General features: G+C 35.4%; 5 protein-coding genes and 1 long non-coding RNA gene across 9 annotated transcripts; 4 read left to right on the top strand and 2 right to left on the bottom strand.

Moving 5' to 3' along the window:
• Nucleotides 1-12,436: 12,436 nt before the first annotated feature.
• On the bottom strand, nt 12,437-36,259 carry LOC128214578 (WD repeat-containing protein 18-like). 2 transcript variants are annotated; one of them, XM_052921128.1, is made up of 10 exons: nt 36,230-36,259; nt 33,844-34,035; nt 30,831-30,941; nt 30,274-30,407; nt 29,220-29,367; nt 27,346-27,489; nt 25,767-25,834; nt 22,319-22,443; nt 18,310-18,530; nt 12,437-12,543 (listed from the first exon to the last, which is right to left on the bottom strand). In XM_052921128.1, the coding sequence occupies exons 1-10, from the start codon at nt 36,245-36,247 to the stop codon at nt 12,439-12,441; spliced, it is 1,266 nt and encodes a 421-aa protein (XP_052777088.1). In that variant the 5' UTR covers nt 36,248-36,259; the 3' UTR covers nt 12,437-12,438. The 2 variants fall into 2 exon arrangements, with proteins under 2 accessions (XP_052777088.1, XP_052777090.1); XM_052921130.1 differs by having other exon boundaries at nt 36,189-36,233.
• Nucleotides 36,260-36,292: 33 nt separating this feature from the next.
• Nucleotides 36,293-45,609, top strand: LOC128212923 (RAB7A-interacting MON1-CCZ1 complex subunit 1-like). The gene is made up of 6 exons (XM_052918322.1): nt 36,293-36,411; nt 37,798-37,922; nt 38,411-38,504; nt 39,316-39,500; nt 41,534-41,645; nt 42,377-45,609. The coding sequence occupies exons 1-6, from the start codon at nt 36,324-36,326 to the stop codon at nt 42,598-42,600; spliced, it is 828 nt and encodes a 275-aa protein (XP_052774282.1). The 5' UTR covers nt 36,293-36,323; the 3' UTR covers nt 42,601-45,609.
• A 4,305-nt stretch (nt 45,610-49,914) lies between these two features.
• On the top strand, nt 49,915-113,405 carry LOC128213970 (laminin subunit alpha-like). Its single transcript, XM_052920109.1, has 70 exons — nt 49,915-50,179; nt 51,747-51,899; nt 55,185-55,421; nt 55,652-55,822; nt 56,861-57,080; nt 57,303-57,609; nt 58,016-58,191; nt 59,258-59,395; nt 60,307-60,582; nt 60,818-60,955; nt 61,422-61,598; nt 61,905-62,063; nt 62,592-62,691; nt 65,698-65,854; nt 66,346-66,615; nt 66,924-67,018; nt 67,655-67,820; nt 68,323-68,477; nt 69,872-69,986; nt 70,211-70,293; nt 70,616-70,760; nt 71,797-71,926; nt 72,359-72,507; nt 72,893-73,008; nt 73,246-73,454; nt 75,338-75,468; nt 76,907-76,977; nt 77,912-78,056; nt 78,635-78,775; nt 79,483-79,638; nt 80,001-80,192; nt 80,574-80,692; nt 80,879-81,101; nt 81,366-81,484; nt 81,850-81,936; nt 82,678-82,889; nt 83,235-83,335; nt 84,741-84,921; nt 85,178-85,315; nt 85,955-86,106; nt 86,366-86,470; nt 90,544-90,655; nt 91,234-91,404; nt 91,797-91,906; nt 92,303-92,506; nt 94,390-94,544; nt 94,792-94,930; nt 95,157-95,250; nt 95,995-96,111; nt 96,513-96,698; nt 97,016-97,170; nt 97,484-97,657; nt 98,233-98,360; nt 98,598-98,754; nt 99,005-99,129; nt 99,307-99,647; nt 99,941-100,034; nt 100,621-100,738; nt 101,485-101,631; nt 101,872-102,017; nt 102,494-102,673; nt 104,215-104,357; nt 106,480-106,627; nt 107,663-107,852; nt 108,090-108,257; nt 108,758-108,929; nt 109,655-109,785; nt 110,210-110,309; nt 110,667-110,789; nt 111,228-113,405. Exons 1-70 carry the CDS (start codon nt 49,946-49,948, stop codon nt 111,365-111,367), a joined length of 10,917 nt encoding a protein of 3,638 aa, XP_052776069.1. The 5' UTR covers nt 49,915-49,945; the 3' UTR covers nt 111,368-113,405.
• Nucleotides 113,406-124,146: 10,741 nt separating this feature from the next.
• LOC128213140 (uncharacterized) lies at nt 124,147-142,610 on the bottom strand. 3 transcript variants are annotated; one of them, XM_052918675.1, is made up of 3 exons: nt 142,484-142,573; nt 138,583-138,666; nt 124,147-127,086 (listed from the first exon to the last, which is right to left on the bottom strand). In XM_052918675.1, the coding sequence occupies exon 3, from the start codon at nt 127,081-127,083 to the stop codon at nt 124,960-124,962; it is 2,124 nt and encodes a 707-aa protein (XP_052774635.1). In that variant the 5' UTR covers nt 127,084-127,086; nt 138,583-138,666; nt 142,484-142,573; the 3' UTR covers nt 124,147-124,959. The 3 variants fall into 3 exon arrangements, with proteins under 3 accessions (XP_052774635.1, XP_052774636.1, XP_052774634.1); XM_052918676.1 differs by lacking the exons at nt 138,583-138,666; nt 142,484-142,573 and adding exons at nt 133,180-133,279; nt 133,528-133,750; XM_052918674.1 differs by lacking the exon at nt 138,583-138,666 and having other exon boundaries at nt 142,484-142,610.
• A 38,834-nt stretch (nt 142,611-181,444) lies between these two features.
• On the top strand, nt 181,445-214,126 carry LOC128213921 (uncharacterized). The gene is made up of 12 exons (XM_052920037.1): nt 181,445-181,725; nt 188,948-189,057; nt 200,228-200,329; nt 200,538-201,154; nt 201,488-201,565; nt 201,934-202,032; nt 202,267-202,329; nt 202,476-202,700; nt 202,928-203,170; nt 205,615-205,681; nt 206,175-206,238; nt 210,944-214,126. The coding sequence occupies exons 4-12, from the start codon at nt 200,548-200,550 to the stop codon at nt 213,038-213,040; spliced, it is 3,543 nt and encodes a 1,180-aa protein (XP_052775997.1). The 5' UTR covers nt 181,445-181,725; nt 188,948-189,057; nt 200,228-200,329; nt 200,538-200,547; the 3' UTR covers nt 213,041-214,126.
• Nucleotides 214,127-241,634: 27,508 nt separating this feature from the next.
• Nucleotides 241,635-244,776, top strand: LOC128214788 (uncharacterized). The gene is made up of 6 exons (XR_008257974.1): nt 241,635-241,748; nt 242,250-242,421; nt 243,147-243,278; nt 243,707-243,806; nt 244,142-244,264; nt 244,703-244,776. It is a non-coding gene; the product is annotated as an uncharacterized LOC128214788 (long non-coding RNA).
• The last annotated feature ends 23,076 nt before the right edge of the window (nt 244,777-267,852 follow it).

Below are 267,852 nucleotides of genomic sequence, written 5' to 3' on the forward strand. Positions count from 1 at the left end.
CTACACTATTCATTTCGCACCAAGATTTCATATCAATTGTTAAACGTAAAACCGTACTCAAGATTAAATTCAGTTAGCTGCATAGAAGAATATAGATTATGATCGATCCTGAGTGCATAAATCGTTATACTACCTTGAGAATGACTTGCAAAATTGTTTGCGGCAGTTTGTGACAGTCCCACACAAATAGATATTAACAATAACAGAATACGTTGACGTCAAACGCTCAATTTTGTTTGCTATTTACGAATGCCCTTTTCGGAGAAAACGTTCCCAGATACAGTTTCGTGAGCCTTCATTATATATGTTAACAATTTACCATTGCTCTACTTGATCTAGGTACATAATTCAAGTTTGTAAACAAAATTAATATCTGAAAAGAAACGACGATCTCCCCACTGATCCTTATTATTGATATGGAAGCGTATGTCGTATATACTTTTATGAGCCTTCATGTTAACATAATCTAAATGTACTCCTCGGTCCAGGTACAGGATAATTCAAGTTTGTGAACAAATTAAGAACTGAAAAGAAATAGCGATCTCCTTATGCTTATCATTGATATGGAAGCGTATGTCGTATATACTGATGCTGTGATAATGAAGTCTTGTCGATGTGTTTTGTGTCGTCTTTATGAGATGTCTCCGGTGATCTTAGTTGGCAGTATCGGTCACGGATGATGAAAACATAATGTGACTACTATATAATAGTATTCGTGTACTAGCTATTTTCTGGAGAAACCGTGGTCTAGTTAATACATGGGTCACAGGTTCGATTCCACGCAGCACCACTAAATCAGCCTTATCGTCTTCCGGGTGATACGTTATGTGGAGGTCCCGTGTGGCAGTGTTATACACTCGTTCACGTTGAAGAACCAGGGTAGCTCTAACCAGGGTACATTCTGTCTGTGCACTTTACTCCAAAAATATTTTATGTCCAACAGTCTTAAATCTCGCCGATGATGAGTGCGAGTATAAATAAACTCAAAACCCAAAAGCTGTCAATAATGACCACTCTCTCCCCGTTCATTCAATGACCATTCCCTCTCCCCGTACACTTAATGACCACTCCTTCCAGGAGTCACCAAAAAAACAATTTTATCAATTTCTTGTCGGAAAAAGAGCTTTTTGAGCGTATTTTATTACTTTTTTTCTCCGATATTGACAAGGTGCGCCCCCCCCCCCCCCTCCGCTAGTGCACTCTCCGTACATTCAATTACCTCTCCCCGTACATATTATCACCACTCCCTCCATTCCGAAAATGACATGCCAGAATCATGCGGACAAAAAGGAATGCTAATAAAGAAGAAAAACAAATGAGGAAAAAATGCGTTCTAAATGCTTGAACAATCATTGTATGTGTGGGGTTTTTTTCAACGTTTTTGCGAAATGCCCGCCAATCACTTAAGTTTAAACGTATTTATTCACTAACGTATCAAATACGTCATAGAATGCCACCTACCAAAAAGGGTGGCAATTTAGATCCACCCACAGTAGTAATAACTTCAAATGAGATTTTGAAGAAAAAAACAAAACGGCCAACCAATTTGAAGCAATCTAGTGATATAAAAAAGATCCTTTAGACTGCCATGGGCATCGTACAATCTCAGTTACTGTCGTTCGCGAGAGAGCATGGACGGCTACAGATCGTGTACCTTGGGGCATGCCCCACCCCTGTTGCATTTTAAAATGTTTTTCGTTCATATACACATGGTTTTGGTCGTGGAGGACATTCTCTGATAAATGGTTTGTATTAGTCTAAAAATGGCCTAGCAGGTGTACTTCCTTAAAATTTTAGAACTTAGAAAAAAAGTCACACGGAATATAACATATAAATGATGTGGATTTTTCAGTTGATATGAAAAGGTTCATGGCCATACTAAATCAATTTCAAAACCCAGTATATCAAATACAACATAATCGGTATGCATAATTGAAAATGATGATTCACTTTCCACCCGATATAGTTCTATTTTTGTTTCCGCGTCAGCGGTGAAGGACGAATTATTGGCTGTAGTCACGTTCTCGGGTAGTTTTCATTGGAGCGAGAGAAATTTAGATAGATAATAGAGATAAATGACTGGATGTATTGGATTATTTACAATGTCATTCGTGTATTTATAAGCGCTTTTTCACCAAAGGTACACATTGGTATTGTACTGTCGCCCCATTTGCTTTTATTTAAAATGATGGACCTTCGCAGATAGTTTACAGACGGTCTACTATAAGAATAAGCCAGTCGAGCAGGCTCCTGCCTTAGGCGACCTCTTGGCCAGAAATATATAACAAATGCGTTCTTTCAACTTCAACTTTCATTCATTCAATTAAAGTCCAATTAGAGAAAACAAAGCAAAATATAAATCACATGAAAGATGGATCGTGGCTTACATCATTTTTATATTTTTTTATGTTTTCTTTTAAAAAAATCTTTAATAAAAAAAACAACTTTTCACTTGAAAAATAGATAATTAACTGCATTTAAATTAAAAAGGAAAATAAGATACAGCTATGTTTTCTCAGATATTAAAGTATTTCTAAAAGAGATATAACATAAAAATACACTCAATACAATTGTTATTTAAATGACGTCAATGTGAATTATGTAAGATCAAATAAATGCAACGGACTTAGAAAATTTTACAGTAAACAAATAATAGAACGCAATCAATGTAATCGTTACCTTCAATTATGTAAAATTAAAATTGTCTGATTCCAAAAATTCATTTGGCCCGCGTGCACTACGCAAGTAATTTCGGTATACCTGACCACTGCGTAGCCTTGCTTTTTCTACGTTGAGAAAAAAAAATGGACATGTACAATTTTTGGTCTGCGATGATTTGTCGCGGCTACTACGTGTTTGGTGCGTGAGTGGTGCGTTGGGGCACGTGGGAGTACGCGAGTGATTCTTGCGAATTTTCTTCGTTATTTGCAGGATATAAGCTAGAGGAATAGTGAACCAGTCTTCGTTTATTAGCTAGAGACAAGATGGCGATTCCACGACAGCGTTTACGGCTGGTCCTGCTCAGACAGCGTTTGGAGGAAATGCATGATGCGGACAACATAGTGCTGCTGGTGTTATTCAAGGTCGAGACCAGCGGCGGCAGCAGCGAAACAAGAAACGTTGGTAGCCCCCCCCCCCCCCCCCTCTGGATCGAGCGCCGCCCGATGTATGGGCCGTATCACACTCTCATGCATGAGCTGGTGCCGGAATCCGCTTGGGTGTTTATGGCTTTCCTCCAAATGGAGCCTGTCATTTTCCAATAGCTGCTCCGAAAACGCACGCACTGCCCATATGATCACCACTGCCCGGCTTTCGACTTTCCGGCGTAGCACCTGCGCGCCACCCACGTAACATACTTCCCACGCGCAAACCTAAACAAAATGCATTTTCTACGTGGACAGGATGCTGGTGAAGTGACGCGTACAATTTTCCGCGTAGAAAAAAAAGCTACGTGTGACTGAAATTTATTAATCTACGTGATAACGGAAGCAAATATTTGACTACGTAGGAATTAAAGAGGCCAAAGTAAAATTTCAAGGTCCTTCAAATGTCGATTCGTTCGTCGTGTGTACGTGCGTATAATTTTAGACTCTCCTGGTGCCATGATAACTAACAGTCATATCTGAGTTCAGACTCAAAAATCAATTTCCTTCTAGCAAAAGGATTGATGGCGAACTTTGCCGGACTATTTAGCTTTTTGATTCTTTACTAATCTTTTTAATTACATATATTTTTCAGGGGCGTACCTAGAGATATCTAGCATGTACATGCAACCAGTTTGTAGGGCGGTCCTCCCCCGCGACTTTTTTGACGGTGCTATTTGGCGTATATTTCATGGCTTTTTGTGCTTTAAAAATGCAAATATTTTACACATATCACATGTAAAATTCAAACAAAGATTGAATATTCCGGCCTTTTTTTCAATCATTACGTAACATTTGCTTTACATGTTAACTACTATTATGAGTAACATTGTGCCTTTACCGGGTAAGAGTTGGATTTTTACATCAAATTTCGCAATTAAAACGTTTGTTATTTTTTTAGTTATTTTTTTCAGAAGTAGGCGCTTGAGTATTTGCGTAACGCTAGGTACGCCGCTGTTTTTTTGTTAAAAAAAAGGAATAAAGATGATTTTTTGTTCCTTCATGAAAATGTTTTTTTTCTGAGTTTTGTCCGAACTCATTTTTTTCCTGCCTGTAATCTTGACCCAAGGTACGCCCGTTTAAACGTATATAACAAGCAAGTAGTCAATTGCAGTTTGTCCAATTCTGTTGTTTTTTTTGAGTACGCGATACGAAGAACATCATATGGATACGAAATATACAGATATTGGCTACAGTACACTTTAGTACAAAAACATTTATTGTAGCTTCAAAATGCAATAAAAAGACACCAATTCCAAAACAACTACTCCAACTGGTCAATAGTCATGAATAGTATACAAAATATATTTGAAAACTGAAACAAAATCCTTATGCCAATGCAGAACGACAATTAGGCGAACTTATTACACCCAAACTTTATTTTTACTCGTCATCATGCATATTTAATTTGAAAGATTTGTTTGTTTACGACTTCACTAACAACTACAATAAATCATGATGACAGCATGACGTCATTGCCGCAAAACGACCAAACGCAATTTAATCATAATATAATTATTATTAGCTTTTTACACGAAAGCGTTAGTCCAGTTGTTAGAATTACAGACACCGATTTCTGAGCAACACGTTGTATAACATTTTGCATGATGCCCTATGGAAGGTTCCGAACGAAAGGACATCAGGGGCGGTTCCAGGATTTGACGTTAGAGGGGGTGTAACTTAGGGGTGTAACCTTTTGACTTGCACCCCTCCCTCAGAACTATAATTCATTGGTTTAAAATGTTTTGGAGTACTCCCCGATGAAAACTTATTTCATTTATTGTCCTACACAGTGCATTTTGGGCGTATTTTATCACCTTTATCTCCTATATTAATATAAAAATAAAATTTGGACGGTTCAAGGGGGGCGGCGGCGCAGGATGCTCCCCTCTCTGGATCCGCTAGTGGACATAGTCCGCTTGACGGTCGCCCCAATTCAGGAACTATTTGAAACCAGAGAAAACCCTGACTGTGACAATATTTATGTTTCTGTGAGCGCGTGCAAACCTAGAGGAAGCAGAATCTCGATACAGCATCATGGTATCATCGTCGGATACCCACTACTGGCCAAAACTGAATGGAGATAATTAGAATGGGTCAGTCGACTATGCGTGGCGTGACCTCCCCCCCCCCCCCCCAAAAAAAAAAAAAAAAGAAAAAAAGAAAGAAAAAAAAGAATCTCGGTGGTATCAAAGCTGCTGATAGCAACACGACGGGTAAACCAGGCAAATCGCGCGACGCGACACTCAAGCTTCTCGATGCGTAGGGTTGGATGACAACGGGGTTACACCACGCGACTTTCAAACTAAAAATGATGAGGTCAATGGACATAAATTTTCTTTATGTATGAAGATGATAAGAATGGGTCAGTTGTGTGTATCCGACTATGCTTGGTGTAAACAAGGCAAATCACGCGACGCGACACATCAGCTTCAAAATGCGTAGGGTTGAATATCAACGAGGTTATACCACGCGACCTGCACCGTTTCACTAATGAGGTCAATGGACAGAACTGTTCCAAATGTGCGTGTGGACCGTCCGAGAGAGCGATCGTTGCTCGAAACGTTCTGTCGTTGCACAACTCTGAAATCCACATGGTCAATGTCTACAATCGTCACTGGGCGGATGTTTACACACGCAACCCCATGATGATAATGGCGTCAAGTGACGCCGATGACGTAATATTCCACACAGAAAAGGCCGTTTGCCGGACGAAGACTAAAAACGTAATATTCACAAGGACTTCGGGGATTTCCCGCCCTTTTTGCGGATGCTTGCATTGCATAGCCTTTTTGTACTAATGAATACCAATATCTGTGCATGTTAATAGCATTGACAGAGATATTCGCTACGATGTCGTCTTTTCTCTAAGTATCTTCAAGTATGTCTTAAATCTGCACTCTCACAGATTGATCGTTTTGACAACTTTTTTTTATTTTTTGTCTTGGAACGAGCCAATTTTTAGCAAATCCATGGAAACCAGTTATATAAGACTGCTGACAAAAAAATAGGTCGCATATTTTTATATTTAATTTCAAAAAATGATGTTTTATGCATTTTTCTTAAACCGTTAGTAACAAATAAGCCATAAAACATTAATTTTATAAGGGAAATATTAAAATGTACGATCTGATTTTGTGTCAGCAATCTTTTATCATTGGTTTGCAGATATTTACGCAAAAATTTGCTCTTTCCAAGACAAAAAATTAAAAAAGTTGTAAAAATGGTATATCTGTGAGAGTGCAGCTTTAAGTATCTGATCTTGGTTGTTGTAAGAAATTTACCAAGTCAAGCGCAATAGTTACAAGTGTTTTTTCAACTTTTATTTTTCATCAAAGCAAAGACCTGCAATCAATGCATGGAACATGAGCAAAAAAGGACAAAAGAGTTTTCTACTTGAGACAATATTAGTTAATTTAAAATTTAACTTGCAGCGAGTACGGAATGGTTATTTAGGTTCTTAATATTAAACGTACTTTTGTCATATAAAAGTGCTTAAGGTATTGAAAGCCACAAGTTGTTATTGAAAGGTGAAGGTACCTTAGTCCATCGTTCGTTTATATAATTCTATGTATATTCACATATCGTCATTGACAGTTAGTCTATGTTAAAGATGGTCACGGGATGGAACTTCAAGGAACGGACAAGGTTGATTTATTGGCGTCTCTTTTTTCCACAACTGTTAAGATTGGGAACAACAAATATTGGTCAATGGCCAACCTTAAGTATTGTTTATCTTATTTTCTAAATGATTTAACAGCCGCTTTAAAATCTACTTTCATTGAGAAACTTGGTCGATGTATAGGAAAGCGTATACAGCGCTGTACAACAAGGGGATTTGGTGATTCAACAATATTTTGAAAGCCCAGCGTGTATTGTAACATGGTAGCTGCCGTCACGTTCGCATCGTAAAGAGATTTGGTGATTCAACAACTTTTGAAAGCCCATGGTTGCGGCAGTCACGTTCGCATCGTCAAAATAGGCACAACGCCACGCCTTTCGTTTTTTCTTAATTAGAAGTAAACAATGTAAAAATTCTTCGTCCTTACCTGTCACGTTTATCAATGAATATGCAAAATGAAAAAGAGGTTATAGACTGTCGGCAAGTGCAGTCATAAGTAAGCTATTTTCCTCGTCCGTTTTAATGTTTAAGTATCACTGCGCTTTTAAACCCAATTCGTGGCCAGGGAACGGGTTAAACATCCGCCATCTTGAAAAGAAGCGAAGGTTCCCAGTCCATTTTTTTTCAAAGCTGCAGACCAGAGCAATCATGGACCATTGTGGATCATGATGTGCTGCACGGGTAAGTTGTTGTTTTCGAGTTTAAAAGGTCTTCCCGCGCCCATTGACTGCGTTATGGCTTGACCACATCATATGTCCCACCACGACCTGAAAGTGCATTTCAATGCCAAAGAGGACCAATGTGCTAGAAAGCACTGCAATTCAGAGTAACGTTGAGATCACCTCAAAATAAATTTTGAAGAAACATCTTTTGTAGTTAGCTTATCATATTAAAGTCTTTAGGATTTCTCTTGTCATACTGTGCACGGGAAATCGGAAAATACTCGTAATTAACCCCTTGTCAAATTGTAAGTACACCGAAACAGTAAGTTACCAAACATACCTTGTCAGGTTTTGGTGTCTGTTCTAACGTTCTCATCGGCATATACACGATTTTTTTACGAGCATTTTCCGCTTAATCCGTCCACATTAGTGCCAGAGAAGTTCAAAGCACTTCAATATGATAAGCTATTAAACTATTAAATTGTACACATGTAGTTTACTGTAATAAATGTCCATAAACACTAGGTTAATGCCCCCCCCCCCCCCCCAACAAAATATATTAATATTATATTGGCCTGGCCAAATATTAGATCATTAATATTTTTTTGCAGGCGGAATTAATATTTTTATTTTTTGCAGGCGGAATTGCATCTTTGTTTCTTACATTAAAGTGTATACTAATTTATTTTAACCTGATTGTAACGAATGCGAACAGCATATAAAATCGAGCTAAAGTCCATTAAGTACGGAGTGTGTTCGTTTTGAGAGGCAATGATTATCCCTCATGGAGACCAAACCCACACCATATTGGGTGAAAGGCGGACACCTATATACGAGTACTAGTAGACCACTCTTACCTTTCTTATATTGCATTTTAATTAAAAACACGGGTAATGTATGCAATTGTGTAAGTAAGAAAAATGCAGTATATGTATCAACACTTATATTTATATAATGCCTTCCACCTTATAGTTCAAGTGATACAGCACAGCGTTTGGAAATAAGATATGGAAATATAATAGACGGAGCCAAACACTTGCTTTTCAACTTGGAAAATTCTTTTTTTTGGCACATGGACCACATTAAAATAACAACACTAATGTTTTGCCGCACTAATACCGCCCTAGTATTGTTTGAACAAAAGCACTGAAAGCGAATGACAATGTTCGTTTATTTTTTCTGTTGGTCAAGGGGCATAATTCAACAATTGTTATAACCAGAGTTATTGTCCTTCTAAAATGTGTCTCATGTTGATATCTTAAATGGTTCGCCAGAGGAATTGCACGATGTAAACTAGACATTTTGTAGTCATATGTTTTCCGTTAAATTGTAGAGCTTTATCAGTGAAATATATATTCGGAACTCCTCGGCCATTTTTATCGAAAACCACCTCGGATGTATGCCGGTACATTAGTTGAAGTAGTTCGTAATTTTTTGAATTATATCATTAATTAAATGTAGTGTTTTAGAGTTGTATTTATTGATCTAAATTTAAATTGATCTGCATTGTACTTGCAGCGGATTTAAATGTATCGCTTTTTAAGTATGTAAACCGTCCAAATACATCCGAGGTTGTTTTCGATAAAAATGGCCGAGGAGTTCCGAATGTAAAATATAGCATGCTTTACTGTTCCATAGAATGAACATACATATTTTATAATGTCTGCAATGTCATGCTCGCTAATTGTACTTAAAGGTGCAGATTCTTGGCAATGGAATTAGATCTCACAGTTTACCAGTTATCATGAAAACTGTAGTCACTCCACCCACTTTTACATCAGGAAACGTCGAAATATCCCTATAAAGATAAAGCTTTTTAAAGATGGCACTTTATCGTTCACCATAGCATTTAATATTTAAGAAGTATTCTAAACAACTTAAGACAAACGCCCCATCGTATTTCCACGAATTCCAAGAATTGTTCTTGTGTTTGGTTCTCCAAATGATTTTGGCGAAAAGATTTCCAGTACAACAAAAAAGCAAAAACTATTCTGCAATGTCATGCTCACTAATTGTACTTTTAGGTTCAGATTCTAGGAAATGGAATGAGATCTCACAGTTAACCAATTACCATGAAAACTGTGGACACTCCACCCACTTTACGTGTACATCAAGAAACGTCGAAATATCCGTATAAAGAGGAAGCTTTTTAAAGATGGCACTATATCGTTCAACATAATTTACTATTAAATAAGTATTTTAAACATCTTAAGAGAAACGCCCAACGGTTTTTTAATGAATTCCAAGAGTTGTTATTTTTTCTTTGTTCTCATGAGGTTGACCTTGCTAGATTCATGTTGCATCGAATTTTAGCGTTTTGAAGTTAAATCCCATTCTGCTTTCCAAGTCAAAAATCCGTTCACACATGGCTGGGACAGGTCACGTGCGCAAACATAATTTGGCGCGTTTTTCAAATATATTAAATGTCATTTAATACTACTTTAAGACATATAATGAAGAGTATTTTTCTGCTTCAGTGTTATATCCCAATAAATTACATCTCGTGAAAACCAAAAGAAAGTATTCCACACGTAGCTACACCACTCGTGAAGTATAACTTTCGGTTATCACTAGGTGACCTATATTTTTCAGCTGCTGGCCCCAATTCCTCGAAACTTCTTAAGTCCATTATAACAGGATTAAGCTAAGCGCACTATTTTTGTCTATCAATAATATGCGTAATATTCATTTCTTTAAGAGTGTTTATGCTTTAGATATAAAATAAACATATTGATAATCAAAATAAACCATTAAGCATTAATAAAAATGAAATTTTGGTATGAATTTTGCCATATTGAAATGAGCTATTTAAACTTGACAAGTTTCGAGAAATTGGGGTCAGACAAGGAAAACAAAGAAAACGATTATTTCGGAAACAAGACACACTAAGAGCCAATATTGAAGGACACCGAGAACTAAACCACGCTTCATCAATACACAAATACCGCAAACAGTTTTCCACAACAACAGTCGAGAAAAACAATTCTGCAATGTCATGCTTGCTTATTGTACTATAAGGTGCAGATTCTTGGAAATGGAATGCGATCTCACAGTTAACCGGTTACCATGACAACTGCGGTCACTCCTCCCATTAAACACGTACATGGAAACATCAAACTGACCTTTCAATGAAGAGGATTGTGATGGCACAATATAATGTACCATAACGTTTAATGTTAAAAAAGTACTTAAAATAACAGGACAAACATTCCATCATATTTCCACGAATTCAAAGAGATGTACTTGTGTTTTGTTCTCCAAATCTAGACCCCGTGGCGAAAAGTTTTCCAGTACAACAAAAGCAAAAGCAATTGTGCAATGTCATGTTCAATTTTTTTCTTTAAGGTACAGGTTCTTGGAAATGAATTGATATCACAAAGTTTACCGGTTACCATGACAACTTTTGTCACTCCACCCTCTGACCACATGCATGGAAACTTCAAACTAACCTTTCAATGAAGAGGATTGTGATGGCACAATCTTATGAACCATAACATTTAATGTTAAAAAAGTACTTAAAATAACAAGACAAACATTCCATGAATTACAAGAGTTGTTCTTGTGTTTACCGTAGTTCTCCAAATGTTGACCCTGTTACATACATTTTGGCGAAAAGTACAGAAACAGAAAAGAAGAACAACAGAAAAGCAAAAACAGTTCTGCAAGGTCATGCTCGCTAATTTTACTTTTAGGTGCAGGTTCTTGGAAATGGAATGAGATAACAAAGTTTACTGGTTATCATGACAACTTTGGTCACTCCACCGACTGACCTCGTACATGGCAACATTGAACTATCCTTATAAAGAAGAGGCTTATGTTTACACTCTAATGTTCTCCATAGCATTTAATGTTCAACAGGTATTTTAAACTGTAACTTAAGACAAACATTCAATCGGATTTCCACAAATTTCAAAGAGTTGTTCCAGTGTTTTGTTCTCCAAATGTTGACACTGTAACTTACATTTTGGCCCAAATTTAAAAGTAGGTGTCATAGAAACATGTTTTGATTAAATTTTATGAATACTGGGTTGAAAATGTTGCCGCTACATTAAGTTGAAAAGCATTGTTTCACAAGACGGCTGATCAAAATATCACAAAATGGACATAAAAGAAATAAAATTGACTAAGACTTTATTGACAATGTTTAAAAAAGAAAGGGTAGAAAATGTTGCGCATATGTTATGTCCGACATAACCAGAATGCTGGCAATAGCTCCAAATGACTTCACTTTGTGCCAAGGCGAGCTAAAATGATCACCACAGTAAGTGCACACCAATTCTTGGTAACAAAGTAAGGAATGTTTCACATTGGTCCACTTAATAATCATTTGTGCGAAATGAATTTTTGAGAAATTGGGGCCTGATCTTTAAGAGGATTAGACTCACATCATTGTGCATAAATTTCCTGTATTTATTTTTTATTTTAGCGAGATTTCTTTGTCAAAATACAATCCACATGGGTCTATTCAATTCCCTGTACAGAAAATTGTCAATGTTGAAGACAATCATTCATATGATACATGTTCTGAGTAAACATCGGAAGAAGGTGGTTGGATCAGTGATTTGATCAGGCATGTTTCCACAAAGGTAAGTTGATTAACTCTGCAGTTTTTCGTCTCATATTTTTTATGGTACTACACGAAGCGCCCAAAACATGTTCTGAAAGTGCCAAGTGTGGTTACAACTCTAGACTCATCCAGTCATAGTGAAAACATGGTTTCAATAAACTGTGAGTGACTCATTTTGGTGCATACTTTTTTCTTTTCTTTTTTTTAATTATTTGATTTTATATGTGGTTTAAAATTTGTGACATCTTTTACACATTTCCAAACATCGATAAATAAATATTGAAAAGGTTTTAACTTCACGACATGATATTTTTTGCTAAATAAGTAAATATGGAAGGAAAAGTTCTTAAAAGATACAAAAAAACACACCATATGTCTACATAGGTAGACTGCTGGGTTTGAGATTTCTACCAGTTAATGCTCGAGATAGTCAAAGCACATGTATCAGGTAATTTTATTAGCAAGTATTTTATTAACAGCGAATGTGTACAACTGTTTGTTGATGTCTTTCACGGCTTGCAGTTCTTCCATCACAGAGGTGGCATCACCCTGAAAAAGATAAGACAATACTTCATGTTTATCTCCTTCTACGGCCATAATATGCCACTTAATCAAATATTTGAATATTTAAGAAAATAGCAATTCTTGCATAAAGTTAGGGTAAACCCTTTCTTACATTCTGGGGTAATATTTGTCCAAGACGAAATGACAGGCCATATACATGTATATTTGTATAGGCAGAATAGAAGTTTTGTATTTTACTGTAGGCAAGTTCATTTAACAGTATGTTGTTCGCTTTTTATAATGATCAAATTACATACCAGTACATGCTTGTGGCAAATATACTGAAAGATCGCTCAATTACCGGGAGATAATTTTTTTAAACATAGGAAAAACGTAGGAATTTCTGGTAATAACAGAGATCATTTTTTAGTATTTTGTACTTCCTGAACACAACATTAAGGTTAACATGCCCTATCTTTTGTATAAAGCAATGTTTCAAAATAATAGGTAATAGACTAATAAAAGCTCATGTAATTCTAGAGTAAATATCGTTTCCTAGATACCTTTCTGCCAAGTTTCATACAAATCTCATCTTACCGCAACAAATTTAGCTATGTCATGTTAAAACTATTTTTATATATAAAGTTACTAGGTTATGACTCAGCTATCATCTTTCAACATCTCAGCTATTACCCTTACAGAATAACAGATATGTTTGAATTTGTAATTCTAACACTGTTTTACGAGTATCTATTTCCTAAATTTGCATCAAAGTGTTGCTGTTTATTACGCACATCTTTTGACTGAGATGTTAAAATCTTGAGGAAGTTTTCAATTTATCCTTGAAGGGAGATTAAGTGAACTTTTTGTGAAATAAAATGATATAAAAAAGCGAATATATTTAAATTTCCCCTAGATAAGAAGATATTTGATAAAATCTTTTAAAGGAAGTATATGATAGTAGTTTGAAACATCTCATCTTACAGACTGATAATCACGTCTGATATGTTAAACAGCAACAAACTTTAACGCATATAAGAGAATGTAACATCCCCCCTCCCTTGTGTACCCCCCTCCCCCTTCCTTACCAATTATTCAACTCTAATCTTGCATTTCTTATAACAATAAATATTTAGGGAAATCATGTACCGGATAATACCAATTGAGTTTCTGATTACTGCGTCCTACCCTACTAAGTCTACAAAAAAGGGGTGTTCAGTTTCACATAATTCATATTATGCGTTTATATGCTATGAAATATCAAAAGGGGCAAATTTATCCCACTTATAGACTTGGCGCAAATTTGCCACACAAGCTTTTACATCCTTGGCTATTGGCGTTTATAGGCACATTAGTTATCACTGAAGGTAAATCTCATCATATAAATGCCGTAATAATCAACATTTTTCTCAAAGATGAAAATGTTTAGCAAAATGGACTACAATGTACAGTCGAACCCTGTGGCTCGATCTCCTAGGGTCTGGTAAAATACCTTGATCCTCTGGAAATTCAAGCCAAGCGGTAATGCTAACATTTGATAGAACAAAATCGGTCCTTTTCGTCCAGTTCGAGCCAACAAGGAAATTGAGCCAACAAGTTTCAACTGTAGGCATAAAAGTTATAGAATTAAAGTAATAAACATTGTCTCTTATTCCATGAATCATTATTATCATCCTTTAATTCCGAGGTGACTGCGTGCATCATTTAATAACTTTCCTAGAACCCAAACAATGACTCTCGCAAATTTGTTTACATTAGCAGCTTTATTATTTAAGATTTAATTTAAAGAACTTGCTTAAAATGTTCAAGGCCCAATCTGTTTTGCCTGTTTTTGTTCGAGCGGTCATTCAAAACAAGTTTTACTATTTAAACAAACCTTGGCATGTATTACCAGATGTGGGTTTTGAAAGATATAAGTTTTTATAATTCTGAATAATTATCCAATATTTCTCGGCGAGTATTACAAGTAATGGGTTTAAAAGGTAAAATAGTTTTTTTATTTTAAATTTTAATGGATAATATTTGTTCAGTGGCATAAAATAAAGCCATTCAAACCTGACATACAGTCATTTATTGCCAAATTTCGTCCCACCCATAATTTGCATCACAGGAAAACAAAAAAAGTAAAGAAAACACATATTTCATACTAAATCCATTTTTATAACTTAACACATATTATTAAAGCATCATGACTTGATGTTAATTGCCAAAAGAATACTATGACATATTTCTAAAGGAATTTGATATTGGTATGTTGGTAGCTGAATAATCATATTACACTATTGAATGTTTTCCGTGATATACTGCTGTTTGCTTGATATTACATCCAACAAATTAAAGTTTTATGATAAAGTTGTTACATTTTCTTTAAAAAGAAATGCCCCACCCAAATTGTCATAGAGATAAATATTGTAACCCAAGTACGCATTATTATCAACTCTTAAAGCAACTTTGTCCTGCTGAAATGCATGGTATACATTCAACACTAGGAAGTCACAATTCACTACAACAAAAAGAGAACTAGAAGCGCCGCAATCCGATGACACCAGGATTTTAATATGAGTAATCAGAAATTATAGACAATTAATTTCTTGTATGAGTTACGAAAGAGAAGCAGCCTTTATCTTTACTTTTACCAAAGAGAAAAGTTAGTGAAAATACTCTTGAGAAGTATCATATGTGTTTTATTTCCATCAATTCTAACTATGGTAAAGTTGTTCGCGAAACCATTTTTCTATATAGTAACAGTGACCATGACTCCCCCCCTCAAAAGCAATCCTAAGCTAGCTCTTCACATAAGCTACCTACACACCAATTATCATTAGTGAAAATCATTTCTAACTTAAGTAATTGGGCAGAAACCATTTTTCTATTTTTAGTTACAGTGACCTTGAACTTGACCCCACCCCCTCAAAAGCAATTCCAAGCTAGCTCTTCACATAAGCTACCTACACACCACCTTTCATCACTATCCATCAATATTAACTTAATTAATTTGGCGGAAACCATTTTTATATTTTTAGTAACAGTGACCTTGACATTGACCCCACCCCCTTCAAAAGCAACCCTAAGCTAGCTCTTCACATAAGCTACCTACACACCACCTTTTGGTTTCATTACTATCCATCAATGCTAGCTTTAGTTAACGGGTGGAAACCAATGTTAGGAGCATGTCTGTCTGCAGTTTCCCCAACCCACCCAACAAAATCCCCATTCTAATAACCAGGTTATCGTAGAAAACCTGATTAATAAAACATAATTAATAAAATATTTGTGTCTAAAATGGCAAGATAATGTTTTTTGTCTAATCATCAATTAAATCACAAAATATTGAATTTCACAGGAACAATGGTAGGGTCACTGTAATTACAAAGCAAAGATTAGACAGAAAACAGACATGATTAAATGACCATGTTTGACACTGAAAGAGGGTGATTCTTACAGATAGGCACTGGCACGCATGAATATATTGTATACTTGTATATATTTGTTTGATGAGATGCTTTGTAGCACATTTTGAAATAAACGTTTATTCTGTTATGTTCTTTAAGCAAAGTTCCAACAGTCATGATTTACAGGGCATTTCACGTGAAAAAATCATACATAACAGCTGAATTGTTCCTGTAAAAAACAAGAGCTTGGACAGAAGCTTGCATTAAAAATTAAGAAAGAAAAGCAAGGTTCATGTATTTATCTTATATTGTTAAATTATTTTCAAAGCAAAAATCTTAAAAGTTTTTCCTCAGTTTAAACTTTACATATTTTGTGGTTATGTCGATTTAAAAAAATCCATTTTTTGTTAAATAATAAATTCTTACATTCAGGTCTGAGACAGCATTATGTTATGGTTGCATACGTCAAAGAACATGATTTATATAAATGGAAAACCTAACAAAAACAAAATAATTATATCATAAACTAGAGATTTTTCTTTGTTTTTTTAGGGCAATATGTCTTCCCCTAGCTATTTTCCTGGATGATTTTAGCTATGGATATGCACTTTTATTCAATTAAACGCAAAGTCACGCAGGAATCATACGCACAGAAGTCTGAACACAAAGCAAATATTAATCACATGAAAAATGGAACGCAGCTAAAACAATAAAAAACAAGAGGCCCAAAAGGGCCTATGCTCTACTGGCATGGCTTTTGTGGTCATATCAATCCAGAGCATGTATGTATGGGTAAAAGGTAACAGACATATAGTTTATGTTTTGTGTTTGGGTTACCTGAAAACGTAGCACGTTCAACATCTGAGCCCAGAAAGTATTGTAAGCAGATTAGTTGCATGAACTATTTTAATATGTGCCAAGTAAAAGTCATCTGACAAAAAAAAAAATGCTTTCAAAACTGTACTCATAGTAAAATTTTCTGTAGTTTTAAAAGTTAAAAAAGTTGGTCAAAAGGTCAAAGTCAAGGGCATCCTAGGACAACATTGATCTATTTGAACAAACATTCACAATCAATTGTGCTGAGATGGATGCACGAACACACAAAAAGATTTTCAAACCTTTCCAGATTTATGTTTACCAAACCTGTGAACCCTGGGTGTGGCCAGTAATGACACCAGGTGCATAACTTAAACATTCACAACCAATTTTGTTAAGATGAATGCGCAAACTAAAGAACTTAAAGCTAAAAAATGGCCTTTGGGCTTTCAACAAGAACAAGGCAGAGTAATTCACAAAATCAACTGCAAAAGCTAAAAGCAAATTGTCTCTCAAAATCCTAGACTTGCAAATTGTCTCCCTTCACTCTAGACTTGAATTTACATATACATGTAAACTTGGCTAAAAATAGAATTCGCTCATGCAGACCTGGCTAAAAATAGAAAGCATTTCTTTAAAACTTTCATGGCCCATAATCTAGGCATTCATGGGCGGATCTGGCTGGTTTTCGAAAGGAACCGAGCTCTTATGGATATCTAGATACTGTACAAGTTTCATCAAGATACAATCAAAACTGAACTCTGTATCGTGTTCACAACCAATTGTTTACACATTAGCATTTTTTTATACTATCAAGGGCCATGATCTAGGCATGCATAATCTAGGCATTCATGGGCACATCTGGCTGGTTTTCAAAAGGAACCGAGCTCTAATGGATATCTAGATACTGTACAAGTTTCATCAAGATACAATCAAAACTGAACACTGTATCGTGTTCACAACCAATTGTTTACAGACGCACGGACGCACGGATGCACATACTACGTACACATTACCATCGCATAAGCTCTTCTGGCCTTTGGCCAGTAGAGCTAATTAGTCAAAACAACATTCCACTGGGAAAATATTGAAAAGGTCAACTGCATTAAAATCATATTCAAGTCAGCATGCAACTTTATCATTTTAAATATTAAAGTGATTCTTAAAGATATATATATAATAAAAAGTAAGCTTTATAAAGGAGAAAAATGGAGGGATAGTTTTGTTATGACATCAATGTTGAAGATTTATGGCTGAAAAAATAAATATCAAACAAATTCATAGTTTAATCAAAATGAATGAAATCAAAGAAAGGATATTACATGATTGTTCATTCAATACAGTATTTATAAAATTAGTTTCCTGAAATTGATAAAAACAAGCATTGGCGATAAATATTCTTTTGATGTTCAATTGTAAAAATAATCTAAAACCCCACTTAATAAACTTGAACAATACACAAGGAAAATCAAAATTAATTACACTGGTTATACGTAAAAAAATAAATCTATAAAGATATTATGAATGTATTTATGATGGCAACTTCATTTATAATATAAACTGGTTTATGCAAATGGATAAAAACGAGCATACAATAACTCACTTTTTCTGTGTGTTTAATATCTTCCATATCTAGTTCTGTCTCCTCCTCCTCTGACCTGTTGCCATGTATACGCAACCACATGACATTTGACCCTTCTCCTCGTTCCCCCTGGTTACTGGTTGCTAAGTGACGCTTGAACGGCTGCAGGGTCATTGTGGGTCGGCTGGCGGGATCTAAGATGGCCGCCGGTGTTGGAATGACCAACACATTGGAGATTGGACCTACATTTGTAAATTGAAAATATATTGTATAATATTTTAAGGAAACAGTTAATCTGTTCAGCTCAGTAAATGTATTCTTTGCTAGCAAACCTTCAAGTTTCAAAGCTTAATCTGTAAAGTGGATTGTGTAGGCAAATAAAACAAGTTACTTTGAAAGTACATGATTATATTTCTTGTGGTGTATTTCTTAATTGCAAAGATTGCCCCTTTTATCATATTAAAAAAACGCCAACACAGGTCATAATTTTACATGACTTTGAGTAAGGTAATGGAATACTGTGAAATCATTTATATTCGTTGGCATGAAATTTCGTGGTTTGCCGAAAAAATACAATTTTGTGGGTACTTGAATTCGTGGTTTTTCATTTTTGAAAAAAAAAATCGAAACTGCGATAGTCCTAGATCGTCTGCATTATCTCCACGTGCTAGCCCGTGATTTTCGTCTTCTAAGTCACGCAGTTTATGACACTCGCTTAAGTGGTACGACATGCCAATTAGTGCCTATACTCATGTCAATTATCGATTTAATTGGAAATTTAGGTCATAAAAGAAGATGTACCCTGAATATAAATACAGACAGGCGAAGCCATTTAATGCCAATTAAGAATGTTGCAAACCGTGAAAACACCAAGAAGGTCCATATATTTGAGAAAACAATACCAAAGATAGCTGATGTTTACAAATTTAATCACTTTGATTATCATATTATTTCATATCATAATTTCTATATTTATTCACACGTTTTTGTTTTTATGCGTGTATTGAACGCGTTGTTTTGCACATTGGGTGCTGACAGAACCTCCAATGTAATTGATTAATTATTTCATAAAAGAAAAAAATCGAGAACCGACATTCATCACTTACATCTTGTTTAGGCACGTGCTTCTGTCATTTGGTTTATTAAACACATTACCGGTAAAATGATTTTGTTAATATTTGTTAAAGGCAGATATGAAATATTAACGAAACGATGAGTAAGTAAGATATACAGTGAGGCAGATATTGACGCTGTAAACTGTTGTCTCTGTAAAAATTACCTATAGTATGTACATAACATGGCAATTGAAAAAGTTAATAAAGGGTCTATATTTCGTGAGATCTTAAATTCAACCAACCCACGAAAACGACGAACATTAATGCCCCACGAACATTAATGATTGCACAGTATGTGAGAATTACCTATATTCAGATTTGTTGGGTGTTTAGAGTTTTTAATGTTGGCTGCATTATGGCTTTAACCCCCATGTATGCCATCACAACTATTAGTGTATTTAGGTGTCATAAGATACATGAGGTGCCGCAATTTCCAGTCAATTCAAGATATCAGCAGAGTTGACCAAACAGAGATACAGTGATGCTTGGATGTGTAACCCTGGCTTTTTTTAAAAGACCCATGTTCTTAAACGTGCCAGGTCAACAACAACAATACACTTGAGACGACTTTCCCAGATTTTGACCAGTACTGAGTACATCAATTACCTCTGTAATATCCTCTTAAGCTGAAGGGAGCTACTGGTACCATATTTGTATGTCTTTCCATATAACACGATACCGCAATTGAACTGAACCCAGGATTTTTCACATCAAATAGAAATGCTCAACTAGGCTATTGGTTTGATGTTCATGATGAAAATCTTAGTTTACCTGTAGTTCTTTTAATGTGTTTTAGTATATTGAGTTAAAGAGTTCACATATTATTTCTGTAGAGCGCTTTAACCTGGAAGGAAATCATTTCATTCTAAGTAACAATAATAAACATGTATAAATATTGTATTCAATGATATTAATAACTGTTCACTTCCTACTTATCATTTCAAACCTTATGATCCTGAAAAGATGACAATTATTTTCAATGGAGATAAAATCCACCCCTTCATTTACAAGGGAAATAAAATTCCCAAAATGTTAACAAGTGAGATAAAATCCACCCCTTCATTTACAAGGGAAATAAAATTCCCAAAATATTAACAAGTGAGATAAAATCCACCCCTTCATTTTCAAGGGAAATAAAATTCCCAAAATATTAACAAGGGAGATAAAATTCACCCTAATTTCAACAAGGGAGATAATATTCACCCTTATGTCAACAAGTGAGATAATATTCACCCTAATGTCAAAAAGGGAGATACAATTCACCCTTACGTCAACAAGAAAGATGATGTTCACCATATTGTTTACAAGGCAGATAAAATTCACCCTCATGTCAACAAGGGAGAAAAAATCACCCTATGGTTTACAAGGGAGGTAAAACTCACCCTGCTAATTTTCTTGAAGGGATACATTTTGCCCTGTTTTCAAGGCAAATAAAATTTATCTGCTTGTTTTCAATGGATATAAAAAAATCACACTAATGCTTACAGAAGAGATATAATTAAAACTTTTACTTTCAAGGCAGATGAAATTTAATGCTATTTCAAGGGTGATAAAAATTCACCTTCAAATTTCAAGGGACAAACATTTTTAACCTGTTGTTAAAAAGGGACATAAATTTCACCCGGTTGATTTAATTCACCTTGTTGTTTACAAGGAAGATCAAGTTCACCCTGTTGTTTAAAAGAGATATAATTCATTTTGTAATTTTCAAGCAAGATTAAATTCATCTTGTTAGTGTCAAACCAGATAGAAGTCACCAATCCTTCCAATTTTCAGTTCTCATTTAGATTTTTAAAATTTGATTTAAGACTGTATTTTCTTTATGAGTGAAAGTAATGGCCTATGAAGCTATCATACAATTGAAATGTTACCACACGTAAAAAACTTGTTCCATTAAGGATTATAAAAATAACTTTTTAATTCAAAAGAATTTATGAAATGATTATTCTTAAGCAGATGAAACCAATCCTTGGCAATCAATACAGTTTTGATGAATAACGGCAAAAAATACCTGAAACCACACAATTTTCATGGCAAATCATCAATGACAAAAAACATCAAAATTAACTAGAAATGTGTCCATAGGACACGGATGCCCCCACTTCGATTTTTTGTCACAGAAAATAAGCCATAATGATTATTCAGGATAATCTGAGGGCCCTAACTCCTAAATGATTAAGGCGATTTCCATGGCTATCGAACTTGATCAAGATATTATGGTCACAAACATGTGTTAAAAGTTTGGTGAGGATTGGACAAACAGTTTTCAAGAATTAGATCGGAAACAATCTTCGGGACGTATTTTTCAAGTCTTTTTTTGCAAATAAAGGGCCGTAACTCCTAAATGACAAAAGCGATTTCCATGGCTATCGAACTTGATCAAGATATTATGGTCACAATCATGTATGTAAAGTTTGGTGAGGATTGGACACATACTTTTCAAGAATTAGATTGGAAACATATATTTTTGAAGTATTTTTGGCAAAAAAGGGCCGTAACTCCTAAATGACTAAAGCGATTTCCATGACTATCGAACTTGATCAAGATATTATGGTCACAAACATGTGTTTAAAGTTTGGTGAGGATTGGACAAACGGTTTTCAAGAATTAGATCGGAAACAATCTTCGGGAATTTTTGGCAAAAAAGGGCCGTAACTCCTAAATGACTAAAGCGATTTCCATGACTATCGAACTTGATCAAGATATTATGGTCACAAACATGTGTTTAAAGTTTGGTGAGGATTGGACAAACGGTTTTCAAGAATTAGATCGGAAACAATCTTCGGGACGTACGTACGTACGTACGTACGTACGGACAAGGGCAACCCTATATGCCGCCACTTTGTGGGGGCATAATTACACTGGTTTTATATAACAAGGATCATCAACAAATATTTTAATTCAAAGTATTAAACCTTTATGAGGGAGGTTAGATATACACTGGCCACTGAAGACATCCCAGACTTTGACGGTACAATCATTCGAGCCGGACACAAGTTTTGTCCCGTCCATCGTCAAACTGAGACATGTCACCTGTTTGCTGAAAGATGAAACGGACAACAGTTTTATTTACCACAGTCACTATTTGCCTAATAGGAGCATCATAACATAAACAAAATACTTCGACATTCCCTCTTTCACCAAGTACAAAATGAAATTTTAATTGAAAACCTTAATATTTCCTTGTGTTTAAAAGCCAGTGGAGATTCAGTTATAAAAAAAAATATTTTCTGTAAATTAAAAGACAATAAAAGAGCTTTTGTCTCACAGATTCGTCCTTCTTATAACAGACTTCTTACCGTGGTACATGGGACCAATAACACATCCTACTCCCAGTTACCTATTTGATACCTTAGAATTCAATATTTCATTTTCATATTTAAGAATGTGTAAATGGGTAAAGTTATTGAACAGTTAAATACAATGATAAGATAGAAATATTTTATTGAAAAGAATTGTATACACATAATACTTTTTCCTTTTCATTTTTGTAAGTGTTGATTGAGGAACCCCAACCATGTTCCAGATATGTTACAAGGAAATAAAAGAATTCATAGGCTTTAAAAAGAAAAAAAAAGATAACTTTACAACCTTTTTTCATAAAGGCTGATATGTTATTGAGTGAGACACGAACCTGAGCTTCAGTCTCATTGATTTGTCAATGCCATTAACGTGTATCGTTATCGCAGTAGTGCGAACAGTTTTATTTTCAACTGTGAGTATCGCCAATGTAAAAGGTGAGGCCTTCATGTTAACAATTTTCAAAATAGGGCGAGGTGTTCAATAAGTCATGTGCTTTTCAAGAAATGGGAGTGTGTCACAATGTCAATGACAGGTTATATGGAAAAAAAAGCCCGTTAAAGTACTCATCTGCTTTTCTCAGTCCCTTGAAGGGACTAGACCCCAGATGGTCCCAAAATCAGCAAGTACATTGTTTCCAAAAAAAGCATTCAATTGTCTACAGAGCTAGTGTAAGTACTACGTTATATCAATCACTTTACATGATTAAAAGAATATTTTGTCGCTGTCTCAGCTAAGTTTACCCATTTATAAGTAGCACATAATGGTTTCCAAGTTTATAGTGTGTATATTTAGCATGTGAAAGTCAGGTGATTAGTACAGATACATATATCAATGCTTTTTTCAAATAAACTGGGATTTTAAGCAGTAGACAAACCAAGTAAATTTCGAAATGGAAAAATACGCAAAAACTGCAAAAGACACATGCCTCTTAGCAATGTGATACAGCAGTAAGTAAGATTCAATGCGTTGTACACAACAATATCAAAATTTTCTTGCAATTGAATAATCTGGTGTCTAGTCCCTTTAATGGTCATAACGTAACATATGTTATAGCGAGAGTTATGGGACTTTCTACACATTTGCCTGTTGTCATATTGTTCCAAGCTTCACGTTATTGTCTAAAATGGTGTTTGACAATGGCCAAAGTAATTGAATTAAAGTAATTGTATGGCACTGACAACATAAGAATGCCTCGATATATTTTTTTCAAACAACATACCATTTTACTTTCAATTTTGATGCAGTAAAAAAAAACCCCATAAAATTTGTTATTTGTGTACCGATACATTTAATTATAAATATTCATTGCATCCTAACTTTTTTCAGCAGATCAATTCTTTCATGTGGGTGGAAAAGTCAGGCATACAGAAACATGACATTTAAATATAAGCTCATTCTATATACAGATATGTAAATATCTGAACTCAAGGAAACCTGACACATCATCTACAGCCCGAAGTATTACAGACAAATACTTCTTTGTTTTTTTATGAACATGAAAGTCGATACAATGTGTTCAGAGTAACATAAAAGTTAATTTCCTTATACACGCATTTAGAGATACTCATATTTTGCTCATTTTTCACGTAATACACTATAGGATTCTAATTGAAGCATAAAATTATAATAAATTTTCAAATGAAACTCATAGGGCATAGCAAAGTACCCTGTAATAACGAAGTTTGTGTATTATTAACACAAAGCGTGTGAAGGTTTCACATTTAAGGAATGAATTGCACAACTGATGTCATTATCAGGGTATGAACGCAGTTCTGCTGGTTTAAGAGTGTGGCGTCCAAAGGACTCCACGTGTACTTTAACCAGCCCAACTGCGTTCATCAATCACACATATCATTACTTTTTATATTTATTTACACCAATTGCTCATTTTTTTTCCAGAATAATTTTTTTTTTACTTTATTTCACTTAAGAAAACCTTACAGTAATCCTATCTCAATCATCCTGTAAATAGAACGACCCGACCGTAACTGTAAACAGTTCATCATATGATGTCACAATAATGCCGGAAAATTTTAATCACTAAAAACACTTCTTAATAAATGCTTATGACAAAAAACACCTCACATATCATAAATTAACACTTTTCAACATGTTGATTAAAGTTTTTCCTGGCCTTTTGACACAAACAATAAGATAAACAAATTTCAATAATATCAAAATGCAATGATTCACGAGCTGAGCATATCCGAATATGTTGAGCTCATCAAAAAATATTTGCAATTGTCGAAAGACCATTCATTTAACAAATGGTAGTTGAGGTGTAATATATCTTTTTTAAAACAGGGTACTTGCCTTTCACATAATAATAGTACTGAGTTTGAGATCAGTTTTTCATGTTTAAAGCTGCACTCTCACAGATTGAATGTTTTGACAACTTTTTTATTTTTTGTCTTGGAACGAACCAATTCTTGCGAAAATCCATAGAAACCAGTTATACAAGACTGCTGACAAAAAATCAGATCGCAGATTTTTATATTTAAGTACAAAAAATGATGTTTTATGCATTTTTCTTAAACCGTTAGTTTAAGCCATAATACATTAATTTTCGAACGGAAATATGAAAATCTACGATCTGATTCTTTGTCAGCAGTCTTATATCATTGGTTTGCAGATACCTACGCAAAAATTTGCCCTTTCTAAGACAAAAAATAAAAAAGTTGTAAATATGGTAAATCTGTGAGAGTGCAGCTTTAAGACTCAGACTCAAAAAAGCAAAAAAACTACATTTTTTGTTCAAATGCTATTATAGGAGCCAAGATGGTAAAAAAATGCTGTTACAAATAATGTGTTCTACAATCAGTCACATATTTTTGACAAAATTAGTTATGTAATGGATATTTTGAAACATTTAAGAAATTCAGTTTTCTGAGACTGAGTCAAGACATCAGTAAGTACAGACTCAGGGTAAAATTTAAATTAATTTAAACATCATTTTGCTTTCAATTAGAATTAGAAGTATACTTTATGTCTAAATACATAAATATTTGATAGAACATGTATACTAAGAATCAGATATGCATTTTAATCCGTTATTTGTACCTGTGACCTCTGTAACACGACACACCCTCTTCCTCTTGCGTTTCTATGTGACGCTCTACTCTGATTGGCTAAAAATAAACACAGATATAATTAGATACAGGATATAAACTACGCTAAAGAATCCTGTATTCTGATTGGCTAATATAACACAAATATAATTGGACACCGGATATAACTTAGGAGAAAAATTACAAGGCCATAAAAATTTCTTGATATCATTTTCTCAAAAGAATGTTACATAAAAGTAAAGAACTGAAGCTGTTATGGATATCCTTGATTTGAAAATATCTGTTCTAGGTTTCTCTTACATGTTATTTATAAACTCATGATAGCATTTTAGTAATTAGATATTTGGTACGCTATCATATCATGCTAAATATTTGTTACACTAAAGAGTTCAAATATAACTAATGAATTCATGGAATAGCAGGTTAACATTCCTGACCACCCATCTGATGAAACAAATATTTCTCACCATTGCATAGCACTTTATGTTAAAAGGGAAAAACTATATTAAATCTGATCCTCAAATTTCATGTGAATGTACACAAGATATGAATGACATACAAGTCATTAAATCTTTGTTTTGTGGCAGTAATTGATATGACACAGTCTGACACATTTATCCACATGGTAATCAGACAGACTCTTTTGTTACAAATTGCACAGATTTTAAAGATTCCTTTGATATTTATATACAAAAGTGCTGGGCTGGGTTGCTTTCAAGAAATGTTTTAAGCTTACTGCAGCAGCTAACATGTATTAATGAGATTAAGGTTCTCCCATAATTTTCAGTGTTGACATTACTGCTTAATTTCAAAGCAAAATTATGGACAACGTTTTGTTCTGTGAAATCAGATGTCAGTACAGTTTGTTCAGCTAAATTGTCTGAAGGGTTTTAACCTGTTCTATACTAAGATTTTTCAAGAAAGTAGCCCCAGATGTCCATTATAAGGAATGAGTCAGAGCTGTTATGTAGAAAAATACGCTTTTCAATAATAAAAAAAAAATCTGTTCAAAAAGGGCGTTAACTTAATAAAAAGTTGATAGAATCACGCATGAGTTAGTCTCCTGAGTGTAAAATACAACCTTATTCGATAAACATCTTAGATTGAACATATAAATGAAAGCAAAATCGGGCTATTCTGATTGGATAATAAGATTAATTGGCCAAAAAACACTTACATTTTGATTCTTAGTTTAAACTTATTGATTATACAACGACTGTTCAACAAGTTATTTCAACATTATATTAATCACTATTGTTGGCACAATACTACGCAAGACTGTGGTCTTGTGTTGTGAGGTAAACCAGAGTACCCGGACAAAACCCACATGTTCGGCTTGGTGACCACATTTTGATTCTTTAATTATGATCAATCTAAGTTGCTAATTGAATCAATCTAAGTTGATCAAGATAAATCTAAGTTGCTTTTTGAATATGGCCGCTGGTGTCCATTTTCAGAATGAGAAAATTCCCCTTGTGAGGATGGGGCCCACAACATCTTAGGTGATGGGCTGACAGAAAAGCTAACAAGGCTAGCTTACCTCCATGAGTTCCAAGTAATGTTCCACTAACCTGACCATACATATTGACACAGAATATGTTGCCTGTGCTGACCCCTGCAAACAGTCGGAACTCTGCCATATCCATGGTAACAGACATCACACTGCTTGGAAACACCACTGTCTGCAACAACTGGCCTGATACCATGTCCCAGATCTGAAAAAGAATCAAACATGTAAACTAGGATCATACATTTAGTTTAAACATATTTGTTTTACAATGATTGTGAAACAAATTATTACAACATAGAATTAATCACTCTCATTGGCATATTTCTAAGTGAGAGTGTGGTCTTGTGTTGTTGAGGAAAACAGAGTACCCCCAAGGAAACCCACATGTCTGGCTTGGTGACAACAAATTAAACATGTGCCCAGGCTGGGAATTGATCCGGGTCATCTATGTGAGAAGCGAATGTGTTAACCACTGCGTTTACCAGACAACCTTAAGAATGGTTTAATTCCATCAGTCAATAAGTTGAGCTCTGACAGATGAAGCACCATTGCTTGCAAGAAACCATAGCCCAGATATGTGAAGAATCAACTTTGAATATTATGGTCTTATTTTGGAACCCTTTCACAGAATTCCAGATAAAATTTGGGTAGAAGGTTTTTTTAGCCAATATTTGTTCCAAATACACTATTATATTCTTTGCATTATTTTCAAAAGTTAATTCATTCCTATACAACCCATTTTAACAAATTAAAAAAATCCAATGTGTATCCATGATAAGAAGTCTTGTTAAAATTGATTAACTGCTTCCCCCGGTATGCAAGCTTATTGCTTAAAAGGATATTTTGATTAAATTCAAAGCCTTTTGATATGCACAGGTTTTTAATCCATTGCACTTTTTTCCATGATTTTTAATGCATTTTTGTGCAAATATGCACGTCATCTGGAGCTCCCATTTCATTAAATATTTAAGCTAGATGGTACTCTGCCATATCCAAAGCAAAAACTTTAACATCGGGGAGAAAACACGTTTTTGTCTGTAACAACTGAAACTGAGACTTAGTTTAAGATATCAAAATTTTACAGGGTATCCAGACATTTGCATAAAACTCAATAAGATTCCGGATGTTTTTTTGTATTTTGAATCATCAGTGTGTTTCTTTGTACCCAGTGTTTTTTTTTCTATTTTTAAGGGAAGGGTGGTGGGGCCCTTTGCCTGGGGAAAAGTGGTGTTGTTTTGGAAAAAGGGAATAATACTAACATGATTCATATAATGTTCAACTTGTTAGCAAACCATTTGATAACAAAATGAAAATATTCATGAATTGCACTTTATTGCTATAACTGCTAAATATAAAGAGGTCAAGCATCCCTTAATCTTTTGTTTAAAATTTTTAAGGTTTTTTGTATGTACGTAGAGGAAAATATATACTTTTTCAGAAGGGGAATGGGGCTGAATTTCAGTCCCAAAAAGGGCAGGAAAAAACACTGGTACATCTCATCATTTTCACTTTGCTTAAAAGCAGAGGAAACATTTCTAAACAATTATTTGTTCTAGTCAATCTTAGTAAGCATCTCATGTACATAACTTGAAATTGAAGATTGGCAGATCTTAAATATCATACAGTTGTTGAATTAGCACAAGCCCACAGTGGGTTCTGGGCTTGCTCAAATTGTGGATTTAATATAGCAGGGTTTCGTTGACAATTTTTTATACCAAGCACTAGTGTAAGAATTTGGGCTTGTTTGTTCGAAAGTGTGCACACAAGTACCTTGCATGTTGGCTCAATAGAAGAAGGGAATACATTTTATCTAGCCTCGCCCCCCTCAATACGGTATGTATATTTGTAAATAGATAGACTCTTTTCAAATCCCCAATCCTCAAACTCCCTCGCTAACACCGTCCTCTTGACCTCACCCTGTGGTCCTGATCTTACCTTGCAAGTTTGATCTAGAGAGGCAGAGACCACCCTAGATCTAGCACCACCCCTTCCCACATGTATGTCTGTGATTGGCAGGGAGTGACTGGACCATATGTTCTTGGGTTCTGCCTTCAAACTTGGGTTATGGATGTTTGACAAAACACTGTAATGTATAATGAGGATTAAAATATCTTCACATGTTAAAAACAGTAAGAGCTTTCATTTAGAAGAAGAACAAGAACATTTTAACTACAATAAATATTATTATTATGAGGGATGAAAAGCAAACAGGTTCTATTGGGTGACAAACAAATTCTCCCCTGTAACCTTTCAACGCCAAATATATAATTAAAAAAACATTCTATTTTTATTCTATGTTGCAATAATATAAGATCTGCAGTCTTTTTTAACCATTTTGTTTTATGATTTTAACCCTTTTGTTTTATGATTGATGGGATTGTGCTCAAGTAACAGGCTATCACCTCCTTGTGACTTTGGCACTGAAAAGGATGTGATATTCAACTTTTCTTTCAATTTTCAAAAGTTGTTTAGTATATATATTGAATGTTATTTTATTACATTTTACAACATTTTTGTTCCGACAGAAACAACATAAAGATAGCTTAAAAGCAATGGGGATTTTGTCATGAAAAATTTCGTAGAGGGTATTTAGACTTACACTCTGTAGTATCTGCTCTTTATCAAATAACACTTAAATCTTTCCAATTTCATTCCATTTATATCAGGGATGAGACCAGTTACTCTGATATCCCTTTATCTGAATAGTGCAAGACAAAATGTATAGTAGTAATTTTGTATCCATACAACATTCTTGCCATATATTCTATGAAGTTTGCTATTTTTGAGAGTAAAAATGTATTCCACATGGCATTTCTTTAATCTGAAGAATAAGCAATTAACAAACCATGCAGATGACTAGCAAAGTTTTGTAATCTGCCGCGGGGCGCCGATTGATAAAATTAAAATTGGTTTGCAAAAGACCCGCCTGTGCTAATTGGCTATATTTGGGACACACATGGCTGAAATAAAGAATAAATAAATGTCATACCTAACTAAGGACCAGACGAGGACCAGGTTGTCCTCCCCACCGGAAACAAAATGGCTGCCATTGTCGGTGAAGCGTATCACATTAACAGTCTGGTAATGTCTGGACAAGACACATAGTAGGTTGCCTGTACAAATCTGAATAAGAGATTACTGCATGGAAAGGAATTATTATGTGGAGAAAGAGGAATAGCTATTAATTCAATTTGATCAATAAAACATTAATAGGTATTCTTTAACAGTTTGTCAAAAATGTTATTACAACCCTGAAAACATAGGTCATTCTTGGCACAATGTTATGTGAAAATGTCACCTTATGCTGTGGGAGAAACCAGAGTACAAGGATGTAACCCATTGACCAATCAAACTTGGTTAACACTTGGACAAGGATTTCTGTAAGGTTCTTTGTTAGATTGCATATGACATGGTCTAAACTGCCCTGAATGCAGAAATGTTTTTTTTACACTCCCTCTACAAGTGAAGGGAAATATCGCCCAGGAAATGGAATTGAGCATGATTCCATAATTTAAAAGCTTCTGTTTCAATTGAGCTAAAATTTACCTGCCAGATGTGAATATTTTCCCCAATGGCAGCTACACAGTAGGCACCATCTGGAGTGACAGTCATGCTTGTGACTTTCCCACCACACACCATCTTTAACTGGTGCTGCTCCTGAAAGTGGGATATTATACTTGTTTATAAAAGTTGGTTTCATATTTTACACAAAGGCTTACGATGGCCATGTATGTAATTTAAAATAAACAAGAAACGCCGCAATGCGACGAAACCAGGTTTTTAATGATTGATATGATTTGAAGAACTTCAGCCTGTGTCTGTTTTTCTGTTTTTAGTAACAGTGACCTTGACCCTAGGGATCCCAAATGCAATCCATTGAAAGGTATCCATAAACTCTAACTTTATACCAAGTTGTGTCAGGATATGTCAACCCTAACTTAAGTTATTCAGTTTCAACCATTTTTCTATTTTTAGTAGGGATGAAAGCGAATATCCGAGTATCCGGATATCCGGATATCACGCAAGTATTCGGATACCAAAATGGGTATTCGAATATTTGTTAAGAATTAAAATTTCAATGAAATAACTTAGCAGAGCAACTATTATAAAACTTTTCAGATGAAATATTTCAGGTGATCAACAGTGTCTGTCGCGAAGCGGGTATGTGTCACAAATCGTCTGCTAATTGGGTGTTTGCACAAGGCGTGACATTGTGTCCTTGTGCAGCACCCTGTGAAGTTCTATTACCTTGTTTACAATGACAAGTGTTGTTTTATGATCTCAGATGTGCTTAATTGACACTAATTGGCACTAGTTGATATTAAACGGATTGATCATTAATTTTGTTGAATATGCATGAAGAAATTATTGCTATCTGAACAATTAATACAAAAACAAATTTGTTTATCTTTTCATTTTTCAATCAAATTTCCATCATTTTGCATCTTGTAATTGTGTTTTGAATTATTAATCGTTATTCATGTATCACGACTCTCAAATTATCAAATATATAAATGATTTATTTCCTATTTAGTATTTATTCACGTTTTATTTTTTGTAGTGCATTTTATTTTTCATACGATACGTAAACATGCTTAGTTTATTTATAAAAAAAAAAGTACACGCATGTAAATAAAGAAAAATCAGATCGTCTTCTTATCTTTTCCGCAATTATATCCTTCATTACAAAACACCGCAGAAATTGTAGGTAATGCATTAAATCAAACAATGTAATGAAATAAAATTACAATCGACTATCAAATAATCAAAGCGTCATTTAACATGAAACCTGCTGATAAATAACAAACTCAAAAGCACGTGGCGGTAACCAAGCAACCGTGGTGGCCGAAGTGACAATCAAATTCGCGAAGTGTTTATGTGGTATTCATCATGAGTTTTATGACATAAAATGAGTTGTTTAGCTTTGATTATAACATTATAAATTATTAAGACTGAGAAAGAATGAATGAAAAAGTGAAATTGCCATATGACGAATTATAAATTAAGTGGACAATTATGTCAAATAACAGAAGGTGGCTGACATATAATAGGAAATTTACTTATTATGAAAACAATTTGATACGAGTATCCGGATAGTATTCGAATACTTGATACGAATATCCGGATACCGATTTGGTATCCGGTTTCCATCCCTAATTTTTAGTAACAGTGACCTTGACCTTGAATCTAGTGACCCCAAACACAATCCCATGAAAGGTATCCATAAACTCTTCCTTTTTACCTGGTTTGGTCAAGATATGTAGCCCCTGACTAAAGTTATTCAGTTTCAACTGTTTTTCTATTTTTACTAACAGTGACCTTGACCCTAGGGACCCTAAAACGCAATCCCATAAAGGTATCCATAAACTCTTCCTTTAGACCAAGTTTGGTCAAGATATGTCATCCCTAAGTTATTCAGTTTCAACCATTTTTCTATTTTTAGTAACAGTGACCTTGACCTTGACCCTAGGGACCCCAAACACAATCCCATGAAAAGTCTCCATAAACTCTTCCTGTACAACAAGTTTAGTCAAGATATGTCATCCCTAACTAAAGTAATTTAGTTTCAACCGTTTTTCTATTTTTGGTAACAGTGACCTTGACCTTGAACCTAGGGACCCATATTGCAATCCCATGAAAGGTCTCCATTAACTCTTCTTATAGACCAAGTTAAGTCAAGATATGTCATCCCTAACTGAAGTTATTCAGTTTCAACCGTTTTTCTAATTTTAGTAACAGTGACCTTGACCTTGACCCTAGGGACCCCAAACGCAATCCCATGAAAGGTATCAATAAACTCTTCCTATTGACCAAGTTTGATCAAGATATGTCAACCCTAACTAAAGTTATTCAGTTTCAACCGTTTTTCTATTTTTAGTAACAGTGACCTTGACCTTGACCCTAGGGACCCCAAACGTAGTCCCATGAAAGGTACCCATAAACTCTTCCTTTAGACCAAGTTTGGTCAAGATATTCTACCCTACTAAAGTTATTCAGTTTCATAGGTGAGTTTGACGCCGCCCAGCCCCCCGCCCGCCCGCCCGAACAACTACGTTCGCCATTCTATTAACCAGGTTTCACTATGTGAAAACCTGGTTAAAAACTTAAAAGCAATGCAAAATAATTGAACATATCTTAGTTGGTTTCATATTTGAGTAATTGACACAAAGGCTTATGATGACAATGGATGTAATTTAAAATATAAAACAATGCAAAACAATTAAACATAACTTAAATATATCTAGCTACCAATAACCAAATGCAGTTCATGAATTTGCACAGTTCAAACTTGACAAATCTGGTTCCAACTACCAGCAAAATCTGTGAACTATTTCTGGAGGTTTTATTGTTTATGTATTTCCAATGCAAAAATAGTCTGTTTCTTAATTATTCAAGTATAGAGCTACACTTATACAGTTTTGCTATGGAGCTAACACAGTAGTATCCGCTTGCAGAAAAAGGGGTCGTAGGTTCAATCCCCACCAGATGCATATAGCACATTTGTGCTGTCTGTTATATTTGCAATGTCTGTAGGCAGTGCGTGCATATACATGTTTACCCTTCTCTGCAGAGCCCAGACATGTATTAGTGGTTTGTTGCATGAAGCCCCAAGCAGATACTGGCCAGCCAAAACACTGAGACCCCGGGGTGCAGAGCTTTCCCCCTTGTATGATGTCAAACTAGCCCCAGTCGTTAGGTCCCATACACATGCATTCCATAGCTGGCCAGATACATCACTGGTAATCAGAACCTGCAAAAAGGTAAGGGTAAAGATATATATAGTTCAATTTAAATTATATATATGACTGACCAAGTATGATAAAAAAGCCGTTTTGTAACCAATAATTTATATATTAAGATAATGAACCATCATTATCCGAAAAATGGTAACTATAACAACTTCTTGGCAACGGACATTCATTGACACTGAAACAAACAACACTTTACAAGATTACAGGAAATAAATGTGGCAAGAATGTGTCAACTTCAGTGATTTATTCATTTTCGATATATTCATGATGATTCTCTTAAAGAGAATTAATAAAACAAACAAACAACAAATATAAGTTTTTATATAAATTAATATTTTATTTTACCAACAGCAATCACAATACGACCAATCTAAACAACTGTTTCACAATTCAATTCTCTTTATAATACATAAGTAACAGTATGTACAGTAACTTATTTATTAATAGAAACTTTTGTGTTCACTGAACTTATCAAGTATTCGTTTCTATCCCAAACATATCCTTGTAAGTACAGAGTTTCAACTGCAATTATTTTTTTTTCAAAATAATTTTACTGCCTGTGCCTTTTCAATTGGGAAGCTAAGCATGAAAAGTCCAAAGATGGGGAAAATTTTTACATGGTCATTTTACTTATAAAAGGTTCAATTTTCTGCTTTTCCTGAGGTTATTATATAGTATATGTGTCCATACAGATTTTTTCTATAACATGGTGATGCAAGACAGAAATTAACAAGCTTGTCCGTCTTATAACATTAATGATTAATATATATATATATTGTACTGAAAAATTTTGAATTAAAAAAATACTCATGACACCATGTTTAAATTGGTTGTTAATTGTGTGTCTGTGTATTTGAAGTCTGTGTATAAAGTTTTGCACTCAAACTAATTTAGTCATTATTTAGAACTAAACAGTTGAATACAAAAGATTGAAATACTTATAACACACATAAATAAATTTCCTTCGACCCTGTGAAACTGCTGAACCAATAATTGCCAGGTTAAACATGTATTTTGCATTATGAAAAACTGAAAGTAAACTGAAAATTAAAACCAGAAGCAAAAAGTAACGGTGCATCCTGCAAAGACAGTAAACTAATATCAGCTATTTTGCAGACCAGATTTTACCGGAAATGAGGACAGATATTTGAAAGTTTGCTATCAAAGAATGTATAGAATGGAAGTAACTTCAATGAAATACGAAATTAACTTTGCAGTTTTAAATTGAAAGTAAAAAGAAATAGGGAAAGATTGAATTCTGTTTTGGCGGAAAAACTGCCGGAGATTTTTGCGGAACAATGGAGGCTTTTTGACAAAGGGAAAGGGCTGATATATGTTGAATAATAATGACAAAATTGTTCAATATATACCCGACAGTGATCTAAACTGGATTGAATTTGTCAATAGCGTTATTTTCACATAAATAAATTTTTGGTCACGAATATCATTTTATACATGTACACAACCTGTCAGATTTGTTCCAGGTTTACAGATATCGGGATACTTGATAAACAATTGACACATTTTACTGTTTTATGATATCTTAACATGTTTTTTGGGCATAATGACATAAATAAATATGTGTTTAATAGTAGGCAATAATATTTTCGTAGAAATTTGAATTTATATTAATTTATAACAGATAATTTCAAAATTGTGGCCGCGAGGATTCTCTGCGCAAGGACCGCTTTTTGTTGGGATGGTGGACGTCTCGAGTCTGCCATAGTAAAAAAAATTGTCAAAAGACTCGTTGACGGCCATTTAGGTGGACTAGTTACATGATATATTATTGTTACAGTATATGAACGAACTTAATATAATTGATGTTTGTTAAATCTTTATATAATGCCTGGTTTAACAAACAAGTTTTGTTATTATATAAAATATCATCAGTTGTCTTTGTTATTAAAGCAAAAGAGATTCTTTAAGTTTATTTTGAATGTAGGACTATGAAGGAATGTCCACTAAAAATTGATATAGCATGACTATACAGACACACGCTGATTTAAAATCGAAAACACCGTCGCGAAAATTTATTGCAAGTCATATCTTACAATCAGAATTTAGCTTTTTATTGAAAATCTTAATCATATCGAAGACATTTTGATTTATTTAACCTTACTACATTAAGATAACTCTCAATCATACACACATTCGGTGGATAAATAGCAAAGTTTCATTTAAACACATTACTTCTATGGGCGCAGACATCTTGAAAAGCGCCACCTATGATAACAAATTATTTGGATGTCTTCGGACTTTACGGTGAACGCCTTGCTGAGGAAGGATGGCAGCTGACAGTCTAAAAAGTCTGATATATTCTGAGTTTATTGAGTTGCAGCATAGGTGTCATGATTCAATTAAAGCAATGAAACGTAAGTTCTCTTTTTGTATATATTTTGTGCTATGTGTTTTTCAAAGGTTTTAATTGTGTGATGTATGCATCCATCTACATGTACATGTAAATGTATTCTTGGTGATTATCAATGATCACTATCAGCCTGTCATTCTATAACCTCTATGATAGATTCTTTATGAGTAATTAGATACTATTGTAAACCGTCATGCCAATTAAGGTGTAAAGATCAACACCTTTATAATATTGTTATTTGTTTAAAAGTTGATAACATGATTCCTCAAATTATTCTCAAATTAAGACTTAACATGAAAACAAAACATGAAATAACCCTATGGATTGCAGCAATGTTTTAGTTTAAGCCACAACTTTTTACCAATTAAAATTTTACATATTTGCAGTGCAGTGCGAATTATCGCCACTATATTCTGACGAGTATTAGAGCAATATTATATTACACATTGGTAAAGACGAAGACTTGTCAAATATTTTATAGTTGTATAAACCAAAAACGGGGTGTAGCATGTGATAAAATTGTATTCATGGGAAAAGTACTAGAACATACATGCCATATCCCCCGGCGGGGGAAAAAATCCCCTGGAATTTCGATCCATCCCCCGGTCTCCCGGTGGGAGATAAAAATTCCCCGGAATTATAAAAAAAAAAATTTTTTTTTTTTTTTTTTTTTTTTTTAGAAATTTTACATCAGGCAATAATGACAAAGTATGTGCGTGAAACTGAATGTAAAGAAACTCCACAAGGGTGAAATGCCAAAAGGAAACTTTTACAACAAGTGATCAATTAATTTGTAGTAATTATCAAAGGCAAAGAAATATTACTCTTTTGGAAGGAAGAAATTAATAATATTTATTTTATTCTCTTATTGTCTGAAAGTCATCAAGCTGATAGAATTTTAGCACAATTTTTTAAAAGTCTTTGGAGGAAGGTAAATTTAATTTAATTGTATCGAAAACATATTTTTTAAATGACATATTTTGTTCTTCAAATGCATTACAGTATGACATGACAGTGTATCATAAGAATATGATAAATCATGACATAAAATATTTCTGTATAATGAAAAAGTTAAGAGGTTTTCAAAGCAAACTATTCAGTATGTGAATACATTTTTTCGTACTTGCGTCTAAAAATACTTGCCAACTTAGACCTGCTAAAAAATCCCCCTGAATACAACCAAAATCCCCCTGAATTTTCAGCCTTTTGAACAAATCCCCCTGAATGGTCTCCAGAAAAATGGCATGTATGCTAGAACTTAATTTTAAAAAAAATGTGTAGATTGGGTGTTTTTTTCATAACATTTCAAGATATATGTAATGTGTAGTATATTTAATGAAAAACTCACACAAACACCCTACTGAAATCTTTATGCTTGTATGTTTTACAGATGTGCCTGGAGTGGATGACAGTTTCTTACAAAAGTGTATGATGAAATGTCAAGGTGTGACAAGCAACTTTCCATCTGTGATTTCTGGTGGACAGATCAGCTACTATCTACAACAGTTCGCAGAGGTTACCAGCATTTAAAACAGAAAAATTGATTAGCATTGCATATCAATTAATCCACAGACATTCATCAATATAAGACTTTTGAATGAACAACCTGAGTTCTTATACCATCTTTTGGAATAAAAAATGAAACAAGCCATGCTATATTAAATTTAGAATTTGCACAAGCCCTTTGAACATTTCACCAGTTCATGCAGGTTGCAATATTGATTTAATAGCCATTTATACCCTGGAGGTTATTCTGTGCCTTTAGGATAGACAGAGGGAAAAAACATGTTTTTAAAACATCTTTACTTGATATTTTACCATTAAAATGCCTGTAAACCTTCACACCCTTAAAGGTTTTTGTCTGTGAACATCATTTATTCCATACAAATTTAATCTTTTGATGGCTGGCGTTACTCCTAATGAAATTCGAAGGAGTTAATTAACTCCATAGTCAATGAGAAGGAGTTTAATACATGATTAATTCTGGGTTTTTTGTTTTACAGGCAATACTTGACTTCACATATCACGATGAAAATCTGCTGACAGAGGAAGAGTTTCCAGAGAAAAATTCCAAAGATAGAATTGCCAAGATCTTTGGTTTGTAATCTTAATAAAACCTAATACAGTTGTAAGATATCCATGAAGTCTCGTTTCCTTTCTTAAACCAGCCAGATCTACCCAAGATGACTGGATTATGGCGCATGAAATGCTCCATCCCTAGTTAAAATGTTCTCTAAGGGAGACAACTTGTACTGAGAGTTGTGTATTATTCTATTGAGTATCTCCCTTTGCCTTTTCTGAAACATGAGATTACTGATTACTTTCTTTTGTATGTATGTTCTGACAGTATATTGCCTATTACTAATATATACATGCTTTGAATAAAGAAATACCAAAACATTCATGCCAGTTGAGCATAGACCCTCATGGGCCTCTTGTTATTGTTTTGTTAATAATTTTATGTACTGAGAAAAATAGCCCTTGGTGTAATGAATTTCTTGATATTGACAAAATATTGTATATTACAATGGATAATTGTTTAATTTTAGTATGTATTTGTTAAAATTCATTTGGATCCCTTTAATAATTTAACTACCTGTACCTGTTAATTGTGATATTTTCTCTGTTGATCAGGGTCACTATTACTATAATAATTGTTACACATAACTAAAATTGTTGTAAGCTTTTCCGGATTTCAGAGTTGCCTTTTGTTCAAAACCCTGCTGTCATTGTCGGCAGTGTCATGCAAATGTTAAAACCTTTGCTATAACTCTTAAACTATTAAAGGTATTCAAATGAAATTATTTGGAACACATATTGCAAGTTTCAGAGATAATACACACATTGTTAACAAGGCCTATAACTCTGGGTTTAATAGTTTTTGAGTAATGCCCTTTTGTTGTTTCAGATTACCTAGACAGGATCAATGAGATGTGTGGAGAGGTCTCCCCTAGAAGCAAGCCAGAGGAGTTGCTAGGCAATGAAATTGGGGAATGTCTCTTATGGCGACGAGGTGCATTGCTGTACGGGTACTGTGCGACCATACAGGGTGATGAGGAGCGGAGGGTTAGGCAGATTGTTGAACTAAGAGAGGTTTGTGGATACCTTGACATGTAATAGCAATAAAGTGTTTAAAGTACTTAAGGGAACGTCTCGTGTTAATTATGGGGTGTTCTACTGTAAGATTTCTTTGCAAACCTATAGGGCTTTAAGAAACAGAGGGCTGAGCAGATTGTTAAACTTAGAGGTTTGTGGATACCTTGACAATGTTATAGCAATAAAGTGTTTAAAGTACTTAAGGGAACGTCTCATGTTAATTATTGGGCGTTCAACTGAAAGATTTCTTGTAAATGTATAGGGCTATAAGGAACAGAGGGCAAGGCAGATTGTTGAACTTTATGAGGTTTGTGGTACTAGAAAAATGTTACAGCATTTTGTGTGTAATGAAATAAAAGGGCATGTCTCATTATTAGAGATGGCTACGAGTAGTAAAATTAATACTCGAGTAGTTGGACGATCGTTCGATCGAGTACTCGGGTACTCGATTACTCGGAAAAATTGAAAATGTGTTCGCAAAGACAAGATTGTGTATACATGTATCGTAAATGGTGTATATTGTGCGTTGGTCGTATTATTGGTCATTTTTACCTTTAAAGTAAACTTTCATTACATATTTTTACTATTTTAACAAAAAATGTTATAAAAAGAAAACAAATGTTGTTTTAAGCTTTAAATTTGTCTTATTCGTTTCATTTTATACAAGTATGCACTGCAGAAATGAACAACAATCAGAATTACAATGAACGAAAATTAATAGCATACTTAAAAATAGTGAACGAAATTCAATACGAAGTTCAGTTCTTGAGTTGTTTACTCTACAATTTTTATTTTTTTTAATGATAGTTTTTCGTACTGTGTAATTGTTGTTTACCTCATTAATATTCATAATTCTTGATTTAAAATATCAACCAATAAATTGTGATAATCATTGCAAAAATAGTTAAAATACGCCCATTAAGAAATCAATTCTCGTAACGGTCGATACTCTTTCACTCGTTAGCGTCTATTGTTTGGTGGAAGGTCTCTAATTGGTATACAATAGAATTGTGTAGGTAAAAGTACCGCTATCAAAAACTTCGCTACTTGACATCAATGCTAATTTGAAATAGGGGTCTTTTGTTGACAGTTTGCAACTATCACAACAACTGTCAACTAATTGATTGAGGTCAATTGTGTACACAGCGGGGATTAGAGGGACCGTAAATTGTCCTCTTGGCAACTAACCAGATCTGATATTTTGTCTGTAAATCATGTATTTGGTGATTTTTATAGATTTTTTTTCCGAGTACTCGAGTAGTGATTTGGTACTCGAGTACTCCGACGTTCGATCGAGTACTTGGGTACTCGTTGCCATCCCTACTCATTATAACAATGGGACGACTGTACAGAGGAATTAGGAACACAGGGAAGATTGTTGAATTAAGAGAGTCTATTCACTTGTATTCACGAGGATGTAGTATTATACTGTGTAATGAAATTTAAGTCAAAAGTGTCTCTCTTCTTTTTCTAGATTGTTGAGAATATTATGTTGACCTATTTTCATAGCCTTTTTTTAGTTACTACAAGCATGGTTGAAATGCTTAAAAATTGGCTGTAACAAAATCTAAGAAGATGACCGGTAACATAAGACTTAGTTCATATATTTACTGCCACTATGTGCATATGAGCAAGTCCCAGAACTCTAAATATTTCTTGAGTTAAATCCCTTGAGAAATTGAATGAGTATTGTTCATTATATGCCTGTGGTGCTAATGTATCTCAGAGAGTATAAAGTAAAAAGAATTTTATATAAATTTAAGAACTGTTTCTCTTTTCATACATTTACACAATAGATTTGCTCCTGTCCATAATTGTGTCCCATCTGAAAATCTTAGGGGCTGTTTAATCAAGATTCAAGACTCCTTGGAGCGATTTCATATCTAGGATAAACTTTCATTTGTAGTACTGCACTGTATAAATTCTCTCCTTAGTACTAAATCAATCCTAGGATTTTTGAAGACAGCCACATGTTTACAACTTCCATTATATATTAACTTGAGTATAACTTTTAGATGTTTATTTTTCAGAATCTACAAAAGGGCGTTCACTACCTTCAGGGCCTGTTTAAGATTCGAGACAGCGTGTTCGATACCACTCATGTTTCTGTGGGGCATGATACTATGGACCTGCTCAAACTAGGTAAAGTTACGCTATGCCGAATTGGTTCTTTGTTTAGCATTGAGTTCCTATTTATATCTACCTGGCAATAGTAACAAAACAAAGAGAAAAAGAACTACAGTCTTTCAGTTTCTTCAATTTTATGTTTACAACAGACGCTAAGCAGAATTTACCATAAAAACTTAATGATATTGTCATATACATTAGACAATATCTGACAGAAAGCTTTTAGGATACATTTTTTTTTGTTGATAGCTGTTGATAACTTTAGATAGAGTTTACATATTGCGACCAACTTGAGATGTAGGAAGAGGTTATTGGGGACTTTCATGGGATTGCATCTGGGGTCCCTAGGGTCAGGGTCACTGTTTTTAAAAATTGAAGAAAGCAGTAAAAACTATATCTCACAACAAAGGCTGGAGTTCTGTCAATCATTGAAAACCTGGTTTCATCACATTGCGGCATTTCTTGTTTACTTTTTTTTTATTGCATTTGACAGGCACATATTACATCATTATTGTATTTGTTTCAATGACAAAGCAGTCTATAGTCCAGTCCTACTAGCTCTTATTACAGCACTTGTCACATGACCGGAAACACATGTTTGATATGCAAGAATAGCTTAATCCTATTGAAAGGGATTTTAGATGTTACGAGAAATTGGGTCCAGTTATGTAGCAAAACCAAGAGGATGATTTATACATCACAATGCAATATTGTCATATTTTTAACATGCATAGTTCCATACACAGGTATATACAGCGACACCCACCTCCTAGCCTTGATGTATGGTGGGGAAATGTGTTACTGGTACATAAACTCTACAAAAGATGTGACCGATTCAGAAAAAGCTGCCAGAACATTCGGAATCAAGATGCTCACAACATACACACAGGCTGTCGAAACCTTACCTGAACTTCAGGGAACTTGGAGTACCGAAAGAGCCAAACAGTTGCTTCAGGAACTCAAGTCTTGATATTCAGAAATTATTTAGGTCATTTTTAAAGAGGCTCACTCACAGATTTATGTTGCCAACATTTTTTTTAAAGTTTGTTGAAATTATTATTTTTTACTTACTTTTATGAATAAACACCGCACAGTAACTGACATATTCTCATTTAACAACTCATATTTACAGATTTTTTCTAAAGTGATTCAATTTTGAAAATAGTTACTGATGATTTTCGGCAAAATAGAGCATTTTCAGTTCAATACGGCAAGGCAAGATTTCTCATTAAAGATGCACTCTCACAGATTGACTGTTTCGACACCTTTTTAATTTTTTGTCTTTGAATGAGCCAATTTTTTCATTAATGTCTGGAAACCAGTGATATAAGACTGCTGACAAAAAATCAGATCGCAGTTTTTAGCTCGACTATTCGAAGAATAAGGAGAGCTATACTAGTCACCCTGGCGTCGGCGTCGGCATTGGCGTCACACCTTGGTTAAGGTTTTGCATGTAAGCACCTTTAAGTCATTATCTCAGTAAATACATCAGTTATTGCATTGAAACTTTGTATATGTATTCCCAACTATCTTACATACTAAATTAATGAAGTTAGATAACAATTATTTAAATATAATGCACATAATAGGCCTTTATTATTCGACTTAGAAATTCTGGTTAAGGTTTTGCGTGTAAGCACACATTGGGTAATATCTCAGCAACTACTTGAGGTATTGCATTGATACTTGATACAATGGTACTCAACCATCCAACCTACTAAATTAACCAAGTTAGATAACTCTAGTTTGCATTTAATGAAAATAATTGCCCTTTATTATTTGATTTAGAATTCTGGTTAAGGTTTTGCGTGTAAGCACACATAGGTTAATATCTCAGCAACTACTTGAGGTATTGCATAGAGACTTTATCCAATGGTAGTCAACCATCCAACCTACTTAATTAACCAAGTAAGATAACTCTAGTTTGCATTTAATGCAAAATAATATCCCTTTATTATTCGACTTAGAAATTCTGGTTAAAGTTTTGCATGTAACCACATTTAAGTCAATATCTCAGCAAATATATCATGTATTGCATTGAAACATTAGATATGTATTCCCAGATAACACTTTTTTGAATATAATGCAAATTATGGGTCTTTATTATTTGACTTAGACATTCTGATTAAGGTTTTGCATGTAAGCACAAATAGGTTAATATCTCAGCAATTACTTGATTAATTGCATTGAGACTTTATACAATGGTACTCAACCATCCAATCTACTTAAATAGCCAAGGAAGATAACTCCAGTTTGTATTAAATTAAAATAATGGCCCCTTTTTTATTCGAAATAGAAATTCTGGTAGAGGTTTGCATGTAACCACTTTTAAGTCAATACCTCAGCGAATACATCATGTATTGCATTGAAACTTTACACACAGGCTCCCATCTATTTAACCTTCTTATTTAATCAAGTACGATAACTCTATCTTTTATAATATATAATTTTTGCCCCTTTATTATGTGACTTAGAAATTCTGGTTAAGGTCTTGCATGTTAGCACACATAGGATAATATCTCAGCAACTATTTGATGTATTGCATTGAGACTTTATACAATGGTATTCAACCACCCAACTTAATTGAATAACCAAGTTAGATAACTGTATTTTGCAAATAATGGCCCTTTATTATTAGACTTAGAAATTCTCGTTAAAATTTTGCATGGAACCACATTTATGTTAATATCTCAGCACACCATGTATTGCATTGAAATCTAAGCCTGAACGTTTCATTCCTTACATTGAAAAGCGGCGGAATAGTCGAGCGCGCAGTCTTTGTGACAGCTCTTTTTCATATTTAGGGTCGATAATTGATATGTTTAAAAGCACTAATAACTGAGTTAATCGGCATAATTCATCAATTTTCTAACGTATAACGTAATAGAGGTCTTATGTTTAACCTTTAATAATGTTTTATCGTTGTAGCAAGCATTTTGTTTACATTTCACATGATTTTTTTTTTATTATTTGGACCATATAAATATATACTGTTCTTCATTCAGTAAGCATAAGTGTTTTCAGTGGTATGCTGTTTGATAGTCTTAGGTCACCAATCAATAATTAAGAAATAATTTCCCACCTTGGGTCTAAAATAAAATATTAGAAGTACAGGCCTGAAAGAATCAGCCCCACCCAAATTAAATATTGCTTAATTTTCAAGTTTGATTTTTTTTGGAAAAGAAGAATATTTTAAGTGTCGCCTTATTATTCATTGCGGAACTGCAATTTAAAAAAAAAAAAAGAAAAAAGATATATTTATGCCATTCTTAGAATTATTTGAATCAAGTGAAAGTATGTGGACTAATTCAATTTATTTTTACATTATTGATGTGCATAGATCAAAATGGATGATATTGATAAATCGTATGTGTGTTGATGCACACAGATGTTTGTTTCACCATGCCATATTTTATTGTTTTTTGTTTGTCTGTTATTTCGAAGACCTTTTTGTGGTAGTGACATAACTGTGACCATAATTCAAAAATAATGTTAAAATGAAACTTGCTACACAACATATGTTGTCAGAGATGTTTGGCACATGTAATGCATGGTCAATTACTCTGACTCATACGGTAGAGTTATCCCCCTTTTCATCTGAAAAAATACCAGCCTTGGCGTTCGTTAACTCTGTGACGGTCCTCTTGGGGTTTGGCTCATGAAAATAGAATGGTAGAACTGTATATTGTCTGTGATATTGTTACTAGTATAAATGTAATATTTGACCTACATGTACATGTAATTATGCCTTGATTTAGTCAGTACATTATTGACTGTATTTTGTAAAACATGTATGTACATGGTAATGTTGTTAAAGTTGTAATCTGGTAATGTTTTCATTTGACTTCAATGAAATTTCCATGTGTATTTCTAAATAAGAGAAGATTGAAATTTGCTCTTGTTGGCACAATTTTGTTATGAACATCCAGTGTACTGTTATTTGTCATTTATTCAACATGAATAAAAATTGTAAAACTTTCTACAATCTAGTATTTATTGTTATAAAAATATTGTCCACAATGAAATAAATGCTTCAGTCCTCAAAGAGCATCAAGGGAGAAAACTCCAGCAGTAAATTTGAGTTCATCATCAGGAAGAGAACCAGAAGTTATTTCCCTTGTCCAACTATATATAGGCAGTTATTTTCCTTGTCCATTGTAGCATTTACAACACTATGAGCATTTAAGACTTACTTACTCTAGTTTTCTGGGTTAATACTCTCGGTGCACGCACACAACTCAACCTCTGTTCCCGAACATACACAGTTGGTAATGTGTACAGTTTAATTAATGTTTTGATCTTTTTTTATACCCCAACAGCTCCAGTTTTAATGAACATTTACCTAATTAATACCAATTTATTTTACCTCCATTTTGACCAAAGCTGATGGCTTATAAAAATACTTGAGTCCATTTCCCTGGGCAGAAAATAGTACTGTGTCCTTTTTGAGGCCATGGGAAAGGAACCCTGGTATAATAATAAATAAAGAAATAAACATTTGAAACTAAACAATTTTTGCTTCTGTGTATTTCATTTCAGCAACATATGAAAGTGAATTTAATGTTAAATTCCATTTAAACTATCCAACCATATTAAAACACAATATCTTTGTAATGTTATGTAAGGAAGTAAGTATTTTGCATGTTAACAAATATTTTGAGCAAATCCCATGCAATGAAACAAAGTTATTTCTACATTATGGGTACAGCCATTTTGAACATATCTAAGAAAATGAGACCTTTCTCAAAAGCTGTTTGATGCAAAAGTTTACAAAAGGCCCTAAGAGGGACATAATAAATATAATTAAAAATAAAGAAGATGATTTTGTGATTTATTTCTGCTGTTAAAAAAAAATACACGTAAATTTGTACTTTAGCTGTATTACACTTGCAGGCAGGAAAGTTAAATAAATTGTCATGTATAAAAAAATATATATTTAAAAAATTGAAGCTTTTATTTGTGTTACATATCATTATTGTAAATGTTTATTTTATTATTCATAAATATAAAATCATAAATTGACTTTGTCTGATATGAAGAACATGAGCTAAAGCAATTTGGTGCACTCAAATGTTGAGTCAGTGTTTATATCAGAATTGGTTTCATTTGAAAGCCATTTGTCAATGGTGTCTATGTTTGATTTATTTGTATTTATCTGTCTGATAAGAGTTTTGGGCTTCACAAAACTATGTCAAACGAAAAAACAAACCATCTATTCATTAATTATTCTTCCATTATCTCTGTTTTCACTGGGTCACTTTGGGGTGAAAATGGACCCATTCAGAATTGTAAGAAAAAAATGTCAATAGAGGTGTATAAAAACACTTTGTTATTAGGACATTCCTTGTGTCATTTGTCAAAGTGATTACTTAATCTGCGTGGTGCCAAAAACATTTGCACATATGAATGAAAGAAGAAAAGAGGTTTATAACAACTGATAAAACTGCAGAGGCCCTGACCTAGACCAAGTCAACATTGCTTTAGGCATTTGACATACTGTAAGCATGAAAGTATTTTTGACAAAAGAAGATGCACCTTTTTATGACACCTTGGGTCTGTATCATTTAAGATTTTAGGCAAAAGTTGAAATTAGCTTAGCATTATAATTTCGCTATTTTGCGGCATATTTGTGTGACTTAAAAAATGAATGCAAAATCTAGGAAATAAAAAATATCGACTTGTTGCTAATTTGTGTACACATTCAAGATAATTGAAGTCCCAAGCGGATCCAGTGTGTGCATCTGCACTTGCCCCCCCCCCCCAAAAAAAAAAAAATAAAATAAAATAATAATAATCGCCCAATTTATTGTAATTTAATAGAAAAAAAGTAAATTAATATACCCAATATGCACCTTTCGAACTAGAAATTATTAAAATTTTCAAGGGGGAGTAACCCCCAAACCCCCCTGCCAATACTTTAAACCAAATAAATTTCGGCTCTAATGTCAAATCCTGGATCCATCCCTGGAAGTTACTGTGTAGTACTAAGATCATTCAAAAAATCAGACTGAATGCTCTTTTCAGTGCCACATTCAAATGCTATTATGTTTTATTACATGGAGCAAACATTTTACCAACCTTTGAAAAAATTCAACTGTACCACAATTTATTTTCCTGTGCCAGGTATTCCATGCATGTTGTATAGTTGGCAATAATGGTGTTTTACAAGATAACATGATGCTAGTAATAAAATATACATCGATGACATCTTCTGAGGCAATAGCGACTTCATATGTCTTGGTCTTAGTTTAATTTGTATTTGGTTGTTACTTCACAGGCTATACAACCATCTGCAAATAAGCATAGCAAGACATGCTTGTCAATCAGTGAAACAAATCACGATTGCTTTGCCTTTTTGCACTGAAGAGACAGTGAATATGTACCACACCACTGGTGACTTCAAGCAGTCAGTTTCAACCCTTCAAAAAGTTTCATTGGTCACCATGTTTGTCTTGGGAGCATAACTCAATGCTTCAATAAAGTTGGTCAGTTAAAATGAAATCTATGTAAACTACATGTACAGATGATTTGTGGGAATGTGAGACTTCCCTATAGTAGTGTGTTCCACTTGGTATTTAAAAGTATATACCAAATTGCTGACGATGGCAGTCTGTTTTTCAATGATGTGTGCAGTTGATTGGCAGGTTATGAATATAAAAATTCACTTGGTGGATTGGAATGGTAGGTAAATGTTCATTTGCAAACAGTAGTCTAGTTTTGAATGTAAAGGTACAATCTGTCAGATGGTTTATAAGTGAGATGAAATAAATGCCTTACGATTCAAAAACAACTACAAGAAACAATAATTTTAAATAATAAATAAACTGCACCTCAGGTCTAAATTCCCTGCTGAATTTTTCATTTTTGCATAAAGCATAAGTAATGCTTTTAGCCAAGAAAATCTATTTTCGAGTGTAAATATGAAAAACTGCGATCTGATCTTTTATCAGCAGTCTTATATCAACGGTTTTCAGACATTTACATGGTAATTTTTGTTACATTTAATAAGTATAAATTATTTGTAATTGTGGCCGGTAATTATTGGCGGTATATTATCAAAGATATAAACATTACACTGACAGCCTTTAATTGGCATTCATTAAAGTGTGAAAACCCATCTTGATGGCGCACTTTCAGTGAACTATTCAATTAAAAGAGCTGTAATGGAAAACAAACACATATGACAATCCAAAGTTGATTTCAGAAAGCAATCGAGCACCTATTAGAACATATAAACAGGGTTCCCCCTGGGATGTAAAAAGTTGTCGCCACTTTTCGCGGGGGTTAAGGGGTCCGCGAAAGGCTCCCTTACGGGTCCAGGGCAGCGCCCTTGTGGGGGTTCAGAGGGGGCGAAGCCCCATGAAGCTCATGGGGTTTAAGCATTCTAAGAGCCTTAAATTGCATTTAATTTCACATTCACAAATATATAAAAGTTGCATGTAAAATTATAAATCACTGTCCGTGATGTCCTAAAATATGGTATGTTAAATATAAAGTTAAAACAAACTGTGAGTAAAATTATAGTTCATGGTCCGTAATGTCTCGAAATAAGGTACATTAGAAGTAAAAAAACAAACAACTAATGTGAGTTAAATTATAAATCCTTGTCCGCAAATATCGTATGTTATAAACTTAAAACAAACTGTGAGTAAATTTATATATCATGGTCCGTAATGTCCCGAAATATGGTCCGTAATGTCCCCAAATCTGGTCCGTTGAGTCTGGTCCGTAATGTCCATGGTCCGTAATGTCCGTGACCCGCTCATTTAACCGCTAGTAAATTGATAATGATATTACTTTAAAATTAAGGAGCAAAAATAATGCATTATAGATCATGCAAAGTGATTTAAAAAAACGTACTGTACAATATTATAGTTTTAACTTTAAGTAAATCCGAGTACAGAACGTATATTGTTGTATTTATTTGCCCAAAATATTAACATTCCTTTATATATTGACATGCCGGGCCTCTCAGCGCGCTAAACTGCCAACACAGCTGATTCTTTGTGCAGAAGTAAATCCCCCGCTAATTGGGAGATACCACTTTTACTGCGGGAAAGATAAATAAACTACTTGCATTTATAAAGCTGTTTTAAGTGAGATAAACTTTTGTGTAAATGTAATGAAAAACTATTCCCCTTTTATTTGCAATCGCTGTTACACAATTTTTGCAAGTTTAAGAAAGACTTGTTAAAGAAGTGATATAATACCGGATTAACGCGCGGTGACTTACCCAAGGTTTGAATGGAATGACCCTAAAGTTCTCAGCTTCTCGTGTTGGTATCGTGCAATTTAAACAGAAAGTAGACGCGAAAATGGCAGGAGGGGCACGACTTAGTGTCCTTTTTGCGGTTGTATGGATTTACATAGTGGATTTGTGCAGTGGTCAAGTTTTAACCCCTCCGACATTTAATTTAGCAAAAGGAAGAACAATTACAGCAACCGCTACATGTGGTCTAGGAGTCGCCAAGCCAGAACTATATTGCAAACTGACTGGAGCTAAAACGATTGATGAAAACCCAGTCGATGATGATGAATTTGTCATTCAGGTTTGTAAAAAAACAATTGAATTTAAATGTTAATTATGTTGCTTTTACTTAAAAAAGGACACATATTTTGTCAAAATGCCACAATTTAAATAGTTTACAACTGAAAAAATAAATGTGTTGTTCAATGAATTTATCTACATTTAATAAATATATATATTACATGTCTTTCCACCCCCACCCCCCACCCCCCAAAAAAAATTTCCAAAAATAGCCATTTAAAACTTTTGTTTTGTTTGCTTTCATTTGGAAATTATGGAAGTATGAACTTCCTTGCCATAAAATGTGATTTTTTTTATATTTTTTCTAGGTTTAAAATTGAATATTTTTTTACTATAAATTACCAACTTGACTAAATTGTATTCAAATACAAACACTATATATTTTATCTTGTGACTAACTGGAACTACAGCCATAGAGGAACATTTGTAACAGGTTTTGATATTTTTAACTTCACCTTTGACTGATTTTTTCCTAAATAGTGGTACTGTATTTCTTGTACATGTGGTGATGTACTTCCAAAGGCTCTCAGATTTGGAAGCTTTAGCTCATTTTAGGGGGTAATGTACTTCCTAACTTCCTTTAATGAAGCCCTGTGTAAACAGTGTTTTTTCCACTTTATATGTGGCGGGCCCTATGATAGATCCTTTTTGTTAAAAAGAGGAATAGTACTAAATATGATTCTTAAAATGTTCAACTTGTTTTCAAACCATTTATTCACCAAACCTATAAACATATTCATGAATGGCACTATATTGCTTCAATTGCTAAATGTCAATGTTCCTCCTAAATAAATAAATAAATAAGCATTCTTTTGTTAAAGGGAGTTTTACCAGGGCAGGGAAAATTTTATGTATACTGTTCTGTAGAGCAAAAGTTATTTTTAAAATAAAATTTGATTCAAACAAATCAGAAATGATGAAGATCAGAAGTAATGCTGAAATCAGGATTGAGAACGATGCTGTGAACATTTTGTAATCATGTGTTTTTTGTTGTAAGTAAGTCCCTTGCAATTGATATAATTTATGTATTTTTTTTTGGTGCAATTTACTGCCTTCTAAAGGCTGTCTCCCATTGTGAAAAACTGTCCATTTTCCCCCAATTTTTTTTTCCCAATTTGATAAACACAGATTACGTTTAAGAATAAAAAAGCAATGAATTTCTTGAAATATAAACAAAATCTTGACAATACTTAATGTTTCACAACATAATGTATGCATAAAAAGGTTAAGAAATGTATAAATTTCATTATATTAGCTATTTTGGCCTGATGTTGTATTTTTCCCAATGTCGATTTTTTTCCCAATTTGCAAGGCACAGGCGGTAAAAATAATTCCCCCAAAATCACTGCTTTAGAAACCACTTTGTTTGGGTTCTGTACCTGTAAGTCTTGACCTCTTTTGTTGAGGGTAACCAGGTTGAACCCTATGAATACCTAAACCAAATTACATGTACTACACAATTATAAGAATTTTCATATTTGGTCTGTAATCACCCCTGCCCTGACCAATATCCTTTTTGCAAGTCACTGACTGGAAATTATTATAAAATACTCTGATGTTTTTTTCAGGGCCAAATATGTTCATATTGTGACCCGAGCCAGCCTCGCCTGAACCACTCTGCGGATCATGCGATCGACGGCAGCAGTAACTGGTGGCAGTCGCCTCCCCTTTCCCGTGGTGACGAGTTCAACAAAGTCAACCTCACCATCGATCTTGAACAGGTACATGTGAAAAAAGGAAAACATGCTATTGTTTAAAATTCATAGCTGCAAGATCTCGTTTAAATTTATCCTGGTGTTCAATATTGCTTGGCCTCATCTTATTGGTAACTGTATGATATCAATGTTGATGTTTAAACCAAAACAAAGCAAACTCTCTCCAATATGGTACAAGCCAGGATTTGTTTTTTAAATGTTTATAATAAATAGTGGAAAATGAATCAGATATAAGAATTGAAAGATCATCATTAGTTTCAATATTCTGGTATGTGGTTTAGTCTGACACATTTTAAGAACATGTAAAGTTGTACATTGCTTTTAAATAGATAAATTGCACATTGCTTGAAGTAGTGACAAAATTACCCACATTTATAAAAAGCTTTCAGTCACAGTTCACAAATGGACAATTGAAACATGTAGACTACTGGGGTAATCATATCATAAATCTTGAGATGATGGCAAAATTTGAAAAGGCAAATATGGAATTCGCATTCATGCATTTTACCTACTATGGGCATAAACATTGTCATACAATGTGATGAATATTATTATGGCAAAAACAGTTCTGGTGCATCATGAATCAGAATGAACCAAAAAATTGTTGTGTAAGCATTTTATATCTCTTGAGGATTTGGGGCACCTCAGTGATACAATCTCAGACAATTTTATGCTCTGCACACACACAAAGCAAATAGGAAGTTTTCTATCATTTACACCAGATGTCTGGCTGGTGCCTTCCAAACCTGTTACCATGGCAACCGATTTGGTGTAGGTATTTGTAGAGCTGAAGATCTTATAGATTGACAACTTGTGGCATGTGTTGAATAAACAGATAAGAGTTGGTATTACCTGTGTTCTGAGGATGTTCTACAGAGAAAACAGGCCTCAAAGGCTTTGCTACACTTGTTCAAAAGTACCTTACAGTGTGCTGTGGTAATTGTAGTCAGTATTAAGAAGCATATACACTCATTTGATGAAACATGCATTTTGTTTTGTTTTTTCTTAAAATACATGTGAATGTACATGTATATTTTCATCTGCTTTGGCAATCAAAGATGGTACTAAGAAATTATTTAATTAAATGATAAGAAGAATAACTTTTGTTAAGAATTCACCCTTATATCAAAGTTATAATCAGCCCCTTCTGCAATGTATTTATGGTTTTCTTTTGGTCGCCAAATTTATGCTTGGGTAAAATCTTATTTATTGAACATATCTTATTAATTTGCAACAGAAATTGTAAAGTATATAAAATGTTATATGTTTTATAACCATTTTGATATAGGATCTGTTTATAAAGATTTCGAATTACATAAATTTCACTGTCTGGTTAGATTTTGTGATGTCATGTTGCATATAAGTAATCCACATATCTAATCAGTTGTGGACTTTATAATCTTATCAGGATTAACTGGAGATTATTTGACATTAAGTCGCCATTTAAAAAATTAATAGTCTTAAATGATGTCAGAATGGATCAATTAACTTTCTTAAGTGGATTTTAATTTTTAAGTTTCTCTTTATTTTAAATTCACATAATGAAATTAACCCGATGTTAATCGGATTGGTTAGTTTTCTCACCTTGAGGAACCTGGGTCTGTCTTTTAGGGAAACACGTGTCATTTTGACAAATCTGGGTATTACAATTTTGCCTCAACTTTTTTAATGAACAAGAAAAGTTTAAAAAATAGACAGAAATGATAAAAGAATATGATATTTAAATTTGTTTCTTTAAGAATACATCAAGTAGTTCATACTAAAATAGTATGGAGATCATTATGTTGTTTTTTATCAAAACATATAACTGGGGGAAAAGTATGTTTTGGCATTGGGAATGGAAGTTGGTAAAAAGCAACAACACATGGTCGTTTAGTGTCTTGATGGATATGACTTATGATTACATGACCTTTTTAGTCTTCATGAAATTTGTAAGTTATAGATCTAAAAGCTGTACAGTATACTTTTCTTTTAGCAAAATTGAATATTTGTATGTAAGCACAGTGCATTTTAAGCTTATAAGTCTGTGTTTTTTCAAAGTAAAAAAAGTCGAAAATGTGTTATTATGGTCGTAGGGGGCACTGTTGTCTTGCAAAACTTAAACCATAGCCATACGTAACTCATTATTCACACGAAACTTGGTTGACATGTTGGTTTAACCAGTATAAATTTAATTATTACGATCATACGTAAAACATGTATGATCTGTATTATGAAAATAATATAATTAAACAATTTAATCATGTGGACATAAAAGATTTAGGGTTTATAGAAGTAATAATTCAGCAAAAACTCTTTCTTAGTCTCTCTTCTAGTCCAGTTGTTGCCAGAGACAAGACCCACATTCATATCAAGGCCTTGGATTTAGTAGTCATAGAGTTATTCCCCTTGTTTGATGCTGATAAAAACAACAACAACCACCACAACAACAACAACAACAACAGATGAGTGTAGACACTTCAGTGCCCTCTTGTTGGCCATCATCATGAATTCATGACATTTTGGGTTTAAACATTAAATCGGCTTGTTTAAATCCTGTTTCATTACTATCACTACTGTCATTTTGTCTGATATGAATGAGGATTCCGGCTTTTCAAGCTACTGATTATAAGTGATAGGATGAATGAAACTGATAGTCTGTGTTTGGTCAGCGTGTAAAACTTGAAGTTAGAAGCAGGTATTGTTGGTGTCTGGTCAGCAAATAACGAACTTGGTAACCAGCGTCTTTGATTATAGGGAAGAATTGCATTGAAGATATCATGAGGGGGAATTAGAAAGTTTTTTTTGCTTGTAATCCCACTGAACAGATGATTATAAAAATTGGCCCTTAAATGTAGAATATGAAAACCGTGGCTTGGGCACAGCCTAAGATGGATGTCAATTTTTGAGGTGATTGTTCAGGCATCAAAAGTTATGTTTTTCTAGTTGCTGCTTAGGCTACACCAATTTAATTTCTTGTTCTACAGACAGTTGGCAAGAATACATGGAGCGAGCGATTTTCTTATTCAATTTTGTAACAAGTGCTGACGAAAGCAGGCATTCTATTTTTCTATTTTAAACTTAAGCAATGTTTTTCAATAGAAGATAAAATACAAGATGAAGTGCTTGTCCAAAACCATTTTTGCATGATTTGAAGCAATAATGTTTCGCAGTTCAAAATATGCAATATCAATTGCACTGAATGAGCACAAATTGAAAACAAATGCAACTTAAATTAATTGCTCTCCACACAATGACGGATTTAATTTTAAATTTTAATTGTTTAAAAATGATATACTTTAATTTTCACAGGAGTTCCACATTGCATATGTTATCATCAAGATGGCTAACTCTCCCCGCCCCGGGGTTTGGGTACTGGAGAAATCCTCTGACTATGGTGAAACTTGGCAACCATGGCAGTACTTCGCAGACACACCCAACGACTGTGTGCGCTTCTTCCAAACCGAGGCTCGCATCTACCCAACACGTGACGATGATGTGATCTGTGTGACTGAATTCTCGAGAATCGTACCTTTGAACGATGGCGAGGTGAGAAATTTAACAATTGGCTGATTAAAACTGCTATACAGTACATATTTGTATTTATCAAGGTGCTTAATTAAAGCCAAGCTGATTAGAAATGCATGTATGATCTGCATTGTCATTACATTTAGTACATGTACATGCTGTTTTTCATGAAATCACCAATTAGAATAAAAACAATTTTCCATCAGTTTTGTTACGGTTCTTAATATTATCATAATTTATTCATCATCCAGATATTTGTGTCACTGGTGAATGGACGACCCAATGCCAATAACTTCTCATACGCGGATGACCTCAAGGATTTCATTAAGGCAACAAATGTTCGTCTCCGCCTCATACGAACAAAGAATCTCCTTGGTCACTTAATGGCTGTTGCAAACCAGGATCCAACCGTTACGAGGAGAGTGAGTACCATGATTATACACTTTAATTCAGGGATGGTATTTACGCGTACTCCAGCGCCAAAAAAAGAGAACTGATCAAAAAAGTTAACTTGTTGCTTTTGGTTTGTACTTTATTTGTTGATAGTTTTTACCCTAGTTTGCTTGAAATTGAAGTCAGGTCAGCCCTAGATAAAGTCAGTCTTGCCCCTGCAGCAGGGAGTTTCACTACCTTTGACCCCCATTTGGTAATCAAAAGCGCCCCCCCCCCCCACCCCCAACCCCAACCCATTGCCTAAAAGGGTTCAACCCTTCAGCTGCCAGGTCGATCACATCTCTGCTAATTGTGTATTTGTGGGTATTTTGTTTGTTTGCTTTACATGGCCAAAACAAGTATTAAAATTCAGCTTTAATATGGATATTTCATAATCATATTGGCTGCCATTTTATTTCCTGCGCACATGTCAATTTCTTTTATTTTACTTACTGTTGTATTGTACAATGGTAGATATACAAAACAAATATTATTAACCATTCATTTTTGGTTCATAATTAGAGCACATGATGTTAATATTCACAAGTGAGCATTATGACAAAATTCTATAGCTTATTTGCAGTGTTTTTCTTCGTTTTCTTAAGATCTTATAAATGTTTCCTGCATCAATCTGAAATGCCCTAGTCCATAAAGTATATGACCCAATCAGTCCAGATTTCTGCCTTAATAAAATAAGAAAAATATATATATATATATATATATATATATATATATATATATATATATATATATATATATATATAAGATCCAAATGAAGTGTCTGTGACTGTAAAAATCAAACAGTGAGATCACATTAAAAAAATATTTTGTTTTGTGGTTGTTTTTTTAACTTTAACACAATCTACGAATACCAAAATTCTGATATGCTACACTCATAACGTGGGCTTAAAATCACAAAGCCAGTAAAAGAGTTGAAAACTGTTAAAAAATATATATTTCTTTTTAAATTAAGCATAAAGTATGTTCTAGGATTGATGATATTAGTTACAACGAGTGTTTGTTTCCAGTACTACTACAGTATCAAGGACATCTCACTGGGCGGCCGTTGCGTTTGTAATGGACATGCGGACAATTGTAACTACCTCGACCCTAACCAGCCGGACAAACTGATTTGCGACTGTCAACACAACACGGTCGGCGATCAGTGTAATATGTGTGATGCTGCTAATGGCTTTGTCCAGAAGAAATGGCAGCCGGCAAGATCGTATCCTGCATTTGAGTGTGAACGTAAGTAAAGTGTGGTTAAACTAGTCTTGTTCTATTGTAGATAACTTTTATTGCATGAGGGCAATTTTTCTAATTTTGTATAGATTACCTAATGAATTCAATAAAATAATACACTCTGTAAATTTGCTTTAATTGCACAAGGGCAATTTTGTATATTTTACTTTATGAATAAAATAATACAACGCAATAATTTCAGCTTATTAAATTTTCTTTACACTCCAGCCTGTGAATGTTACGGAAGAGCCACTGAATGTGAATATGACCCAGAAGTTGATGCCCAAGGCCTGAGTATTGACATTCATGGCTTCTATAGTGGCGGAGGCGTGTGTCAAAATTGCGCATACAATTCAACCGGTGTTAACTGTGAAAAGTGCATGCCGGGATATTACAAGCCATACGGAGTGCCGCGATCACGCCTTGACATGTGTGAGCGATGCCAGTGTGACCTGCATTACCATCTCGATGAGTGTGAAGATGACACTGGGCGCTGTCTTTGTCGCGAGGAGTACACAGGACTTAATTGTGACAGGTTGGGGAATATTTATATAAAAAATTACAAACTATCTGTGTTGAAATCTACAAAATTTCACTTTGATAATTAATTTATACCAGATATTACATCTCGAGATTTATGCAAACAAATAGGGTATAATTGATGAGGGTGACGACAAAAAATTTGTCTTTCAAAATAATTTCATGATTTTGACAATAAACTAAAAAAATAAATCTTTAAGGTAACTCCTTAATGACATTTCTGTATAAAGGCCTTTTTCAAAATACTAATAAAGAAATTCTTGTTACAGTTTTAGACATTGCAAATGTAAAGTGAACAATGATGTTATACAGGAAATAAAGTAAGCAAAAGTGTCTATACAAAATGTAGTAATGTACAGACAGTATTAATTAATGGTGATTTTATACAATTCCACTTGCAGCTGTGCCGTTGGTTACTATGGTTACCCAGACTGTATACCATGTGATTGTGACATTAACGGGACGGAAGGGGAAGTGTGCCACGTGAATGGCGGTCAATGTCCATGCAAAGAAAATTTCGTCGGAATTAAGTGCGACATGTGCCAGATCGGCTTCTACGATTTTCCGGAGTGTGGATGTACGTTGCCCAATTCAAATTGCTCTTCTTTTCATGGAATGTCATTTTTCATCCAAAAAAATTGTATATCTAACACATTTAAGCAAAAATCAAAATGTCATGTTATGGGCAGTACTCATTAATATGATAATATTGACACAAATTGGTTCTGTATTAATAAATATGATTGGTAAATGATAAAACAAAAGTGTCTAAAGCTGAAAAAAATACAGTATGTGCCGGGGTTCTAAATGAGATTTGGTTGAACTGTCTCAAATAGTAAAGTAACCCACCAGCTCCTACTGAAACTTCTTAAAGCTGCACTCTCACAGATTGATCATTTTAACAACTTTTTTTATTTTTTTTTTGGAAATAGCAAATTTTTGTGTAAATATAATTATGCAAACAATGATATAAGATTGTTGACAAAAAATCAAATCGTAGATTTTCATTTTTCCATTCGAAAATTAATGTTTAATGGCTTAAACTGTCACTAACGGTTTAAGAAAAATGCATAAAATATCAAATTTTGAACTTATTTATAAAAATCTGCGATCTGATTTTTTTCAGCAGTCTTATATAACTGGTTTCCATGGTTGTTTGCAAAAATTGGCTTGTGTAAAGACAAAAAATATTAAAGTTGCCAAAACGTTCAATCTGTGAGAGTGCAGCTTTAAAATTCAGATTTCCAAATTTGAATTTGCCATTTTAAGCATAAATTTTGGCCAGCAGCTGGTTCGTACTGAGAACACTAAACAGTTGAGGTCTTGATATTGAATACTGTATATGAAGATATCTAAACACCAAAACAAGCACAGAAATTACAACAGGGGATTAGTTTATGAAAGCCTAATTATCGGTACCGCAGTTTTGCCAAAAAGAATAACACATTTTTGGCGTTTTTAGACTTAGTCTATGCTTATATTTATTAGTCTTTTGAGAATATGTACCATTTTTGCCATCATTTAAGATAGAGTAAAACTTTTACTCAGACTTTAAACACTGACTATTAAGTGACCATTTTCTGATTTAATCTAGCTTTCCTATGAATCTTAAATCATTAGCTCAAAATTGTCAATATTTTCAGCATGTGGCTGTGACCAAATTGGTTCAGTCGATGATTACTGCGCAGTTGAAGAGGGTCAGTGTCGATGCAGATCAAACTACGGCAGTCGTAACTGCTCCGAGTGTGCGGACGGATACTTCAACTTCCCTGACTGTGCATGTAAGTTTCACCTTCGGAGTTATGTTTAAGATTTGAGATGTTGCTTTTTATTCTATGATTAAACAGACATGTCATTTTGAGTTAAGAGTCAAAATTGCATTGATACAAAAAACAAAAGCATCATTATTCTTTAAAAAAAACATACCGGTACACAGCAAAGAACATAACAAGTACAATTGCACAATGTCAAATTGATGTCAGAAAACAATGTAGTTCATCATTAAAGTGCATTCTATTATAGATTAACAAGTCTTTTAATTGATTTTAACCAGTCATGTATAAAATAAGAGGGTTATTAGTACTGCGTTTTGAGTCCGCCCGGTTAGCTCAATCGGTAGAGCGTTGGACTCTGAATCGGACAACCCGGGTTCGATTCCCGGGCGGGCCAGGTCACTTCTGTTGTGATTGGTTATGAAATCCTTTCTACGACCATTCGCACTGTACCACTGCCCATGGCATGTACAGAAGTTTTCAGTTCCTTGCAGAGGTGAAAGCACCTAGTACTGGTTCTGCCCAGAATAGGTGTGCGGTGGTCGAACTGTCACTCTGGGACCCTTCAATGTGCTCACGCCGGGACCCGGAGTATAAACTACTAACACCACCCTACTGCGTTTTGATCCAGGTCATATTCAACTCTTGTGGATTTTTGGAAGATTTTGATTGCACTCCGCAATTCCCTTTTGATAATATGTTCCTCAACCACTTGGTTTCAGTTACTACCTAAAAAATGATCTCAATCCCTAATTCCTAAGCATCAATGCTCATTTTGTGTTTCAGTATTTTATTGTAAACATACCAACAAACATTTTGGTTCATTGTAAGTTTATACTTTGTAGTAGTTTTTTTCTTTTTGCAACTGTAAGTGTTTTAATGTATCACTGTTCGATTAAATGGGTAACTGTTTGTTCCAGTATGTAACTGTGACCTTGCTGGTACGGAGCCTGATATATGTGACAAAGTGACAGGTGAATGTCTCTGTGGGCCCACATACAATGGGGACCAGTGTGAACAGTGCGCCCGCGGGTATTACGCTTACCCATCCTGCATGCCATGTGGGTGTCAGGAGCCGGGTTCCACAAGCAACATTTGTGAGGACAGGAATGGCCAATGTACTTGTCGCGGGAACTATGCCGGGCAGAATTGTGAGAGATGTGCACCCGGGTTTTACAGATACCCAGATTGTGTCCGTAAGTATAGGTTTTGTATTATATTTTTTTCAAACATGAAAAAAGTACAAAGGAAAACAGGCAAATGTTTCCTTTGTTGACCTCATTATGTTAGAGAATACTTTATTTCATTAAATTCAGATGAACTGCTCCATTCTCCCTTTATACTTTATATGTCCTTGTATATATGCTGGGTATGTGTCTATGGAAGAAGCTTTCACACTAAATAAGAACCATTTTCACCACTGTTTTACAGCCTGTAAGTGTGACCAGTATGGCTCAAGAGGGGCTTCATGTGACCAGGAGACCGGCCAGTGTGACTGTTTCTCCAACTTCCAGGGCCTCATGTGTGAACGCTGCAAGGAGGGCCTCTATAACTTTCCCAACTGTGAAGGTATATTGGTTGTCTTTGATGTCTTTTCTTCTTAAGTATGCATATTTGAATACATTTCATTTATATATCTTAAGTTTAAACATGGCTAAAAAGGTAACTTTTTGGCGCTGCCTGCTAAACTCAACAAATGTACTTATTTATTTTATGAATACATGAGGCTATACCATGTTGAATGTATTTGTTTGCTATTCATGGTTTATAATACCGGTACATGTAGATGGCTTAAATTTCTTATCATATTATGTCAGAAAAGCATTTTTCAAGTGATGAAAGGTAAGTAAACTGCACAATATATAAATGTAAAAGCTAAGAAAAAGGGAGATAATTCAAAACTGTTATGCATCATTTCATAATGGGCAATGAAGACTATTGACACAAGGAAGATTATTTAGGGCTGTTCTGCATTATTTTGTAATCCAAATATCAAAATAAACAAAGCAATTGAGATGATTTGAATAATTTTTAGAGTGTAACTGCAACCCTGATGGAGCCCGTCAGGTGCCCGGCTATCCCCTGGGCGGGTGTGGTGAGGTGAATATTGGGCGCCTGTGCGAGTGTAAGGAGCGGGTGGTGGGGCGTATCTGCGACATGTGTAAACAAAGATTCTGGAACCTCAACAGGAATAATCCACTTGGTTGTGAAGGTAAGGGATGATACAAGGGTGAAATGATGTTGCACTTCCATATACCTTAGACAATAAATTAACAAGTTGCAAATCAATAACTTTACTTATTTTTAATGCAAATGCAAATGTTTTTTTTGTGTCTGTCATTATTATTCAGAAAGTTTTCAAAACTTGCATTGATTGATATTTCCCCTAAAAACACATGGTTTAAAAACAACCTTTAAAAAAGCCATATTAATTTGATTGATGCTTAAATTGGTAAGCATGTACCTTGATCACCTCAGCTATCTCTCTGAATAAAGTATATAATTTTATTGATCACAGAGTGTGGCTGTTCACCAGTGGGAACAATAGCGAGCATGAATCGGTGTGATATGGGTACTGGCCAGTGCGTGTGTAAGGTGTCCGTTACAGGCCGCGTATGTGACCGGTGTCGCGAAGGTTACTACAGCCTTGACAGAGAAAATCTCTTTGGTTGCCAGGGTAAGTGTTTACTTAAGAAGGTATCTACTATAACAATTTGACAGTACATGTTTTAGTGAATTTTTCATCAAGGACAGTACATGTACAAGGCCATTCTGATTGTTTCAAATGTTTTATTTAAGATGTTTTTGTAGATAAACTATGTGACATCGCAAAAAGGAGACTGTAGACAAGTACTCTTTTACTAAACCAAAAATGATATATAATTTTATGAACATTCCATCTAGTAAAAGCAATAAAGGTGAATGTGCATATATATTGAGGTTTGTGGTATGGCTCAGTATTTGTATGAGGTGTTATGATAAGTATCACTTCTCCTTAAAGTCTCCTGTATTTTCCCTTATTTGACATGAGGGAGAAGTCACTTCTCCCAAACATTTCAACCAAGAAGAGCACTGAATAGCATTCATTTGACAGAATAACATTGTGGTTTGGAAAAATGTGATGTTGGTCAGTAAACAAACATTTAAAGCATATTGATCAGTAACTGTACCATAGTGTAATTTTTAATTTCATATTTCTTTCCAGAGTGCAAGTGTGATATTGGCGGGTCAGCTTCAACAATTTGTAACAGGGTGACGGGCCAGTGTCCGTGTAAACCAAGAGTACAAGGCCAGAGATGTGACCAGTATGTAACAATTATCAGGGGTCATGATTATGAACAGCCTCAAGTCTTAATTTAGAGTTCAGAATGAAGTGGCAACACTGCAAATCTCCATTCATTGTACCTATCCTTCTAGTCAAGTACCAATGATGAACTTTTCTGAATTTAATAGGATTTGGAATTGTTCAGTTTTTTTAAAAAAAATTGTAAAATGAATGAAAAAAAGATGTTTCTTAGTGATTTACTAAAAGACTTTTCTGAGTATGAGTCTATACTCTGACTTGAGACAGTTCCTACCGTAAATGACTAGGTATTAGACGCACTTTTTTCCCTCAGATTTTGATGCAAAAAAATGCCTGCGTATAATACCCAGTAACAATTTTTTGAACTTTTTTTCTGAGGTCAATTTCAAGCCAAGAGTTTGTTTAGATTTATGTAGAAAGGGATGTTACTCGCGTCATATTGATCGAGTATATACGGGTTAAAACGGCAGTTGAAGATCGGGATACGGTATATCGTAAGACGTTTATAATTTCAACAAAAATATTTTTCGATTAAAGTTACCGTAATTCACCTAAGAGTTCGGACACTCTAAATATTTGGACACCCATAATTATTTCCCAAAATAATTTATTTTGCGTACCTAATTTTCGGACACCCAAAGGACATCAATCATAACTTTCATAGTTACCAAGTTTCACAGACGAAGATTATTGATTTTTATCTTTACACTGCCTGGCTAGATTACCTAACCGTATACACCACTGTGACAATTTAATTAGTTACTACCCATCCTAAACAATTTATTGCCTGTTGAAAAGGAAGTGTGATATATTTATTTGAGGATTAAACAAACAACAAGGGCAATCAAGGGATTAAGAAAACATCGACATGGCATGTTTGTAAAACGATCTGCCAATAAGCTTTCAAACTTGTACCACACTTATAGACTATATGAAGCAATAATCGTACAGTTATACATTAATCCTGCATAGCAATGTCCATGCTCTCCACGAGATCCTCGTGGGCATAACTGTAAGTTATGTGACGTCACACAGTGTGACTTTTTGATCTGAAGCCGATAGAATGTGTTTATTCAGTTCAGTGCATGTATAAAATGGTGTTTTAATTAACTTGATGAAGGATTTACACTTATAGGCGTAATAAATAAGTTTATGACCATTGATTACTACGGATAAACTAATAAGTGGTAAAAAGCAAACATGAAGAAAAAAGGCAGGTTAAACAAACATGTAAATAAAATGTAAAAAATGATAATTTTCTATGTATTCGGAGAGCAAAAAAAATAATTAATTTATGGTGTCCGAACTCTTGTGAATTACGGTATTCAATATTATTTTGAATAATAAATTGAATTAAACAATAATCAAACTTACATAATTATAAAAAAGCAAAGTTGGGCACTGTCAAAATATTTTTTGCTTAACATAACTTTTCATTCTCGACAGTATGGTTTTAAAGATAACCATCGCCATTTTCACGAAAAAATTTTTTTTGTCACTGTCAACAAACATGGTGGCTGAAAATGCCGGACGATTTTGACATTTTTTCTATGCGTCTTTTAACCAAAAACATAGATTAAAAGTTTTTTTCTCGGATTTTTCACATATTTTTTCCCCTGCGTCTAATACCCCCTATCGTCTTATACCCAGTCATTTACGGTAATCACTGCCTCTTGGCCTTGTTAAAAAACAACAACTTAATTTCCACTTTTGCCTTGTTCATTCATAGGTTATATTTCGATGACTTGACCTACTCATCCATTCTAAATAAGCTTTTTTCGTATTTTTTGTAAATGTTATGTTAAAGGAGTATAAAAATCTTGCTTTCTTATTATATCCTCAAATTACATGCTATGTCATGTTTTATACTGTATTCAATTGGAATGAAAATTCGCTTACACAAATATAAATAAAACAATGGATCATAGTCTTCAGTGGATTTTCAGGATTTTTTTGTCTGCTACCGTATTTTCTCGACTATAAGACGGGGAAATTGGGTCCCGATTTTTACCCCCAAAGTAGGGGACCCGTCTTATAAGCGGGTCGATAAAATATTAAAAAAAGATTCATGTCAAAATCAGTAAAATTTTACATAGGATATTCGTCTATCCAGTATATCGTCTGCTGATACAAGTATGGGGCAATTAAGTAAACAACAACACGAAATCTCTTCACCGTGCGTGCTCTGACGTCACACAGTGTACCGTTATATCTGCATTTTTTCTTATGGCGCGTGTCAGTATAATTAGTTTGACAGATATATCAAATCAATAAATTGGAATCTTAATATGATGTAGGTACCTAACTGTCAATTTGATTAAGCAAACAAATGACAATGCGAATATGAATCCTTTATGTTCGTCGCCAATCAAGGGACAATATTGCCTAAAGCATTATTGCTAAACAAACACCTATTCATGCCTCGGCTTTTCGCAGTTATGTTATTGAAGCCATTAATTTTGCCGAAGAACTTCATTAGTGTCTTCAATAAAAAAAACTAAAACATACATATGTTGTTATTGATGAATTATTACAATTCCGATAAGTAACGACCTGTCCTGCAAACTTATGTACTCATTTTTAACCTACCTCCAAATAGAGAGCTCACAGTTAACCGCTATTTTCTTTGAGTAAAACAAAAACAGTTACCGCGAAAGTCGATAATTGTCCGTTGAGCTTGAACATTTTTACACATTAGGAAGAATTTTAGCATTTTAGATTTGCTTAAAATTGACCCCGTCTTATAAGCGAGTCGAAACCAAAAGCACCAGATTTCATGGGCAAAGTTAGGGGGCCGTCTTATAAGCGAATCGCCTTATAGTCGAGAAAATACGGTACACCAAAAAATGGTCAAAATCTTCAACCCTGTGATCTTCCTTAAAGGTGCAACCCCTTTGAACCTAAGAAGTCATACTAGGCCCCCTGGACCACCAGTACAAAGTACAGGCATTTTTGCTATTAGCCATTGTCACACTTTTGGTATTAAACTAACTTCCGCCCCTTTCAGACCACTTCAGCAGCACTTTATCCCGTCTCTGGACCAGTTCAAATATGAGATAGAAGATGGATATGTGCCTGAGGGATATGGGGTTCGATACGGACACGATGAGAGAATCTTCCCAAACTTCTCGTGGAGAGGTTACGCAACCATGTCTCGACTACAGGTACATCTGGATGTAGAAAATGTTGTTAGATAAACCTAAACTGATCTTACCTAAAAATTGATGTTGCTCAGTAATTCTTCCTTTGTAAAAACTAGCGATGCAAATGAATTGCAAAAATGATATTCTAGTATTCAAAAATCCTTCCATTGTATATTCTATTACCAAAATGAATCTTGAAAATAATAACGTCAAACGACAAAGAAGGTTAAAAAGGCCCCAGCGAATAATTTTAGTTTACTAGAACTTCGATAAGTTTCATTTTGGTAATGGAATATTCAAATATTAAATCGAAAGAATTTCCCGAATACCTTTATAAGTAATGTAGCGAAAAATTTAAGAGATATGAGTTTGTTAGGTTAAAAGTGTTTTGAGAATTTTGGGCTTGAGCTTGAATGTTAATGATTTGAAATTACTCCTTTATAACACTCATGTGTTTTAAAGGGTTAGTATTACCAGTACAAATAATCTAAACATTTATCTTGCATTCACAGCCAGAGGTTTGGGTCGACATCAAGATCAACAAGCCAAGTCTTTACCGCCTCTTGTTCCATTATGTTAACCTCAATGAGCAATCTGTAAATGGCGAGATCATCCTTAACCCGAAATCTCCTCGAGAAACACAACAGACCTCTGACATCGCGTTCGCACCAAGTCAACAGCCAGCATTCACAGATGCTGGAAACTTGGGGGGCCTGAACAACTTTGTGCTCAACCCGGGAGAGTGGACAGTGCAGATTAAAACTGAAAATAGCATCTTCTTGGTGAGTGCTGTTACTCATTTTTAAGGGGAAAACAATAGAAATGTATTTTAACATTACCACTAAATAATTTGTGGTAAAGAAAAGGAATTGTCTTTAACTTTTCAAGTCAATGAAGGGATTAATTTATTATCAATATTCTATACTCATTTTGTCGATGTGTTTTCTTTTTGGAGACAAGGTGGGCATTTTCAAAACATGTTAACACCTTAATCTGCACCCTTATCTAATCACTTTCAATATTGCTTTTTATCTGAAGTAACATAATTTAAGGTTTAAGATGCTCACATTCATATATGAAATGATTTCAGGACTACATGATCCTGATTCCCCAGGCGTACTACGAGGCCACCATTCTTCAGAACACCGTGTTCCGACCTTGCCTCACCCCAAATGATGAGGGACCGTAAGTTTGTGCAGGCCTTGAATGCACTTTGAATTTGATGGTAAAATGGAGAGTATTGGTGTTCTGTATCTACTTTATTACAACGGACATAATCAGTTTTACATGTCAACTAATCTTAAAAATCACATCTTCAAGTACTAGAAAATATTCTTTTTTTCTTTACTTGAAGCTCCATAAAAGTTTCGAGCCACCCTTTGAATAAAAGATCTAACCCCAAAACAGATCAACTAGGTATTTGAAACCCTGCTTACCTGGCTTTTGATGCTGGCAACTTGGCCATTATGTGTTATTTATTCCTAAAAGGTGCTAACACAGTTAAACATGCTTATTGGTGTCGACACTATGTTTACTTCTACTTTTTGTTCTAAAGTTCAGGATTAATCCTCAAATCAGGATTGAAAGCTTTTAAATTCAGACTATTGCACAATTGTAAAAAGATCAAGTTTTGCATAAAAAACATAAGGAAGTTCCTTGAAATGAATATAAATGACTTTGGAAACAAGCGTAAAAGCGTGTGGACCTGCTTTGGGCATGAATCCGTCATACTGAAACAGACCCCCAGCTATTTTTCAGGATTTACAACAACAATTAGCTGTTCGAAACCCTGTTTATGTGTGATTTCGAACATGATTGCAGGTGCTATCACTATGCATACCCAGATGTTCTTGACTTCCCACGGGTACTTGGGGAAGACGGCTACATCTGGTCTGGGGAGGACAAACTTCCTGTCCGTCTGTTTGCCGAGGTAGAGATCCTCAATGAACTTGATGTGGACACCATGGCCATTCTTGACCCTAGCCAGGTGGGTGCCCCATAGTGGATCAAGATACTTGCAATATCTGTAAATGCCTCTATGTTAAACATCATTAGAGGGGTATTTATCTTCTGAAAAAAAAACATTTTAAAAATTTGAAATTCAGCCAAAATATCAGATTTAAGAAGGTGACAATGATAAAACGAGTCAAGAAAAATAGTTCAATCTATGAAAAGTTCTTGTCAGATAATAATTAAGGACCCACAAATGTTTATGATAATAATTAAGGACCCACAAATGTTTATGATAATAATTAAGGACCCACAAATGTTTATGATAATAATTAAGGACCCACAAATGTTTATGATAATAATTAAGGACCCACAAATGTTTATGATAATAATTAAGGACCCACAAATGTATTTCTTTGTAAAATCTGCTTTGCACTGGCTGTCTTAGAAAGATTATTGTATTGTTCCTGCTGGATAGGTTTGTTTGAAATGAAACATTCAAACAAGAATGGTTCACAGACGATATCTTCTCATTACAGGACTCGTTCAACTTGGACCTGAACATTCCCAAGAAGGATCGCTACGTCCTTGTGCTCAACTATTACTCTCAGGGCAATGGGACACAGTCTGTTGGGTTCAACATCAGCACAACTGGAGACCAAGCAGCTGCCATACTGTACAAGTGCCAATACAGGTAAAGCTTGTTCTTATTTTAATCTGCCAAGGTGTTAAACTATCAGGACATGTATATGTTTATATTTTCTAGACACCCTTCAACTTTAAACGGCCTTTAAAGAAGCTCAGGTTTACTTGTAGCCTTTAAGCAAGTTTTAGACTTTAAGCTTTTTAACAAGTTGAAGAGTTTAAACCTTTAAACAAGTTGAGTTTTTGTCTTAGCCTTTTAAGAAGTTGAAGATTTTATACCTTAAAACAAGTTCAGGTTTTGTCCTAGCCTTTTAAGAAATTGAAGATTTTATACCTTAAAACAAGTTCAGGTTTTGTCCTAGCCTTTTAAGAAATTGAAGATTTTATACCTTAAAACAAGTTCAGGTTTTGTCCTTGCCTTTTAAGAAGTTAAAGATTTTAGACCTTTAAACACATGTTCAGGTTTTGTCCTTGCCTTTTAAGAAGTTGAAGATTTTATACCTTAAAACAAGTTCAGGTTTTGTCCTAGCCTTTTAAGAAGTTGAAGATTTTATACCTTAAAACAAGTTCAGGTTTTGTCCTTGCCTTTTAAGAATTTGGAGATTTTATACCTTAAAACAAGTTCAGGTTTTGTCCTTGCCTTTTAAGAAGTTGAAGATTTTATACCTTAAAACAAGTTCAGGTTTTGTCCTAGCCTTTTAAGAAGTTGAAGATTTTAGACCTTAAAACAAGTTCAGGTTTTGTCCTAGCCTTTTAAGAAGTTGAAGATTTTATACCTTAAAACAAGTTCAGGTTTTGTCCTAGCCTTTTAAGAAATTGAAGATTTTATACCTTAAAACAAGTTCAGGTTTTGTCCTTGCCTTTTAAGAAGTTAAAGATTTTAGACCTTTAAACACATGTTCAGGTTTTGTCCTAGCCTTTTAAGAAGTTGAAGATTTTATACCTTAAAACAAGTTCAGGTTTTGTCCTAGCCTTTTAAGAAGTTGAAGATTTTATACCTTAAAACAAGTTCAGGTTTTGTCCTTGCCTTTTAAGAAGTTAAAGATTTTATACCTTAAAACAAGTTCAGGTTTTGTCCTAGCCTTTTAAGAAGTTGAAGATTTTATACCTTAAAACAAGTTCAGGTTTTGTCCTAGCCTTTTAAGAAGTTGAAGATTTTAGACCTTAAAACAAGTTCAGGTTTTGTCCTAGCCTTTTAAGAAGTTGAAGATTTTATACCTTAAAACAAGTTCAGGTTTTGTCCTAGCCTTTTAAGAAATTGGAGATTTTATACCTTAAAACATGTTCAGGTTTTGTCCTTGCCTTTTAAGAAATTGAAGATTTTATACCTTAAAACAAGTTCAGGTTTTGTCCTAGCCTATAGGACTGTTGTCATGCAACTTTAAGCCCAGTGTGTTGAATAAACAAAATTTATATATAAATCTTTTCGATGCTCTTTTCCAGCTCATTGTGTCGTCAAGTGTTGCTTGGCTATGACGAGATGGAAGCCATTTTTGATTTTGAAGAGGGGGTTATACATATTGGCGTGCTTGGGGATGAGAATGTATATGCAGCCATTGTAAGTTTGATATGAAGCTGTATAATGATATGTATGGTATTTATTGAAATGTACATAACATAATTTTTTAAATTGAATTAATTAATTGCAAAGATCTGATTATAAATTTTAGATTATAATTTGCATAAATAATACTAACATTTAATATGCATGTGTTTTATTGTCATAGAAATATAACAGTCATCATGCATGCACATCTAACTTGACTTATTTCGTGTTTCCAGGAGTCAATAGTGGCCATTCCATACTCGGTCTGGTCCATGGGCTACATCCGCCCGAGCATCGTCTGTATACGCATCAACGGAGAGTAAGAAAATTGTCTTGCCCTAAAAATCTAAGATTTAATTATGGTATTCACAAAAGTTGCACATGCTACCATATTGTTGTTTAATTAAGATTTAGATAAGTTTAGAGCTAATAACAGCAATACATACATTAATTTATAGTATTGTTATTAACAAGCTCAGGCCCATGTTATTCAGCTTTGAGCTCTGCGTAATTTAAGCAAAGCTAGAATATACTGGTAATGGGTTTTACAGTTAAATAAAGTCTTAATAAGACCTGACACAATGTTTCTGGCCTAATATTTATAAAAGCATTTGATAAACAAATGACATATTTTCTTCCAGGTGTGTGCAGTCTCGTTATGCCACACCGGTCGGCTCTGTGAGAATCGACTTTGAGGAGTTGCCCAATGATCATCTTATCACCGATGTGTATCCGCCAGGTGTGTCCGACACAGATATTGGACTCATCCAGTTGAATAGAACTCAGGTAATTAGTCATTATAAGATATATCATATATTGTGCTGATATGACTGACACTGAAATTGACAACATATCCAGTTAAATAGCTATCTGGTAATGTTTTGTAAATCTATTACTATTATATTTTTGCTTTTAACTAATGTAATAATTTTTTTTTTTATGAGAATTGTAAAGCTATATATTACTATAATAATTTGCCATACAAGTATTATGGCAGACATATTGAAATCTGATTTCCTTCTTCATAAAAATTCACAACAGTTTCTCCTCCGTGAAATCTCACAATAGATTCTCCTTCATGAGATTTTGTAATAGTTCCTCCTTCCTTGAAAGTCACAATAGTTTCTCCTTCATGAGAATTCGTAATAGTTCCTCCTTCCTTGAAAGTCACAATAGTTTCTCCTTCATGAGAATTCATAATAGTTCCTCCTTCCTTGAAAGTCGCAATAGTTTTTCCTTCATGAGAATTCATAATAGTTCCTCCTTCCTTGAAAGTCTCAATAGTTTCTCCTTCATAACAATTTTTAATGGTTTCTCCTTCTTAGAAGTTCACAATTGTTTCTCCTTCATGAAGTTCACAATAGTTTCTCCTTCATGAAGAGTCACGATTATTTCTCCTTCATGAAGTTCACAATAGTTTCTCCTTCATGAACAGTCACGATTATTTCTCCTTCATGAAGTTCACAATAGTTTCTCCTTCATGAAGAGTCACGATTATTTCTCCTTCATGAAGTTCACAATAGTTTCTCCTTCATGAACAGTCACGATTATTTCTCCTTCATGAAGTTCACAATAGTTTCTCCTTCATGAACAGTCACGATTATTTCTCCTTCATGAAGTTCATAATAGTTTCTCCTTCATGAACAGTCACGATTATTTCTCCTTCATGAAGTTCACAATAGTTTCTCCTTCATGAACAGTCACAATTATTTCTCCTTCATGAATAAAGCTAGACTGTGTTTATAGTGTATACTATTATTCATGCAAGTTATCTGGCACTCACAGTATTATTTGAATGGCAACAATTTTTCATTGTTTTCAGAACCTGATTGTCCTGTTGGGCCAGGCAAGGAACCCCGGACCAAACAAGTTCATTGTTCACTACTACCTGCCTTACTCGGACGGACAGGAAATACAAATCACCATGTTTGCCAATGGTCAGGAATACAAAGGTAGGAACAGATTGTGATTTATAAAATGATGAGGACTTTGTAGAAAGGTCATAACACAGGATTTTAGCCCTTAGTCTTTTTTCCGAGCTAAAAAAAGTTTTTGACATATAATTATTGTTAAGTTTATTCTGAGAAAATTTGTTTCTTTCCAAATCAAGGTTTTCAACTTTGGGCCCTAAATCCTTTAATGATTACACAAAAGAATAAACAATAAAAAAAATAATGTGAAATGAACTATTTTGTAAATTGTTTGAGGCGGACATTTTTTGCTTATTTGTAAAATAAAACGAGACAAGAACAGTGGAATTTCTCAGGAACTTTGATGTTAGGAAAAAGTACTTCCTTGTGAATTATGATCAGAATTTGACTACAAACCATTTGAAAAGATACCAAGTTTTTATACTGCTTAACATTAACTCTATCTACAATCAGGAACTTTCACGCCACGATTCTGCCCAAGTGAACAAGGATGTCGAGATGTGATCTTCTTTGACGAGACTGCCTACACTGGTGTGCTGAACCTGCAAGATACTAACGTCAAGATTGTCTTCAACAACACCAGCGGTCAGCAAATATGGCTGGTTAGTTGACTTAGTTTTTACATGAAATGCATCACTTTGACAACCATGAATATGCTTGATACATTTAGCAAAATATTCAGATGAATAGTGGGTTCTTTGTTAGAGATAACTTTGGTTGTTATCATTAATGGATTGTTTTATTCTGAGGTAGTCAGGCATATTGAACACTGGTTTGGAGCACCTAAAAAATTTCAAAAACTAAAATTGTGCTTATTAAAAATACTGTTCTTAGTAGCTCATAATAGGAATATTTGTTAGAATAAACAATCCTACACTGGGGAACTGAACTGAAATGAATATGCATACACTGGAGGACTACTTGTTGAAATAGATATTCCTACACTCCAGGACCAATTGTTTGATAATAAATATTTATATACTGCAGGACTACTTGTTGATCATCCCATCAGAGAAATACAGCCCGACCGACATCTTGATTTTGCCTGTGGACAACTCAAGGAATTTCATTGACACATGTCTGGATGAAGGCTACAAAATCAGGTACACCCTTTGACTGTCGTATTATTTGTTTATTTTTCTCCAAATTCATATGGTCATACCTATTAAAGAAAATGTACATGAACAAATATTATGTGCATGTATCCACTTTTAATGCTATTGGTTTCTTAACTTCTTATACTAATCTTACCTAAAGAAATAGTTAATTTAGCTATCCATTTGACATGGATTTATTACAAGGCGTGGTATTATTTAATGTTCATGTTCTTCTGTCCTTAGGACCCCTATAAGTGACTTCTGCGAGAAGAGCCTGTTTTCCTTGACAACTGAGTTTAACAACGGGGCCCTCGAGTGTGAATGTGATATTGATGGCTCCCTGAGTTTCCAATGTGACGCCAATGGTGGGCAGTGCCCGTGTAGACCAAATGTGATTGGTAGAACCTGCTCCACTTGCCGGGTGGGATATTACGGATTCCCCAGATGTCAGCGTAAGTATTATGTTAAGCTCATCTCAAAAACTATTTGGGGTATTCACACGACACTTTGTACATAGGTTATCAGATTAGCGCAGTGGTTTGCCCACTCACTTCTCACCAAGGTGACCGAGTTTGATTCCCTGCCTGGGCACATGTGTGTGTGGTAAGTGGTCACCAAGCCGGACACTTTTGAGGGACTTAAAATAAGTTATGACAACATTCTTCACAATCGTTGTAAAATATATAATGTTTAAACTAATACATGTGTAGCAAGGCCCAGATATCTGGCTTACCATACATGTGTAGCAAGACCCAGATATCTGGCTTACCATACAGGAGTAGCAAGGCTCAGAAATCTGGCTTACCATACAGGAGTAGCAAGGCTCAGAAATCTGGCTTACCATACAGGAGTAGCAAGGCTCAGAAATCTGGCTTACCATACAGGAGTAGCAAGGCTCAGAAATATGGCTTACCATATAGGAGTAGCCAGGCCCAGAAATCTGGCTTACCATACATGTGTAGCAAGGCTCAGAAATCTTGCTTACCATACAGGAGTAGCAAGGCTCAGAAATCTGACTTACCATACAGGAGTAGCAAGGCCCAGAAACTGGCTTACCATACAGGAGTAGCAAGGCTCAGAAATCTGGCTTACCATACAGGAGTAGCAAGGCTCAGAAATTTGGCTTACCATACAGGAGTAGCAAGGCTCAGATATCTGGCTTACCATACAGGAATAGCAAGGCTCAGATATCTGGCTTACCATACAGGAGTAGCGAGGCCCAGATATCTGGCTTATCATACATGTGTAGCGAGGCTCAGATATCTGGCTTACCATATAGGAGTAGCAAGGCTCAGATATCTGGCTTACCATACATGTGTAGCAAGGTTCAGAAATCTGGCTTACCATACAGGAGTAGCAAGGCTCAGAAATCTGGCTTACCATACAGGAGTAGCAAGGCTCAGATATCTGGCTTACCATACATGTGTAGCAAGGCCCAGAAACTGGCTTACCATACATGTGTAGCAAGGCTCAGAAATCTGGCTTACCATACAGGAGTAGCAAGGCTCAGATATCTGGCTTACCATACATGTGTAGCAAGGCCCAGAAACTGGCTTACCATACATGTGTAGCAAAGCCCAGAAACTGGCTTACCATACAGGAGTAGCAAGGCTCAGACATCTGGCTTACCATACAGGAGTAGCAAGGCTCAGATATCTGGCTTACCATACATGTGTAGCAAGGCTTAGATATCTGGCTTACCATACATGTGTAGCAAGGCTCAGAAATCTGGCTTACCATACAGGAGTAGCAAGGCTCAGAAATCTGGCTTACCATGCAGGAGTAGCAAGGCTCAGATATCTGGCTTACCATACATGTGTAGCAAGGCCCAGAAACTGGCTTACCATACATGAGTAGCAAGGCCCAGATATCTGGCTTACCATACATGTGTAGCAAGGCTCAGAAATCTGGCTTACCATACAGGAGTAGCAAGGCTCAGATATCTGGCTTACCATACATGTGTAGCAAGGCCCAGAAACTGGCTTACCATACATGTGTAGCAAGGCTCAGAAATCTGGCTTACAATGCTGGCCCCAATTTCTCGAAACTTCTTAAGTCCCTTATAACAGGATTAAGCTAGACTCACTATTTTTGTTGTTCTATAATATGCGTTATATTTACTTCTATTTAGAAATTATATAAGAAAATCTGTATGCTAATTAAAAGAAACCATTTTTCATTTATCAAAATTCATTATTTGTATGTATTTTGGCTAATTGAAATAAGCGACTTTAGCCTGTTAAGCTTAAGAAGTTTCGAGAAATTGGGGCTAGGTGATTGCTGTGAGACTTTTAACCATTTTAAAGTCTAACTGTTCTTTTTGTTGTTATTTCAGCTTGTAACTGCCCATTTGGCCTGTGTGAACAGTTAACGGGTCAGTGTATCTGTCCGCCACGTGTCACAGGAGAGAAATGTGATGTCTGCGAACCTGAGACCTATGGATATGACACCCTCATTGGATGTCAGGTACAATAGACTAGCTTCAACTAATTTGTAATAAAATAATAAAAAACTGGAGTATATGTTTTCTTGAAGTATTATGCGAGTCAATATATCCAAGGTTTTGAATGTGCGTCTTCTTGAGTAAATTCAATCGTGCAAAAACAAAAGTCAAGTCAATGATGTATAGTTTGTAATCGCTTAAATGAAAAGCTTGTCATTAATGAAGTCTTTAAGAGAACTTAAAATCATGCTATGTAATTTCATATTAATATTTCTTGCTGTGGAAATAAAACTAGATATACTTTTCTCGCAAGTGGATGTTGACTCTTACTATTGCATAAAATGTGTGTTTTCGGTCCGTTATTGTGGTGTGTTAAAACGCAAAAAAACAGGCGTTATCGGTAGAAAACTTGCATTATTCAGTAAATTCACGTGCCATTAATGACCGGCTTTTTGTTTTACATAAGCGCTTTTATGCATAGCAATGGCAGCTGAGCGACCTGGTATCTGACCGAAAGTCGGTCAACGATGCCAACTTTTGTAAAAAAACAAATTCAGCATATATAGCTGTATACAAAAATAAACAAACTAAATAAACCGCAATTAACTTACATATTTTCTTTTGAGTTGTCTTTACCTGGCAAGCTGATGTGTGTTTACTAGATAGTACTTTCTGTAGTTGTTTTGACTATTTGTTTGCTTTTCAACTCCTCCGAACTTTAGTTATTTCTGTCGATTTCATTCAGAAAAAACGACTTACATGGACATGCATCAATTACATCGTATGCAATAAACAAAGAAATTTCAAATATTTTTTTCTCTGATGCTGAAGATGCTGTACATTTTATCAAGAACATGTTAACAAAATTTTCAGGCTTAAATTAGTTGTCAAAACAGTAAAGGTTAAGGTAGGACTATATCGGTAATTAATTGATTACCCAATAGGTATTGTGTGTAAATAATCCCAGTAATCCAGTCAATTAAAAAAACAACAACACTTTCCAAACGGATGAGCACTGCAAAAAATGGCGTCGAAACAAAAATGCAACTGCTGAGTTATGTTGCGGCCCTAATCGAGCTTAATGTAAAACTTTTTCAATGACATCACTCATGACGTCACACAAGCACCTGTTATGGAGGTTATTTTGAACTAACTGTTTTTGCATTTTTTTTGACATTTAACAGCTTTTTTTAAACACAAACATTTCTCATGGAGTGTATTGTATGCAATAATAGCGATAATACACCTTTTTTCGGTTGTTACCATCTGCAAAGGCTCTCAAAATAGTTTGCGACCCTCGTGCTCCGCACTTGGCTGTAAACCATTTTGCGGCCTTTGCAGATGGTAACGACCTCATAAAGGTGTATTAACCATATAGTATGTTTAAATGGATATTTGAAGTTGAACAGAGGATTGGACTCGTATAAAAAGTATGCTTAAATGGATTTATGAATATTACAGGAATGTCAATGTAACAGCAATGGTGTTATGGATGGAGATATGAACTGTGAACAGGACAGTGGACAGTGCAGGTAATTTACCTAAGCTTGATGAGTTAAGATATAACAATACTTGTCAATGTAACAGCCAGAGTGTTATGGACAGAGATATGAACTGTGGATGGTGCAGGCCCCAATTTCTCAAACATTCTTACGTCCGTTATAATAGAATTAAGCTTATATCACTATTTTTGTTGTTCTATAAAATGTGTTATATTTACTTCTTCAAGAATTTTTAGAAATTATGTAGGAATAATCTGTATGATTATCAGAATAAACCATTTTTCATTTATCAAAATCCGTTCTCAGTATGTATTTTGTCTAATTGAAATAAGCGACTTTAGCATATTAAGCTTAAGAAGAAATTGGGGCCAGGTAATTAAGCTAAGCTAGCTAAGGAAATAAGATATAACAGTGATGTCTATGTTACAGTGAGGCCCTGATTTCTCAAAACTTATTAAGCTTAAAACAGACTTAAGTAGCTTATTTTTTTAGCAAAATTTCTTACTTAAACATGATTTTGATAAATAAAACTAAGTTGTCGTGATATTCTGACAGATATCTTTAATAAACAGTCAAAATACGTCCAAAAAAGTAAATATTTCACAAATTATAGAAGAAAAAAAATAGTGAGCCTAGCTTAATCATGTTATAACTGACGTAAGAAGTTTCGAGAAATCAGACCCAGAGTATTACGGATGGAGAAAAGAACTGTGAACAAGACAGTGGACAATATAGGTAAGTAAGCTAATTTAGCATTAAGTGATGCTCAATTTTTGACTGAAAAACCCAACAGCCAGGCATTAGCATTTGCTCTGAATCGCTCCTGTTACAGTATTCAACCGGCCATAACAGAGAACTCCCCATTAAATTGTAATGTTTATACTGCCACAGTGTTGTATGAAAAAGACATGTATTTGAGACAAAAAGCATCAATATAATTAAGCCTCTCTTCTCCGTATTTCAGATGCAGGCCCGGTATTGGAGGTCGCAAGTGTGACTACTGTATTGCGGGATTCTACAGTTTCCCTTACTGTCAGGAGTGTGACTGTGACTATGACGGTACTATGGACGAAATATGTGACCCCGCAAATGGGGCTTGCATTTGTAAGGTAAGATTTTGAATTTTGTGGAAAAATAGGCTTGTTGTTTGAAAGATTGCTCAGTGGATACTAGTTATTATCATTAGTGGGTGGAAATAAATTGAGTATTATTGGCATATGTACATGTTATTAAATGTATATGAAAATTTATAGACATTTTAGTTTGTAGTAATATATCAGGTAGGTAATTTGTGTAAACAGAATGTGTACGGTATAGAAACTGACATGATGTTAGTTCCGATAAATCATGAAAACATCAGCATTTTGCATGTTTATCTATAATGACCTTTGATGGAAATGGCAGACATTTTGCAGACCATTGAAAGTAGTCCCACACAATTCATATGTTATCAAAATACTTGTGAACAATGTAAACAAATAAGGTTTGTCATGATATGATTATTGACTTCAACTTGACCATACCAAGGAAAACATAACATTCTGTCTTGCCACCAAATATTGTCAGTCACGAAAAATTGAATTTTTAAAAAGCGGTTGTTTTAAGTAATAACATCAATTACAGTTTTATTCCACATAATTGATTTTCAAAATGTTATGAATATTTTCATTATGTTTTATCTATGCAGGACAATGTAATTGGACCCCGTTGTGATACTTGCGGCCTGAATACCTACAACTTGGAGCCGACCAATCCACTCGGCTGTTCTTCATGTTTCTGCTTTGGTAACACTGCCAACTGCCGAGAGTCTGACCTCTACTGGGAGCCTGTGAGTGCATTTTGTTTTAATGTACTGAATTATTATGTGGGAAATTTAGCAATGTTGCGATTTTTGACTATTTGGACAAGAACATGCATGTACCAATGGAAGAATTGTTTTTGTGAACTTACATGATCATCACCTTAATGCAAAAACTTAATATCTGCTTCTATTTATATGTGCACATGTTGAGTCATTGCTTTAAGGTGAGGAATTGAAATAAGTTTAAAAAGCAGGTTTAAAGCTGCACTCTCACAGATATACCATTTTTACAACTTATTATTTTTTTTTGTCTTGGAAAGAGCTCATTTTTGCGTAAATATCTGCAAACCAATGATTAAAGATTGCTGACAAAAGATCAGATCGCAGATTTTCATATTTTATATTATTCATATGTTTGAAAATTAATGTTTTATAGCTTAAAACGTTACTAACGGTTTAAGAAACATGCATAAAACATCAATTTTTGAACTTAAATAAAAAATCTGTGATCTAATTTTTGTCAGCAGTCTTATATCATGGTTTCCAAAGATTTTCACAAAAATTGGCTCGTTCCAAGACAAAAAATAAAAAAGTTGTCAAAACTTTTAACCTGTGAGAGTGCAACAGGAATTGTCATTGCTTTCAAAGGAGAATAAAATGCTTACAATTGAATCTACCATTAATATATGTGTAAAATAATAATTTTAATAACTGAATTAACGACAATTTTACAGCACATGGACATGCTTGGTTGGGGAGTGACAAACACCCTGGATGGTGAAGTGTACGAATCACGCACCACAATTGCAGTTCTGGAGGCTTTGGATAAGATTGACCAGACAAATATGTCCATGTACTGGATGGCACCTGAATCATATCTCGGAAATAAGGTACATATTTGTGATCTAACGTGTGTTTGCAGGGATCTCATTTGTTTCTGCTTTTTCCTACTTTTTGGTGAAAAATGTTGATTGATAAGTCAGTTTTTATCTTTATTTTTTTTTAAATTTGTTCACCGTTTTCCTCATGAGTGTGAAATGGAGCATATTTGTTGTTTAAAACATTTTCAACCTGAGATAGTTTGAAGGCTAAATCTTTTTATCACTTTTTAGTTTCATCTATTGTTTGAGGAAATACTGTGAAATAATTTGATTTGTATTCATTGGCATAATATTTCGTGGTTTATAAATTTCATTTATTTTTAGATATTTATGGATACAGGCTATTGAATTTAATGAGGTTTTGCTTGTAGGTGTTGAGCTACGGAGGATTCCTCCAATACACATTGATATTTGTGTTGCCAAGGAATGAAACCATAGCTACAGAAGCCCTGATAGAACCTGACCTTGTACTTGTTGGTAACCATGGTGATCGTGTGGAACATACTGCGGTCATTCAGCCGTACGATAGTTCTTCAACACAGATGTCTGTGCAGTTATATGAGGTAAGAGCATGAAAATAATGAACCTTATTTTTTAATTACCTTGCTTTATAATATATTCAATTTCTGTGAAATTATTAGTTTGTTGAATTTCAAGAATTATTTTTATTTTTGAGATATTATGTCAAGACTCTGTTTGAAAGTATTCACACAATTGAGCCAAATATTTATTATATCAAACCAATTTTACAACTTTTTCAAATATCTAGCAATTTTTATTGATTTTTTGTTTTGTTTTGTTTATTGTGAATTATTATTTTTAAATCCGGCATGTTGGGAACGCTTAATATTATCTGAGATTCTAATGATGCAATTTCAGCATTGTTTGACAGTATCACTGATTTTAATGGAATAGACTGATATATTAACATTACTGTGTTTCAGTACAATTTCCGGTACCCCGATGGCAAGCCTGTTGACCGTGAGGCATTCATGATGATCCTGGAGAATCTCGGAGCCATGCACATTCGGGGCTCGTATTACAGTCTTGTTGATGAAATAAGGTGCGACTCTAATGATTTGCACATGAATAAGATGTTAGAGATAAGTGTTTATTATGTTCCATTAATTGATAAAAATGAAGAAGATTTATATATGTTTTCCAAAATCTGAACCATGTTGCTAAAAAAGACATTTTATCTACATACGATTATTTGAAATCTTTATCAATAGTTATTAATCACTTTCAGACTGATGGAGGTGGAGCTTGATGTCGCAAGTGAAAATGGAACCGGAGAGCGTGCCATATCCGTGGAGCAGTGTCAGTGTCCTCGGGGCTACAGCGGCGCCTCATGTGAGGACTGTGCGGATGGGTACTACCGAGCGCGCAACTATCCTTTCCTCGGGACATGTGTGCCATGTGACTGTAATGGACATGCGGATAGTTGTGACCTGAGCACAGGAGTGTGCATTGTGAGTTGAAACCAACTGTTGTATGTTTTTAAGGTGGAATTCTGAACTGTATTTCTTCAGTTTCAGCTTCAGATCACTGCTTATAATGTTTGTCTGGTTACTATGATGACCCATAGATAGACACTTGTCACATTTTTCGGCATGCCCTTTTAGGATTTCCTTGACAACACTATTTGAGACCACTGTGAGCAGTATTTGCCTGATAACTATGACTACCCGTGTATAGATTTTCCATTTCTCACATTTTTGGGTATTCTCTTACAGGATTGCCATGACAACACCATGGGAGACCACTGTGAGCAGTGTTTGCCTGGTTACTATGATGACCCATACAGATCAGGATGTTCCATCTGTGGCTGTCCTCTACAGGTTGATTCAAACAAGTATGTGTTTTAGGGCCTTCGTTTTTGCTTGTCCTTAATGACAAAAAGAATTGTCATAGTTGTCATGTGGTTGTCCACTTTAGTAGTATTGCGGCTGAATGCAAATATGTAAAGTGATGGTCAACTAAAAAACTCCTAGTTATGTTTTGATCATTTATTATATATATATGTTATGATGTGATGCTATCTTATGTTATGATTTATTAAATAGATTGGAATATATCTTTGAATCTGGAAATAATCCAGTCTCAAATCTTTCATGAACATATATGTCTATACAGTTTTAAACTGAAGCAAAAGATTGCAAACTAATTTTGTATTCAATTTGTAACAATCTTTTATAAAACAGAGATTTTTGTTCACAGTTTTGCTGATCAGTGTCGAGTGAGCAGTGATAACATCCTACAGCGATGTGAGTGCTTTGATGGCTATACTGGAGACAGATGTGAAAGGTAAGTTGATTATTTTCGTAAAGGTCATCCTAAGGTTGTTTCGAATACCACAGTGGTCACCACTAATTCCTCATAGAAATGCATGAGTTCATTCATTGTGCTACACTCAACACATTAGTTACTTCCCTTTGCTCGCAGTTATCATGTTATGATGATCAAAATCCACGAACCACATTCAGAATGTTAAATTATGTTTTATTTTCATTTTTTATTAACTTTATGATATGAAACATTAATTTATTTAAAGGATTTAAACAAAATAATATGACAATGAGATAAAATAAATCAAATTTCTTTAAAAATGAATAGCTGAAATCCATTTACAGTTTGTACACGTAGACAGAGATCTACTCAGACTGTCCAGTCAGATTTCTTTGTAGGATATTTATTGAGTATACGTGTGTTTGGTTTGAGTTCACTATGGGGGACAAGTGTATTTTCTACTGGTACTGCCTTTTCCACGCACATATCGCCACCAATATGTTTATTGTTGTAACATCCTGTTGGACAATCCTTGTATTATAGTTTTGGTTAAATTACAAAAACATAAATGAACACAAAGGAGATTCTTCAGAGAAACACAAGTAATGCTACATTTTCCTTGATGTTGGCTCTTGTCTTTATATGTTGCTTTTATTGTCCAGATAATGTCCGTATTTGGAATTAATATGTTAAAAAGATATTCATCCACTATCCCCAAAAAACGAGTGAAGTAAAGCAAAGAAATCATGATCATTGCAGATGTGGGCCTGGTCACTATGGTAATCCAATGACGATCGGTGAAACATGCGAGCTTTGTCAGTGTAGCGGAAACATCGACAGACGGGACCCATATTCCTGCGATCACCTTACTGGCGAGTGTCTGCGGTGCGAAAACAACACCACAGGACCACAGTGTGAGCGGTGTCAAGACTGGTGGTATGGCGATGCCATTTCGGAAAAGGATTGTGCTGGTATGTTCATATTTACTTAATGATTGCCTAACAAATTTAAATGAAGAAAAAAATGTTTGTTTCAGTGAAAGATCACAATATCATTTTGCCTCGTGCACACCACAAGTAAATATTTTACTCATGGCTTTGCCACTCTTGAAATATAGCTTTTGGTGCTCACATGTTGAAATATATTTCGATCTTACACTGAAACAAACAATTTTCTATATAGTCAAAAGCCTAGCAGTGCTTAACTTAATAATGATAAAAAATTTTGCTTCATATTATCGATTTAATTTGTTAATTCATTACAGTGGATTATGATTAAGTATGGTTATCCCATGCCTGGCTTTATCTTCATTTTAGAATGTTCATGTGACCAGTGTGGTGCGCTACTGTGTGGAAGTCAGAATGGAGAGTGCTCATGTAAACCCAACGTGATCGGCATGAACTGTGACCAATGTGCTGTAAGTATTGTGCATAACCTTTAATTGAAATGTGCTTTCCAAAGCATCTGTTTTTAAGTGGAATATAAATAATTAAAATATGGAAATATCTTGGTACTGCCATGTCATATAAGAGCTTTATTGAAATTGTGAATTGTTTTAAGGTTAAAGTTTGATAAAAAGGTGACAAAATGAAGAAATCCATGGAGTGTGGTAACAAATGTTTTTTGGTGAATAACAACAACAATATTTTAAGACTAGAGCCATTTTTTAAAGCTGATAAAACAATAGAAGTGGTGATAGATTTTTTGAGTTTTATTAGCTCTACTGGCCAAAGGCCAGATGAGCTTATGCGATGGTAATGTGTACGCAGTATGTGTATCCGTGCGTTCGTGCGTCTGTAAACAATTGCTTGTGAACACGTTACAGTCTTCGGTTTTGATTGTATCTTGATGAAACTTGTACAGTATCTAGATATCCAATAGAGCCCTTGATAGTATAAAAAAAATGCTGTTTTGTAAACAATTAGTTGTGAACACAATACAGTCTTCAGTTTTGAATGTATCTCGATGAAACTTATTCAGTATCTAGATATCCATTAGAGCTTGGTTCCTTTCGAAAACCAGCCAGATCCGCCCATGCATGCCTAGATTATGGCCCTTGATAGTATAAAAAAATGCTATTGTGTAAACACTAGCTTGTGAACACTTTACAGTCTTCAGTTTTGAATGTACCTCGATGAAACTTGTACAGTATTTAGATATCCATTAGAGCTCAGTTCCTTTCAAAAAGCAGCCAGATCCGACCATGCATGCCTAGATTATGAGCCTTGAAAGTATTAAAAAAATCAGTTCGTCTGTAAACAATTGCTTGTGAACATGATACAGTCTTCAGTTTAGATTGTATCTCGATGAAACTTGTACAGTATTTAGATATCCATTAGAACTCAGTTCCTTTTGAAAACCAGCCAGATTTGCCCATGCATGCCTGGATTATGGGTCTTGAAAGTATAAAAAATGCTATTTTAAGCTTAGTCTATTTTTAGCCAAGACTACATGAGCGAAGTCTATTTTTAGCCAAGTTTTATGTAAAGTCACAATTGCTTTGAAGGTTTGTTCAAATTATGCCCCTGGGATCATTACTGCAAATATTTCTTACCCTCAGATTACCTTTACTTGGCACATATTAAAATAGTTCATGCAACTAATCTGCTTACAACAACGTGCAGCGTTTTCAGCTAACCAAAACACTAAAAGTGAACTATATATTTGTTGCCTATTACTCAAACGTACATGCTCTGGATTGAAAATGACCACAAGAGCCATGCCAGTAGAGCATAGGCCCTTTTGGGCCTCTTGTTTTTTTTTACCAAAGGTTCTTCATGTACAATTAGATAAATATGTAATCTAGAAATCTATTGTTGCAGCCTGATACATGGGGCTTTTCTGAGTGTAACGGATGTGTACCATGCGGATGCGAGGAAGCAGCGATCTCAAGCCAATGTGATCTTGACAACGGCACATGTTCGTGTCAACCGGGCGTGCGTGGAGACAGGTGTCAAGCGTGCATACCTGGACACTGGAACTACGGGTCTTGGGGATGTGACAGTGAGTCATGTTTACTGTAACACTCATAATAAGTGTAAAAATTTGTATTGGTCGAATAGTAATATGCACACACATAAGATTAAATTATCATACTTGTTCGTGAATTAATGGCCTTAAAAAATAATGGTTTCCATTTTTTTTTAAATAATGGAACTTTTCGTTTATGGTACTGCAGAAGACCAAACTACATGTATTTTTTGAAGAGTTTAGTGTAATCACATAGATCACGATTTCATGGATTCTTTGAACATTTCAGTGTGTGATTGCGAGTTTGATGGAGCAGTGACTTGTGACCCAGTTGATGGAAGGTGCCAGTGTCTACCAGGTGTTACTGGTTCTAAGTGTGAGCAGTGCTTGGATCGATGGGTGCTGATCCCACAGGAGGGGTGCCAGGGTAAGTAAATGCAGTTATCAGTTGTAAGAGTGTGTCCGTGTTTATCAGGTGTGACTGGTTCAAAGCTTGAACAGTGCTTGGGTAGATGGGCGCTGACTCACAGGATGGGTACCAGGGTATTGCAGTTATCAGATGTAGGACTGTCAACCAGGTGTTACTGGTTCTAAGTGTGAACAGTGCTTGGATAGAAGGATGCTGATCCCAGAGGAGGGGTAACAGGGTAAGTAAATTCAGTTATCAGTTGTAGGGGTGTGTCTGTGTTTATCAGGTTCGATTGGTTAAAAGTGTGAACAATGCTTTGATAGATGGTGCTGACCCACAGGAGGGTTGCCAAGGTATTGCAGTTATCAGTTGTAGTAATGTGCCAGTGTCTACCAGGTTTGATTGTAATAAGTAATTTGTTGTTTCAAACATCACTTTTAGTGTGTTTTGAATTTGACATGAGCTTGCAGTGTGACATATATACCTACATAAATTGAAACATATACTTACACATCTACTTGCAGTTGTGACACATACTTTAGAAGTGTAACACACACACACACACACAGTGTCTAACGCACACACTTTTAGAGTGTGACATATAAAGTTTCCAAGTTCTACAACTTTACTTTCAAAGTTTGATGCATATACTTTCAGAGTGTGACACATGTATTGACAACCTGCTTGATGACCTTGAGGTCCTGGAAGTTGATGTGGAGAGTGTGAAGGGCGGGCTTGAAACTGTCTCCATCGGTGTGGAGGCCATGAAGAGACTGGACAGGGCAAACGCTTCCATATTCACTCTGCAGGTATTGTAAAATCATAGATGTTTGTTGTGCTTTAAGATTTTTACATAAGGCTCTCTTTTAATTGCTCTTATAAGGACTTTTAGATGAATGTGAAATTAATGTCAAAATCATTCTAAGGATATTCAAAAATATTTTAATGAGATCAATTGTCATGAAAAGGTTAAATTTTGAAAAACAAAACAAAACCAAAAAAAACCCCTTGTTTTACAAAGGTACTGGTACATTTTTTGGTATGTAAGAAATTGCCTTGTATTTATAGCCACAGGTCAATTCAGTGCTGTACGAGTCTGAGAACATCACACTGGAGCCAGTATCTCTGGAACTTCAGCAAATGGAACTGTATTCTAACACCATTAGGACCAGGGTAAATCACTTGTCTTACATGCGTTTAATAATTATTTTCATAACATTAATTTTATGTATTCTTTGATTATCCATGGCGATGGACATGTGGTTAGTGTATCAGACTCAGGATCTTATGGTCCTGGGTTTGACACCCAGTTGGAGCTTAGGCTTTGTCAGGGTTACATCCATTTCAAAAAAAGGTAAAGTAGGTAGGCTTTTTTTTGTTTATTTTTTTTTATTATTAGGCTTTATATAAAAATGTTTTCATCAGTGGAGAATGGTGTTTTTTTACAAACTGACTATAAAAACAGTAGGGTCAGCCCCTATTTCATAGGTAGGGGCAGGTAACCCAAACCAAATGTATTTTTATTAGGCCTTGGACAATGTTTAGTAATTGTTATCAATCAGGAGTGGTAAATGGCTTTTAATCATATGAGCCTTATAAGATTTTAAAACTTTGACCATTGCTATGCGAAGTAAAAACAATTATTTCTTTATATATGACGGAAAGACTTTTGGCTTTTCATCTTTGTGCCATTAGATAGGAACACATTTGTTGTTTGTCTGCTTGACTCGTCCCTGTAGGTTCTGGTGGTTCAATAAATGAAATATATAATATGTGTTTGTCTGCTTGACTTGTCCCTGCAGCTTCTGTTTGATCAATTAATGAAATATATAATATGTGTTTGTCTGCTTGACTCGTCCCTGTAGGTTCTGTTTGATCGATTAATGAAATATATAATATGTGTTTGTCTGCTTGACTCGTCCCTGTAGGTTCTGTTTGATCGATTAATGAAATATATAATATGTGTTTGTCTGCTTGACTTGTCCCTGTAGGTTCTGGTGGTTCAATAAATGAAATATATAATATGTGCTTGTCTGCTTGGCTTGTCCCTGCAGCTTCTGTTTGATCAATTAATGAAATATATAATATGTGTTTGTCTGCTTGACTCGTCCCTGTAGGTTCTGTTTGATCGATTAATGAAATATATAATATGTGTTTGTCTGCTTGACTTGTCCCTGCAGCTTCTGTTTGATCAATTAATGAAATATATAATATGTGTTTGTCTGCTTGACTTGTCCCTGCAGCTTCTGTTTGATCAATTAATGAAATATATAATATGTGTTTGTCTGCTTGACTCGTCCCTGCAGCTTCTGTTTGATCAATTAATGAAATATATAATATGTGTTTGTCTGCTTGACTTGTCCCTGCAGCTTCTGTTTGATCAATTAATGAAATATATAATATGTGTTTGTCTGCTTGACTTGTCCCTGCAGCTTCTGTTTGATCAATTAATGAAATATATAATATGTGTTTGTCTGCTTGGCTTGTCCCTGTAGCTTCTGTTTGATCGATTAATGAAATATATAATATGTGTTTGTCTGCTTGACTTGTCCCTGCAGCTTCTGTTTGATCAATTAATGAAATATATAATATGTGTTTGTCTGCTTGACTCGTCCCTGTAGGTTCTGGTGGTTCAATTAATGAAATATATAATATGTGTTTGTCTGCTTGACTTGTCCCTGCAGCTTCTGTTGGATTAATAAATGAAATATATAATATGTGTTTGTCTGCTTGACTTGTCCCTGCAGCTTCTGTTGGATTAATAAATGAAATATATAATATGTGTTTGTCTGCTTGACTTGTCCCTGTAGCTTCTGTTTGATCAATTAATGAAATATATAATATGTGTTTGTCTGCTTGGCTTGTCCCTGTAGCTTCTGTTGGATCGATTAATGAAATATATAATATGTGTTTGTCTGCTTGGCTTGTCCCTGTAGCTTCTGTTGGATCAATTAATGAAATATATAATATGTGTTTGTCTGCTTGACTTGTCCCTGTAGCTTCTGTTGGATCGATTAATGAAATATATAATATGTGTTTGTCTGCTTGGCTTGTCCCTGTTGCTTCTGTTTGATCAATTAATGAAATATATAATATGTGTTTGTCTGCTTGACTTGTCCCTGTAGCTTCTGTTTGATCAATTAATGAAATATATAATATGTGTTTGTCTGCTTGGCTTGTCCCTGTAGCTTCTGTTTGATCAATTAATGAAATATATAATATGTGTTTGTCTGCTTGGCTTGTCCCTGCAGCTTCTGTTTGATCAATTAATGAAATATATAATATGTGTTTGTCTGCTTGGCTTGTCCCTGTAGCTTCTGTTTGATCGATTAATGAAATATATAATATGTGTTTGTCTGCTTGGCTTGTCCCTGTAGCTTCTGTTTGATCAATTAATGAAATATATAATATGTGTTTGTCTGCTTGGCTTGTCCCTGTAGCTTCTGTTTGATCGATTAATGAAATATATAATATGTGTTTGTCTGCTTGGCTTGTCCCTGCAGCTTCTGTTTGATCAATTAATGAAATATATAATATGTGTTTGTCTGCTTGGCTTGTCCCTGTAGCTTCTGTTTGATCAATTAATGAAATATATAATATGTGTTTGTCTGCTTGGCTTGTCCCTGTAGCTTCTGTTTGATCAATTAATGAAATATATAATATGTGTTTGTCTGCTTGGCTTGTCCCTGTAGCTTCTGTTGGATCGATTTATGAAATATATAATATGTGTTTGTCTGCTTGACTTGTCCCTGTAGCTTCTGTTGGATCGATTAATGAAATATATAATATGTGTTTGTCTGCTTGGCTTGTCCCTGTAGCTTCTGTTGGATCGATTAATGAAATATATAATATGTGTTGTCTGCTTGACTTGTCCCTGCAGCTTCTGTTTGATCAATTAATGAAATATATAATATGTGTTTGTCTGCTTGGCTTGTCCCTGCAGCTTCTGTTGGATCGATTAATGAAATATATAATATGTGTTTGTCTGCTTGGCTTGTCCCTGTAGCTTCTGTTGGATCGATTAATGAAATATATAATATGTGTTTGTCTGCTTGACTTGTCCCTGTAGCTTCTGTTGGATCGATTAATGAAATATATAATATGTGTTTGTCTGCTTGGCTTGTCCCTGTTGCTTCTGTTTGATCAATTAATGAAATATATAATATGTGTTTGTCTGCTTGGCTTGTCCCTGTAGCTTCTGTTTGATCAATTAATGAAATATATAATATGTGTTTGTCTGCTTGGCTTGTCCCTGTAGCTTCTGTTTGATCGATTAATGAAATATATAATATGTGTTTGTCTGCTTGACTTGTCCCTGTAGCTTCTGTTTGATCAATTAATGAAATATATAATATGTGTTTGTCTGCTTGGCTTGTCCCTGTAGCTTCTGTTTGATCAATTTATGAAATATATAATATGTGTTTGTCTGCTTGGCTTGTCCCTGTAGCTTCTGTTGGATTAATTAATGAAATATATAATATGTGTTTGTCTGCTTGACTTGTCCCTGCAGCTTCTGTTGGATTAATAAATGAAATATATAATATGTGTTTGTCTGCTTGACTTGTCCCTGTAGCTTCTGTTTGATCAATTAATGAAATATATAATATGTGTTTGTCTGCTTGACTTGTCCCTGTAGCTTCTGTTTGATCAATTAATGAAATATATAATATGTGTTTGTCTGCTTGACTTGTCCCTGCAGCTTCTGTTGGATTAATAAATGAAATATATAATATGTGTTTGTCTGCTTGACTTGTCCCTGCAGCTTCTGTTGGATTAATAAATGAAATATATAATATGTGTTTGTCTGCTTGACTTGTCCCTGTAGCTTCTGTTTGATCAATTAATGAAATATATAATATGTGTTTGTCTGCTTGACTTGTCCCTGCAGCTTCTGTTGGATTAATAAATGAAATATATAATATGTGTTTGTCTGCTTGGCTTGTCCCTGTAGCTTCTGTTTGATCAATTAATGAAATATATATGTGTTTGTCTGCTTGGCTTCAATGGGCTCTTTTGGGCCCTTGCCTTGTGCCCTAAACAGGGCCCATTTTTGAAGTTTCAAGTACTAGGCTTGTCCCTGTATTTATCATTGTATTATTGTCCCTGCAGCTTCTGTTGCATCAATAAATAAAGAATTACTGTTAAGATTTGCCTTAGGTGTCATTAGCCATTTATATATTTGCAATCTTTCGATTGTCTGAATAAAAAAGAAACACCACTATATATCAGTTATTCCAAATTTCCAGTCGGAGGCGGCAATTGCTGATGCTGAAGATCTAGTGGACGAGGGTAGACTGCTGTATGAGAGTACTGATGGTGCCATGAATCTTGGCTCTGAGAGTGAGAAGGCGGCTGCAGGTATATACATGAACTTTCTAAGCAGGGATATGATTTGATGAAGATTTGCAGATTTCCTTGGGTCTAATAGCTCCAGAGACAAAAAGGAAATATAAAAAAAAATATTTAAAAAGTTATCTGGTTGCTTTTGGTTGTTACTTCAATTGTTTGTTGACGCTGCAGTTTGCTTTAAATTTAAAGCAAGGAAAGCCCTCAAAAGGGCTTCATAAAGCCAGTTTTGCTTCTTCAGCAGGGAGCTTCAACCCTTTGACACTCATTGGGGGCCTAAAGCACCGACCAAAGCCATTGTCAAAAGGGTTTCAGCTTCGAGATTAATTACATCCCTGCTAAGCACTTATCGTGCACTGGGCATTAGCAAGTAGATGAGGGATTTTATGCAGAAATCAATGGAAGAACTTTCTGTACTATGATTTATCTCCTAGAAAGCTGATTTTTTTTGCCCCATTATCAAATATTAAGAGCACTAGATCTCATATTGAAGCTTGATTATTACAAATATTTCTTCCAAATCCAGATTATGTGATGTTTGACATTATAAAATTGTAGAAGAAAAATAGGTTTAATTTTTTTCCTTCCAGCTGCTATCAGCTACATCAATGGCGTCTTGCAGCAGATAAACGAGGGAATCAAAGTGACAAACATCGAGACATACATCACCCTATCAGAGAGAATTATTGGCGAACTTGAAGCCCGAAACTTCACTGGACAGAATGACACTCTTGCTAGTGACATTGAAGAAGCTGAGATGTGTATGTGGCTTGTTTATTGCATACTAATAAATATTTTATGAAATCGCTTGGAACCCGAGAGAAATTTAAAATTGTTTTGTGCAAAATCTTAATAAATTACAATCCCTATGTAAAGCTGTTAAGTTCATTTTTTAGTTTCAAAATTAAAGTATTTATAAAACACGTCAATGCATCTGCTGTTGAAGAAGAAATGCAAAGCATAATATTTCAAATATTTTGTGAGTAGATGTTTGAAATCAAGTTTATTAGTTAAAAAAATAGTTTGAAAAATAGAAAGTAATAGAAAAACAAACATTGTTTGAAAACAAATAGGTAAAATGTTTTGAATTAACCTTGTTGCTTCATGCAAACTGTCTTAAAGAGTTCCCCCTGATATATTTTTTGTATTACAGTACTGGAAGGTGTAAAGGCTCTACAACTGACACCTCAGAATCAGGCCACTTTCCGTGACACAGTCTCTGATGATATTGATGAGGTCAACCGGCGGCTCTTAGATCTACAGGTAACATTGATTTAATAAGTTGTATGGTTTAAAAGTAATGAATGGAAGGAAGGCCCTACCACTGACGCCTTTGAGTCAGGTATTGTGCGTCACAGTGTCAAATTATATTGACGTGGTCAACCGACAACAGACAGTTACATATAAAGTTAGATGTATATTATCTGTAGTTTCCAACTTTACTCCTTATTATAATGAAGGTAATGCACCTAAGAAGGCATGTCATTGAAATTGCTACAACTTGTGCATTAGAGAAATATGACCTTCTTGGACAAGGTTTATGTTGTTATTTATGAGGTTAATTAAAAAGAAAATAATTGAATTAATGAGAACTTACTAAATTACCAAAGTCTCTATAAGAACAGAACACAAATGCATTTTTCAATTTTCGCTTTTCAGGTAAACAGCGAGGATTCGGAAGCTACGACCACCAAGGCAAAGAGCATTCTTGCAGAACTAATCCTCAACACAAATCCAAAGATTGAAATGAGCGTCGACGAGATCTTACTCGGGGAAGATTTGACTCAGGAATCCCTTGAAGAGTCCATGCAACAGCTCAATGATTCACAGAACAACCTAGATATGGCTGCAGAGGAGCTGCAGGTAAATGTGGAGTAGTACAAGTCTGTCTGAACCATTTTTCCTTTCATTCCTGGATTTTGCATTGCCATAATGGCAAGAAATAATGATTTTTATGCCCCAAAGGAAGATCTTCATTGCTATTTTCTTCCCTTTTTTATATACTGACATTGTTCAAAGCTCAATGTCACATTCGAGGGCACTCTTCACATACTGTGACAGCTCTTGTTATTTGAGTGAAGCTTTTGTTCTATCATAATGTATACTGCTGATTTTTAGCTCGACTATTCGAAGAATATGGAGAGCTATACTACTCACCCAAGCGTTGGCGTCCGCATCACACCATGGTTAAGGTTTTGCATGCAACCACACTTAGGTTAATATCTCAACAACTACTTGAGGTATTGCATTGAGGCTTTATACAATGGTACTCAACCATCCAACCTACTTTATTAACCAAGTAAGATAACTCTTAGTTTCATTTAGTGCAAATAATAGGCCTTTATTATTCGACTTAAAAATTCTGGTTAAGGTTTTGCGTGCAAGCACACATAGGTTAATATCTCAGCAACTACTTCAGGTATTGCATTGAGATTTGATATAATGGTACTCAACCATTCAACCTACTTAATTTACCAAGTTAGATAACTCTCGTTTGCATTAAATGCAAATAATTGCCCTTTATTATTTGACTTAGAAATTCTGGTTAAGGTTTTGCATGCAAGCACACATAGGTTAATATCTCAGCAACTACTTGAGGTATTGCATTGATACTCAACCATCCAACCTACTTAATTTACCAAGTTAGATAACTCTAGTTTGCATTAAATGCAAATAATTGCCCTTTATTATTTGACTTAAAAATTCTGGTTAAGGTTTTGCGTGTGAGCACACAAAGGTTAATATCTCAGCAATTACTTCAGGTATTGCATTGAGACTTAATACAATGATACTCAACCATCCAACGACTTAATTTACCAAGTAAGATAACTCTAGTTTGCATTAAATTCAAATAGTGGCCCCTTTTTTATTTGACAAAGAAATTCTGGTTAAGGTTTTGCATGTAACCACTTTTAAGTCAATACCTCAGTGAATACATCATGTATGGCATTGATACTTTACACACAGGCTCCCAACCATTTAACCTTCTTCTTTAATCAAGTAAGATAACTCTATCTTTCATATTATAAATTTTTTGCCCCTTTGTTATGAGACTTAGAAATTCTGGTTAAGGTCTTGCATGTTAGCACACATAGGATAATATCTCAGCAACTACTTGATGTATTGCTTTGAGACTTTATACAATGGTATTCAACCACCCAACATAATTGAATTACCAAGTTAGATAACTGTATTTTGCAAATAATGGCCCTATATTTTAAGACTTAAAAATTCTGGTTAAAATTTTGCATCGAACCACATTTATGTTAATATCTCAGCACATCATGTATTGCATTGAAATCTAATCTAACAGTGATCCATGCATGTTTCACCAAAACTTTTCAATCCTTACACTGCAAAGCGGTGGAATAGTCGAGCGCGCTGTCTCTGTGACAGCTCTTGTTCATTTCATTATTGACCTGTCACCAAAGCAATTATTACAACTCATTGAGATCGTTTGGCGATGGTTTCAGTTATCAAAATGGTTAATGAAACCATGTGATTTTTAAAATATAATCCTATCATTGGTTTATTGATAGATTAAAGGACAACTGGTGACTGGTCCATTCTTCAGATTTCTCTCCCTTGCAATAAATGAAATCGTAACAAATACATAAAAATGATAGAGAATTAGACATTTACAAGCTTGGCTATGTAAAATTACAATTTCAGTACAGGATTTGCACACTTGTGAAAATTTTGACCACTGTTGAAGAATATATTAACATTTCAATTTCCATTTTCAGAATCTGTCTCGTGTGTCATCCATGTTGATGCAGGGAAGGGCGGCCCTAAAACAGTTTACGGACATCTACAGTGACCTTGACCAGTCCGAGATCTATGTTAACCAGACAGCTGACCATGCTGACATGCTCAATGAACAGGCCGCCATCTTGGAAACGTGGGTAGAACTTGTGTATAGTTTGAACTTCCGTTATATGTATTTTTAGCTCACCAAATTTGTGTGGAGAATATTTGAGTCATTCAATATTTCTAATAATTTATATTCGTTCTGTGTATTGCACTGTGAACACCTTATATGCTGTGTATTTCAGTGTGTACACATATTCATCCTGTGTATTGCAATGTATATACATAGACATTCTGTGTATTGCTGTGTTTTCATGTATACATTCTGTGTGTTTCAGTGTATACACAGACACACGTGCAATTGCTTCCAATGCAGTAGCTGCAGGTCGAGCCTATGAAAACATTGTAAAGGCTATCAACGATGCTAGTGATGCTGCCAATGTCACCTTCGATAATGCCGACTCAGCAGCTGTAGATGTATGTAAATTTATATCTTTTTAGAGCATTTTTTGGTTGGAAATTATTGAATTTAAAGTCTATAAATAATAGCATTTGAGAAAGTCTAAGTAAAGCTAATGTTACAGCAATTTGATTTAAAAAGGAAACGTTCTGTTCTTTAAGAAATAAAACAAAACGGAACAGTTCTTACCCCAAATCAACATTGGACTAAATTTTTAATACCGGTATAAAAACACTTTTGCAGTCAAATGGTGTCGGTGAGCTGTCAAAGAACTTCACCATGTCCAGTGAAGAACTGCTGATTGAGGCCAAACTCCGGTTTAATGCCACACAAGTTGGTAAGTGACCATTAACATATTAGATTAAATGTATATGCTTGGGCAAGTTCGGTAGGCATTATACTGTGTACAACTCCAATCAAAATAGAAAGCTAGACTAAGGTGGCGCTGTCAACATACTGTTAGGTAGGAGTTGGTTGTTAAGTGCTCAATAGCTGACAGCGTAAGAAATAGGCCTTAGCTTTACCATTTTGAGTCAGGTAATGACTTGGGTCAACCCTATTGAGTATTTGAATATATGTGGGTTGACATCTTGTTTCACTATCTGATTATGGATGTTTGCATTGGTTTTACTATGAGAAGCCTATCTAGCCACCATCAACACTTTGTTGGATAAAGCAACTGAATTTTGCGTCATGCTGTTTGTTAACAACCGCTCACGTGTTTTTGGTGAATATCACAGAAATTTGTTTTATGTTTCAATTTTTTTCAAATCAATCTTTTTCAAGAAACGTCGGGAAAATTATCAATCCTGTGCCCTCAGGTCCTATCTTTTTGTCTGGACCGAAAACACATGGTAGATATTATTATGGTTAATATTTTGGTAAACATGTACCAATCTGCTTTATTTTCATCAATAAATTAAAATTGCATAACAAACTCATATTCTTTACATCTAATTATGATTGAATCATTAAATTGCACATTACTTCATTGAAAAGATTGTCAATAAATCAGGGAATTTAAATTGATTAAACAGGGAATTGAATTAATGTGTTTTAAATAACAAACTTGCTATTCAAGACTTACTGGACCGCCTGGACAGTGCTAAGGCTGGTACCATGGTCGTGGAAGGACTCAACAAGGAAGTCAGTATTGCAGGGAACCAGATCAAACAGAGACTTCTTACTATTCCTGTTGGTGGGTACACTTGTTTTTGATAAGAGGATGTGGCTGTTTTGATTGGTTGAAACAATGGCCTACTATGAAAATCAAATTAAATAGTCAAGGTTCGGAGTCTGGTATGATTTATGGTGCTGTTTTGAATTTCTGTTAGAAATTGCCAATTTTGATGAGAGCAGCTGTGATTTAGTAATGTTGTCGATTGAGTAGTGTTGTATAAGTATTTTGCATTGCACTTTGAAAAGTCATAATTTAACTTATCAGTTATTTCTGATTGACAGTATTTAATCTAAGTTTTGGCAGAAGTTTATCAAATATACAAGCATGCATATTTGAATTAATAATATCTGGGGGGTTTTCATCATTCATATATTCATTCAATTTATTTACCCAAAATGATAGAATATTGTTACCTTCAGGTGAGGTAGGTCAGAAAGCCAATGATGTGTCAGCCAATGGTGAAGCTGCCGGTCAGAGAGCGGAAGACGCCAAGGTTAAAGTCAAGGACATTCTCAAAGACCTTCCAAAACAGCTGGAGAAAACTGTGCCACTCACTAACGATGCTCTCAACACCAAGAGGGATATTGTACAGGCCCGGGCTCAGGGTAAGCAATTTGATGTAATGTATGTTAAAGGTCAAGGACATTATTGATGACCTTCCCAAAATGGCCAAGAAAACAGTTCCCGCCACTAATAATACTTTCAATACCATTTAAAAAACATTTTTGTTTATTTCTAGACAAATTTGGACTTCCCAATTCAAGTCAAAATGACACATTTTCCTCTACCAGAAAGGCCCTGGCCTCATTCCCATAATGATGGAAAAAACAACACTTTTGCAGACTTAGTCTTAAACCAAACAAGTTGTATAAGTGTACTGTGGTTACCTTGCATATGATTTATTTAAATATTTCTTTCCCAGTCAATACAGTACAGAAGTTCATCCCGAACATCCAAACATTGCTGACAGACCTCACTGCTGAGTCCGAGAGAGTTATGGTTCTTGGACAGCAGGTGAAAACCAACATTGCTGCCCTGAAGGAGAAAATCGCCATCGCAAGAAACCAGGCTAATCTGGTATGTTTACTTTCTTTCTCTCAAATAACTAACCAAGTTATTTGTTCCTATTTTTAGATTGACATATGCATTGCAATTTTTGTGGAGCTTTGGAGTTGTATTAGGTAATTTGGCCAATAAACATAGTTTTCATGCCATAAATTTATTAATCTTTCAAATGTCTTAAAGATTTCTTTCTTTATATCGTATTTCATGTATTCCATGACTTTTCTGTGTATTGAAATTGTGTTTTGGTATATGACTAACTAATGTTATTTCTCATTTGTTTGGAATAAATCTGATGTTTGAACAATCAATAACTTTTATAATTTAGATCAGAGTTGGTCTGAACTTCCTCGGCAACACGACAGTTGAGCTGCGAAATCCCCGCAACGTTGCGCAGGCTGGCTCGTACAGTGACGTGTCACTATTCTTCAAGACAACAGATGAGAATGGTCTGCTATTGTATGCCGGAAGTGAAATGTCAGGAAGCAAGAAACCGAACCAGGTGAAACAAATGGTGTTTGAAATTCATGACAAAAGAAGAGGAAAGCTATTAGTCATCAATTTGAGCTAGTCTGTTTCTCAAAGAAAAAAGTTAATGGTAGTCTAAGAGCTGTTGGTGGTGTTTTTGCACTAACATCTTAACATTGGCCATGTCTCAAAGAACTGTTCAGAATGTTGAAATGAAACTTGGTATACACATTGGTTGCCAAAGACAATACACACATATATACCAAGGCCCACAACTCTCATTAAAGTAATGGTTAAGCCCCTTGTTTGACTGAAAAACACAAGACAAGCTTTGGCATTCACTCAACAGAACTCTTCTACTTCCTTTACAATCAATCATATCCTTTAGGATACGATTATTATGAGGGGATAGAGAGAAAAAAGATGTGAGAGGTTTTGAGCTTTTCATCTACAATTGCTTTAGAAATTATTAAACATTGATTGATGATCTTTATTATAGTTTTGTTGTAACTTGGTCAATGAAAACTTCACTTTAAGCTAAAAGTTTTATTGAAGCAAGACATGGTGTTTTGAATCGGTTGTAATCCCAAATGTTCCATGTGCTTTCAGGACTTCATGTCCATCGAGATTGAGAATGGTAATGCTGTGTTCAAGTACAACCTGGACTCTGGCCTTGTGAAGATAAATCACCCACACTACGTCTCTGATGGGCAGTGGTACAAGGTCACAGCTAAAAGGTAATAATTATTTTGTATTTGTTTTGGAACATTATTGCAATGGTCGTTTTTAAAATGAATGTCTCATGGTGTCTATTTGCTGACCAAGATATACCTGGATAGTTTAATTTTTTGATTTGTTAGATATGAATTGGTATTATTTCATACATTGTATACAGGTGCTAGTGAAATATATATTTATTGAATTCAAAAATGGATTACCTGTAGAAATCAATGTTTTATTTAAACAATTCAAAGGATTGGCAAGGCAGGAACGTTGCTTCTCGAACAGGACCAAAACAAACCAGAGTTGCCTCCAGTGATGGGCGTCGCTCGGGGCTCAAACACCGTCCTTGACCTTCACCCTCTCACAACCAAGTTCTACAGTGGTGGACTGCCAGAAGAGGCCACCATGGTGGGTTATGATTATTTTTATATTGTCTGTGTTGAAAAGGGTAATACAAATAGACATTGGTTTTAATACTGTTGTATTGGTGTTATCAGCAGAGGCTGTCATGCTGCTGTAGTTGTCCATGCAAAAGTTAAAATGTTTTGCTATAACTCCAAAAAAGAAATGATCTTGCTTGGATAAAATTTTGAAAAAATATTGTTTAACTATAATTCAGTGACCAAGTTCCTATTTCATATTATTCCTTGTGCTACAGATATCTGAGGATGTGACAAGGGATACGTATGTCGGCATTATCGAGGACATCAAGTTTGATGACAACCCAATGGGTGTGTGGAACTTTAAAGAAGGAAATAACAACTATAAGGGAGCCAGAGAGAGGTATTTATATGAATTTTTAACTTTTCCTTTGAAAAGAATGTACAAAAGACATGGGACCTTCAATTAGAGTTTTGTAAAAAAAATTGCAAAATTCACTTCAAAAGTCTCTTTATTTCATGTGATTTTTTTTTTAATTAAAGTTGTCAGAAAATGATTTTTTGCAACAATTTTTTTCAGAGACATCCTGACATCAGTAGTATCCAATGGTTTCCGATTTGACGGAGCTGGATTTGTCATTTTAAGCACTTCTCAGACTGGCTGGAAACCTGCCGTTAAGTCACAGGTGTCCATGAAGTTCAAAACATATGCTCCAAATGGTCTACTCTTCTTTGCTGGTGAAGATCGGGACTTCATATCAATTGAATTACGTGATGGCAAGGTCCTGCACCAGTATGACCTTGGCGGAGGGCGTGTGCAGTTAGAGTACAAGTTTAAGGAAGTGAATGATGGAGAATGGCATGACGTACAGATTAACCGACGCAACAAGACCGGGATGCTGTTTGTGGATGGGGATGGAAGTGAGTGAAACATCTGACTTTAACTTTATTAAGAAAGAAATAATTTTCAGAAATCATATAGCCTACCCTTTCAGTTTCACCCTTAGATGTGATGTGATGTTACAAAATCAAAAATCTGTTTTTCGAGGGAAAAATCTAATATTTCTGTTATAAAATCATACTTGTATGTTTGTTAAAGGAAAAAAGTCAAAGGGCATTGCAATAAAGATCTTAGTCATAATTAGTAATATTTTCGTAATTTTGCTGCATATTTGTATTCTGTACAATGTGAGATAATACTGTGTGTATTTTAGTTGGCCCTGTGGATTCACCTGGCAGTCTTACGCAGCTGTCCATCACCGACGAAATCTCCATCGGAGGTTACTCAGGGATCATACTTCCTGTCAGGTAGGTGGTGACGTCTCCTTAATGCTGCATAGAGATTTGTCCCCAAATTAATGTCCAAATGAAGATAGTTTTCATTATTTCAAAAATACTTTATCTAGAGCTTTGATGATTAGAATAAAATGTCCACTATAACACTAGACTAGAAAGGATACAAAACAATATGATAAACTGAAACTGATTTCTTAAAAAACAGCACAGCTGTTTTTGAATAAATTGTTATTATTTTGAGTATTTCTTTCACATTCTCTTTTACTGCACATAAAACCTTTTCAAATAATTCAAAAATTCTATTGGGTCTCCATGCATTGAATGCATACGATTGTGATTTAGAGATGTTTCAAAGCTTGGATTTGTTAAAAACAGGGTGAGAGCTGTCTAGTGGTATAGGTGTCCCCATCTCACCCAAGATGTTGTGGGTTCGATTTCCACCAGGGGGTCCTTTCTGACTGCCTCTCAAAATAGACACCAGTACTGGTTTTTACCCAGGAAACAGACTTGAGAGTTATTCTATAAGCTTCAGCTTTCCTCAGAAAGGAGCTAAAAGAATCTAGTATAAACTAAAACAAACATTCTCTTGTCAATTTAGCGACGTTACAAAGCTTGGATTTGACGGCTGTATAGAGGATGTGGCACTGCAACTCGGAACATGGGACCTTAATGAGAATACACAGGCCAAGGGAGTTAGCCCTGGATGCCCAGCACAGGTAGGGGACATTCTGGGAATTTTGATATTTGTGCAGGTAGTGAGCTATCTCATGGAGTGAAGATATCACTTTTGGATTTTCAATCTAAATCACAAAATTCTTAGGAAAACTTTTTATTAGATTCAATAGTGATTAAATTTCATGATTCTGAGCTGAAAAAAGTATTAGTTTTTTCCATGAAGTATGGTAAATATAACTATGAAATAAATTACAAATTATAATGCATTCAAATTGATATGGCTATGATCACTGTAACTTAAGTTTTTCTAGTTTACTGGATGATGTTTTGGCATTACATTTTGAATGAAGCAATATTAATGAGCAATTATGTTTCACAAGCCTTTTGGCAGATAAGTTTAGGTTAGGTAACATTCAGGGCAGCCAAGCTAAAATGCATTTATAAACCTACTGAAACACAAATTAGTGATGACTATTTAGTGCTCTAGGTTTGATAACATAAATAGTGCTGTAGTAAAGTTGAAAGTATATTGAAAAAAACACCTTGTTGGCCAAAAATTGAAATTCCCCATTTCTTATACTGTTATATAGGTTAGAATCTTGCAGATTTGTCTTTGATTTCATTGTTATTTTATGATACATAGGTATTATATCTATACCGTTGCATCATTTTTGATATTTTTTAAAATGAGGTTGACTACCTTTTACATGATAAAAAAAGACATTTTTGCAAATATATTATCAAGCTAAAACCATATGTTTTGGGCTAAAATAAAATGTATTGACAGATCTTGCGAGTTGCAACTTATGAGGATCAACAACTGTCCTTCATTGCCAACCCCATCGAGAGTATCGGTGAGAACTTTGACCTTACCTTCAAAATGAAGAGCAAGCAGGAGGAAGCACTCTTGATATTTGCTGCCAATGATGATCAGGTATTGGAATATTCTTGCATTGCTTAAGAACCCGTTAATACTGAATATGATGTTCTTAATAAAACACTTGTTGTGTGAAATTTAATGACACTTTATAATCTGAATGTACTCGAATGTGTTCAAAGTTTTGTACTAACATTCCTTCAATGCATTTGTCGAATGCTTAAGAATATGTGACCTGTCAGGTACTAGCAAAATTTATCTGCTTAGTCTTTATGTATTTCTGTTTGTTTATTCCAGTCTGTTGGATTCTCAGTGTCGCTGGTTCAAGGGAAAATATCGGTTGTAAGTAACCCTGGTAATGAGCGCCTTGAAATCACGAGTCGGGTAAACACGTACAATGACGGTCGCTGGCATTATATCTCCATAATGAAGAAGGGCATAAGGTATGGTAAAAAATATCGAGTGACAAATATGATTTTCTTATGTGACATTAAATAAAGAATGGCTTAAAACCCTTTCAGTTTCACCCTTAGATGTGATGTTTCAAGTTTTCTGAAATGTTTCTGATATGTTCTGTTTCTTTCATGTCAAGTTCTTTTCATTTAAAGTAACATTAAACAATCACAATGATGCAAACAGGTTTCATGAAAAACCAAAGAAAGCAAAACATCAAATATACAAATAACATGACACATTAAGTTGCATTTTTTTTTTTAAGTGACTAGAATTTTGTATGTACTGAATGTGTTCGATAGACATCCTCAGTTTTTATCAATAAAGGTAAAAAGCTGTTAAAATGATAAAGGCTTTCATTACTTGGTTTCTGTGTTATACTTTTATCCTTCAAAATCTTCAAAAACCTTAAACTGATTTTTTCTTTAATGTTTGGGTTAATTTCCATAAATGTTACTTTTTTCAGCCTTGAGATGAACATTGATGATTATGAGACCGTTCGCACCAGAGGCACGGACGGCTTCACATCTGTAGATACCACCTCGCCCTTGTACTTTGGTAACGCTGACATTAACGTCCCAACAGAGCTGGCAAATAGCCAAGAACAGTTTGGTGGATGTATCGGTGACGTCACGATCAATGGACAGTATGTTTGGAGTTTTCAATCTCATTTAGCTTGCTGTTAGCTTTGTACATCATCTTAACAGGGTTAGGACTAGGTGCATTTAGGTGCTGGTGCACTAAAGTTTGAGGAGTTTAAGAAAGTCTTAATATCGGGAGTAATGTAAGAACTGAAGGCTACCATGGTGAGGTCACCTGAATGCAAGAACTCAATATCTGCTACTATTTCTATATGCAGTTAATGATTTATTGCACTATTGTCACGCTACATGCTTTACAAATTGGCAATTCAGAAAATATTTTGGCTTTATTTCAGCAAAATCTTTGAAAATGAAAGAAGTCCTGCTTTTGTTTTAAGTCTGTTAAATTGACATTTTTGCCAGTAAAATCAAACATTTTGACAATTTGACTGGTTTATTCTGAATATCAAAACTTCAATTGTCATATAAAAACATTTGTAATGAAAGCACTGAGACTGCTGAACGGCTTGAGCGACAATTCCTTCTCATTGTTAAACTTATTTTACTGCTAGAGTAGATTAATTTGCATTGAATTAATTATGTACTGTATATCTAAATTCCCTCCCCTGTAGAACCTTATTTTTAGAATTATTATGCAATCTTATTGCAATGAGGTCAAACCCAGAACTGCCAAGTTTTCCTGTTTATAGGAGTTTTCCCTTTCATGTCCGTGTTTTATAAGTGTGTTGACTGTTATCCGAGTATCCGGATATCCGGATATCACGCAAGTATTCGGATACCAAAATGGGTATTCGAATATTCTTTAAGAATTAAAATTTCAATGAAATAGCTTAGCAGAGACATAGCAATTGTTATAGAACTTTTCAGATGAAATATTTCAGGTGATCAACAGTGTCTGTTGCGAAGCGGGTATGTGTCACAAATTGTCTGCTAACTGGGTGTTTGCACAAGGCGTGATATTGTGTCCTTGTGCAGCATCCTGTGAAGTTCTATGACCTTGTTTACAATGACAAGTGTTGTTTTATGATCTCAGATGTGCTTAATTGACACTTATTTGCACTAGTCGATATTAAACGGATTGATCATTAATCCGTAGGAATTGATCGTCCAATCACAAGATAAGGGTCGTGCAATCAAAGCTATTAATGACCAATCGTATTTTTGATGAATATGCATGAAGAATTTATTGCTATCTGAACAATAAATACAAAAACAAATTTGTTTATCTTTTCACTTTTCAATCAAATTATAATAGGAAATTTACTTATTATGAAAACAATTTGATACGAGTATCCGGATAGTATTCGAATACTTGATACGAATATCCGGATACCGATTTGGTATCCGGTTTCCATCCCTAAAAATATTACACATTCTTACTTTAAACTACACATTGACTTATTTTGTAAATCAACCATTATTCCAGGTATGTTTCATGAATTGATTTTAATTGAAATCTGGTACTTCTAGTATGATTTTCAACTCATTGTGAAAATGATTTTAAAGGTTTTTTTTGGGAACGATCAGTATTTTAATTTGAATTAAACATGTCAATATTAATAAATCATCTTGCCTCATATTTCAGATTCTTGAACTTTGCGGTTCTCCAGCCAACCCAGAGACCAAACATTGCCTTGGCAGGATGCCCGATTCCTGACCCTGAGGGTCCATACAACAGGGACCCCCTGCCAACTCTATATCCACCCACAGAGCCCCCATCAACTACAGGTAATTCTTCATTTAACGTTATGATATTAATATCATTTGTTTTTATTTTTACAGTTCCCGGAATGAGCAGAGAGTCCAGGCCTTGTCTGTTTTCATTTCATTGAATTAAGTGAGAATTATTGAGCCAAAGCTCTAACATTGTTTATATCCCCCTTTGCCCCTTTTTAGGGACCCCTCCTATGCCCAGGCCAGTATGCCCTGACCACTGTTGAACCTCGTGGACTTTTACAATGTAAAATGCTTCCCTTTATTTCAGAGGCCGCCTACAATGGCACCAGGCCAATGTGCACTCACCCCTGTTGAACCTCTAATGAGGTTTAAAAATATTTTTGTCCCCTTATTTCAGAGGCCCCAATAATGCCACCAGGCCAATGTGCACTCACCCCTGTTGAACCTCTCATGAAGTTTAGCAATATTTATGTCCCCTTATTTCAGAGGCCCCAATAATGCCACCAGACCAATGTGCACTCACCCCTGTTGAACCTCTCATGAAGTTTAGCAATATTTATGTCCCCTTATTTCAGAGGCCCCAATAATGCCACCAGGCCAATGTGCACTCACCCCTGTTGAACCTCTCATGAAGTTTAGCAATATTTATGTCCCCTTATTTCAGAGGCCCCTACTATGCCACCAGGCCAATGTGTGCTTACCCCTGTTGAACCTCTCATGAAGTTTAGCAATATTTATGTCCCCTTATTTCAGAGGCCCCTACTATGCCACCAGGCCAATGTGTGCTTACCCCTGTTGAACCTCTCATGAAGTTTAGCAATATTTATGTCCCCTTATTTCAGAGGCCCCAATAATGCCACCAGGCCAATGTGCACTCACCCCTGTTGAACCTCTCATGAAGTTTAGCAATATTTATGTCCCCTTATTTCAGAGGCCCCAATAATGCCACCAGGCCAATGTGCACTCACCCCTGTTGAACCTCTCATGAAGTTTAGCAATATTTATGTCCCCTTATTTCAGAGGCCCCAATAATGCCACCAGACCAATGTGCACTCACCCCTGTTGAACCTCTCATGAAGTTTAGCAATATTTATGCCCCTTATTTCAGAGGCCCCTACTATGCCACCAGACCAATGTGCACTCACCCCTGTTGAACCTCTCATGAAGTTTAGCAATATTTATGTCCCCTTATTTCAGAGGCCCCAATAATGCCACCAGGCCAATGTGCACTCACCCCTGTTGAACCTCTCATAAAGTTTAGCAATATTTATGTCCCCTTATTTCAGAGGCCCCAATAATGCCACCAGGCCAATGTGCACTCACCCCTGTTGAACCTCTCATGAAGTTTAGCAATATTTATGTCCCCTTATTTCAGAGGCCCCAATAATGCCACCAGGCCAATGTGCACTCACCCCTGTTGAACCTCTCATGAAGTTTAGCAATATTTTTGTCCCCTTATTTCAGAGGCCCCAATAATGCCACCAGGCCAATGTGCACTCACCCCTGTTGAACCTCTCATGAAGTTTAGCAATATTTATGTCCCCTTATTTCAGAGGCCCCAATAATGCCACCAGGCCAATGTGCACTCACCCCTGTTGAACCTCTCATGAAGTTTAGCAATATTTATGTCCCCTTATTTCAGAGGCCCCAATAATGCCACCAGGCCAATGTGCACTCACCCCTGTTGAACCTCTCATGAAGTTTAGCAATATTTTTGTCCCCTTATTTCAGAGGCCCCAATAATGCCACCAGGCCAATTTGCACTCACCCCTGTTGAACCTCTCATGAAGTTTAGCAATATTTATGTCCCCTTATTTCAGAGGCCCCTACTATGCCACCAGGCCAATGTGTGCTTACCCCTGTTGAAACTTTCATAAATTTGAAATATCTGTCCCCTTATTTCAGAGGCCCCCTACAATGGCACCAGGCCAATGTGCACTCACCCCTGTTGAACCTCTAATGAGGTTTAAAAATATTTTTGTCCCCTTATTTCAGAGGCCCCTACTATGCCACCAGGCCAATGTGCGCATACCCCTGTTGAAACTTTTATGACGTTTAAAGATATTTATGTCCCCTTATTTCAGAGGCCCCTTCTATGCCACCAGGCCATTTTGTGCTTACCCATGTTGAACCTCTCATGATCTTTAACAATATTTATGTCCCCTTATTTCAGAGGCCCCTACTATGCCCCCAGGCCAATGTGCGCTCACCCCTGTTGAACCTCAGGAGCTCCCAGAGGAGAGCCGAAAGGGATTCTATTTTGGGGCCTATCCTGGCAGTCGACTGGAATACGAGTCACTGCCATCTCTTCTCAGGATTAGGTGAGATGGTTGGTCTGGTTGGTCTGTGAGGACTTGGGTGAATTTAATTTTGGCAAATATTCACAATTTGAAAAAAATGGTAATTATGATACATGTATTAAAAAATACTCATTACAAAGTGAAAATAATTATTACTAATGTATCAGGGTGTTGCAAATACTTAACTTCGCCAAAATTTCTTTCTTATTTTGTATTTTCAAAATCAGCTAGCAGTAATTTGTGTTTTTAAATGTTAACAAATTAACAGTTATATTTGTTTTTAAAAGTTTTTTGTATGTTTAAAATTTAGATAAGTTTAAGGCATTTTAGATCATTAAAAAGTGTATCAATTTAGTGTATATTGTATTTTTAAAATGTGGTTCAGTTGACAGTATTGTGGATTTTTAAAATGTGGTTCAGTTGACAGTATTGTGGATTTTTAAAATGTGGTTCAGTTGACAGTATTGTGGATTTTTAAAATGTGTATCAGTTGACAGTATTGTGGATTTTTAAAATGTTGATCAGTTGACAGTATTTTGTATTTTTAAAATGTCATTGTTTACTTACACTACTCTTCAAACTGGTACATACATGTTCATATACTGTCACATTGTGCTGTACAATCTTTTCAGTAGAAAAAGTATGTGGATAGATGACATTGTTTATCTTTCTAGTAACTTTGAATTATCATCAAACTTGTTATGTTCGGAGTTGTAACAATGGAACTGTTTGTATGTTACCAGTTTCCCAAACTACTCTAATTTTTAACCTCTGATCCTATTTTTTTTAATTTTATTTTTTTCTAATTCTTTATTTTTGGTTCTCATTACACATTAAATGTTGTTTTTTTAAGGACGCGTAAATGTTCCAAGATTAAATAGCAATATTTTGAATGAGAAAATGAATAAAGATAAAACTTTGATAAAAATAATAACATATTAACCCAATCTATATAAAGTGTGTTTTTTTGGCTGGCAAATCAAAAACATATAATAATTTTTTGAATACCTGAGCCCAAGCTTTAAAAGAAATAATATTTTTTTATTCTAATTACAGAGGTGTGATAACGCTAGACTTCAAGACATCTGCTGAGAATGGAGTTCTTCTGTACTTTGCTGACACGAAACACATCGACTTCATCTCGATAACTCTTCAAAACGGCATGCTGCGATTTGCGTTTGACTGTGGTTCTGGCTCTGGTGAAATTATCAGTGAGGGAAAGGTCAATGATGGCAAATGGCATTCAGTAAGTGTATCTTTCTTTTGTACACAACCATTTAATTTTTACCAAGCCTCGATTGCCTTTGAAAATTCATAAACCAGTTTTATAAAATTGATGTATAAACTACAAAATTGACAATTTGTTTGCAAAATTACTTATTTTATCAGTCTCAAATTCAAATATTTGTTATGTTTGTACCATCTTTATCAGTCTCAGTATGTTAAAATGTAATGGTTTATGTATAATGATCTGTAATTGTAGGTTACAGCAGCCCGGAATTTTAAGGAAGGCGCTCTACAGGTTGACGGGATTGAGGTCGGCATTATGAGCTCGGGAGGTCGATCAAGGTCACTGAATGTGAAAGCTCCTTATTATATTGGCGGCGTTAACACATCTTTAGTCATTGACAAGGGTCTGAAGAATTTGAACGTGAGTGAGCTTATAACAGTGATTGTTATGTATGAATCATTTTGTATAAATTATGGTATGATATGATTATGTTTGAAATGCATTCCCATGAATTTCTGATTTAGTCGGCAGTAATTTTTGAAAATTAAGTGTAAATGTTTTCTTTGTTATTGGAATTATGCAATGATAAAATTGTAATGAAGAAATTGACATGGAAAAAGAAAATGGTATGCGAGTGACAAATATGTCCTGAAATTCTTACACATTGTTACAGGACTGAAATTGTTTTTACTAATAAAACAGATTTTGGATAACAAAAAAGCTTACCGGTATATTTGTTTGAAATTGGGCTTTGTTATTTAGGTTTATGTTAAAAACAGAAATTTGTCTACAGTGTATAACAATATATGGATATTAGATAACAACATAGCTTCAACCAATTGACATTACAATAATTTTAATTGAAATTGGTCTTTCTTATTATGGCTTTTCTCAAAGATGGAAATATTTTCTCAACACAGAGTATAACAACGGACTACGTTGGATGCATAGCGAACATACAAATATCAGGCGAGGATATGGGTGCAGCCCAAGAACCGAAAGGTGTCTTACCTTGTCCAGATGAGATGGCGTCGGGATACACAGCTGAGATTGGGGCATACTTCTATGGTGATGGAGGATATGTCAAGCTTGGTAAGTTAGTAAAATACGAGATTATCTTCAATATACTATTAGTTTATACTAGTTTCTTTTAGCTCTATGGTGACAAAAACTAATAGCTTATATACCCTCTGTAGTCACTTTTCTGGGGGAAAAAACAATAATGGTGTGCATTTTGAGAAGACATGCAATGGTATCTACCCATGGGGGGATCAAACCCACAATGTCTTTGATGCAAGGTAGAATACAATACCCCTCTCACTCTCTTGTATGTAGTATTGTCAATACAACTTATCCATTATACTAAGATAAAATGTTAAAGAAACTTGTCTAAACATCAGACATACGCTGTCATAACCTAGAAATATGCATTAAATGATTAAACTGAAATTTACTGTAAAATTCATATTGAATGTTAAGCTCATGTTCAAGGGAAGACCCTCCTTTATCAGTATATGAAATTGTTCCCAGTGGAAACATGCCAGGTTAAGTATAATCAGGAATTTGCCATGGAATTCTATGCTTTGAGGTTAGAAAGGATATGAGGGAGATCCATAATCCAAATTAAGTTCTTGTTATCATGGGTCGACACTTGCTATATTTCTCTTCAAAATATCTCTATTTTCTTCTAAAACATGATTTGAGCACCAGACTTGTAGATTTCGGTGTTCCTGCATGAAATTTGGAGTCCTCTGGATCCCGGGATACCATAAGTGTCGAATGATGGTATTTATCACTATTTACCCTTTTTTCCACAGTGGATGCGTTCCAAGTAAAGCGAAACCTTGAATTAAGCATAGAGATACGCCCCCGTAGTTTTGACGGTGTGATCTTCTCTGTACATGGCGACAAGGGAGACTTTGTTGTCCTACAGCTTGTGGATGGAGAGGTTAGTGGGAGAGTTTACAGAAAATGACTTGAGATCAATAACTTTAAAATCAACTTTATAAATGCAGTCAAACCCCATTGGCTTGAACTTCCAGGGACAGCGAAAATTCAAGCTAAGCCGGAATGCTAACCATCAGTTTAGAAAAAAGAGATATTTTACATCCAGTTTGAGCCAACAAGAAATTCAAGCCAAGCAAGTTTGAGCCAATAGGGTTCCACTGTATAGTAATATATTTCTAAAAACATGGCCAAATTGATAACACGTTAACAAACATGGGCACTGATGCATGAAAGTCAGTTTTAATCTAGGAGCCCTTTATCTAAGCATATTAAAATGACGATTTAGTAAATAATGGATAGTAAGTCAAAACCTCATGTAAAATATAAACCTGATTTATGTATTACTATATTCCATATATTTCCAGCTCTGGTTTACCGCAGACAATGGCGCTGGCTCAATAATCGCCAAGATACAGCCTGAAATGAACAACAAGTTCTGTAATGGAGCATGGCATTCAGTTATTGGTAAGAAATCTAACTTCATGCAGAAGTTAGTCTCCTTTGTACAGGTAGTTTAGATATCACTGCCACGACCAATGTTTGAAATTTTTCATTTGAAAACTTGAAGTCAAGTATATAAACAATGCTACGTAATCCATATATATCGGGAAATTTGTGAAGCTACCAGTCTACAGCTTAGAGTTTTAGGGTGTTCTATGGGACTTAAAAGCAGAAGACTAAACATACATACCCTTTCACATCAGAACATTTTGTAATTTAGCCACAAAGATCAGGGTGTTAGAACTCTTGGTGAATGTGTGATTTGAATATTTGGACTTCAGTGTTTACACAATGTTGATGTTCCCTTTCTTTTTATAATAGCCACAAAGCGCCGTAATGTTGTAACGCTGTCGGTTGATGGTGCGGACCCTGTGACAGCTACCAGCTCGGGAACTGCTACGTCAGCTGACACAAACAATCCCATTTACCTTGGAGGAAAGCCGGGTGAGTGATAAAAATTATATGTGTTTGGTGATGCCATGTTCTATAAAAGCACAACCTTGTCTATGGACTTCAACAGACACAAAACAACACTTGAATGCAAGATTATTTCAGGATTCTGTATAATATAGTTAAGTTTACTTTGTTTTGAACTGTCGAATCACTTTAAATGAAAAACGAAGATATATAAAAAATTGTGTTGACTACCATGACCTTTTTGTAGACTTTATCCAGTAGTTTCACAATTTTAACATGTTATTTCGCACAATCCATGGGGTATAATTAAAACTTTTTCCTTTTATTATCAAGTTAAGTTTTATTCTCATTCAGGTGTATGATTAATTGTTGCGTTTTTGAAGTATACAAGTCTGTGTTACTTTGCACAATAATTATAGTTATTTTTAACCTAGAAATGATTTAAAACTATAACTTTTGTTTCAGACACGATAATGAAAGGTATTCGTGCGCAGGATGATTACATGGGCTGCATGAGGAACCTTTACATTAATGGCGAGTCGCAATTCCTGGCAACAGGAGTTGCGTTCGGAGACGTATCCCTCACGTCATGTCCTGCTGCTTAGTGAACGATGATTAAAGTTTTAAATGATAAAGATACTGGATACAAAAAACTATGTGACATAGCCAGCGAAAATGTGTCCTGTCGGGGCAGTGACTGTTATATAATGGAAAAAATAACAAGATTTAACCAAGATATATAACTTCAAGATTTATGGAAATTAAATGAGATGTATTTTTCAAAAATTATTTCAAAATAGTAACAACTTTCCTCTTGTTAGGTTCATTGCTTAAAATGAAACAACTTTTATCTCTACACGACTTATTTTCGCTGATGACGTCACATAATGATTGAAAATGGACCTGTCTCCTGAACATGCTAGATGCCACTGTTACTGTAAGATCTGCCATCTGGATTATATTGTCAACGTCCACCTAGATGCATAGTGGATACATTATAATTGTCTTAGATTCAAATTTTGAAATGGATATATTATATTATATTAAAACATATTTTTTTATAATAAGTTAACTAAGTGTTGAAAAGATTTTGAAAAAAAAAATGATTTGAACTATACAGAAACAATAGGATTGTGTTTTAAATATTTGTTTTTGGAATAAACAGTGCATGATATTTTATTGTATATTTGAATATTACAACAGAAAAAAAGCTAGATACAAGTCTTGATTAACAAGTATTGTTTACTTTTAAATACTCAATAACTAGATGTTTTAGCATATTATCACATTCTTGAAAAAAATAGAAGTAATACTATCTTCATTGCTCTCTTATTTGTTAATAAAATACAGCAATATAATATTAAGTTGATTAAGAGATGACTTTAGATTTTCATATTTCAATCTATGAGTTAAGATGTTAATTATCAAACAGACTTTAGAGAGATTGAGTTAAGATTTTCATCTTCCAACAGACTTTAGAGAGATTGAGTTAAGATTTTCATCTTCCAACATAAAGATTAGCTAGAATGTGTTGTGAAATGATGTAACATATAGCAGCATAATAATATAATTTTACAGTATTACGTGATGATGGTAAAAGAGAGTGTGACTTTAGCAAAAGGCATGGCGCTACGAATAAGGCAATCTCCTCCTCTAGTCAGTTTTGCTCAAACTTTGTTTTATGCATTTTCTTTTTTAAGGCATTTTGTTTTACTCAGTTTTAGCCATTAACTATTTTAAACATTCAGAGTTTTAAGATTCTTGAAATTTTATTTGGTTACATTTTAAATGATGTTTGCTGAAATAAGTATAATTTTGAAAAAGAAAACAATGAAATTCTTAGATTATTCTACTCAGATGTAAAAAACGGGTATTTTAAAAAGAGATATTATTTTTTTCCTTTGCAACTTGCTTTTCTTCCTAGAAACATTGCTATGATGGCTTTTGAAAGATTAAATTTGAGGTCTTTTTAAATGAAGACTTGATGGTTTTTGAAATAAAGATGTTTTGCCTTTTAAATAAACATTTGATATCAACTTTTGAACTAGACATTTGATTCAACTTTGATAACACATTTAATGAATTGAAATAACATAGATGACGACTTGAAGTCATTTAATGACTTGCTGTAAAAGTAAAAAAAAAATCAGAAAATTAGGATAAATTTAAGTTCAGAAAAAGTTACAATGAAGTTAATTGTTAATAGTAAAAAGGTACTTTGTCTTATAGGTTGTCAGATTATAAACTATAAGATGGTGATAGTAAACTGATTTTTTAAAACAATCAATTTTACAAAATCAATTATCATTTATTAAAGAAATATTGTTACATAAAACAAATGATATTGACTATGTCTCGAAGCATCATTGCAATGTTTTTACCTGCTTGATAATATTTTGTTTTTGTTTTCATGTTTCTGTACATTCATTCATGTCAATTTGTCATTGTAATATTTAATCATCGAAAAACATTTTGTATATGTTAGTTATTGTTATTCCGAATCCATGAAAAAGTTTCCAGTTAAGAGTATGATAAGCCAGTAATTATTTAATTCAAGAATCATGTTGAAAATAATATAAATTTATAAACTTATTATTGCAGAAAATGAATGTATGCAAATGTCAGAATAAAACTTAAATATCATGTTTTGTGTCATTGTTCTTGGTAATGAGGGAAGGGAAAATTTTGTTCCTAGTTGTTGCGGGACACACGAAATATTTCCCAGTTGCTAATGAAGGACAAACGTAATATTGCCCCAGTTGCTAATGAAGGACAAACGTAATATTGCCCCAGTTGCTAATGAAGGACAAACGTAATATTGCCCCAGTTGCTAATGAAGGATGAACGTAATATTGCCCCAGTTGCTAATGAAGGACAAACGTAATATTGCCCAAGTTGCTAATGAAGGATGAACGAAATATTGCCCCAGTTGCTAATGAAGGATGAACGAAATATTGCCCCAGTTGCTGATGAAGGATGAACGAAATATTGCCCAAGTTGCTAATGAAGGATGAACGAAATATTGCCCAAGTTGCTAATGAAGGATGAACGAAATATTGCCCCAGTTGCTAATGAAGGACAAACGAAATATTTCCCAGTTGCTAATGAAGGACAAACGTAATATTGCCCCAGTTGCTAATGAAGGACAAACGTAATATTGCCCCAGTTGCTAATGAAGGACGAACGAAATATTGCCCCAGTTGCTAATGAAGGACAAACGTAATATTGCCCCAGTTGCTAATGAAGGATGAACGTAATATTGCCCCAGTTGCTAATGAAGGACGAACGTAATATTGCCCAAGTTGCTAATGAAGGATGAACGAAATATTGCCCCAGTTGCTAATGAAGGATGAACGAAATATTGCCCCAGTTGCTGATGAAGGATGAACGAAATATTGCCCAAGTTGCTAATGAAGGATGAACGAAATATTGCCCAAGTTGCTAATGAAGGATGAACGAAATATTGCCCCAGTTGCTAATGAAGGACAAACGAAATATTGCCCAAGTTGCTAATGAAGGACGAACGAAATATTGCCCAAGTTGCTAATGAAGGACGAACGAAATATTGCCCCAGTTGCTAATGAAGGACAAACGTAATATTGCCCCAGTTGCTAATGAAGGATGAACGTAATATTGCCCCAGTTGCTAATGAAGGACGAACGTAATATTGCCCAAGTTGCTAATGAAGGATGAACGAAATATTGCCCCAGTTGCTAATGAAGGATGAACGAAATATTGCCCCAGTTGCTGATGAAGGATGAACGAAATATTGCCCAAGTTGCTAATGAAGGATGAACGAAATATTGCCCAAGTTGCTAATGAAGGATGAACGAAATATTGCCCCAGTTGCTAATGAAGGACAAACGAAATATTGCCCAAGTTGCTAATGAAGGACGAACGAAATATTGCCCAAGTTGCTAATGAAGGATGAACGAAATATTGCCTCAGTTGCTAATGAAGGACAAACGTAATATTGCCCCAGTTGCTAATGAAGGACGAACGAAATATTGATCTCATTTGCTAATGAAGGATGAACGCAATATTCCTCGCAGTTGCTAATGAAGGACGAACGAAATATTCCTCCAAGTTGGTTTTAGGTATGAATAAAATATTGCTCCGAGTTGATAGTAAGGGATTAAAAAGATACGCAGTCCAGTTTCTAATGAATGACGAACGAAATTTTGATCCCAGTTAATAATGAAGGACGAACGAAATATTCCTCGCAGTTGCTAATGAAGGATGAACGCAATATTCCTCGCAGTTGCTAATGAAGGACGAACGAAATATTCCTCCAAGTTGGTTTTAGGTATGAATAAAATATTGCTCCGAGTTGATAGTAAGGGATGAAAAAGATACGCAGTCCAGTTTCTAATGAATGACGAACGAAATTTTGATCCCAGTTAATAATGAAGGACGAACGAAATATTCCTTCCAGTTGCTATGAAGGACGAACGAAATATTCCTCCCAGTTGCTAATGAATGACGAACGAAATTTTGATCCCAGTTGCTAATGAAGGACGAACGAAATATTGCCCCCAGTTGCTAATGAAGGACGAACGAAATATTGATCCCAATTGCTAATGAAGGACGAGCGAAATATTCCTCCCAGTTGCAAATGAAGGACGAACGAAATATTGCCCCCAGTTGCTAATGAAGGACGAACGAAATAATGATCCCAATTGCTAATGAAGGACGAACGCAATATTAATCCCAGTTGCTAATGAAGCACGAACGAAATATTGCCCCCAGTTACTAATGAAGGACGAAAGAAATATTGCCTCCATTTGCTTATGAAGGACGAACGAAATATTGATCCCAATTGCTAATGAAGGACGAACGAAATATTGCCCCAGTTGCTAATGAAGGACGAACGAAATAAAGGACGAACGAAATATTGATCCCATTTGCTAATGAAGGACGAACGCAATATTGATCCCAGTTGCTAATGAAGGATGAACGAAATATTGCTCCCAGTTGCTAATGAAGGACACACGAAATATTGCCCCCAGTTGCTAATGAAGGACGAACGAAATATTGATCCCAATTGCTAATGAAGGACGAACGAAATATTGCCCCAGTTGCTAATGAAGGATGAACGAAATATTGATCCCAGTTGCTAGTGAAGGACGAACGAAATATTCCTCCAAATTGTTTTTAGGTATGAATAAAATATTGCTCCGAGTTGATAGTAAGGGATGAAAAAAGATACGCAGTCCAGTTTCTAATGAATGACGAACGAAATTTTGATCCCAGTTAATAATGAAGGACGAACGAAATATTCCTTCCAGTTGCTATGAAGGACGAACGAAATATTCCTCCCAGTTGCTAATGAATGACGATTGAAATATTGATCCCAGTTGCTAATGAAGGACGAACGAAATATTGCCCCCAGTTGCTAATGAAGGACGAACGAAATATTGATCCCAATTGCTAGTGAAGGACGAGCGAAATATTCCTCCCAGTTGCAAATGAAGGACGAACGAAATATTGCCCCCAGTTGCAAATGAAGGACGAACGAAATATTGATCCCAATTGCTAATGAAGGACGAACGCAATATTAATCCCAGTTGCTAATGAAGCACGAACGAAATATTGCTCCCAGTTGCTAATGAAGGACGAACGAAATATTGCCTCCAGTTGCTAATGAAGGACGAACGAAATATTGATCCCAATTGCTAATGAAGGACGAACGAAATAAAGGACGAACGAAATATTGATCCCATTTGCTAATGAAGGACGAACGCAATATTGATCCCAGTTGCTAATGAAGGATGAACGAAATATTGCTCCCAGTTGCTAATGAAGGACGAACGAAATATTGCCCCAGATGCTAATGAATGACGAACGAAATATTGATCCGAATTGCTAATGAAGGACGAACGAAATATTGCCCCAGTTGCTAATGAAGAACGAACGAAATGTTGCCCCCAGTTGCTAATGAAGGACGAACGAAATATTGCCCCCAGTTGCTAATGAAGGACGAACGAAATATTTCTCCCAGTTGCTAAGGAAGGACGAACGCAATATTCCTGGCAGTTGCTAATGAAGGACGAACGAAATATTCCTCCAAGTTGGTTTTAGGTATGAATAAAATATTGCTCCGAGTTGCTAGTAAGGGATGAAAAAGATACGCATCTCAGTTTCTAATGAATGACGAACGAAATAATGCTCCCAGTTGCTAATGAAGGACGAACGAAATATTGATCCAAGTTTATAATGAAGGACGAACGAAATATTCCTTCCAGTTGCTATGAAGGACGAACGAAATATTGATCCCAATTGCTAATAAAGGACGAACGAAATATTGCCCCAGTTGCTAATGAAGAACGAACGAAATATTGCCCCCAGTTGCTAATGAAGGACGAACGAAATATTGCCCCCAGTTGCTAATGAAGGACGAACGAAATATTCCTCCCAGTTGCTAATGAAGGACGAACGCAATATTCCTCGCAGTTGCTAATGAAGGACGAACGAAATATTCCTCCAAGTTGGTTTTAGGTATGAATAAAATATTGCTCCGAGTTGATAGTAAGGGATGAAAAAAGATACGCATCTCAGTTGCTAACGAATGACGAACGAAATAATGCTCCCAGTTGCTAATGAAGGACGAACGAAATATCCCTTCCAGTTGCTATGAAGGACGAACGAAATATTCCTTCCAGTTGCTTTGAAGGACGAACGAAATGTTCGTCCCAGTTGCTACTGAAGGACGAAAGAAATATTCCTCCCACTGGAATGAAACCATATAAACCAATTCCTGAATATAGCTTTGGTATTTACGGGTGTACAGACGAATGCATAAATGGATGGATGGTCAAACAGACGATCTGACGGACGAACAGACAAAGAAAAAAAAATAGTAAAGCATAGTGTATATATATACATTTTGCTGGACGGATGAAAAGGCGAATGGACCATTGTGATAAAAGGAAAGGACGGACTAATTTATGAACTGTAGAAAAGTTAAGCGTTATGGTCTACATAAATTGATGTATATACATCAAGCTCAGAAGCAACTTCGAACATCCATCCATACGGCAGGAAAGTACGTAAAGCTGTGCAATTGCGCGTCTGTGTGTATGGCGAACAGAGCGTCACCGGTATCCATACTTACCGCTTCTGGGTATGCTTCGAACGACTCTGCCGCATGGTCAAGGTCTGTGAAACATATTAGCTCTCTGTTTTGCACTTTTTACATTGTTACGTCATTTGATACATGTAATGTCATTGAACAAATAAACACAAAGTGGGCTGCATTTGACCCCAATATCACAGAAACACTCACTTTACCACTTAAAGCATGGCGTGATTTCAAATGTTGTCAATTTTTAAATAACACAAACACTGTGAAACAAAGAAGTACTTGAGTAACTACGGTTACAAAACAATAAGTTTTACTCAATGACATTTTTTCCCTGTAGAACCTTAACAACTTTTAATCATCATATCCCAAGAGAGAGAGAGAGAGAGAGAGAGAGAGAGAGAGGAGAGAGGGAGAAAAAGAGAGAGGGTGGTGGTGGGGGAGATTAAGAGTGAGTTTTAATTAATGTTGAAACAAATACAATTTAAATTATTTTTTATATAAGTTGATAAGTTGTGTTGTGTTGAGATTGAGATTAGAATTCGCCCGCTATCCCAGTCCACTGCCACTACGGTTACGTCCGCCTGGAGGGAAGGGAGAATATCAGAGGAAAGATAAAACAACACATCTGACCAAAAAGGTAATGGTGATGGTAATGATAGCGATTCGAAACTCACTGTGTTTAAATATGCCACCATTCATTTTCAACCTTTTTATGCATTTGCCAATGAAACTGTGAAAAAGTGCTTTTGTATCGGAAATAACAACCGTCAAATGAGTATTCTTCCTAGCATTAGAACATTTCCTGTGTGAGGAGGGCGTCCTTTATGTCGCTGGCCCAGGACTCATACAGGTTGTCCGAGGTAACCCTGGATAATGAGCATCCACTTCAGGCTAAGCGACAGGTTGGAGGTACGCAAAAATGTCTGACGAATATATAATACAATTCAAGAAGGATCGAATTCACGTTTGAGGGCAGCGGACGCCGTGCACAAGACAATTTGTACTCATAAATGATACAACTGTTCACCTGATGATTGGGGGGGGGGGAAAATGATTTAATAGCGCTTGCGCAAACGGAAGGCGAAGGAGTGAACGTACGAAGGCGAAGGAGCGAAGAGGGACACAGGAGGGAAATAACCATCGCTCATTTGTCTACGTACTTTCGTACTTTTGCGTCGTGTCTTCGCCTTTGTACCTTCGCTCCTTCTTCTTCGTACTTTTGTGTCTTTGCCGGCGTTGTTTAATATATAGAATTGGCACTTGATTCACATGTTGCCAGAGACAACATGTAAAGCAAGGCTCATAACTCTGCCTTTAATAATCGTCGAGTTTTGTCACTCTTGAAAAAAAGCAATAGACGAAAGTTGGCGTTTGCTCAATGGCACTCTTGTTTTGTGTTTGTATGCCATTTCATTGTATTTATCAGTATAGATCATTAAACCTTCTCTTTGCCATGTACACATTTCAATCTGCTTCTCCAGACAACATGCCAAAGTACAATGACATCTTGCCAACCGCCCCCTTCAATACTTCCAGTACGTTGATTTTATATGAATTAACGAAGTTCAAAGCATGTGGTCGGTATCGAGGACACGTAATCCTCCTCAACAAAGTGTTCAAAGCAGTATTCCATTCACTATGTATTGTATGGACCAGTATATTGCGATAGATGTTTAAATGTAATTGTTTAAGATGTTCAAATGTTAATTGCCATAAATTTTCAAAGAGATGTTAATTGTGTTAGATATTCAAATATTAATTGCCATAAATGTTCAAAGAGATGTTACTTGTGTTAAATATTCTAATATTTATTGCCATAAATGTTCAAAGAGATGTTAATTGTGTTAGATATTCAAAAATTAATTGCCATAAATGTTCAAAGAGATGCTAATTGTGTTAGATATTCAAATGTAAATTGCCAAAGATGTTCAAGAATATGTTACTTGTGTTAGATATTCAAATATTAATTGCCATAAACGTTCAAAGAGATGTTAATTGTGTTAGATATTCAAATATTAATTGCCATAAATGTAGGCATGTCCTACAACTATAATGATTTCAATAAAATTGCTTTAACATACAGTATTAAGTTAAACAGCTGCATTTTAGTCCGGGTATTTATAAGTTTCTCTAGTTTGAAAATATTCGGGTGTGTGTAAAAGTAAGGTTTCAAATATTTCTTCCGTTCTTCATAAAAAATATTACATTCGAAAAGATAATGAAATTAATCGCCTAATTTATCGCAATTTGTACACACTTTCATTTAGAGGCGTTCTGTTCCATCTACCACTTACAATTGGGAGTCTATGTTTTCTTGTTCTGAATTTAACTATAAAATGTTAGTTTTTAGTCGGTTGATCTAAAATGTATGGCTCAATGCCGAATTTTGTTTTAAATATTCTGTAAAACGTTGCTTTATTACATGTTTCAGTAACACTAAACCATTCATTAATAAAGAGATCTTTTAACTTTTGCTTAACCGTTGCCTTCAACCATTTTTGATTCACAACGTTTTGGCCTTCCCATATATTAATTAAACCACATTTGCTTAAAATACATTTTAGATGGTAGATCCATGGAAATTTTATTTTTAATACTTTCTCACTATAGCTGATTGAGTAATTGTAAATACTCTTATATATCAAAGATGAGAGTTTCGTAATATTGTTATCTGTATTTGTTAATAATTTTGTCGAGAAGGCAATCATTTTATGTTCAATATTAACCGAAAGCGGCATAACCCCGGTTTCACCATAGACCATAATATATATATAATTTGGAGTAGATCGCTTTAGCTTTAAAATATACTTAAGGAATCGAAGTTGAACTCTCTCTAAAACATCGTTTTTTCCATAGCCTCAAATTTCAGCTCCATAAAGAAGTATTGGTTTCACACTTTTATCAAAGATTTCAATTTGTAAGTCTAAAGGTAAAGAAAGGCGATTTGCGTTCCGTAATAAACTGTAAATTGCTCTTGTAGCCTGATTTGCAATATGTACCAAGGTATTTATATTCATTAACTATATCGAGTTGGCTTGCTTGAAATGAGAAATAAAATGTAACCGGTCTTCCCTTTCCAAATACTAGTATTTTAGACTTTGCAATATTAACTGTAAGTTTCCATGAATCGCAGTATTGTGCGTATGCATCGAGTGCATTTTGTAAACCAGTTGGAGTTTCAGACTTTATAACTGTATCATCAGCATATAGAAGTATGAATATTTTTATGGAATTTTGAATATGGTTCGGATTTGGTAATTGTACACTGCTGTCTATATTGTTACTTATAAAATACTCGTGTAAATCGATAAGAAACATGGAAAACAGAAGTGGAGACAGATTTCCCCCCTGTCTGACACCTATATTACTTGGGAAATAATTTGACAATTCTGAGTTAACTGTGACACAGGATTTGATATTATTGTGCATTTTTTTTAATAAGAGTTAAACATTTGCCGTTTATATTGCATTTTAGAAGTTTCACCCAAAGCCCTTCTCGCCAGACAGTATCAAAAGCTTGTTTAAGATCAATAAACGCGCAGAATAGCTTTTTTTTGTTACTGTTCAAATATTGAATTATGTGGTTTATGACAAACATGTGATCTGATGTCGAAAAACCAACTCTAAAACCTGCCTGACATTCATGTATAATATTATTAGATTCGACATAATGTTTTAGTCTATTATTTATTACGCAAGTAAACAATTTCCCCATACAACTAAGTAGAGTAATAGGTCGATAGTTTTCAGGTTGTGTTGGGTCACCCTTATTTTTGAAAATAGGATTAATAACTCCAACAGTCCAAGATTGAGGTATAACACCATATTCAAAAATTAAGTTAAATAATTTGACATTAATGTTTTTAAGAGCATCAAAAGTAATTTTAATATGTTCATTTGTTATTTTACCTAGTCCACTTGCTTTGTTTTTTTAATGATTATGCAGCTTTTTCAATTTCTTCCAATGTAATTGGAATATTAATTTCATCATTAGTTAGCACATTTACATTAAATTCACCAGACTGGTTACTTGTGGATTGTATATCCTTATAGTTAACGCTTTTAAAGAAATTAGACAGGTCTTCAAGTCCTGCTTCACTTTTTCTTTTACTTTTATTATTTTTTTTTTCAATATTTACGAGGTTCTGTGACCTTGAGATTTCTTAACTTTAAAATGTCGTTATTTTTATGTTTATTATGAAAAGTTCTCATTGTATTTTTATACATTTTACTTTTTTCGTTTAAGTTAATTCTATTTGTTTCGGTTTTTCTGATTTTATAAAGATATCTTGGTCTATGGAAAAATTTTCTTGCCTTATTGCATTTTGGACCAAACCATCCCCGTGTAGTTTTGCAATCAGTGCTATTTCTAAACGTTTTGAAGCCAAATGTCGTTTTGCAAGCATTTACAAAAATGTCGGAAATATTACGTACAATTAGATTAGCATCCTGTTGCGTAAATGATTTTAATTGATGTGAGTATCAAGTTTTTTTAATATATCATTTAATTTATGCGATTAAACATTTTCTATGAACTCATTTTGTTTTGTGTTATCCCATAATATTAATGTTGGTTCGATGGTTTCTTGGTTCTGTTTGCATTTAGACAAAATAAAATTACACGCCAACGATATAGGAGTTGTGCATCCGAATAAAGAGAACAAAATTCTTGTATAATTAAAGAGAATACATACTTAAACATGTTAGCGTTGCACAGAAAATAGTCCACAGTACTGACTCCTATACATGTTGCTTTACCCGGAATATCACCCTTTGTTCTACCGTTTAGAATATATAAATTATTTAACTGGAGGAATTCAATAAATCGGTTTCCATAATTATTAGCAGATTTGTCACAACTTTCTATGTTTAACTGGACATTTTTGGCGCACTCAAATTGATTTATCTCATGTATATACTCATCATATATTTCTTCGAAATGGTTTACTTTAGACAAATCTTTGTCAACTGGGATAATATCGTATATATTTTAGTTCTACTACTGTTATCCCCAAATATACATATAAGCTTGTATTTGGAGATCAATTCATTTAGCTCTAATTGAATATCATTAAAAGGGTCTTTAACAGAGTATAAAGAATATTCAGGGGGAACATATACAATACCACATAAAATATCTGACTCAGAATTTACATACTCTTTGTCAATACAAAACCATAAAACCATTTTACAATCAGTGTCAATAACATGTACATACTTAGAAATACTTTCTTTAACTAAAAGAGCTAGGCCACCCGACTTTCAGGAATTTAATACGACACTTCGTCTGTTCTTTGTGAAAAACCACAAAATAATCAATATTATTACAATCAATGTCATCTAATTTCGTTTCTTGCAAGCCGATAATATCATGATTGTTCAAAATATATCCTTAAATTTAAAGCTAAAAGACGCAAATTTCCGTTATCACCTTTGTGAAAACCGTTAAATAGTTTATCATTTTCATCAAATTTACGAGTACCGTTAATAGGTGGTTTCAAAATAGTCCATGTAGTATGGCTATTTGTATAATAACGGGAATTATAACTATAATGTAAATAATGTACATGATAGTAATTACAGTATGATACGTAGGCGCACATATTCATGAACAAAAGGTTCCAAACATTCATTATTACTAAATATTCACCATGATTGTTAACAGAAGACAAATCCCTATTTGCCGTGTGGTCAACAGACCGACGAACTAAGTCGCCACTGTATATTGGGTCAGAGATCAAGCATGACTCTCCGTGACAGTTCTATAAACGGGACTCTTCGATGGTCGGAGGTTCCTCGGGATATCCATAGGTTGCGCAAATGATATGCGATCGTCATGGACACTATTTATTGGCGGCTCAGTGCAGCTTATCGGAGACGCTGAGTTGTCCAAGCGCTTGGTAACACATTCTTGGTCGAATGGAGACACAGCTTTGCGTTTGTTTAGAATTGTGCGGCTCGATTGAGGACATACCATTAGTTCATATCATAATTCATACCATTTATATCACACACTGACTTGTTAAAATTTCAATTTATTTTATCAACTGTGATTTCACCGGGTCTATTACATACGTCATGCGACGATATCATTATACACATATGACGGTTCCAGAAGGAGCGGAGAACCCCAGCGAGGTGAAGTAAAACATTATGTTGACAATATAGAACATATATATATATATATATATATATATATATATATATATATATATATATATATATATATATATATATATATATATATATATATATATATAGTAAATACATATTCATCAATTACTTTGAGAAAACCGGCAATACAAAGATAAAATAAAAAAATAAACAGAAAGTACATTCAAACTCAATATTTAATGCAATTGTTCTCTTAAGAATAAATATTATATAAACTGCATACTCCAAATAATGTTTTCCGGGCAAGTTCTCCACAAAAGTACACCCGCACACAAAATCGTAAGAAACTACCTTGTTTGCAATGGAAACCATTAATAATATATTGCGTCTTCATGTACACGAATGGTTATTTTGAGTGTGTTTTTGTTAGATCTGATGTAAAAGATTGACGGAGACCATTCTTTGGTAACGGCTTTCAAGATATGTATAACCACTTTTAAAAACATTGCCAGACATAATGAGTGTGAATGAACTTTCGTAACATTGCATTTTTTCTAATACAAAGGAAAAGTTTTGGACCATCCAATTTTTTTTCTCCGTAAAACAATTCGTCTAAAAGACATATTGATAACAAAGTAGATTTTCATCATAATAATGCAACTACATATCGTTCTTTTATTTCATAGTGTTATAATATACATACATACATAATGTAAACAACACAACATTGATGACAAAGTGGATATTTTGGAAGTCCATTTAACGCTTCCATAGTGTTTGGTTCTTTTTAAAATCACGTGGGTGTTCTTAGCATTCGCATAATTGTAAATCAATAGAACCAGCTAAACGTATGCCCGTTTCTTAACCACATGTTTCTAGGTGACTGACGTCATGGTTGTGTTATCTATAATGTCATCATGCTGTGCTGTTAAGCAGCATCAAAAAGTTCCTCTTTTGACTAGTAAGGATTTGTTTTTTCTATGAGAGGCTATCAATCAATCATTGGTTAATTAGTTTGTTTATTATAACTGCCATGTGCCACCTTGCAGCGTTGTTGTAGGGAAACATTCTCAGAGAACTAGAGTAGCATTTCCAAGCCAGGTCAAGCATGTCTTCCAGTTCAAAACAGTGGCCTAGTACATTTAACGTCGTCTCGATATAGCTACACAAATCTCTTGTATCTTTAACGTAGTCAGCAAGTTTAATTAATGCTGAATTTTTTTTGTCATGTTGTTCAAGTTTTCTGTATGTGAGGTACTGCAAGTAGTAGAGAAATGGAAGTGATTCAATAATTGCAAAGGCCATATAAAGTTCACCGGCTTTACGTTGTTGAATGTCTGCAGGTGTGAAAGTTCTGTACATCTCATACACCAAATGTTTGGGTACACAGTTTAGTTCCTGGCGGAAGAACGTGACACTGAGTAAAACAAATGTCTTAACAATCTCTGAAACAGGTTGGTCCAGTAGTTTCCTCAAAAAGATACGATTGCGTCCGACGTTTAAAATTTCTGCTGCAAAACTGAGCTGCCACACGTCTGGATGCAGAAGTTGCTCTGTTTGTTCCAACATTGCTGCTGCCTTCTCATACTGCCCGGTGCAGTACAACATTGAGGCAAATTTCAATCTACCGGAAGACAAATCCAAAGAACCTTGGTACGGTTGGTTCATTTGTTCTGCGATATTTTGACGTGACTCTATACAAACAGATCCATGTACTGACACTAAGATGGATTTCAAATAAATTATTAACATGCAAAATACATCCTTAGTAAACTCTTGCTTAGTGTCCTTTATGAATGACTGGCAATCGCTTACCGCTTTTGTACATACTATGATAAGCTGTGAGGCACTTTCCTCTTTTGAAAGTCCTAAGATTGTTGATATGTTGTAAAATTCTTTTAGAAGTTCCTCCAAACAGTACTTCAGTGTGCTTTGTTCATTGTCAGATTTTGATGATAGGTTCACGATATGGAATTTGGTTCCTGTTAACATTTGCATTCTCTCACCCAATCGGTCCATTTCTATGTCTACCAGATAATTGCTTATGTTTTCTATCATATCTGACAACATTGCTGAGATACGTGGCAGCTCAAACTTCTTCAGTTTCCCAACAAACAAGTCCACGCCAGATATAGTGTAATGTGGGCAATAATGTATCCTACACCAGCGCTCAAGTGTGGTAAGACAGTAGATAACACACTGTAGAATATTTTTCTTTTTCCAGATTTTTGGTTGATATGTTTCCACGGTAAACAATAAGGCTGTCTTAAAGTGGAATGTGCTTAACCTATCATCAAATATGGGCTTGAAATATGTTATTCTTAATACTTTGAGAACTATGTATACTTTAAGTTTGATCATATTCAAGTCAAATATCAGCAGCCTTTCTATGTGAGGTGTAGAAAATCTCCATTCCAGTGTGGGATAACTACTCTCAGCATGTCCCTGTGGGACAAAATATGTTCGAGTCTTTTTTGCCTTTTTCAATAACGCAAGGCTGGGCCAATGCCCAGGCCGTGGTCTGCGAAGGAAGAACATACATTCATCTCGGAGTCTGGTACAGGACAGCGCATTCACACTATCATAATCTTTACTCAGACTTCTAGACGGACCGTTTTTAACATATTCGTTTCCGTAAAAATGTCTATTCAATATGTCAAAGTATGAGTTTTTAAGAAGCATCCTCCCCTCCATGTCCGCTATCGCTGTCTTTGATTCCTCTCTTACCATGTTCAATGTGATTGGCACTGGAATGTCCGGCCTGACCATCTGCATGTTGCAATGTTGGGGCGGGGAATGCTCATTTTTAAGAACCAGGAGGCTCTGTATTCTTCCAGACCGCCATTCAGACATCTCCAGCAGTACATGTGTGGCATAGTTAGTGTTTAAAACATCTATATCTGAATTCATTCCGAAAGTCGTCGTGCCTTCAGATTGGCTTCCAAAGAAGGAATAGTGTAAGTCTTTAGTTTTGTCAGTAGTACCAAAGAAAGTTGCAAGCTTTTCAATGGTCAACCATGTCTTCCTCCTCCAAATGACCATCTCCCTTGTGACCCCGATGTCCCCGAGCACCCTGGATAGTCTCAGGGACACTGCTTGTTTTCCCTCAGGATCACGGTCCATATGCTGTAAAAATAATTTGACTTTTATAAAACGTTGATCCAGAAAAAGTAATTAACACACGCCGGTAAAGTTGGTAGTTGGTGATTCGAATATATCAACTACCTACTAGTTGGTAGTTGTTTTTTCGAATATCCAACTACCTGCTAGCTGTAAGCTGGGGAATGGAATAATCAACTACATAAATTAGATGTTGATGTTGATATTAAGCTACACGACCATTACTAGTTGTTTTTTGCGATATCCAACTTCCAATTAGTTGATAGTTGAGGATTCAGATTAAGTCTTGTTTTTGGTTGAAACCCCTCGCCAAATTCATTTTCGAGCATACACACAGGAAACACGGTTTAATCTGAGTATGTTTTCAACATTTTCCAGTTGAATATTAAAAATTGCAATTTGGTTATTCGCAAAGAAAAGAAGAACGGTGCGAAATGTGATGTTTAGGTGAAAATGTTTGAAAACGTTTGGAAATGTAAATAACTAAGTGTGGGAATTTCTGGAATTTGACAATAACAATGTCAAATGATGCAATAGAAAATTACAGTATAACGTTCTTTAATATGTATTAAATTGAGGTATAACATATCTTAACTATAGAAAATACTTTGATTAAAAAAACTATGTTATTATAATTATTGATATTGGTTAAGTAACTTGTAACATTTCAAATTTTTGGAATTTGCCTTCAGACGAATAAAAAGGTTCACAACTAAAGTCACAGACACAGTAAAGTGTCTCAAAGTATAAAGAACATGCTGATTTCCGTAATTTGAAACACAACACAATCAATTTTGATACAGGCCAAACTTATGTTTACTACTGAAATTGATTAAATTTACAGTATTTTTATGTTGTTACTTATTTTTTTATACATGGTAAACGTTTAACGATTACATACATAAGTGTTTGTTTATTAAAGTGTCACCCTCCCAAATAATGGCCAGCCGTTGGACTTACGAGACACCTTGATTCCTGTCCTTTGTGCCAGTAGTCTGACAGAAAGGGAATGGTTACCTATCATTTTAACAAGCTGCTGGGTCAGCAACAGATCATATAAGAAAAACCGCCGTGTTGGACTCAAATCTTTGATCTCTCGCTCCCTACGCGGACGCCTTAACCACCAAGCCATGGTGACGGTGTGATACATGAATCTGCGTGCGAGCAGACGAAGAATGTAAAAACATCAACAACAACAACAACAACAACAGTGTATGTAACGAAGATACTTGATAAACGTTCCCGTGAATAAAACGACCGTCAACTTAACGTAAGTACATGTGTACACATGAATGCAAATATTGGTAGTTTGATATTCGCAAATAACCAACTGTTAATGTACGAATAACCAACTGACGAATGTGTGAACAATAGTGAATTAAAAGAATGTTTCTGAAGAAGATACATATGTGTACATGCATAATCATATATTGAGCGTGTAACTTTTTCATATGTGAACATTTAGACCATACAATTAGACATATAATCTGAATTCGTAACTATCGACTGGATGGTAGTTTGATATTCGCGAATAACCAACTGGAAATTCCGAATAACCAACTGGCAAATGAAAAAAAAAACATACTCAAGTTAAACAGTGTTTGTCACGTAGATACATGTTTGTACATGCATACAAATATTTAAGCGTGTGATTTCTTAATATGTGTACCCTTTAATCATGGAACAAGACCAAATTTGAATCCTCCACTACCAACAGCTTTTTCATGACAATTTCTAAAACTGATAGTCAGAGGTCGATAAACCTTAATTTCGGTCAGAGTATTGTCATAATAATGTATGTATTGTTTGTGTATTATTTTGCCAGACATTAGAATAAAAGTTTTTAAAGTAGAAAGCGTTGTCGGTTGCGTAAAGATTTAGTATTTAGTGATATCTTAAAATATGCTCTTTATGCAAGAAAATCATATTCCTTAAATGTATGAAGACACACTGAATAATTTAAAATGCAACATTCTCCTTCATTTTACTTTTCTTTTGAGATACCCATTTATTTATTTCAATAAATCATACTTTAATACTTCCGATAATACTTCCACTATATCAATATATTGATCATTGAAGAGTAAGCAGAAATACAATATAGTTGGACGTTCACAAAGGTAACCGTTGACTATCGTCTGTTTTGATTAAACTTAAACTTAAACAGCCTCTACCGTAGTAAAGAAATTTCTTAAAATAATCTGTTTTAAAATCTTAATTTTTATATTTGTGTACAAAATATATTCTGTTTTCCTACAAAAGGCTTGGTATTTAATAATCCAAATAAAGTTACTCCTGTCAATGTTAATATCAGGCCCGTAGCTGGGCATACGCAAATACGCCCCTGAGTATCATTAATTTTCAAAAGTCTATAACACTGTTTGGTATTCCATTCATATAAATGTTACCATGATGACTCAGAGCTGCTAATGAATATTAAGCTCCGCCTACTGTCTAATGTTATTCTTATTACTGCTGCAGGTTTTGTACATAGCAGAGTTGTGTTTACTATCATGAGATGTATATCGTTATTAAAGTATAAAACATTGAATTGTGTTTATATACACTGACCACCCAATATCATAACAAACACTGAATCAGCATTAACAATCGAAGCCTGAGGGGAATAATGGTTACAGCTAATATCAACAGCTTAGAAATTTCATTGCTGATACGTCCAATCCATATGTCGGGGAAATGCGTACGTGCACTGTAGTAAACAGACAGAATACACAACAAGACATAAGTCGATATAATAACAAAATGGGTTCCATTTTTGTTTTGGTGAGTATATCGACACCATCGACAAAACATTGACAGATGCATTTCTTCAAAAGCTGCGTGTAAACGGAATCGATGTCAACCGAATGCGAGACAATGGAACATCTAACATGCCAAGAAACTTCCGGGGCAATCAAGCCGATGTAAAACAGATTGTACTGGAAGCTGCATATAGACATTGCAAAAAGCAGATTTCCTTAACCTCGCCATTGTTCAAGCAAGAATGGAACTATACGATCGTACGTGTGTGCTTAGTTCAAACAAATCTAGAACTAGAAAAATTAAGGTTGTGGCGTTTTTATATTTGTAATACACACCACTTCATTCCCTGTAAATTTCAACACGTTTAAGCGACAAGTTTATAACGTGCAATCACGCATTCCATATAAGTCATCAAAATCAGCATGCTGGCCCCACGCTCTGTTTAAACAAAACTTAGATTGGAAACTTAAGTTTCTGGTGTTGGTTTATCCGTAATACATATAAAGTGGCTATATATAACAACCGTGGCTGGCCCATTAGTGGGTAGTTAACACAATAAAATACCGACCACTAAAAAGTTAAAGGTTATTAATATATTCTAACACAAAATAAATGGTAATGTATTAGTGGTCAACATTTTCTTTTATCCAATACATTTATTTCAGTAAACCAGGATTCAGCCGTAATTGATAAAAAAAACATGTGAAGCGATAGATATAACCGTTTAGTGGGTTGTTTACTCAAGAAAATGCCGACCACTAAAACGTTCAAGGTTGTTTGTATGTTTTTTACACAAAATAAATGAAAATGTATAAGTGGTCATTTTTTTTCAAGAAACTAGATGACCGGCAAGGGGTGAAGGTCTCCTTACATTCCTGTCGGCTTTGAAAACCATAGAAGCGGCATTATTAGAATTGAAGAGGACACTAAAGCTAGCTGCCAAAATAACGCCATTTTACGGTTTGACTTATGTACTCCTTTCCTCGTGCATACCATTGTCGAAACAGTTACAACGCAAGTCATATGATCTAATTGGAGCTGTTATCGAGGCAAAAATCATTAACCCATTAACATTTGCCTAAGTTTTCATGAATCTAGATTATATAGATTTTGAGTTTTGAGCATCACAAGTCCTGAAATGATTTTTTAAATTAAAGGGCCAAAACTTTTAACAAAGTGCAGCGGGAAACGAAACCCCAGATGCACAACTCAATCACCCTTTTAATATTCCCCTAAGGTTTCGTGGCACTAGGTAATATAATTTTGGAGTAATGAGCGACACAATTCCAGAAATGCCACTTTTACTAATTCAATGGCCATAACTCTGGTTTTACTGAGTGGGGCGGAAAACGGAACCCCTGGTGCTGCTCTACATCACTCTATTAACAGTCCCCTAAGGTTCCATGACTCTAGATAATACAGATTTGGAGTTTTGAGAAACACATGTTTTACTAAGTGAAGCGGAAAACAAATCACGGACTCACGCACGGACGGACAAGGGCAAACTTACATCCCCCATTTTGGTGTTGGCATAAACACTAAACTAAACCTTGTCATGCAGATTTGAAAATAAATTTAGTACATTACTATATGAAGTTGTATTATTTGAATCATACGAACATTTGCATTTCCAGGAATAGAATAATTATTTACAGTTTAAATTTCGCATAATACATTGGAAGGAAGGACGCATAGACAAACGGACGGACAAGGGCAAATCTATATGTCCCCTACCCATTTTTGTTGAGGGCATACAACAGACTTTTTGCATCAACCTAAAGAATTGAGCCCTCTTCAAGATTCAATGGTCTTGTTCTTCACAATATCTATGTTATAGAGAAGGAGATATATATTGAGGCAGCGGTTGATATAGAAAATACGCCTGCCTCATTTAATTCATGATTTGAACTTGCCTAAGCTACAGTTATTTAGTATATATGGCTGATGTTTAATAAGGGTATACATATGCCTTAAATTATATATCATTAGGCCAGCTTTTATAAATTGATTAACGGATTTTTAAAAAAAAATGTTGGACAGGTGGTAGGTAAAAAAAAGCAATCAAGACAAGTTACCAATTTTTTTTACAATACATGTATTTTTCATACTGTTGGTGGCAAAATCCACATATCAAAATTTCAACAAACAGAAAAGACATGTTCATAGACACAAATATATGAATGACATTTGAAAATGAATAAATGCTTAAGTATGTTTTGATGTCTATGCGACACAATGTCTGCATTGCCTCAGTATTATAATAGATATTGATATGATCAAATTTGTGATCACTTTTTCATACACAAATATTTGGCTTTAAAGTCCAATGTTTTCTCCTACCAATTTCAGATTTAAATTAATGTAATCGTGATATAAGCATTCAATTGACCTTACCTTAAAATAATATCACATAAAGTCACTATTATTACAAATTACAGTTAAAGTGTAACTTTATATTTTTTAAAAGCGCATTTCTTACTGCAAGAGTTTTCTTATTTGCAATACTATTGCCACAAATTGGCCTTACAATGAAATATGACTGTTGTTTGACCAGCAATCGACTGGGCACAACTTCTTCTAAACAACAGTAAAAGCACACTGTAGCAAATTTACACCGACACACCTGCAGTGTAAACATATTATGTTTAAACTTAACATTGCTCCAAGACTCAATTAGTTTTAAATGAAATAAGGAAATGTAAATAATAAAAATGAATTTATATTCAGCAATGCATTTTTGAGGTTAAGATATTTTTCTGCAGCTTTAGCAAAATTTAAGTTATCCAAGATTTTGATTACTAGAATAGTAGGTGGTCTCCATATATGTTTAACAAATAATGCCCCCTCGGACAAAGACAGTGTTGTGACAGGGCTTAGGTCTGGGAATGGGGTAGCTGCACAGGCTTACGGTAATGCTTCTTCAACACCAACCAGCGTCTTGGGTGAATCATGTCGAGATGATGCTGACAATAAACAACACTTCTTTTCCCATAATTTGAACAGAGAGCGAAACTTTGAACATGGGCTACAAATTAAAGAACATATTTATAAATAGAAAGTAGTAATAAAATGCCAAATAATGGCCACGAACTTTAAAAGTTAAAGTGGGGTATATAGAAACACAATACAAACACTTAGTCATTTATAGGTGCTGTCAGTACATACAGGCTCTACATTGGCTACCGTTGTTTATGTGTTTTTTTTCCTCTGGTTTCACCTGATCATCCCAAGTAAATAAAAACAGAAGATAATAACACCATTTAAGCTAATAACAAGTTCTAGTTATTAAACTATTATTAAAAGCACCTGTCCAAAATGAGCAGTGAGAGAATTTACCTTTCATTTGGCAACTTGTTGTAAACCTTCAGCACTGACACCATGGTTTTGAAAGCATAAGTTGTAGTTTTCTTTTCGTTGGCTTCACCAGCGTTTGACTCTACAATTTTAAAAATGAAATATTTAAAAAAGTGAAGTTTTGACAGTCATGTTAAGTTGAAGTTCTGTGTGATAAAGCTTTACACTGGATCAGGCCAATTCTAAAATAGATTGTTATACATTTAAACTGTAAATAATGTTTGGTACAAGAAAACATTTGACGACATATATGCATATATATGGCATATAAATAAACGACTCAAGCCGATATATTTTAACAATAACACTGGTTTATATGCGAACTCTTACCAATGATACAGACATCAGCCTTGATGAACCGGTTTCCAAAACCAAAGATCTCCTGACTGGTCTTCTCTGGTGATATCTCCGCCCAGTCTTTTCATCGGTTGAAGCATGAATACTGTGTTGAATTGTCAGTTCTTACAAAAAAACTTTTAAATGGCATGTTGAAAATGAGAATTTATTCTATGTATGATCTCAGCTTCATTGAGGCCACCATTTTGAAAACAAGTTTTAAAACTGCACCCTAATTTTACAATGAAACAGGGAACAAGTTTTACATGAACATACATAAATTTTCACGTCCGCAGAATAAAAAACAATCCGTTTCCTTTTTTTTCTTTTTTTTTTCAAATTATTTTTTGAGTTCTCGGAATAATTGGGCGGCGGATCCGTTAACCATTTTTTTAAAAAAAAGGCCTTATAAATTAAATAGAAATACATGGAGAAGCAAAGTTCATGTTTCCGTTATTTTTAGTCGCTCTGTTATATAATGTAATGGATAATTGAGCATGTGAATATGCAAGATACTGTTATCGTCAGTTTAAACTTACTTTACTATAATGCTTTTCTATGTAAATGATTGTTTAATATTGCTGTGAATACTGATGGAAGCTGTATAAATTGTCCCTTTAATAAATGAAAACTTGAACCCAGTTTATATCAAATTATATCTAATAACCTTTCTCGGGTTTTTGTGAAATATTCCGATGGATATCCAAAATTCATTCAGAGTTCACCGTTTGTGTTCGAAAATAATACAAACACTTTCTGGGCAAGAACCCACGTGTCCTTTGGAAGTGCATTGAATGAAAAAAAACCCTCTTGCTTCCTGGCTTATACATCTCGCTTTCGGACTTGAACATCTTGCATTCTTACTTTTACATCTCGCTTTCTGACTTGTACATCTTGCATTCTTACTTTTACATCTTGCTTTCTGACTTGTACATCTTGCTCTCTGACTTGTACCTGTTGCATTCTTACTTTTACATCTTGCTTTCTGACTTGTACATCTTGCATTCTTACTTTTACATCTTGCTTTCTGACTTGTACATCTTGAAATCTTAATTTTACGTCTCGCTTTCTGACTTGTACATCTTGCATTCATACTTTTACATCTTGCTTTCTGACTTGTACCTCTGGAATTCTTATTTTTACATCTTGCATTCTTACTTTTACATCTTGCTTTCTGACCTGTACATCTTGCATTCTTAATTTTACATCTTGCTTTCTAACATGTACATCTTGCATTCTTACTTATACATCATGCTTTCTTACTTGTACATATTGCATTCTTACTTTTACATCTTGCTTTCTGACTTGTATATCTTGCATTCTTACTTTTACATCTTGCTTTCTGACTTTTACATCTTGCTTTCTGACTTGTACATCTCGCATTCTGACTTGTAACTTTTGCATTCTTACTTTTACATCTTGCTTTCTGAATTGTACATCTTGCTTTCTGACTTCTACCTCTTGCATTCTCACTTCTTCATCTTGCTTTCTGACTTTTACATCTTGCTTTCTGACTTGTACATCTCGCTTTCTGCCTTGTACCTCTTGCACTTTTACTTTTACATCTTGCTTTCTGCCTTGTACATCTTGCATTCTTATTTTAACATCTTGCTCTCTGACTTGTATATGTTGCATTCTTACTGTTACATCTTGCTTTCTGACTTGTACATCTTGCATTCTTACTTTTACATATTGCTTTCTGACTTGTACATCTTGCTTTCTGAATTGTACATCTTGCATCCTTACTTTTACATCTTGCTCTCTGACTTGTACATCTTGCTCTCTGACTTGAAAGTCTTCTCATCGGACTTGTACATCTTGCTTTCTGACTTGTACATCTTGCATTCTTACTTTACATCTTGCTTTCAGACTTATACCTCTTGCTCTCTGCTTTGTACCTCTTGCATTCTTACTTTTACATCGTGCTTCTTACTTGTACATCTTGCATTCTTACTTTTACATCTTGCTTTCTGACTTGTACATCTTGCATTCTTCCTTTTACATCTTGCTTTCTGACTTGTACATCTTGCATTCTTACTCTACATCTCGCTTTCTGACTTGTACATCTTGCAATTGTACTTTTACATCTCGCTTGCTGGCTTGTACATCTTGCAATTGTACTTTTACATCTCGCTTGCTGGCTTGTACATCTTGCTTACTGACTTGAACATCTTGCATTCTGACTTGTACATCTTACTCTCTGACTTTTACATCATGCATTCTTACTTTTATATCTCGCTTTCTGACTTGTACATCTCGCTTTCTGACTTGTACCTCTTGCATTTTACTTTTACATCTTGCCCTCTGACTTCTATATCTTGCTCTTTTACTTGTACATATTGCTTTTTGACGTATACATCTTGCATTTGGACTTGTACATTTTGCTTTATGACTTATACATTTTGCATTCAGACTTGTTCATAATGCTCTATGACTTATACACCTTGCATTCGGATGTATTGTGTGGTATTTGCACGGGCTGGTGGCTATGTAAATAAAATTCATTGTTTGTTTGTTTTGCTTTCTGACTTATACATCATGCTTTTTTTTTACTTGTACATATACTTTTGTGACTTTCGAATCATGTTATGTGACTGGTACATCATGCTTTGTGACTTGTACATCATGCATTTTGACTTGTATATTATGCGTTCTGACTTGCATTCTGACTTGTACATCATGCATTCTGACTTGTACATCATGCATTCTGACTTGTACATCATGCTTTCTGACTTGTACATCATGTATTCCGAATAATACATCATGCATTCTAACGTGTTCATCATGCTTTCTGAATTGTTCATCATGCTTTGTGACTTTTACATCATACATTCGAACTTCTACATCTTGCTTTCTGACTTGTGCAACTATGCTTTAAGACTTCTACATCTTGCTTTCTGACTTGGACATCTTGCTTTCTGACTTATGTTGTAAGTTTCAAGACAACATTATTTTTCACTTTTAGAAAACATACAATCGATAAAATGAAGGCATTGCCGCATTCGTAACTTTCAGTGCCTTGGTTTCAAATATCGTGCGGTTGATCGTTACTCGTCCAATAACCAAAATAGGAATTCCCTTTGTAATTACATCAGACAGAGAAAAGACGTTTATGATTGAGAATTCAGATTAAAACATGACCTCAGATATATGCATTTACTTCCAAACTTATACGCACATACTAAACAAATACATTCAAACATATTTCGTAATTTAATTAAAGCACTTACCAATGAAAACCTCAAAATATACCTTTTCTCAAATAATTATCTTTCTTCATGCAAAATAAAAAAAATTGAAACTTTGATGGATAAAGACATATTGAATTGTCCAAAATGCAACGTTCGCCTTCATGTTATTATTGAAATGCATTTATTATTTCAATCATACTTAAAATATTGATTACTATACCACTATATCAGCATATTGATACCAAAAAGCAAATTCGTTGAACTGTTATCTCCCGTCTGAATATGAAAGGTTAATTGAAATGGAATGGAAAACATGCAATACGGCTGCAGAATTATGAACTCTCATGAACTTGAAGAGTTTGTTTGCAATTGATTAAAAAATAAAAAAAATATTGCATATAGGGTAGCATTTAGATTTGACCCAGTTACGCAGTTTTTGACGAAAAGTTACCTAATTTTAAACTAAAACAATAGTTCATCAAAGCAAACATTTTGATCAATGTGAATGGACATTTGACCAGAAATATTGCATAAATATAGGTTCTAGAGTGTTCGCAGAGTTGTGCTTAGATTTTAACCAAGTGACTTAGTTTGTAATCCAGTGAAGTCTAGTTCAAAACAATCCAAGATTGCATAGATGCAAATACTCTGATTAAGTTTCATGAAGACTGTAGCTAATATATTGCCATTATTTGTTCCCAAGATTTCTCATGAACCTTGATTTTTCCTTATGACCTAGTTTTTGACACATGTGACCAAATTCTAAAATACTATGGGACTTTATCAAGGATAACTTTCTGTCTAAGTTGAACATGATCAGACCAATCATTTGCTTGACAAAAACACTATTTAACTGTTCAAAGTTTGTGACATTCAAATTACTTTCTGAATATTACTAACAGCCTGTATGACATATAGCAATAATATTGTTTCCCTACGAAGTGTTTTGAACAATTCATAAGGCAAAACGGCGCCTCTGGTGTTTTATACCGTTGTTTGTATAACATAGTTGATGCCATGTGATAATGCCCTATTTTGCGACACTGTTACGACTATATACAAGAACAACGACATACGTACTTTATCCGATTACCAATATTTAAACATCAAGAAAACATCAACATCAAGTTGTTCAAACAACCACAAAAGAAACAACCATATTGGTATATTACTGGTGCGAAAACTTATCAAATACATACAATTAAAAGTTTCTTCGACCTCCTGCATTCACTTTCTTTAATCGAAACCATTTTTTTTATTCCACAAAACTATAACAATTACTCCTTTATTAGCCAAAAAGGACAGATAGTTTTCAAGAACCCATTTTGAGATCAATTACATAAGTTTCTAACGAATAATGTTTAAAAAAAATATTAGTTTGTTCATCAGTATTTAACCATATCTTAATTACACAATGGGTTCAGTTTTGACATATAAACATGATTTGAAATTTAAAAAAACCCTGTACATGGCCTAACAAATAGTTTTAACACTGACCATAAACACAGAATAAAGTGCATAGAACATGAGTACACAGCACGAATTAAATAGCAATACAAGTAATCAAAAACACTGATAGCGCCGTTAAAAGTTTGTATCTTTAAACATGTTTCATTTAAGGAACAGTGATGTGATTGACATGCCAACTGAAGGTCTGACCCCATTTTGACAAGGGCTTTGGGGTCCGCTGAAAATTCAGCTTAATTTTAAGGTCATAGCCGCGAAGAGTTGATAATGTTTGGAAAAACATTTATTTCATTCTTAGAGTTGATATTGAAATTGGCTAAGAATAGCCAGTAAAGCTCCCTTTTAATATGTTCAGATAATGTGTTTTATGCAAAATAAAACGAACACTCACCTTGCATGAATTAAATCACACTGATTGATTTAAATTGCATCTTCCTCAATCTTTAAAATAGCCATGTTTGTATTCAGGTTTATACTGCAAGTACAGATAATGCTTTCATTATCAGTAGTTCGATATTGTGTAGACTTTCAATACAATTTAATACAATACAAGGAAGTTTACAAAGATAACCGCTAAAAATTACTTACGGAGTAAGCTTAAAGTCAAAATCAATATTAACGAATACTGAAATATTAATATAGGTAGCGGGTTTACGGGGGCGTCAACAAATAATGACACTTCCCCCCTCCAAACCCCAGCACCCCGCCCCTCAAATTGCAAAAATAAACATTTGTAATCAATATATAGACCGAAAGAACAAACAAAGAAAACATCCGTATATTCCATTCCAGAATAAGACTAGCGATCATGTCCTGGGGAAGACCCCAAACCGCTTTACACGGGGATGGGACGCCCGGCCGAAGTAAGGTATACTAAATTTGCTCTCACTCTAACGCTTATCACGCCCGTCTTTATACATAAACTTTGTTTAATTTATTTATTTTCATCATGCAATCTACTTCATAAACACATTAAGCCCAAGTCAATCATACTAATCTCACAACCATTTAAGGCTAAGACAAATTAACAGAAACAAAAAAAACCATCCCTGATAATGTTGTGGATAATATAATAACACATTAAAATAAAGATATGCCATAAAAGCAAAATAATCTTTTCACTATTTAATTTAAGTTTAAGGATGAAAACAAGAACAATCCACCTTTTTATAACGAAACCTGTAAAACCAAAGATGAATTTCAAAGCCTTACAAGGAAAATTTGAACGCTGAGCATAAACTAAATTGCAACCAACATTATTATATACGCACAATTGAAAAAGCATTCCAAATCAATAAAATACTGAAAGCACATTTGTCTTTAATACATTGAAAAATACAGGGAAAAGCCTGAACATTTAACACTTAACTTTGTTGAGGGGCACGAGGCAAGGACCAAATCGACAATGCACTATTTAAACAAGCATGTCGTGTTTTTAAAATGGAGTAATAATTGTTTGTTTGCAATATATTACTCATAGCGAGCACCAATAGGTCAATTTCACAAGTGGGTAATATTTAGAGTATATAGAGTAAATTTACTTTGGTGCTCGTGAAACTTTTTAATTTTTCATTTTTCATGTATTCCAACAAATAATACCAATCTTCACAAGATATAATAACACAGGTATACAAATGTACAGAAAATGACAGAAATAAAGCAGAGACGACATTGTATTTTGACAATAATGAATAGTGATTACAACTTGCATCGTTGATCTATTAAAATTAATCTCTTTACCTGCGAAGAATCTAGACTTTATTTGTGAGAGTGATTGAATATCAATAAACAGTTTATTTTTACACAACCAACTATAATAAATAATTTGTGTAAAAGCAGGTAAGTACTTTTAGATACTGTGATACAAAACCAAGTTTATTCATGTAGTTTCTGTAATAATACTTCTGAAAGTTATTCAACAAAGGCACTAACAATTTAAAATTAAAATAATACAGGGAAAAACAAACAGATCTTCATGGTTGTGAGGCCTACATTGACGATGCCATTATCCACACCGACGAGTGGAATGATCATTTACAGACAATCCGAGAATTCTTCAATCGACTTACATGTGCCAAGTGAGTTTTGTCATGCTACCTTGACATTTCTTGGTCATGTTTTGGGACAGGGTCAGGTTAAACCTACAGATGCTAAAATTACAGCTATCTCTGAATTGACTTTGCCTACTTGTAAAAGACAACTGATGCGTTTTCTCGGTATAGGTGGTTATTACAGAAACTTTTCATAACTTTTCTGAAATCACAGAACCTTTAACGAATTTACTAAATAAAGGCAGGTACAAAGTTTGTTTGGAGTGACAGATGTCAAAATGCAGTTGATACAGTAAAAGTCACACTCATGAACACACCAGTTCTCTAAGCACCAGATTTCGACAAACCTTTCAAATTGTCAGTAAAGCCAGTGACATTGGTGCAGGAGCTGTATTAGTGCAAGGGGACAACAATTAAGTTGAACATCCAGTTTGTTACTTTTCTAGAAAGTTTAACAAACACAAGAGAAATTATTCAACAATAGAAAAAGAGTGTCTTGCTCTCATTCTTGCAATTCAGCACTTTGAAGTTTATCTAACTTCTGCAGTGACACCTATTGTTGTCTTCAGGGACCACAATTCACTTAGATTTCTACACAAACTCAAAACCAAAAATCAAAGCTACTGAGGTGGAGTTTATTGTTACAAGATTATGATCTTGAAATTAAACATATCAAAGGGAAAGACAATGTGATTCCAGATGCTCTTTCTCGTGTTTGAAAGGCTTCATATGATATTATGTTTTTATTGAAAATATTGTTGATTATATGTATTCCATTCATCTAGTGACTGCTGCATATTTAGCTACTTGAATTTTGTACATGTTGATGTACTATTGTAAATGTGATATTTAATTAGTATTGACTAAAGAAACATTTATTGCATAAATATTTCTTTTTCTTGAGGAGGGGAAGTGTTATGTAGGCGGCTTATTTATGTATTATGCACTTGCTTTGTATTTAGGGTGATGTTTATTGTTACAAATTATACATGCATTTACATTTGGAACATTCTGGAACATTGTGGATACTTTAAGAATGTTAAAAAATAGTATGGAAATTTCTTGAATGTTTGTTACTTATCAAGTATATTCTAGAAGAAGTTTATTCTAGAAAGATCTTTGACTATATATATATATAAGGTATAGCAGAGTTAGAGGGGATCTTTTGTTATCTTTTGGTGACATTCATAAATTTTAAATACAGATTTACATTTGGATTATTCTTTGGGGAGTTTAATGTGTGGACTATTTAAATTATAAGTGCTCAAAAACATTCAGCTTTTTGGACTTTAAAGTTGGAAAAAGGACATAAACCAGGATTGGAATTATTTAAACTATTTGGAAGTGTAAAACAGGTATTTAAATTGTATTTCAACATTGTAACTTTAACATAATAAATTTTGTAAAGATTGTTGCTGGCTTCGTTTTTCTCGTTACGCCTGGCTCGTAACAATTTTTCTATTAAAAGAAGTTTTTAAACATATAAAAATAACACTACATTATGGAGACTGGGAAATTGTATAAGTATAATATGTTCAGTAGCTTGAGCAATTACTCCATTCAGGAGGTAATATAAATTTTATGTACAAGTATTTATACTTGATGTAAGCCTAAGACTAAAGTTTAAGTAACTTTTGGTAACACACTTGACAGTTGTTTTAATGTTGAAAGCGTCTACAATACTTTCGAGACCAATCATTATTCACCAACATTTCAAAGGTGAAGAATGGCTTTTGACGTTAAATTGTTGTGTCTACTGGATCTTTATAAAAGAATGAATATCGACTCAGACAAAAATTACATATTATTGCACATTTGAAATTCTGATGTTGATACTTGAACTAAAGGTTATTAAGTTGTAAATCTCAAGACAATATTATTTTTTACTTTAAGAAAACAAACAATCGATAAAATGAATTCATTGATGCATTTTACAACTTCAGTGCCTTGGTATCAAATATCGTACGGTTGATCGTTACTCGTCCAATTACCAAAATAGAAATGCCCTTTGTAAGTACATCAGACAGAGCAAACACGTTTATGATTACATTAAATACTAGAGTTATCTTTTGTTTCTGTTCACCTGTAAGAAACGTTTTATACATTACATATACTCTGTTTTTGTGTTTCAGAATATAAATGAAAGCATGACCTCAGATATAAGCATTTACGTTAAAACTTTTACGCACATACTAAACAAATACATTCAAACATTTTTCGTAATTTAATGAAAGCACTCACCAGATGAAAACCTCTAAATCTGATGAATGACAGGTTGAAAAATCAAAATCGAAAGTTAAATATTCGGGTATTTCCAGAATGTTAATAATTGCTTCACGGCGATTGATTACACAGCGCATCAGTGGAGGTGGTTTAAATATTTGCTATCGGGGAGCACGTGACCGGTGGTTTCCAGCTTATGCAAGTATATCACCCTCCTTCGCCGATTTCTTTGCAAGAGTGAAACCAACCAGTAAATGGAAGCTGTTTACAATGAGAAGAGTCGGGTACCAGACACAACTTGGGCCCAATCTTGAAATATAACTTATGCTGACATATACTAAATTGCAGCCAATTTCTCGAAACGTCTTTCGTCCCTTATACCAGGATTAGGCTAAGCTCACAATGTTTGTCTTTCAATAATTTACGTAATATTTAGTACTTTAAGAGTTTTAATACTTTAGATAGTAATTGTCTTTATTATAATTGTAAAAAAACCCCAAATATTTTCAGTTATCAAAAAGTATGTTTTTCGACTGACTTTAATATTAGCTACTTAAGCCTGATAAGCTTAAGAACTTTCGAGAAAATGTGGCCAGAAGATTATATAAAAATAGAAATAGAGGGAAACTGCTGACGACATAGGTTAAGAAGGATTCTGAAAAGTGCTGACCATAAACAATAGACCCCACTTTTTTGCTACACATATTTATTTTAACTTAATAGTTTTTCTTTTCAATTTAATCATCAGAGGAAATCTTGATATTTCCTCTTGATTTCTTAAAAAACGTTCGTAAAACGTTCGTTACTTTATTAGACCGGAAATAACGCTATGAACAAGTTACAAACATTGACGTGATATAACCTGGTGTGACGTCACCATTTTAAAGAAAACTAATTTCGTTAATAAATGCATAGTTTATATTGTTATTCTTACTAATGGATATCATTGCAGTTTGGGTTTACACGGAAAAAGGGAATTGAAAGAATCGTGTTTATAATTAGTTTTAAATTATTTCAGAGTGACGTAGTTTTTGGAAATTAACCACTATCAGGCACGTATTTTTCAATGGCAAAATCAATGATTATTTAATTTGATCTTCAAAAATCAAGCCGCTGTGAATTATTCTGGGTACTACATTTCTGTGGTGCCGGAATGGCATTGCTTTATCAGTTTGTAGAATTCGGCTCATCATTAGACTAGGTAAAACAAACAGGTAGGTCTTATGTTATTTCTACCGGAAATAGTCGTGAAGATGTGATAAAAGAACTTTACATTCACCATCATAAAATACACAATTAATTTAATTCGTCCAGGAAAAATGTAAGTAAACACACCAAAGGTTTGCTTACTAACACATTTCCTGAACTCATTGAATACAATTTTGTATTATATTACGACTCGTTACAGATCCTATATGTATATATCGCATACGATGTGTGTATACTTACGAGAATAGATCACATTTCAGCTAACAACACGGTCCTTTTTTCCCATACCTTACACTTTTCTTTATTTGTTGAAAGATAAAAGGACAAAGATAGATGACGTAAAACCTTATGATTTACATTTTTTTCCACCAACCTACAATGTGTGCTTTTAAATACAATCTGCTTTCGAAAACTTGGGATTCCGCATCCAATTTCATGTTCCAAACAAGGTAAGATACGTAGAGCTTCTTAACACTTTTGGATTAAAAACACGTTTCATTTTCCCCGACTCAAAACTGTTTTCATAACATTTTGTTTTTTTCATTTCTGCACAATCTGCTGCATTGCGCATGTTTAGTGATTAATGTGTACCAATCGAACACTTGCTATCGTTATACTTATAATATTACAAGGAAAATACGTTTGTTTTATTCTAGTCTGCTGATCTTACGCCTGTCAGGGCCGTGGATATCTTTGTAGATTACAGACCAGGCTTGGAGTGTGACGAAAAAACATTCCTTCGTGGATGCAAAAAAGGTGGCTTAATGGACCGATTCTTCCCCAGCTCAGTATTCTGATCTTTAGACGGCACTGCGATTGACAACTGAGGCAGCCTATCCCAATATTAGGCTGTGCATGATGGTCTTTCTATGAGTGCCCGTACCAACAGCTACGACGGAGAGATCCTTCTCCACGATGAGGTGAGTTAAAACGTACCTCCGCAACACCATGACCACCGAGAGGCTATCAAGCACAAGAGCTTGAAATAAACGTGGAGAAAGTTTTGATGATTTCGCCCGCCGAAAAAAGCGTCGGCTAGACTTCAAGTGACAAGACACCAGATAATACAATGGCAATGAAAGAAGAGAAAAAATCAAGAACTTCCGTATAATTGATATCGTTGTGTACAACACTTTAAAACTAACTTACTGATCACTTCGCTCACGACACATATTTTTCGCCGTTTGTTTTCGTATTTTTCCAAATCGAAATCTACTGGGTTTGTCTACACCGTAAAGCACAGTAAGTTTCAAAGCAGAGTCGGATTATTTTCATCACGTGACGTTCACATGCTTGATAAAAACACTTCATGGCTTCCCAAAAAGGACAAACAGTGCGAGGAAGCGGAAAACTAGTACGAAACAACGTAGACACAGCCCGACACTTTAACAGCGATGAAAACATCGATCGATGGAAACACTGCTTAAATGATAAAATTGGCAGCAAATTGGCATTAACGTCTATTGCCATGTTAGTATGTGAAGCGATCACGGGACTTGCAATGTGTACCCTTGAAGTTGCACTTGATACCCAATTTCTTCGCAAATGTTCGACGTGTGGAGGAGACACCCCTCCCCCACCAACCCCATATTGCACATATCCGACAGTTTTTTTCCTGGTTGGGTAGAATTGTGTTTTAATAGACATTAATTGTTTTGGTTAAAAAACAATGCAAAATATGTCATTGTATCTTTATAAATATATACAATAGAAAAACAGCATACAGGACCTGATTAACAAGATTTGTGTACATTAAATACTAAATAACCATATGTTACAGCATTTTATCGTATTCATAATAAATCAAGAATCGAAGTATAACTTTCTTTGCTTTCCATGAGTTCTTTTAAAAATATATAGCAATATTCATATAAAACAAGATTATGTTAATGGAAATATGACTTAATATTTTCATATTTCAATGTATGAGTTTAAATGATAATATTCAAATACAATTTTACAGAGATTGAGTTTAGATGTTCATCTTCAAACAGATATTAAGAGAGATTGAGTTTAGAGGTTAATCCTTAAACAGACATTTAGAGAGGTTGAGTTTAGATGTTCATCTTCAAACAGACATTTAGAGTGATTGAGTTTAGATGTTTATCTTCAAACAGACATTTAGAGTGATTGAGTTTAGATGTTTTGTGTTCCAACATACATTTAGAGAGATTGCATTTAGATGTTCATCTTCAAAAAGATATTTAGAGTTATTGAGTTTAGATGTTCATCTTCAAACAGATATTTAGAGTGACTGAGTTTAGATGTTCATCTTCAAACAGATATTAAGAGTGATTGAGTTTAGATGTTCATCTTCAAACAGATATTAAGAGTGATTGAGTTTAGATGTTCATCTTCAAACAGACATTAAGAGAGATTGAGTTTAGATGTTCATTTTCAAACGGACATTAAGAGAGATTGAGTTTAGATGTTTATCTTCAAACAGACATTTAGAGAGATTGAGTTTAGATGCTCACAATAAAGCGAGTGATAAATGAATAAAATATGGAAAATGTATTTGGTGTTACGTATTAATAAGTAATAGAATGGGGACGAGAACCAAATTGGTGACAATTCTACTCGTATTTAAAAAATATTAAAAAGATATATTATTATTTCCCTTTGGAACTAGATTTCCTTCCTATTATGGATTTAAAAATAAATAAATTATGTGTTAAAATAAAGATTTAATGGTTTTTAAAATAATTATTGGATGCATTTAAAATAAAGATGATATGCCTTTTAAATAAACGTTTGATGGCAACTTCTTGAATTGAACTTTCAATTCCTCATTGATAAACATTTAATGACTTGAAATAACTTTGATGACTTGAAATGACATTTGACGACTTGTTGCAAAATAAAACTATTTTCTAAAAAATGATAACAAAGTTCATTAAAGGTAACTATAAAGTTTATTGTTAATGGTAAAAAGGTACATAGTCATATGTTGTCAGATTAGAAACTTTACAATGGCGATAGTATCCTGATTTTTTAAACAACAATTTTACAAAATCAATAATCATTTATAAAAGAAATATTGTTACATAAAATAAATACTTTTGGGTATGTCTTATAGCCTCATTGCATTGTTTTTACCTGCTTGATGGTATTTTGTTTTCATGTTTCTGTACATTCATTCATGTGAATTAATCATTGTAATATTTGATCATCGAAAAACATTTTGTAAATGTTAGTTACTGTTATGCCGAATCAATGAAAAAGTTTCCTGTTGAGAGTTTGATAAGCCAATTGTTATTTAATACAGGAATCATATTATATTGAAAATAATATCTATAAAACATTGGAATGATCTTCTTCTTATAATTATATTTGCCCGTAATATTGCAGTAAATGAATGTACGGAAATGTCAGAATAAAAGTTAAAAATCATGATTTGTATCATTGTTGGTAATGAGGGACGGGAAAATATTGTTCCTAGTTGTTTAGGGCACGCGAAATCTTTTCCCAGTTCCTGGTGAGGGACGAACTAAATATCCCCCCCCCTAGTTGCTAGTGAGGGACAAACGAAATATTCCCCCCAGTTCCTAGTGAGGGACGAACGAAACATTCCCCCCAGTTGCTATTCCCCCCAGTTGCTAGTGAGGGACGAACGAAATATTCTCCCCCAGTTGCTAGTGAGGGACGAACGAAATATTCCCCCCAGTTGCCAGTGAAGGACGAACGAAATATTGATCCCATTTGTTGATAAAGGACGAACGAAATTTTCCTCCCAGTTGCTAATGAAGGACGAACGAAATATTCCCCCAGTTGCTTTTGAGGGATGAATAAAATATTGCTCCGAGTTGCTAGTAAGGGATGAAAAAGATATTCATCTCAGTTGCTAATGAATGACCAACGAAATTCTCCTCCAAGTTGCTGTTGAAGGACGAACGACCTATTTCTCCAATTTGCTCATAAAGGAGAAACGAAATATTGCTTCCAGTTGCTAATGAAGGACGAACGAAATATTGCTCCCAGTTGCTATTGAGGGACGAAGGAAATATTGATCCCAGTTGCTAGTAAGGGATGAAAAAGATATTCATCTCAGTTGCTAATGAATGACCAACAAAATTCTCCTCCCAGTTGCTATTGAAGGACGAACGACCTATTTCTCCCATTTGCTCATAAAGGACAAGCGAAATATTGCCCCAGTTGCTAATGAAGGACGAACGAAATCTTGATCACAGTTGTTAATGAAGGACGAACGAAATATTCCTCCCAGTTGCTAATGAAGGACGAATGAAATATTGCTCCCAGTTGCTTATGAAGGACGAATGAAATATTCCTCCCAGTTGCTTTTGAGGGATGAATAAAATATTGCCCCGAGTTGCTAGTAAGGGATGAAAAAGATATTCATCTCAGTTGCTAAAGAAGGACGAACGAAATATTCCTCCCAGTTGTTAATGAAGGACGAACGAAACATTCCTCCCAGTTGCTTTTGAGGGATGAATAAAAGAGTGCCCCGAGTTGCTAGTAAGGGATGAAAAAGATATTCATCTCAGTTGCTAATGAATGACGAACGAAATTCTCCTCCCAGTTGCTATTGAAGGAAGAACGACCTATTTCTCCCATTTGCTCATAAAGGACAAACGAAATATTGCCCCAGTTGCTAATGAAGGACGAACGAAATCTTGATCCCAGTTGCTGATGAAGGACGAACGAAATATTCTTCCCAGTTGCTATTGAGGGATTAATAAAATATTGCTCCGAGTTGCTAGTAAGGGATGAAAAAGATATTCATCTCAGTTGCTAATGAATGACCAACGAAATTCTCCTCCCAGTTGCTGTTGAAGGACGAAAGACCTATTTCTCCAATTTGCTCATAAAGGAGAAACGAAATATTGCTTCCAGTTGCTAATGAAGGACGAACGAAACATTGCTCCCAGTTGCTATTGAAGGACGAAGGAAATATTGATCCCAGATGCTAGTAAGGGATGAAAAAGATATTCATCTCAGTTGCTAATGAATGACCAACAAAATTCTCCTCCCAGTTGCTATTGAAGGACGAACGACCTATTTCTCCCATTTGCTCATAAAGGACAAGCGAAATATTGCTCCCAGTTGTTAATGAAGGACGAACGAAATATTGCTCCCAGTTGCTAATGAAGGACGAACGAAATATTGATCCCAGTTGTTAATGAAGGACGAACGAAATATTGCTCCCAGTTGCTTTTGAGGGATGAATAAAATAGTGCCCCGAGTTGCTAGTAAGGGATGAAAAAGATATTCATCTCAGTTGCTAATGAATGACGAACGAAATTCTCCTCCCAGTTGCTATTGAAGGACGAACGAATTATTTCTCCCATTTGCTCATAAAGGACATACGAAATATTCCTCCCAGTTGTTAATGAAGGACGAACGAAAAATTCCTCCCAGTTGCTTTTGAGGGATGAATAAAATATTGCACCGAGTTGCTAGTAAGGGATGAAAAAGATATTCATCTCAGTTGCTTATGAATGACGAACGAAATATTGCTGCCAGTTGTTGCGGGACACACGAAATATTGCTCCCAGTTGCTAATGAGGGACGAACGAAATATTGCTCCCAGATGCTAGTAAAGGACGAACGAAATATTGCTCCCAGTTGCCAATGAAGGACGAACGAAATATTCCTCCCAATTGATTTTGAGGGATGAATAAAATATTGCACCGATTTGCTAGTAAGGGATGAAAAAGATATTTATCTCAGTTGCTTATGAATGACGAACGAAATATTCCTCCCAGTTGATTTTGAGGGATGAATAAAATATTGCACCGATTTGCTAGTAAGGGATTAAAAAGATATTTATCTCAGTTGCTTATGAATGACGAACGAAATATTGCTCCCAGTTGTTGCGGGACACTCGAAATATTGCTCCCAGTTGCTAATGAGGGACAAACGAAATATTGCTCCCAGTTGCCAATGAAGGACGAACGGAATATTGATCACAGTTGCTAATGAAGGACGAACGAAATTCCTCCCATTTGCTAATGAAGGACGAACGAAATATTTCTCCTAGTTGCTTTTGAGGGATGAATAAAATATTGCCCCCGAGTTTCTAGTAAGGGATAAAAAAAAGATTATCATCTTAGTTGCTAATGAATGACGAACGAAATATTGCTCCCAGTTGCTAATGAGGGACGAACGAAATATTGCTCCCAGATGCTGGACAAACGAAATATTGCTCCAGGTTGCTAATGAAGGACGAACAAAATATTGCTCCGAGTTGCTATTCAGGGACGAACGAAATATTGCTCCCAGTTGCTATTGAGGGACAAACGAAATATTGCTCCTAGTTTCTATTCAGGGACAAACGACATATTGCTCCCAGTTGCTATTGAGGGACAAACGAAATATTGCTCCTAGTTTCTATTCAGGGACAAACGACATATTGCTCCCAGTTGCTATTGAGGGACGAACAAAATAATTCTCCCAGTTGCTAATGAAAGACGAACGAAATATTCCTCCCAGTTGCTAGTGAGGGACGAACGAAATATTGCTCCCAGTTGCTAATGAAGGACGAACGAAATATTGCTCCCAGTTGCTAATGAGGGACGAACGAAATATTGCTACCAGTTGCTATTGAGGGACGAACGGAATATTGCTCCCAGTTGCTAATGATGGACGAACGAAATATTCCTGCACAGTTGCTATTGAGGGACGAACGAAATATTGCTCCCAGTTGCAAATGAAGGGCGAACGAAATATTTTTCCCAGTTGCTAGTCAAGGATGAAAGAATATTCTTCCCAGTTGCTATTGAAATACGAACGAAATATTCCTCCCAGTTGCTATTGAGGGATGAACGAAATAATCATCCCTGTTGCTATTTAGAGGCGAACGAAATATTCCCCCAGTTCCTTGTGAGGGACGAACGAAATATTCCCCCCCAGTTGCTAGTTAGGGGCGAACGAAATATACCCCAGTTGCTAGTGAGGGGCGAACGAAATATTCTCCTCAGTTGCTAGTGAGGGACGAACGGAATATTCCCCCAGTTGCTAATGAGGGACGAACGAAATATTCCCCCAGTTGCTAGTGAGGGACGAACGAAATATCCCCCCCAGTTGCTAGTGAGGGGCAAACGAAATATTCCCCCAGTTGCTAGTGCGGGGCCAAAGAAATATTACCCCAGTTGATAGTAAGGGAAGAACGAAATATTGCTCCCAGATGCTAGTGAAGGACGAACGAAATATTGCTTCCAGTTCCTAGTGAAGGACTTACGAAATATTGTTCCCATTTGTTAATAAAGGACGAACGAAATATTCCTCTCAGTTGCTAATGAAGGACGAACGAAAAATTCCCCCCAGTTGCTTTTGAGGGATGAATAAAATATTGCTCCGAGTTGCTAGTAAGGGATAAAAAAGATATTCATCTCAGTTGCTAATAAATGACCAACGAAATTCTCCTTCCAGTTGCTATTGAAGGACGAACGACATATTTATCCCAGTTGCTAATGAAGGACGAACGAACTATTGCTCCTAGTTGTTAATGATGGACGAACGAAATATTGCTCCCAGTTGCTAATGAAGGACGAACGACATATTTCTCCCAGTTGCTAATGAAGGACGAACGAAATATTGCTCCTAGTTGTTAATGATGGACGAACGAAATATTGCTCCCAGTTGCTAATGAAGGACGAACGAAATATTCATCTCAGTTGCTAATGAATGACGACCGAAATATTGCCTTCAGTTGTTGCGGGACACACGAAATATTGCTCCCAGTTGCTAATGAGGGACGAACGAAATATTGCTCCCAGATGTTAGTGAAGGACGAACGAAATATTGATCCCAGTTGTTAATGAAGGACGAACGAAATATTGCTCCCAGCTGCTATTGAGGGACGAACGAAATATTGCTCCAGGATGCTAATGAAGGACGAACGAAATATTCCTCCCAATTTGCTATTGAGGGATGAACGAAATATTCCTCTCAGTTGCTAATGAAGGATGAACGAAATATTCCTCCCAGTTGCTATTGAGGGACGAACCAAATATTGCTACCAGTTGTTATTGAGGGACGAACGAAATATTCCTGCCAGTTGCTATTGAGGGACGAACGAAATATTCCTGCCAGTTGCTACTGAGGGACAAACAAAATATTGCGCCCAGTTGCTACTGAGGGAAGAACGAAATATTGCTCCCAGTTGCTATATAGGGAAACACATATTGCTTCCAGTTGCTATTTAGGGACAAACATATTGTTTCCAGTTGGTATTGAGGGACGAACAAAATATTGCTCCCAGTTGCTTTTGAGGGACAACGAAATATTGCTTCCAGTTGGTATTGAGGGACGAACGAAATATTGCTCGCAGTTGCTTTTGAGGGACAAACGAAATATTGCTCCCAGTTGCTATTCAGGGACAAACGAAATATTGCCCCCAGTTGCTATTGAGTGACGAACGAAATATTGCCCCCAGTTGCTAATGAAGGACGAACGAAATATTCCTCCCAGTTGCTAGTGAGGGACGAACGAAATATTGCTCCCCGTTGCTAATGAAGGACGAACGAAATATTGCTCCCAGTTGCTAATGAGGGACGAACGAAATATTGCTCCCAGTTGCTTTTGAGGGACGAACGAAATATTGCACCCCGTTGCTAATGAGGGACGAACGAAACATTTATCCGAGTTGCTATTGAGGGACGAACGAAATACTTCTCCCAGTTGCAAATGAAGGACGAACGAAAAATTGCTCCCAGTTATTAATGAAGGACGAACGAAGTATTTCTCCTAGTTGCTAGTCAAGGATGAAAGAATATTCATTCCAGTTACTATTGAAATACGAACGAAATATTCTTCCCAGTTGCTATTGAGAGATGAACTAAATAATCATCCCTGTTGCTATTTAGAGACGAACGAAATTGTCCTCCCAGTTGCTGGTGAGGGATGAACGAAATATTCCCCCCTCTTGCTATTTAGAGACGAACGAAATTCTCCCAGTTGCTATTGAGGGACGAACTAAATTCTCCCAGTTGCTATTGAGGGACAGACGAAATATTTCTCCGAGTTGCTAATGAAGGATGAACAAAATATTTCCCCTAGGTGCTAGTGAAGGATGAACGAAATATTCCCTCTAGGTGCTAGTGAGGGACAAACGAAATAATTATCCCAATTGCTAATGAGAGGCGGAACCAAATAAAATTCAATCTTATATGTTACTGTTCGTTAACCTACCAGTACACATGGAAAGGGATTACCCAACTGTGTTTATTTCAAGATTAATTAATATATAATTCGTTTTAGGGATACACATAGCTTTCCATAGATCTAGAATAGTGGGCCGATATTCATAAAACATCAGTCATTCCCTAACTGAAGTCATGTTTAAAAGTATCTTACTCGTCATGTGATATAAAAACTGAATAATATCTGAAATACTTTGTTTTTGTGTTGATACGATTGAAAGTTCACGAGCGCATGGACGACAACACGTTAGGCATTCTTGGATACATACAAAGCGCATCTGCACTGCTCATCCACTTACATTAGTTTCACACACTGTCTTCAACTTTTGTCGACCTTCCATCTCTTGCTTTGTAACAGCGTCTACTGGCAGATTATATGCAAATGATTTGAGGCGTTTTGCAGAAAAGTCAAATGCAAAGGAAATACCTGCGCTGTAGACAACATCGTTCTGACAGATGGAAGTTTGGAGCTGTGGACAAATGGCTACAATGCATGCAGTTTACGAGTGGTACCCTTTCGTGGATGGGTGCCTTAACAACATTGAACTTGCTCGTCATATTTTCTGCGCCATCATAACGCTGGCCCCGAATGTTCAAAATATCTAAGCCAGTACCTTGCAGATGTTTGAGTATGCCTTGTGTCAAATATACTCATTTCATAGACTTGCAAGTGGCAAACCCTAAAAACTGTTCACGAACGGCATGCTTCTCTTTTTCATTTGAAACAAAACGAATGTGTTGAACAGTCAGTTGCCACATTAGCCATAACAGAGAAGAAACTAGACATTCTACAGTCAGATAATATGATAGTACTGACGACCTGATCAGCGCACATACCCATTTGCGTATCAGGCGATGTGTATTGTGTGTTTGATTGGGCATTTATGTGATATGCCAAAATGTCGTTATTCATTACCTTGTTTTGCAAAATTTCCATGAAATACTTTTGTCCTCAGTATTGTAATGTTCCTGGAATCATGTAGTCCGGAGCCCGGAAAATAAACATTTCTGTTTTAGTGAAATTTATAAAGTAATTGATTTTCGCTTTATCGCTTTTATTTCTTTAGGATGATTTCGTGTATTTAATACTAATGTTATGCTTTTAGATTTAAATGTCTCAATTTAGATAGTAAATCATAAATTGACACAAAAGAATTTAAATTCTTGATGGTTATCTACTTTTTCTAAAGATTGATCAATTTGACACCCCTAGTCTGTAATGTAAGTTATATATAATGGTTTCACCCATACGGTTAGTTAAAATGGACCATTCCATTTTGGTCTCATGATGTTAGGGTATAAAAGAAGCGAAAGGCATAGTAATAATTAGTTCGTGTCTCGACGCCGATGTGAGAACATCAAGTTTATATATAGGGAAGCTTTGAAGTATCTTTTTGTACTGTTTAGGGCGGGTTCTGAACTATTGGAGGCTAGGAAAATTAAAGTGAAGCATTGCGCTACAGCTTCTAGTTTCCAGGTTCTGACATCCGTGGGGTTTCTTTTTGGCCTCTTAGTAAGTCTGGATCATTGCGATTCAGACGGAACAGGGTCAATGGTTTGATTCCCCTTAAAAGCTATACAATTAGGGCTGCGGGTTTCACTGATATATTGTGAGATTGGTTTATAAGCGTTTTGTATGCTGATCCTGTTTGAAGTTATAGCATAGGTGTTGTAGGGTTTCTGTTTGTGCGTTCTTGGTTTTGGGATAATTGAACATTGATTCTTGAACCATTATAATTATTTAAAATCATTTTGTTTTGTAAGCAATCATTGATAATCACTTGTATATATTACTAATTTCATATTTAATTTTTGGGACAATGCAGTCCGAGAATAGGTTAGTAGTTTAATTTAAAGTATTCCGAGCTAGCTAGGGAAGAAACGTTACAGTATGTCCTTTCTAGCAATGTTCTTTCCTGACGTACAACTCCATTCACTTATTTCATTGACCTCATGACCTTGACACACACACCTTAAGACTTATGACTGACCACTATATTTGTGGTGGATACTAGTTTTTTCTAACAAAAAACGAACAACGTTTTGAGAAATACAAATACTGTATTTGAATAAGCATCTGGACAGTCAACTGAATTAAAAGAACGGGCACTGAAAAAATAATAATCTGATGGACCTTATAAACTCTATACGTATGGTTAAAACAAACATTCATAAGTTTACAACAAACAACAATCGTTACAGTCCCAAACTCAAAGACACTGATAACCGTTCATGTATATCATCTTTGATATAACCATCCTTTGCACTTTCACTAACCCACCGACCATGTCTTTTAAAGAGTCTGTCTTTAATACCATTGTTTGCAGCAACAGTAGCACCACCCGATCTTAAAGAATGAAGGCAGTATTTACTCACATCGTTTACATGCGGCTTTAAAGCCTCTAGAAAAACTTCTCTAAGATTGGTGTAAGACATTTTCTTATTTGCACTTCTAGTTTTGTAACCGTCTTTCGTTAAACATATATTGCAAAACAAATAATCGTTATCTGACAATTTGCTCCAAAATATTAACTTTCTAACATTCTCGACTGGACACAACTTTGTATTTGTTTTGGCAATCATTACCCAAGCACCATCACGATATCTATCAGTCTTGCTCCCCTCCATAAATATAGCCATATATGAACATTAAAATACAATATCACACACATGAATGCTTAATAACTCAAAAAACCTGCGAAAGCTACCAAAAAAGCGCAAATAATACGCTGGCTTTTAATGTTTTCTTGTGTATACAATCTGTCGTATATACCATTTAAAATATTAATATCTATCGGTTCTTTCTTCTTTTTAGGCTTAGATAATATGCGTTTTGCAGACTCCAAAATGTTTACTACTAATTTAGAATTTGTAGGAGATTCTAAACCAATTATGTCATAAAACCATTTTATTGCGTAAAAAGCAGCAATCACAGGACTAGGTGTGTTTGCGGTTTGAATTAAAGATGCTAAATAAATAGCAACTGCAAGACTCCTAGCAGGTAAAATGTCCCTACTCCCCAACCCGTTACACAACGCCCATTTATGAAAACGCATGGAAGCACCATGGTATTTTGTGTCCGTACTGTGTGCGCGTGACTGGCGTAGCAGGTCCGGGAGCAGGTTCACTCTATCCGCCAGGACATCAGGTAGGCTATTAATATCTTCCTCATGAACCTGGAAAAATAAATGTATAAAACAAAAATCAAAATAAGCATTTGTCTTGTTTCTTTAAATGGAACTTGCCTAGTTACAACGTAACATGAACAAAGACAATCGTCCTCTTCTTATAAGCATTGTAATAATCTCACAAACAATCATCGGCATGCGCCTTATTTTTATGCATTGTGGCAATTTCTTAATCATACAATCGACCAAGCAATAAAAAGCAATTCTGCTAAGTCATCCATGCGATACCGCAATGACAAATGTTATTGTTTCGGTGATACCGCCTCTCAGCAAAGCTGCAATATTACAAAACTCGTTTATTTACCCAACCAGGGGAGGTTATTCACTGTTATACTACTTATTTACAAAATCACAGTTAATTCCCCTTCCTGAAATCAAACTGTAGTGTCAGCATTCTAAATTTCAAATCAGTATTTCCGAACATCCCCTTTCCATTTCTGCATTTTTCATAATAATGCTTCTCGATCGGTAAATCAAACCAATCGACAACTTCATCAATAAATACACCGTTTTTACACAAAAATGTCCAAAACAAAGACGATTTCCAACACGGACACACTAAAATACCTCTCGCTTTATCGTTAGCCATTTTCATGATGACTCTGTGAATGACAGCAATTGGAGGCACAAACAATCCTATATGACCATTCCAGTTTTCTGCGAATGCATCTATACCTGAACAATTTGGATTCCAGAATCGGGAATAAAATTTCGGTAACTTTGCATTATAATATGATGCAAACCAATCTACCTGTAATTGACCAAATCTCTCAAAAATCATTTGCAAAACGACATCAGATATTCCCCAATCATCAAACTCTGATAACCTCGACAAATAATCAGCTTTTTCATTTTCCGACCTTGGAACCCACTCCATTTCAAGTGAAATAGAGTTAACCATACAACACTGGAAAATACTATACGCAACATCTTGCAATTCCCTTTTCATAGAACCCTTGACAGCAATTGATCTGACACCTTGATTATCTGTATACCATTTAACCTTTTGGTGTCTTACGAAATGTACCAAAGACAACAGTACTCTGTACACTGCGACTAACTCTCTCCACGTAGACGATTTTATGCTCTCTTCCTGTGACCAAACACCTTGAGAAACACCATTTACAGTATTTACTTCATACCCTCCGTAACCAATGTCACTAGCATCTGAATATACCACCTTTGTACATGTTTTTGACTGCTCAAACATTTTGTTATTTACTAACACTAAATTTTGTTGCCAAAACAACAACTGTTGTTGGCTTTTATCACTCAGAAAAATGTACGAATTCCAATGACTAGCATTCAAAATATCTGCACTCAAATACCTAGTCATAATTTGAGAAATATTACCAATAACTACTGTCATTGAAATCAACTGTCCTACTGTACTGGCAACTTTCCTCACAGAAACACGAACCTTTTTGTTTGCAGAAACAATTAGCTCTTTGATAGCTGAATTTGCTTTGCTCAATCTACGTTTTGGTACAGAAATGGTACCTTCTAAAGTATCAAGATCACAGCCCAAAAATTCCATATTTTGAACTGGGGTCCAAATACATTTTTTCGCGTTAGGAATAAAACCAGATCTCAATAAATCAGACTCAATATGACTACTCAATCTCAACACACTTTCATATGTGCTCGAACAACCTAGGCCATCATCTAGAAACATGGTAACAAGCAAACCTTCACCACGCCATTTCTTAATCAATGGGCGGCATAACTTGGTCCATAAATAACAAGCTGACGATAATCCAAATGGCATTACTACGAATCTATAATATACAGGATTACCTTCCTTGTCATTCCATGAAAACCCTAAAAACTTTGTATGAGGTTCGTAAATCTGTACAAAATGATAAGCACTAGTAAGATCAAATTTTATCATGAAACATCCTTTCTGAATTAAAGCCAATGCAGTTTTAATATCTTCATATTTAACAGATTGCTTCCATAAATGTTTGTTAACCTCTCTTAGATCTAATATCAAACGTTTTTTACCAGAACTCTGAACTGAAACAGTTAAAGGATTAACCACATATGGGGGGTTACTACATTTCTCTATTAAGCATCTATCTAATAAATCTTCTATGGCCTCAGTAACAAATTCTGGCTCTAAAATAGCAGACTTATTGTTTTTACAGAAAATTTGTTCTGGCTCCGAATACAAAGGTATCATGTAACCGTTTTTAATAATGTCTAATATATAATCATTAGTACCTATGCTTTGCCAAAATTCTAAATGATCTTTTAATCTGCCCTTAACAATCATATGTTTCTGACCCTGTTTATACTCGTAAAAATCATGAGTAAAGCGTCTATAATCATACTCATCTTTTAATGTCACATCAGAATTCTCGTTTTCTGGAACCGGAAGGCTGGTCGTCTTGGGCACCTGCCCGAACGTGGGGGCAGTTCCGCCGGAAGTGGGTGGTCTCTCCACAAGCGAAGCATGGGCCGGGCGCGCGTGGTCTGCCGAAGCCTGGGACTGCGTTGTAGCCGAAAACGGAAGTGGATCCTGGACCGTAACCGGAAGCGTTGCTGAAGGACCCGTATGGACGCAAACGACCTCGCCCACCTCCCGTAAGAAAGGGCGACTGCACAGGCTGACGAGTGTTAGCAAAATCACGCCCCTTACCCCATGAAGAGCGTTTCTTCTTGAGAGCTCTGCTCTCAGCTCGGTGAATCTTGGTCTCATCTTCACTGTCACTCGCTACCGGATTCGACTCGTACTGTCGTACCGTCTCCCATCCGCCCTCGGAACTATCAGCAATCCTAATTAACTTATTCCTCTTTTGCAATTTGTCCGAAAACTCGCTAAATTGTTCAATACAATATTCCCTCTTTCCATGTTCTAACGCCCAAGTTGCTTGTTTTACAGCATCCAACAATTCATTGTTAAAGTTAAACTGAACTTTGTTTCCTTCAAAACGCCACTTTATGTCTTGCTCAGTTTTTAACTTTTTCACTTCTGATGACACTGAATAACTGTTACCATGTACTTCTTGTTTCAAGCTGCTTACCTCCGCTAAAATAGTACTTAATTGCAACTGGATAGGGTTCGAATCTCCACAACTCGTATCCTCAGTACTTAGAATGGACTCCGAAGTCATAATCTACCACATGGTCGCCCACAGTGTAATCAAAACCGGTTTTCAAAAATTACAAAGAAAAGTTAAGTCTTGTCCGTTTGACTGTCCGAAACTGAATGACCAATTCACTGACCAATACCTCGTTTTCCTCGTGCTAACTTACAACGCCACCTAGCGTTCATTTCATTTAACTAAGGAAATTAATTTACTTCTAATTCGTAAACTCAAACTAAGTAAATTACATTTCTAGCAATTTTCTGAGAACCAGGGTTTCAATTATGACATACAGCACATGCCAGTTTCGCTCCACTGTACATTTGATTGACGGTGACGATGGAGCTGATTAATGGAAAGAGCCTTGCTAGTGGATACATCAACAAAATGTTTAGTGAGAACTAAACAGCCTCTGTGATTTGCAGAAGACAAATGAATTTTAACAAGCTTTGAAAGTTCATCCAGTCGTTTATGTGAGTCCTGATTAATGTTTTTTTCTTCTCATTTTTTGAAATTACCAGGCAAGAAGCATAAAACACAGCATCCGCCTTCAAGGAATAACGTTACATATGTGGTCAGACAACCAAGTAGCGTTAAACTTCCACTCCTTTCCGCCGATATTTCTGTAATTACATGAAGCTTTATTATGAAGATTCAACACAACTTGCATAAAATAATAAAGTAAAGTGAATCTTGTATATTGAATTGACAATTATGTATGGACGGACGGATCAATGGATGAGGTAAGGACTGGACGAACTGTTGGGTAGATGAGTTGGTGTTCGGGTGGATGGAAGAGAGGCAGGAGGGAGGATTGATCTCGACAGAAAAGGAGAGACGGACGGAGAAAGTACAATTTGATTGACTAACAGATGGGTGGATGGGTGGATGAACAGACGGTCTGTATAAGGACGGACGTTCTTACGAAACGTGCGTTCTGGTTTTGTTTAAACCCTACAATGTATTTATTTTAACTCTACAATGCAGTTTCTTCCCACAATGACGGAATGAACCGAATGAAACCCAATGAACCAATCCCTGACCCAAACCCCTGAATATAGCTTTGACATTTACGGGTGTACAGACTAATGCATATTTGGATAGATGGGGTGGATGGATGGGAGATCGAATAGACTATCTGACGGACGGACAGACAAAGAAAGAATAGTATAACATAGTCTATATTTAAACATTTGCTGGACGTATGTTAAGGCGAATGGGCCATTGCGGTAAAAGGAAAGAACGGACTGATAATTTATAAACAGTAAAAAAGTAAAGCGTTTTGGTTTACATAAATTGATGTACATTTATCAAGCTCAGAAGCAACTACGAACATACATACATCAAAACGGCAGGAAACTGAAAACTATCAAATATTTAGGTTATAAATAACTTATAATGTTATTCATTGCTACCATTTTTTTCCATGATAAACTAAAATAATGTTCCTACTTGTCCGAATTTCTGAGACTTTTCCGATAAAACAACTTTAACACAGTTACACGTACTTCGATGCAAACTTGAAATCACTGACTTCTGTGATAAAAGTTTAAAGTCATCAATCCACGGCTATATCGGAAATCTCCAGGGTAAAGGGGAAACATGTTAAATGACATTCAAAATATACTCCAGCTTTGCGACTTTATATTTATATTTGATAAACATACCAAGTTAAACAGACGCTCATTGCAAAAACGTGCTTGTCCGTTGCAGTAACAATATTATCGAATCAACATGTCAAAGATGTAGGCACTTAATAGATTGTTAACATGTATGCAAAGAAGGCTTAAGCTGGTTCAAAGTCTGTGAAACATGAGCTCTCTGTACATATTGCGCTTTTTACATTGTAACGTCGGACCTAACAAGAATTCGTGATGATACCAGTAATGCCATTGAACAAATAAACACAATTTGGGATGCATCTGACCCCATTATGACAGAAACACTCACCATTTAAAGCATAGGGTGATTACAGACTTTGTATGCTTTATCTATTTTTAAAATGTGTTTTCTCATAGAATATGTTGATACACACCTTTTGTCAATATCAAAATAACACAAACATTGTGAAACAAAAAATACTTAAGTAATTCCGTTTACAAAACAATAATTTTACTCAATGACATTTTTTTGTCTATAGTAAAATTGTTTTTCGGAGCTTTAACAACTTTTAGACATCATATCCCAAGAGAAAGAGAGAGAGAGAGATAGAGAGAGCTTTTAATAAGTGTTGACAAATATACAATTTTATTGACTTTTGATAATTGGTGATAAAACGTGTTGAGATTGAGATCGGAATTAAGTTTTTTTTTTTATATTGGGGTCCTTTCAAAGATATCACTTTAACATTGTTATTGTTATCATTGTAACTTTGTTTCCCTCTCTTGAGAATTTCATGGACACATTTGTGTTTCAGCTGTACCTTTTTTATTTACATATGTGAGGTAATCATAAAATATTCCACCTTTGACAGTTAACAACGATGCTGTTAATCACATTGTTAACTTAAACGAAGTTCTGACCAGTCGGCCCACTGATGTTATACCTTTTATTCTTCCAACGGTCTTAACACGCCTTGGCGTTCCTGGCGATGAGTACACGCAGGCTGTGGCACAGCACATGGGCGTCCTCGTGGTTCAGAGGCCAAACGTCACGGACAGAGTAAAGTAGCTTAGCGTGGAGGGTGCCCATGAAACGCGTGTTGGCTGCCGCCTGGTTGTAGGCTGCCTGGTTCGCCCCCTATCCCAGTCCACTGCCACTACGTTCACGTCCACCTGGAGGGAAGGGAGAATATCAGAGAAAAAGGTAAAACAACACATCTGACCAAAAAGGTAATGGTGATGGTAACGATAGCGATTCGAAACTCACTGAGTTAAAATATACCACCATTTAATTTCAACCTTTTTATGCATTTGTCAACGAAACTAAGGGCTTTTTTGTCGGAAATAACAACCGTGAAATGAGCGTTCTTCTTAGGCATAAGACCATTTCCTGTGTGAGGAGGGCGTCCTTCATGTCGCTGACCTTGGACTCATACAGGTTTCCAGGTAACCCTGGATGGTAAGCATCCACTTCCGGTTAGGCGACAGGTTGGAGGGGGGCACGCAAGACAGTCTGACTAGTATATAATAGAATTAATGTAGAACCGAATTAACATTCGAGGACAGCGGACGCGTAAGTATGTCCGACGTGCACAAGGAAGACAATTTGTACTCATGGTGGGTACAACTGTATACCGAATGATTGCTACACTTGTTTTTTGAATTGATTTTATAGCGGTTGCGAAAACGGAAGACAAATAAGTGAACGAATAAAAGTACGAAGCCGAAGGGGCGAAGCCATGCGTAGCAGGGGATAATCCTTAGTTCACTCGCCTTTGCACTTTCGTTCTTTTGCGTCCTCGCCTTTGTACTTTCGCTCCTTCGACTTCGTACTTTCGTGTCGACGCCGGCGTTATTGGCGGCGTTGTCTTGCAAAACACTAAAGTTTTGGCCATAACTCAATACCTGTTTAATATTTAGAATTGGCACTTGGTTCACACGATGCCTGTCACATGTTGCCAGAGACAAATCACATATGTAAAGCAATGCTTATAACTCTGGCTGTAACAATTGTCGAGTTTGGTCCCATTTCACCCTTGAAAAAACAATAGACAAAAGTTGGCATTCGCATTTGTGTTTGTATGCCATTTACTTGTATAAGTACATAATATTCATTATTCATTTGTATTGATCGTGAAACCTTCTTAAAACCATGAAAATCGTTTCAATATGCCTCTCCAGGCCTAATTACAAAGTACGGTGTCATCTATACGTATTAACGAAGTTTAAATCATGTATTCCAGGATACATACTTATTTCTGATCAACTCATACAGGCTTGCATGTACAAGGTGAACGGTAATGTTATACATGGACTGACCCATGAAAAGAGATATTCAGTTACAAACTTTTTAGGCCAACTGCAGGGTAGCTACAAGGTCAAGTATTGTAAAGCAAACTCTTATAATAGTTAGTCATTTCAAAGAAGTGTTTGCAAATAGGCGTGTTCTTATTTATGATACGTGTATCACTTAAATGTTTTATTATCATGTGCCATACATCCTTGTGTTTATTCTTTCACAAGGGATTCCAGGTTTAGTTTTGCGTATTTTGAAAGATAAAAGGGAATATTGTCAACTTTAAGACTGTAAAAATGCTATGTATATCGATACGTTATAAATACTTGTAAAATAAACACTAGCGGATCCTAAATCGGTCAAGTTATTTCTTTATGTAAGTAATCGGAGAAATAAAAGTAATAAAGAATGCTAAAAAAGTCCAAAATGGTTCCTTTTTTAGCATTCTTTATTACTTTTTTCTATAAAATATAAACCATTCTTGGGGTAGTACCCCCAAACCACCCATGCAAATAGTTTAAGTCATATAAATTTCGTTTCAGAAGGAAGGGCGCATGTCTAAATTTTGAGGCCCTTAGTTACGACCGTCTAACGTTAATTCCTGGATACGCCCCTGATAAAAGTAGGTATGTTTTACAATACGCCCTTACTTAAACAGGCCAAGGGATTGCTAAACCATATGGACTCCAACGATGTCGCAGCAGGACTGTTCAAGAATATGTTGATTGCCATAGATGTTCAAATGTTAATTGCAATAGATATTGAAGAATGTGTTATGTACATAGATTTTCAAGGTTATCTTAATTGCCTTAGATGTTCAAATTGCGAAAAATGTTTAAATGTTAATTGCGATAAATGTTTAAATGCTGCTTGTTGAGATAGATGTTCAAATGGTAATTGCGATAGATGTTCAAATGTAAATTGCGATACATGTTCAAATGTAAATTGCCAAAGATGTTCAAGGATATGTTAATTGTGTTAGATGTTCAAATGTAATGTGTTAATTGCCATACATTTTCAAGGATATGTTAATTGTGATATATGGTTAATGATATATTAATTGCGAGATGTTCATGTATAGATAATGATTGAGATCGGACTACATAAGATTTAATGTTTATTGCCAAAACAATGTACAAATCAACATTTCATGTAAGTTCTTATTAACGGACTAAACGAACAAACTTAGCCATAATTTGTTTGCAAATAATAAGAAATAGTTATTAAGGTTAGTGCAATACTCAATCACAATGAAGCAGTGACATGGTAGTTTCTTTATAGCCCCTATGTCACACATCGATGGCCATCCGTTTTAAGATGTCATTACAACATACCATTAATTCCGATTATAATTCATACCATTCATATCACACTCTCATTTGTTTGAATATCAATTTATTTTCTCAACTGTGATTTCACCGGGTCTATTACATACGTCATGCGACGATATCATTATACACATATGACGGTTCCAGAAGAAGCGGGGAATCTTGAGCGAGGTGACTTAAACAATAACGTTGACAATATAGAACACAGATAAATTCTTAATATATATTCATCAATTTCTTTGTGAAAAATTGCAGTACACAGAGTAATAAACAGAAAGTGCATTCAAAATTCATATTTAAAACATTGTTCTTTAAAACATATTCATAAACTGCAAAGAAATGAAATTGCCAGAGATAAACCGGAGAGCGTGGCATATCATCCGTATCACTAGCTGGGGCTACAGCGGAGCCTCATGTTAGAACTGCGAATGGGTTTAAGTGTTATCGTACTTTCGTATATTTACATTTCTGCTTAAAATATGGAAACTTCTGGGTTCATCCGATTTTTCCATAAAAACAATTTGTCTAAATGACAAACAGATAAAACTTTTTTTGTCCTAATTATAATGCAACCGCATTGTTTTGTTATTTCATAGTTCATTACATAATGTAAATCAGAACATTCATCATATACAGTGAACATTAAGGAAGTCCATTTAATGCTTTCGTTGTTCTTTGTTTAAAGCACATGCGGATTTTCTTAATATTATCACCACTTTAAATCAATATAACCCATTTAACGCATGCACATACCCTTTGAACATGTTTCTTACTGACTGACACCATGGTTGTGTAATCTATAATATCACCTTGCTGTGCTTTTCAGAAGCATCCAAAAGTGCCTCTATTGACTAGTTAGTAGATGGAGTATCCTATTAGAGGTAAGCAATTGATCGTTGGTTGATTATTTTGGTTATCATAATTGCTATGTGCCACCTTGCAGCGTTGTTGCAAGGAAACATTCTTAAAGAGGTTGAGTAACATTGCCCAGCTAAATCAAGTCTATTCTCCAGTTTATAATAATGGCCTAGTACATTGCCGGTTGTCTCGACATAGCCATAACGATTTCTTTCATCATTAAGGTGTTTAACAAGTTTCTTTCCTGCTGCACGTTTTTTTGTCATGCTGCCCAAGTTCTCTGTATGTGAGGTACTGCAAGTAGTAGAAAAATGGAACAGATTCAATACATGCATTGTTCATATACATGTCAGCAAATGTGTGTTGGTCAACGTCTGCAGGTGTGAACGTTCTGTCCATCTCATAAACCAAGTGTTTGGGTACACAGTGTAGTTCCTGGCGGAAGAACGTGACACTCGGTGCGACTAAGGTCTTAACAATCGTTGAAAACGGTAGGTCAAGCGCATTCTTCAGCAAGTCATGTCTAGGGCTGAATCTCGTATTTTCTCCTCTTAAACTGAACTGCCACACGTCTGGATGCAGAAGTTCCTCAGTGTGCTCTAACACTGCTGCTGCCTTTTCATACTTTCCAGTGCAATACAGCATTGAGGCGAACTTCAATCTTCCGGAAGGCACATCCATCGAAACTTGGTACTGGTCGTTTATTTCTTCTGTGACGTTTTGATGTGATTCTATGCGTGCGGATGCCTTTACCGAGACTAAGAGAGATTTATACGCATTTAGTAACATGAAAAGTGTATTCTTGGTAAACTCGGACTCAGTCCCCGTGATAAATGCTTTGCATGCGCTTATTAATGTTTTACATTTCATGATCAGCGCTGAAGCGCTGTCCTTTTCCGACATACTTGAAACTGGCTCTAAAGAGTAAGTATTCATCAGGAGGTACCTCAAACATAATCTATGTATATTAAGTGTATTATCAAATCTTGTTGAAAGGTTCACGATATTGAATTTGGTTCCTGTTAACATTCTCTCACCTAATTGGTCCATTTGTATGTCTACCACATACTTGCCTATGTTTTCTATCATATCTGACAACATTCTTGAGATACGAGGCAGTTCAAACTTCTTTAGTTTCCCTACAAACAAGTCAACACCAGAGATGGTGTAATGTGGGCAATAATGCATCCTGCACCACCGCTCAAAAGTGGTAAGACAATATATCACACACTGTAGCAGGTTGTTCCTTTTCCAAATATCAGGTGGATAGCAGTCTAATGTGAACATCATGGCAGTCTTTATATGAAATGTACTTAACCTGTCATCAAAATCTGGCTTGAAATAGGTTTTTCTTAGTAATTTTAGGAATACACATACCTTAAGTTTGATCATATTCAAGTCAAACATCAACAGTCTTTCTATAAGAGGTGTAGAAAATCTCCATTCAAGTCTTTGATAACTACTCTCAGGGTGTCCCCCTGACAAGATATGTTGGTGTATGCCTTGCCTTTGCCAATGTCGCAGGTCTAGGCCAATGCCCTGGTCGTGGTCTACGAAAGAGAAACACACATTCTTCTGGTCGTCTAATACAGGAACTAGCAAAGACAGAGTCAATATCTTCACGACAACTTCTTGACGGACCTTTTTTATTACTAGTATACAATTTTCCCATTAGACGTTTAGCTATGGCTCCATGGCCGTTATTTTTATACAGCAACCTGCCCTCGCTGTCACTTTCTGTTTCATTTATATCGTACCCATTTAGCATGTTCCGTGTAACTGGCAGTGGAATGTCCGGACTTACGACCTGCAAGTTGCAGTGTTGGGGCGGTGAGTGCTCATTTTTTAGAACCAGGAGATTCTTGACTCCTGGAAGCCATTCAGACAATTCTAAAATTATATGGGTTTTATTGTCAATGTTCAAGCAATCTATATCTGAATTCATTTCCAATGTCGTCGTGCCTTCAGATTGGCTGCCAAAGTTGAAAAATTGTGGTACTGTATCTCCTGTGTAAGAACTGTTGACTGCTGAAAGTTTTTCAATGGTCAACCATGTCTTCCTCCTCAAGGTTACCCCCTCCTTGTTGACCCCAATATCTCCGAGAACCTTGTACAGTCTCTGAGACATGGCCCGTTTTCCCTCATGATCAAAGTCCATACTCTGTAAAATATTTTTAATTTCGTGCAAGGTTCGATCCAGATAAGGTAAAAATCACAGATGTTTTAAACAATTTCGTTATTTTTGGAAGGAGCTATAATTCGTGCATTACTTCTTAAAAGATATGAAGAAAGGACAACAAAATTGAAACAATATTGATTTTTAATTGGTTCATCTCTGTGTTAGTCTGTAATTCTAAATAAAAATAGTAGCAACCGATATTTATCGTATATTTTCGAATATTTCAAGAATCTGTCATAGCCTTTGAGTAATAGCGTTGGTGTTGTTGAAATCGCATTATATGACTCACGCGCAAATAGTGTGCGCTGGCAAAAGTCGTCAAGTAAAGGCCAGTAAAGATCACATTCAATATGTTAAGTAAATGATGTTTAAACAAAATAAATGAGAAACTAATACCTTAGTTGGACTCAAACACACTGACTATTCAAACACAACTCCCTCCTTCATTTTATTGTCTTAATGATGATTTATTTATCAAATGTACTGAAATACAGATAACGCTATCCCTATCATTACCTTGATAATGTGGATAAAAGATACACAATATACAAGGACTTTTACAAAATAAGTGTTTGTTGTAATTGTATTTAAGGGCTGTTATGTAAGGTGCGTCCATGTTTTCTTGTTCATTGTTTTGGTTGTTAAAAATGTCCTCGATTTGAGGAGTATTAACACTGTTTTCTATATGTTTACTTATATATTTTATTAAAGACCCTGTGCACCGAATGAAGAGGAATTGTTTGTTTACGCTTCCGCTTCAGATGAAAATCATGTCTATATTTAAACAATGCACGTTCTTACTAGGCTTACCAACTCACTCAGTGCACTTTATTCTTTATTCTTCTTCTTCTTCTTCTTCTTCTTCTTCTTCTTCTTCTTCTTCTTCTTCTTCTTCTTCTTCTTCTTATTATTATTATTATTATTATTATTATTATTATTATTAGTAATAGTATTAGTATTAGTATTTATTATAAAACGCGTAAATATCCGCAAAACCTGTGATAAAAGGCCATTTGACAAAATATCAGATCGCAGATTTACGCAAAAAGCACGTTCCAAAACAAATATAAAAACAGTTGTTCAAAAACCGTTCAGTCTGTGAGAATGCAGCTTTAACTACAGTTATTCGGGTTCAACTATTTTTCTATTTATAGTATCAGTGACCTTCATCTTGACCCAGAGCCCCAAAATGCAACCCAATGAAATACCTCCATAAACTCTTCCTAAATACCAATGGTCAAATTAAGTCAAGAAATGTCAACCCTAACTAAAGTGGTTCTGTCCCAACTATTTAAAGTTGCACTCTCACAGAATGAACGTTGTGACAACTCTTTTTGATTTTATGTCTTGGAACGAGCATTTTTTGCGTATATTTCTGAAAAACCACTGATGACAAAAGATCATATCGCATATCTCTCCAACATTGATGTTTCATGCATTTTTCTTAAATCGTTAGGAATGGAAATATGAAAATCTGAGATCTGATCTGTTGTCAACAGTCTTTCACCACTGGTTTGCAGATATTTTCGTAAAACTTTGTAAATTCCTAAAAAAGCTGGAAAAACGATAAATCTGTGTGAGTGCAGCTATAAGAAACAGTGATCTTGACCTAAACCCTAAAGGGCCCAATACGCAATCCCTTAAATGTTTCCTATATATGAAGTTAGGTCAAGATATGTTTATCCTAACTTAAGTTTTTCAAGTAAGTTTGACGGCGCCCGCCCACCCGAACAACAACGTGCGCCACTGTAATAAGCAGGTTTCACTTTTTAAATATGACTATGCTAGAGACGCACAAATAACTTTAAAAACAAAGGGTTGGAAACGTTATTTCTGTAAAATAATACGCAATATTTGATAATTTAAGACTATGCTAAGAAACTTGTTATATGTAATGTATAAAATATATTGAGGATAATTATGTTTTAATATAACATTGCAGTATGTTTCACCTAGTGAGCATTAATAGCTAGATTTTAGGAGCGGTGTAACAACAAGTTACAAGTAACCAACGAGTTGGTGTTCGAAAAAAATAATTCTATTTATTATATGCATACACAAGATATCACTTATACATCTCAATAAAATAATAATTCACTTATGCATCTCTATTAACCACAAGTAAAGAAAAAATAAACGGCTTATAATATGTTCCTAAAAAGTGCCAAAAGAGTAATTTGATCATGTAATTTACACAAAGTATACACAATAAGCTATAATAAATCATCTGTGTAAAACATACGCATGTAAAATACTTACGCATTCTGTGATACAAGACCAAGTTAACTAATGGAGTCTCGGTTATTAAACTTCAGGAAGTTATTCAACAAAGGCGCTTGAAATGAAAAATTCACATGTAGAAAAAACGCAATGCACATGTGATTGTATATAAAATGTTTTTACATAACTTATAATACTTCCTTGCTGACAGGCAGAAATAGGCCTTATAATAGTTAAATCTGAAAATGCCCATTCTTTTGGAATATTTTGAACGAAACCCCCCTTACCACATTTAAAACATAGTGTTTAATTATGTGGTACGCAGCCCCCGTCAAAGTAGTCATGCCCCCTCTTACTCCATATCTTCGATCCGCCACTGACAAACACCTTCAAAACATGCTACACAAATGGGCGGCTCGTTTTACTTTCAATTATATGAAACGTTGAAATCATTTCCCCTTTACGTCAGTTTTACCATAAAACATATTTCATACTTGTCACGAATTAAACTGAAAGATTTATAAAACACCACGTGAAAGCCATTGTGTGTTTGCACTAAAACTTATATTTGTGTTAAAAAATTCAGCTAAACAGCAAATTACACTGTAAGGTTAAAGAGACATAATATTGCGTTCAGTACAAAATTATACCCGTATCTTTAAAAGACATGGGCTAGGGGTTAGTGGCTTTTAAATTACATGCCTTATAAAACTTATTGCATCTTTATAACGGACTATGTCAAAGCCCAATTTTCAAAGCCACTAGAGATTAAAATATCTAGTTAAGTAAGGATTGATTAATCAAATACTAAGATCATTACAACCCTTTTTGTATTCCATCCCACATGGGATTCACCCCAAAACCGCATATGACCCTCCAGCATTACGATTATTTTGCCTCTTCTTCCTCCTCGGCAGTCTCAAGGCCGGTGTCCAGTTCTGGGTAGCAGTATTTGCTTGGGCGTCAAAAAACCCAACATATATCAGGAAGTGTTAGTCTGTATTTACCATCAGTTGGATTTTCTATAAAATTTGCAACTTTTAAATTTTACCATTACAGCATGTATGCTTTTATTCATTATTTTCAAGTAACAACAGTTTTTTTTATCCCAGTGTTACTGGCACTTTTGTGCTCTATTAATCTACAATATTTCAAAAGAGTTACAATAACAAAAGAGAAAATAATACTAAGATATTTGATCATATCCAATATAAATAGTGTAAAAAGGTTGAATAATCTAGGTGTTCTTATATGATATTATTATCAACTGGCAAATAGTCTGAATGACATTACAGATGCATAAGGAATCTCGTCCATGAGTTGTTCAATTTGACATCTGGTAAAGGGTAACAGTTCAGCTATACCATATTCTCACATATTTCGTCGAGTGGTTTTGGTGATAACGAAGCAAAGCGAAAAATATCAAAACCAAGGTTATCAAAAAGTTGTTTTGTCTGTCCCTATAACCCAGTGTTACCGCCATGATAATACCATAGACAGTGATTCATCAAGTTTATCAAGCATTTTAGAAGATAACACAGAAGGACAACAGTATTGTATCGCAAAACGATCAATGTACATAATTGGATAACAGCCCGTAATTTAACCTCCGAAATCTAGAGGATTCGGGGGAAAACCCAATATACACATAATCTGGAGACTGAAGTGCTCCGATCAGCCAATGACAAAGTGGAAACATCATGTCATGTCCATTAACAGTGCACTTTAGTCTCCAGATTATGTGTATATTGGGTTTTCATAATGAACTTGATTGATAAACTAGGCTGTTCGATCACCTGATACAATGTACACACGTATCAGGTGATCGAACAGCCTAGTTTATCAATCAAGTGTCCTATTTTTGATATGAGAAGATAAATATCCACTATCCCGCATTTTGCGAGTATCTGAGTCCAAATCTGAACCTGCTTTTGTCCCTTGACACATTTAATTATCGAATAAAAGTGATGTTAAATTTGTGTTGTTTTGAAATATACTGGCCGATTTTATAGGTGTTTTTTTTCGACTCAGTATTCTACCCCGGAAAAGTCTTAAAATCTTAGACAACTGCAGATCAAATGCCAACGCTTGGTGTGTGTGTGTTTTTCGATTGAAAAATATGGTATACTAAAGTGTTTTAAAAAGGTAAAAGGTTTTACTTTACAATGATGCCTACAACGATGCAAGCATTTTGTGTTTTTTGAAAACAGACAAGCTAAAAGCTCTTTCATACCTCATAGTAGTTGTCATCCTTGTTTATCTCGTGCAGCAGTTGTCTTATTTTCAGCCGGTGTGAAACGTAGTTCAAAGTGCTGAAAGCACTGATGGATTATGGGCTATAGGGGCAAGTTGACAAATGTGTGACAAGCATTGACTTTTTACTTTAAATGCCTCACACCACAAGAGAGCACTGTCGAATGGACTGGTTTGAACAGGAGTAACTTGGTAAAACCTCGTAAAATGGCTTGGGTGGGGGGAACCCTCTTTAAAGATCTTTTGAATTAAAAAGGCCCTATATACAAACTTGTACCAATTATTTTACACGTCTGATATCGCTAAAGAGCATGCAGTATATGTCCAAAATATGAGCATTTTGAACTGTGCATGTTATTGATAATTCATAAGTTCTACAGGTCTCAAAACACAGTCATATATCAAACCATTGAGAGTGCTCAATGAGGAATGCATTGATTATATTGACGGTCGAAGTTGTTTTGAATAAAAGGGAAATTATTTTTAAACTAAAATCCTCAAAACCCTTGGTTCAAATGGCAACATCATAAATTGAAATTGCAACAATATGTACTCATTGAGTAAGAAACTGAGAAGAGAAAACTAGCCGATCGGATCGCAATTTATACTTAATCATAATGAAGAATCCCAACAGGCACAGCAACGTTGAAAACCCATTTTTCGAAGTTGAATGTAGGTAAAAAACAGTGTCTCGGTATATTGTTTGTTGAGGAATTTAAAGGAGTCAAAACTGGAATAGTCCAGGTCCTGCATGAAGTAGATAAATTTAATGGAATCGATACTGGATATCTCCAGTTACTGCAGGAAGTAGAGTAATGGATTGGAGTCAATACTGGATATGTCCAGGTCCTGCATGAAATAGAGAAATTGAATGAAATCAATGCTGGATATCTCCAGTAAATGCAGTCAATACTGGATGTGCCGCAGCTAGTAATATGTTTATCAAGTTCATAAGCTTTGTAGGTCGCTAACGAGTATGATTCATTGTAATAAAAATAGAAGAAATTAATCAGACCCATTCTTTAGATTATTTGCCCGGGATATGCAAGGTACGTATACAAAATATATTTAGCATGGTTACCATGGCTTGTTTTGGGTTTTGATTGGCTGGCAGCTGCGAGGGCTCCGGGCGAAAGTAAATTTGGTCAGTTAGTAAGGTGCGAGTGAAAAGACATGAATGAATGTTTCGTTTTTGTTAAATAAATCGGAATACGTACCAATGATTAGTAAGTTATATTTTGTTACAGTTTTGTTTTTTATAAATGAAGTCAGTCAATCTACAATATAAAGGAAAGGTTAGTTAAGGCAAGTGTTGATGGCTAGACAACTTCAGAGCATTTTTTTTTAACTTTAAGTATTTTTGAATGTCGTGAACATCTATTTGCTATGTTAATTGCATTATTTTGATTATTATTGTGTATATGATGTATGTGTCTTGATTATTGTGTTTGGTTTTTTTCAGATAACTGTTTCTATTTCCTACGTTCCTACGTTCATTAACGTTCCTTTACGTTCATATACGTACAATAGCGTTACGATGTGTTCCATTACGTTCTGTTATGTTGACTGATTGACTGGTTGAATGTATGGAATAAATGTGAACGAGTATATTAAAACGAGATCCCGCGGTGTAGTGACTTGAAACCGCGATACTGGATATTTCCAGGTAATGCAGGTAGTAGAGGGATGAAATAAAGGCAATACTTGATATGTCCAGTTCCTGCATGAAATAGAGAAATTGAATGGAATCGATACTGGATGTATCTAGTTACTGCAGAAAGTAGAGGAATGGAGTCAATACAGGATATGTCTATGCAGGAAGTTGATACATTTAATGGAATCAAAACTGGATATGTCCTGGAACTGCAAGAAGTTGAGGAATGGAATGTAGTCAATACTGGATATGTTACTGCAGGGCTCAATAGAAGTTGAAACTGAATATTATGTTATATCTGGCGATCACATACATTGGTGTGAAGTCCATTTCACTAGCGTGAAACTTGGGTAAGCCCCCCCCCCCCTCCATTTTTGTGTCAGAAGTGGGGTTTGTTGTTCGATACCAACCCAATCATATGCATCTAGGCATACGTTGGCAAGCAGCGAAGGCGACGAAGAGGTTACATTCCCCCCAAAACGAGAAGCCGGACGAGGACGGGAGAACGAGAGCAATCCGAAGAACGAGAGGAGGGTGGCGACTGCAGCCCATACCGCAACGCAAATTCTGATGAGCAACATACGTATCCTGACAATAGCGTATCAGCCAAGGCGCAATTGTCAGCAATGATGTCACACATGGCTGATGTTTTGAAAGAGGTGGTCAACAAGATGCGGGTATTTAAAGATGCCCAGCGTACACCTGAGCCAGCGGAAGCGCAATACACCAGCGAGAGGTACCGACCAATGGTGGAACCGGCGCCGAAAGTAGCCGCGTATAAATACAGATTAGGATCTGATGTAAATAATCATTATAAAAACTGGCGAGGTGACCTAGAGCATATGAGAGCCCTCCACATGGACGACGACTATGGCGTTAAGGGGCCCGTTCGGCTAATAGGGTTTTAAAGACAGGTAAGGAGACACGCGGCTAGAGACAGGCAACAAAACTAGCCCAACTTAAAATTGCCACCATTTAAGGGAAAAGAAAATTGAAACGTCTAGTTGGAAAAGAATGAGACGTTGCTGACTGACATAGCTGGTACTTTGAACTAGACAATTTGTTTTCAACGATTGAGGAGCATGCAAGTGAGTTTGTATTTTCACAGATATCAGCGGACGTTCTGAGTGATAACGAAGCCCTAGTCGGAAAACTAAGAGGCAGATACCGCGTAATTGAAACAGAAAATTGAAAATTGTTTGCTGTTTAATTTAGCAGACGGTACAAAAAATATGGCGATACATCTGTACGACAAAGCCCACCGGCATACGGACAGGCGTACATGAGACGAGAATCTCACTAGATGGGTTTTGACGGTTTGCAAGATCAGGAATTGAGGTTGCCGTAGAGTTTAATAAGGAGCCGTGCAATTTGTTCCATATGAGTGAGCTGGATGCACATGAAGGCTTGGGTGAAGGGGGATAGAGGCCGAAATGCAACCAGACGTACGTTTGATGTTGACGCTGAAGAACAAAAAGATGATAGCGAAGAACAGTTACGACGAGCATCAAACGTTAAATCATCTCGATCCAAGCCCGGGCAGCTAGGCGGAATGAAGAGAGAAAATCCGCATCACCCGATGACCAACAGCAGCTTCTAGAACGAATGTTGCAGCGAACTAAAAAATTAGAACAGGCTTCAAGGCAAAGCGGCAACAAAGGAGAAGCACCAATGCTGAGTGGTTCATCTTTCATGAGCGAGGCCATTACCGGAGGGAGCGTCTGAACAAATGTGCGGTGAAGCAGGAAAGAGGGGTCTAAGGAACAAGAAAGCCGGGCTTTTAACAGAAAGGGACCGTCTTGCGCCAGAGGGGGGTCCATGAATGTGAGTACGATTTATTAGAGCCATGTTCCAGAACAATCGTATCGCATCGGTTGAATAGCCAGATAAATCACCAAGAACGACCGGTGTTGAGGGGGTCTACTCTTCTACCACTAGTTATGAACGAGGCGCTTCTTGGTTATATCATTTTGGTTGGCGGTGACGTGGGACCGGCTGAACGACTTCTAAGCAATAACCATATTTAGCTTAATGGGTTTGAGAAACCGTGCTTGTGGAAGGCTAATCTACAAAAGGTGAGAAAAGTGGTGGTGGGAAGGCTTCGTTTTGGTTGAGAGGGCGGAGGAGGATGACCTCAACGATTGAAGCCACAGATTCGTTCAAAACGAGGTACCCACAATTGATGGCATATACCCTCGTTAACTTCAACCGCTTAACGACATGCATGGTGATAATTCTCAACCCTGTCTTACTGCGACAAACTTATGCGGATGGGGCGTGTAGTAAGCGTAATGACTCCTTAAAAATGCAGAAAGAAAAGTAATGCAGAGTGGGTCCAAAGAGTACAAATTAGCAGCGCAACCGATGCGCATGTGAGGATATGCGGGATGAAGTAACCAAGGTTTTTGTGCACTTGCAGTATCTGTATGATCGGTCGGCGACAGGTAGGAGCCAGCGCAAACAAGTATGAGGGTGCGTTTTCAAAACATGATTGGGACTTTGGACTCACTGATCTAGCAGAGCACCCAATCAACACAGCTGAGAACCCTGCCCCCCCCCCCCGCCCCAAACAGCGGTCAAGACGAGTTCCAATTGCACAAGCGGATGAAGAGAAAATTGCGGTAGAGGACTTCCCTACTTCAAAAGGGATAAATACGGAAGAACACCTTTCCTTGGGCCTCACCAAATGTCCTAGTCAAGAAATGGTCGAGTGCCATACTGCACTGTGTAGATAACAGAAAGGTCAATGAGATGCTGAAACCAGGCGTCTGCCTTTTGCCTAGAATACAAGACTGTCTCGACGCAGTGGCTGATTTAACCATATTTAGTAGTTTTTACTTAACAAGTGGCTTTTTTCAGATAACGGTAAAAAAGAAGGACATCCCGAAAACAGCATTTTGCAGTTAATACGGACTCTTTGAGAGGGACCGTATGCCATTTAGATTTTACAATACAAGCGGGACATTCCCGCGTGTAAAAGAACTTGTGCTGCAAGGACTCAAGTGGGTCACATTTCTTCTTATAAATAGATAACATCGTCTTTGGCCGCCGTTTTTAAGAGCATATGGCCAGAGAAGTAGAGGTTTTAGACCGCATTGTAGTGTAACCAAACCGTCTTATTTAACGAGTGGCGGTAGACTCACGGGCGGTTACATGAATCCTCAGGTTCGACACAGGGCAAAGGCAGGGAGGTTGGGTGTGAAAAACAACTGAGATGTCTGCATTTTCAATACCATCTATTCAAAAATAAGTTAATTAAAGTAAATTTAAATGGAAATAATACTGTATAAAAGTTTACTATATAAAAACTATAAATGTCCTAGGCACACCTAGCTGCTCAGGCAAGCTATAATGTAGCTTTAGACCGTAAGTTTGAAATAATTTCGTCGAGTGTCAAATAATTTACAAACAACAGTACACTATCTTTTAAAATTAAAAACTCTAAGTAAATGATTTCTAACTATAACAGTGTGGACATACCACGTGGTTTGTGACGTCATATGTGGTTATAACGTGAAGCAAAAGACCACTCGATTCGGAAAGGAGTATCGCTGTAAGTTTGTAATTTTCATATCAATTTTTATAAAACATAGCGGATGCTAAGCGGAAAAATGTACACTACACGCACATCATCACATTTTGTGGCCTACATCCTGAAAATCCAACTCCCAATTAAGAGCGTGCTTTTTCCACGCGGTGCTTCTTTCGGTGCCAGGACCAGGACCCGTTATGGAGTCATAGCGGGAGGTACAGAGGGCACATAAGCGAGGTTAGGAAGTATAGACCAACAGGGGATTAAAACGATTTTTTGAGGGCGTCAGTGAATCCCTTGTTTGTAACAGACAAGGACATGGTCATGCTTGAATACGATATACTTCCACTAACTGTGGCAAGTGGTGATAATTTCGAGCACCAAATAGTTACGATGAAGGACATGACCGGAGATTCTATTTCAACGAGGGTCGTGTAACCCACACGTTGATGTATCCCCATCAAGCCCCAAGGGACGACCATCACAAAAGGTGTCGTTCAGGCCACCAATACAGTCGGTTTGGAATGTGCCGAAATTTGGGGCAGTCCCAATAAGTGAGTATTTGGCTCGGAAACAGTCAGTCCAGGAGAGGCCGACAGTCCAGTTACAGTCAGGACAATCACGAAGTTCATTCCCTGGGTTCGGTGTAGCAGATGCTGATTTCCAACACCCTAACGACATCGAGGGTCATTGAATGATATATAATAGTGAAGACGAGGGGGGATATCCTGCTTAAGTGTCAATGTAACATTTGGGGCAAATTACCCTAGCCAATAATCCCCGTCCAAGAATCCGAGTGCCGTCATCACCTGTGATACAAATAGAGATGGATGATTTCATGGGTATGTCATTACCGGTCTTTCAATTCGCCACGGACTGTCCTTGCAATTCAATCGGGCTAATATCTAATGATAATTCATGACGTTTTGTTGTGTGTGGAAGATACCTTAATTTCATTTTCAAGTTTAAATTGTTATTGTTATTGTTATAAACATAAGTGTTTACAAACCTGAAAACCTGAAAATGATAAATATGAGATATTGTAATAGAATTGGACTCCTTTTACAGTTACCCCATTCCGTTGAGATTATGTTGACATTCTGAAGGATAAAAACATCATGAACTGACATTCATTTGCATTTGTTAAAAGAGCAATTCTGATAAACTTTACTCCACCCGTAAATTACGAGCATATAGTATACTTTATTCAACATAAACATGCTTTAAGATTGTAAACGTTTTAATCTTCCTTCGATATGTTGGTGTAAAAGCTGCACTCTCACAGATTGACCGTTTTGACAACTTTTCTATTTTTTGTCTTGGAACGAACAATATTTTTGCGAAAATCCATGGAAACCAGTGATATAAGACTGCTGACAAAAAATCAAATCACAGATTTTTATATTAAAGTTCAAAAATTGATGTTTTATGCATTTTTCTTAAACCGTTATTAACGCTTTAAGCCATAAAACATTATTTTTTTTATATATATATAAACATCTGAGTTCTGTTTTTTTTCAGCAATCTTATATCATTGGTTTGCAGATGTTTAAGCAAAAAGTTGCTCTTTCCAAGACCAAAAAAAAGAAAGTAAAATTGGTATATCTGTGAGAGTGTAGCTTTAAAATAATTTGTTTTCATCACCGCTGTTGCGACTTTTATCCATATTTAGTGCATTCATTGAACGTAAGTTTAGTGAACTCGCACATTGTCAGCCACTTTGTGATTTTATATATTGTTTATATAATGAATATGGCTTCAGAGACAATATTTGCCTGAATATCATTGAATGAAAAGTCCTATCCGTCATGATCTTAGTTTTAATACTCCAAATGATTTGTCACTCTTAATTTCGTATTTATTTACTTTGTTTTCGTCAGAAGTCCATTTTTCCAATCATGAGCGAGTCCTTTAAACATTATAAATCTCATATAATATATATCGCTTTTTTATGCGCAATTAATTACTAATTTTATAAAAGTGAAAGTAGGATTAAAAGTGAAAGCAGAAATTCATTCAAATAATATAATTCCGATAACAAAATGATATTGCTGGGCAATAGCTTATATTATTCCGAACCAAAATATATAGATTTAAGTTAAACTTTAGTTTTTAATTACTCTTATAACAACTGCGGTAGATATATTATGTTTAAAGTCAGCATGAAAATCAAATCTGAAACAATACATGTGATCAAATGAAACCTGTTCATACAAACTACTTTGTATATCGTTTTGACTGGGATTCCCGCACCCTGAATGCAACCCACATGCTTGTATAATAATAGACGGTTTACGGAAATCCGAAAACTATTTATAAACGCAGATCATATGTAGGAAACCATCTGATCGATTACTTGTTAATCAGTCTAAGATTATGTACACGGTAACCCCCCGGTGTATAACTTGCACGTAGTACAATCGATAAGACAAAATCTAGCCCACAGGCCCTTTCAGGAGGTTAGCAGAAAAACACTGCTCTGTTTTCGTAAATCAGATTGTCGCATGCCGGAATCTGATAATGGTCGAGATAAATCTGAGAATGCAAATGCCATCTTGCTCTGAATTGTTTGACTTTCACAGTTCATAAAGTTTACCATGCTATGAAACTTTAAAATATCCTCATTCTTATTTTATAAAACAATTCATAATCTTATTGCTTTTTCTCGTTTATAGATTTTGAGAGACGAAAGCAAAAAAAATATTAGTTTTATATTTTTGTAATGTTTTTTTTTTTTAAACGCAGATATGTTGATGTGTTGCAGCTATTGTACGTTTTGATTGTTCAATGTTTACCTTCACTTTTCTTGATTTCGTAAATAATTAAATGTCATAAAGTATTTATTAAAAAGAGTATGCTGGCTACTCAGAATTTCACTTGAAGCAATAAAGCTACTGTTACTAAATGAAATGGTAAGCAAGTATTTTCGAAGTTGTTAAGTGAAAAATCGCAGATGGGTATTTGCTCATGTTTTGTAAGACGAAATTAAGTGTGGCAAATCATTAGGAGTGTTAAAACTAAGATACAAAAAGCTGGAACCCTTTAGCAAATGTTGATATTTGCTCAAATCTCGTTTTTGAAGACCACACTTTTCACATAAGCTTTGTTGTTGCGTATTTGGTTGACTAATATCATCACATTATGTTATCAATTCATGGTTGAGAAATCTACTGATTTTTAGAAAATCGTGGTGGCCTAGTGGGTAATTTTTTGAATCACTTGGTTTATTTTTTCTTGACTTTACCGGCGTTGACTCGCACCCCACTAAAACAAACATAATTTTTTATACTATAACTGTATTTTTCTGCAATGTCGATATAATTGTTTACAATTATACAAAATTGATACAAAAGATGTTTTCAGATGCATGACCGGGAAAACTGTTTAACACCTAAACCTCCTAATTAAAAAATACAAATTATTAGGTATTCAGAAAGTCACGTTTAATGCAAATTTTGTAATGACGTTTTGCGCGCTAAATTTAGATGATATTTAAGGCAACTTTCGGCAATAAGAGCTTTTTGGGGGGTTATAAATGTCAAAAAGGTTAAGACAAGACATTTGAATATACATACTAAAAATAAGTTTACATCACATAACTTCCGCCTCGTCGCGAATGGTCAAATCAAGCAGCGACCCACTGGAGGTACGTCAGTCGCAACAGATAACGCCAATATCACCTCAACGTCGCATATGGACTAGGATGAACCCCGAGCCCATGGAACGTTCAAGGTCACCGAATAACCACGAATTCGGATGTGCTCTGATCATTGCTATATACATTTACACTACATGTATATGCAATAGTCTTCTTATACGGTCACATTAGATAACTCACAATAGAACATATCTCATTTGTTCGAAAAAGCGGCCGAAAATTCTTGAAAACGTTTTGGAAAATGTTAGTAACGCTTTTGGCCTTATAACATCAATTTTTTACCATAAATATGAAAAAATGCGATCTTATCATTAGGCAGCCTTTATACATCACTGGTATCCAGAAATCTACGCAAAAAATAGCTCATTCAAAGGCAAAAACATGTCAGAACGGCCATTCTATGAGCGTGCAGCTTTAACCTATGCATTTCCGATGCAGGAGTTCAATAAATGCGGTGAAAATGTAAACAAAAAAGTAAATCAAGTAGATCCAACATGTTCTGCCAGTTTTTGAAATCACAAACCATTTAGCTTCAAAACCTATAAAGGTGGAAAGTAGCCAAACTTGAAAACAGAAACAAAATATATAAGCACACAGGTAAAAGGCGGGCCTCAACGGTGAGCTCATGTGTCTCGTTACATACTTGAAATGCTTGTTTCACAATGACTTAATGTTTGGGATTCCAGATTTCCTATGTCACTACGTGATCAAACTTTGTTATTCGACCTTCACTTCAAGCCGCACCTTGCCTTCGACTCGTTTTGTCAAAGGCTCTAGAGAGAATTTATTTTTATAAACACCTGGGAGCCGTTTATGCATTTGTGTTGTTTTATCATTCTTAATATTCACATTGATCTTACTAGCATTGAAACACGTAAAAGCATATGTTTCTCAAAATAATGATATTTAATGTGATGTCATTTAAGGTTATTGTCATTTATTCAAAGACAAACAAGGAGTGAAGTTAAATATTCTTCTTATAAAGGGATGATGGTTAATAAAGTAAATAGAAGACACATTCTTTTGGGCAGGTAATATTTTTATTTTATTTATATAAATGTACAAAAATATTGCGTTGTTCCAATTTCAGATATGCGACCCGAAAATACTTTTCTATTGAATGCCTGGTGATTTTGGTATTGTTCAAAAGGGAATTTTGAGTGCAGAAAAATAAAAAAAAAGTATTTTGGCCTAAAAGATTGCATAGTTGGTCAGTTGCAATTCATTGTCATTTGAACAAAAATCAAATATGAAAACTTTATAATTTTCTGTATTACGTACTTTTGATCAGTCTGTTTTACATATCAGCAATCAAACACCTTTCAAATAATACTTAAAATATATGGGGTCACCACGCATCAAAATATAGTATAAAGGTTAATGCAGTTCTGGCTTCCATAACTTTAATGTAGAGATTTATTTTTTGATGTTTACTACACATTAAAGTTATTGCGTAACCCCCAAACCAAAGTCAACCCAAATCAGCTGACTACGATGACCCAATTAAATGGCTCGGCAATCACATCACCGTGATGACGACGATTGATTCCAATTTTAGCATCGGCTTCACATTGTTTATGTAGTTAAAACCAATTGCACTTAGGTTGAAAATAAGTTTTCATAAATAAAAACAATTAATGTATTCAAAATTTGTTATCTGTTAGATTTCTAAGCATTCAAAATAGAAAAATAACAGCAAAATAAACTTTAAATTTGTTAGGTCAAATGTAGGTCACGTGGGTATTTTCCGAAAATCTTGTTATCACGTGATTAAATTTGAACACAACTATGACCTAATTAAGGATTGTTTATAATCGGATTTATTTTAAAGGGAAACACATATCTATTAAGCGTGTTTAGGTTTTAAAATGTGTTTGTGAACTACAATTTACTTCATTTAACTGATAAAATAGTTATTTTGTCTGTACAATGCATACAAGTGACATAACAGCGGGAAATAAAAATGTCACAAATTCTGGTTGGGTTTGGAAACGTCGTTCTCTTCAGCGAACACGTCCCAAAAGGTTATATATAACGTGTTTGCTGAAGTGCTCTAGCTAAGTTAAATGTAGTTATCAGAAATCTAGTTTATATGTAGGCGCAGATGATCGCCAAAGATATAAAACAGAAGTAGTTTTAAAGTGACACTCTTATTCAAAGTCAATGCATACACATTTAAAACAAACATACGTTTTGAGTGAAACTACCTCAAATACTTACTAAATAAGGCACTTATGGAAAATATTAATTACTATTAACATTATTATAACCGTGTATCTAATAGCTGAAAACGCAAAAATATTAAAGATTGGTAAATGCAAACAGATTAACTGCGATCACTATGGTCTCATAAGGGAGCAATACCGTGTTTCCTGCACCTTTGTTTCAAATCAAACTCGGTATCCTCCATAAGATCTATTGTTTTCGACATTTGCTCATCCTTTTTGGTATATTAAAACAATTGTATTAAATGAGTTAAATCTTATTTTTGAGTAATAATGCATCTTTAAAGTATAAACCCCGACCCAGCTTAAACCTAAGTAATAGTTCGATGGCATTAAGTAAAATCTTAATCATTAAGAATAGGTGGAGTATATGTAGCTAAAGAGCCCTTCTTAATCATAAAAATTTCTTCAGGTCATCTCTCTGACTTGGAATACAACCTTATTGTACAAGGGCGTAGCTTGACGAAAGTTTATGTGTAGGCCACTTTCTAGGGGGGTCCGGGGCCATGCCCCCCCCCCATTATTTTTTTAGCTAGGTGGTCGTAGGTGCTTTTTGGCGTGTATTTCTTTGTTGTAAAAACATTAATGAGAATTAAATTTGTATGTATCCTAGCTAAAGAAGACAAGTCATAGAAATAAAACATTTATATTTTTATCAATTAAATTCCACTCAATATTAATGCATGTTTATGTCAAAACCAAAGCTAAACATATGTGTATTTGCACAAACAATGTCAAAAATTATGTCGCTTTCTACAACACACTTGAATTTCCGAGATCATTAAAAAACCCTCTAGATTCCGGAAATTTTGCGACCCAAACACTTTGATGACGCGGTCAACATTTAAGAGCATGCTCTTGTGTCTGTGGATTAGGGCCAAGGATGACAACCCGTCGCTTTTCATTGTCATTCGCAGGATTTGTTTTATTAGTTTTATTCCCCTAAACGACCTTTCACAAGAGGCTGATGTAGACGGCATGGTAAGAAGAACCTCGGATATTGTAAATATGCACGGATGCAAGTCCTTGTTGGTCTGCTTGAGGGTATCTTGTAGTCCAGATGGACTTGCGGCGGCGATGCTCCATCTGGACTTCCACCGTGCAATTTCTGTTTTAAATGTGTGAAATGTTTCTTGGAGAGCTTGGACATAAGCTGCATACATTGATGGCAACATGTCGTCCTGCAGAATGTCCAGTTTTGAAGGCAACAAACGTAGTGCATTGTATCTGTCCTCATTTCTCAGGATACGACCTTCCATTGCTTGTACTAAATGATCAAAGCAGACATTGTACAAGGTAATTCTGAAGTAGTCAGATGATATTTGCACCTCAGGATTTGCTGTGTTTTGTTGTCAAAAAACTTTTGTTGGAATTGATGGTTGAATGTCGCAGCCTGATCTTATATCCGTTGCTTTCATGTACAGTCCATACCACACATCAGGATCAACCCTCCAGTCATTGCACAATTTGACAATGACGTTTGTTTCTTCAACAGCGTGTAGTAGATCATTGTCTTCCTTCTGAAGTAGATTTGTCAGCTTCACGGTAGTAACCAATATGTGTTGCACCTCTACAAGTGTGACTATGCATTCAAGGCGCAGTTCAGCGGCCAAATACTGGCCGGCCTTCTCGACTCCGTCTTCATTAAGCGTTTTAAATGCGTGGCCCACTACGGGAATGTTTTGAGTGCGTTAACACGACTTGACCACCGTGTCTAACACATCGTGCGAAGCTTAATGCGCCGGTTCATTTCCTCTTTTCCTGTGACGTCACAAGAAAGCTCGTCCTGGAAAGCTGCTAGATGTTTTGCTAAATAATAATAACAAAAATCCAATGTCCTGAACTGTTGCCATCATTGTTTGGACAAAGGAAATGTTCGAATTATGGACAAATGCTAGATTTAAGGAGTGCGACTTGCAATGCACATAATTTGCATGCGGCGAACATTCACGCACGAGGGCCTGGAGCCCACGATATTTTCCAGGCATGGTGGCTGCACCGTCGTAACACTCAGCTCTGATCTTCAATATATCATGGTTGGCTTTCTGCAAAAAAACCGTTATATTTGCGCGTAGTGCAATCCCTTTCATAGAAGTGCACTCAATGAACCCCAAAATGTCTCTCACGTTGCAACTCTCATCGACGAAACGTACACACATAGACAGTTGCCCTTTTGGTAGACTTGTCGGTTGCTTCATCAACCATTATGGCGAAAAATGGACTCATACGACAATCTACAGTCAGTTTTTCTCTTATTTGGCTGGTACAAATATCAATCAGATGGTTCTAGTTTTCATGAGAAGTGTATTTAGCGTTATACTGTGCGCTTACCAAATGTTTAGACAAAACAATATCATTTCGAAAAGCCCGACGAATTGCGAAAAAGTTGCTATTTTCTTTTAGATGACCACGCAATGGTATGTTCTGATTTGCATAAATTACGCTTATTTCAATGATCCAAGACAAGATATGCTGATTTTTGTTCACTGATGTCTTCGCGGTTTCAGAATGCTTTTTGTTGATCCACTCACTTTTCCGGACTGAATATGCTTACAACACTCGGCACGAGCAGACGCGTCGAGATGGTGCGTTTCATTGGCATGCCGTTTTATGAGCATTGAAATGTTCTTCCAATCGGACATTCCGGCTGTTCATGTTTTCTCACTCCCGTCCGTGTCACCAAACAAACAGCAGTTAACACAGTACACCGCATCTCTTGACACATTGTCAACGCATATCTGAAGCGGGGAGTGTGTATCGAATGAGTGGCAGTAGGTGAAGCTTTAAACACCGTCGAAAGTTGATATTCTTAAAGGGACATGACACCAGATGGTAAAAAAACCCCGGTAAATACAGTATTTTCTCAAAACAAGCCTCAAATATTTAATGGGAGCTAGAAGGAGGTCAAAATATCATTTTAGATGATTAAATGAATAAACGCAACAGTCATGTTGCTGTCTCATCAGTTTACCCATTTAAAAATAGCGCATAATGGTTTCCCATTTTAAATCATATCATTTTATGAGTACAGATAAATATACTGACGTTTTTTTTAAATGAACTGGGATTTACGCGGTAGACAAACACAGTAAAATTCAAATTGGAAAATGAACGACAACTGCGAAAGATGCATGTGTCGTAAGCAAAGTTATATATCAGTAAGTAAGATTCATTTCATTGTACACAACGATGTCAATTTTATGTAAGTTTTTGACAAATTTCTTTTTTTTTTCTTGAAATTCTATCACCTGGTGTCTAGTCCCTTTAATGAATAAGCATATAACTGTCTGAAATATCATTCGCTGAAAATGTTAGTTGTATTTTAAATGAGATATGATATCCTCAAATCAAAGACACGATTGATATTAATGAAGTAAACTATTTAATAGCCGATGAAATCGCATTCTCATTCCGCTTTCTATCGTAATTTGTATGGTATTGCATGTATGCTATTGTCAATACAATACTCATAGGTAACTCATTGAACATTATCTTTCAAATGTTCTTCAAAATGTTAAATCAATAAAAACTGAAATGTCAGTGAGGTGTCATGTCATTCCTTGCAAATTATGTTCATTGATTATGTGAACTTTTATTATGTTCGGCTCTTTAAACTTTCGAGGTCTAAGGCTTTTACACTTAAAATTATTAAGTATAGCTGCTTCGCGATATTATTTCACCTTGGGACTGGTTATAGATTAGAATCTTGTTTAAGTTTTAGACAATTATATAACGGTAACGTTATTGTAACAGTTGATTAGGAAAATGATTTTAATTAATATTTAATTAATCAACATATAATTCTTGTTTCAAAAACTTAAAAAAACTATTCGCGGGTCCCTTCACGCAGTCAAATATCACAGTGGTTCTTTCAGTACAACCCTCACCTAACCTTAGACCATGATGCCCCCCGACCCTATAGCTAAGCTCACCCTATGCATACCCTTGCATAGCCCACAACACTAAGAAGCCTGAGAAACTAAAAATCTTGCTTGGCCCTAATTGTCTTTCTTTTAATGGTTTACTCAACACTTATATGCCATGATGGTTGGTATTTTCTGCTCTTTTTGCCATTCATTACTTTGATATTGTCTTTATCATCCACAACATCTTAAGGGATGTTTTTATTTAAACTGTTTGCTTTGTTTGTGGCCTTATATGTGCAATGTTTGTTATTTACTTTGGCTTATAATGACTCCAACAATGTTTTTTTTTCTCTTTTTATATACATGAAAGTACAAGGTTCATGTGCGGTCCTGCTGAAAAAAATCCTCTAAGAAATCAACTGTCACTAAGAACTACTTAGTGACACGTTAAATAACCATGAACTGTTATAATGGAATGAAATAAATGATTATGACAACAGTGTTAATTCAGAAAGGAGACTTCTCACATTGTTGCATGCATTTGCGTATTTACAGAAATATGGTCATGGATAGGAATCAAATTGATGTCAAATCATGTTATTCCCAGAAAAAGGGGTCCCTATAAAGGCATATTGATATTGATATACATACACAATTTAAAATTGGATTTAAACGATAAATTGATTTTAAAGGACTTGAATGTTTACGCTTCGAGTACGTTTAATGTTGCGAGGTTAAGGGACGAAAATGACCCGCGACAAATATACGAGAACAACTTATTACATATTCAACTGGTTTGATAAAACTAGTTTCTTTTAAACATTCAACCTCATAAAATATATAATATTTTTATATAAGTTCTAAACATCTCACATCAGTTCGTAGTTGCTATCCTTATTTTTAAGTAGTTCTGAGTAGTTTTTAGCGGCTATAAGCAGGATAAACCATGTAAACATTATTAACAAAGTAGTGAATATTTTAAATATATACAGCTGAATTATGTCATATTTGTTATTTCCAGCAGACAATTGTTTCTGACTGTTTTCCCGCTTTATATTGTGGTAGTCGGGAAAGACGCGTAAAAGTCGCGAATGTGATATGATATGATTAAAACATAACTTTTGTAAAATAATATCCCGACTTACCTACCATAAACTTGGCAATGTAATCGGACAAAAGTATAAAAAAAACACCCCGTACTCATGATCTACATCATGTGGAGGATTATCTCTAAGATGGCATATTTGCAACTGAAATGCTACCGTAACTTGGTTCACATATATAGCAGAACAGGGTAAGTACGAATGCAGCGGCGTCGTCAAGTTGGCGGCATGGCGGCATTGCAGCGTCAAGTAAGCGGCCTGGCGACCTAATGGCGTAAAATTGGCTGGCCGCAGGCGATCTACCGGCATACAGTTGGTGGCCCGGCGACCGTGCGGCGTAACGGTCGTGGCCTGGCAACCTAGTGGGCGGCCTAGCGGAGTTTTAAGTTGGCGGCCTTTGCTAACTTTTATAATTGTAGTAAATGACACGACTGTTTTACTTATATGTATTACATGCCCAATAACATTTCTGATGTCACTAGAACCTTTTACTGTTAGAATACAACCTACATTCTCTGAGCCAATGAAACTGCAAATAGGCATTCATTAAGTACTACACTTAAGCATTAAGAATTTCAACTTCCCGCTTACTGCCAATCATCCCATACACACTCCTCATTTTTACACAAATTTATATATATGTGTATTGCCGACAGACATTTCCGAAAACTATTTTTAAATGCTTTTGACCAAAATCCGATAAAATCTTCTTTCGTAAAACTTGCTTGACTCCTTATTACCCCAAATGTTTTGCAAAGGATGTTTGTTTTACTCCTGAAAACGATTCCTCAAAACTTGGTTAAAAATGAACTTTTCAAATATTTTAACTTTTGGGCTTCCCCACCCACTTCTGTGGAAGGCATTTTAAAAAGTTAGTATGTCCATGCCCCTTATAGTACAGGTAGAACACACATTATTATTTATTCTTAACAGGGAATACATGTCAATAATTGTTCAAGTAAAATGAAAAACCGTCTTGTAATAGAAACTATGTCGTAGCTTTTACGAAAAACAAGTGGTGCATAGTTGTACATTACTGTGTTCACACATATTTTTCAGTCGGGCATAACATTGTCATATACTCACGGTGACGGTGTTCCTTGTGTCGCAGGATGACTAGGCGAGGCTGGTACGAGAAGGTCGGGAAGTATAACTTCAACCTCAAAAAAGTGAGTAATCCTAGAAACAGTTCTTGCATGGATTTTTAGTTTTTGACCTTATTAGATTTTGGAATTAATACTTCATAGAAACCAAATAAATGCAGAAAGGAATGCAAAATATGTAGTGCCAAATGACTATAAAAACGCAATGCTTCGAATTGTTTGATCTATATATGAGTCTAAACTATATCATTTTAAAACGACCGTGTTCTACTTTATTCAGTTTACATTTTTACAAAGTGCTGATATTGTAAGGATAGTGGTCTGGCAATGATTTAGATGATTGCCTGTATGTAGGGACTGATCCAACCATAGGAGCAACCATGTTTTTATACATTGTTTCTATTAGTGTCAGCAAAACCTACTAGAACTATAAATAACATGATGAATTAAGTACTTCCTCGTAGCAGTGTTTACTAACTACACTTTACTATACCATGCTGTGATTCCCATGCACATGATGCTATATACAACTCTGCTGCTTAAAGTGTATTCTATTATTAACCTTAATTCATTTTCTTGAAAGAACTAACCATTTTACAGTGGAATGTCATCTAGCGGTACCATGCGTGTGTGGACTTGCCGTACAGCCGGGAAAACTAGTTGATGTTATCATTATACACGGTGCTCTAATCCATTTTACTTTTTGTAATTTTCTGCATGAATGTAAATGGCTTATGTAAATTATTTTTCCCAATCTGTAACCTAGCTACGCTAATAAGCGTCTAGGAATACTTTTTTTTCTTATTTTAACAATTCTTCTCGTTGAGAGTATGCATCTTCCTCTACAGGTTCTTGAAACTGGAGTTACTTGCGATTAAAAACAAATGATTATTTTTCAGGGGGAGTGGAGGAAAGAAATGCTTGTGTTGTTTTAACATAAAAATAGTGAACATTTTTTGTGACCTTAGTATTTGAAATGTATAATTTACCAACACAAGGAAAACACGTCTCTGGCATTCCATAGCCAGTAATATAAATGAGATAATTCTTAGTTCCACATAATGGTGTGAAATGGTTTCATTAGGCCCCGAATACACGTATCCATTGACCCAGAAACGTTTATATAGATGAAGGCTGTAATAGTCTTACGGATATATAAAAGCATAGACTGTACTGCAAGAAGAGAGGGGGCAAGTTAGTTTGCACCAATTTTTCATTCCACCATCTCCTGTTTTTCAACCTTAGTTTATCAAGCAGTTTATTAAGCACAAGAATGGTGGCATCTCGTAATCTCAATGACCAACCGTCAGTGTGTACGTCTGTCAAATTTGTGTTACAGCAGTAACTGTGTTACTATGTATGGGATTTTAATCAAACTTCAGAATTGAAGAGCACAATGGGTGTCTTGCACAAAATATCGCTCTTATCTTAAAGATCAGTATCTCAATTGGAGGTTATTACTCTAGAATATGATTTTCATAACAATTGGTCATGTCTTAGCTTTAACCTGTTAACTATTAAATAGAATTCAATCAATTTCAACACATTTGTACAGCATCATGGGAAAGTCTGTCGCGCTGTATAATCAGACTTTTATCTCAAAGTCAAGGTCACTTTTGGAGATCAATATTATACAATTCTCGAATTTTTATAGACCTTAATCCTTTACGGCTATTTATGAGTTCTGGTTTACCCCCTCATTCATTTTATTTTTTATTTTTATTATTCAATATTGACAAATATAATACAACACAACACGTTGCAAACACATATATATATATGACAAATATAATACAACACAACACGTTGCAAACATATATATATATATATATATATACACATCAATGAAACATTTATATAGCGTATTTGTTATTTGTATTACATAATATTTGCTTTTTAAGTATTGGTGTATGAATGATATCACATGCAAACACATATTGTACAAAAAGTCAATATAGGTCACTGCCAATGCAGGAAGCAGTCTTTTAATCTTTCAATATTTAAGTGTTGAAATAAAAAGTAAGAAGATAATAATGAAGGAGGGTAGGACAGGTAGAAAGGATAGAAAGAATAGAATATAATAGATGGAATAGACAGAATAGATAGAATAGATAGAATAGATAGATAGAATAGATAGGAGGTATTTATGCATTTATGTAGTTATTCAACAGATGCCATTTGTTTTCATGGAAGTTTATTTTGTTGTTGACTAGAGCTGTTTCGCGCTCTATTTTTTTCTCTAAGTTTTACATAGTTCAAAAAGGATGTAAAGGTTGGTATAGTGTTTCTGTTTTTCATGCTAAATATAAAAAAACTTCATTAGCAGTATTAAAAAGTTAATTATTGTCTTATGTTGTAATTGTTCAAAGATACCAAAGCTTATGGTTTTTAAGTTTAAATTGATCGAGTTTGGGTTTTGATCAATTATTCTTTTTAATTGAGACCACAGATTTTGTGTAATTCTGCATTCCCAGAATAAATGTTCCTGTGTTTCGATGTATTCCCCGCAAAAGTCACATAAACTTGAATTTGAGATTCCGCACTTGTATAAGAATTTGTTAGTAGGTATAATTCTGTTTATAAATTTGTATTGAAAACTTCTCAGGGTAACATCATTGGTGTGTCTATAGTAAGATGTGAAGATTAATTTCCATAGAGTGTTATCTATATGTTCGTCTGGTATGACCCGTTTCCATTTTTCATCTATTTGGCTGTAAGTTTCTTTATAAAACTGGATTGAGTATAGTAATGTGTTTGGTTTTACTTTGCTTGTTTCGATGTTGTGTTTTAGCGTGTCTTGAGAGTCGTTTATTGGCATTGCAGCTCTCATTTGATCTCTCATTGATTGTGGCAAACAGGCTATTAGTTGATAATATTTAAGGTAATCGTTATTTTTTATATTGTATAAATATTTAATATCTTCAAGTTTGTAAAAGTCTTTTGAACGGTAATCAAATATGTGTTGTATTAATTGTACACCTTTAACATACCAATCTCCGTAATAAAAAGTGCTACCGTTGTTATTAATGTGTTTGTTGTTCCATATTATGATTTTTGGTGTCGGTATCTTTGGGTATAACTGATTTACTTCTGTCCAAGAATGAATGATGTCAAATAAGAACTTATTTCCACGACAAATTTTGTTAATCAAAGTATCGTTTAAATTACACTCAAAAACCAGGTTTTCACCGTATCTCTCAATAAGATTTGAATAAAAGGTTTTATATTGGCTTTTGTTAGAGCGGTCTTATATTCTCTTTACCCATGACGCTTTAATTGAATTTACAAGTTTATATATGTCCGGTACTTTCAAACCCCCATGTTCGTAATCTTGTATTAGTAGATTTCGTTTTATTTTATCAGGTTTGTGATCCCATATAAAGTTAAATATATCTTTGTTTATATCGTCAAGAATATGTTTTTGCGGGTTTGGTAGAACAGTTAATGGATATATAATTTTTGGCAGTGCAAATGTTTTTAAAACTGTCACTTTGCCAAGAAGAGTAAGTTTTCTGTGATGCCAACTTTTGAGACAATTTTTGAAGTTTTGTAATTTAGGGAGAAAATTGAGGTCTAGGAAGCTATTTTCAACATTTGTGAAATTTATACCAAGTGTTTTTGCTTCGTTCGATGTCCATATGAATTTCTTTTCTGGCAAGTAAGTTAAATTCGTGTCTTGCAATTTTCCTGCTCTTAATATAATTGACTTTTTAGTATTCAGTTTTAAACCAGATATATGTCCGAACTCATCTATTGTATTGACTAGAGCGGTAAAAGATTTTTCGGTACCATCATTTATATAAGTTGGGTCATCGGCAAACAGTGATTGTTTTATCTCAATACTGTATATATTTAGGCCTACAATGTCCGTTTTGTTCTGTATAGCGTTGGAGAGTATATCGATACAAATAATAAATAGATAAGAAGAGAGAGGGCAACCTTGTCGTACTCCTCTTTCTATTTTCAATTCCTCAGAAAAATATCCATTGTTGATGATTATACTACTGATATCATTATAAAACAGTTTAACCCATTTCATCAATTCGGCACCAAAATTTAAATGACGTAAACAATTTAACATGAACGAATGGTCCAGGCTATCGAAAGCCTTTTCAAAGTCAGCAAAAAATAAAATTCCTGGTGTGTTTGTTTTGTTTAAGTAAGATATACATTCATTTATCAGTCCAACGTTTTCTCCTATATATCTAGATTTTATGAAACCAGTTTGGAAGGGGCTTATTATTGATGGCAGTATACATTTTATTCTGTTCGCTATGGCTTTTGTGGCAACTTTGTAATCTACATTCAATAAGCCGATCGGTCTCCAGTTAGATAAAAATTCTGAGTCTTTACCAGGTTTTGGAATGAGATAAACATTTTGGAGTAGAGATAAATGTCCTGATGTAAACGACGTGTTAATCGAGTTTGTGTAGTGGTGTTTTAAGTTGTTCCAAAATGTTTTATAAAATTCAACTGAAAATCCGTCTGATCCTGGACTTTTATTATTTTTCATTTCGTTAAGTGCTTTAAAACATTCATGTTCTGATAAAAGGCCTTCACATGATAGCATTTGTTCGTTGTTTAATTTGGTTGTTGAGTAGTCTAATAAAGATGACTCAGGTCTAATAAGGGCATTTGTCTTGTATAAATTAGAATAAAATTTATATTGTTCATTAACTATTTCCTTTTGACATATTGTAATTTTATTATTAATGTTAAGTTTATGCATTGTTTTTATTTCTGCTCTTCTCTTTTCAAGGTTGGAAAAGTATGATGTATTTTTTTCATTTTTTTCTATATGAACTGCTTTTGATCTAAGAATTGAGCCATTGACACGTTTTAATATTATTTCGTTAAGCTTAGCTTTTAAGGACGATATTTGGTCTGTTATTTCATCAACATTTATATTTTGTAGTTCCAGTTTGAATTCGAGTTTTACGATGCTGTTAATTATTTCTTTTTCTTTTGCATTTGTAGTTTTTTTTAGATTTGATGAATATGTTATCGTAGCGTTTCTGATATTTCCTTTTAAAATGTCCCATAAAGTTACTGGGTTTGCGTCTTCATTTGTATTCAAAGTATCTGTGATTGTATTTTCAATTATTTCCTTGTAGTCAGGCATGAACAGTAAGCTATTGTTAAATTCAAAATATCCTGGTCCACGTTTGTTTTCAATTGTACAAAGTCGAAGACTAACAAATGCATGATCAGTTCTGAAAATTGTGCGTATACGACAATCAGTAACAAGATTTTGAATGGAATCCGATATAAAAAAAGTGATCTAATCGACTTGGTATACTTGGTTTTGAGTTTGAATGCCATGTAAATTGTTTTTTGTCGGGGTGTTTTATACGCCATATATCAATTAAATTATAAGTTTTGTTCATACTTTTAATAAAAGTCCGACATAGATTATGTCTATTTTGGTTGCCGTTCTTCCTATCTAATCTTGCATCAATAATGGTGTTAAAATCGCCACCTATTATAATGCGTTTGTCAGAATTGTTATGAATAAATTCTTGCAGACTTTCGAAGACTTTTATATCGTCTGTATTTGGTCCATACATGTTAATAATGGTATACTCTTAAGAGTTGATTGAGAGTTCAATTGCCAAAATTTTTCCTGTTTTAATTTGATACGTTTTTATTTCACCAAAAGTATAGTTTGGATGAATAAGAATTCCAACACCTTCACTGTTTGTCGAGACACCACTAAAAAAACAAAGACCTTTCCATTCTTTTTCCCACAGTTCCTTATATTTATCATGAAAATGTACTTCTTGTAAAAGATAGAGCGTCGAATTTTGTTCTTTCAACCAATGGAAAATCTGCATCCTTTTTTCTTTATTACCTAGTCCTCTGACATTAATAGTACATAGAGTGGTATCCATGTTAGGTTGGGTAGTGATGATTTATGCAAAAATACCTCCATTTTGATTGTAGAGAAGATAACATTTTTACTTAATTATAAATAATTGACTGATCTGAATTGCATGTGTAACTGGAAAATATCTATACTAAGCGGAGTTAATCTATATCGAAATATCTTTTTTTAAATATGGGAATAAGAACTCATGTATTTATAGTTTTGGATGAACGTTATGTAATGTTTTGCGTCGTTTATGTAGAAAACGCTTTTGGTTTGTTGTTCGATTAGTTATCAAAAAGTACCATACTTTTTAGGTAAGTTCATCTGAGTTAAGATAAATGCAAACATGGTTGTTTAACAATGTAGTACAATTACATTTCATTTGACATATTAACATCATTATAGGCAATGATTTGTCTTATCTTATCTAATTTGCCTCAATATTAGCATACAACTTAAGTGTGGTTTTACATATATGATATATACATAAAATACCCTGATTTCCAAAAAGGTACATTACCAATGTAAGCAAGAGAGGGTTATACAGAGGCGAGTAGTAATGATAGTATATCTCACAATATATGCTAAAACAATTTTGTATTTTCTTCAAAAGGAAATGAATTGGTACACTATTATTAAAATATCACGATAGACACATTTTCTTAGTAAGGGTTAGTAGGAAAAGGCAATACACTACAGTCAGAATAGCTTAATTTGTGAGTTAAAATGTTAGGAACACCATTCTATATAATTTTACCGTTATTTTGTGAATGACAATAACGTTTCCCACGATTATAATCATCTTCAGTACAGGATTTATTGCCATTTGTATTTGATGGGGTAATTTTGCAACTAATTAGTAGTCAAGTATAATTAGCATGTAGAATACTGCTATAATGTATACATACACATATGCAGGTCTGCAGGATAACAGTTGTTGGAACTATAATCAGTTCAAAGCTACACCAATTTTAGTTGGGTATAAAGTTGAATTCTCATTTTCCTACCAAATATTGCATTATATCGTATTGTCTTTTAATAATAATAATAATAATAATAATAATAATAATAATAATAATAATAATAAAAATAAAAATAATAATAATAATAATAATAATAATAATAATAATAAAAAAAAAAATAATAGTAAAAAAATCCATTGTGCGTGCGGGTGAAATCCTCATAATTTCCCATAAAGATTTGACTTTAGATATGTTTTATTCTTTTTAGCGATAGTCGTATAACCTCAGTTTTTTATGTTTTTTTTATGTTCAGACAAATGACTCAGTTTGTAGACTAATCAAATATTGTGTTTAATGAATAATGAAGAAGAAATAACCATTTTGATTGGTTTATAGTTAAGTCGGCGAGCCTACGAGAGGCACTAATAAGATGAAGTTTTGAAATGGAATTTTCTGGATACTGACTTCTAATTGCTTTTCTTAAGCAATAACGCTCTGTGAAAACACATCAAATACTATATTGAAGCGCGAACTATTAAATTATGTTTTAAAAATATGATATAATTTCAGTAATAAATTTAACGTCAATAGAGACTTATTACCTCCTTGCGAGCCTCTCGCAATCTAGAAACAAAGATCCTGTTTATTCTTCCTAAAATTAGCCTCTGTAATTCCCATTTTCAAAAAGTTCCTTAAATATAGCTCGTTTTCCGAGAGGGACGTTAATGGGGGTCCCGTATGGCAGTGCTATGCATTGGTGCACGTTAAAGGGCCAGGATAGCTCTAACCAGGGTTACATTTTGTCTGTGCACTATGCTCTTAAACCCTAAAGTGAAAAACAATCTTATCGGAGCTGGACCCGAGTGCGAGTATACATAATAAGCGTACACACGCGCACGCACACATGCACGCACGCACGCACGCACGCAGGCACACACGCACGCACGCACGCACGCACGCACACACACACACACACACACAGACACACACCAAATCAGTTCAGAATCTAGCACTTTTTCGGTAATGTTGCCTGTTCGTTCATCTATGAAAACTTTGGCCGCGTCTAATGAAGGTTTTCGGAGATGGCCGTGTAGCTTCGATTCGTAAAAATCATAATTGACGAGTAATCCGTTTTCCCGTTATTGCTGCCTGGGAGTAGGATTATTATTGTTATTGGTCCCAACTTCTTCTGAACTTAAAACTCCTAAAAATGAAGTGTAATGTATATAAATTAGCCATTGTTGATCCTAAAAATATCATTGATGACACTCTAGAGACAAATAACTTCAATGCGTTTCACCATTCTGATAAGTCATAATAATGCCATTGTGATTACCATAATGTCTGCTTACTTGTGCAAATTTGCTTTAGCCATAAAAGGTATTATATATTTATATATTGAAATAAAGCTCGGCACATACCTCCTCAGAGTACTTACGCACATGTTTAGTAAAACATATAACTCTGGCATTAATATTATTGTGTAAGAAATTTGTGTAAAAACTAAACTGTTTTCGACCTTATAGTCAAATAAAACAAATGCACATGTTAAATTCCTACTGCTTCCCCATACACTTTTTATGACCTTGTTTACAGGTTGATCGCCGTTTATCTTTTATAAAGTTATTTCATGTTTTATTTTACTTCGTATGCGCTTTTACAATCCGATATATTTCAAATAACTAACTCTCTGCGCTCTGAATATTTTCATATTATGTTGTTAATTTTGTTGTTCGTTATGAAAAATGCCTTTATTTTTTCATGCATATGCAATTTTTACAATTATAAATATAAAACTTTGAAAAAAGGAAAAGGAAATCTAAATTTCAAGGGTTAAAACAAAATAAATCATTAAACGATAAAGGGACATTTGAAAACGCAAACAAACACACTATTTACAACGTATGGAGCAGATATACTAAAAAGGGTAGAGATATATTTATTTTTACAAAGTATTCTAAACAAAAACAGTGTATTACATTTTAGTCTCATTTACTTCTATAAAATGTTTTTGAACGAAATATGATTGTTTTATTCAATCAATGTAAGTTTCTTAGACTAAAAAACAACATTAGTTAAGACTTGCTACAAACCATTTATTGTGGGAACAATAGACCCATTTTCACAAATAATATAATATTTCAACCCTTTATTGCAATTTGTGTGACCCACTATAAAATTATGTTCAGTTAATGGAGACTCGAAACTTACACAACACTTTTTTCGAAATCTTCTTAAAACAGTTTCTGCCATGGGCAGTTCAAGAATAGATATGTTAACGTTTTACTTTCGGTAACATACGTCATGATAAACTATATTTAATTTCTTTAGTAACGATTAAGTAGGTAATATTCTGTGTATAATTCGAGATTGTAACCACTGCATATAACTGTCTGTTGTTAAGTTAAAAAATCATTTTAATATATATTTATATATATTATATATATATATGGATTCCATAGCAGTAATTCGCGTCTCAGCCATAATTATTTAACTAATAATAGGAATGCAGTCAATCAATGCTGATATATAAATACATAGTAGAATAGTATCTTTGACCTTCGAGATAGGAGCATGAAATGTATATGCGACAAAGCCTAACCTTTTCAAAGATAGAAAATCAAATGCGACGCCATTCGGACGAGCTGATGAGCATTGAGCTGTCAAAACATGAAGGTATTTGATAAAGAAACTATAAGTTCACACCTGATCTGATGTTGGCTGAAGACAAAGAACATTATGAAACCTTTGGGACCTTGTTTGGTACAGAAACCGCAGAAGTAGACAGACCTACCATGATAAATGGAGAAAATAAGAAAGCCACTGACAACATGGAGATACATCAACCCAAACTGGTGTGAAACAAAAAAAGGAAAGCTCAAAATGTTATTCAGGCAAACATAGTTCCAAATGATCCAAAACAGATGGGTGATGCATCTCTATTTACGTAATGCAAGACCAGTCACAACATGTCTAAAATGTGATAAACCGAGACTGGTTTACAGAAAGTAAAATGTTTCCAGAAGACAGAAGCTCACACTAGCGTGTCTGATGTCAGACTACCAGAACACCTGTGGGTCCCCCCCTAACCACACCAGACAGCCGACATGGTGTTGCACTGGCAAGGTTAAACAATCAGTGCAAAAGTCCAATTGAAAATGCATATTACAGCTCTTTTGTAGCCAGACCTGATATCTGTGCTGCAAGTGGGGCAGAAGTTGATAAACACCTGAATAAATCTTTCAAGACTGTGCTTCCTGTCTGTTGCTCCTGTTTTATCAATGGGCATGAACAACCCTATTTCAGACCTTTTGGCCAAAATAATAGTGCTGCCTGTAATCTGAAATTAAGGTCCCTCATATTAAGCGATATATTTTTTCTGAGGAAAAGGTACTGAAACATGTTTAAAAGAACAGTAGTAGAAGACGTATATTTGAGGTTATTATATTTTTATATGGTTCACTTTTAAGAAATTAAAATTTTAAACCATAAATTAATGATAATACGTTATTTTATAAAGTAATTGTTGTAAAAGCAACATACACTGTTGCATTTTAGGTTAACAAAAAGGTCAGTTTTTTAGTTTAATGGGTCATGTGTTGTAAACAAAATATATGTATTTAACATGATTAAAAAATAAACTCTAGCCAGGATTCGAACACAAGACCTTCTGTAAAGACCTTCTATACAGAAAGCCGTGAGTTCGAATCCCTGCTTGGCTATATATATTTTCTAAAAATCTTACCCTCTCCAAACTAAGGTAATCACTTTATATCAATACTTTGTATTTGTGTTTCAATTTAGTTGTCAATTCAGAAGCAAAAATATTTGTATTATACTATATCGGTTTAATGTCGGTGTTAAAGTCATTAAACTAGCCAAAAGTTTATTTCAAATTTGTATTCCCCAATAAACATGAACTTGTTAAAACATCTTTATGTCTGACATCAATATTTGACAGAGTAATGCCCCATATCTAAACAACAGCAATATATGGAAGTAATTTTGCAAGAAAATCTCTTTTGCACGAAAAATACCTTCCTGACTTACCTTGTATTTGACAAAGAAAATCCCTACCTACCCTACCTAGTAGATTTGGGGATGTTACCCTAAGCCCTTTTTAGGCCATATGGATATGTAATTCATAGTTATAATCAATGTTTCAGCGGTACTTCTATCAGATAATGTGTGTCAGAAAATATTCTTATACATGAAAAAGGCGTCAAACATCATGTTCACATGTCAGCTACATCTATCCAAATTTCCTTAATCTTATGCCGTTGACTATCAATCAGACAAATGCTAAATCGGTAACATTTCCCATATGTTTGTGGCAGCTCTTGTCTTTGCTCTAGACTAGAAACAAAGGCAGTATAATGATACTGTTTATGATATTTTATTTCAGTAATCTCGAAGAACCAACAAATATTGAACTATGGATGACTTTCACTGCTTCCATGTAGCATAAAACGGCAGCTGTAGTTATTTTGACATTGTTACAATAACTGTAAGTGAAACGCCTTCTTTTGTCCTTTGGAGATAATCTGTCGAAGCAGTTTTATATTTTCCATGAGTCCCTTGTTATAGTTATTCAAAGAAGTCACTAGTAAATATTCTTTTATTTGACGTGATATGACTCCAAGCAGTATCCTACAGTAGCTGAAATGGTAATAACGTCAGTTCTGAAATTGTCCCCTATTCTATATTTATTTCAGATTGGACAGAATGGCAGAAGCAAATAGTTCGGTTGATGGAAAAGAATACTTTTCCAGAGTGCAGTTTGCACTGACTGATTGTGGTAATAAATTGTTATCACATCTGTTGCAAAGAAGAGTCAGGGAACTCACTCCAAAAGAGTACCCGGCTAAACCTAAATCCTGGTCACTTGATGAATTTTTAAATCATAACATGGCAGATATTTTGTTATCTGTTGGTAAAGATAGAAGCAAGAAAGAAATTCTGTATCCATTTAGACAAGACACAGATTTAACCAAATGGGATATTCCTCTTTTTGCTTTAGTACTTCTGACTGCATGCAAACTAGAACATAGCGGCCCTCTCCATCGTGATCTTAAACAGGACATACTTAATCTAAAAGACATAAGGAATAAAATGCAACACAAGGGAGCTCCAATATTAGACGAGCAAATCTACCTCGCTTATTTAAGCCGCATTGACGGTGCTGTACAACGAATATGTGACTACATGCATGCGCCGGATTTGAAAGAATCACTTCTCAAAGAACTTGATGAGTACAAAAGCCTCAGGCATACATATCCAAACGGTCTTGTGCCAGAGTTGGGTTGCAAATCCATTGACATAATTAACGATGGTTAGTATGTGTTCTTAGTCATGATAAATGAAAACAAATGACTTTCAGTATATAGTTGTACGTTGTGTTCTTGTTATTTTGAAATACACATTCAATCTGACACATGTCTACTGCTGAATGATGACAGTGTTATTTCGCAAAAAGAGAGTAACAGACATTTATCACATCTTTATTTGTAGAACAACGATACACATTTGAATGTTATCGGATAAAGACGCTGTAACTTTGAGGCACATTTTGACATTTTGAGTATGGATAATTCAATCGATGCTGAAAAGATTAATTTTTATATATAATCTTGTCTTTATTTGCATTAACGCCTTGCTGTTTTAGCTGATGCACCGGTTGTACACGGTTTTCAGCAATTGGAGATGATCATTCAGGAAAAGGGGTTGTCAGTAGATATACCAGGTAACTATAGCTTTCTGATAAATGATATAGTAACAAGATTATTAAGTTTTATATGTGACCTATTACCCAACGCTACCCAAACAACAATTTAATGTGTTCTGTTTTAAGGATTCCTTTAATGACGGACTTTTTAAGTTTTGTTACTGGTTCATATGTGCACATATGTTTCTCTACCCAGCAAGAGTAAAGTACTAGATATTTAAACTTGTTGACTTATTAAGAAAAAAATGATTTATACATAATAGTAAAACAGTAGTCGGTGGTATATTCAAATCGTTCACGCACTTATCAATGCATTTGCTTTGTTGGATGTTTTTGAACACATATTTCCTTGAAATATATGCTTATTGTACCAGCTTTACTTTAAGTTTTGGATGTCATCGTCATGATACGGAATTACAATCAAGAAGACGAACACGCCATAACGGAACGACTACTAAGATCATTTTCAGAGGCACTAGAGAATGGTAAAGTAATATCAGTTAAATGAAGCTACTGTGTTATCATTAGCAGTCAAATGTGACAAATGTTATTTGTATTATTCTGTAAAAATGATGAGTGAAAATAAAGTAAGCATTGATATGTGTTACTTACACTGCAGTTAATTAAGTTATGATACGAAGGTTTGCGTCTTGATTCTAAAACTCATTCTATCGTAAAACGGTATGAATATAACTTATATAAATCGTAATTGCTTACAGCTGACCAGAGCTCAAGTGAGCTGGATGTTGCAGTAAAGAACCTTGTTCGTGAAATATTTGACGGTATGTCTGTACATTTGTCAATATGATTCCTGTAGTTTCCATTGTATTTTGCATTTTTGCTCTGCATATATTTGACCAAACACATTTTGATGAACGCGTTGGTACACAGTGACTAAGTGAAGAATAATTATTTCCCTCTTTTTCAGAGAAAAAAGAGATAACGAAGGTCAGCAGGGGTTGTCTCGTACTATCAATCCAGTGTCACTCTATCGACGCAGTTATTTCTCTAGTACAAGACAGCCTTTCGGGGAAGCTTGGGAATTTATTTGAACCTCTTGAAGAAGTAATGCGCACTTATGAAAACCATGTTCTCTTTGAAGTATATGTTGGCATTACACGCCAAAGCTGTTGGGCTCTACTGAACGAAATGTGTAAGTTAAGGAAGGAATGTAGATTTTCATTTGGCACGTCATATAAGTCTAATGTTGGGCATTCTAATCAGATATTGACAGGCAGATAATATAGAGAGAGTAATTCCTGTAAATAACAACAATTAGTTGTAGCCTGCCAGTATTAAACATTATAATCATCCTTATGGTAGAAATACCTTATTTAAGTATAGGTTAAGGATGTATTTATTCATTTAATTATATTGTAGTGTGTCAAGTGTCCGACGCATGTGAGAGACGCAGTTATACGTTGGAGAGCAAAGTGCAAGACTCTGTCATTTTTGTTAGAATTAAACGCTTTCTACAAAGTTTTACAGAGAAAGAAACATTAGAAAGGTCATTTTTCTCGAAGGAAAAACAGGAAAAACTCAAGCTGATCAAAGAAAAATTGACATTAGAACTTAAACAACCTGAAATGGAGATGGATTTTTTGTTTCCGAAGCACGCGAAAGGTAATTGATATTTTGTGTGTACAGTACTACAGGTATGTATTGCTTACGTGAAACATTTATTTGGATTCAAAATTGCGAATTCCATTCTTAAATTGGCTAGTTATTTTAAAAATAATGACTTAACGCATTTTGGAAGCTGCAATGTATACAAATTTCGATGTACTTCTGAACAGTCGGTGAAGCTTGAGTTCAATGGAACACGAATCTCCTGTGGGTTTAAACCCACAATTGTCCCAACATTTATCAACAATTAAAACGTTTAAAGTATAAGCCTCATCAGATGAAGCATTAACTCGAACAAACAATAAGAATAACATCAAAACTGTCCAAATTATTTCCATAACTCAAAAATCGGATACAGACATAAACTTCAAACTTAATGAAGCAAGACCGAACAAGAGTGCAGTCATTCAAAGACAGCCATCTGTCATTGTTCGCCTTGGAAAAATCAAGATTTGAAATTATGTCTTCATAGAGCCAAATAATGAATGCGTCATTGCACAAACAAGAGGAAAATCAAAATGAAAAGTAATACAACAATAAACAAATATATGATATAGAATATTCTACGAGATATCAAAACAAAAGTAATCAAAAACTTATTGCATAGTCTCAGTTATATGAGGCAGTATAATGATCATTTTCAAAAAAAAGTGTTTCTTGAATTTCAAAAGGATGCATAGTGTACATGAAGTCAAATAATATAAATATAAACCAAATTTAGAGGCACAAGGAAATGGCCCAAACAGCACTGAACGAGGGACATAAATTTAAAACACCACAAACAGACTACACAAGCACCTCGTACAATGTTTAACAAACTCAATTAAAACATTGCACTGAATATCAAGAGGATGTTCTCTTGTTTGTATAAATGACATATCTATGAAAACATAATGGTCGATACGAACTTTTTATTAAGCCAATGGCTACCTTATTTCCAAGGTTAGTTATAGAGCAATTTCCAAATACGGATTATATTTAAGAACAACATGGAATGACTGTGGCGTACCTTTGAGGAGTTGGCATAATTGCTCCGGCGTGATTCATTTGCTGGCTGGTGTGTCTAGTCGTTCATTTCCCAAAGTGATTTAATTGACTTTGTTATTCATTGTCGTCAAGTAAATGATGGCACCGATTATAATTTCAGTTTAGCAATTATTGATAAAATTTGGGACATGTTTGGTACCAATACAGTCTAGTTTGACCCCAAGTGAACTCAAAGTTAGCTGATTGACCTGAGGCGCTGACGCCAAAATTGATTGATATATGAATATGCGTTTACATAGTAACCCATTTTTTGATAATGAATATTTTAGATCGTCAGTTTTTCTCGTTTTGACATTTTAATTTTTTTCGTAAAACCAAACATTTTGTTCATTCACATTGTAATTGTCAATAATTCTAAATTAGATCATTTCAAATATTTGGGAAAAGCACCTATATTTTGTCCGTCAAAGTGCCCCACTTAAGTAGTGTTCAGTACTAACCATTTCAACTTTGTTTGGATGATCGACTATTTTATGAATTTCATTTTATTGTTTGAGTAATAAAAAATCATTAATTTGAAATGAACAAATTGCACTGTTTTGAATTTTGACCATTTCAAATAGGTGTGGACGACCAAATTTGTTGAACATTTACGTATTGATTTTGAAATATTTTTATTTAACTCTTTAAATTGTGTTCGGACACCTTTCATTTTGTGAATTTATATTTTTATTTATATATAATGGTTTTAAATTTTGTCAAATTTAAATGTGTTCGGAAGATCAAACGTTTTGTCTTTTTGGAAGTTTAACTAATTAAATTATTTCAAATTTGTTTGGACGGCCAAAAAATTTGTACATTAAAAGACGTATTTTGAATAGTGTTGATTTTTTCCGTATAAAACCTTTTAATAACTTGTGAAATATATGTATATATGTTGGATTAGTTTTAGATTTGTGACCATTTTTAATTTGTTCGGACGACCAAGCGCTTTGCATGATAATATTTTTTTCTTTTTGGTAGTTCTTAATTTGAAAGTTTTACAATAGTTTGTACGATTTTACAGTTTGTGCATTTATACTTTTGATTTTCAATAGTTCTTTGTTTTAAATTTGTTCGGACGACGCAACATTTTACCAAACGTTTTTTGATAGATTTTTTTTATGAAATAAAGATTCAGCTCGTTTTGTCCTTTTTCCAATAAAAAAGGCATGCATTAGGCATGACTAAGAAAAAAGTCGTCTGTGAGTTTGGTCAGATGGGATAATCGTTTTAAAAATTCGAACGAGCTTATGAGCATTCTTAAATATATGTCTCAGCAGCAACGGGACAACGGGAAAGTAAGTGTCAATAAATATATATTTTCTTTATTTTCAGGTTGTTTTCACTCCATATTGTTTTAACGTGATAACGTTGGTCCGGTCCGTTTACAGCAGTTATTTATTCTTTTTCAGAGATACAAGACGTTGCTGTTCCATCAAAGTATGGACCCGACTTCAGTAAGTTTAAAGAAGACAAAACGTAAGTTGTTTATATTTATCTATTAAAAAAACAATTTAGTTTTTTTAACAAATATACAGGAAATTGACTAAGTACTAATTAGGCAATTATTCATCGAACGCTTTGTCATTTCACGACAACTTTTTTATTTCTATTTGTATTCAACCTACAACGGTTCTGTATTATGTGACTTGTTGAATTTAAATTGGTAAATGTGCTTGATATTATTTTACTATGTACTGTGATGGTATACGTCTTACAAAGTTATGTTCTGTTCTGTTCATTTAGATTACCCGGAGTTAACTAGGCTAAATATTTGAATCTAAAAACAATGAATGTATTGCGACTCGCCTTAGTTTTAGGCATGCATAGCTCATTTCTTTTATAAGATATTTATTTTAATTAATACGACAAACATGCATAATATTAAATATATTGTATATCTGGTCATATTTTTATTCAACAAATTCTTCAACGAATATCGTAACAGCTAAACGTGTTGGTCAATATTCAGATTGGTGGCCATGAACAAGTTGAGACTTGACGAAATGAATACGCTGGATCATCAAATGTCCCAGGTAAAGTGTCGAGCTTGCTTGTACTTTTCTTGCTCAGTTTAAACATATTTTGTTTGCATCCTGGACGTATTTGAGCAATATGAATAATTGTATTTTGTTATTAATTAGGTGATTTCATATTGGCTCAGTTATTTGTCCGAAGGCAGTTGTATTGCTTACTCGGCCAATATGATTTCACCTAATTAATAGGTATTTTAGTAATTAACTATTACGTTTGCTACGACATTTTGGTTAAAACATCAGTTTTCGCTACCCTAAATTACTATTGAAGCTTTTCATAGATTCTGCTTTTCTAGACTGGACTTTGATGATTTCAAGCATCCTTTAAAGTGGCATTGCACAGACTTATGAATAAGCCGATCGCACTGTATTGTCTAATGAACCATATCTTTTGGGATTATATCCTAAATCGTTTGACAAAAGTGATTTGCACTTTTTCACCTTCCTCGTCCATTTCGTGTGTTTCCAAAACAATAGTTGTCATAAAAACCACCAACAGGTTAAAACAACTCTTATATCAAACCGTACATAGTGGTTGAAGTATTTTATAGGCTAATTATTCCAAATATATTTCAAACATGGCACACATTTTCAAAACAAAATGGTTGCCTTTTAAAGTACAGCATACTCATGCAATGGCGAGTTTCGACGGCCCGTTCCTTGAATCCCGTTGCCAATCAAAACGTCAGAAACCCGTAGTGGCCGACCCTGGCCGATATTGGGTATTCGCTTACAAACAACACATCATTAATATAGGCAAGCCGCGATCGCCATAACATCATAATTCATTACATATGCTGGAGGAGTCACTATATAAGAGTTTTCTCAGAAAAAATAGCATTTTAACGCCATTGCTATACATGTATGTATATATATTTCTGAATAAACTTTTTTTAACAATTAAAAGAACTGCAACAAATACGATAACTATGACATATGATTTTATATATTTGTTCAAAACACAAGTAAAATTAATGAGAACTCAAATTTTCATTGAATTAATAGAATTAAAGTTATGATAATTGACCAATTTGGGTAAAACTGAACTTTTTGAAAGGCCACATCTAGGGACCAAAATTTATTTTCATTTTAATGCAGATCTTTCTGTTATGAAAGTTAAAAAAGGCTGCAAAAAGCTAAAACTGGTAAGGCCGTTGATGCAGACATCTGGTATCAGTTTTAAAAACTGATTCGGTATATTATTTATGCAATCTTACTTCTATTCTAGTACTGTTACTCATATCTGGAATAAATGTATAGTAAATCCGATTCCAAAGTAATCAGGTGCAAATCCTAGAGACCCACTGTCATATAGAGGGATCAGTATTGCCTCTTCAGTGTATAAACTTTACTGTTTTATTTTAAATGACCGGGTTACATGTACCGGTAGTTATTTGGTCGAAGGTCAAATTTATTTTAGGAAGAACAGTGCGGTTTTCGGAAAAATTTAAGCGCGATAGACGAAATTTCTAGTCTTACTACCAATATTGACTCCAAGAAAAAACACATTTTATCCGCATTTGCAGTTTTTTTTTATTGATTTTAAGAAAGCTTAACATTTTATATATTTATAGGCATGAACTGTGGGCAAGACTATTTAGACTTTGAATATCCGGTTAAATACTTCATGCAATTATGTCGCCCTATTCTTTCGTTAGTTCTAGTGTTCGGATTAATTATCTTTTCAAAGTGGTTTAATGTTTCTAATGGTCTCCGATAAGGTTTCATTCTGTCCCCATTATTGTTTATATACTATTTTAGATGACCTAGGCTAGATAAGTACCTAATAAGTTAAGATGTTGGCATTTCTGATCAAGATGAGAAATTATATGTACTCTGTTATATAAAGACATTGGTCTGTTAGTTCAAACGAAAATGATAGACAAATACTTTTTAATGCCTCAGTTTGATTGGTTGAATAGCTTTTCTGATGAAAATAATTGTTAACTAATAATGTCTCCTTGACAAAGGTCATTCGGCGCTCCTCGGCCATTTTTATAAAAAACAACCTCGATGTACATGGAAGGTTAGCTTTCTTAGATATCGGTATGTTTAAGTCCGCGTAGTAATTTGATTAAGCAGTTAAACTTAATGACTTTAAAAAGTTGTTTTCGATAAAACTGACATAGGAGCTTCGAACGAGACAAAGGTTTGTGTTAAGCAAGTTAAGATGCGGAGAATCTCCGATTCGAGTTAAAACGGTTAAAATATATTGAATGATCGTCTTTTTTGTGATAATGATAGACAGAAATTCACGTGTTTTTTTAAATTGTACACTATAGGATACAATAAGAATGACATTGCTAAATTAGGCGAAAGTCATCAATTGATTATTTCAAAACATGTCTGATATCGATGCGCTCTTTTCTTATTATCAACTAATATATTGTCAAAAATTAGTGTCAAAACCTTCAACATTATTCATAAAAATAGTGTGTTTTATTCGTATGTGTGTCACATGAATGTTAATTAGTTTATCTCCGGTCTGACCGTGATAATGATAGTGCGCGTTCATTTTCTGTATAATAATTCCACTCCTTTATATATTTTTATACCAAGATAAGAATTCATTTCTAGTCTCATATTGTGTAACTATAGTTACAACACACATATATATTTTCTAAATTATAGGCAAAATTTTAAAGGCAAATTTGCAATCAGTATTATGTATTTATCGGCAATACTGTTGTATTCGTACTTATATAATCATATTGGTTGCAGTTTAACTTCAAATAAAAACAAAAGCCATTTATGCACTTAACATATGAAAAATACTGTCAAACAAAACTAATATTTGTTTTTCATAATTCAATAGAAATGTATGTGGCTGATCAACAAATGAAGTCTTGAAAACATTGTCCATAAATTGTATTCATTTTGGGCTAAAAATTAGGAAAAACATCAATTTTGAGAAATAAAAGCAAACTGGTGTGTCAAAGAAATATGAATGCGGAGTGTCTGAAAATCAAAAAAAAAAAAAAAAAAAAGGCCTAAATTGTCTTTTTGTTGATAGCTTACATATCAGTAATGTGCTGATATGGTATTTATTTTTGTGCTCTTTAATTATATCTTTATTTCGATCTCTTTTTTCATCAGCCACATCATTATGATGCTGATGTTTTTTGTTTAAATACTTAATATTTCATTGCATTTGTGTTTTGCTTTGGCTGAAAAATTACACCAAAAATTACTGTTCGACATAATAGGGCAAGATATATATGTACGCTTTATTTGCAAAGTTATTTTTATTTTCCATCTATCTAGTTTTGTTCAATTGAAGTGAAATTGAAAACAAGAGAAAGCGTGAATTTGTTTAAATCTCTAATTATCAAATTTAAAGAAGATTTTCACATCAATACTGGTTTATACCTTTACTATTTACATTTCATGTTTAACTGCAGTGTCATATTTTCCAAAGTTCTTTTTTCATGTGTTGCGTTGTTTTTCAACCTTAAAATATAACATGCAGCTAGAGTGATACATAATATGTATTGTAAAATTGTGCATCATTATTAATATTGTCTTTCAAACACATATTTAAACTAGTAGTAACTTTATTTGGACTATCTTTTTAAACGTTCTTGAATATTGTATTACGTGTTTATTCAAACGATCAATATGCTGATATGGTGGTAAAGTATGATTGGAATAAACGTATGAATATTTTAATAGTAAGATGAAGGAGAATGATGCAATTTAAATAATTCAGTGTGTCTTAATCCAGCTAAGGTATGATTTTGTTCACCTTTTTGTCTTAAGAGCATAGTTTAAAATATCACTTAGAACTAAATCTTTAAGCATCCATTATATACAACAACGTTTCTTAACTTTAAAAACTGTTTTTCTGGCATTACCATACATAAACATATTTTTTTTTGCCAGCTTTTCTTAGCAATTGTTCTAGTTATGATCAACTGTACACAGCTATGACATCAAAGCTGTGACATATTATCAACATATTCTAAAAAAGACTTAAAGGGCCTGTACTCTATATGATGAAATAGCGAAAAAAAAAAAGAAAATTGTCAAAAACTGACTTAAACTTGGTATCGACATGTACAATGCATTGAAACTTACTAACTGAAGTACCACATAGTTTACAATCAATTAATTTTTCGCAGTTCTATCGTATTGTCCCATTAAAAAAGATTACTAGGTATGTCTACAAAGTAGAATTTATTCCTGATTGGTTAGTCGATGTTATCACGTGATATTATCAAGTTAGAAATATAGCTTAAATATTCCAACCCTTTAAGGTAAGCCTTCGTAGCACAGTAGATAAAACACTGGAATGCAATTTTGGCGACAACGGTTCGAACCCGGTCTCCGACTCGATCTTTTTTTACATTTTGGCTTTTATTTACAATTATGATATCAAAGAGTAAACATTTTATTAAATAATTGTCTTAAGATTCGGTATAAAAACAAACTATTTTGGTGCCAATCTGATGTACAGTCCCTTTAATGAGAAATATAAGTTATATTGGTTCTTATTCAAACAAAAACAATAACATGTAAATAAACTCAACATCCATGTTATTTTGTTAAAAAGAATTTCCTTTTTGTTTTTCTTTCGTGTATGTCTTATACGAGTTAAAGAATGCTATTGAGTATAGTTTCTCCGAAAACTTCGTAAAACGTGAAAAAATAGATTTTTTAAAACAATGGATCAACCATCTTATCAAGTTAAAAGTTTGTTTTTCAGCATATGGACCGTGATCCTGACAGAAAACAAGCAATGTCCATGAGATTGTCCAAGGTGCTCGGAGATATCGGGGTCAATAGGGAGATGATCATCTGGAGGAGGAAGACATGGTTGACCAATGAAAAGCTTTTAACAGTCTACAAGTGTTTCTTACAAAACCCCAAAACCTTACAATGTTTTATCTTTGGCAGCCAATCTGAAGGCACGACGACATTGGGAATGGAGTCAGATACAGATGAATTTTGCATTTTCTCTGAAACCAATACAACGCAGGATTGGTCTGAATGGCAGACTGCAGGAATCCGAAGTCTTCTGCTTCTAAAGAATGAGCACTACGCGTCACAACCGGACATTTCACTACTAGTCACATTGAATATGCAGAATGTGGATAGGGAGGGAAGAATGCTGTTGCACAAGACTCGCGTTGACACAGAGACTCAAACATCTTTTGGAAAGACTTCTATTGAAACAGGTCCATCAGGAAGAAATTCTAAATATTTCGATTTTATGAATGCGCCTCGCTGTATCAGACGACCAGATAAATGCATGTTCCTCTTTCACAGACCACGGCCGGGGCATTGGCCCACATCCGCAATATTGGCAAAGGCAAGGCAGACTCCAATGTACATAGTCCCACAAGGGCACACTGCGGGTTTTTATCCTGAATTGGAATGGAGATTTTCTACACCTCATATAGAAAGACTGCTTATGTTTGATTTGAATATGATCCATCTTAAGGTTTACATTTTCCTCAAAATATTAAGAAAAACCTTTTTCAAAACATATTTTAATGACAGGTTTAGTTCCTTCCACGTAAAGACTGCCATGTTCTTCACCATAGAGAACTACCCACCTAATATTTGGAAAAACGACAATCTGATACAGTGTGTGATCTATTGTCTTACCACACTCATGCGCTGGTGCAGGATACATTATTGCCCACATTACATCATCTCTGGTGTGGACCTATTTGAGGGAAAACTGAAGAAGTTTGAACTGACCCATATCTCAGGAATGTTGTCAAAAATGATAGAAAACATTTACCAGTATGTTGAAGACATAAAGATTGACCAGGTGGGTGCGAGAATGTTAATGTTAACAGGAACCAAACTCCCAATCATAATACCACGATCTGAGAATACACTGAGCATTCTGCAATTCTGTTTGGAGAAACTTCTTATTCATTTGTGCCTCTTTGCATCATTTCTCGACGAACTAAGAGAGGGCAATGTCTCACAGCTAATTGTAAAATGTAGCAAAATGCTTCACGTTTGCGATTTATTCGTAAAGGAAACTGACAACGCGTTCACCAGGGATGCATTTTTCATGCTTATCAAATCATTGAAAATTCTCTTAACCTCAGTCAAGGTTTCAGTTTTCGTGCAGGCACACCAAGCTATTACAGAAGAAATAAGCGACCAGTACCAAGCTTCTATGGACTTCGATATATCCTCCGGCAGATTGAAATTCGCCACCATGCTATTCTGCACTGGACAGTATTGTAAAGCAGCAGAAGTTTTAGAACATATTGAACGACTTCTGCATCCAGATGTTTGGCAATTCAGTTTTAATAAAGTAGGCAAACAATTCAGACCCAGTCAAATCTTGTTCTGCAATGCGCGTAACCTGCCTCTGTCAGAGTTTGTTAAGACATCAGTGGCATTCAGTGTCAAATTCTGCCGTCATGAACTACACTGTGTTCCCACTCGTTTGATATTTGAGATAAACAAAACCTCTCAGGTCAATCGCAAATTGGGTGACGGTCATATGGATAGTGTGACTATTGAATCTATTCCGTTTCTCTACTACTTGCAGTACCTCACGTACAGACAACTTGGACAGCATGCCAAAAGATGGGCAGCAGTTAATAAACTTGCTGGCTACCTTAATGATGACAGAAATTGGTATGGCTGTCTCGAGACAGCATTCAATGTGCTGGGCCACTGTTGGGAATTGGAGCAAAAACTTGACTTGGCCTGGATGTGCTACTCAAGATCTCTGAGAATAATTCCCTACAACAACGCTGCACACTGGCATATGGCAATTATAATAAACAACATAATCACAAAGAAATGTACCACTAGTGCCTCCTACTAGTCAAATGAGACAAATTGCTGAAAAAGCTGAACAGCACATGAACATGTACACAGCCTTAACGCCGTCAGTTTAAACCAAGTTCAAAGGGAATTGGCATGCGTTTAAGAAATCAAACTGGTTTACAATTGTGTGATAGGATAAGAAAATCATCATGCGCCTTTTTAAAAACATGGGAGCGTTAAATGGACTTCAAAATGTTCACATTATATCATAAATTGCTGTATTATATACATTGTGTCGACGTCAACATGCTTTGTTATTTTTTTCCTTTTAGACAAATCTTTTCAAAGAAAAATCTGATGGTCGTAAAATGTTCACATATTATTAGTAAAAAATTCCAACAAATGGTCTCAGGAAGAATTTTACTTCAGACACAATGCAAACATAACATACACTTAAATATTTATGTACATGAAGATACCATGTTTTTCATTTTGACCATTTTTTTAAACAGACCTATTTTATTACGGTTTTGTGTGCACATAATCTTTTCGAGAAAATTTGCACGGACAACATTCTTCGCATAGTTGGTTGTTATATATGTAAGAATTCTAAAGAAAAATACATTTTATATTGAGTTAAAATGCATTTTGAGTTGTTTTTTCGCTTTTTGTATATTGTTTCACACAATGTAAGTGCAGGTCCGTGTTTTATATTTGAACGTCAGGCTTTACATCAAAAGTGTCGTTGATAATACATTGCGTCTTCTGAAACTCTCATACGTGTATCTGCTAGGTATTGGTTTATGCCATAATGTTACATAACTCTTTTCTATAAAAGTTGAGAAAATAGATCGCAATTTAAACAAAGGATAATGTAATATGAATCACGTATAAGTATTGTAATAATATGTTATAATGACATCTTCAAAGGTAAGAAAATCAATGTAGGACATAATAGAGGCAATCGTGTCACGGTTAAACTGTGTTTAAAAATGACAAACTTTTATAAATATTTCTGATTATTTATCAACAAGTGTGTATATTATACCTTTGACTATGTTCGTTTCTTTTGTTTACGTTTATAGGGACTTATTGAAATGTTGATTTGTACACTGTTCTGTCAATAAACATAGCATAATCTGCAGTCTGTCATCTATATTAAAATACAATTAATCGCAATCAATCGCAATTAACATATCATATCTTTCCACATCAATTACAATTACCATATCATTGACAATCCGCTGCGAGATATTTGCAATCCATATGGTTCAGCAATTCATTGATGTGCGTGAAGTTATCACCGGATCACCATAACAATCAGTACTTTAAGAGTATTGTTCTCGAGGTAACGTGTAAGATTCGTTTTTGCAGAACTGAGCAAGGAGACCATAGGGACGTAGTAACTGAGTAGCCGATACCTGGCCCTAAGTGATGGCAGATGTGAATAACCTAAGATTTTAGGCAGGCTATGCGGAATCGGGCCATGAACTCGATTCCAAATGTCTATTTGGCCCATATTCTGACACTGTTATGGTGCGGATGCCCTTTAAACGAGCAAGCGGATCCATGATACTATATCCAAGTGTTACCTGGCTGTGTGCTACATTCGGATAACAAGTATTACTTTGAGGATTTTAGTCTGGCCCTGTCCTTAGACCAAAAGTATGCGTACAACGGCAATATTAGCCCTATTAACTCCTACCATTCATCCTCGCAGAAACGAGCAAGGGTACCATAGGGATCTATGTCACTGTGAAGCCGAGACTTGGGCCTAGGTGATGGCACATGTGAATAACCTAGGATTTTCGGCAGGCTATCCGGGATAGGGACATGAACTTGATTCCCAATGCCAATTTGGCCCGTGTTCTGACACTGTTATGGTGCGGATGCTTTATAAACGAGCGAGGGGACCAATGGAACTGTATCCAAGGGTTACCTGGCGGTGTGCTACATTTGGGAAAACTAGTAGGATTTTAGCCCCGTCTTTAGCCCAACACTATGCGTATAAGGGCAATACTAGCCATATTGACCTTTACCAAACATATTGGACTCTTTCTCGCAGATACGGGCAAGGGAGCCATAGGGACATAAATCACTGTGTAGCCAAGACCCGGCCCTAGATGATGGCAAATGTGAATACCATAATATTTTATGCAGGCTATGCGGAATCGGGCCATAAACTCGATTCCCAATGCTAATTTGGCCTATATTCCGGCACTGTTATGGTGAGGAAACTTTAAAAACGTGCAAGGAGACCAATGACACTATGTCCAAGGGTAACCAAGCGGGGTACTACATTCGGGGAAACATATTACTACGTTTTTAGGTTTTAGTCTGCCCTATTCTTACCACAACAGTCTGCGTATATTGGCAATATTGGCAATATTAGCCCTATTGAGCCCTACCCTAACACGTAAGACGCGTTTTCGCAGAAACGAGCAATGTGACAATAGTGACCTATGTCTCTGTGTAACCAAAACTTAGATCTAGGCGATAGAAAGTGGGAATTACCTTGGATTTTAGGAAGATTATGCAGTATATGGACATGAATTAGGCTCATAATGTATATTTGTCACCTTTTCATTCACTGTGATTGTGCGGAAACCTTAAAACGGACAAGCGTACCATTGCGACCTATTTCACAGTATAGCTGAGACCTGACCACACAAGATAAAACATATCAATATCCTAGTCAGACAGTCTGTGCGTGATATGGACATGAAATAGGGCCCCAAGGCATATTTATCTCATATTTTGTATGGTACGGAAACCTGAAAACGAGCAAGAGGACCATAGCGACATACGTCGCTATGTAGCAGTGACCTGTATTTAGGTGATTCCATATGCGAATAACCAAGAAATTTAGGAAGGCTATGCAGGATAGGGACATTAAAAAGGTTCCCCATGAATATTTAGCCAGTGTAGATAACCGTTATGGTGCGCAAACCTTCAAACGAGTAAGAGAAACATAAAGACCTATGTCTCTGTTTAAACGAGACGTGACTTTAGGTGATGACATATGTAAATTCCCTACAATTTAAGACAAGTTATGCGGGATAAGGATATGAAATAGGCTCGAAATGCCTATTTCCAACATAAGTGTTAACTGTTATGGTTCGGACAAGCCATGCGGTTTAGGGACATAAAATTGACTACCAATGTCTATTTGCCATAATGCGTTTACTGTTAGTGTGCGGAAACCTTAAAACGAGCTAGCGGACCATAACGATCTATTGGACAATGTAGTTGAGATCCTGCAAAAGGTGATGGAACTTGTGAATATCCTTGGCTTGTAGGCAGGCTTTGCAGGATGGGGCAATGAAATAGTCTGCTAATGCCGATTTGTCCCATATTCTGACACTGTTACGGTACGGAAAACTTAAAACGAGCAAAGGGGCTATAGCGAACCATGTCCCTGTGTAGATGAGACCGTGCCCTAGGTAACAGCACATTAGTTGTGTGTAATATGGGGTACCCAGTGCAGTTAAATACATTTTTGATCCGCTTAAACTGAAACTGTCCCAATGAATCATACTACTGCTATACTTTTTTAATATACCTTAATATACACTGAATTTTATGGCGATGTTTTAAAGAAAATTCGTAAAATTGAAATGTTTCCAGCAAATAGTTGAGCAGATAGACGAAATGAATTACTTGGATTTTATTTAAACCGTCGATATAAAGGCAATACTTTGAAGAGTACTTGCCTTCTAGTTTTTGAAGATGAATTCCTGAAACATAATGTAGGGTTAAATATAACATACTTAACTAAGCTTTCAGTCCTTTGATTTTATGAAAATTATGCAAATTCATGTCTTTTTTAAAACCGTCTTTGACTAACTCTACTAAGCTTTCAGTCGTTTGAATTAATGAAAATTGTGCAGATCCATGTTATCTTTAAACCGACTTTGGATGTGTCGGAATGTCTTGGCATGTCTCGTCATTTTCTTCAAAAATTGTACATAGATAATCATTTGGAAGAAAACATTAGCTAATATATGTTGCTTTTATTTTTAATAATGTTTTCTTTATTTGATCCCAGTTTTAGCACAATGATTCTTTTTATTATGAAACTCTATGATCACACAGTTTTAAACCTTTTATTTTATAAGGCAGACTGTGTGATGCTTTCAAACAATGACTGCATCGTATCTTTGAAATGTGTTTGCATTAGGTGCTCTGTATTCCTCCGTCTGCGGAGAGTGTTGGGATCATTGAAGTACCTCGGGGTTTCCATAAAATTTATTATTATTTGTTTTATTGTTAAGTTAATGCATACTTTGATAAGATTTACCTTTTACGCTATTTCTTTATTTAGGATTGTTGGGATAAGAGTGAGGTTTATGCACGTAAACTGGTTTTAACCCCCAGTGAATTTACATTTTACTGTCCGTTTCAAGGCGGTTCCTAACAATCCTTGATAGTTTTTTATATAGTATATATGCACTGTGCTGTTTGTGGAGTTTTGTGCTGTTGTTCCATGTTTCTTGTTTGTGATTTTTTGTTTTTGTGTTCTCTGTCTTTGGCGTTTACCCAGTGCAATTAAACGGGGCTTATGTTTAAACATTTGGCTACTGAACTTGCTTCTATAGTTTTTTACATCAGTATTAACCCCAGAAAAGTAATGAAAAGGTTAACGCGATGTTATTTTTTCAAAAAGAAGTTAAAATCACTTTTTGAAAAGAAGAATTGACGGAATGGTTTTCTTAACGGAAAAGTTGACGAAATATCTATTTGATGGAAAATTTGACGAAATGTTTTTTTTTAACGATAAAGTTGACGAAATATCTATTTAACGGGAAAATTGACGAAATGTTTTTTGAACGCAAAAGTTGAAAACTGAAAATTAAGTTGGTTAAGTATTGATTTGCACTTCATTTGTGAGTGATAAACACTTTCTATATGATTGGACAATTAAGGTTTTCCAAAAATAATCAATAACATAAATACTTTTTATATGATGGCGCATTTGTGATTTCCCAAAGATTAATTATTTTTCTCAAGAATAAGTTAAGCATTATTAAACAGCTGACTTTTTAATGTTGGAACGTGTGAAATAAATGGCTAGATTTTTTAAATATTTGTTTTTAGCAAAGAAATTAAAATAATGGAAATTCCGAATTATGATGCTCAACAAAAACATAATTCTTTTCAGCAAATGTATGACTAAAAGCCAAAGTCTTGTTTAAAATTCTTCTGTTAAAAGTCTTCAGTATTAAACTTATAGTCGTATAGCACACTTGCGTTCTTATTTCTCATTTCAGCTATAGCTATCGTCTGCATTTTATTAATACTCACCAACACACACACACACACACACACACACACACACACACACACACAAATATAACATGGTGTCAGAAATATATTTCGGATTTATTAATATAAACAAAAATCAACATGGATTTAAGTGGCATTCTACCGCCAGTCATGAATTGTTAATCATCAAATCTTCATGAACAATGGGAACGTTTTGAAATGCACGTCTATCATTTTTTCTGGACCACTTAAAGTAAAAAGTGAAGAAGAAAAAGTTTCGTATCTTCTGCTCTAAATTGGAGAGCAAGGAAGACAGATATATCGCACTTGGACACTATCTGTGGAAGAAGCAAAGAAATAAGAAACATTCTACAACAAATTCAAGGTTCATGTCCAGCCCTAATTGAATCCAATATTTGCATGATATCGATTGAAAAATTAAGTGCAAGGAAATCACTCTATTGACATGTTCGTGACCAGATTAAGAAATAAAGCAAGAGACTGCAACTATAGAGATACCGACGAAATGGTCCGAGCTAGACTTGTGTTCGGTTGCTCAAGTCCAAAAGGTAGAGAAAAATTAACGTTGGATAAAGCAATCCAAATCATACAGAATCATGAGTACTGCCAACAGCAAATGAGCAGTATGGGAACACCAGAAACACCAGTGGACGTTGTGCGCAAGGGCCAAAAAATTGTACGAAACGCTAGAGGAACCACGAAACCAGGCAGGGGACGACTTCAACAAACTTCTAGACAAGATATCCCGAGACAATCACACGGATGTGGACGTTGTGGCGGTCACCAGCACTCAGCAAAGTCAAAGTGCCCTAAAAGGATCCAAGTGTGACAAACTAAACCACTTTTCAAAAGTGTGCAGAAGTGAAAATAAGGTGCATGAACTTGATAATAATAATGGATTGTGTCATGGATATTCTATTGATATGGTAAGTGCTTGTTCACATACTACTCATGACCGTGTATTTACTGAGGTACATATTGGTCCCAATAAGCATCCCATTCAATTTAAAGTTGACTCTGGCAGTGTATGAAATATCCTACCTGTCCAGAAATTCAAGCAACTTAAATTCAGTTACCCGTTGGAGGCCCCAGATTGCAAACTGACCTCTTACACAGGAGATAAACTCCCTGTTCTGGGAACGGTCACTTTACACTGCTTATGAAGGAAACAATCATCAATTGACAACTTGCATGTGGTAGATAGTAATGCTACCCCACTGCTAAGCCTACAAACAGCTCTAGATCTCGGTCTGATAAAGTAAACTTTCTCAGTGGAAAATCTAGCATGGAAGATTCTGTGAGAAATTCTTGTACACAGCCCCTCAGTCAGCACGTTATAATGGACAAATATAGTGACCTATTTAAAAGTCTTGGCGTAATTGAGGGAGAATGCAAGTTGCACTTTAAAGAAAATGCCATACCGACTGTTAATCCCCCACGTAGGTTTCCTGATGCATTGCATTCAAAAGTTAAGAATGAACTTGACAATATGGTCAATGACGGTATAATTATCCAAATAAAGGCCGACCTATTGGGTTATTTCGCTCGTCGTTAAGAATATGCGTAGACCCCAAGGCTCTAAATGAAGGAATTCGCCGACCTCATTACCCGATGCCAACACTTGATGACGTCACGTCGAAGTTAAAAGGTGCTGAAGTATTTAGTATACTTGATATTACGCATGCCTACTGGAGCATCAAGCTCGACAAACAATCGTAGCTTCTTAAGACATTTAGCAATCCGTTTGGACGATATAGATGGCTTCGTTCACCATTCAGAATTAGTGCATCGGGTGACCTATTTAATCAAAAGATCAAAGCGATTTTTGAAGGTGTGAGCGGTATAACGGCTATTGTAGACGACATTCTCGTATTTGGCAGCACGAAAGAAGAGCACGACAGAAACCTCGTGTAGGTATTAGACGCGCTCGAACTAAGGGTATTAAATTAAACCCAGATAAGTGCATATAAGCGTCAACGAAGTACCATTCTTTGGTCACGTGATCAACAAAGAAGGCCTGAAGCCGGACAAATCAAAGATCAAGGCCATCACGGACCTAGAGCCACCAGGCACGCGGTCGAAACTAGAAACTTTCCTAGGGATGGTTAAATTTCTAGCTAAATTCGCGCCATATCTAGCTAAGAGCACTTCAGCCTTATGGAGCCTCTTGAAAAAAGAGAACGAGTTTATTTGGGATAAGCAACAGAATAATGCCTTTTCAAGGATAAAGCAAATAATCACAGATGCCCCAGTATTAGGTTACTATGACCCAGAAGCATCATTGGTACACGAGTTTGAAAGCTCAAAGCACTGTCTCATGCAAAACGTTCGCGTCGAAAGGCCTAACAAAAACGGAAATAGGTTACGCGCAATTTGAGAAAGAGTTATTGGCAATACTCTTTGGGTGCAAGCGATTTTATCAATATACATACGGCAGAAAGGTCACGGTACATTCAGAATACAAGCCCATTTCCGCGATCATGAAAAAACCGCTGTCAGCAGCACCACCACGTTTGCAACGGATGTTCCTTCAGTTGCAAAAGTATGACATTGAGAACACACATGTTATTGGCAAAAACATTCCTGTAAGCGACTGTCTTTCATGGCAGCACTTAGCAGAGAGTTACACAGGGCTTATTCAAGGTCTTGACACACATGTGCACACAGTCCAAAACAGTTAAACATAACTGACGAAAGGTTAAGAATCATTTCTGAGGCAATTAGCTCTGATGATCAAATGCAAACCTTGAAACGGGCTATACTTGATGGTTGGCCAGTGAGTAGGTTAAATTGTCCTCCAATGATCTTTGAATACTGGAATCACAGGGATGATTTTATCATTTGAGAATGACCTAATATTCAGAGGTCAAAAGGGCATGTTCTAAAACTAGGCCAGCATACTAGAAAACCTTGGCTGGGCTCGTGGGCTGGGCTTGTGTGCTGGGATCATGGGATGGGCCTATTGACTTTGCTGTTGTTTTTTTCTTGGGTCATGAACTGGAATTGTTTATTTGTATATCTGATCTTCCTACCGAACATTAAGAGATCAGCTAAGGAGAGAATACCTTGTTTTTTAAGAATTAGGAAGATTTATTAGTGATAAGGCACAAATCCCGTGAGGTTGTTTATTTTCTGTTCAAATGTACAAAGTGTAACAATGTTCTGTTATTAAAAGTAGTTCTTTTAAATATGTTGTTAACGCTGCATAACTTCTATTGTTCGTTCATCAGCACCAGTAATTTTTACCACCAGATATTGTGTTAGAGTATAGCTTAAGATGACTTATATCTCACTTCGGCTTTATTCGATTACATTTTTTTATCCCTGTTATTGATTATAACTTATTTCAGAAAGCCATATACTCTGCATTTCATTGGAACAGGGCATATCAGCTTAATTGTTTCACTCATGTTGAGCATCAAAATATTAAACTCTTGTGAAATGTGAAAAACACCAAAACTGTTGAGAAATACAACGTTTACTATCATATTGGGCCTTATCACTTTAAGTCAATGCATTTACAGGTATAATAACAACAGGTACAAAACAAGTTCAAAGTCTCATCGACAATATTGAAAGCATAACAGTACAATAGCGTAATTCTGCTACGTATAAACTGCTTAAATGTGTTGTGTATGAAATTAATCAGATGCTTATACAATAATAATTGTGATGTATTATTTCTAAAATTAAATGCATGGTATATAATAAGATATTTTTATTATCAATTGGTTTCGATTTGACAACAGCTTTCAAAATGTTTGAAACGTTTAATGTTCATAATTCAAGATAGGTATATACTTTATTGTTTAAAAATACATTGAAGCAATGGGTTGTATCTGATTGAGAATAGTGTAATATCATTGTGTCTACCCTTTAACATGCTGAAATATGTATCACTTTTGCCGCAAAATGTGTGTCTCCAACCACCAAGAAAGACATTACTTAAAGAAATATATAGTAAATGCAATACTAAATGGTCTTTTACAACAAGTCCCTGTTGGGGAATTAAGCAGTGATAATAACGATGTCATTAAGGTTTAAATGGTGTAATTTGGTAAATATATCATTACTTTAAGGTTTCAGTTTAATATATGTATCAAATACTTAAGAGATAAAAAAACACTTTATTGAAAGATAAAAAAAACATGTAAGTGATATACATGTACTTAACATATCCAGCCCACCAGTCATACCCATTATCCCAGCCCATGAGCCCAGCCCATGTTTTCAAGTATGCCGGCGAGGTCAGGCCAGGCCAGATTTTATGCATTTTGAGAATATACTGATAAAATTTGAGGGATTATACTGGACCGCGATGGTATTCCTTTATTTGGAAATAGAACTAAATGTTTAATGTAATTAGTTTTACCTAGATAAAAAGTAGTTTAATTGAATGCATGAGAACATTGTTAACACTAATCAGATATATTTTTTCTGGTTTCTGTTTTTATTGCCCAAATGTTCATTCATACAAACATTTATAAATGACATATATATGTATACAATTTTATACAAACCTTTATACTAAATAATATCAATGTGAACAAATAAATATTGATCTAACTCTTTGTTTGAAAACTCCTATTAGCGTTTGGGACTTGTTTTCTAAAAAAAGGTAGACAAAAAAATAAAAAATGGGAGATGTGGTGTGTATTTGATGTTTCGGAATAGTGTTCCTAACATATATGTTAAATTTAAAAATGAAAAAAACCCTACTTACTTTAAAAAACCTACTTACTTTAAAAAAAATGGATCTTATAAAGTACAGTTCTTTGGTGGATATTTCATTCAAATGCGCTTTACAATACTACTATATACAAGAGCTGTTTTACTAAGATGATAAGTGTTCTAATTGTTGCCAACGTCTATTATAGGTGTTGATTTTATTCTTCATTGTTGCTACTGTTTTCTCTATTTTTAGTCGTTTATTGAGATATTGGACAAAATGGCACATGTTGGTATTCCTTCACATTTTGAATTAAAAATGAAATATTTTCATAGAAGTATCATAAAATTTATTTGATAACCAATTTTTCTTTGTTTGGCATTAAATCACAAAAGCTTATGGTTTTATATGATAGTTCTCTAAAGCTCACTTCATTGAAAGAATTTGTTATGAATGTTCTAAATTCACCCCAAAACGTCTTCGAAATATGACATTCCCAAAACATATGGATGTTTGAGTCGATGTTCATTACACAAAAATCACATAGCCTTGATGCAACAATATTGAACGTGTAAAGCTTATCATTGTTTGGAAGGATATTCATTATGTATTTATATTGGAATTCCCGAAGTTTCGTATCTATTGTTAGTTTGAGCGCCTGTGTGTACACATTTTTCCATTGTATAGAGTTAAGATCAAATTGAGATTCCCAGTTTTCTTCTCGAGTTCTATTTTCAGGTTTAAGTTGTATAATAAGATTCTTGTAGACTATTTTACTAATTTTTGTATTTTCCTCCATTTTATCTACAAAGTAAGTTGGTATGTTATATGATATGCCTTCATTTTTCAACCGGGTTTTCCAGTCATCAGGAATACTGCTGATTAAAGCATGGTATTTCAAAAAAACATATAGATTGTTTGTTTAAAACAATTCTTTTCACCCAGCTTGTTTTAATAGCTTTGACAGAAATAGATATATTGAGCATTTTTAAACCACCATTTTCATATTCTTGAATTATTTGATTTCTTGATATTTTATCGGGTTTTCCATTCCATAAGAATTTGTACATTTTGTTTTGTATCATTTTTAAACACGTTTCAGATGGTGTTTCCAAAACAGTTAGTGGGAACAGAAGTTTTGGGAACGCAAACGTTTTGATTACAGTGATTTTGCCAAGTAACGAAAGATTCCATTTTTTCCATTTTTCAAGACATGCCTCAAATTCTAAAATCTTATCAGTGAAGTTTACTTTTTCCATCTCAACTGTGCCGTTTGTAAATGTTATGACTAGCGCAGATGTTTGGGTGATTTGCCAATTATATTTCTAACAAAACGGTATGTCAGCGTAATTAAGTGGACCTAATCGTAAAACTGCACATTTAGCTTTATTTAATGTTAACCCTGAAACTTTTCCAAAATCGTTTATACTAATCATAAGTTCTTCGAAAGATTTTTGTGTTCCATCCATAAGGAAACTGGCATCATCAGCAAATAAGGTTTGTTTCAGTTCTGTATTATGTACATTATTTTTTAAGGGAACAGAAGTGGGTTTACAATCGAATCTAAAAATAAATGTGTTCAAACTCAAGTTTTACGTACATATTTTTTATTTTTAACATTCATATATATATTTTATTTGTGAATTTTTATGTTTTGTCTTCATTTAAGATGTAGAAATTCCATCTTACAATACAGTTTTTATATCGTTTAACATCAAGTTGTTCAAAACTACATGCATAATTCAATTAAAAACCTGATTTTTGTATAAGAAAATTAATTATTTATCTAAATAAAACTCAATAAAACTCAGAAAAAATATTATATTATTTATGCAGTTTAATTTCTATATAAAGGTCAATCATTGTGTTCCAGTATTTTCAGAGCTTTTACTCTCATTTAGGTATAAAATCTGGCCTGGCCACGCCAGGTCGGGTTTTAGAACATGCCGGTCAAAAGATCTTTATCCAAGCATTCTCCGCGGTGAAATGTTAGTAAAAGTTCACACTTGTCGAGCGCGCGAAAGATAACCAGTTTTGGACAGGAATGGTTAAGCAAATTACCGAATATATATTGCAATGCAATACATATCTCAATCACAGAAACTCAAACGCAAAGGAGCCAATGATCAGTCATCCGTTTCCGGATATGCCGTTTCAGAAAATTGGAACTGATATTTTCACACATGATGGAAAAAAAACTTCTTTATTACCATTGTCTTTAACAGCAGGTTCTTTGAGATAGACTGGCTACCAGACATGCGATCAAAAACAGTCATTAAGAAACTTCGCGTACATATGTCACGTTATAGTGCAGTTGATACTTGTATTAGCAACAATGGACCGCATTTTTCATCAACTGAGTTTGCTGAATTTGCAAATGATTGGGGATTTGAACATGTTACCTCATCTTCATATCACAGTAGGTCAAACGGCATGGCAGAGAAAGGTGTTTCGATCGCAAAGAAACTCCTGACTAAAAGCAATGAAACAGGCAAAGATCCTGAAACCGATCATATTTCTTTTGGAGTACAGAAATACACCACTAGAGTGTGGATATTCACCATCACAACTTCTTATGGGACGAAGAAAAGAGTCCATTGTACCTTTAGCGTTGGACAAAATGACATGACGTCGGTTCTTCTAGACATCCGATCCGAACTTCGACAGATTTACAAACGGTTTGACGGGTTAGAAAAATCGGTAAATGAAATCAAAACTGAAAACGCGGAAATTAAACAAGAAAATGCAAATTTGTCAAGTACTGTAAATTCGCTTACACGGGAACTTACGTCCGTAAGAGATGAATTATCTAAAAGTAATCGTAGAAATGACAAATTTGAAACATATATTCGCAGAAATAACCTTAAATTTCATGGCCTACACCAAACTGAAAATGAAACAGCGATAGAAATTGGAACTAAAGTGAAAAATTATATAACAAATACACTTGGTATCGACGGTGATCAAATGATATATGAAAGTATGTACAGACTACCAGGCAGAGGCGATCGCCCAATACTGGTTAAATTTGCTAATTATCTTGATCGGGAACGTGTACTGCGCGAATTTCGAACGAAACGAAAAAACGGTAACGTAGATGGTAGGGTTGTAGAAGATTTGCCGGAAGCAGTAGTTAAAGCTCGCACCGGTCTATATCCGTTTTTAAACATTTTATCGACGAGGGGAAAAAGGCTCATTTCAAACATGACAGACTTATGGTAAATGGAAGTGCCTATTGTTACGATGATGTTGAAAAAAGGCCAGTTCTAGTTGAAAAAAATAGGGCTGCGGCCAAGATCCAGAATACAGTTTTGTAAATAGCAATTTTACCGAACTTAAGATTTGTTCACTTAATATTCAGGGACTGAGAAAGTTTGAAAGTGACTATTTATTTTCTGACTTTTGTGCTCAGTTTGACATCATTAGTCTCTATGAAACATGGGAAACTAAAAATGATGATTTTAGTTTATATCTGTCAGGTTATACTTTGTATTCCAAATCTCGTAACTGCTTTCATGAAAGGTTGGTTAAATGACCATGTTAAACGAATTTACGATGATTTAGACGATTGTATAGTCTTGGTCTTGGCAAAACAACTAAACTGTCTGCAAAATGACATTATTATGTTATTCACATATGTGTCACCCGAGCGGTCGACAATTTATGAAGAAACTAATACGAACGGTATATTTATTCTTAACCAAAAAATAACTGCTGTTGTATCTAACTTTCCGTCGGCTGATCTTATAGTCGCTGGAGATCTAAATGCGCGTATCGGATTGTTGCAAGATATTATTGCAAACGATGACTTGGACTTCGTATTCGGAGACAGTGATTATCCGTCTGATAACTTTGCTATTCCTAAACGTAATAAAGACACAATAGTGAATACATTTGGAACATCGCTGATAGATTTGTGCTGCATTTGTGACACATGACATTCATACAATGAACGGACGTCTGTTTCACGATAATAACGGAGAATTCACATGTACCGCGAACAATGGGCGAAGCGTTGTAGACTATATACTTGCATCGACGTCACTGTTCGCAAACGTTTCTAACTTTACAGTTGGCTGCGAATCGTTCTCAGACCATTTTCCATTAATGTGTACCATAAAGTGGCCCCTTAATGACACTCAAAAAGTAAAATATAGAGACAAGAAATTAAATCCTGCGTACTATTACAAATGGAAGGAGACGATGAGAAGTGACTTTGTGAATACTTTCGGTGACTTATTTCGTGTTTTCGAACGTACTTCGCCATTATTAAACATAAATCAAAGTCTAATTGATTGTATACATGTATATGAAGAAGCTGGGGCACTTATGAAAAGGCAACGATGCAAAAGTTATCGTACAAAAGTAAATGAATAACCTGAATGATTAATATAGCAGGTTGCGAAAGTTTCGTATTACAAATAACCAAGCAGATATTGAGCAATATATAATAGCAAAAAATGCTTTTAAAGCTGTATGTAGATCAAAACAATATGAACTTCAAAAAAGGCGCCGAAACGATCTCATTAGCTGTAGAAAGGACCCAAAGCTCTTTTGGAGTACGTTGAAAAGTATTAAAGACAATAAACATCCGAGTATCAATTGTATATCGGAAAGTGAATGGTTCGAATACTTCAAACAGTTATTTTGCGACCCCAATAATTACGATAATTGGGATAATCGATCAGTTTTTAATGATATTACACGACCTGTAAACGGTGACATATTGAATGAAGTAATAACAGAAAGTGAAGTACGGGATAGTATAGCACACTTACGAGGGAATTGTTCACCCGGAACTGATGGCATTTGTATCGAAATGTTTAAAAGTACCTCCCAATTGATTACCCCGTATATGACTGATCTATTTAATAACATATTTATCAAGGGTAACTTTCCATCGGGATTGAGTGAAAATGTTATCACCCCTATTCACAAAAAGGGCCCATTAAAAGATACCAATAATTATAGAGCAATTTCGCTTACAAATAGTATAAGCAAAATATTTGTTAATATAATGACAAAGCGTCTTACTAAATGGTGTGAAGAAAATGGGATCATAGATGAGGCCCAGGCAGGGTTTAGAAGTAAATACTCTACAATAGACAATATATTTACGTTACAATCATTGATTCAAAAACATATCTCACGCCAACGAGGGAGATTTTACGTCTTTTACGTGGACTTTAAAAAGGCGTTTGATAGCTGTCAACATAAAAAACTATGGCAATGTCTGTACAGAAATGGAGTCCGTGGTAAATTTCTAGTGATATTACAATCTATGTACGAACAATTAAAATCTTGCGTTAAAATACCAGGTTCCAACGTCCAGGCTCGTATACCTAGCGATGATATCCGATCCACAGCAACAGGCGGTTTTACGGACTATATACTTCCGGTGCTCCATTGGGACAAAGCAGGGCTGTGTGTCATCTCCAGTAATATTCTCATTGTTTATGAATGACTTAGTTCACTATCTTACGGCTAATTCTACGAATGGGATATTTGTAACCGACAAAATAGGTAATTTATACGCTCTAATGTTTGCCGACGATGTATCGAGTTTCGCAGACACAGCTATAAACTTACAAAGACAAATTACCCTTATTGAATCATTTTGTGCAGATACTGATATGGAGCTTAATACTGACAAATCGAAAGTAATGGTTTTCCGAAACGGTGGTATTCTAAGACACTATGAAAAATGGTACTATCGTGGTACTCAATTGGAAGTTGTATCCCAGTATAAATACTTAGGAGCGTTTTTCACTCCAAAGCTCTCCCTAGGGAAACACTAGCGAAACAGGCGACAAAAGCCATAACAAACATATTAAGATATCAAAAATATTTTGGTTATTTACACCCGAAAGACGCTTTTAAATTGTTCGACTCAATTGTACAACCTATTTTGTGTTATTGTGCCGATATATGAGGATATCGTTATTCTGAATGTACGGAGAAAGTCCATATTGACTTCTGTAAACGGATTTGTGGTTTGAACCAGTCTGTTGCTAACTTTTTTGCATTAAGTGAGTGTGGAAGAAACCCTATGTCCATGCAATATACAACACGTTGCATTAAGTACTGGTTAAAACTGATACACATGCCAGAAAACCGTTATCCACGACAGAGTTATTGTATGCTTAAATCACTGGATGAATCAGGTCGTACAACATGGGCAACAAGTGTGAAGAAATTATTATTTGAGAACGGCTTTGGTTATGCGTGGATTTCACAAGAGATTGGAAACCAAGAACATTTTTTAAGGCTATTTACTGAAAGACTCAAAGAATGTGCTGTGCAACAACTGTATTCATATATAGAGGCTTCACCTAAGGCAGTCCATTATAAACATTTCAAAACTGCTCTTGATCCTGAACGATATTTATCATGTGACCTATCATATATATTGAAAAGACACTTGTCGATCTTTAGGTGCTCAAGTCACCCCCTGATAATTGAAAATGGTCGACACCTGAATATTGAGCGAGAATTTAGATTTTGCCCATATTGTTTGTCCGAACATATATATGTCATTGAAGACGAATTCCACATGTTCATGATTTGTCCGTTGTATGCAAACTTGCGAAATGAATATTTCAAACCTAACTGGATTTTGTCTATTCCCACGCAAGCAGTTTTCTACAACATTATGTGAGAAGTGTCAAAAAATAGTATTGTACTGATTTTAAAATATATTCACAACGCTTTTATTACAAGAGAAACATTTCTTAAACGTAATGATAACTCGTTATAGTGTTATTCACCTATGCCTTATTATAATATATGCATCTTATTCTTATACCGGAAGCTCATTAATGCAATATTGATGTACAAGCATGTTGATTCTTTGCATTTTGAAACATTTGTTTAAAACAGTTTTCAAGAATATTATTGATATATCATTGCTTTAAAATATGTCTTGTTCATTATTGTATTATATCTATGTTGTTAAAAGTATATGTATGAATAACTGTATTATGGGCCGGAGGCCTTAGATTACAATAAACTATATGTTATGTTATGTTATGTTATTGCCAAAGCACGACTTCAACCCCAGACTGTCAAACCTTCTGTAGTAAAGAAAAAATATTGGTATAGTCAAAATCAAAGCAAATACACTATTTTGATAGGACTACTAAGCAACTCGCATCACTTCAGATAAATGATGCAGTAAGAATTCAATCTGGAAAGAAATGGGTTCCAGGTAAAATTGTTTCAAAGCAAGAGGAAAGGTCATACAATGCACAAACGCAGAACGGTGTAATTTATTTCCGAAATTTGTAAAGATAATTGTAAATCAAGACAAAAGAAACACTGTCCGATTTTGAACTCAGTATCTTAGCAAACCGTTAAGACACAAACCAGTTCAACCAGATACGCCACTTGCTCAACCAACACATGGAGCAGGACATACAAAATGTGGTAATAATTTTACTTTAAATGATAGTAGGTCAAACTTTGATCAGTATAATGGCTACTTTCAAGTTACCTTTAAGTAATTTAAATAAATCAGCAAATGGTGCAAATAATGGCGCTGACAATGAAATTGCACGAAATTGAATACTCAATCATTTTTTAAAAATTAAAAAAAACCCTTATAATTCCAAACTTAAAATTATAATACCAAATATAAGATATATGCTAGTAACATATATTATAATCATCACTACAATGTTCGATATTAGTTTTAGACTAAAATGAATACACATAAATGTGGCGTTCTCTCCATATTTCAGCAAAATTACTGACAGAATGCCACGTTTAAAGATTGTTATAATATCGTAAGATACGATACATTTTTGCTTAGCTCAGAACATTCAAACATGTATTGCTTCAGGGTAGTAAATAAGAAATACAATACGTATCTCTTCAGTTAAATAATGAAGTGATATCAAAGCTTTTCCTGAAACTATGAACACTTTAACACTTAAGTGAGGCCGTTTCAAGTTAATGATGAGGTGCAGTGTAAAAGACATTGACTTGAACATGGATCTATTTTTTGTTATTAATTTTCACTTCTTGGACTTTTAATAATGTTTATCCACTGTTGCTGTGCATTAATTGCAACAATTTATCCAGCTCCAGGTGTTCTTCTTTCTAAAAATATATTAGGCATAATACCATAACTTCTTCAGTGTTGGGAATCGGACAGAAAAATTGAAATTAATCATGATGTATGCTAACAACATCTTACCTGTTTTTCGGTGAATTGTACAGAAATGCGTTTTATGTGTCAATGTTTTACAAATGAATAATTCAAGACATGCTGGAAAAGTTACCAGTGTTTGTTACAATTACCAATTACGTATGCCCTGTCAATGGCTTACACAAGTGGCCCAGGTCGTATCTCTCTGTCCAGGGCCAAAATCACGTGGTAGATGTTATTATGGTTAATATTTTGGTAAACATGAACAAATCCGCTTCATTTTCATCAATAAATTAAGACTGCATAACAAACTCATATATTTTACATCTAGATATGAATGAATTATTAAATTTAACATTATTTCATTGATAAGTTTGTCAATATATCAGGGAATTTAAATTCATAAAACAGGGAATTGAATAAATGTGTTTTAAATATCAAACTTGCTATTCCAGACTTGCTGGAACGCCTGGACGGTGCTAAGGCTGGTACCATGGTAACAAGGAAGTCAGTATCGCCGGGAACCAGATCAAACAGAGACGTGCAACTATTCCTTTTGGTGGGTACACTTGTATTTGATAAGAGGGCGTTGCTTTGATTTGAATGGTTTAAACAATGGGCCTACTAGAAAATGGAATACAAATCCAAGAGAGAAGTCTCATTTATAGTACTTTTTTGAATTTCTGTTAGAAATTGCCAATTTTGTTGAGAGCAGCTGTGATTTAATAGTGTTGTCGATTGAGCAGTGTGGTATAAGTATTTTGAATTGTGTTTTTAAAGTCATAATATAACTAACCAGTTATTTCTGATTGACAGTTATAATCTAGGTTTGAGCAGAAAAACGTTTATCAAATAAACAAGCATGCATATTTAAATTGATAATATCTGGTTATTTTGGGTATTTATATATTCATTCGATTTCTTCACCCTAAACGATTGAATATTGTAACCTTCAGGTGAAGTATGTCAGAAGGCTAACAATGTGTCAGCCAACGGTAAAGCGGCTGGTCAGAGATCGAAAGACGCCAAGTTTAAAGTCAAGGACATTATCCAAGACGTTCCAAAACAGCTGGGGAAAACCGTTCCACTCACTCACGATGCTCTCAATACCAAGAGGGATATTGTACAGGCACGGGCGCAGGGTAAGCAGATTTGATGTAATGTATGTTAAAGGTCAAGGACATTATTGATGACCTTTCCAAAATGGTGAAGAAAACAGTGCCCACCATAAATAATGCTTTAGATACCATTTAAAAAACATTCTTGTTCATTTCTAGGCAAATTTGGACTTCCAAATTCAAGTCAAAATGACGCATTTTCCTCTATCAGATAGGTCCTCCCTAATTCCCATAATGATGTTATAAACAACACTTTTGCACACTTAGTTTTAAACCAAAACAGTTTTAACAGTGTTCTGTCATTTCTTTTCATTTTATTTATTTAAATTCTTTGTCTCCCAATGAATACAGTACAGAAGTTCATCCCGAACATCCAGACACTGCTGACAGACCTCACTGATGAGTCCGAGAGAGTTATGGTCCTTGGACAGCAGGTGAAAACCAACAATGCTACCTTAAAGGAGAAAATCGCCATCGCAAGAAACCAGGCTAATCTGGTATGTGTTTACCTTGTTTCATTCACATAATACCAACAAAGTTATTTGTTGCCATTTAAAAATTTGAATATGCCTTGTATCTGCAATATATGTACAGCATTATTACAGGGATGCCAAGTTTCCTCTTTTCAGATGATTTCCACTTTGTTGGCCAGAAAACTTTAAAATTAAAATTGTTGCCTTTAATATCATCGATATGATTTTTTGTATATAGTGTGATAGGAATCCTCTTATTTCATAACAGTTTCCTTTTTTTTACAAGTTTGTGTTGGCATTTCTGAGCATAGCATAGGAGTTGTAAAGGGGCTTTTTCTGCCTGTATGTGCCATGCACATAAATTTGTTAATTATTCAAAAGTCTTATTTGATTATTGAAGATAATTTTCTTTATGTCATATTTCATGTATAGCATGATTTTTGTGTGCATTGAAATTGTGTTTTGATATATGACACATATATGTTATTCTTTATTTGTAAGGAAAAAATCTCATTTTTAACAATCAATAGCTTTTATATTTTAGATCCGAGTTAGTTTGAACTTCCTCGGCAACACAACAGTTGAGCTGCGAAATCCCCGCAATGTTGCGCAGGCTGGCTCATACAGTGACGTGTCGCTTTTCTTCAAGACGACTGGTGAGAATGGTCTGCTATTGCATGCCGGAAGTGAAATGTCAGGAATCAATAAACCTAACCAGGTGAATAAAATGGTGTTTGTGAAAGTTTGTGAAATTGATGACAAAAGGAAAGAATAGTCCAAAAAAAGCTGATAATCATCATTTTAAACTTGTCTGTTATCTAAGCAAAATAGTTAATGGTAGTCTTGGTATTAATGGTGGCGTTGCTGCTCTAACATCTTAACCTTGGCCATGTCTCAAAGAACTGTTCAGAATATTCAAATGAAACTTGGTATACACATGCTGCCAAAGACAAAACACAAGGCCAACAACTCGGGCTTTTATGATTGTTAAGCCCTTTCTTTGACTGAAAAATACAGACAAGCTTTGGCATTTGCTTGACGGAACTCTTTTTATACTTCCTTTACATTCAATCATCCCCTTTATGGTACGATTATTATGACGGGATAGAGAAAAAACAACATATGTGACAGGTTCTGAGCTTGTCATCTACAATTGCTTTGGAAATTATTAAACATTGATTTATGATCTTCATTATATATAGTTTTGTTGTTACTAAGTCAACGAAAACTTCGCTTTAACCTAAAAGTTTTATTAAAGCAAGACATGGTGTTTTGAATCGGTTGTAATCCCAAATGTTCCATGTGCTTTTAGGACTTCATTTCCATCGAGATAGAGAATTGTAACACTGTGTTCAAGTACAACCTGGACTCCGGGCTTGTAAAAATAAATCAGCCGCACTACGTCTCAGATGGGCAGTGGTACAAGGTCACAGCTAAAGGTAATATTAAAGAGGATAATTGTTTGTTTCAGTGTAAGATTGCAATATATTTTACTGAGTGAGCACCAAAAGCTATATTTTATGAGTGGCGTAGCCACAAGTGAATATTTACTTCTGATGTACACGAGATGAAATATTTTGCAATCGTACACTGAAACAAACAATTTTTCTTTTTATGTTTTTTTTTTAAATTGCGCCAAATTTTTTGCAAAAGGAAAGTTGCTTCGGAAATGTCAGCATTGAAATTGTATCCAAGCCCTCTGCGCCGATGTTTGAATTGGACATGATAATGGGCTTAACTTTCAATAGTGAAAAATAACAAATTGATCATTTTTATTTCACTGATAGTTCCCTTTAAACCACCGGAAAGCATTAAATAATAGTTTGTATTTGTTTTGTATTTGTCATGGTGATCTGTTTGATGACAAGGTATCAAAATACTATCATACCGGGATAGTCTGTTTTACTGATTTATTAGATATTAGTTGGTATTATTTCATACATTGTATTCTAAGTGATATTGTAATAGTTGTATTGCATTCAGTATAGAAATCAATGTTTTATTTAATCAATTCAAAGGATTGGCAAGGCAGGAACGTTGCTTCTTGAACATACCAAAAGAAACCGGAGTTGCCTCCGGTAATGGGCGTTGCCCGGGGCTCAAACACCGTCCTTGACCTTCAACCTCTCACAACCAAGTTCTACAGTAGTGGACTGCCAGAAGAGGCCACCATGCTGGGTTTTGATTATTTATAACTTGTCTGTATTAGGAAGGAAAAAAGTAGACATAGATATTAATACTATAGCAATGGTGTTATCAGCAGCGGCATTGGTCATGCTGCTGTAGATGTTCATTCAAAAGTGTAAATGTTATGCTATAACTCTAAAAAAGAATGATCTTGCTTGGATAAAATTTTGAAAAAAATATTGTGTAACTATAATTCAGTGACCAAGTTCCTCTTACATATTATTCCTTGTGCTACAGATATCTGAGGACGTGACAAGGGATACGTATGTCGGCATTATCGAGGACATCAAGTTTGATGACAACCCAATGGGTGTGTGGATCTTAGGAAATAACAACTATAAGGGAGCCAGAGAGAGGTATTTATATGAAACTTTTCCTTTGAAAAGAACAACAACTGTAGAATGTACAGAAGACATGGGACCTTCAATTAGAGTTTGTGTAAAATAAATGCAAAATTCACTTCAAAAGTCTCTTTATTTCATGTGATTTTATTTTTAATTAAAGTTGTCAGAAAATGATTATTTTGCAACATTTTTTTCAGAGACATCCTGACATCAGTAGTATCCAATTGTTTCCGATTTGACGGAGCTGGATTCGTCATCTTAAGCACTTCTCAGACGGGCTGGAAACCAACTGTAAAGTCACAAGTGTCCATGAAGTTCAAAACATATGCTCCAAACAGTCTACTCTTCTTTGCTGGTGAAGATCGGGACTTGAATTGAATTACGTGATGGCACGGTCCTTCACCAGTATGATCTTGGTGGAGGGCGTGTGCAGCTAGAGTACAAGTTTAAGGAAGTGAATGATGGAGAATGGCATGACGTACAGATTAACCGACGCAACAAGACCGGGATGCTGTTTGTGGATGGGGAAGGAAGTGAGTGAAACATCTGACTTTAACTTTATTAAGAAAGAAATAATTTGCAGAAATCATATAGCTGACCCTTTCAGTTTCACCCTTAGATGCGATGTTACAAAATCAAAAATCTGTTTTTTAAGGGAAAAATCTAATATATCTGTTATAAAATCATACTTGTATGTTTGTTAAAGAAAAAAGGCAAAGCTTTAAAATATGAATATTACACAAAATCTGTACAATGTGAGATAACACTGTGTATATATTAGTCGGTCCTGTGGACTCACCTTGCAGTCTTACGCAGATGTCCATCACCGACGACATCTCCATTGGAGGTTACTCAGGGATCATACTTCCTGTCAGGTAGGTGGTGACGTCTCCTTAATGCTGCATAGACGTTCATCACCAAAATTAATGTCCAAATGAAGATAGTTTTCATTATTTCAAAAATACTTAATCTAGAGCTTTGATGATTAGAATAAAATGTCCACTATAACACTAGACTAGAAAGGATACAAAACAACATGATAAACTGAAACTGATTTCTTAAAAAACAGAACAGCTGTTTTTAAATAAATTGTTGGTTATTATTTTAGTATTTCTTTCCAATCTCCTTTACTGCACATAAAACCTTTTCAAATAATTTAAAAATTCTATTGGGTCTCCATGCATTGAATGCATACGATTGTGATTTAGAGATGTGACAAAACTTGGATTTGTTAAAAATAGGGTGAGAGCTGTCTAGTGATATAGGTGTCCCTATCTCACCTAAGAGGTTGTGGGTTCGATTTCCACCAGGGGGTACTTTCTGACTGCCTCTCAAAATGGACACCAGTACTGGTTTTAACCCATGAAATGGACTCGAGAGTGATTCTATAAGCTTCAGCTTTCCTAAGAAGGGGGCTAAAAGAAACTACTGGTAGTATAAACTAAAACAAGCATTCTCTTGCCAATATTTAGTGACGTTACAAAGCTTGGATTTGACGGCTGTATAGAGGATGTGGCACTGCAACTCGGAACCTGGGACCTTAATGAGACCTTAATGACAGGCCAAGGGAGTTAGCCCTGGATGCCCAGCTATCTCATGGAGTGAAGAGATCAGATTTTGGATTTTCAATCTAAATCACAAAATGGTTAGGAAAACTGTTCATTCAATTCAATAGTGATGAAATTTCATGGTTCTGAGCTTAAAAATGTATAATAGCTCTTTCCATGAAGTTTGATTAATATTACTATGAAATAATTTTTTAATAAACTTTTAATGCATTCAAATTGATATGGCTATATTCACTGTAACTGAAGTTTTTTCTAGTTTACTGGATGATGTTCTTGCCTTACATTTTGAATGAAGCAAATTAATGATCTACAATTATGTTTCACAAGCCTTTTGGCAGATAAGGTTAGGTTACATTCAGGGCAGCTAAGCTCAAATGCCTTGGCCAGAAATTGAATTTCCCCATTTCTTATATTGTTATATGGGTTAGAATCTTGCAGATTTGTCTTTGATTTCATTGTTATTTTATGATATATAGGTATTATATTTATACCATTGGATCTTTTTTGATATCTTTTATAATGAGATTGACTACCTTATACATGATCAAAAGAAAACTTTTTTGCAATTATATTATCAATCTAAAACCATATCTATTGAACTACAATAATGTTAACGTGTGACAGATCTTGCGAGTTGCAACCTATGAAGATCAGCAACTGTCCTTCATAACCAACCCCATCGAGAGTATTGGTGAAAACTTTGACCTCACCTTCAAAATGAAGAGCAAGCAGGAGGAAGCACTCTTGATATTTGCTGCCAATGATGATCAGGTATAAGGCTATTCAAAAATTGCTTAAGAACCTGTAAATACTGAATATGATGTTCTTAATAAAAGTGTGAAATTTACTAATATTTTGAAATCTTAATGTACTCGAATGTGTTCAAAGTTTAGTAGTCAAAGTTATGCACTTACATTCCTTCAATGCATTGGTTGAATGCCTAAGAATATGTGACCTGTCAGGTACCAGCAAAATTTATCTACAAAATCTGTATTTTTGTTTGTTTGTTCCAGTCTGCTGGATTCTCAGTTTAGCTGGTTCAAGGGAAAATATTTGTTGTTAGTAACCCTGGTAATGAGCGCCTTGCAATCATGAGTCGGGTAAACACGTATAATGACGGTCGCTGGCATTATATCTCCATAATGAAGAAGGGCATATGGTATGGTAAAAAATATCGAGTGACAAATATGATTTTTTTATGTGACATTAAATGAAGAATGGCTTAAAACCCTTTCAGTTTCACCCTTAGATGTGATGTTTCACGTTTTCTGAAATGTTTGTTATGTTCTGTTTCTTTCATGTGAAGTTCTTTTAATTCAAAGTAACATTACACAATCACAATGATGCAAACAGGTTACATGAAAAACCAAAGAAAGCAAAACATCAGATATACAAGTAACATGACACATTATTAAGTGGCATTTTTTTATCAAGTGACTAGAATTCTGTATGTACTGAATGTGTTTGATAGACATCCTCAGTTTTTATCAATAAAGATAAAAAGCTGTTAAAATGATAAAGGCTTTAATTACTTGGTTTCTGTGTTATACTTTTATCCTTCAAAATCTTCAAAAACTGATTTTTTCTTTAATGCTTCGCGTTAATTTCCATAAATGATACTTTTTTCAGCCTTGAGATGAACATTGATGATTATGAGACAGTTCGCACGAGAGGCACGGGCGGCTCCACGTCTGTAGATACCAGCTTGCCCTTGTACTTTGGTAACGCCAACGTGAACGTTCCAACAGAGCTGGCAGATAGCAAGCAACAGTTTGGTGGATGTATCGGTGACGTCACGATCAATGGACAGTATGTTTTGAGTTTTCAAACTCATTAAGCTTGTTAGCTTTGTACATCACCCTAACAGGGTTAGGACTAGGTGCATTTAGGTGTTGGTGCACTAAAGTTTGAGGAGTTAAAGAAAGTCGTAATATCAGTAGTAATGTAAGAACTGAAGGCTACCATGGCGAGTTTACCTGAATGCAAAAACCCAATGTCTGTTTCTATTTCTATACACAGTTAATGATTTATTGCACTATTGTGAATCTGCTTGCTTTACAAATAGGCAATTCAGAAAATATTTGGGCTTTATTTATTTATTTATCTGTCCCACTTTTGTTTTAAGTCTGTTAAATTGGCATTTTTGCCAGTAAAATCAAACATTTTGACAATGTAACTGGTTTATTCTGAATATCAAAACTTCAATTGCCATATTAAAACATATGTAATGAAAGCACTGATAGTGCTTAACGACTTGAGCGACGATTCCTTCTCATTGTTAAACCTACTTTACTGCTAGTTTAGTACAGATATGATTAATTTGCATTGAATTAATTATGTACTGTATATCTAAATTACCTCCCATGTAGAACCTTATTTTTAGAATTATTATGCAATCTTATTACAATGTGCACTTACCTCTGTTGAAACTCTTATGACGTTTAAAGATATCTATGTCCCCTTATTTCAGAGGCCCCTTCTATGTCACCAGGCCAATGTGTGCTTACCAATGTTGAAACTTTCATAAATTTGAAATATCTGTCCCCTTATTTCAGAGGCCCCTTCTATGCCACCAGGCCATTTTGTGCTTACCCATGTTGAAGCTCTCATGATCTTTAACAATATTTATGTCCCCTTATTTAAGAGGCCCCTACTATGCCCCCAGGCCAATGTGCGCTCACCCCTGTTGAACCTCAGGAACTCCCAGAGGAGAGCCGAAAGGGATTCTATTTTGAAGCCTATCCTGGCAGTCGACTGGAATACGAACCACTGCCATCTCTTCTCAGGATTAGGTGAGATGGTTGGTCTGGTTGGTCTGTGAGGACTTGGGTGAATTTAATTTTGGCAAATATTCACAATTTGAAAAAAATGTTAATTATGATACATGTATAAAAATATACTCATTACAAAGTGAACATAATTATTACTTATGTACAAATACTTCGCCAAAATTTCTTTCTTATTTTGTATTTTCAAAATCAGCTAGCAGTAATTTGTGTTTTTAAATGTAAACAAATTTATAGTAATATGTGTTTTTAAAAGTTTATTTTTGTATGTTTAAAATTTAGATAAGTTTAAGGCATTTTAGATCATTAAAAAGTGGATCAATTTAGTGTATTTTGAATTTTTTAAATGTGTATCAGTTGACAGTATTTTGAATTTTTAAAATGTGGTTCAGTTGACAGTATTTTGTATTTTTAAAATGTTTATCAGTTGACAATATTTTTGATTTTTAAAATGTGTATCAGTTGAAAGTATTTTGAATTTTTGAAATGTGGTTCAGTTGAGAGTATTTTGAATTTTTAAAATGTGGTTCAGTTGAGAGTACAGTAAAACTGCGGTCGTTCGAACAAGCGGTTGTTCGAGAACCGGCATTCCCTCGAGGTCGGAGCTTGGTCCCGAACCTTTTTCCTTCTATTTTCGTATAAAATATACCTTCGCTGCATCGAAACCTAATTATTTCGAGGAGTCGAGCAATATTCTCGGTCCCAAGTACACAAACCATGCACAAAACCTTATGGCTCCCGCGAGGTCATAATTTCACACTTTTTCCCGAACGCGTGTTCCAAAAATTAACAAACAATTGCTAGGTATTAAAATTTTCGCAAGTTGTAAAAATTGCAATGCCAGTTGAAAGGCAATTGATAAGGTGTATAACATTCGGAGCTCCTCGGCCATTTTATCGAAAACAACCTCGGATGTATGCAGGTACATCAGTTGAAGTAGTTCGTAAATTTTTGAATTATATCATTAATTAAATATAGTGTTTTAGAGTTGTATTTATTGATCTAAGTTTAAATTGATTGCCATTGAATTGTATTATTGCAAACATATTTAAGAATCCCAAGAGTAATGTCACAAAGTTTAACTGCTAAATAAAATTACTATGTATAAAGACCGTTCAACACTATTAACGCATGACCGAGATTAGTTGATATGCAATTTAGAAGATAATTATGAGAAGTTAATGATCAGAAGTTAATTGTGAGAAAATGAGTTTATAAAAATATGAATAAACACTACCATATCGATCCAACATCGGAATCTCTGTAAATAATTCCTTTTTGTCACTTTGCTTTGCAATATGGCCATTTAAAAAAAAGTCGATTTATTGATTTATTGATATTTCTTTTACATTTTATATTTAGTATATTATAGTTAACAACAACCTTTGAACATATGAGCAATTTCCACAACGCAACACATAATCGGTGTCAAAGTAAACAGACTACTTCATACTTGAAATACACTGAAATATATTTCATAACAGACTGGATAATTGAAAATCGGGTCGTTCGAAACATCGGTTCCTCGAGGTTTAGGCTCGGTTCCCGGCGATCTCGAGCGATCGCAGTTTTACTGTATTTTGTATTTTTAAAATGTGGTTCAGTTGACAGTATTTTGTATTTTTAAAATGTGTATCAGTTGACAGTATTTTGTATTTTTAAAATGTGTATCAGTTGACAGTATTGTGGATTTTTAAAATGTTGATCAGTTGACAGTATTTTGTAGTTTTAAAATGTCATTGTTTACTTACACTACTCTTCAAACTGGTACATACATGTTCATATACTGTCACATTGTGCTGTACAATCTTTTCAGTTTTTACCAAGCCTCGATTGCCTTTGAAAATTCGTAAACCAGTTTTATAAAATTGATGTATAAACTACAAAATTGACAATTTGTTTGCAAAATTACTTATTTTATCAGTCTCAAATTCAAATATTTGTTATGTTTGTACCATCTTTATCAGTCTCAGTATGTTAAAATGTAATGGCTTATGTATAATGATCTGTAATTGTAGGTTACAGCAGCCCGGAATTGCAAGGAAGGCGCTCTACAGGTTGACGGGATTGAGATCGGCATTATGAGCTCGGAAGGTCGATCAAGGTCACTGAATGTGAAAGCTCCATATAATATTGGCGGCGTTAACACATCTTTAGTCATTGACAAGGGTCTGAAGAATTTGAACGTGAGTGAGCTTATAACAGTGATTGTTATGTATGAATCATTTTGTATAAATTATGGTATGATATGATTGTGTTTAAAATGCATTCCCATGAATTTCTGATTTAGTCGGCAGTAATTTTTGAAAATTAAGTGTCAATGTTTTCTTTGTTATTGGAATTATGCAATGATAAAATTGTAATGAAGAAATTGACATGGAAAAAGAAAATGGTATGCGAGTGACAAATATGTCCTGAAATTCTTACACATTGTTACAGGACTGAAATTGTTTTTACTAATAAAACAGATTTTGGATAACAAAAAAAGCTTACCGGTATATTTGTTTGAAATTGGGCTATGTTATTGAGGTTTATGTTAAAAACAGAAATTTGTCTACAGTGTATAACAATATATGGATATTAGATAACAACATAGCTTCAACCAATTGACATTACAATGATTTTAATTGAAATTGGTCTTTCTTATTATGGCTTTTCTCAAAGATGGAATTATTTTCTCAACACAGAGTATAACAACGGACTACGTTGGATGCATAGCGAACGTACAAATATCAGGCGAGGATATGGGTGCAGCCCAAGAACCGAAAGGTGTCTTACCTTGTCCAGATGAGATGGCGTCGGGATACACAGCTGAGATTGGGGCATACTTCTATGGTGATGGAGGATATGTCAAGCTTGGTAAGATAGTAAAATACGAGATTATCTTAAATATATTATTAGTTAATACTAGTTTCTTTTAGCTCTATGGTGACAAAAAGTAACAGCTTATATACCCTCTGATGTCCATTTCCTGGGGAAAAAACAATAATGGTGTCCATTTTGAGAAGCCATGCAAAGGTATTTACCCATGGGGGGATCAAACCCACAACGTCTTGGGTGCAAGGTAGACTACAAGACCCCTCTCACTCTCTTGTTTGTAGTATTGTCAATACAACTTATTCATTATACTTAGATAAAATGTTAAAGAAACTAAACATCAGACATACGTTGTCATAACCTAAAAATATACATTAAATGATTAAACTGAAATTTACTGTAAAATTCATATTGAATGTTAAGGTCATGTTCAAGGGAAAACCCTCCTTTATCAGTATATGAATTTTTTCCCAATGGAAGCATGCCAGGTTAAGTATAATCATGAATTTGCCATTGAATTATATGCTTTGAGGTTAGAAAGGATATGAGGAAGATCCATAATCCAAAATAAGTTCTTGTTTTCATGGGTCGACGCTTACTATTTCCTGTTGAAAAATTGTCAATATTTCTGTTTTCTTCTAAAACATGATTTGAGCACTAGACTTAGAGATTTTGGTGTTCCTGCATGAAATTTGGAGTCCTCTGGATCCGGGGATACCATAAGTGTCGAACGATGGTATTTATCACTATTTACCCTTTTTCCACAGTGGATGCGTTCCAAGTAAAGCGAAACCTTGAATTAAGCATAGAGATACGCCCCCCGTAGTTTTGACGGTGTGATCTTCTCTGTACATGGCGACAAGGGAGACTTTGTTGTCCTACAGCTTGTGGATGGAGAGGTTAGTGGGAGAGTTTACAGAAAATGACTTGAGATCAATAACTTTAAAATCAACTTTATAAATGCAGTCAAACTCCATTGGCTTGAACTTCCAGGGACAGCGAAAATTCAAGCTAAGCCGGAATGCTAACCATCAGTTTAGAAAAAAGAGATCTTTTACATCCAGTTTGAGCCAACAAGAAATTCAAGCCAAGCAAGTTTGAGCCAATGGGGTTCCACTGTATAGTTATATATTTCTAAAAACATGGCCAAATTGATAACACGTTAACAAACATGGGCCCTGATGCATAAAAGTCAGTTTTAATCTAGGTTGCCCTTTATCTAAGCATATTAGAATGAAAGTGACCATTTAGTAAATAATGGAAAGTAAGTCAAAACCTGTAAAATATAAACCTGATTTATGTATTACTATATTCCATATATTTCCAGCTCTGGTTTACCGCAGACAATGGCGCTGGCTCAATAATCGCCAAGATACAGCCTGAAATGAACAATAAGTTCTGTAATGGAGCATGGCATTCAGTTATTGGTAAGAAATCTAACTTCATGCAGAAGACAGTCTCCTTTGTACCTATAGTTTAGATATCACTGCCACGATCAATGTATGATTTTTTTCATTTGAAAACTTGAAGTTAAGTATATAAACAATGCTAATTGGTGAAGCTACCAGTCTACAGCTTAGAGTTTTAGGGTGTTCTATGGGACTTAAAAGCAAAAGACTAAACATACATACCCTTTCACATCACAACATTTTGTATTTTAGCCACAAAGATCAAGGTGTTAAAACTCTTGGTGAATGTGTGATTTGAATATTTAGACTTCAGTGTTTACACAATGTTGATGTTCCCTTTCTCTTTATAATAGCCACAAAGCGCCGTAATGTTGTAACACTGTCGGTTGATGGTGCGGACCCTGTGACAGCTACCAGCTCGGGAACTGCTACGTCAGCTGACACAAACAATCCCATTTACCTTGGAGGAAAGCCGGGTGAGTGATAAAAATTATATGTGTTTGGTGATGCCTTGTTCTATAAAAGCACAACCTTGTCTATGGACTTCAACAGACACAAAACAACACTTGAATGCAAGACTAGTTCGGGGTTCTATATAATATAGTTATGTTTTCTTTGTTTTGAACTGTCGAATCACTTTAAATTAAAAAAGAAGATATATACAAAAAATTGTGTTGACTACCATAACCTTTTTGTAGACTTTATCCAGTAGTTTCACAATTTTAACATGTTATTTCGCACAATCCCTTGGGTATAAATAAAACTTTTTCCTTCTATTATCAAGTTAAGTTTTATTCTCATTCAGGTGTATGATTAATTGTCGTGTTTTTGAAGTATACAAGTCTGTGTTACTTAACAATAATAATAGTTATTTTTAAACTAGAAATGATTTAAAACTATAACTTTTGTTTCAGGCACGATAATGAAAGGTATTCGTGCCCAGGATGATTACATGGGCTGCATGAGGAACCTTTACATTAATGGCGAGTCGCAGTTACTGGCAACATGAGTTGCGTTCGGAGACACATCCCTCACGTCATGTCCCGCTGCTTAGTGAAAGATGATCAAAGTTTTAAATGATAACAAAGATACTGGATACAAAAAACTATGTGACATAGCCAGCGAAAATGTGTCCTGTCGGGGCAGTGACTGTTATATTATGGAAAAAATAACAAGATTTAGCCAAGATAAATAACTTCAAGATTTATGGAAATTAAATGAGATGTATTTTTCAAATTTATTTCAAAATAGCAACAATTTCCGTCTTGTGAGGATTGATGATTTGCTTAAAATGAAACAACTTTTACCTCTACACGACTTATCTTTGCTGATGACGTCACATAATGATTGATAATGGACCTGTCTACTGAACATGCTAGATGCCACTGTTACTGTAAGATCTGCCATCTTGATTATATTGTCAACGTCCACCTAGATGCATAGTGGATACATTATAATTGTCTTAGATTAAAATTTTGAAATGGATATATTATATTATATTAAAACATATTTTTTTTATAATAAGTTTACTAAGTGTTCAAAAGATTTTGAAAAAAAAATTAATTTGAACTATACAGAAACAATAGGATTGTGTTTTAAATATTTGTTTTTGGAATAAACAGTGCATGATATTTGATTGTATATTTGAATATTACAACAGAAAAAAAGCTAGATACAAGACTTGATTAACAAGTATTGTTTACTTTTAAATACTCAATAACTAGATGTTTTAGCATATTATCACATTCTTGAAAAAAATAGAAGTAATACTATCTTCATTGCTCTCTTATTTGTTAATAAAATACAGCAATATAATATTAAGTTGATTAAGAGATGACTTTAGATTTTCATATTTCAATCTATGAGTTTAGATGTTAATTATCAAACAGACTTTAGAGAGATTGAGTTAAGATTTTCATCTTCCAACTTAAAGATTAGCTAGAATGTGTTGTGAAATGATGTAACATATAGCAGCATAATAATATAATTTTACAGTATTACGTGATGATGGTAAAAGAGAGTGTGACTTTAGCAAAAGGCATGGCGCTATGAATAAGGCAATCTCCTCCTCTAGTCAGTTTTGCTCAAACTTTGTTTTATGCATTTTCTCTTTTAAGGCATTTTGTTTTACTCAGTTTTAGCCATTAACTATTTTAAACATTCAGAGTTTTAAGATTCTTGAAATTTTATTTGGTTACATTTTAAATGATGTTTGCTGAAATAAGTATAATTTTGAAAAAGAAAACAATGAAATCCTTAGATTATTCTACTCAGATGTAAAAAACGGGTATTTTAAAAAGAGATATTATTTTTTTCCTTTGCAACTTGCTTTTCTTCCTAGAAACATTGCTATGATGGCTTTTGAAAGATTAAATTTGAGGTCTTTTTAAATGAAGACTTGATGGTTTTTGAAATAAAGATGTTTTGCCTTTTAAATAAACATTTGATATCAACCTTTTGAACTAGACATTTGATTCAACTTTGATAACACATTTAATGAATTGAAATAACATAGATGATGACTTGAAGTCATTTAATGACTTGCTGTAAAAGTAAAAAAAAAATCAGAAAATTAGGATAAAATTAAGTTCATAAAAAGTTACAATGAAGTTTTTTTTTGTTAATAGTAAAAAGGTACTTTGTCATATGTTGTCAGATTATAAACTATAGGATGGTGATAGTAAACTGATTTTTTAAAACAATCAATTTTACAAAATCAATTATCATTTATTAAAGAAATATTGTTATATAAAACAAATGATATTGACTATGTCTCGAAGCATCATTGCAATGTTTTTACCTGCTTGATAATATTTTGTTTTTGTTTTCATGTTTCTGTACATTCATTCATGTCAATTTGTCATTGTAATATTTAATCATCGAAAAACATTTTGTATATGTTAGTTATTGTTATTCCGAACCCATGAAAAAGTTTCCAGTTAAGAGTATGATAAGCCAGTAATTATTTAATTCAGGAATCATGTTGAAAATAATATAAATTTATAAACCATTGGAATGATCGATTTTTCTTATTATTACTATAATTGCCCTTATTATTGCAGAAAATGAATGTATGCAAATGTCAGAATAAAACTTAAATATCATGTTTTGTGTCATTGTTCTCGGTAATGAGGGAAGGGAAAATATTGTTCCTAGTTGTTGCGGGACACACGAAATATTTCCCAGTTGCTAATGAAGGACAAACGTAATATTGCCCCAGTTGCTAATGAATGACGATTGAAATATTGCTCCCAGTTGCCAATGAATGACGATTGAAATATTGCTCCCAGTTGCTAATGAATGACGATTGAAATATTGCTCCCAGTTGCTAATGAATGACTATTGAAATATTGCTCCCAGTTGCTAATGAATGACGATTGAAATATTGCTCCCAGTTGCTAATGAATGACGATTGAAATATTCCTCCAGTTGCAAATGAATGATGATTGAAATATTGCTCCCAGTTGCTAATGAATGACGATTGAAATATTGCTCCCAGTTGCTAATGAAGGACGAACGAAATATTGATCCCAGTTGCTAATGAAGGACGAACGAAATATTGCCCCAAGTTGCTAATGAAGGACGAACGAAATATTGCTCCTAGTTGCTAATGAATGACGATTGAAATATTGCTCCCAGTTGCTAATGAAGGACGAACGAAATATTGCCCCAAGTTGCTAATGAAGGACGAACGAAATATTGATCCCAGTTGCTAATGAAGGACGAACGAAATATTCCTCCCAGTTGCTAAGTAAGGACGAACGCAATATTCCTCGCAGTTGCTAATGAAGGACGAACGAAATATTCCTCCAAGTTGGTTTTAGGTATGAATAAAATATTGCTCCGAGTTGATAGTAAGGGATGAAAAAGATACGCATCCCAGTTGCTAATGAATGACGAACGAAATTTTGATCCCAGTTAATAATGAAGGACGAACGTTATATTCCTTTCAGTTGCTATCAAGGACGAACGAAATATTCCTCCCAGTTGCTAATGAATGACGATTGAAATATTGATCCCAGTTGCTAATGAAGGACGAACGAAATATTGCCCCCAGTTGCTAATGAAGGACGAACGAAATATTGATCCCAATTGCTAATGAAGGACGAGCGAAATATTCCTCCCAGTTGCTAATGAAGGACGAACGAAATATTGCCCCCAGTTGCTAATGAAGGACGAAAGAAATATTGATCCCAATTGCTAATGAAGGACGAACGCAATATTAATCCCAGTTGCTAATGAAGCACGAACGAAATATTGCTCCCAGTCGCTAATGAAGGACGAAAGAAATATTGCCTCCATTTGCTAATGAAGGACGAACGAAATATTGATCCCAATTGCTAATGAAGGACGAACGAAATATTGCCCCAGTTGCTAATGAAGGACGAACGCAATATTGATCCCAGTTGCTAATGAAGGATGAACGAAATATTGCTCCCAGTTGCTAATGAAGCACAAACGAAATATTGCCCCCAGTTGCTAATGAAGGACGAACGAAATATTGATCCCAATTGCTAATGAAGGACGAACGAAATATTGCCCCAGTTGCTAATGAAGGACAAACGAAACATTGATCCCAGTTGCTAGTGAAGGACGAACGAAATCTTCCTCCAAATTGTTTTTAGGTATGAAAAAAATATTGCTCCGAGTTCATAGTAAGGGATGAAAAAAAGATACGCATCTCAGTTGCTAATGAATGACGAACGAAATTTTGATCCCAGTTAATAATATAGGACGAACGTTATATTCCTTTCAGTTGCTATGAAGGACGAACGAAATATTCCTCCAAGTTGCTAATGAATGACGATTGAAATATTGATCCCAGTTGCTAATGAAGCACAAACGAAATATTGCCCCCAGTTGCTAATGAAGGACGAACGAAATATTGATCCCAATTGCTAATGAAGGACGAACGAAATATTGCCCCAGTTGCTAATGAAGGACGAACGAAATATTGCTCCCAGTTGCTAATGAAGGACGAACGCAATATTCCTGGCAGTTGCTAATGAAGGACGAACGAAATATTCCTCCAAATTGGTTTTAGGTATGAATAAAATATTGCTCCGAGTTGCTAGTAAGGGATGAAAAAGATACGCATCTCAGTTTCTAATGAATGACGAACGAAATAATGCTCCCAGTTGCTAATGAAGGACGAACGAAATATTGATCCAAGTTAATAATGAAGGACGAACGAAATGTTCCTTCCAGTTGCTATGAAGGACGAACGAAATATTCCTTCCAGTTGCTAATGAATGACGAACGAAATATTGATCCCAATTGCTAATGAAGGATGAACGAAATATTGCCCCCAGTTGCTAATGAAGAACGAACGAAATATTGCCCCCAGTTGCTAATGAAGGACGAAAGAAATATTGCCCCCAGTTGCTAATGAAGGACGAACGAATTATTCCACCCAGTTGCTAATGAAGGACGAACGCAATATTCCTCGCAGTTGCTAATGAAGGACGAACGAAATATTCCTCCAAGTTGGTTTTAGGTATGAATAAAATATTGCTCCGAGTTGATAGTAAGGGATGAAAAAAGATACGCATCTCAGTTGCTAACGAATGACGAACGAAATAATGCTCCCAGTTTCTAATGAAGGACGAACGAAATATTCCTTCAAGTTGCTATGAAGGACGAAAGAAATATTCCTTCCAGTTGCTATAAAGGACGAACGAAATGTTCGTCCCAGTTGCTACTAAAGGACGAAAGAAATATTCCTCCCACTGGAATGAAACCATATAAACCAATTCCTGAATATAGCTTTGGTATTTACGGGTGTACAGACGAATGCATAGATGGATGGATGGTCAAAGGACGATCTGACGGACGAACAGACAAAGAAAAAAAAATAGTAAAGCATAGTGTATATATATACATTTTGCTGGACGGATGAAAAGGCGAATGGACCATTGTGATAAAAGGAAAGGATGGACTAATTTATGAACTGTAGAAACGTTAAGCGTTATGGTCTACATAAATTGATGTATATATATCAAGCTCAGAAGCAACTTCGAACATCCATCCATACGGCAGGAAAGTACGTAAAGCTGTGCAATTGTGCGTCTGTGTGTATGGCGAACAGAGCGTCACCGGTATCCATACTTGACGCTTCTGGGTACGCTTCGAACGACTCTGCCGCATGGTCAAGGTCTGTGAAACATATTAGCTCTCTGTTTTGCACTTTTTACATTGTTACGTCATTTGATACATGTAATGTCATTGAACAAATAAACACAAAGTGGGCTGCATTTGACCCCAATATCACAGAAACACTCACTTTACCACTTAAAGCATGGCGTGATTTCAAATGTTGTATGCTTTATCTATTTTTAAAATGTGTTTTCTCATCGAAGATGTTGATACACACCTTTTGTCAATTTTTAAATAACACAAACATTGTGAAACAATGAAGTACTTGAGTAACTCCGGTTACAAAACAATAATGTTTTGACATTTTTCCCTGTAGAACCTTAACAACTTTTTTTTAGAGAGAGAGAGAGAGAGAGAGAGAGAGAGAGAGAGAGAGTTGAGAGAGAGAGAGAGAGAGAGAGAGAGAGAGAGAGAGAGAGAATTGAGATTAGAATTCGCCCGCTATCCCAGTCCACTGCCACTACGGTTACGTCCGCCTGGAGGGAACGGATTCAAGAAGAATCGAATTCACGTTTGAGGGCAGCGGACGCCGTGCACAAGACAATTTGTACTCATAAGTGGTACAACTGTTCACCTGATGATTGGGGGAAAATGATTTTATAGCGCTTGCGCAAACGGAAGGCGAAGGAGTGAACGTACGAAGGCGAAGGAGCGAAGAGGGACACAGGAGGGAAATAACCATCGCTCATTTGTCTACGTACTTTTGTACCTTCGCTCCTTCTTCGTACTTTTGTGTCTTTGCCGGCGTTGTTTAATATATAGAATTGGCACTTGATTCACATGTTGCCAGAGACAAAACACACATGTAAAGCAAGGCTCATAACTCTGCCTTTAATAATCGTCGAGTTTTGTCACTCTTGAAAAAAGCAATAGACGAAAGTTGGCGTTTGCTCAATGGCACTCTTGTTTTGTGTTTGTATGTCATTTCATTGTATTTATCAGTTCAAAGAGATGTTACTTGTGTTAAATATTCTAATATTTATTGCCATAAATGTTCAAAGAGATGTTAATTGTGTTAGATATTCAAAAATTAATTGCCATATATGTTCAAAGAGATGTTAATTGTGTTAGATATTCAAATGTAAATTGCCAAAGATGTTCAAGAATATGTTACTTGTGTTAGATATTCAAATATGAATTGCCATAAACGTTCAAAGAGTTGTTAATTGTATTAGATATTCAAATATTAATTGCCATAAATGTTCAAAAAGATGTTAATTGTGTTAGACATTCAAATATTAATTGCCATAAATGCTCAAAGAGATGTTAAATGTTTGAGATATTCTCATATTAATTGCCATAAATGTTCAAGGATATGTTAATTGTGATAGATGGTTAATGATATATAAATTGCAATATAGATGTTCATATATAGTTAATGATTGATATCGGACTACATGTGATGTAATGTTTATTGACAAAACAATGTACAAATCAGCATTTCATTTACATCCGTATTTAAGGACTTAACGAACAAACATAGTCATAATTTGTTTGCAAATAATAAGAAATAGTTATTAAGATTAGTGCAATACTCAATCACAATTAAGCAGTGACATGGTAGCTTCTTTATAGCCCTTATGTCACACATCAATGGCCATCTGTTTGAAGATGTCATAGTCAAGTCAAGTTTCCTTTATTTCACTCATTCCAATACAAACATGGATAAATGAGGTAATATCAAATGATGAATGTCACAAAGGCAAACGAGTGAAATGGGTACATTTAAAGATTTCTTTTCTTATATTAAAACGTTTGACAATGAATAATATATATAATAAATAGCCAGTGTAATCAATCTTGTTAAGTTATTGTCACGTACATTAGTGGATAAATAAATAAATAAATAAATAAATAAATAAATAAATAAATAAATAAATAAATAAATAAATAAATTAAATAAATAAATGAATAAATAAATAAATAAATAAATAAATAAATAAATAAATAAATAAATAAATAAATAAATAAATAAATAAATAAATGGAGAGTCAATAAAATATCGTAGCAATTAGAAACAAAATGGCTCAAATTCTGTATATGTCAACAGGCATGTCCTACAACTATAATGATTTCAATAAAATTGCTTTAACATACAGTATTAAGTTAAAAAGCTGCATTTTAGTCCGGGTATTTATAAGTTTCTCTAGTTTGAAAATATTCGGGTGTGTGTAAAAGTAAGGTTTCAAATAGTTCTTCCGTTCTTCATAATAAATATTACATTCGAAAAGATAATGAAATTCATCGCCTAATTTATCGCAATTTGTACACACTTTCATTTAGAGGTGTTCTGTTCCAGCTACCAGTTTCAATTGGGAGTCTATGGTTTCTTGTTCTGAATTTAACTATAAAATGTAAGTTTTTAGTCCGTTGATCTAAAATGTATGGCTCAATGCCGAATTTTGTTTTAAATATTCTGTAAAACGTTGCTTTATTGGATGTTTCAGTAACACTAAACCATTCATTAAAAAAGAGATCTTTCAACTTTTGCTTAACCGTTGCCTTCAACCATTTTTGATTCACAACGTTTTGGCCTTCCCATATATTAATTAAACCACATTTGCTTAAAATACATTTTAGATGGTAGATCCATGGAAAATTTCTTTTTAATACTTGCTCACTATAGTTGATTGAGTAATTGTGAATACTCTTATATATCAAAGACGAGAGTTTCGTAATATTGTTATCTGTATTTGTTAATAATTTTGCCGAGAAGGCAATCATTTTATCTTCAATATCAACCGAAAGCGGCATTACCCCGGTTTCACCATAGACCATATACACGCCGGGTAATCATTGGAGCAATAACATTTTGTTATGTGTTGAAAATGCTCCAACGCGTCTTCTGTCATAGTGACTATGAGTGGAATATGGATGTAAACAGTGCGTATGGTTTCTTATTTTTCATTTTAAGAGGTTTATACGAGTAGATTTAAAAAATGGGGAATGTAGTTCCACATAGGAATGGCCATGAGTTGTTCTAAAGGTAAAATTTAATAGCTGATCATCTAGAACTTGCATAACTTGCTAGATGTTAGTGTTGACAACGTAAAAATCTGGATTTTCGTGGGAATTGTTCACATACCTTAGGTTTAAGCATTTTCTTTACATGTGTGTGGCTTTTTATTGACAAAATGTTGCCGCGTTACAAATTTTAGAACTTTATTTGTTTTACTTGCTGCACTACGCTCGATTTACGGAACGTTGTGGTGCCAATGAATATGTTGGGGTGCTCATGAATAGTTATTTAGTAGGAAACGAATTGTGAAAAAACTGTATCAATTTTATAACATGAAATTAACAATTAACTGAATTTTTCGATCTTTTTAACTTTAGTTTTAGCTAAAGAACTTCAGCGAACACGTTATATATTACCTTTTTGGATGTGTTCGCTGAAGAGAACGCCGTATCCAAACCCTACCAGAATTCGTGACATTTTTATGTCACGCTGTTATTTCACTTGTATGCATTGTACAGACAAAATAACTGTATCCTCAGGTAAATGAAGTAAAATGTAGTTCACAAACACATTTTCAAAACCAAAAAACGCTTTAAAGATAGTTGATTGAGCATTTTAACAAATCCTATTACAAGCATTCCTTAAATCTAGGTCATAGTTGTGTTCAAATTCAATCACGTGACACCAAGATTTTCAGAAAATACCCATGTGACCTACATTTGACCTCACAAATGTAGTGTTTATTTTGCTGTTATTTTTCAATTTCGAATAATTAGTAAATAACTTATAACAAATTTGGAATAAATAAATTGTTTATACTTATCAAAAGGTATTTTCAACCTTACTGCAATTGGATTCGACTAAATGAACAATGTGAATCTGATGCTATAAATAGAATCCATCGACGTCATCATGGTCATGTGACTGCATTGCATCATCACACTCAATTGATTCTGGTTGACTTTACTATGGGGGTTACGCCATAACTTTAATGTGTTGTAAACATAAAAAAAAATAATAAATATCAACATTAAAGTTATGGAAGCCAGAACTACTTTAGTTTCAGACTTTATCATCAGCATATAGAAGTATGAATATTTTTATGAAATTTTGCAAATTTTGAATATGGTTCGGATTTGGTAATTGTACACTGCTGTCTATATTGTTACTTATAAAATACTCGTGTAAATCATTAAGAAACATGGGAAATAGAAGTGGAGACAGATTTCCCCCCTGTCTGACACCTATATTACTTGGGAAATAATTTGACAATTCTGAGTTAACTGTGACAATGCTATGTCGGCGACAATCGATAGTGATTGTCCAAAATCGATGTCGCTAATGTTACTTCCGGTAACTACGTATTTTTGTTTTGTGGTAAAAGTCGAGTAAATGTATTTTTTTCTTTCAGATAATTTCTCGTTGGGTTCATTTTAACAAGGGAGGTAACACTCTAACACAAATGCGGTGAAAGTTAACACTTTTGCTGAAAAACTACAACCTCTTCCAAAATTACAAATTAATCTTAATTGTGTATATATGTCATAAACATTTTTCAATAACCTGTCTCTATGATGTAGTGGGTGTGAATCTTTCCTGAGATCCCGGCATGATGCATTCTGTTTTTAAAACCGTTTTTGATTTGGTTTGTAAATAACTAAATTACTTTTTTGTTGAAAGTTTTATGAGATTAAGATGTTCTAATTAAATGTTAAATTTAATTAACAGGTTCACAATTGTTTATATGCATTGACATGGATAAACTATTAAGATAACTTACATGTTCCAGTGTGCATCATTTTGCAGTATAATGTGCAATTATTAAGTATGTGTTATTTTGTAATTTTTTTAATTTTTTTTTCGTTTAGTTGTTAAAAGACAGAAAGGCGTTATGGAAATTTACTTTCTGTTATTAAAAACATGTCTATATCATCACACTTAATGAATCCAGGTTTAACCATTTAAACGCTCGTGATACTATGTATAAATAATGTATTCCTTACTGATATTATGAACTTTCGATTATTGTCCGATAGTAAATCGAAATGCTTGGTCCGATTCGATTCGATTATCGATAGCAAGATAAGTCCGATTTTCAAACACTAATGGAAATACATAATTAGAATTACGACGACCATTTGCTTTTAAGTATAAATTTATTAGACACCAAATGAACCTTAAAGTCCGCGAAGCTGTGTGGTAGTAGGTCTCGTATCATTATTGGTTCCGAAGATATGTTCGAGATTAGCTCCCCCTTATTAGCTATATGGGAGCGCGTTTTGTTTACGAAATTGCGCATACTTTGACGCGCTGGAACCCAGTGACGAAATATCATCCCGCACACCCCGAGGGGTGCATCTTGAAGGGTTTAGCGTCCCCTACATGGAAACATTGGTCCCAGCCTGGTCACGTGTAGGGATGCTGAGATATCATCGAGATTGCCGACCCCATTTTAGGGCATTTTGTGCTGCATTTTAGCGTATAAAATAACCTTATAGGCGAATAAAAAATGTGACGTAATGACGTCAGCGATGCGCCGACGTGCGCGTCACATAGGGTATGGAGAAACGTAAATTTCAATACAAGAACCAACCTCGTATCATTATTGGTTCCGAAGATATGTTCGAGATTAGCTCCCCCTTATTAGCTATATGGGAGCGCGTTTTGTTTACGAAATGGCGCGAAATTGCGCATACTTTGACGCGCTGGAACCCAGTGACAAAATATCATCCCGCACACCCCGAGGGGTGCATCTTGAAGGGTTTAGCGTCCCCTACATGGAAACATTGGTCCCAGCCTGGTCACGTGTAGGGATGCTGAGATATCATCGAGATTGCCGACCCCATTTTAGGGCATTTTGTGCTGCATTTTAGCGTATAAAATAACCTTATAGGCGAATAAAAAATGTGACGTAATGACGTCAGCGATGCGCCGACGTACGCCTCACATAGGGTATGGAGAGACGTAAATTTCAATACAAGAACCAACCTCGTATCATTATTGGTTCGGAAGATATGTTCGAGATTAGCTCCCCCTTATTAGCTATATGGGAGCGCGTTTTGTTTACGAAATGGCGCGAAATTGCGCATACTTTGACGCGCTGGAACCCAGTGACGAAATATCATCCCGCACACCCCGAGGGGTGAATCTTGAAGGGTTTAGCGTCCCCTACATGGAAACATTGGTCCCAGCCTGGTCACGTGTAGGGATGCTGAGATATCATCGAGATTGCCGACCCCATTTTAGGGCATTTTGTGCTGCATTTTAGCGTATAAAATAACCTTATAGGCGAATAAAAAATGTGACGTAATGACGTCAGCTATGAGCCGACGTGCGCGTCACATAGGGTATGGAGAGACGTAAATTTCAATACAAGAACCAACCTCGTATCATTATTGGTTCCGAAGATATGTTCGAGATTAGCTCCCCCTTATTAGCTATATGGGAGCGCGTTTTGTTTACGAAATGGCGCGAAATTGCGCATACTTTGACGCGCTGGAACCCAGTGACGAAATATCATCCCGCACATCCCGAGGGGTGCATCTTGAAGGGTTTAGCGTCCCCTACATGGAAACATTGGTCCCAGCCTGGTCACGTGTAGGGATGCTGAGATATCATCGAGATTGCCGACCCCTTTTTAGGGCATTTTGTGCTGCATTTTAGCGTATAAAATAACTTCATAGGCGAATAAAAAATGTGACGTAATGACGTCAGCGATGCGCCGACGTGCGCCTTACATAGGGTATGGAAAGACGTAAATTTCAATACAAGAACAAACCTCGTATCATTATTGGTTCCGAAGATATGTTCGAGATTAGCTCCCCCTTATTAGCTATATGGGAGCGCGTTTTATTTCCGAAATGGCGCGAAATTGCGCATACTTTGACGCGCTGGAACCCACTGACGAAATATCATCCCGCACACCCCGAGGGGTGCATCTTGAAGGGTTTAGCGTCCCCTACATGGAAACATTGGTCCCAGCCTGGTCACGTGTAGGGATGCTGAGATATCTTCGAGATTGCCGACCCCATTTTAGGGCATTTTGTGCTGCATTTTAGCGTATAAAATAACCTTATAGGCGAATAAAAAATGTGACGTAATGACGTCAGCGATGCGCCGACGTACGCCTCACATAGGGTATGGAGAGACGTAAATTTCAATACAAGAACCAACCTCGTATCATTATTGGTTCGGAAGATATGTTCGAGATTAGCTCCCCCTTATTAGCTATATGGGAGCGCGTTTTGTTTACGAAATGGCGCGAAATTGCGCATACTTTGACGCGCTGGAACCCAGTGACGAAATATCATCCCGCACACCCCGAGGGGTGCATCTTGAAGGGTTTAGCGTCCCCTACATGGAAACATTGGTCCCAGCCTGGTCACGTGTAGGGATGCTGAGATATCTTCGAGATTGCCAACCCCATTTTAGGGCATTTTGTGCTGCATTTTAGCGTATAGAATAACCTTATAGGCAAATTGAAATTGTGACGTAATGACGTCAGCGATGCGCCGACGTGCGCGTCACATAGGGTATGGAGAAACGTAAATTTCAATACAAGAACCAACCTCGTATCATTATTGGTTCCGAAGATATGTTCGAGATTAGCTCCCCCTTATTAGCTATATGGGAGCGAGTTTTGTTTACGAAATGGCGCGAAATTGCGCATACTTTGACGCGCTGGAACCCAGTGACGAAATATCATCCCGCACATCCCGAGGGGTGCATCTTGAAGGGTTTAGCGTCCCCTACATGGAAACATTGGTCCCAGCCTAGTCACGTGTAGGGATGCTGAGATATCATCGAGATTGCCGACCCCTTTTTAGGGCATTTTGTGCTGCATTTTAGCGTATAAAATAACTTCATAGGCGAATAAAAAATGTGACGTAATGACGTCAGCGATGCGCCGACGTGCGCCTTACATAGGGTATGGAAAGACGTAAATTTCAATACAAGAACCAACCTCGTATCATTATTGGTTCCGAAGATATGTTCGAGATTAGCTCCCCCTTATTAGCTATATGGGAGCGCGTTTTATTTCCGAAATGGCGCGAAATTGCGCATACTTTGACGCGCTGGAACCCAGTGACGAAATATCATCCCGCACACCCCGAGGGGTGCATCTTGAAGGGTTTAGCGTCCCCTACATGGAAACATTGGTCCCAGCCTGGTCACGTGTAGGGATGCTGAGATATCATTGAGATTGCCGACTCCATTTTAGGGCATTTTGTGCTGCATTTTAGCGTATAAAATAACTTTATAGGCGAATAAAAAATGTGACGTAATGACGTCAGCGATGCGCCGACGTGCGCGTCACATAGGGTATGGAGAGTCGTAAATTTCAATACAAGAACCAACCTCGTATCATTATTGGTTCCAAAGATATGTTCGAGATTAGCTCCCCCTTATTAGCTATATGGGAGCGCGTTTTATTTCCGAAATGGCGCGAAATTGCGCATACTTTGACGCGCTAGAACACAGTGACGAAATATCATCCCGCACACCCCGAGGGGTGCATCTGAAAGGGTTTAGCATCCCCTACATGAAAACATTGGTCCCAGCCTGGTCACGTGTAGGGATGCTGAGATATCATCGAGATTGCCGACCCCATTTTAGGGCATTTTGTGCTGCATTTTAACGAATAAAATAACCTTATAGGCGAATAAAAAATGTGACGTAATGACGTCAGCGATGCACCGACGTGCGCGTCACATAGGGTATGGAGAAACGTAAATTTCAATACAAGAACCAACCTCGTATCATTATTGGTTCCGAAGATATGTTCGAGATTAGCTCCCCCTTATTAGCTATATGGGAGCGCGTTTTGTTTACGAAATGGCGCGAAATTGCGCATACTTTGACGCGCTGGAACCCACTGACGAAATATCATCCCGCACACCCCGAGGGGTGCATCTTGAAGGGTTTAGCGTCCCCTACATGCAAACATTGGTCCCAGCCTGGTCACGTGTAGGGATTCTGAGATATGATCGAGATTGCCGACCCCATTTTAGGGCATTTTGTGCTGCATTTTAACGTATAACATATCTTTATAGGCGAATAAAAAATGTGACGTAATGACGTCAGCGATGCGCCGACGTGCGCGTCACATAGGGTATGGAGAGACGTAAATTTCAATACAAGAACCAACCTCGTATCATTATTGGTTCCGAAGATATGTTCGAGATTAGCTCCCCCTTATTAGCTATATGGGAGCGCGTTTTGTTTACGAAATGGCGCGAAATTGCGCATACTTTGACGCGCTGGTACCCACTGAGGAAATATCATCCCGCACACCCCGAGGGGTGCATCTTGAAGGGTTTAGCGTCCCCTACATGCAAACATTGGTCCCAGCCTGGTCACGTGTAGGGATTCTGAGATATGATCGAGATTGCCGACCCCATTTTAGAGCATTTTGTGCTGCATTTTAACGTATAAAATATCTTTATAGGCGAATAAAAAACGTGACGTAATGACGTCAGCGATGCGCCGACGTGCGCGTCACATAGGGTATGGAGAGACGTAAATTTCAATACAAGAACCAACCTCGTATCATTATTGGTTCGGAAGATATGTTCGAGATTAGCTCCCCCTTATTAGCTATATGGGAGCGCGTTTTGTTTACGAAATGGCGCGAAATTGTGCATACTTTGACGCGCTGGAACCCAGTGACAAAATATCATCCCGCACACCCCGAGGGGTGCATCTTGAAGGGTTTAGCGTCCCCTACATGGAAACATTGGTCCCAGCCTGGTCACATGTAGGGATGCTGAGATATCATCGAGATTGCCGACCCCATTTTAGGGCATTTTGTGCTGCATTTTAACGTATAAAATATCTTTATAGGCGAATAAAAAATGTGACGTAATGACGTCAGCGATGCGCCGACGTGCGCGTCACATAGGGTATGGAGAGACGTAAATTTCAATACAAGAACCAACCTCGTATCATTATTGGTTCCGAATATATGTTCGAGATTAGCTCCCCCTTATTAGCTATATGGGAGCGCGTTTTGTTTACGAAATGGCGCGAAATTGCGCATACTTTGACGCGCTGGAACCCAGTGACGAAATATCATCCCGCACACCCCGAGGGGTGCATCTTGAAGGGTTTAGCGTCCCCTACATGGAAACATTGGTCCTAGCCTGGTCACGTGTAGGGATGCTGAGATATCATCGAGATTGCCGACCCCATTTTAGGGCATTTTGTGCTGCATTTTAATGAATAAAATAACCTTATAGGCGAATAAAAAATGTGACATAATGACGTCAGCGATGCGCCGACGTGCGCGTCACATAGGGTATGGAGAGACGTAAATTTCAATACAAGAACCAACCTCGTATCATTATTGGTTCCGAAGATATGTTCGAGATTAGCTCCCCCTTATTAGCTATATGGGAGCGCGTTTTGTTTCCGAAATGGCGCGAAATTGCGCATAATTTGACGCGCTGGAACCCAGTGACGAAATATCATCCCGCACACCCCGAGGGGTGCATCTTGAAGGGTTTAGCGTCCCCTACATGATGGAAACATTGGTCCCAGCCTGGTCACGTGTAGGGATGCTGAGATATCATCGAGATTGCCGACCCCATTTTAGGGCATTTTGTGCTGCATTTTAACGTATAAAATATCTTTATAGGCGAATAAAAAATGTGACGTAATGACGTCAGCGATGCGCCGACGTGCGCGTCACATAGGGTATGGAGAGACGTAAATTTCAATACAAGAACCAACCTCGTATCATTATTGGTTCCGAATATATGTTCGAGATTAGCTCCCCCTTATTAGCTATATGGGAGCGCGTTTTGTTTACGAAATGGCGCGAAATTGCGCATACTTTGACGCGCTGGAACCCAGTGACGAAATATCATCCCGCACACCCCGAGGGGTGCATCTTGAAGGGTTTAGCGTCCCCTACATGGAAACATTGGTCCTAGCCTGGTCACGTGTAGGGATGCTGATATATCATCGAGATTGCCGACCCCATTTTAGGGCATTTTGTGCTGCATTTTAGCGTATAAAATAAGCTTATAGGCGAATAAAAATGTAACGTAATGACGTCAGCGATGCGCCGACGTGCGCGTCACATAGGGTATGGAGAGACGTAAATTTCAATACAAGAACCAACCTCGTATCATTATTGGTTCCGAAGATATGTTCGAGATTAGCTCCCCCTTACTAGCTATATGGGAGCGCGTTTTGTTTACGAAATGGCGCGAAATTGCGCATACTTTGACGCGCTGGAACCCAGTGACGAAATATCATCCTGCACACCCCGAGGGGTGCATCTTGAAGGGTTTAGCGTCCCCTACATGGAAACATTGGTCCCAGCCTGGTCATTTGTAGGGATGCTGAGATATCATCGAGATTGCCGACCCCATTTTAGTCCATTTTGTGCTGCATTTTAGCGTATAAAATAACCTTATAGGCGAATAAAAATGTGACGTAATGACGTCAGCGATGCGCCGACGTTCGCGTCACATAGGGTATGGAGAGACGTAAATTTCAATACAAGAACCAACCTCGTATCATTATTGGTTCCGAAGATATGTTCGAGATTAGCTCCCCCTTATTAGCTATATGGGAGCGCGTTTTGTTTACGAAATTGCGCGAAATTGCGCATACTTTGACGCGCTGGAACCTAGTGACGAAATATAATCCCGCACACCCCGAGGGGTGAATCTTGAAGGGTTTAGCGTCCCCTACATGATGGAAACATTGGTCCCAGCCTGGTCACGTGTAGGGATGCTGAGAAATCATCGAGATTGCCGACCCCATTTAGGGCATTTTGTGCTGCATTTTAGCGTATAAAATAACCTTATAGGCGAATAAAAAATGTGACGTAATGACGTCAGCAACGCGCCGACGTGCACGTCACATAGGGAATGGAGAAACGTAAATTTCAATACAAGAACTAACCTAGAATCATTATTGGTTCCGAAGATATGTTCGAGATTAGCTCCCCCTTATTAGCTATATGGGAGCGAGTTTTGTTTACGAAATGGCGCGAAATTGCGCATACTTTGACGCGCTGGAACCCAGTGACGAAATATCATCCCGCACACCCCGAGGGGTGCATCTTGAAGGGTTTAGCGTCCCCTACATGGAAACATTGGTCCCAGCCTGGTCACTTGTAGGGATGCTGAGATATCATCGAGATTGCCGACCCCATTTTAGTCCATTTTGTGCTGCATTTTAGCGTATAAAATAACCTTATAGGCGAATAAAAATGTGACGTAATGACGTCAGCGATGCGCCGACGTTCGCGTCACATAGGGTATGGAGAGACGTAAATTTCAATACAAGAACCAACCTCGTATCATTATTGGTTCCGAAGATATGTTCGAGATTAGCTCCCCCTTATTAGCTATATGGGAGCGCGTTTTGTTTACGAAATGGCGCGAAATTGCGCATACTTTGACGCGCTGGAACCTAGTGACGAAATATAATCCCGCACACCCTGAGGGGTGAATCTTGAAGGGTTTAGCGTCCCCTACATGATGGAAACATTGGTCCCAGCCTGGTCACGTGTAGGGATGCTGAGAAATCATCGAGATTGCCGACCCCATTTAGGGCATTTTGTGCTGCATTTTAGCGTATAAAATAACCTTATAGGCGAATAAAAAATGTGACGTAATGACGTCAGCAACGCGCCGACGTGCACGTCACATAGGGAATGGAGAAACGTAAATTTCAATACAAGAGCTAACCTAGTATCATTATTGGTTCCGAAGATATGTTCGAGATTAGCTCCCCCTTATTAGCTATATGGGAGCGAGTTTTGTTTAAGAAATGGCGCGAAATTGCGCATATTTTAACGCGCTGGAACCCAGTGACGAAATATCATCCCGCACACCCCGAGGGGTGCATCTTGAAGAGTTTAAAGTCCCCTACATGGAAACATTGGTCCCAGCCTGGTTACGTGTAGGGATGCTGAGATATCATCGAGATTGCCGACCCCATTTTAGGGCATTTTGTGCTGCATTTTAGCGTATAAAATAACCTTATAGGCGAATAAAAAATGTGACGTAATGACGTCAGCGATGCGCCGACGTGCGCGTCACATAGGGTATGGAGAATCGTAAATTTCAATACAAGAACCAACCTCGTATCATTATTGGTTCCGAAGAAATGTTCGAGATTAGCTCACCCTTATTAGCTATATGGGAGCGCGTTTTGTTTACGAAATGGCGCGAAATTGCGCATACTTTGACGCGCTGGAACCCAGTGACGAAATATCATCCCGCACACCCCGAGGGGTGCATCTTGAAGGGTTTAGCGTCCCCTACATGGAAAGATTTGTCCCAGCCTGGTCACGTGTAGGGATGCTGAGATATCATCGAGATTGCCGACCCCATTTTAGGGCATTTTGTGTTGCATTTTAGCGTATAAAATAACCATTTAGGCGAATAAAAAAGGTGACGTAATGAGGACAGCGATGCGCCGACGTGCGCGTCACATAGGGTATGGAGAGACGTAAATTTCAATACAAGAACCAACCTCGTATCATTATTGGTTCCGAAGATATGTTCGAGATTAGCTCCCCCTTATTAGCGATATGGGAGCGCGTTTTGTTTACGAAATGGCGCGAAATTGCGCATACTTTGACGCGCTGGAACCCAGTGACGAAATATCATCTCGCACACCCCGAGGGGTGCATCTTGAAGGGTTTAGCGTCCCCTACATGGAAACATTGGTCCCAGCCTGGTCACGTGTAAGGATGCTGAGATATCATCGAGATTGCCGACCCCATTTTAGGGCATTTTGTGCTGCATTTTAGCGTATAAAATAACCTTATAGGCGAATAAAAAATGTGACGTAATGAGGTCATCGATGCGCCGACGTGCGCGTCACATAGGGTATGGAGAGACGTAAATTTCAATACAAGAACCAACCTCGTATCATTATTGGTTCCGAAGATATGTTCGAGATTAGCTCCCCCTTATTAGCTTTATGGGAGCGCGTTTTGTTTACGAAATGGCGCGAAATTGCGCATACTTTGACGCGCTGGAATCCAGTGACGAAATATCATCCCGCTCATCCCGATGAGTGCATCTTGAAGGGTTTAGCGTCCCCTACATGGAAACATTGGTCCCAGCCTGGTCACGTGTAGGGATGCTGAGATATCATCGAGATTGCCGACCCCATTTTAGGGCATTTTGTGCTGCATTTTAGCGTATAAAATAATCCTATAGGCGAATAAAAATGTGACGTAATGACGTCAGCGATGCGCCGACGTGCGCGTCACATAGGGTATGGAGAGACGTAAATTTCAATACAAGAACCAACCTCGTATCATTATTGGTTCCGAAGATATGTTCGAGATTAGCTCCCCCTTATTAGCTATATGGGAGCGCGTTTTGTTTACGAAATGGCGCGAAATTTGCGCATACTTTGACGCGCTGGAACCCAGTGACGAAATATCATCCCGCACACCCCGAGGGGTGCATCTTGAAGGGTTTAGCGTCTCCTACATGGAAAGATTGGTCCCAGCCTAGTCACGTGTAGGGATGCTGAGATATCATCGAGATTGCCGACCCCATTTTAGGGCATTTTGTGCTGCATTTTAGCATATAAAATAACATTATAGGCGAATAACAAATGTGACGTAATAAGTCAGCGATGCGCCGACGTGCGCGTCACATAGGGTATGGAGAGACGTAAATTTCAATACAAGAACCAACCTCGTATCATTATTGGTTCCGAAGATATGTTCGAGATTAGCTCCCCCTTATTAGCTATATGGGAGCGCGTTTTGTTTACGAAATGGCGCGAAATTGCGCATATTTTGACGCGCTGGAACCCAGTGACGAAATATCATCCCGCACACCCCGATGAGTGCATCTTGAAGGGTTTAGCGTCCCCTACATGGAAACATTGGTCCCAGCCTGGTCACGTGTAGGGATGCTGAGATATCATCGAGATTGCCGACCCCATTTTAGGGCATTTTGTGCTGCATTTTAGCGTATAAAATAACCTTATAGGCGAATAAAAATGTGACGTAATGAGGTCAGCGATGCGCCGACGTGCGCGTCACATAGGGTATGGAGAGACGTAAATTTCAATACAAGAACCAACCTCGTATCATTATTGGTTCCGAAGATATGTTCGAGATTAGCTCCTCCTTATTAGCTATATGGGAGCGCGTTTTGTTTACGAAATGGCGCGAAATTGCGCATACTTTGACGCGCTGGAACCCAGTGACGAAATATCATCCCGCACACCCCGAGGGGTGAATCTTGAAGGGTTTAGCGTCCCCTACATGCAAACATTGGTCCCAGCCTGGTCACGTGTAGGGATTCTGAGATATGATCGAGATTACCGACTCCATTTTAGGGCATTTTGTGCTGCATTTTAACGTATAAAATATCTTTATAGGCGAATAAAAAATGTGACGTAATGACGTCAGCGATGCGCCGACGTGCGCGTCACATAGGGTATGGAGAGACGTAAATTTCAATACAAGAACCAACCTCGTATCATTATTGGTTCGGAAGATATGTTCGAGATTAGCTCCCCCTTATTAGCTATATGGGAGCGCGTTTTGTTTACGAAATGGCGCGAAATTGTGCATACTTTGACGCGCTGGAACCCAGTGACAAAATATCATCCCGCACACCCCGAGGGGTGCATCTTGAAGGGTTTAGCGTCCCCTACATGGAAACATTGGTCCCAGCCTGGTCACGTGTAGGGATGCTGAGATATCATCGAGATTGCCGACCCCATTTTAGGTCATTTTGTGCTGCATTTTAACGTATAAAATATCTTTATAGGCGAATAAAAAATGTGACGTAATGACGTCAGCGATGCGCCGACGTGCGCGTCACATAGGGTATGGAGAGACGTAAATTTCAATACAAGAACCAACCTCGTATCATTATTGGTTCCGAATATATGTTCGAGATTAGCTCCCCCTTATTAGCTATATGGGAGCGCGTTTTGTTTACGAAATGGCGCGAAATTGCGCATACTTTGACGCGCTGGAACCCAGTGACGAAATATCATCCCGCACACCCCGAGGGGTGCATCTTGAAGGGTTTAGCGTCCCCTACATGGAAACATTGGTCCTAGCCTGGTCACGTGTAGGGATGCTGAGATATCATCGAGATTGCCGACCCCATTTTAGGGCATTTTGTGCTGCATTTTAACGAATAAAATAACCTTATAGGCGAATAAAAAATGTGACATAATGACGTCAGCGATGCGCCGACGTGCGCGTCACATAGGGTATGGAGAAACGTAAATTTCAATACAAGAACCAACCTCGTATCATTATTGGTTCCGAAGATATGTTCGAGATTAGCTCCCCCTTATTAGCTATATGGGAGCGCGTTTTGTTTCCGAAATGGCGCGAAATTGCGCATAATTTGACGCGCTGGAACCCAGTGACGAAATATCATCCCGCACACCCCGAGGGGTGCATCTTGAAGGGTTTAGCGTCCCCTACATGATGGAAACATTGGTCCCAGCCTGGTCACGTGTAGGGATGCTGAGATATCATCGAGATTGCCGACCCCATTTTAGGGCATTTTGTGCTGCATTTTAGCGTATAAAATAACATTATAGGCGAATAACAAATGTGACGTAATAAGTCAGCGATGCGCCGACGTGCGCGTCACATAGGGTATGGAGAGACGTAAATTTCAATACAAGAACCAACCTCGTATCATTATTGGTTCCGAAGATATGTTCGAGATTAGCTCCCCCTTATTAGCTATATGGGAGCGCGTTTTGTTTACGAAATGGCGCGAAATTGCGCATACTTTGACGCGCTGGAACCCAGTGACGAAATATCATCCCGCACACCCCGAGGGGTGCATCTTGAAGGGTTTAGCGTCCCCTACATGGAAACATTGGTCCCAGCCTGGTCACATGTAGGGATGCTGAGATATCATCGAGATTGCCGACCCCATTTTAGGGCATTTTGTGCTGCATTTTAGCGTATAAAATAACCTTATAAGCGAATAAAAATGTGACGTAATGACGTCAGCGATGCGCCGACGTGCGCGTCACATAGGGTATGGAGAGACGTAAATTTCAATACAAGAACCAACCTCGTATCATTATTAGTTCCGAAGATATGTTCGAGATTAGCTCCTCCTTATTAGCTATATGGGAGCGCGTTTTGTTTACGAAATGGCGCGAAATTGCGCATACTTTGACGCGCTGGAACCCAGTGACGAAATATCATCCCGCACACCCCGAGGGTTGAATCTTGAAGGGTTTAGCGTCCCATACATGGAAACATTGGTCCCAGCCTGTTCACTTGTAGGGATGCTGAGATATCATCGAGATTGCCGACCCCATTTTAGAGCATTTTGTGCTGCATTTTAGCGTATAAAATAACCTTATAGGCGAATAAAAAATGTGACGTAATGACGTCAGCGATGCGCCGACGTGCGCGTCACATAGGGTATGGAGAGACGTAAATTTCAATACAAGAACCAACCTCGTATCATTATTGGTTCCGAAGATATGTTCGAGATTAGCTCCCCCTTATTAGCTATATGGGAGCGAGTTTTGTTTACGAAATGGCGCGAAATTGCGCATAATTTGACGCGCTGGAACCCAGTGACGTAATATCATCCCGCACACCCCAAGGGGTGCATCTTAAAGAGTTTAGCGTGCCCCTACATGGAAACATTGGTCCCAGCCTGGTCACGTGTAGGGATGCTGAGATATCATCGAGATTGCCGACCCCATTTTAGTGCATTTTGTGCTGCATTTTAGCGTATAAAATAACCTTATAGGCGAATAAAAATGTGACGTAATGACGTCATCGATGCGCCGACGTGCGCGTCACATAGGATATGGAGAGACGTAAATTTCAATACAAGAATCAACCTCGTATCATTATTGGTTCCGAAGATATGTTCGAGATTAGCTCCCCCTTATCAGCTATATGGGAGCGCGTTTTGTTTACGAAATGGCGCGAAATTGCGCATACTTTGA

This window comes from Mya arenaria, chromosome 13 (assembly GCF_026914265.1).
Source record: "Mya arenaria isolate MELC-2E11 chromosome 13, ASM2691426v1".
Taxonomy (NCBI): domain Eukaryota; kingdom Metazoa; phylum Mollusca; class Bivalvia; order Myida; family Myidae; genus Mya; species Mya arenaria.

Coding starts and splice junctions, on each gene's coding strand:
- LOC128213140 (XM_052918674.1), bottom strand. CDS start 127,083: ATGGACCGTGATCCTGAGGGAAAACAAGCAGTGTCCCTGAGACTATCC.
- LOC128214578 (XM_052921128.1), bottom strand. Junction 29,368..30,273: donor CTCGTCTGGTCCTTAGTTAG/GTATGACATTTA, acceptor TATACATTACAG/TGTTTTGTCAAACATCCATA. Junction 27,490..29,219: donor CTCTAGATCAAACTTGCAAG/GTAAGATCAGGA, acceptor ATTCTTTTTCAG/ATCTGGGACATGGTATCAGG.
- LOC128213921 (XM_052920037.1), top strand. CDS start 200,548: ATGGCAGAAGCAAATAGTTCGGTTGATGGAAAAGAATACTTTTCCAGA. Junction 201,566..201,933: donor GTTGTCAGTAGATATACCAG/GTAACTATAGCT, acceptor CTTTACTTTAAG/TTTTGGATGTCATCGTCATG. Junction 205,682..206,174: donor AAGTTTAAAGAAGACAAAAC/GTAAGTTGTTTA, acceptor GTCAATATTCAG/ATTGGTGGCCATGAACAAGT.
- LOC128213970 (XM_052920109.1), top strand. CDS start 49,946: ATGGCAGGAGGGGCACGACTTAGTGTCCTTTTTGCGGTTGTATGGATT. Junction 75,469..76,906: donor ACACCCTCATTGGATGTCAG/GTACAATAGACT, acceptor TGAATATTACAG/GAATGTCAATGTAACAGCAA. Junction 91,907..92,302: donor GGCGGCTCTTAGATCTACAG/GTAACATTGATT, acceptor TTCGCTTTTCAG/GTAAACAGCGAGGATTCGGA.
- LOC128212923 (XM_052918322.1), top strand. CDS start 36,324: ATGGCAGCTGACAGTCTAAAAAGTCTGATATATTCTGAGTTTATTGAG. Junction 38,505..39,315: donor TAGAATTGCCAAGATCTTTG/GTTTGTAATCTT, acceptor TTGTTGTTTCAG/ATTACCTAGACAGGATCAAT. Junction 41,646..42,376: donor TATGGACCTGCTCAAACTAG/GTAAAGTTACGC, acceptor TTCCATACACAG/GTATATACAGCGACACCCAC.